At 42.1% G+C, this 288,358-nt stretch overlaps 4 protein-coding genes across 9 annotated transcripts in view; 1 reads left to right on the plus strand and 3 right to left on the minus strand.

Annotated features, from left to right (window-relative positions):
• Positions 1–10,958: 10,958 nt before the first annotated feature.
• On the minus strand, positions 10,959–14,250 carry fzd5 (frizzled class receptor 5). The gene has a single exon (XM_028808036.2). It carries the CDS (start codon positions 13,365–13,367, stop codon positions 11,655–11,657), a length of 1,713 nt encoding a protein of 570 aa, XP_028663869.1. The 5' UTR covers positions 13,368–14,250; the 3' UTR covers positions 10,959–11,654.
• Positions 14,251–45,652: 31,402 nt separating this feature from the next.
• Positions 45,653–150,321, minus strand: plekhm3 (pleckstrin homology domain containing, family M, member 3). Of its 2 annotated transcripts, XM_028808037.2 has the most exons (8): positions 150,264–150,321; positions 127,565–128,722; positions 109,000–109,884; positions 81,992–82,137; positions 78,649–78,842; positions 68,605–68,668; positions 55,125–55,282; positions 45,653–47,383 (listed from the first exon to the last, which is right to left on the minus strand). In XM_028808037.2, exons 2-8 carry the CDS (start codon positions 128,070–128,072, stop codon positions 47,206–47,208), a joined length of 2,133 nt encoding a protein of 710 aa, XP_028663870.1. In that variant the 5' UTR covers positions 128,073–128,722; positions 150,264–150,321; the 3' UTR covers positions 45,653–47,205. The 2 variants fall into 2 exon arrangements, with proteins under 2 accessions (XP_028663870.1, XP_028663871.1); XM_028808038.2 differs by lacking the exons at positions 45,653–47,383; positions 55,125–55,282; positions 68,605–68,668 and adding an exon at positions 72,425–73,119.
• A 28,856-nt stretch (positions 150,322–179,177) lies between these two features.
• idh1 (isocitrate dehydrogenase (NADP(+)) 1) lies at positions 179,178–221,523 on the minus strand. 2 transcript variants are annotated; one of them, XM_028808039.2, is made up of 9 exons: positions 221,377–221,523; positions 220,396–220,525; positions 208,087–208,378; positions 205,714–205,819; positions 202,198–202,375; positions 196,317–196,468; positions 190,743–190,883; positions 183,590–183,752; positions 179,178–179,981 (listed from the first exon to the last, which is right to left on the minus strand). In XM_028808039.2, the coding sequence occupies exons 2-9, from the start codon at positions 220,515–220,517 to the stop codon at positions 179,888–179,890; spliced, it is 1,248 nt and encodes a 415-aa protein (XP_028663872.1). In that variant the 5' UTR covers positions 220,518–220,525; positions 221,377–221,523; the 3' UTR covers positions 179,178–179,887. The 2 variants fall into 2 exon arrangements, with proteins under 2 accessions (XP_028663872.1, XP_051786282.1); XM_051930322.1 differs by having other exon boundaries at positions 202,198–202,371; positions 205,710–205,819.
• Positions 221,524–234,447: 12,924 nt separating this feature from the next.
• Positions 234,448–288,358, plus strand: part of pikfyve (phosphoinositide kinase, FYVE finger containing) — a 158,262-nt gene continuing 104,351 nt past the window's right edge. For all 4 annotated transcript variants that reach the window (XM_028808040.2, XM_028808042.2, XM_028808041.2 and 1 more), the window contains exons 1-17: positions 234,448–234,580; positions 240,651–240,848; positions 249,709–249,891; positions 253,297–253,415; positions 257,913–258,084; positions 258,232–258,439; positions 262,309–262,398; positions 265,419–265,551; positions 265,639–265,796; positions 266,084–266,195; positions 271,428–271,575; positions 274,020–274,187; positions 277,975–278,037; positions 284,221–284,350; positions 284,490–284,670; positions 287,315–287,389; positions 287,679–287,786. In XM_028808040.2, the coding sequence (XP_028663873.2) occupies positions 240,668–240,848; positions 249,709–249,891; positions 253,297–253,415; positions 257,913–258,084; positions 258,232–258,439; positions 262,309–262,398; positions 265,419–265,551; positions 265,639–265,796; positions 266,084–266,195; positions 271,428–271,575; positions 274,020–274,187; positions 277,975–278,037; positions 284,221–284,350; positions 284,490–284,670; positions 287,315–287,389; positions 287,679–287,786 (2,229 nt within the window). In that variant the 5' untranslated portion in view covers positions 234,448–234,580; positions 240,651–240,667. The remainder of the gene's footprint in view (positions 234,581–240,650; positions 240,849–249,708; positions 249,892–253,296; positions 253,416–257,912; positions 258,085–258,231; positions 258,440–262,308; positions 262,399–265,418; positions 265,552–265,638; positions 265,797–266,083; positions 266,196–271,427; positions 271,576–274,019; positions 274,188–277,974; positions 278,038–284,220; positions 284,351–284,489; positions 284,671–287,314; positions 287,390–287,678; positions 287,787–288,358) is intronic.

Raw genomic sequence — 288,358 nt, forward strand, 5'->3', positions numbered from 1 at the left:
AGGATGTGGTAATCCATCCATCCATTATCCAACCTGCTATATCCTAACTACAGGGTCACGGGGGGTCTGCTGGAGCCAATCCCAGCCAACAGAGGGCGCAAGGCAGGAGACAAACCCCAGGCAGGGCGCCAGCCCACCACAGGGCACACGCACACACTGGGGACAATTTTAGAATCGCCAATGCACCTCACCTGCATGTCTTTGGACTGTGGGAGGAAACCGGAGCGGATGTGGTAATGCTTCTTATAATTTTAACATAATGTTCTGCTGTTTAACTGAGATGGAGGAATATTTCAGACAAAATTAAATGTATTGAGAAATATGACAATAATATGTTCATATATGTAATTTAATATATCAAGTATTTTTGGTTGCTTGTTTCTTTTAACTATTTCTTTATTTATTTCAGTGACACTGCATGCCTTGAAATGAAAACTGTCACTTTCACCCATCAACATACGAGAGCTTTAGTGGTTGGTTGAGGAATTCTGGGAGATCTGCGGCTGGAGGCCGAACTTTAGAGGGATGAACCACAGGATTCCTAAGGCAAGCAAAGCAAATGTTCATGGCTCACATACACGAGAATAGCAAAAGGTTAAAAAGCAAGCCCGGATAAGGCAGGCCGACTGTCTAGACCAGGGGTGGGCAAAGTCATTCCTGGAGGGCCGCAGGTTTTTGCTCCAACCCAATTGCTTAATAAGAAGCCCTTATTGCTCTAGAAACACTTGTGCTTCATTTTAGTTATCTCCCTCATTAAGATTTTGAACCCTTATTGCTTATTTAAGTCTTAAACAGCTGCATTCTTGGTTTTTAATTGCTCCTTATTAGCAATAAGATGCAAATGACAAAAGAAAGCAGCAGTTATCCATTTTGCTTGTTACCCTTTACACCTGTGTGTATTTATTGTGCACTATTTGGTTTAATTAAATACTTGGAAGGAAAGAGAAGACAAAAAAGTGAAGGATTGAGAATTACCCATCCATTTTACACTTCAAAGTATTTGGATGATCCATATTATTAACCGAGAATGGTTAACCGGATGGCATGGACGCAGGTACACGCCGATGGGACCATGAGACATACTGCGCAGGCGCGTACAGCGCACGTCTCATAAAGCGCAAGCGAAGTCGTATCCACCGCGCACGAAGGAGTCCCGGCCCAAAAACGAAACCGCTCAACTGATGTGAATGAGAAATGAAGCAACAACGCGCCCATAGCTAACGACTACCGACACAGCCACACAAAAAAGAGGATTCTGCACTGCAGCCCAGATTCAAACGGAAGAGGCTATGGAGGCCACACAGGTCCACAAAGAGAGTACGGAAGGTGCGGGAAAGTACGAAAGGCAAAGGCGCCTACATAGCATAGTGAAACCCAACATAGTACGGAAGGCGCAGGCGTCACCGCCATATTGTGAGTGGCACTACTGCGGAGTGAAGTTAGGGATAATGTGCTGCTTGGGATTGTACAAACCGCTGAACGCTTTACACCAAATTCAAACACAATACAGCTCAACGATACAAACACGAGCCCACCTGGATAAGATCAATGAATGCAGGCGCCTACAACACGCGTCTGAAACTGCGGAAGCAAAGCAGGCACGGGTTCACAACGAACGAGCTTGACTGACGGATATACAAACACGAGCCCGCATGGATAAAATCAATTAACGCAGGCGCCTACAACGCAAGTCTGAAATGCCGCGGGCAAACCGGGCACGGCTCCAAAACGAACGAGCTCGACTAATGTATTTCAGGATACCCAACGCCAGGGGTAGGCAAGCAAAGCGAGCAGAGGGTGGACCCCCCTTGTATCCTTAGAATGGAAAAAAAAATCTAGGATATGAGAATGACTTGACATAGCAGAGTTAAAGCACTAACAAGCCATGAAATGGAATTATTGACAAGGATTGTTTTCTAATTAAGCAACTGGGTTGGAACAAAAACCCGCAGCTGCTGCGGCCCTCCAGGAATGAGTTTGCCCACCCCTGGTCTAGGTAAATGGGAGGCTTTCGGGCCTAAATGGAGAATGGCGTTTTAAAGTTCAACAGTTACAAGAGATCCTTAATATCTTGAAATAAGTCTCCGCAGAGGGAGAATAGTGTAGACTCTGGCTACACCAACTTTATTAAAGAGTATATTTAATTTACAAAAAAAGGGAAGGATACGTACGGTGCTAAGCAGCAGTGTCCCAAAAATCACAAGAAGAATTCATTAACCAGAGCAGAAAAAACTGAAAGCCAGTAATCATATTCTAATAAAATATATTTAAAATAATACCACCAGCCTTCTCCAGAGTGCATTCAAATGAACCGCACAGGACTCGCTGGCCAGTCTTCTTTATGGGCTGGGGTCAAACCCTGGTAGTGATGGACAGGTTTGTCCCACCTCAAAACATATGGAACATAAGGACATTTAAAGAGACATTTTGTAAATATTCTGAAATGTAATAAAGCAAAAATATGTTAGTCTTACCTACTAAATAATAACTTGGCAAGACAATGTTAGCTGAAAGTGTAGTAACAAATGAACAGTAGTGAAAAAATGAATGAAAACGACACAAAAGAAATTTAAATCCAAGTGGGGCAGAATGGCAACTGCTGAGGTGTGACTGTGCGTGTCTGTGTGGGGGACACAAGCACTGCTGCTGGGGGGGGGGGGTCTGCACCAAATATCAACATGCGCTTTCCCGATGATTCACCAATCAAAAAACAGAACTCGCTAGAGCCCGCCCTCGCAAATTTGACAGGTGAAAATGACAGTTGTCATTTCAAATGCTGTGTGCTCAGTGTTACTAAAGTAAATCTTAATACATAACTCGCCAGTCTCCTCACTCACTCACTCACGTCCATCCAAAGCCAAATGCGCAGTCGCCTGAAAAACCTTACGAGATCGACATCACAGCAGGTGGTGGATTTATCCTCGAAAATTCAAAGAGAAAGGCGACTTCGATTAAAGCTCTAGAGGCCTGAAAGGCGATTTCGACTTCAGCTCGAGGCCTAATTACGCATTCATTCATTACACCGATATCAGGTTTGTGGTGCTTATACTTATTACTTACTATTCCACTCGTGCCCGTTTCATCTTATGTTGTCGAAACGGGCTCTTTGTCTAGTAAGTACATAAAGAAATTGGCGACAAAATACATATTTCATGGAACATTTAATTATATATGTGTGCATATCATTGTTAGTTATTGTCACATTTCACAATATTTATAGTATTTAAATGTTATTCTTTTAGTAGCTTTGGCAATTTTGCTACAAATCTCTGGAAAATACTTTCCCAGAGTTCCTCCTAGCAGAGCCTAACCAATATTCCCTCCCAGGCCTCTCCACTTTCATTTGTGTTGTACGAGTGTGAATTGTGGAATTGCAACGGAAAATTTAGACCACATGGAGGGTGAGGAGCAAATGCGCTCTCTCCACTCGCTCTCGCCGTTCTTTCTTGCCTGTCTATGTGTGTGTAAAGAGCGCTGATGAGACATGAAACCTCACCAGTAGTCACTGTGCACACTGACTGCCAGTTAGGGTTAGCGAATAAGCGGCTCTTTGGGGTTCCTAGATTTGTAAATCTGACTCTGAAGGAGTCACCAGCCATGAACCTCACCTCACCGGTTCACTTATTTTAGAAGAATTCACATCAAGTCAAGTTCTGAAGGACCCTAAAGGTCCTCACTCAGGCTGCAGGGGTCTGTGGCTGTCCGTGTGAAGGAAGACCCCCTAATGTTAGTGTGTAATGTGCTCCTTGTCAGGATTGTCATCCCTTAACTTCTTTGACCACAACACTACCTGATGATTTTGGCAGGACCCCCCCCCCCCAAGTCTGTCGTGACCTCCTCCACACTCGTCTCACAAAGCGGCCCGTTTGGTATTTGTGTCTTTTCTCGTTCTCACGCCCTTTCAATTTATTTTGATTTTGTTTTGTGGCCATTTTTGGTGTCTCAGTGTGGCCGACCAACTTTATGAAAATGTTAGCATGGAGTGGGGGGGGGGGCTTTTAAAAACGCATTTTCAAATCGGAAGACATGAACGACTAGCGAGGCCACAGTTGTGATACTGGCTGCGGCCCACCCTGACCACCTTTGGGACGGAGGTGTAGGTGAGGGTCTCCATCATGAACATTACACCCAACATGAGCTGTGCATCGCGTTCACTCGCTCCTCTGCCGTCACCTCTCCGCTCGATGTCTGCGTTTCTATCCACGTGTATAAACGTTCACCCCTGGGACCGCACTGTGGTGGTGGTCTCTTACCGAGACCGCCTTCCTTAATGCTATACTGTAAGAAAGTAACGTGCAAGTAAAACTTGGCGGAGAAATAATTTTAATCTTTTAGTGATGAGGAAACTGAAAGTTGCTCCAAGTGGGATGTGCTGGTAGCTCAGCCACAGATGAGGAGTCGGTGGGCACCCCAAGGCGGCTGTGCACTCAGACTGGCGAATTCGGTTGCTGCTGCTCCTTGTGCTTGTATCATGATGGAGTCGTGAAGCGGGCGTTTTGTTCGGGTGTCCTCCTTAGATTTTTTTTTTTTTAAGTAGCAGGTGAGCGATTGCTGCTTGGCCACAACTGTCTCCGGGCGTAGACCCCGTTCAGCCAGCTGCTGTTACGGTGGGCAGGCAGGCCGGCCAAGCAGCAGAGTAATTGTGGGCAGTATGGCACAGATCCCTACACGTCCATCCATCCCACCTATCGTAGCTTGCTGTCTAGTAGTTGGGGGGGCCGGGGGCGTCCCACCGGACTACAGTACCAGTGTCCAAGGCAGAGGGGGGGTACGTGTGCACTTAACCACAAAGCCACGCTGCTCTTGTAAGTCTTCTCCATTGTATGCGCTGCGCTCAGAACCCGTCATGTTGGCTCTCATTCACAGTTGTGGTTTTGCTCAACTTGGGCACAGTGGTGGCATCTGGAAGGTTGCCAGTTCACAGCCCTTTCCTACTCTGTTTGGGTCCTTGAGCAAGGCCCATAACCTGAAAATTACTCCAGGGGGCGCTGTACAATGGCTGATCCCCCAAAGGTCCCATGAAAAGACAACCCAAGGGATTAATAAAGTAGATCAAAGCAAAACAGAGAACAGAAGAATTACTAAAACAATAGTTAGAGGGGCTGCGGTGGGTTGGCACCCTGCCCGGGATTGGTTCCTGCCTTGTGCCGTGTGTTGGCTGGGATTGGCTCCAGCAGACCCCCGTGACCCTGTGTTTGGATTCAGCAGGTTGGAAAATGGATGGATGGATAGTTAGAGAGGGTCCACCTATTCATATCCATTCATTCTCTAAAGCTGCTTATGCAGAATAGAGTTGAGGCTAAGCTGGAGTGGGCACAAGACAGGGACCACCCTGGCACAGGGTAAACACACATGCACCAGAACCTCATTTAGCATCGCCAGTCCACCAAACCTCCATGTCCTTGAACTGTGCCAGGGAGGTGGAGCACCAGAGCGACACCCACATGGCCACGGGGAGGACAGGCGAGGTCCACTTGAACTCTGCTCTCCTCAGTGTGAGGCTGGCACCTCCATGAAGTTTTAATCCTCCCCTCTGCCACTTCATGTAATTCATGACATTTATGTGCTGCAATTCCTGCTCCTCAAAGCGAGGTGACACCGATACCACCACCCACCTGGAGGATGTGACACCCATCCTACATTAGCAATTAGCTAGTGAAGAGAAGACAGTGGGGGGGATTAGGGGGCCAGAATAGAGAAGGGCATGGTGGGCAATTCAGCTAGAAGAGTGGGATACACCTCACTCCTTTTGAGGGAACTTCAGTTTTCTGTCTCACCCAAAGGATGCTGTCAGTGTCCCCATCTCTGCACTGGGGTATCGGGGTCCACACTCGGATCACAGAGTAAGCGCCCCGGCAGCCCCTCTTCAGGCAGCAAACCCAAGCGTCTCGTAGGGCAGGGGTGTCGAACTCCAGTCCTGGACATCCATAATGACTGCAGGTTTTCATTCTAACCACCTTCTTAATCAGTGACTGTTTGTGCTGCTAATTAACTTCTTTTGCCTTCGATGTAATTAACTCGACTCGGACCCCTTAGTTCTTTCTATTTCCTTAATTAGCAGCCAAACAATAATGAGACACAAAACGAGCTGCCATGTGACCAGCTAACCACATTATCTGAACTTTATATAAAGAAAGGTGAGGGTCTCGGTAAGGTTGATCTCGCAGGTCAATAATCAGACACTTTGGGAAATGTCTGCTGTGTCAGAATGAGAGCAGCAGCAAGCTATGGAATTAAGTAACGGGTTTAATTAACAGCAAGAATTGGCTTCTCATTAAGAAACTGGTTGGAGTTTGATGTTCCAGTTTGGCTGGTCATCTGTTGGCTCGTTTCACGTCTCATTTCTGTTTGGCTGCCATTTAATGAAGAAACGAATCAATTCAGAGGACGGAATCCTTAAAAACAGGGCTATTCCAAGGAAAGAGAGTTAATTAGCAGTGAAAACTGATCACTGATTAGGAAAAGGGTGAGAATGAAAACCTGCAGCCACTGCGGCCCTCGACACGTGCTCATGGTGGTGGCTGGGCCCTGACATGCTTAGCTGGATGAGAAGATCTGGGTTTACCCCTACTGAGCGGGTACAGTATATCTAGGACTGGATGATCAGGGGCGCCCCCTCCTGGTGGCACTGGAGTGGAGCCCCCACCAGCTGTTTGCTGTTGCCACGTGCACTGCAATTTCAGATTTGGGAGTGGGACGTCATCCTGTATGGTCGTTGAAAACAAGGGTCGAGAATGACGTCATTAGGCGCAAGCGCAGAAGAGTCGCGGCAGGCACTTGAAACGTCCGACTGGGCGGAGCCGCTCAGCTGCGCATCACTGCAGGAGAGCGACATGCTGCCGGCTGGTGACCGCAGTGTCGTCACTGATAAGCCGCTGTTCACAAACCCAGCTCTCTTTCTTCCCATTTCGGCATTTTCTGACAATACGTGCGGCCATTGTGTTTATCTTCAATACCCAACAGAAGAAAACAAAAGTTTCAAGTAGCGAACGGCGCCCTGATGCGAGGGGCACATAAGAAATGTCACCGAGTTACTTCATGAGGCAGAAAATCAGAATGAACAAGAAAAGTTGCGTTAGATTTTTTAAATATTAAAATGTGTGCTTAACTTTAACGCTTTAAATATTCTCGATTGTAATAGTAATTTTTTCATTTCTCACTGCATGATGGAGGTTCATAGAGGGCTAGACAAGGATCAAAAATCACCGCATGTTCGTCATAATCCCTGACTTGAATAGTCTAAAACTATAATTTGAATTTTATCATTTTGAACATTCGAGGAGGAGCTCTTAGGGGACAGGGACCACCGGTTAAGGATCAAATATCAGAACTACGAACACATTCATGATTGGCAACCTCAAAATAGCACAAAACGACACCCCACTTGCCAATATTACCCGATCCCTATTTTTCCCCCAAGTTTAATGAGCGCAAATTTGACCCCTCGTATCCAATTAGAGGGTGGACCCCTGGGGTCGGTTCATGTGGCCTGCACAACTTCAATTGCTTAGGATCATTTTAGCTGAAGCTGCATTTGGGTTTTTACTTTATAATAAGGGTGTCATTTCATGTTCAAAAATGGTCTAAAAATGAGGGGGTTTCGGTCTTCCAGTCGGGGGGGGGGGATGCAACAAAGCTCAACCTCTCGCATAACTGCACATCAATGCGTGACCAAGTTCAAAGCGTTCACATAAGTAACTCTTATAAACGCAACAAGCGGGTACTGACGACCAATGAATAAAATAATGAAAATAGCGTTTAAAACGTTCAACTGGAACGGTGGTGTACGCGTCCAACTTCGTCCTGCAGTTCGCTCGTTGACCCACTAGATGGCAGCACGCACGTAAGGCGCTCAGGCTGCGCTGGCCAAATCTGCGCGCCTCCGGCAAAACTCGAGCACGCGGACTGATTGGACTTCTCTCTGGACTTCGACCTGCTCAAACTGTGGGTTTCGTAAAGGTGGTTTAAAAATAAAGGGGGGGGGGGGGGGGACGCAGTGCACTCGTCAAGTTATTTGAAACAAAACACCAATGACATGGTGGACGCGCCAGCACAAGAAGTTCATTCGACACGTGCGCGCTGCTTTACAAGAGTTGTATACCACAAAAAAAAAAGTACATTGAGGGGAATGACGCAGCAGGACAAGAGGGACAGGGTGACAGAGAAAGCGGAGCAGATGTCGTCACCCAAGTCACCTGGTCACTTCCAAAGGGCAGGGTCACCGGGAACACGTGACTGCCGTTGCTTACCCGCTTGAGTTTTTACAACGCAGAATTTAATTTTCCCCATCCCAAGAAATAAATAAAATACTTCGGTATGGTGGTCTCCACGACTGGCTCGGGTGGACTCCCGCTGCCCTGTCCTGGATAAGCGGATAAAGAAAACGGATGAGCAACACAATCCATGAAAAACTGAAAAGCACCGTCACCTGCACTATGGTGTTAATTCAAATAACGGGAATAAGAATTAATAAAAAGGAAAACAAAGACGTAAAGACGGTGGCATGGGGCAGACGTACGCGTACAGAACACGACTCGCTTTCTTGTGTTTTCATTTTAGCTTCAGCGGATGTTGTCACCTCGACGTCTGTTTATTGATAACAGCATCAAAAATTGCGTTGTTTTTAAATTTTTTTTATGTTCTTGCGAGTTTTGTGTCTTCCAAAATGCGAAACAAGGCGGTGGATTGGGTGCGGGTGCACGTCAACTGAGCAGCACGCGCGCGCTCATTCAGGAAGGCCCAGCACTTTATCACGGGCGCACACGCACGCGCAGACACTTCTTCCCAACTTTGTGCACTTTTGTATGTTTCAAAGCAACCGGGTGCGCGCATTTTACAGAGTATGCATCCCGACATTGATCAGTGTGTCACTTTGTGTATTTGTACACACACACACACACACGTGTATACACACTGCGCCAGGTTAGAAGTCGTTCAATGTGCAAATTTCTGTCACATTTTAGCCAAAGGTAGCGCTCACACACACGTCGTGTACCAGATAACCGCGCACATACGCAGCACACTGAAATGGCTCTCATCTGATTATGTGGTTCTGTACACACGTGCCCAAAATCCTTGCAGGTATTTTTAAAATTATTATTATTTATTTGGTTGGTTGACTTCTTTTTGGAAAATGACTTACAACAAGGGGATCCAGTGTTTTTTTTTTTTCCAACCGGAACACGGGCAGTTGAATCGACTCCCTCGGCGTCACACACTGGCAGTGGTGGGATTTGAACCCACGACCTTAGCGTTTGGACGTGTGAAGTCTTAAACCACCAATATAAATGTCCACCAAACACTCCGTTATTTCACCGTCGATATAAAAGAAAGCACACACATTCTAAATGCTGTCCGAATGTCATTCGCTCCCATTTTGTTCGTGTTTCATGTGCGTCAACGAAAGTCCTTCAGCCCGCTGGTCCTCAACCTTTTTGACTTCAGGATGAACTTTAACTCGAGATTTTTAAATAACTGACGACCCATTAGCGGAGCCCGGCGGTGAAACGAGCGCGATCGGTAACCGGGTGCGGTTATTGTGGGAGCAGAGCGCAAATACAAAAACGGCCTTCTGATGATGAGCTTGCGAACCAACGACGACATCTCGCGACTCGAAAGTGACACCGAGGACAACTCACAAGAAACGGCGCTTCAGGACACGCGTGCGCTCCCACCCGGAGTGACGGCTTCCTTAATGGCACTTCAGCCCTGCTGCGGACAAAGCGAGGGCCGCCACATTCGGGGATTCTGAATTCGGTTCTGCGGCCTTTAGGACAACAAACGTTCACATTTCCGCGTCTACTTCTGAAGCCTGTTACGGAGCTAAACGGGGGAGGCGGCCTTCTGGGACCTTCCGTGTGGACGACCCTTTAGGGAACCAAAAAATAAATAAATAAATGGACGTGCCAGGGCATCACGCTGAGGAGCCACTTCGTTTGTGAACACAGGCGCGGCAGGGCACCGGGCACTGCGTCACGAAGACGGATTTGTCTTTTAAAGAACAACTTCACACTCGCGTCTCGTGGGGCGGCGTTCAAATGGCACGAAATACACACGAGCGGAGAAGACGAAACGAGACGAGAAAATAAAATAAAAAAGAGAAATCGGCGCGAGGACTCCGAGAACCTGGAAGAAAACCTCGACACCACCAAAGCCCCCCGGTGGATTTAACACATTATTATTATTATTATTATATACTATGCTAACACACAAACACACACTCGTACTCTAACATATACCAAGTATGTTATACACACAAACACACATACTGTATACATATATTCATACACACACACTAACATGTTTATCTTAACTATACACCTTCATCCCTGTATACACACACACACTATTGCCTAATATTTATATAGCGCCTTTCCCACACACACACACGATGCATTTTATATGTACACATACACTCAGTATATACAAACTCACGCACACTTTAAACTTTCGTATACATTTATAAGCCCCCCCCCCCCCCCAGATTAAAGCCCCCTCAAAGGGTCTCTTCGCGGTATTTTTTACGTTTCTTTTGCGCCTGCGCGCTGATCCCACATCAGAGTTTTGACTTGCAAGGCGCTATACGCACGTGGCGCCCCAAACGGCGCACAGCGACACTGCTGTCATTCATTTCTCGCCCCCCCCCCCCTCGTGTGATCTGTTTGTCACCCCTAACCCAAACCCCCCCCCCCCCCCCTTCCCTAATTTTGTCCGTTTTTACACTTGTGACGGAGCACCGCCGGTCTTTATGGTGGGCTATTCGTGCCGTAGGCTCGGACCCCCCCAGTCGCCACCACGTTGGGTGTCTTTCCCATTTAACTCACACGGTCGGACGAGTCGTTGTCCGGGTCGCCGCTCAGGTCACCCCGGTGGTCCCCGATCCCTCCTCGTGACGTCTTCCGCGGCCCACCTGAAGGAATTTCATCTTTTGTTGGTCAATAAGACAAAGACACACACCGCGACACAATTAAGACTTTTATCCACCATCAGCTAAGGGGCTGTCATAAGCAGCGCTACGTATGAATATCATACAAAGATACAAAAAAAAATCAAACTGGCAAACGTCAGCAGCCTGCCAGCCCGGTGGGCACCGTTTTTTTTTTGTTTTTTTTTAAACTTCTAAGGGTCTTTTGTCAACATTCAAATTATTTTTAAAAAAAAATGATAAAATGAGGACTGTGACCAGAAGCCTGATGATGACCCCGACTGACCCCCAGTGTGGCCACAGGCGATCAGCCCGAAGCCCCCCGATTGTTGTGGATATTCCAGGGCAGTGCCAAGGAGTCTTTTTTTTTATTTCTATTTTAGCAGGTCGCCTCGCTGTGTGAGGAGTGAAGCCAGGAGACCCCCCAACAGGATTTCCTCCTCCTCCTCCTCGCCAGACTTCCGTCCGATGTAGAAAGTGTGTGCTGGCCGACCCAGTGACCTGCTGGCCTGGCGAGGCCCATCATTCTACCCGGGGGTGGTGGGACAACTCACTACAGAACTGTCTCCACGTCCCCCCCCAAACTTCATATTCTCTGTTCTGTGCCCACCCCCCAGTCCAGACCCCCTCGGCTCACTCCACAGATTTAAACTTTACTTTGAAGTTTGGCACCCAATTGTCACACAAATCCCGGTCCCCTCGCTTTTTTAGGTTGCACTCCCAGGACCATTCAGACGTGAGAGAGGGGCACTTGCTTGAGGTAGGACCCCGAACTGGCCACCCCTGTCCTTGCCGTCAGGGCGCTGCTGGCTTCACTGTACATAGACGCATTGGTGGGCTTCCTGTCCCTGCAGCAGCGGCTCGTAAAGCGTTTCCAAGACTCGAGGGTCTTTCCAGACCAAATCCAAACCCCCGACGTGATGCCCACCACAAGGCACATGAAGTACTTGAGCATGAAGACGGCGTAGTCCGGTCCCGGCTGCTGATTGTCCGGACAGGAGCAGCTGAGGGTGCGCTGCCAGCTCTCTCGGTAATGCTGCTCGTAGATGTAACAGGCCACCACGATGGTGGCCGGGACGGTGTAGAGCACGGTGAAGATGCCAATCCTGATCATGAGCTTCTCCAGCTTGTCAGTCTTGGTGCCTCCTTGCTTGATCACACTCCGGATACGGAAGAGAGAGACAAAGCCGGCCAGGAGAAACATGGTCCCAGTGAACAAGTACACCACCAAGGGTGCCAAGACAAAGCCCCTCAGGTTGTCAAGATTCTGGTTGCCCACGTAGCAAATGCCAGCCACTGGGTCTCCATCCACGGAGCTGAGAGCTAAAACAGCTATGGACTTCACACTGGGGATTAGCCAGGATGCCATGTGGAAGTACTGCGAGTAGCTGGCGATGGCCTCGTTGCCCCACTTCATGCCAGCCGCCAAGAACCATGTGAATGACAAAATGACCCACCAAATGGAGCTGGCCATGCCAAAGAAGTAAATAAGAAGGAAAACGATGGTGCACAGGGCCGGCCCCGTGGTGTCATAGTGGACGTGATGATAGTCTTTGTTGCAGGCCACACTGGTATGGCCAGCGATGAGGCGCACGATGTACCCAATGGAAACAAACAAATAGCAAGTCGACAAGAAGATGATGGGGCGCTCCGGGTACTTGAACCTCTCCATATCGATCAGGAAAGTGGCCACGGTGGTGAACGTGGAGATGAAACACAAGATGGACCACAGGCCGATCCAGAAGGTGGCAAAGGTCCGCTCATCTTGAGTGAAGTAGGGCTCGTAGCACGGAACGGCACAGTTGACCACCTGGCCCGTCCTGATCCTATTGTACAGGGGGTGGCTCTCTTTCTTTATCTGGACCATTGGCTCCTTGCACCGACACTCGCTGTGGCACTCGGCGCTGGGCCTCTTTGAGAACGCCTTGGAAGCGTGGGTAGGTTTGGGGAACGGCGGGGTCAGGGTGGTAGTCTCCGAGTGGTTGTAGTCCATGCAGAGATTGTCGGGGTCACCCAACACGGGCAACTTTTCGCAGCTCATTCTCTCCGGCCAGGCAAAGCCATACTGTCTCATTAGAGGGGAGCAGCCAGTCTTGGCACGCTCACAGACCGACCGGCAAGGCGGCAAGGGTTTCATGTAGTCGGCCAGGCAGATGGGGGTGTACATGCTGCAGAGGAAGAAGCGAAGGTCTGGAGAACACTGGATTTCAACCAGAGGCCAGAACTGGTGAACCTCCAGCCCAGCTTCGTCTTGGGTGTCGTGGTTGAACTGATTAGGCATGTAGGTTTGGTTGTAGACAATCCCTTTGCACATGGGCACGGTGATCTCCTGGCACACGATGTCCTTGGAGGCTGCCTGTCCATATCTGGGTATCTCTGCAAGGGCCAGGAGGGCAACCTGGAGGAGCATTCGGGATAACAAGTTTTTAGTGGGCTGCTCCATGATGCTCTCCTTGTCATCGGCTAATCTGGATTTTGGGCACAGATGGACGCCACATAATCCACTTTAGAGTCCGCCGTTTACTACTCCATTTGTTACAGATGAGGGGAAGGAGGAGAAGGAAAAGGACAACAAGGTGCACAAGGGCTCTTCTTGGAATTAATCCACGTAATAAACAGCACCTGCTAGGCAGGGCATGACGCACAACTTCAGAGTTTTTAAAACTTCCATCAGGTCTACGCAATCTCTAAAATCTTAACATGAAGAGCACGCCCGGGGGCTTTCGAAATGTCCAAGAATTAAAAATGTAAAAAAATAAAATAAAATAAAATCTCACATGAACGCCACTCCGCGGCTCGTGCTGTCCAGCGAATGGAGAACTTTGGAGAAAAGAGTAGGAAAGGCCCGCTGCTGAGCCGATTCGTCAGCTCGTTTTGAGGCGGCCATCTGCACTAGTCTCGGTCCTCCTGCGCACTCCTTCCCGGCGCTGACACGCGAAGCCCTTCGGCGTTCAGGTAAACGGACGCAGCGGCATCGACCGCTGCTTCTCAACTGTACTCCCCAGCCCGCTCAACAGCAGGTGTTGCGGTGTCCATTCACTCGCCGACGCTATTCGTGACACTTGGAGGAGGAGGAGCCGCCGAGTAACTTTTTTCAAGACTTTCTCCGACAAGTAAACCGCGCTCTTCTACTAACAAGGCAGCCGCGAGTCGCTCAAGTCACCGCTCAGCGACGCGCACTCGCAGCTCCCCTGCACGAAACCTTCGCATCTCGCTTTTTGCCGGCCAAGGCTCTCCCGGGTACGCCGCTCGTTGGCTGCGTGTGCGCGTGGACCACGCCCATCTGCGAAGTGCAGCCACACAGAGTTGTACATAGCCACGCCCCCACGAAAACTGTCCCCGCCCTCTCACTTATCACTTCGCAGCCTCGCTTGTTCAGCCCATGAGGGCGCCCGGCAGTTTCAAGGTTCGGCAACACCAACTCGGAGTGGAGCCGCTGAAGAAGACTCGGGCTGAGAAAGGCGGACGGGGCGCTGAAAACCCCCTGCGAGTTACATGAAGCCGCAGTGGAGTCCTTCAGTTCCGCAACAGGAAAAAAACTTCACATGATGGGGTGATAGATAAATGTGAAAAGCACTAGATAATAGAGTGACTGATCTGAAAGGCACTATATGATAGATACTTCAAAACCATTACATAATAGAAAGATTGATTGATCTGAAAGACACTACATAATAAAATGAATAGAATAATAGAATGACGATATAGTGCCTTACGGATCTATCTTTTATATACTGCTTTCTCTATTATATAGCACCTTTCATATTTATCTGTTGTATAGTGCCTTACAGACAGGCCCGGTCTTAGGTATTATGGGGCCCTAGGCGAAAGGGGGGTCCAGGGGCCCCCTGAGGGGGGCGGAGCCCCCCTGGAAGCTCTGTGAAATGCGTGAAAATTAGACCAAGGAGTCGATCCGGGGACCCCCGGACGCCGGGGCCCTAGGCGGTCGCCTACTTCGCCTATGCCTAAGGCCGGGCCTGATTGGGACAAATAATGCTGTAGTATATTTAAGTATATATGACAATTGCTCACTCGGACAATTTGTTTTGGGGGCCCCCAAGAAGGCGGGGGCCCTAAGCTATAGCTTGTGTAGCTTATACGTAAATCCTGCACTGCTTACAGACCAGATACACATGAAAGGTGCTATATAAAAGACAGATAGATATAAAAAGCAGTATATGAACAATAGATCTGAAATGCACTATATAATAGATAGATAGATAGATAGATAGATAGATAGATAGATAGATAGATAGATAGATAGATAGATAGATGTGAAAGACACTATATAACAGATAGATAGATAGATAGATAGATAGATAGATAGATAGATAGATAGATAGATAGATAGATAGATAGATAGATAGATAGATAGATAGATACTTTATTAATCCCAAGGGGAAATTCCCATACTCCAGCAGCAGCATACTGATAATAACAATATTAAATTAAAGAGTGATAACAATGCTGGTATACAGACAGACAATAACTTTGTATAATGTTAACGTTTATCCCCCGGGTGGAACTGAACAGTCACATAGTGTGGTGGAGGACCGATCTCCTCAGTGTGTCAGTGGAGCAGGACGGTGACAGCAGTCTGTCGCTGAAGCTGCTCCTCTGTCTGGAGATGACACTGTTCAGTGGATGCAGTGGATTCTCCATGATTGACAGGAGTCTGCTCAGCGCCCGTTGCTCTGCCACAGATGTCAGACTGTCCAGCTCCGTGCCTACAATAGAGCCTGCCTTCCTCACCAGTTTGTCCAGGCGTGAGGCGTCCCTCTTCTTTATGCTGCCTCCCCAGCACACCACTGTGTAGAAGAGGGCACTCGCCACAACCGTCTGATAGAACATCTGCAGCATCTTATTGCAGATGTTGAAGGACGCCAGTCTTCTGAGGAAGTATAGTCGGCTCTGTCCTTTCTTGCACAGAGCATCAGTATTGGCAGTCCAGTCCAGTTTATCATCCAGCTGCACTCCCAGATATTTGTAGGTCTGCACCATCTGCACACAGTCACCTCTGATGATCACGGGGTCCATGAGGGGTCTGGTCCTCCTAAAATCCACCACCAGCTCCTTGGTTTTGCTGGTGTTCAGGTGTAGATGGTTTGAGTCGCACCATTTAACAAAGAGAGCTCACATCCCACTACAGGCACCACTCTGTGGCCATGGGCATCATAGCGGGTAAAAAGGTTTAAAGATTACCCAGGACCCACTGGGTGGGAGGCCATTGAAGCCTGGAATGAAAAGTTTACTTTTGAGAGGAAGGGACCCACAGAGACTGAGAGTACAACTGTTTCTATGCTCACACAAATAGTTATGAAGTCTGGTCACTTTGTACATAAATCCTGTCTCATGACACTTTATAGATAAACTATAATTAATTGTTGAAATGTTTCCACTTTTGGGAGGCACATGGAGTGACAGTGGTGAGAACGGCCTCAGTGCCACCTGATTTATCTCCCCTGGCCTCATGGTTCAAACAACAATAACAGCCAAGTGAGGTGACACAGGTGTCGTTACTTCTTGGCATTCACTAAAGGGTAACGTGACAATGTCATCCTCTCATTTGCTGTGTTTGTTATCAATTAATGATGGGTGGCATGGGAGAGCAGTGACTAGAGCTACAGTGGCATGGGTTTGAATGCCAGTCTCTGTACGTTTACCTCATACCTTATGAAGTCAACCGGTGACATGTAACTGGCCCAGCACAAGTGAGTGAGGGTGTGTGCCTGCGGGTGCCCTCTGGTGCTCAGACAAACCTGTGCCTCTGTAGGACTCTGGACTGGAAGAGGTGGGTTTGGAAAAATAAATGAATGAGTGAGTGAAAGAATAAATGAAAGAACATTAATCAATTTGAATTTGAGTTTTTTACCTATTTTTAATGACTGTGCCACGTGATGGATGGCATGGAGGCTCTGATGCACTGCACTCTTGTTCTGGAATAAGTGGGTCTGGAAAGTCAAAGAGTAAGATGACAAGTTTAAAACGAGTCGATAAGAAACACATCCAGAAATTAGGGCGTCATGGCAGCCTCACAGATCCTGGGGGGTAAATCTCCTGCCCCCCTGTGCCCAGTCTGCACTTTCTGTCCCTATCTGCATGGGTTTCTGCTGGAGGTATCAGTGGAGGAGAGAATGTGTGCGAGCGGGCACGCCCAGTGCAGCTGTGTGTGTGAGCGGGCACTGCCCAGTGCAGCTGTGTGTGTGTGTGTGTGTGTGTGTGTGAGCGGGCACTGCCCAGTGCAGCTGTGTGTGTGAGCGGGCACTGCCCAGTGCAGCTGTGTGTGTGAGCGGGCACTGCCCAGTGCAGCTGTGTGTGTGTGTGTGTGTGTGTGTGTGTGAGCGGGCACTGCCCAGTGCAGCTGTGTGTGTGAGCGGGCACTGCCCAGTGCAGCTGTGTGTGTGTGTGTGTGTGTGAGCGGGCACTGCCCAGTGCAGCTGTGTGTGTGAGTGGGCACTGCCCAGCTCTGCTACTGTGCCACCCTCAACTGATTAACTGGGTTTAAGGAAGTTATAGAAATGCTTTAAATAAACTATTTCAGAAAATTATTAAATAACTGGAAATTACTAAAAAAAAGCTACTCATCTCTTACATTTAATTAACCTTTTAGAATAAAAATGAATGAATTCCTGAACAACAGCCACTTAAAAAACTTTTTAAAATGACGTAATAAAATAGTTTTTAAATTATGTAATAAACTATTTTAGGAATGAATAAATGAATAACCATAACTGACATAATTTACAAAGCCATTTCAGAAAATGAATAATATATCTACATTAATACTTTTTAGAATATATAAAAATAATTTTATTAACCTGCTTTTAAAATTATATAGTAGCCTATTTTGAAAAAACGAATGAATAATACGCCTATAAAACCCTTTGAAATGATCTAATAAAGTGTTTTATCATGAAAGTTTATTACATTATTGTTAAAAAGAATTTTGGAAATTGAGCAAATGAATAAAGGCTTACATAAATAATTTTAAAATTATGCAATATACTGTTTTAGATAATGAACAATATTCATTTAAATCATCTGAAATGTTGTGATATGCCCTTTTGATAAATTAATTGATGAATTATTGCCATATAACTCTTTTTTAAATGATCTAATAAACTTTTTTCTCCTTAATGCTCTTTAAATTATGTTATAAACTATTTTGGAAAATTAATGAATGATTAATAGCCATTATAAATACTTTAAAAAAATTAATAAATATATGTTTATAATACTTTAGAAATTATGTTATAAATTATTTTAAAAATTAATGAATAAATGTGCAATATTCATATAAAATACTTAAAATTATTTAATAGGCTATTTTGGTAAGTGAATTAATGCATAAAACACATAAACATACATTTTAAATTACCTAATAAACTGTTTTGGAAAATAAATAAATAACTGCCATTTTAAACATTTTTTTAATTATTAAAATAACAGTTCAGTCACAATACTTTTTGAATTATATAAAAATAATTATTAAACTATGAAGTATTTATTATGAAACATGAATGACTGACTCCTATCCATATACTGTAAAACGCTATTTTGGTACATTAATTCATGAATAATAAATATAAAAATCATTTTTTAAATGATTTAATAAACCTTTGTCATTACACTCTTTAAATTATGCGATAAACTATTTTTGAAAATGACAGAATGAAAGAACAATATGCAAATAAATGCTGTTACATTATTTAAGAAGCTATTTGGGTAAATTAATTCATGAATAATGTCTACAGAGATATACAGATATTTTTCAATTATCATAATAAGCAGTTCTGTCACACCACTTTGTAAATGATATACAAAGGTACAACTTTATAAAGTATTAATTATGGAAAACGAATGAATGAATGAACGTATTCATTAATAAACAGTATCCACCTAAATATTTTTGACATTATATAATCAAGTATTTGGGTGAATTAATTAATGAACAATACTTCTAGACATACGCTTTCAATTATATAATGAACTGTTTTATCATTTGACTCTTTTAATTATGTAATAAACTATTTTTGAAAATGAATGAATGAATGACTGCGGTGGGCTGGCGCCCTGCCTGGGGTTTGTTTCCTGCCTGGCGCCCGGTGTTGGCTGGCATTGGCTCCAGCAGACCCCCGTGACCCTGTAGTTAGGATATAGCGGGTTGGAAAATGGATGGATGGATGAATGAATAAATGAGCAACACAAAAAGGAATACAATATAATTTTGGTAAATGAATGAATGAACGACATCTCAGACTGTTTGGGTCGTCATTTTGAATGAATGAATAAACAGACGACATTCACAGCCATGCGTTTATATTATTTAGTAAGCTATTTTGGTAAATTCATTAATGACATGTTGCTGCCTGAACTCCTTTTAAATGATCTTTTGAATTAATAACACACTATTTTGAAGATGAAGGACTGAACAAATCATCCAAATAATGAAATACTTTTATTTATTTATTTATTTGTAGCGCCTGCTCAGCCCAGGGCCCCAGGGCCCCATAAGGTTCTGTTCAGGACACACGAGACGGGCGGACGCAGAAACGTTCACACGCGTATTAAAGGTCTCCTCCTTTTGTGGACCATTAGCATGACAGATAGAAATGAAGGGCACTGTACGACTAGGAGACGATCTGAAAGGCACTATATAAAAGACAGCGAGACCTGTGTGATTGACAGATGTGCAGGTAGATCTGAAGTGCATTACATAATAAATCCGTATATAGTGCCCACCTAACTAAGAGATAGACAGGTAGCTACGGAGGGCACTGCCTACTCTAAGTGACAGACAGGACAGAGAAGGACATGTTTGTCACTTACTGCCTGTTGTGTCTTTTGTTCGGTTTTCCCATCAGTTTGTCATTTTCAGTTAGGTGGTCTCTGCCACCCCAACCCTCCAGCCCCCCAAATCAGTGCCCTACATGTCCACACTTTTCCGCTGAGCTCTTTCTTCAACACTCAAAGGTCACAGCGAATGGCTTTCAGTTCTGGCAGGAAGACATCAATCTGAGTCGTCCACAGGAGCTGCCGCTCAGCCAGCAGCGGATACGAAACAATCAGGGGATACACACGAGTGAGTGAAGGTGGAGAGGCCGACCTGAGCGTGTGGGCCGCAGAGCACGGTGGGCCAAGTGGACTTTTGTTTGGTTGGTCACTTCCAGGTCCTAAAGCTCGACAGCCTGCACTACGCCGAGTCACACACAAATCCACTTGTCCCCGAGCCGCGGGTTTATTGTGCAAAGAAAATGTGAGAGGAAAGAGAAGAGCGCGAGGACTACGGCCAACGTAAAGACAGAGGCGTCAACATTTGGACTGGTGGATGATTAACATGTCGCTCTGGGGACCAATAAGCTTCAAAGTAAGTTACTTTGGAGGGGTCTGGCTTTACTAACGAACATCTTATAAAGCCCCCCTCAGAATGAGCAAAGGCGCTATGACTAGGAGTCCGACTCCTCACTTCTTCTTGTAATCACTTTGATGCTTACACTGTCATACTTGTATGTCCTAAAACTTGGCTTTGTAAGTCACCTTGGATTAAGGTGTCTGCTAATTAACTAAACAATAATTTATACTTTCAAGCTTCAAGTCTTCCTTTGTGTATTTCAGACTCTTTCTTCCCACAAGAAGACAGGAGTGTGTGGTCACTGGGACAATTTATGGTTGGAAGAATGTGAGGGGCCACGTACATCCAGGACACCCACCCTGATGGTAGGTCTGCCCATGACAAGGACCATAAGGGGTCTGACAAATGAGAGGGGACCACATAAGCCCATCATCTGCCTCCAGAGTTTCAAAACCCAGCAGTGCCACCAGTGACTGACCAGACAACACGAGAGTCACTAAAGCAGCCGAGAGCGGACTTTGGACTGCTGGCTTTTCATGCCCATCTCCACCTCATGGCTGACATACTGGGTGACCTTGTGGCACCCCCTACCCTTTAGGTTCATTTGTCTTTACTTTCACAGTATATGACGTCTTTGATTTAATTTACATTTGCAGTATATAATGTCTTTATTGTTTGAGCTTACAATTACAAAATATAGTGCCTTTGTTATTCATGCTTACTTCTATAGTATATGGCATCTTTGATTTCAGTCATATTTGCAGTATGTAGTGTCTTTATTGTTCATGCTTGCTTTAACGGTTAATAGTGTCTTTATTATTTATGTCTACTTTCACAGTATATAGTATGTTTGATTTAATTTACTGTGGTGGGCTGGCGCCCTGCCCGGGGTTTGCTTCCTGCCTTGCGCCCTGTGTTGGCTGGGATTGGCTCCAGCAGACCCCCGTGACCCGGTAGTTAGGATATAGCGGGTTGGATAATAGATGGATGGATGATTTAATTTACACTTGCAGTCTATGGTGTTTTTATTATTTAGTAGCTGTTCCCGCATAGTAGTGAAACTGGACAAACTTTAAAAATCAATCAACAAAAAGGTATCGCGAGCTAAGAGGAGGCGAGGAAATCTCCGAAACGCAGCGCAGACCGGCTCCCCACTCCTGACGTCACGCTGTCCCCTCCCCTTGGCTGGCAGCCTCTGTCTGGGATTAGCGCGAAAATATCGCTCCTGCAAGCCAGCTGTGATTCTTAGCGGGACGAGAAAAGTCGCAAAATCAACTAGAATGTTCAAGCAAATTCTAGAAAAAAATCAGATCTAAATCCATTAAGTGAGATAAGCGGATATAAGATACGCCCCGAGGCTGACGCAAATACATCGGTACCGCAAGCGAACTATGATACTCAGCGCGATGAGAGAAGTCGCAAAATCAGCCGGAATGTTCAAGCAAATTAGAGAGAGAGAAAAAAAACAATTGAAATCCGTTATTGTTCTCTTGTGAAAAGCGGACGGACAGACAGATGTTTGATTTATTTTACATTAGCAGTGTCTTTATTGTTCATATGTGCTTTAACAGTCTATAGTGTCTTTATTCTTTATATCTACTTTCACAGTATATATAGTGTCTTCGATTTAATTTACGTTTGCAGTCTATAGTGTTTTTATTATTTATATGTCTACTTTCACGGTTAATAGTACGTTTAATTTAACTTACATTTGCAGTCCATACTGTCTATTATTTATATCTATTTTTACAGTATATAGTGTCTTTGTTGTTTACATTTGCAGTATATCGTGTCTGTATTGTTCATGCGTGCTTTAACAGTCTATAGTGTCTTTATTATTTATATCTACTTTGACAGTATATAGTGTCTTTGATTTAATTTACGTCTCCAGCCTATAGTGTCCTTTTTATTTATGTCTGCTTTCACCGTATATCGTGCCTTTGTGCCCCAAGGTGTCTTCCCGGCCCACGATTCGTTGCCGTTTCCATACTTGTGCTTTTCTATCAGCGGCCAGTGAAGAGAGTGGCCGAGGCTCACCGGGGAGCCCCGCACAGTCACCCTGTCTTACAGTATTAAAGCAGGACGTCCCGAGTATAAAAGGTAAATGTAATCAGCGTCCACTACATAACACACGCTAACTGCCTGCCAGGGCACATACGGTTCATTGTGTAGACCTTTGGACGCCCAGCCGCGCTCCGGACTTGCACAACCGGTTATATCTAAATAAAGAAATCCAACGGTGTTATTTGTGTTTCTGCGGAAATCTGCAATTAGATTTATCAAAGTGCACAAAGGCGTTTTTAACAATCCGAACAGATTATACGCGGATGAAAATGGAGACAAACGCATCGGCTTTCAGGTGCTGCTTTATGTCATCAAAACGTCACACGCAGCCTAAACTGAAACGGGGCCAGAAAACATGAAGGCCACCTCAGAAGTAGCACCGTGCAGGGCCAGAGGACATCAAGTGCCGCTGCGCACCTTCTACGCAATTCTAAATATCAACGGGACGACGGTGTTGCTTTTTTAATTTTGTGCTTTCTTGACCCCCCCCCCCCCCCCCCCCCCCCCCCGAATCGGGGTCCTCAAAAACACCTGAAATCTGATTGAGCTGCACTCTTGTTCAGCCGAGGAGAGGCAGCCATAAGAATCCATATGTCATGTATCACTGACCATGTATACTCATTTAATACAACAACTAACTTTTGAGAAATCAAATTTATACAACACCAAGACAATGGAAAGTCTGTTTATATAGCGGGGCGGCACGGTGGCGCAGTGGTAGCGCTGCTGCCTCGCAGTTAGGAGACCTGGGTTCGCTTCCCGGGTCCTCCCTGCGTGGAGTTTGCATGTTCTCCCCGTGTCTGCGTGGGTTTCCTCCCACAGTCCAAAGACATGCTGGTTAGGTGGATTGGTGATTCTAAATTATCCCTAGTGTGTGCTTGGTGTGTGTGTGGGTCCTGCGGTGGGTTGGCACCCTGCCCAGGATTGGTTCCTGCCTTGTGCCCTGTGTTGGCTGGGATTGGCTCCGGCAGACCCCCGTGACCCTGTGTTCGGATTCAGCAGGTTGGATAATGGATGGATGGAGGTCTTTCATATTCATTATATAATAATAATTTTCATTTCTCAAGAAGAGAATCTTTCACAGCTCCCTTTCAGTACCTAGAGTATCTATGAATCCATTCATATCTGTCATCTTTCATATCTACTATATAGTGCCTTTCATACAGTATATATATATTGTTCTTTATTTCGCCTTATACAATTTCTTGTATTAGGAATTTTTTGGTTTTTGCATACCCCTTGGGGTCAGAGCCATTGTACAGCACCCCTGGAGCAATTGAAGGTTAAGGGTCTTGCTCAAGGGCTCAGCAGAGTAGGATCTTTTTTGGCAGTGACGGGGATTTGAACTGGCAACCTTCTGGATACCAGCGCAGATCCTTAGTCTCAGAGCCACCACTCCGCCATATATACATATATACAGTATCTGTTACTCAATACCTTTCATACACACCTGATTATCTATTATATTATCTGTTTTATATCTATTATATAGTGCCTTGCATATCTAATACAGAGGCTTTCACATGTCGGTCTTAAACTGCTTTTCACCTCTGCTTCTACTTTATAGTAACTAATGCATGACAGAGTGCCTTTCACATCTATCATTTTATATTTATTATATAATGCTTTCACATTATCTAAGTTATATAGCACCTTTAACACGGATCCACTGTACAGTGCATTTTATATGCATAGGTATGTACAGTACCTCTCTGTTATATAATATAAAGTGCCTTTCAGATCTATTTATGTATCCTTCAGTGTGCCTTTCAGATCTGTCACTTCATATGTAAGTAGGTGTTTGTAGTATCTATTTATTATATAGTGCCTTTCAGATCTATCACATGGTGCATTTGATATCTATGTTGGTACATATAGTATCTATTATATAGTGCCTTTCATCTCTCTCTCTCTCCTTATGTTATATATATTCCTTATATAAAGCCTTTCATAGGTATCTATGTTATGTAGCACCTTTGACATGGACCTGTGAATGACAGAGTGCAGTTCATATGCATGTACATACAGTATTTATTATATAGTGCCTTTCAGATCTGTCTGTTTCATATAGCAGCATGTCTGTGCAGATCCATTTCATCTTTGGGCATTCCCAGGAATTCAATGCCTGCATAAATCAGTCGTGAAGGGTGAAGCTCCACCCTGGTGACGTTCTCAAGAACTAACTCAATAGATCAGTAGACAGTGTGTAGATTTGGCCTGTGGTTCAGTTCTGGTTCTCATGCCTGTGCACTTCACCTCTTTGGTGTTTTCTCAGTACACCTGCGGCCCCTCGGCCAGACAGACGCTCCGCTCGAGACCCTCGTAGTGAGGCATGCAGGCAGTCCAGGAGGGCTGGTCTCCTCCTACTTCGAAGGAGTCAGGGAGGCCACAGCTAATGGTGTGTACCTTTGGTTGCTGTCACACCGGCGGTGGGTACAAAGGTCGTGCTCATGTATTTATAGCTGGCTACAGCACTTCTATGACATGTTCAACATCGACATTAGAAAGGCCTGACCACAATTACAAGCTGATTTGGGTAAACACAACGACACATTCCACCGAGGCTGATCGACACTCGACTCGCCCTGCAGGCGCGGGCCTCTCAGTAGAAACGTGCAAAGTCACCAACTTGAAGGGGACATAAACGCCTTTCGTTATCACCCAAAACTGCTTAGCGTAGTCGGTAAGACGCCGGAGTGGAGAGCATTCAATGTCCACTGCTGACTACCTGTCTAAGCCTGCCGTGCTGAGGGGCTCATCTGCCAGTGCTGACCATGTGGAAGTTTAGAAACCTGCAAAGTGAAAGGCGCTACAAAGAGTGACAACAGTCCGCCAGGACTACCGATAAGTGGGTAACTGGCCATGGGAGGAACTTGGGGGTGAATTCACGATCCGTTTGAAGCAAACTAAATAAATATATGCGGTGTAATGCCATCCATACTGAAAAATGTAAGAATATAGAAATTAATTTTGCTAAAGCAAACACAATTCAATGAATAAAGGTGCAAATAAACTTTCTGCACTGAATAATTACTGTAGAAATATAAAAATAATTTTACTTTGCCTTCAAAATAAACACACTTATTTATAATCGTACAAATAAATACAGTATGCATTTACACGCATACTGATAGAATATGCAAATAATTTCACTTTCCTTTACAAACACCCTTTAGTTTATAAATGTAAAAATCTTTTTATATAGTGCCTTTCTACAGCGGCCACAAATGGTAGAAATGTGTGAATAAATGTATAAAGTGGCTTTCTGTACTGCATATGTGATGTAGGGGCGTGAAGAACAATTGACTACACCTCTAAAGTGAACCTACTGTACTTTATAAACGTACAAATACACACACACACACACACACACACACACACACAGGTGAACCTGCTCTCATCTGTGAAAAGCACAGGGCGCCAGTGGTGGAGGACCTGCCAATTCTGGTATCCTATGGCAAATGCCAATCGAGCTCCACGGTGCCCACTAGAGGACGTCGGGCCCTCAGGCCGCCCTCATGAGGTCCGTTTCTGATTGTTTGGTCAGAGACATTCACACCAGTGGCCGGCCGGCCTGCCGGAGGTCATTTTGTAGGCTCTGCCAGTGCTCATCCTGGTCCTCCTTGCACATACTGGTGGGTCCTGCTGATGGGTGAAGGACCTTCTACAAGGGGCCCTGTCCAGCTCTCCTCGAGGAACTGCTTGTCTGTCTCCTGGAATCTCCTCCATGCCTTTGAGACTGTGCTGGGAGACACAGCCAACCTTCTGGCAATGGGAGGCACGGATTGATGTGCCTGCTATCCTGGAGAAGTTGGACTACCTGTGCCACCTCTGTAGGGTCCAGCTATGGCCTCATACTACCAGTAGTGACACTGACCGCAGCCAAATGTAAAACGAGTGACAAAACAGATGAGGAAGGAAAAATGTCAGTGGCCTCCCTTCACTTGTTAAACCATTCATTCCTGTTTTGGGGGTCGTCTCATTGTTGCCCCCCCTCTAGTGCACCAAAGCAGCTGAAACTGATAAGCGAGCCCCTCTGCTACTTAACTGACCACCAGATCAATAGCTCAGAAGTGTCATTGACTTGATGCCATGCTCAGAAAAGTGTGCCTTTAATTTTTCTGAGCAGTTTATATTTATATATTGTTACAAGGTGCTATATAAGCACCCGACACAGATTGGACACGGGAGGCACGTATAAAAATAAATAAACTTTTTATTTCTCTTGACCTGTGGGGTATGTCTTCCCCGTAATCTCCACAGGCACAACACAGTCCCAAACAACACACAAACGTAAATCACCACACTCCTCTCTTCTACCACCACCACTCCTCCACAAGCTTTGTCCTCCTCCTCCTCCCGACTCTGGCCCTTGAGGGCTGGTTGATGGCTCCTTTTATGGCCCACCCAGAAGTGCTCCGGGTGCTTGATCCCCTGTTTCCGGTTGCACTCCCTGGTGGGGCTGAAGATTTGTCCAGGTGGACTCAGGAGCCCATGCAGCGCCCCCTAGTGGCCACCCCAGATCCCAACAGGACTGTGGAGAACTCCATCTCCCATGGAGGCCTGCGGGAGGCTGAGTCACCACTCCAACCCAGGGGGGCGGCCATCCAGCGTCCAGGGGGAGGTACTGCACTGTCCAGGGCTGCTCCCCCTGCATAGTATAGTGAAGGGGCATCCCAGCCGGGCATGGGACCGGATATATATATATATATATATATATATAGTGCCTTTACACACTGTAGACAGGTTGGAATATGCACTTTCCCTTTTTACTTTTCCTTTCAGGCAAACATACTGTAATTAATTTTAAAAATATACAAATAAACTTGTATAGGGCATCCCCATAGTGAGCACATCTTATAGGAAAATGGGAGATAATTCACTATACGTTACAGATTTTAAAGTGTGTTTAAAGTGTAAATACGTACATATAGTGCCTTTCCCCAAATGGACACATACTGGTGAAATACGCAATCTCTTAAAGTTAACACACTTCAGTTTATAAATGTAAAAATAACTTCATTTTGAGCTCTTCCAGCATTGACACATATTGTAGAAATATGGAAGAAGTTTTACTAAACCTTAAAACAAGTGCACCCTATTTAATAAAAGTGCAACTAAATGGAGTGCAGGCACATACTGTATGTGCAGATAAATATAGCGCCTTTCTGTTGTGGTCACATACTGTATATGCAAATAAATATAGCGCCTTTCTGTTGTGGTCACATACTGTATGTGCAGATAAATATAGCGCCTTTCTGTTGTGGTCACATACTGTATGTGCAGATAAGTATAGTGTCTTTCCATACTGGCCACATATTGTAAGAATATGGACATAGCTGGAAGTAACTACTAATATGTAAGTAACTATCTTTAAAACAAACATTTTGTTTTCTAAATCTGCATTCAAAGAAGCTGCATTTCTGAGCTGAAGACATATTGTAGGAATCTGAAAATTATCTTACTATACCTTTACAGTTAACCCACTTTACAAATGTACAGATATTTATAGTGCCTTTCCACACTGAGCACGTAGTGTGAACATTTAAAATAACGCTGTCATCTATTTAAAGTAAATACTCTTCAATTTAGCAATGTTAAAATAAGTGTATATAGTGCCTTTCCATAGTTGTCACAAATTGTAGAAATATGAAGTTGTTTTCCTGTACGTTTAAAACAAGCACAATTTTATAAACGTGAACTTATATAGTGCCTTCCCTCACTGTAGCAATATGGCTATAATCTTGGTATATTTTAAAGCTTTATCTTATAAATGTACAGTATATCCTCACTTTCCCAGGTGACCCCCCCCCCCCCCCCCCCCCCATTAGAGTGGTCTTTATGAACACATGGCTATGTCACTATACTTGTATATGTATGTATTATATATATATATATTTTTATGTTTTTTAAACAATTTGTACATTGACTTACTCAGGGTCATTCGATGACAAGACTTGAATTGGTGACCTTGTGACGTCCAGTCCAGCTCCTTGCCCCCCCTCTGTGGTCCGTTTGTTTCTTCATCTGCCAGGCACATAGCAGGTCAGCAGTGTGGAAGTAACTGCAGTGGGGGGCTTCTGAAGTAAACATATTGGAGCACAGGCCTGAGAATGCTGGAATTGGAGAAAGAGGGGGACATGAAGAAAAAGGGGGGCAAACTCATAGCTGATAAAGGGACAGATGTGGAGAGCTTCATGAACCTGCGTCACGTGATAAGGCTGCTGCTGCGGCGGCCCTTTCCAGTCGAGGTGTTCTCCACAAGTGCCTCACTAAACGACTACCTGTGGAGCTCACGACATGATGTGGACACCCACACGGTGCCTGCCCAACACTTGTAACAGTTGCCGCCTGACGCCTTTGCACGGCCTGCTGGAATTTGTTCTGTTTTTTTTTTTGTGTTTTCGCCTGCTCCTTGAAGGGCCTCCTGTACAATAAAGCCACAGTTGAGTGTGGGATTCGACCTGGCCAGCCAGCCCTACATGTCCTTACAGGTGTCTGGATAAAGCCTTTTATTTTCAGCCTCATTCATATATCTGTGGTGCTCGAAAGAAAAAAGGCGCCCGCGCTGCACAAAGGAATATGATGTCATGCCTTCATTTTGGCATGCAGGGCTGCTTACGCTCGCTCTGAACTCGGCACCAGTGGTCTTTCTGGACGGATGGCTTTTCTTTTTCTTTTTTTATTCCCTGCTCTGCATCACCACCGACCCCCCCCCCCCCCCCCCCCCGTCAACATCATTCCGTCTATTATTAACTTCTCCTTGTCGTACCTCCTGTTCGACAAATAAGCGTGTCACTTACAAATGTCTTCAGCTGGAGCTGGACCTGGGCGTCCAGGGTGGGGACCTCCGCAACATAAATAAACATTTCCTGTGTAACAAGAAGGCAGAGAAAGTCAAAAGGCAGCCACTGCGCACTTTACAGACACCCAAGGAGCAGAAACCAAAGGACACGGGGGGGGGAGGGGGGGTAGGGTTGGTATGGTTAGATAGATAGATAGATAGATAGATAGATAGATAGATAGATAGAAAAGGCACTCTATGATAGATAGATAGATAGATAGATAGATAGATATGAAAGGCACTATATAATAGATAGATAGATAGATATAGATAGATAGATAGATAGATGTGAAAGGCACTATATAAGATAGATAGATAGATAGATAGATAGATAGATAGATAGATAGATGTGAAAGGCACTATATAATAGATAGATAGATAGATAGATAGATGTGAAAGGCACTATATAATAGATAGATAGATAGATGTGAAAGGCACTATATAATAGATAGATAGATAGATAGATAGATAGATAGATAGATATGAAAGGCACTATATAATAGATAGATAGATAGATAGATAGATAGATAGATAGATAGATATGAAAGGCACTATATAATAGATAGATAGATAGATAGATATAGATAGATAGATAGATGTGAAAGGCACTATATAAGATAGATAGATAGATAGATAGATAGATAGATAGATAGATAGATAGATAGATGTGAAAGGCACTATATAATAGATAGATAGATAGATAGATAGATGTGAAAGGCACTATATAATAGATAGATAGATAGATGTGAAAGGCACTATATAATAGATAGATAGATAGATAGATAGATAGATAGATAGATAGATAGATAGATAGATATGAAAGGCACTATATAATAGATAGATAGATAGATAGATAGATATGAAAGGCACTATATAATAGATAGATAGATAGATAGATAGATAGATAGATAGATGTGAAAGGCACTATATAAGATAGATAGATAGATAGATAGATAGATAGATAGATAGATAGATAGATAGATAGATAGATAAAGAAAGGCACTATATAAGATAGATAGATAGATAGATAGATGTGAAAGGCACTATATAATAGATAGATAGATAGATAGATAGATAGATAGATAGATAGATAGATAGATAGATAGATAGATGTGAAAGGCACTATATAATAGATAGATAGATAGATGTGAAAGGCACTATATAATAGATAGATAGATAGATAGATAGATAGATAGATAGATAGATGTGAAAGGCACTATATAAGATAGATAGATAGATAGATAGATAGATAGATAGATAGATAAAGAAAGGCACTATATAAGATAGATAGATAGATAGATAGATAGATAGATAGATGTGAAAGGCACTATATAATAGATAGATAGATAGATAGATAGATAGATAGATAGATAGATAGATAGATAGATAGATAGATGTGAAAGGCACTATATAATAGATAGATAGATAGATATGAAAGGCACTATATAATAGATAGATAGATAGATAGATAGATAGATAGATAGATAGATAGATAGATGTGAAAGGCACTATATAATAGATAGATAGATAGATAGATAGATAGATGTGAAAGGCACTATATAATAGATAGATAGATAGATGTGAAAGGCACTATATAATAGATAGATAGATAGATAGATAGATAGATAGATAGATAGATAGATATGAAAGGCACTATATAATAGATAGATAGATAGATAGATAGATATGAAAGGCACTATATAATAGATAGATATATAGATAGATAGATAGATAGATAGATAGATAGATAGATAGATGTGAAAGGCACTATATAAGATAGATAGATAGATAGATAGATAGATAGATAGATAGATAGATAGATAAAGAAAGGCACTATATAAGATAGATAGATAGATAGATAGATGTGAAAGGCACTATATAATAGATAGATAGATAGATAGATAGATAGATAGATAGATGTGAAAGGCACTATATAATAGATAGATAGATAGATGTGAAAGGCACTATATAATAGATAGATAGATAGATAGATAGATAGATAGATAGATGTGAAAGGCACTATATAAGATAGATAGATAGATAGATAGATAGATAGATAGATAAAGAAAGGCACTATATAAGATAGATAGATAGATAGATAGATAGATAGATAGATAGATAGATAAAGAAAGGCACTATATAAGATAGATAGATAGATAGATAGATAGATAGATAGATAGATAGATGTGAAAGGCACTATATAATAGATAGATAGATAGATAGATAGATAGATAGATAGATAGATAGATAGATAGATGTGAAAGGCACTATATAATAGATAGATAGATAGATGTGAAAGGCACTATATAATAGATAGATAGATAGATAGATAGATAGATAGATAGATAGATAGATAGATAGATGTGAAAGGCACTGATAGATTTGTTCCAAGAGAGACATTTTGCCTTTTAGAGAAGCTCACCAAATATCCAAACAGACAACATCATCTCCCTCAAACTCACCCAAGAATCACAAAAAGAAGGAAACTTCTGACTCGGCTGGAGAAGGAGGGTTCAATGGAGCTGAGGCTGTTGGCAAAGGGCTGGGCAATTTGTAAATGGCAAGGGTAACGGCTGTTTGGATTGAGATTAACCTTTTGTCCCGCTTTGTTTTGTAGACATGTCACTTGCACGCTTACAGACATTTAGGCCTACTCGCGGGAGAAAAAATGCTTATTAGTTTGCCATTCTCTTTTCAGTCGGGTCGCGCTAATGAAGCTGAACTGTACACAACGCTTAAGGCCAAGTGTTTAGTCAGAATCTTTTGGTCAAATGAAAGGTTAACTGCTTTCATTTGGAGCTGCACTCCAAAACTCTGGGAGACGCTGCAGTGGAGTTTTTCCTTAACTAAAATAAGCTTTTAAGAAATAAGGAAATCAATATACTAGAAGGTACACATCTATGAAATTTATATAAAAACTAATTGATTCTCAGGGCCCATATGTCATAATAATGCTAACTTAAAGGATTATAAATTCATTTATTTGTCCAATTAAAGGTTACCTGCTGAGCTGCTCTATAAAACACAGAGCGGCGCCACCTTGTTGGGTTTAACTTAATTCACAGTAAACTATCCAAATTAAAAAAATGGGGGTCTGCTGGAGCCAATCCCAGCCAACACAGGGCACAAGGCAGGAACCAATCCCGGGCAGGGTGCCAACCCACCGCAGGACACACACAAACACACCAAGCACAATTTAAAATCGCCAATCCACCTAACCAGCATGTCTTTGGCCTGTGGGAGGAAACCGGAGCACCCGGAGGAAACCCACACAGAGACGGGGAGGAACATGCAAACTCCACGCAGGGAGGACCTGGGAAGCGAACCTCAGGTCCCCAGATCTCCCAACTGCAAGGCAGCAGCGTGTTCGGATTCAGTGGGTTGGAAAATGGATGGATGGATAAATAAAAAAAATTCCAGCTCCACCTCTAAAGTTTAGTTAAAATAATAAAAATCTAATGATGACAGGCTTGATGCTAATTAATAAAAAGAACAAATGCAGAATTAAACTGAGTTAACGTTACCTCAGTATGCCAGATTGCATATACTTTTTCATTTTCTGTTGCCACCTGAACACATAGTAAAGATTAATTCATATGACAAGTACAGACATTGGTTTATTTGTCATTTAAAGTTACCTGCCCCATGAAACAACATGACAAAAAAAAATGAAAAAATGCCATCTCACGTCCCGCGAGACAAGACCTTGTGCCAAGAGATTTAACCACGGAAATAAAAGACAAAGAATAGATGACAAAGTAGAACATCATAAAGAATTCAAAATCGTTGGCGTGGTACACATGCAGAGCAGGTTAGAGATAATGGATGTACTAAAATTCGAAAGTCTCAAAAAAAATGATAGTAAAGATCACATTAGCACAAACAGACAGAAATTATTACTCGGTGAAATAATGGAACAGCAAAAAGAGATCGAAGATATGGACATAGGTGATATGACAGAATTATGTAGATACTGTATTGTTCGGCTTAAAACTTTTAAGTCGGAGACTTGCAGATCGTCTAATTCGTGCTGACATCAGGGAAAAGTAGTGTTTCTGCCCAGTGAAGAGGCATATCTGCGAGAAATAAAAGATTTGTTGTTTGGTGAAAGTGAAATCCACATACACGAACGACAGAGACGTGAAGTTGCTGGCGTGTAGTGTAGGCTGTGGGGGAGGCGAGTGAAGCGAGCAGGGGGCAAAGCCCCTTAGTAATTTAATAACATTCTTAATAAATTCAAGGAAAAAGTTTCTGTCTTATCGATACATATTATAAAGTGGAATACTATACATATTATTTATTCATCAAATTAAGTCAAATGCTGCTTATTCCTTTTCAGTTCTGAGACATCAATCCAACAGTCACAGACTGAATTAACTTGGCTAGTGAGTAATAAATCAACATCATAATATTAACAGTCATTACCGCCGGCTTCTGACCCCAAAGGTACAGACGCGTGTTAGTTGTCTCTCATCTGCTGCACTCACTGACTACTGCATTTCTGGCCTTCCAGCTCGCCAGCTTCCTTGGGCTTCTTCTTGCCCAGTTAGTCAGTTTTGCTAGACAGCCAACTCTAGGAAGAGACCTGGGGCCGCATGCATAACGCTGGGCGTAGAATTCACACTATAACATGGCGTATGGACAAAAGCGGAAATGTTCGTAAGCACAAAAAAATCCAGATGCATAAATCTGTGCGAACGGCTACTTCCACGTTCTTCCGCTAAATAAATCCCGGTCAGCGTGAAAAGTAATGCAAAAAAGTAACTCCTCCCAGAGTTACACCTCTTTGAATATGCAAATCAATATAAATAGCCCTTAAGCTCAGCCTTCTGTAAAAAGACAATGGCAAAAGCATGGGGGAAAATAGAAGAATTTCAGCGAATACCAAGTGGAGGCAAAGAAAAACGTACTATTTGTTGGTGTAAACAGTGATATAAACAACAAAAGGAAGCTGATCGAGTGACATAGAGTGTCGGAGAAACTCAAAAGGTCAAGTTCACAAAGTTGCACAGTGCCCGAAGTAAAAAAGTTGTCAGATATCAAAGTCGTCGTGACATTAACATTATTCAAAGTTATTGTCTGTCTGTATACCTGCATTGTTATCACTCTTTAATTTAATATTTTCTTTATCAGTATGCTGCTGCTGGAGTATGTGAATTTCCCCTTGGGATTAATAAAGTATCTATCTAACTATCTATTAAACATATTTTGCTGCATTTCATCTTAAAAATGATATTGTCATCATATGTAAATACGCGCTTTATAAAGTGGTTCAGGTTGTGCAATATTATAACTGTAGTGCAAGTTTACAGTGAGGTAATCGAACTTATAAGTACAGAGCGTTCTACAAGGAGCACTTGATGGACTGATTGAGTGCGTTTAGAGTTCTTGAGATGAAACTGTTTCTGAACCGCAAGGAAAGGCTCTGAAGCATTTGCCATATGAGAGAAGTTCAAATAGACTGTGAGCATGGCTCAGGCAGCGTGTGCTTGATGCTGTATACCGATAATCTGTTTCCAATCAGCTGCTGTAGATCTGTGATTCCCCACTCAGATACAATGATATAAATATTCTGAGTGGTGCAGTGAGAGTAATATGGAAAAAGATGATCCACTGTGGCAACCCCTAACGGGAGCAGCTGGAAGAAGAAGAAGTTAGTGCAGTGAGCAGCTATTGTATTTAGAATAGTTTGACCATTCTGTGGACCATTATATTGTTACAGGTTAATTACAATCAGATGCATTAAACTAATAAACAATATGCAGTTAATTTCAGTGTACTTATTATAAAGCCGCGTCAGGGATGTGGATCTAAAAAAGAAAGGGAAACCACACTGGAACAGTAGCACTGCTTTGATGCTGGGTACCGCCAGTTTGCAAAACCGAGTGGAGAACTTGTGTACGCCAAGCATTTAGCTACCATGAAAATGTGCGTGGCTTTACACCAAGTTTAGGTTTTATACATCGCGATTTGAGCGTGGAAACGGGCTTACGCAACATTTTTGTGCGTACGCACCGTTTACACATGTGGCCCCTGGTGATTCCAAACTACTTCCACGTCACAATTCTTGAGGTCACTGTGCTCCTGAGAACACTTAAAGCTTTACGGATGGTTTGATCCCATTACCCTGATCTCTGCCTCACCACAATTTGATCATGGTGGTCTACAGAGAGTTCCTTGGACTTCATGGTTTGGGTTTTCTGTCCTGACATGCAGTGTGAACAGTGGGACCTTCTAAATTATGTTCACTGGTGGACTCCAGTCAAGTTCTAGAAACATCTCAAGGACAATTAAAGCAAACAAGGAGGCACCGGAATACAATTTGGAGTTCCACAGCAAAGGGTCTCAATGATTCTAGAAGGAGAGATTTCAGTTTATGATTTTTAATAAATTTGCAGAACTTTCTGTAAACACGTTCACTTTGTCATTACGGATTATTGAGTGTAGATTGATGGGCAAAGATGGGAAATTTCTTTAGTTAAAATTAAATCTGCAACATAATGCGCAGAAAATCAAATGCTGTGTTTCAGGCAGGATTCTCCCTCAGTTGGGGTTCAGATTTCTCATTTATGTCTATTTAGTTCATTTTTTTATGTTAACATTATTGATAATTTAGTTTCTATGTGACATGTGTTTTGTGGGTGGTCATACCGGAGTTGGGAGCAGTTGCCCATAAGTGTCAAGGGACTGATCTGAGCCCCATTACGGCTGAGGAAAACTCACAGTCCCTTGCGGTTCATTGAATGCACTGGTGTCTTTTGCAATTTTTTTTCTTTGCTTTTTGTCAATTTCTAGATTTTTGACCTTTTTATTCTTTGGATTCGTGTATTGGGACATTGTTCACCTTGGATAGCCTCTGTTGTTTTAGGCAACTCCTTTGGCCTCTTGTGATCCTCACAGCTTATTTTGTGGCACAGAGCATTGCTACAAAAATAAATCTGTTTTATAAGGATTCTACTTTAGCTGGGGTTTCATGGGTTTTCCCCTTAAGTGGGCATTTTGAGTCATTGTTGGGAGTAATTGTGCTTAGGAATGCAGTTCACGACAGAAGGGGTCTGAATACTTTCTGTATTCACTGTATTGTTGAGTAAGAAAGCCTTAATAAAAGACTCCCTTTGTTCTTAATAACACTTAAAAGTATCAATAAGGTGGCCATTTGTCTTTGCATGGTGGCTTACCAACATAACTTCACCTTGGGATAGGCTGTAGGGCCTATTTCTCCTGATATTGCATACTTTTCTGTAAGACGTGTCAATCCTTCATTCATTCCTTAATGAATTCTACCAGCATATCACAAGCTTTTAATTCGACACCCTTACAAGTTAGACATTAATAACCACTTTGCTGATGCTTTGGAAGTGTCATCAAGACCACAAGAAGCCTAAACTAAGGTCTTGTTACATAACAGTTGTCACGCATGAGCATCAGAGGAGCACCTTCCGGGCCCACCTAAGGGCAAGAGGGGGTATTGCGGTTATCGTCTTCTTTTTTTCCCCACAGCACCGAGCAGACGTCCCTTGAGGGTGACTGGCTCCACCCCTTTCTGTCAAAGACCCTTAAAAACCCACCACCCCCGAATGTCACCATCTCATTTGGACCCAGACTTATTGGAAGACGGAGTGGCACCAAGTCAGATTTATGCTTTGTTATGTTTTGTGTATCCTGTTTTGTTTAACAGCTGCCATTACAATTAAAAGGGGGGCGACCCAGCTGGCACCCCAATACTTCACCCCTCCACACAGTATATGAGGAGTAGATGCATTTTTGCGGTATACTTAAGCTGAAAAGTTATTAAAAGTTTTGTTCACGTGCCTAAGACTTGTTCGCAGAACTGTAATTCATGACCTTACACACTTTTATTTTGCCTTTACGCTCTTCTCCTTTGGGCAGTTAGTGTTGCCCACGTGATTGACGTTATAACACAAGTCTTCTAGTTTAGTTCCCCCATCTATGCCACTGTGAAGGAACCAAGATGCCCCAAATGTAGAAATCTAGATCCTAGAATCTAGTATGTGAATTTCCCCTTGGGATTAATAAAGTATCTATCTATCTATCTAGAAATTCTGGGATGTGCAAAGTCACTTTGGAGTTGTGTTCCCTATAAATGGTGTGATACCATTTTTTTTTTTTCTGGTCCCGTTGACAACAGCCAGCTGGCTTAGAAACCCAAAACTGTTTCCTGTGGCTTGTTGCTTCAGGCTTCAAGTTACTCTTAGACCCCCTCATTTAAAGTGCCTGCCTGTGTCAAATAAATGAATAAGTGAGTAGTGGGGCAAAGTGGCCGCTTGTGTGTGTGTGTGTGTGTGTGAGCAGGAGAGCGCGGCGAGGAGTCCCCAAGCCTGGCTGTGTTCTTTACACAGTTAGCCCACTAATTACCGCTAAGCTGCCGCTGTCCCTTTGTGCAGCCGACGGATGGAGTGAATGCGAAGCAGACACTTGCCCCATTCACAGGGACATACCTTACGCTGAATCACAGTTTCTTTGTGGAGTTTTCCTTTTTCTTCTTCTTCTTCTTCTTTCCACCCCTGAAATCATCTTTTGTTTTCTTTTCTGACGGCATTTTTTTCTCTTGTGTTCTAAGGGGGGCCCTAAATGCGTCTTGACTGCCCTGCGCACGAATGGAGAAGCACAAAGGAAAGCGTTCCACTCGCTACAGTAAAGCCATTGTGCTTTCCAACAATGCACTAATTGGTGGCGACAATTAGGCACGACGGACACTCATATTTAATTTGCCAGGCCTTCAATAAAAATTAAAAGTAAATGAGTTTGCCACCGTGATGTACAAACACACACACATACACCCCTCAATCCCATCACTCTCCCCATCTCCCACTGCACCACCTTTTACTTTCCTTTTGCTGAAGGACGCAGAGTGCACATGTGTTATATAAGGTTTGCGGATCTGAAGGACAGCTTTGCAGCATTTTAAAACAAAGACAGGAAAAAAAACTAAATGACAAAATACAACGAATCAGGTTCACAATACAGGCCTAAAGAAAAAGAATTAAATGTGTTGACATCACAGAGTGTGGCACACATCACAGTGTACAAGTGACTTTCTTTGAAAGAAAGTCCTGGAAAAGAAAAGTAGTCAAAAAGCCGGGCCAGGTTTAAAAGCAAAAAGGAGACTGAGGTTCATTTGCTGGGTGCTCGATATACAGAGTCTGAATGTTTTGTCCCACAGTCCTAAGACATACAGGCTAGGTGGTCTGGTGATGCCAAACTGGTCCCTGATGTGAGTGTGTGTGCGTTCATCATGCGAGGGGGCTGGCATCCTGTGCCTTGTGCCTGATGCTTGTAGGATAGGCTCAAGCTTCCCAGTGTCCCTGCTCAGGGTAAATGGGTTTAGAAGATGGATGGATAGATGACTTAGCTATAAAGAAAATCAAACTGAGATTGTTTAAATGTAAAGCACGTCACTTCTCAGTATTATATGTCATTTCTTAATTCACTGACACAATACAAATCAGAGCCCCACAGTGCAATGAATGTAGGATTTTATTAGTTAAAAGTGGTAGAAAAGCCTTGTAAATAAAGACCGGGATATTACAGTAGGAAAGCAGTTTACACACAGTATCAGATGTGATCAAAGAGTCACTGGCACTAACAAATCCAAATAAATAAATACATACATAAATTAATAAATAGTCTTATAAATAAAACAAACTTATCATGCTTGTGCCATTCGTTATCCTATACATCATTCAAATATGCAGTCGCTTACGCCGTTTACCTCATTTCAGAGATGCATCACACATGGGTCCAAACTAGGAAATGCAGTAAAGAACCATCTGCCCATTATTACGATATTATATCTTGTATTACTTATTTACATGTTAAAATTTAAACAAAAAGGTGCATAAAGCATCGTCATGCATCTAATCATATATATTTCTATGCATTGCTAATATAGATTTAGGTAAAACTATAACAGTAAATCTTCACTGTCTGATTCAAATAACTAAAAGCACAGTTCTTCCCCTTATAAAGAGTTTCTTGGTGTAAAAGGAGCTGTAAGTTTATTTGTGTGTTGCTTTCGGTTCTTGCTAAGAACTTGTGTTAATCTGTGCATTTATAAAACCTCCATGGCAGTGCAGAAAAAAGTAAAAAGCAGGAATCGAGTGGCTGCAGGTTTTCATTTCAGCCAGACCACCAGACTTTGCCTGTAAATGAAGCCCCTTAATTAAAGTTTTTCCATTTTCTGTTGGTGGTCTTAAAGATTTACTCAGATTTGTCTTGCTGTTGAGATTACTGCTCTGTATTTAATATCAGCTCCCTGTAATTTTTAGAATAGGGATGGATGAATGCTAGAGGGAATAATCGAGGGAAACGTTTAATATTGTGGCACGCGGCTGGGGATGGTACCCAACCGGGACACCCAGGGAACCAGAGGAGGGCTTGCGCCTCCTCCAGACCACGAGGGGGCGACCACCCTGGTTGCTTTGGGGACCACGGGTAGAGAGCTTTGAAGCTCAGCCCTGTAGGGGCCCATGGTCACCGCCAGGGGGTGCCCTGATGCCTACAGAGCCCTGGACCTCAGCACTTCTGCCACACCAGGAAGTGCTGGGGGGGAAGAGGATCGGGGACACCTGGAGTGCCTCCGGGTACGCAGCCGGCACTTCCGCCACACTGGGGAGTGCCGGCGGAAGATTGTTGGGAGGCACCTGGAGCACATCCGGGTGGCTATAAAAGGGGCCGCCTCCCTCCATTCGAGGGCTGGAGTCGGGTGAGGAGAAGGACAGAGCTTGAAGGAGAGGAGTGGAGGCGGCCTGAAGAGAGTGAGGCAGAGTGAGACAGGCCTGGACTATGGGGGAGTCTGTGGGTTTGTGGTGCACTTAGTATTGTAAATAGTAGTGTAAATAAACGTGTGGTGGTGATTAAAACATGTCTGCCTGTCTGTGTCCGGGGCTCGTTCCACAATATTTATTTAATATTATCATAAGAGCACATTTAGGGCTTGTAGTTATTGTTTGTAACATCTGTCGTGTATGTTATAATAACCATCTAACTATTTTATATTCCTTGTGTTTCTGTTTCGAGCATTTAGCGGATTTAAGATGGAGATAACAAATATTATAATTTCTTGTGGTTGTGGTATTAATATTGTTATATGTTCAGAGTACAATGCAATTCTTACTTGCATGTGCTAATCAACATGCAACATGTCGCCATTCTCTATCAATGTTATAAACAAGAATGTATTAGAATAAAGAACTGTAATGTTGGTAACGGTCTGCACACATCAACTTACCTGATGTACTCCTTAATCCAGTTTCTGTGCTTCCATTATTTGAAACCTTATGGAAAAAACCCTACCTCTCCTGACATCTGGTACTCTATTTGATAAGGATACAAGTAACAAGCTGGTTATGTTTGCAGATGGTACTAAACTACGTGGAACGACAGATAACACAGAAGCAGCCAAATCGTTACAGTGATGGCAGGCCTTCTGAACAATCCCACCCTGTGGGTTACATGAAGTGTAGCCACCAGAGAGGACCTAGAGTTTCTGTGTATTTTGTAGTTTTCTTCATAACTCTAACAACATACGATGACATATTCAAGAAAAGAGTTCAGAAGCAAGGCTTCAGGGTCTGGAAGCGTAACTGAACAAATAGAAATGGACATTAAGGGCTACATCAGGTAAGCCAATGTGTGTTTTTTAATTAATAAAATGAAGTTCTGTATTTTAATTCATTCTTGTTTATCATGGTTTCAGTGAGTGACAACATGTTCCACATTGATGATCTCTGTGCCATATACTTTGCCTAGCAACATTATGGCAAACTCAAAGTGGTGTGTCCACAGAAAAAACAAAATGAGGCCAAATATTTGTAACGACTTTCATTAAAAAGCGATGCAAGAAATGGATTCTGTGGCCCAATAAACAAAAAAAGATACGAGTTCTCACAAAAAACAACTCGGGAAAATGTGCAAGAAATTCATAAGAAACACAAATCAATGAGTGCATTTACATGCACACACATAACTGGATTAAGGCAGAAACCTGGTTTCTTAAAAGAATCCGCATTAACATGCACAAGTAATCTTCTGGAGTTGTGATTTGTCAAAATGCTCCGACATCATTAAACTGTGCAAAAAACAGTTAAAGTTCATCATCAGCCACTGTTAATAAAATTATCACTGATGTCATGCTTATTTTCAGTTTACCTTTTACTAGGTAAGTTTGGTCAAATTGCAGCTTTATTTATAGTTTTCTGGATTGCATGCGGGCGGCACGGTGGCGCAGTGGTAGCGCTGCTGCCTTGCAGTTAGGAGACCCAGGTTAGCTTCTCGGGTTCTCCCCGTGTCTGCGTGGGTTTCCTCCCACAGTCCAAAGACATGCAAATTAGGTGGACTGGCAATTCTAAATTGGCCCTGGTGTGTGTGGGTGTGTCCTGTGGTGGGTTGGCGCCCTGCCCGGGATTGGATCCTGCCTTGCACCCTGTGTTGGCTAGGATTGGCTCCAGCAAACCCCCGTGACACTGTGTTCAGATGCAGCAGGTTGGAAAATGGATGGATTGCATGCAGCACACTCTTTTCTACTAACTGTGGAATTGAGACCTGCAAAGGATCGGCACACCAGTACGTATGCTTCTTGCCCTACATCAAGTTTTGCTGGGATGATAATTTGCTGGAATGATTTTACTTCAAATAAGCATGTCATTGATTGCGTTACGTTACTTTTAACGTGTTACCCTACTGCTCTCCAGATTGTGTTGCTGAGCTCAGCACTATATGTTCAGTGCATCAACATAACTCAGCCATTTCTAAAATACTGAGACAGATTATTTCAGCCAGGAGAAAGAATAATGCAATCGCCCGAACATTTTCCTCTAGAAATTTATACTGTGGATGCTTCTACCCATGACCGGTAAAAGCATGTGCAAAACAAATACATGTGCAGGCTGATGGAGTGCAACAGACATGTGCAGACACCAAAATCCTTACCGGTAATCCTCTCTCTAACCGAAATAAGTTTACATGAAATCAGGTTTCTGTAAATAACCAGTTTATCGAAAGGCATGTTTATATGGAAGCCGAGAGAGGGCGTGCAATATTTGTTATTTTTTAAAATTGTCTCGTTGAGATAACAGACTAATTTTATTGAGATCTCAAGAAAACGAAAATTTGTTTTCTTTAGATAATGGAATAATTTTATCGCAATCTAGAGAAAACGAAACTTAACCTTTGCTCCTAGCATCAGGCTCGCTTAGATTGCGACGCCTATACAGCTGAAGCCTTGCTAACCGTCTTCTTAAATGACGGACATTAACGTTATTATTTTCTAAACTAAGGCATAAATATATTTCAGCCTGCGTCAGCCCTTGATTGAACAAAAATGTGAAATGCTGATCAATACAGCTCTGCTCTGCTGCCATTTCAAACAGGACGTGGCTTCAATAAGCTAAACATTAAACGTTAGATACAATAATTTCATAATTTTGAGAAAACATGATCTTTTGTTTTATCGAGATCTCGATAAAATTATTACATTATCTCAACAAAACAAAGATTGTTTTCTTGAGATCTCGATAAAATTAGTATGTTATCCCGAGGAAACAATTAAAAAAAATAACGATATTTAGGATAGATCGGCGGTGGGTTGGCACCCTGCCCAGGATTGGTTCCTGCCTTGTGCCCCGTGTTGGCTGGGATTGGCTCCAGCAGACCCCCGTGACCCTGTGTTCGGATTCAGCGGGTTGGAAAAATGGATGGATGGATGGATAGGATAGATATTAATGAGTTATTTTAGATGCATATTGTGCATCTTGTGGGAATAAAGTACGTTTGTTTTTTGTTTTGTTTATTTAATCAAGTAATTTGTTTCTGATGTTAGTTTTGTGTTTCACAAGGAAAGTTATCATTTTGTATGGTTATTTTGCAACACCATATTGGGCACTGCCATTTTCTGTTATTCAGTACTGCGATTTCCAGCTGGCATTGGGAGATGTGCTGCTTCTCCGGAGTGAACACTTAAAATAAAGGTCAGCACACGGCTTTCTTATTTACTCAAGATCTGGATATTGAGAGTTTTCAGTGTGTTATTCTTCTGGTGTAATTCTCATGGTAAAAGACATAGCTTTGTTAAGGGATTTTGGTTTATGGATTAGCATTTAGGATTTGTTTGAAAGCCCCTCTGTGCCCTGCAGGCAGAACATTCGTAACGGGCAAATTAGGGGGTATCTACCCTTTTTTGAATGAGATACGACACTGTAAAACTTACTGACAGGTAATGCAATTCTTAATAATAATTCTGCTGAGTAGACTCTGGGACGAGTACTAAAGCATTACTTCAACCATCCCTCTATCTGACCATTTTCTGAAATTTTAGGAGGATCAGGAGTCGCACCATAACCTGACAGACATAATTCACGTGCCACTGGAGCATTTGGAGCTCTGAGTTGTGACATTTCACCTTCCCACTTCAGGTTGTTCACGTCAATTTCCAGTCTGACTATTTGGAGAAGCGCAAGGTCGCTGTTGATTTGTTACTTGGTTTGACTTAATTAAATGTATGAAATATACATTAACTTCAATTCACTCCAAATACAATACAACAACAAAAATGGCATTTTTTTGCTGGCCAGGTTAGATTTTTTTATTTTATACAATTGACTAAGATGAAAAGTTAGCATTACAGCACAATTCTGTGAATTCGGGTAGCTCCAAGTTCGTATGGCGTTCACGGGAAATTCCCGACTCAGAAACTCGTATTTATGGTCTGTCCAATAGCACGTGAATGCAGCATAATTCACACCTATGTCTGATCATCAAAAGTGACCAGCCTTTAATTGAGCTTGTATTTGGGTAAAATCAGGTAGCCGTATGATCTCCTAAAACAAGATAAACCTGAGCTGACATTTGGGACGAAGGTCAAACTCACCCTGTTATGCTGAAGTAAGAGAACAAAAAGTAGATGTTGGCAACAGACACCGTCAGAGGGACCAACAGTCAAATGTGATGAAAACCTGCAGTCAGTAGGCCTTTCACGACTGAGTTTATTCCAGAAAATAAATATTTTTAAATCAGAACACCAAATGGAATTATTAGTACTGCTGCTTGTGCAACTTAGTTTATTTAAACAAAAAAAAAATTAAAGTCATATGACTGTTAAACATCACACAACATTAACACAGTTAATCTTAACTAGCTATTGTAACCTCATTGAATTCATACTCACTTTCAGTACCTTAGTTTTTCCCTGGTGAAAGTGCATGGCTTCTCTCAGATACATTAAAAAATAAAATAGCAGAGCTGCTCGCTTAAGGTGATGCAGTTCAACCTCTTGACAGATGCTGTCAATACTAAGAAAAAGAAAAATCAGATCCACTTTAACTCCACAGGAAAAAAAAATTACATTTGTTTTAATAATACATTTATTTATATAGCGCCTTCCAGTTTTGAAACTCTTGTCCCTGATAGCTAACTGGTTATAAAAAATTCTCACACCAAAAATGCAGTTATTTGCTAATTACACAAGACAACATGAAGCAAAACTAGACTTCAAAGCACCTTTAGCCTTCTTTCTCTTACAATTTATAAAGTTTCATAATTCCCTATATACATTGGGAATCACTAATTCAGTGCAAACATCCCAGGGTTAAGCAAAATTCCAATTTCACTTTCAATAAACAAAATAACGTTTTTAAAGGGAAACATAAAACATTTGCAACATGAAACTGGTACATTTGACACAGCCAAACCATGGGAATTGTAATAAGAAAACAGCAACATTACTGTACAAAGGAAAACGGCTTGAAAATGTCAGGAAAAAAAAAGTAGTTTCTTACAAAGGTACACTGAATTAAAAAAGTGAAACAGTCCTCTTATAAAATGTGGCCCCCTATTTAATGAGTAGACTTATAAACACCTAAAGAGTGTGAGGTGTACTATATTGCCCGCAAGCAATTTTAAAAAAGAATGTAAAGTATAACAGAAAAGTGTTATTTATAAAGAAAAAAAAACTTTATTAAGGATACATTGTCTTAATTCCTTTAAGATTTAGCTTATTAAAAACTTCCATACATACATCCTCACACCTGCTTAATCTAATTCAGTGTCACAGGGAGCTGGAGCCTATCCCTGGAGCACTGGGCACAAAGTGGGAGACAACCTTGGATGGGGGCCAGGCCATCATAAACATCACACACACTAACAGGGGTGGTGGGGGCTGGCAATTTACAGTTGGCAATTAACCCAACAGGTTTGGAGATGTGGCAGGAAAACCCCCACAATCACAGGGAGAACATACAAAATCCACATGGACAACAACTGGGCACAGATTCACAGCCAGAACGCTGATCTGTGAGGCAGCAGCACTGCACCCTTGTTAAAAAAGGCACCTTTACTGATAATAAACACTCTTGGGATAACAAAACAAGCAAGGCCTATCTGGTTGCATAACAAAGGTTAGTAAGTGAACTTAATAAGTTAGGATTAAATAAGAAGAAGCAACTCTTCTGCATATAATGCAAAACAAACACTTTATTGCCTCAATTTTCAAGTAGCTCCGATTCACAATGGCATAATCTAAAGCCAGGTGACACATTTTCCAGCGTAAGAGGTTATTCGATCAGCACTGGGGCCTACACACAGTCACACTATTTACCTCACCTTTATTTACTCTTGCACAATTGTCTCTTTTATGATAAGAATTCCCCATTTATACAAATGCATAGAGGCAGAAAATCTCCTGTGCAGACTTGAGTTTGTTCCAGGGAAGAACAGAAAGAGCGGAGTTTCAGTTTTCACCTGCTGGTTAATATCCAGGTTTACCTACAGAATAAAATGCAATTGACTTTTCTTAGTACATTATAAGTGGTATATGTAAGTTGCACTGACGATTTTAAACACAAGAATTTCATGTTCATTGGAAACATTCATGGACGAGGGCCACAACACAGAGAGGCACCATAATGTTCTGGAAGAAAGGTGTGTATTACCAGGAAAAAAATACAAATACAACTGTTATTTATTATACACCATCTCACTCTCTGAAGGAGACAAAAACAAATATTGGATCCATGAACAGCAGTTCACCAAAGGTTTCTATCACATAAGATGGTGCTGTGTAAGAAACATTATTCCTTATGTAGAGCCCCTCCTTCAACCTCTCCCTATTGTATTCCTCATGTTAAACATAAGTGGCCTCCATTTTACTGTTTGGCTTGATGAACTCTTACTGTTGGCTGTAAGGACAAGTGGGTAATTGTATTTCAGCAATACTATATATACATGTTGGGTAAAAAGATAGTGTGCAATGTTTACAGTAACAAAGAAGTTTTTATTAAAGAATTTGGACAGAATTGTACTGTTGTGTGCTGAATATGAGAATGATTTTCAAGGTAATTTACAAATGGCATGAACAAGATATTAAATACCAGTTCTCAAAATGAGAGCGAAAAACCCATATTATATATATAAAGCATATAATGTTAAATTAAGAAGCATGTGGTATCTTCGTACTATAATGGTAAGTGAACTGGCGGTTCAGTGACTGTGCATAGTAAAACATTAAGCTGTAGGTGATAAGCTGACACAGGGGCTAGTGAGGCTACCTCAGAGCATAAAGGGACGATTAACACAGTACTTCTACATCTCTTTCTAAGGTGCATATTAGGAAGGACAACCATGGAAATCCTCTTTGGTTATCTATCAAGAGCTAAAGGTGTGCCATACAGAACAAAAATAAGGTCGGTTCAGATCTGATTCCATACATCAGTCTTGTTTCAATGTGTTAAATCTAGTTAGCGCAAAAATTGAGATGACTTAACAATCTAAAAGGCATCAGCAAAGAATATCTGGAGCTGTGCAATCAGTTAATTAAATCTCTATTCGTAAAACCTGAAGACATCACCATGTCAGATAACTGGAGTCTGATCCTAATGCAATCTTAACTTCATGCACTCATACATACGCACTACCACCACCCAACTATATCTGGCATAAAGGACCAATTCAAGCAGCTCATTGTGTCTGTCATATTCAACTTGGGAGAACAGGTGAAAATGCAAAATTTCAGGTGTTCTGAAACGGCAGTTCAAAGAAACTGTAGGAATCTTCAGCCCCCTCTTCGAGATTCAGCTTCTTCCAGAAAGACTGAGGCTTCTTGTGCAGTTCCCTTCGCACACATCTAGGACATGGCTGGGATTTCGATTTACACTGTGCATGGAAAACTGCTCCACATCCATCGCAGCTAGAGAGACAATTGAAGGGAAAAAAGTTAGCAACTGAAAGAAAAAAAAATGTCCACTCATTAATCATCTCCCTACTTGCATAGGCACCAAATACATTGTCTTCTGCTACCTGACCCTTATGACTGATTGATTGATTGATTTACAGACAGACAGATGAATGTGAATAGGTGCAATAGTTGTATGCCAACAATGGCAGTTTGGGCACCAAAGCACAACATTATTAAAGTTAAATGGGATCATTGGATTACTGAATAAATAAAATAAGTACCATTTACATGCACACCTGCATGAATACATTAGTGTTTCACTTGGATATCTTGTAATCTTAAATTATTCCGCTGTCCACACTCTATCCAGCACACTTGTATAGGAGTTTCCACTGCCCTCAGCCTCATCCCAAACAATCTCCATGTCAGCATATGCACCCACCACACCAGAACCAGAAATACACCTACCTGACCGTTTATTTCGATCTGGACGGCTTTCAGTGTTTTGGCAGCTTTTTCAGCCAATCAAAAATCAGATAGACATAACATTGACTAGGCTACCTGTATAAAGTTTAAATAAGGTCTGTGTAACAAACGTTGCTTATTTAAACATTACAAAAAGTGAAAAACAAATATTTTATGTAGATTTTGGGATCCTTGAGTGCACTTGGAGGTCCTGGAGCACAGATGGCTGAAAATCAGAAGTATAGGAGTTGATTAAAAAAAGTACTATATAATAAACAGAAAGGGTACTATATAATAGAGATTAGACAGACAGATAGATATTAAAGGCACTACTAGATAGATAGATAGATAGATAGATAGATAGATAGATAGATAGATAGATAGATAGATAGATAGATAGATAGATAGATAGATAGATAGATAGATAGATAGATAGATAGATAGATAGATAGATAGATAGATAGATAGATATGAAAGGCACTATATAATACATAGATAGATAGATAGATAGATAGATAGATAGATGTGAAAGGCACTATATAATAGATAGATAGATAGATAGATAGATAGATAGATAGATAGATAGATAGATAGATAGATAGATAGATAGATAGATAGATAGATAGATAGATAGATAGATAGATAGATAGTCACTGGCTGGGGGTGGTACCCGGCTGGGACACCCTAGAGGACCGGAGGAGGGCTTACGCCTCCCCCAGACCACATGGGGGCGACCACCCTGGTTGCTATGGGGACCACGGGTACAGAGCTTTGAAGCTCAGCCCCGAAGGGGCCCATGGTCACCGCCAGGGGGCACCCCGATGCTTGGGGAGTGCCGGCGGAAGATTGTCGGGAGGCACCTGGAGCACATCCAGGTGGTCATAAAAGGGGCCGCCTCCCTCCATTCGAGGGCTGGAGTCGGGAGGTCGAGAGGACGAGGTCTTGGTGGAGAGGCAAGGTGTTGGGTGAAATAACGATGTCTGCCTGTCTGTGTCTCGGCCGAGCTCCACGATAGATAGATAGATAGATAGATAGATAGATAGATAGATAGATAGATAGATAGATAGATAGATAGATAGATAGATAGATAGATAGATAGATAGATAGATAGATAGATAGATAGATAGATAGATAGTGATTGAGGGCAATGTAGAAAATGCCCTGTATTAGGCAAACTGACAGATTAATAAAGCAGTATTAATAAAAATTGTGCTGTATGCCAATGTGTTTGGTGTAACTAGCTAGTGTGAAGATGGGCACAATAGGAGGAGGCTTTATACAGGCTGATGGCTGTTGTCAAAGAAGAGCCCTGGTAGCACCTTTGGAATAAGCTGGAAGCTAATCAGGACAAAGTGTCATGGGCAGGGCTGACAGCAGCATTAGTCACGATCACTAACATTTTACTGTAGTCCAATGAGATCCCGGTTAGACTCTCTACCACACACTAGGTTCAGTAGTACAATATAAACATTAGACCAAAACTGACCAACTTTCTTTTCTTCTCTGAGGATCACTGCAAAGTCCAAACTCCATTCTCTTTTATAAAAATATTTGCATTTGCGAACGCCCCACCTGCTGCAAGGAACCTGCAAGAATGTGCATTTCTGCCGCTCATTCACAGGTAACAATTGCATGTGCAATGTTTTAGATTCTTTTCATGTCATAGAACAGGAGCAATAACTAATAAATGATGCTAATTGAAACACGATAAATTAGGACAATGTAAATCACTTAATTTTGCCAAATCGCAGTGCAGCCTTCCTTATTTGTCACATCCCCTGAAATCCAATGTTGCACCCCAAGTTGGGAACCCCTGCACTCATACAAATGATAACCCTTGATTTGGTCAAGTCTATGATGCCGAATTTACAAAACTCTCTAAAGCCCTACAGTATTCCCATATTAATTCTGTCTTCCAGCAGGAGTGAATATGTACATTAAGGCTCTGGCAAACCCTATGCCAACACCCATTGCTGGGAGAGCAGGCAAAAGACAGGCTTTCTAATGCAGATTACTGTGTTCTTGTTTGTTTACTCTGATTCTACATAATGTACTTGCTAATGAGAAAAAAGCCCACCTCCTGCTCATTTGCATGTCAAAGTACATTTGTGGTAAAATCTGGAATTGAGCTCATTGTGTGTTACAGCTCTGGCCACTGCTTACTAGCCAGAGATGGAGGATATTGTGCAGATTATCTAAAACACGAAACCAGCAAAATTATTCACATGGCAAACAAAGCATATGCCCAATAAAACTGAGCATACTAAATGTATTTTTCAAAACCCATTCAGAGTTGAGGCTCAATATTACGGTTTTTAAAAATTAAAAAAAACATCACCTTCATTTTTATTTCCAATTTATTTACCACACAACAAACTGATCTCTTTAAATGCAAATTACATCTTGCCTGAAGAAGGGGCCCGAGTTGCCTTGAAAGCTTGTATATTGTAATCTTTTTAGTTAGCCAATAAAAGGTGTCATTTTGCTTGACTTCTCACTAAATGCAAATTTCAGAATCTTTGCTAGGCTAGGCCAATACTTTTACAGTATACTCAAACTTTTATATACCCTTTAAAACTATAAAATAGCTCCACTGGGTAGTAATGATTATTTTATCATGTTATTAACGCCCCAAGTATTTCTGTATTATTGTTTTAGTAACAGTCACTATACAACTTGGTTTTTAATTGACTTGGGCACTCCTTTGGTCAACTGATAATCTCTGACTTGGCATCTTGCTGACTTACAGACTCCTTATCAAACCTGCACAAGGAAACACCAATAAGAATACAAAAGAAGTGGCTGAAACACACTATAATGGCCAAAGGTTAATGTTGAACTGAAGATTAAACAAACAAAGAGCAAATTCTGAACACCCATGTAACACACAGTAAACAGTGTTTTGGTATTCAGTAAAAATCGAAATTCCTCCTCCTGCCCAAGGCTGCAGCCAGCTGTTCATGGACTTAACCCTCTGGCCAGTGGACTTCATGACCTATTCTCATTATTGATTTTATTATCTACAAAAAAAAAAAAAGTTTAGACAAAATGACTCATAATACAAGTATGCAAGGAAATAAACACTGCCATCTTTCTTTAAAGGCTCTGCCTCTGTTTGTGAATTCAGGTGGACAAGATAACATTTGTCAAATGTTTAGTGATTTTTTGGGGGAAGGACAATTGACTTTGATTAGTTTATAATTGAGCATACAATTGATACGACCCATAAACAATAGCATGAAATGTACTAATCTGGGGTATTACACAGAGTACAATATCACAAAGAGTATGGTCAAGCTGAAAGTGTATTAAAAACAAAATAGGAAAATGTAATATTCAGCATTCTCAAACCCTGTTAACCAAATTCAAGGCCAGCAGCACTGAGGCATTAGGGGAAAAAAAGCCCTGTTCTGGGTGCCAGACAATTTCAGTACACTCACACACAGCCATACTGGCAGAGGGGCACATGCTGCAATCACCAATCAACCTAAAAAGTGTGTATATGGGGCACAATCCCCCAGAAAAGGCTTAGCAATCTGTATTGTGCAATTCCTAGGCTAGAAGCTTAGTTATGAGAAAAAAAGAGCAAAGAAGGAATGGAGAAAAAAAAAAGGCGGAGTACGGAAAGACGATGCAAACTAGAGACGGAGTATAAAACAAGCCTAGAAATTCAAAGTCAAATGGCACTGCAAAAAGTGGAAAATCACAAGGAAAGGGAAGGGTCCTAAGAAGATGAGCTTCTTTTTGTTTTCATTATTTCAAAATAACTATAAGAGAAGTAGTGAGTTAATCCAAAAGCTAAGAGAGGGTGTGCCCGGCACTGTCACCTTTAATAAATGGCAGAATTAATACATAGTGACGCTAAACATCCCATTGTGGCAATCGCACCAGGACTGTAAACAACAGAGCTGTGTCCACAATTGAAACACCACAAAACAGTGGCACCCGTGAAACTACATTTTGCTGCACAGATAACAACAATAACGTTTTAATTATATAGCACCTTTCCCATGCTTAAAGTGCTTCACAGAGTCTCAGAAAGAACAGCAGGGTATATAACATTGCATACAAATTGTAAGAGGCACTCATTACTTAGGTTATGTTAAATTGTTAGGAGTATTTTCTTAGTTACAGTGCATCTGGAAAAAATTCACAGCGCCTCACTTTTTCCACATTTTGTTATCTTACAGCCTTATTCCAAAATGGATTAAATTCATTTTTTTCCTCAGAATTCTCCACACAACACCCAATAATGACAACGTGAAAAAAGTTTACTTGAGGTTTTTGCAAATTTATTAAAAATAAAAAAATTGAGAAAGTACTTGTACATAAGTATTCACAGCCTTTGCCATGAAGCTCAAAATTGAGCTCAGGTGTATCCTGTTTCCCCTGATCATCCTTGAGATGTTTCTGCAGCTTCATTGGAGTCCACCTGTGGTAAATTCAGTTGACTGGACATGATTTTGAAAGGCACACACCTGTCTATAGAAGGTCCCACAGTTGACAGTTCATGTCAGAGCACAAACCAAGCATGAAGTCAAAGGATTGTCTCAAAGCACAAATCTGGGGAAGGTTACAGAAAAATTTTTGCTGCTTTGAAGGTCCCAATAAGCACAGTGGCCTCCATCATCCGTAAGTGGAAGAAGTTCGAAACCACCAGGACTCTTCCTAGAGTTGGCCAGCCATCTAAACTGAGCGATCAGGGGAGAAGGGCCTTAGTCTGGGAGGTGACCAAGAACCCAATGGTCACTCTGTCAGAGCTCCAGAGGTCCTCTGTGGAGAGAGGAGAACCTTCCAGAAGGACAACCATCTCTGCAGCAATCCACCAATCAGGCCTGTATGGTAGGGTGGCCAGACGGAAGCCACTCCTTAGTAAAAGGCACATGGCAGCCCACCTGGAGTTTGCCAAAAGGCACCTGAAGGACTCTCAGACCATGAGAAAGAAAATTCTCTGGTCTGATGAGACGTAGATTGAACTCTTTGGTGTGAATGCCAGGCGTCACGTTTGGAGGAAACCAGGCACCGCTCATCACCAGGCCAATACCATCCCTACAGTGAAGTATGGTGGTGGCAGCATCATGCTGTGGGGAGGTTTTTCAGCGGCAGGAACTGGGAGACTAGTTAGGATAAAAGAAAAGATGACTGCAGCAATGTACAGAGGCATCCTGGATGAAAACCTGCTCCAGAGCGCTCTTGACCTCAGACTGGGGCGATGGTTCATCTTTCAGCAGGACAACAACCCTAAGCACACAGCCGAGATATCAAAGGAGTGGCTTCAGGACAACTCTGTGAATGTCCTTGAGTGGCCCAGCCAGAGCCCAGACTTGAATCCGATTGAACATCTCTAGAGAGATCTTAAAATGGCTGTGCACCATTGCTTCCCATCCAACCTGATGGAGCTTGAGAGGTGCTGCAAAGAGGAATGGGCCAAACTGGCCAAGCATAGGTGTGCCAAGCTTGTGGCATCATATTCGAAAAGACTTGAGGCTGCCAAAGGTGCATCGACAAAGTATTGAGCAAAGGCTGTGAATACTTATGTACATGTGATTTCTCAGTTTTTTTATTTTTAATAAATTTGCAAAAACCTCAAGTAAACTTTTTTCACGTTGTCATTATGGGGTGTTGTGTGCAGAATTCTGAGGAAAAAAATGAATTTAATCCATTTTGGAATAAGGCTGTAACATAACAAAATGTGGAGAAAGTGATGCGCTGGGAATACTTTCTGGATGCACTGTATGTTAAAATGTTTGCCTCTTTATGAGTGCATAGTCAATGGGAGGTTCTAGCATGACCCCCACAAGCTAAATTGTAAATGGAATACTCTATTTTTTACCTTTCCGACAACAGACTAATTCAGTTTATGATCTGCCTTACAGTTGGTAAGGCATGGAAGGGCAAACAGTTTCAAACTGACCGTCCTGAACGTATTGAGGTACTAAAGTGAAGCTTATGTCAGTTTGCCATAGAAAAGTAACAACCTTTAAGTATAGAAAAGAACTGAAGTTTAACAAGAGAAAGCTAAGATTGTAGTGAAACAGAGAAGAAACCTTTTTTTCCTTTTTTTTTGCCTTTTATTCTGCGTATGTAATAACTTTGGTCTGAATTTTTGTGATTTGTTTCTTTATAAATTTTCACTAAACCTTTTTAAAATGAACTTTCTTGGACTGAGAAATCAGTTTTGCTACACGTTTGACTCATGCTGGATCTTGCCTTGCCAACTCATTAGCTGGTCAACTTTGGAAGCCTAGAAAAGGCTACACAAATAATATCTGCAAAGAACACTAAAAACAGATTAATGAAGGATATACAAAGCATTAAATAGAATAAAAGACAATAAACCGGAGTAAGATGCTAAATTCAATACTAGAAGAAAAGCCTGAACAAATAACACAATTTGTGATAAAACTCACGCATACACAGATTATACTGAGAACCTGAACAGAGAGGTAAGCTGAAAGGAGCATTGGAATGTTGGGTTAAGCTAAACGCCTTCCTGAACAGATGACTTTTAAGTTGTTTTTTAAAAGAATCAACTGAGTCAGCTGATCTAATTCATTTAGGGCGGTCATTCGAAAGTCAGGGGGCTATATAGCTGAACTTGTCACCCATTGTGCGGGGCACAATAAGATTGACAGAATCAGTGGACCTTAGTGGGTGAACAGGAGCATAATGATGGAGAAGGTCGCCAATGTATTCCAGTGCCAGGTTATTTAAAAGCGTTACAGGCTAGTAATAGAATTTTATATTTTTGTTTCAAACCTAGTTTTTGTTAAACTTGACTTGGTTATATGGAATGTTATTTGATTTTAATACAACTAATAAAATGTTTAAAAAAAATAAACATAATTTTATGTTCAATCCTGAGGCACAAAGAGAGCCAGTGAAGGTGAAGCAGGATGGGTGTGATGTGCTCGCTGTTGCTGGTCTGTGGAAGGACTCTTGCAGCAGAGTTTTGAATCAGCTGGAGCTGTGATAGAAAATTAGAAGGTGAATTTGCCAGTAGGGAGTTACAATAATCGATGTGGGATGTGATAAAAGAATGGACATGTTTCTCAGCATTAGAAAAGGGAAGGAAACAACGAACACGGGATACGTTACGGGAAACAAAATTATGAATCTGGATGCATTTCCATAAAACATGAATGAATGAAACAGACATCCTCGAAAACAGTCCAAGATATTTACTGATATTTACTATTTACTGTTTCACATCAATGGCCTCAGTTGTTAAATGAATCTTAAAGGTTTTATGTCTATAAAGGATAAGCAAAACTATTCTGCACCTTACCGTTTGGTTGCCGAGTCCTGAAATGGATAAATAATTTGTGCATTCTGACAGATCTCACAAATGAATCCCTTCTGACTGCACAAGCTGCAGCTGTAGACATGAGAGCTTGCAAACTTTATAACTTTTGAAAGAAATGGAGCGAGTTTTCCATCGATAACCTAAAGAAAAAACAAGGACGCACAAAAGTTGAATATTAAACGTATATGCTGCGACTCCCTAGCAATTTTTCATAGTTAAAGTTCAATATATGCTGTAAAAGGACATGGATCAGAGGTTTCTAATTAATCAGGCCAAAGACTTCATCATGTCAAAATAAAAAGTACGTGACATTAAACAGTTTACAGAGAGAACCTGTTATTTTCAGAAAATAAAATCATGCAACAGTAATTGAACAAAAGAACTGATTAGGTGCACACAGATAAAATAAACTGAGATAAAGGGATATTAATGGCATTCTTGTTACCAATTATATGTAAACTAGGGGGTACCCCCATTCGCTTTGTTCGCCAGCCACTTCAGATCAATGCCGCTAGCGTTGTGAAGATGGGGGGCTGAACACACCCCAAGGAGATGTGCTTGCTCCTCCGACACCTGCTCTTAAACAGTGATACAATGGGAAACAAAGTTTTTTTTTTTTACCTCCTCTTTGTTCGATCATCTGCTGCTGCTGTGCCATGTGATCTGCATCTCACGCAGCGCTTCAAACATTTAAAAGCCTGTACAGCAGCTGTCCTACTCTTTGTCTTTTATTTCCGGCCCCAGGAGTGGTTAAATCTCTCTCGGCACAAACTCTCGTCTTGCAAGACGCGAGTTCTTGATATTTTTTTGTTTATTATTTAAAAATGGAATAAGAAACTGAAAATCTAACAACATCACATTAAAGTTCGATAAATTCTGAAAAGAATGATAGAGAACATATATATGTAGGTTTTAAAATAAGCCCGATTTAAAGCGTGACAAAAAACGTCACCATTGTACTTTTAGACTTAGGATTTTATATACAGAGAGTAGATATTGTATCTATCAACCCCGACCTCACTTGCACATGGGAAGACAAGTCAGCAAAGTACAATCAGTCCCCATACTGGTCCACCTGCCATTCCCTTCTGTCCAATGGCTCAGCATTACAAGTGCGGACAATTCTATTTAAAGTAGATAGGCAGGTATTAACAGCCTGTTCTGGGCACAGCTCAGAGGAAGAATGAGCAAGACTGAAGATTTAAGAAACTTTGAACACTTTATGGCAAGAGGGTGCCAGATGCCTTGGTATAAGAATTTCAGGAAAAGCAATCCCATTTGGTATTCAGGTGTCACAATTACATATCAAGACATGGTCAACTCCAAAATACATCAAACAATCGGAAACAATCTCTTATAGAAAGTGGCCAACAGAGGCCGATGTAAGTTAATCAGAGTCAAAAATGAGCTTCAGTCAGTCAGCACAATGTGGGGTACAGCAGTGGTACTGAAAGAGGCATATCCAAGTCAATAGAAAAGGAAAGAGCTAAACTAGGCCACAGAAAGTACTTTGGAGACTGGTGATTCAAAAGCATCTTAAAATGCTGTCACAGAATTTTTAAAATCTGTAAATGGTAACAGCGAATCTAAATTGTGAAAAAAAAAAAAACCCACACCAGCTCTATTATTCCTGTCCCAAATTACAGTATTTTACACTTCATGCATTGCATCTCAAAGGAAAAAAAACAAGAGTTGAGATATTTGAAACTTTTGAACATTCTGGCAGCCTCAATGCTGTTCATGCACCGTTCCTTCAAAACGTATTCAGACCCCTTCACTTTTGACATATTTTGTTATGTTGCAGCCTTACGCTAAAACCATTTAAATTCATTTTTTCCTTTATCAAACAATAGTCAGTACCTCAGAAAGGCAAAGCGAAAACAAGATTTTAGGAATATTTGCAAATTCATTAAAAATAAAAAAAACATATTGACACAAGTACTTGAGCCCTTTTCTACGACACTTCAAATCTGGGTGAGGTGCATCCCATTTTATCGATCGTCACTGAGATGTTTCAACACCTTGGCTGAAGTCCACCAGTGGTAAATTCAGTTAATTGCACATAATTAGGCAAGGCACACACCCGTCAATAGAAGGTCCCACAGTTTAGTAAAAACCAAGCCAAGGAGGTCAAAGGGTCTGCCTGCAGAGCTTAAAGATAGAATTGTGCCGAGACACAGACTTGGGGGAAGGCGACAAAAAAAAGGTCTGCTGCCTAAAGACACCTAAAGGTCTCTTAAGAGGGCATAAAACAAAATGATCTGGTCTGATGGAAACAGAGTTTGAACAGTCTGGCCTCCATTTTAAGTGTTGTGTCCAGGGGGAAACCAGGCACTACTCATCACCTCCATTCCAATGGTGAAGCATGGCGGTGCCAGCATCATGCTAAACAATACAACTGATTTTTGTATAGCACTCTTCACCGAGTGCAGGCGCGGAGTGCTGTGAACAATTCTCAGTTAAAATACAAGTATTGACTGTACTAATTACTAAATGCTGCTGTGTTGGTTTCAGTGGGCCGCAGGGAGTGGGAGACTAGACAGGATTGGGGGAAAGCTGAACAGAGCAAAGTACAAAGATAGCCTTAATGAAATGCTACTCCACAGTGCCCTGGATGTGAGACTGGTCACCTTCCAATAGGACAATGACCCTGAAAACAAGGCAAAGTCAACATAGGAGTGGCTCAGGGTTAATTCTGGGAATGTTTTTAAGTGGACCTGCCAGAGCCAGGACTTGAACCCGAACAAACTACCCTGGCGAGACCTGATAATAGCCGTCCACAGACTCCTGGCTGTAATCACTGCCAAAGGTGCTTCAACAAAATACTGAATAAGGCATCTCAATACTTGTGTGAATGCATATATGTTGCATAGGTACTCTTTGCATTATTTGACAGTAAACTACGCAACATTCCACGATCTGCTTCTCGCAACTGAAGAGGGCACTGTGGCGGATGTTTGCCGAATGGCAGACCAACCACAAGCATTACCTGGTAGATAACCACCCACACAATTCAGGTAGGGACTCAGACTACGAATGCAATGAATGTAATTATTCCGGACCTACAGGCTGTCAAATAAATGAGCCACACGCCGTGGTGCAGCGTAAAGGGGCTTCATCTCTGCCGCTGACATCCGAGGTTCGATCCCCGAGAGGGGAGCAGTAGAATGTGTACGCCTGATGAGCCCAAATGAGGGCGAAACACATGTCACGTATATATATATATATATATATATATATATATATATATATATACATACACTAGCAAAATACCTGCACTTTGCAGTGGAGAAGTAGTGTGTTAAAGAAGTTATGAAAAAGAAAGGACACATTTTAAAAATAACGTAACATGATTGTCAATGTAATTGTTGTAGGTTTTTTTTAGTATTGAGAGTGAATTTGATGATTGTAAAGAGTTTAATTCATGATTGTAACTGTTGTGTATGAGAAATGCACATTTTTAGTATGTAAGGATCTCTTTGTAAACGACGTTTGCAGTTCTGCCCTCGGGCTGTAAAATGACCAGGCTGTCTGCCGAGCTTACTCTTGAGCATGCAATGTACAGTTAGCCATGTGAGAAGCAATCCTGTGTCAAGTCAATGCTGACGTTTTTGAGAGTCTGGCCCTCTGACTTATTTATTGTCATAGCGAAGCAAACCCTTACTGGAATTTGGAGGTGTTTGAATTGGAATGGGTGGTCAGAGGGTATGAGAGGGATGCAAGGAATAAATTCAGTATCCCCAAGCCAGTGCCAGTGAAGACAGTTGCCTCAATGAGGTTCTTGTGCAGAAATTTGATCTGAAGCATGGTGCCGTTACAAAGTTTTGGTGTTTGTAAGTTTTGTAGTAACATAATTGGTGCGCCGACCTTCAAAAGTAGAGTATGCGGTGGCATGCCCGAAGGATTAAGAGTGTGAAGAAACCAAATGAAATGGCAGGAGTCACCAGCAGGAAGACATGAAGCAAGACGAACAATAACAGGCTTGAAACAGTGGAGTAAAGAAGAAGGGAGCAGTGAGCACGACAAACAGCTGAGGAAAGTAAGGAAGCGAGTGAGGAGGCACATGAGGGCGAGATGTCGTTAATGTATACAGGCAGGGAGCCAACCACGTGGTAGGTGCACGGCCATGTGGAAAAAGGAAGGGGGACCTGGGGCGGCCCTTGTGTGTCTCTGCTGTGAAATAAATCATCTGTTAATGGAAATAAGGAATGAAACCGCCAAAAGGAGAGGTCAGTTCTGAAAGTTCCTTATGGCATAATGATGAAAAACACCAAAAAGAAGACATCATTTTTGAAAGTTCGTTATGGGGCACGGCACGAAATGAAACATACTTAATGTTTGTAAGTACAGTGTAAAGGATGAGCATTGGAAATTTGGGCTTCCTACATATATTGGAAGTCTCAGAAATAGTGAGGAGGGGTTTCCCCTATCTATATATAAAGTTTAGGGGGTACACCCGTTTCCCCCCCCCCCTTTGGGTGCTGCACTAGGACATAAAACATACCTAACTTTTGTAAGTACACTGCAAGGAATGAGCACACAAAATTTCAGCTTCCCAGCTACAGTATATGGAAAGTGGGAGAGTCAGTGAGGGCTTTGCCTTTTATATGTGTATATGTATATATATATATATATATATATATATATATATATATATATAATATATACACACACACACATACATACATATTATATATATATATTTTTTTTTTTAATAATTTTGCAAAAAATTTCTAAAATCCTGTTTTCACTTCGTCATTCTGAGGTATGACTGTGACTGTTGATGAGGGGAAAAATGAATTTAGAGGGTAACAATGAACTCAAATGATTTTAGCAAAATGATTACAACATGCGTAAAAAGTGAAGGATCCTGAATGCTTTCTTAAGGAGCTGTAACCTCCCGCTCTCAAAGAATAAATGATTTTAAAACACAATTCCACATAAGACTAGACAAAAATTATCTGAAGAAGCAACTTAAAGCAAAGCAACTTACCTTTCTCTGCTGAAAGCAGTTCCACTTAAAAAGCTAAAAACCTCATGTTTTTACATAAACACCCAGAAAAGCTTTTTTCAACAAAGAGTCAATACTCTGAGGTCTGAAAATCTGAATTGAGTCCTATAAGAAAAGCATTTCTAATTTCTCTCTAGTTGGTTAGTACTGTTCCTCACAGTTCAGAGTCCTGCAGCTTTTCAACGTGTTCTCCTCGTGCGTCTCTTCGGTTTTCTCCCTGCTGCTCTGTTTTTTGTTCACCCATATGTCTAAACACATGAGGCTGTGTGTGGTTCTTGTGATGGACCGGCTGCTCCATCCAGGATGACTTCCCACCGTTACCCAGTAATCCCATGGTAGATTCAGGTACCCCACTCTCCTGAATTGCAGGTTTGAGTCGGTTTGAGAATGTTATGTTCGGTAAAAATGACACTTGTAAAAGATTCACTACACTAGAATCTAGCACTATTTTTCATAGCCCTGATTTCCAGTGTTTGCTTATTTAGAGAGAAATGAAGACAATGACAGATATGAGTATATGATATGATATAGACTGTCCCCACCAAAAACAAACATGTCTAAGAAAAAAAAAAAAAAATAATAATAATAATAATAAACATTGAATCAGGTTTAATATACTTAATTAATCCCTGAGAGGGAAAATTGTCTTTTCACATGACTTTTGGAGGTCAGAGTGCAGGGGTCAGACATTGTATAGTTAATTTCAGGTTAAGGGCCTTGCTTAAGGGCCCAAGTGGAGCAGGATCCCTTCTGGCAGAGGTAGGATCTGAACCGGCAACCTTCCAGATACCAGCACAGATCCTTAGTCTCTCAGCCACCACTCCGCCCAAATTTTTGCAATCTACAATACCATAATATCACTCAAGCATCAATTTTAATTGACTAACTCAAGCCTTTTATTTTGCCAGTAAGTAAATGAAAATAAATAAATCAAACAAATGATTAAGGTGGGGGAAGATGGGCCAAATAACTCACTTAAACTTTCAATACAATATAAATACAGGTTACTTAGTCCAAATGCGGAAACTACACAAACTGAACTAAGATCCTTTATAGCCAAAAAGCCTGAATTTAGAATGACATTTGAGGGGCAGGGATTACATCTCGTACCAATTGTAACTTTATCCCCTTTACGCATTCTCTGATTGAGACCTCCGTGAACTTAACAATTCTATCAAATTGCTCCATGAGGAACCATTAACAAAGATTTAGTTGTGTTTTGATAGTGACCTTTCCTTTGACAAACAACACAGGCAGGATTACCATCTTTACTCGGCTTGTGCACATCTGAAGCCAACGATGGGGCAAGCAGGGTGCACACACGCGAGCAAGCAAGCAAGCACACACACACACACACACTCACAGGAACTATAAAATAATGGTTAGAAGAAAAAGAATGGGAAACTGTCACGCTTTGTTTTTCTGCCTGTTGAGTTTGAATGTCTCTAATTAGTTGTCCAGGCTGGTGAAACATGCCTGTGAATGCTGGGGGATGAATGAAAGCCGCTCTCCCACTGAGGGGGATAGCTGTACTGGCAGAGCGTTGAGCCAGTTGCCTATAGAGGACGGCTTGGGGACGCTTGCCCAGGGATGGCTGGTGTAATATTAGCAGGCGCCTGACAGAGCAGGTGTAGGATGTGCTTGCTTCTAAATACTTATAATTACATTTTTATAGTCTCATACAAGCACTTTATCTGCAAAATCAAATCTCCATGCTTCATGACATACACTGGAGAAGGCAGAAATTGTCTCAAAAGGTGGAGTTGATCACCTAAAATTATAGGAGTGAATCCTTTATTTTTTTCTAATTAATTTAAGAAAATAAATATACTAAAAATCAGTGGTAGTTTATGTGAAAATATAAAGTAGTATGGGTTTCTGTATTTAAAAAAAAAATCAACCGTAAGAGTGGTTGTCCAACTCAGTCCTGGGAACCCCATGTGGTTGTAAATTTTTATTCCATCTAATGAAGCTAGTCTGATTCAAGGCCAGATGAGTGCAAGGATAAGAGAGCAAGGATTGAGGTGAGGGACATTAAGGTGAGTCCATGTAACAAGAAAGCTGGGCATGGGAATGGAAGAATCAGTGTTTTAGGATAGGGAAACCCATCCATGATAAAACAAAAGGACTGAGTTTGGGTATCACTGCACTACAAAATTCAAAGTTATCTACAGAACAATAAGTGTGTCTACCTCAAAGACCCAATACTGTGTCTGTGCAGCCTGAATAGTCTCTCCATATCAGCACACATTTTTCTCCAGGTATTGTGGCTTTCTTCCCACATCATTAGGGATAAACTCAAGAGATATGCAGGTGGATGAGCCTGTGGCGTCCTGGATAACGGACTATTTGTCTTGCAGACCGCAGTTTGTGAGGCTCAATCACTGTGTGAACAACACTGGAGCATAACAAGAAACACTCCTTTCTCTTCACTCTGTACACCTCCAACTATAAATAAAACAGCAAGTCATGTCATTTGCAGAAATTCTTGGAAGAATCTGCACTTATGGGATGGATTGATAAGGGGGGTGAGACAGAGGAGAGGAGTCAAGGAAGGGGAGACCTGTGACAATTGTCTACAACTTAAAATCAGCAAAACCAAGGAACTGCTTATTGACTTTCACTACAGTATGTCTGGTCACTATTCAAAGAGTGGAATATAGAGGAGATCCACTCCTATAATAATTCTTTACATCTACATAGTACTTTTCTCACTACTCAAAGCACTCTCCACACAGGGAGGACCCGGGAAGCGAACCCACAGTCTCCTTACTGCAAAGCAGCACCTGTAAGATAGAAGTACTTGGGGGTCCACATTAATGACAGGTTGGACTGGTATTGGTAAACAGTGGAACTAGTGAAGAAAGCTCTTTTTACTTAGGATACTACATTCCTTTAATGTAGGCAGTGACATCCTTCATATATTCAATAACACTGTGATGGCCAGTGTGATTTTTTTATGCTTTGGTGTGTTGGGATAGCAACATCACTTCAAGAGAGGCCCACTGAATCAACAAGCCAATTAAAATGGGCAAACTCAGTTATAGCACAGATTCTGAAGGAGCGAATTCAAACAAAACTGAGTGCCATTATGAGCAAAGCTGCACATCCTCTCTCTGACACACCGACACTGAGGACATTCGGACAGTGAATCGTTCAGCAGATGCGCGTCAATGAATACAACTGAGGCCCCTTTATACCAACAGCAATATGCCTGCATGACGCCTCCCTGCGACAGCCAAGTCAGACATTTTCTTTCTTTTTAAATTTCTTTTAGTCATTCTGGTGTGTGTTTAGAGCATAGTGTGTTTGTGTGTGTGTCTATATTTATTTATGTACTTATTTATGTATTTATTTATTTTAAGAGCATCTCTAAAAAGCCAAATTTCTTCCTGGGGACAAATAAAGTTTCTTGGTTTGTTCTTTCTTTCAAAGAGAAAGTCAAATCAAATAGGCAGGGTGACATGGTATGATTATTTCATGGCCTTGTGAAAGTCAGAATATACATTCAACAAACTGACCTTAAATGTGGATTCATGAGGCAATTTGCGGATAATGAGTTGATTTTTCTTATTTGGAAAAATGAATTAGGTATTTTCTTCTGGCGGCACGGTGGCGCAGTGGGTAGCGCTGCTGCCTCGCAGTTGGGAGATCTGGGGACCTGGGTTCGCTTCCCGGGTCCTCCCTGCGTGGAGTTTGCATGTTCTCCCTGTGTCTGCGTGGGTTTCCTCCGGGCGCTCCGGTTTCCTCCCACAGTCCAAAGACATGCAGGTTAGGTGGATTGGCGATTCTAAATTGGCCCTAGTGTGTGCTTGGTGTGTGGGTGTGTTTGTGTGTGTCCTGCGGTGGGTTGGCACCCTGCCCGGGACTGGTTCCTGCCTTGTGCCCTGTGTTGGCTGGGATTGGCTCCAGCAGACCCCCGTGACCCTGTAGTTAGGAATATAGCGGGTTGGAAAATGGATGGATGGATGGTATTTTCTTCTTTCTGGGGTGAGGTGGGCTTTTCATTTTTTTTAAACTTATGATATTGTAAATGATTTGCTGATTATTGGTTAATAAAGTTCAATTCAAAACTCAAACTCTTTCTTTCTTTCTTTTCTACAATTAGGTTAATGAGCAATTCTAAATTGACATGGTGTTAGTGTGCCTGTGGTGTGATGAATGTCCCAAGTCAGGTTTGGATCCTGCTTTGTGTCCAATGCTGCCAGTTTTGGCTCCCTGTTACCCCAAACTGAATTAAGCAGGCGTGATGTTATGTTGAGCATATTCTGTCCTTAGATGCACATTGCAATGTGCAGAGTGATAAACACAATTCAATGCAAGGTTGTGTAGAAAATGAAAAAACCGTGTCAAGATTATTATTAAAAAGAGTTTAATTTCAAAACAAAACAGAGATCTTACACATTTGTAGAATACTTGAAAACAAATAATTTCTGTTACTGTTGCATAAAATTAAACTCAACACCACCCCTTTGGCAAGAGGCAGTGCAAAGTCTTAAAGTCAATGATAAGCTGGACGCCTTTAGTGTATTTTCTGCAAACGTTACGAGCTGATTAACCTGGTCAGTATATTATCTAAGTGGCACTGTAAATCACTGCTATCAATGAGACTTGTGTTCAAAAGATATGGCTTGGCTCTGAGAAGAATTCTTTTCCTAAACTTAAAAAAATAAAAATATTCTTATCATGACACACAGTTACCTTTTTGAAATACTAAACTTAAAAGCGGTGCAGAATCTCCACCTTTGTGTCAAACAGCATGCCTTTATCAGCAGCTAAAGAAAGCGTAAATTTAAAGTACAAGGCAGGCCATCTACTTCCTATCTTTGACTCTGTAAGTGTCCTAGAGAAAGTCGCTTAAAGCCAATGACACAGTACACGACTTCTGGACAATGGGGATGTCAAACTTGATGACTGCAGTTTGATAATTTTGCTACCCAAGTATGTCAGATTACATGGCAAACAATAATTCACAGGGCATAACAAATTACATGACTCTGTGATGCCTTTCCAGAACAGTTTCACACTTTCAAAGTATCTTGAACTTGCCCCTTTTTCTCACATGACAAAGTCGGTGCTGTACAAATGCTTACATGTGAGGCAAGATCATCCACAATTTTTGCCCCTTTTTTTCGTTTTTCCATTCTGTTGAAGTACATACAACACAAAACTTCAGACAGGCAAGCCTGCCTTCGGTTTGTAAAGTTCCTTACTCCTTGTAGCTACATTCTATGCACTGTAGTTCACGAGGAGTGTGAACAGATTCTCAAATCTCTGCCCCAATGATCTGAGGCAAGGGGCGAATGACAATTGTTCCAAAGTTATGAAGGTAACTGTGCTCTTAGGAACCTTCAGTGCTGCAGGTATATTTTTTCATAGCCTTTTCCAGATCTGTGCCTCGACACAATCCTGTCTTTAAGTTCTGCTGGCAATTCCTCCAACCTCATGGCTTGTTTTTTGCTCACCTGTTGGACATTTTATAGACAGGTGTGTGTGTGTGCGCCTTTCCTAATCAGTCCAATCAACTGAACTGACCACAAATGGGACTCCAAACAAGGTATAATAATGATCAATAGAAGGGGATTCACCTCAGCCAAACTTCAACAGTCACAGAAATATTTGTGTCAATGTGATATTTCAGTTTTTTATTTTTAATAAATTTCCAAAAAAAAAGTCTAAAGTACTGTTTTTGGTTTGTCAGTATGGGGAAATTAGTATTGCTTGCTGCAGCAAGACAACTGCAACTGCTGCAACATGGAAAAATGGAAGAAAAGAGAAGTGGTTTGTATACTTTCTGAATCCTCTGAATGTCAATCGTTTTTATTGCTTACACTGCTCTGGACCACAGACCACAGGATGTCACAAACTCTTCAGACAGCTAACCTGCTGAAGTATTCTGGAAAATGCAAAAGTGTGTGTTAAGAACATTAGTCCTGAACTGAACATACTAAAATATTTCACCTAAGCATATATTTTTTAAATATGTTGTGTTTTTTGTAGGGCTGGGCAAGTGAACGCATTATTATCGCATTAATGCATTAATTAATGTCATCAATTATTTTATCACGCGTTAACGCAGTTTTCTGTTATTATTTTGAAAGCCTCAGTCTCGCTAGCGATCGACATAGATCAGTGATCTTCTTGTTACAGTGTTTTTCGATACGCTTTTGCCAGAAGGAAAGTTAGCTTTGTTGATTTGACCTCAATTCCCTGCACATGCATGAGTAGCGAAGAGCATACAGCTTCTAAAATGGCATGTGGAGATACCAAAGTGAATGCTCTAAGCAAAATAACCCATAGAGAACTTCATTCGTATTATTGCTGAATCGGACTTTGATTTGTCGGACTCCGATTTCGATGCAAGTGATCTGGAGATGTAAATCGAAAACGAAAGTGAGGTACCAGCATCGGCTGATCCTGGTGCTGAACACATTTGTGTAGCTGATGCACCGATGGCAATGTTCGCCTGGAAGGACAGACACTTACGATGACAGGAGGTACAAACCTTATTGTGTCTCACTGCAACTGGCACCTGTCTCACAAAGACAGCCAGCCCACCGTGCATTCCAAGCCCCCAACCCAGCACAGCCGCTGCTGCCGCAAACAGGCGCTGACAGCAGGAACAACAGGCAGCAAACAGACTTTTTAAGTTGATTTATGTGTGAAACCATTACTTTGTGCGCTTTTCAGAAAACTCAGTTTTTTGGAAAAAATATTCACCCTCAAAGAGTTGCTACTGAACACAGACTGTTTATGCTGCTCCCTGATAAAAGAAAACGTTTCTGCTGGCGTCTGTTCAGATAAAAAGAAGAAATTTAGAAATGTTAACTTGCTGTTGCTCAAAAGGTGCCTGTTATAATGTTGTGATCGTGGCTCTGAGGGTAATTTGTTTTTGTATAACAAACTAGATAAAACGTTAATGCCCTGGCAGTGGCAAATAGCTTTGGGTTTATATTTGATTTGATTACATTGTTTAAGTTGAGATTTAAAAGACATATTTTAACTGCTACTATGTAAAGGGAATACTGCTGTTAAAAAGCACCTTATTCGTTTAAAGTGTTTGCAAACCAAATACACGCAATACACTACTTTTGAGCTCATTATTGAAATGAATCGCAGACAATCATGTGATTAATCGCGATTAAAACTTTTTTAATCGCTGCCCAGCACTAGTTTTTTGTAAGATAAAAACAAGTGACATGTGTGACCAACAGGGGCACCACTGAGCTACAAACCTCAGATACAATTCCAAAACACAGTCACGGGTTCAAAACAAGAGGTTTATTCAAAGATTATACTTTTACAGGCTTCTACGTTTCAAAAACACAACACAATTTCTCTCCTTCTACTTCCCCTACCCCTCTTCAGCAAGCTTTTTCCTACTCCTCTCCCAACTCCGATTTCCAGGATGAGGTTGAGTCTCACTGCAACTTCTTTTATGTCAGACCCAGAAACACTTCCAGTGTCACACAATTACATAAAGGAAACACTTCTGGGTCAGGAAGAACATCCTTCAAATATGGTAGACCTCTCCCCACAGCTCCCTCTGGCAGCACCCAAGTACCCCTTAAGGGCTGCTAATCAGGACTACAACTCCCATGATGCTCTGCGGGTGTCCAAAAAACAAGCTCTACCAGTGGGATGCTGCCACCTGGTATAATGGTATATATATATGGCCCCAAAACAGACAGTGTTTCCATTATACCTTCCTAGCTTGGTAAGGTACCAGCAACCAACTCACTCAAGATGCCTTTCCACCCAGATCCTTCCCTCATGACCTCCTGTTTTGGTAAAGAACCAACCTCCCTCCAGCTTGGGATGCCAGTCCATTCACACTGGCATATGCACATGTTTGATGTCAAAATGTGCACTCTTTGTCAATATAATATGGTAGTGATGTCTGGTAAGAAAACATAATATTATTATGATCAAATTCTGCATGCAAAAAAAATGAACAAGTTCCTACAAAATTGAATATATCGATAGCCTTAATTAATGCTATATTTAGTAACATACCAGAACATAAAATTGTCAATTATGCCAATTCTAGTTAAGGGCTGTACTTACCTGAAGCCAGGGCAGGGACCAGACCTGGACCACCACACACACACACTGGCTTATTACCTGAATCCTTCTTTTTGTTTGGAAATATGGAAGGAAAACCCAAAAGAGACATGGGGAGAACTTTCATATTTAACACTGACAATAACAGAAAAGATTTTCAATACTGGTTAAAGACTTTGACAGAAAAGAATCAATCAGGTAATAATTTTGGTTCTTTTGTCATTAATCAAAAGCACAAATAAATAACATTAATCAAACTGGTTCACACATATGCTGCATGATGGAAAATAGGTAGGTGCTAATAACAGATTACACAGAACCTGAGAAAGCATACTTTGAATATACAAAATTAGCAACAACCAACAAAATAACTATTGGTAGTCTTACCTGCTGAAGGTCTGATAGAGAGTATAAGTGAATGTGCTGGAGAAGATATTCCCTGGGAAAGATTCTGCAATAAAGTCAAACATCTTCATTAGAAAGCATCCTCATCTCTTACAAATTATAAACATAACTGCACTCTGGCATCCTCATCCCTTAGTATAATTGTTATCCCCAACATCCTCAGCCCCTAATATCCCTTAACAATCCCTCAAAGGCATCATTGTCCCATAACAATTAAAACACAATTACAATTGTGGCCTAGTTTTCCAGGTCAAAGTGACAGTGGCAACACGCTAAATGACAAAGAGAGATCAGGCCACCTTTTCCTCATTCCTCATTAACAACGTGTAACTTTTTCTGGAGAATCTGCCAGCTGTGAGGTCGTGTTTGCTTCTACTAGACAATCCTGGGAATACCACCAGTAGAAACCATCCAAATTACATACCGGACTGTCTGGTTCCTCTCGTAGTAGCACTAGGGGGGTCTTGCATTACAAGGTATCTCACACTGTCACTGAGAATGAGAACACCAGACCTGCATGGGAATATCATTTGGCCAGCTTACTCTCATTCTTTTGCTTACTATGCAGTGTGTGTGACTACAAATGAGACGAACGTGTGAAATATTTATTACTAGCCAACCCAGCGGCGTAGCTTACGCCGCATAATTATTTATTGATGGGTGAACACTTCCTGAACAATACAGTTGTCCAAATGGGGTGGCTTTGAGGATATGACTGTGAGTGAATGAAAAGATGGGACTCTGGAGAGAGCAACATACAATTGTCCGTGACTGAAAACTGTGTTTGGCAGATACAGGCATATCATTTTGAAAGTTTGTCCCTGTGCCTTATTAATTGTTATTGCAAAGGCCAATCTAACAGGAAATTGTCTGTGTGTAAAAGTAAAAGGCAAATTTGAATCTGATGGGGTCAGGGATATCCGGGGAATAAGTTTGTGAGGTAGGAGCTGCGATAGTTTTAGACTCCAGTACACTGCGGTGAAAGCTGGTAACAGTCTGTCTAGTGCCATCACAGAGACTTCTTGCTGGCATGAGGTTTCTGAGAAGTATGACGACTGAACCTATTTTAATTTTGAGTTTATGCGGAGGCACGCCAGTGGGGGTAAGACTTAAGAAATTCTTCGGGGAATGAAACTTGATCTGCAGGATCGTCTGTGACAATGGAGGCAACGCTGGTGAAAGTTACTTCGTCGGTAGGGATAAGTTTCAGTACTTGTTCATTAAGGTGTAGCAAGTCTTCGTTGGTGACGTTTAATATAGCTCGTGTACTGAGTTGTTCCGGAGTCACAGTTGAGAAGTCGATGTCGCCATATAGTTGTTGAACGGGATCAGAAATAAAAGGAAAACAATGTGAAGGTAATGGACGTGGGAGGAGTGTTAGAGTTGGTGGGCGGGGCTTTGTCGTGTGTCCCATGGTCGGCTGCTTAGTGAATTGTTGGTGGGCGGGGCTCTGTCTTGCTTGCCATGAACTTACTGAATTATATATATAGATGCACTGGTCTGGAAAGATGGTGGTAGAGAGGGAAGGTGAAAGTAATTTAACTTGATGCTGACTGAAAATTGAAAAGCTAAAATTGCTGTTGTCAGTTTAAGAGCTCAGTAACACAAGTTACTGATTAATTTATATATATATATATATATATATATATATATATATATATATATATATATATATATATATAATTGCTGTCATTTTCACTATTGTATTACTACATGTCATAACAACAAGAAACGGTGTTTAGAAAAGTGCTTTGGTCTCTATATACTGAGTGTTAAAACACTGCAATAATATTCTGTTGTGGCATGTTTGGCATTTACAATTAGGTAGTAATATTAATGTTATTCGATCAGCTGTACAGTCAGAAGTTGAATGGTGTGCAGCCTCATCTGTGGCATGTGGCCCTGTTGGAGTCATGTCAGGTCATTAGATGCAATTACTGAAATCTGCATCTGCTGTGGCTCGAGACCTTCCTTAACTGAATTTCATTTCACCTTCCTTATGCTGGGCGTGACAGGACACCGTGTAGCTCGAACGCACATTTTATAGTTCATCTTTATGTTTAACAGGAGGCATTCTGGGAGATTTCTGAGCAATAAGACAGTTTACTGATTGTAACCACGTGCTTGCTATCAGTTAGACATTGAGAATAGCACCATTGCTCTTTGCTGTTTAATTTGCAAATCTTTCTGTAAACATGTTTTCAGTTTGTCATTAGGGGTTATTGAGTGTAGATTGATGGGCACAAATGGCAAATTTAACCATTTAAAATAAAATCTACAACACAATAAAGTGTGCTGAAAGTAAAGGGGTCTGAATACTTCCTTATCCACTGTATGTACACACAGTATAATACGGCCAGTGTATTTATTTTGTAACTAGCCACGGTACTCGAAGACAGATAATTGAATAAAGTAAAAATATTATCTCTCTCTTGCCCTATGTGTACCTTCAGCAGGTTTCCTCTGAATTTGTGTTTCTGAATGTCTATTAACCAGCAGTCCCTGTCTCAAGCGTGTTCCCGTAAAGCCTGCTTCTCAGACTGTCATTATTTTCGAGGCACTTTTCTCACCTCCTGACTGGTATTATACAGGGAAATTCACTCAAAAGAGGTTCCAAATATTCTGTAATATAAAGCAATCTGAAAAAAAATGTGCAATGTGCTCCTCAGTATATGGAGCTTCGAACAAGCTGGGATGACCCTGCGTTGGAGTGATAAGGTAGGTGCTGGACAGCCGTTGTCACGTTTAACCTCCGTTTGCAACTTCTGGGTGCCTACCGCCCGTACCCCTTCACTCAGTCACTCGACTTCTCATCAGGATGGTGGTGTACAGTATTGAGCAGCGCGTCTTCATGGTGTGAACCTATTGGGGTCACCAATTCATTTAAGCGATGTCAGAATCAACTGAATGATCGTGAGTTAACTGAAGTTTAATTCCAGCAAGATGGAGCAACATATCACACATCAGCAAGGAGTGTGGCAGAAACGGAGTTGTCCTTTGGCAATAGGGTAATTTCAAAGGGGCTTTGGCCACCATGGTCACCGGGTCTGACACCACCAGACTTCTTCTTTTGGGATCTGCTCAAAGTAAAACTCTATCGGAACAAGCCTGGCACTGTGGAAGATTTGAAGGAAAAAATCCAACATGAAATTGTGGCTATCCCCATCCACCCCCCAAAAGAGAAGAGACGCTTGCCGGTACGTTCAGGACCATGGAGCGCCCCGTCGAAACGTGTCTGGCAGAAAGTGGAAACCACTTCCAGCATCGCATGTAATGCAATCGATTACACATACGTCAAGGTATGTAGTGTATTTTTTTTCGTTCAGATTGCTTCATCCTAACGGGAGTTACAACAGAATATTTGGGGGCCTCTTTCGAATGAATCTTTCTATACTTGCCATCTTTGAAGGTGCCTCTCTCAGCATGCACCTTTGCTCCTCCTCATGTATCTTACCTTTGCACTTCTTCTTTCATCATGTCACCAAAGCCAAACACTTTTCCATTCCTGTCTGCAGTTGGTCTTTGTGAAACAGACGCATCTCGGAAAGAGCAGTTACCTTCTGAACTCTGGTGGAAGGACTGTCTAACATTATTACATTTTTCCAGCAGTTTGCAAAAGAGGATTATGCTATCATGTCTGACCAACCACACCAAAGGCAAACTAACCAATCAGATTGCTCTGCACGACCTTAGTGTTTTATTACCTAGAAGATACTTGTTATAGTATTTAATCCCCATTTTAATGTTTTCAAGAGTTTAAAGGAAACACTGTATTGACCACACTAAATAAAACAGACAATCGGGACAGATTAGCTGAATTTTTAGTGATACCACTGAAAAAATCATTTCTTTCAACATTTATTTCATATTATTTGTTTATCATTTCTTTATTTTTCTCACTTCTTTATCCTTTTACAATATGCCAGATAGCAAAAGTGAACATGTCACATCAGTAAGGGTAACTTTCCAAATAACATAAACTGGAAAATCTACCATTTGTCTTGATATAAAAGCCCCCATTTCTAAAATGTATTTTAAAACACTATCATTATGTACTTTATGTTCATCATCTAACTTCCCATTAATGTCAAAGAAAATCCAAAAGTGCTATTAGTTCACATATCCAAGATGAAGTATAATAAAGGGAACTAACTACATATAATAAAAAAATCAATTCAAGTTTTACAAGTACTGTGCTGTGGCTCTATAGCAGGCCTCAGAAATAATTGAGCATACACATCAACCCTATGTGAAGAGCTTCTTCACAAAAGAAAGAGCCGCCATCTCCATAGCAACCCTTAAGATATATTGCCTCTAAAAAGTGGGTTAATTTAATTTTACAGAAAAAAATTCAAGAAATAGGTGTTTAAAAGCACTCTTCCCTTATGAGTCTTGAGGGTGAAGTAATGATGCTTTCAGCTGCATCTTGCTTTACAGTTAATAAGTGGCTCTTGACAGCGAAGTCTGTTTTTACTGCACAATCTCATTTCCATGTTACTGTAAATATTTGAAATGATGCATTAGGAACAAAAAGCTAATAAACAACCAGGACTTGCGTTTTTAAGCAAGCAATCATAGGTTTACAGAACAGAAGGAGTAATTTTAAGGGCATCTGAGGCCTATAACTTTATAATCTTAGAATTACTAGAAGACAAAATACCAGAGGAAAAGGCTGAAAATAAATAATAAAAAAGATAAAAAGGTACTGTCAAATTATATGACTTTGACTACTGAGTATAGCATAAGAAGTTTTGAGAACTAGATCATGGGCAAAACACAGTGCCATTAAAGCCTGGAGAGGTTCATTCAGTAACTGTTTGTTTCAATCAGTAATAATGGCAAATTGCCATAATTAAAATGTGGAACTGACAAGTTGATAACATTGGCAAAATTGACAATGGTTAAGTCGTCTGAAGAGAACAAAAGGAAGTAAATTCAGAAATAGCAGCAACTGAACTCTTCAATTCATTTAATCATATACAATTTTCATGTAATTTTTTCTGACTTCTGCACAACATTAAACTTGATGAATTGGGTTATAAAATAGATTTCTGCAACTTACCCCTTTAGTTACCCCTTCTCAAAATGTAAATGTGTATATTTTATGTATATGCATGCATATACATAATGTCAGACACACACAAAAAGGGAGCAAACCCAAGGCTATGACATTAATGGTAATACCACCTCCACACATGAGAGGGCGCTGTTTGTAACACCGCCTCCTCTTTTACCTCAAGGACCAATCCTCCACAGGAGATCTGACTTTACCTCCTTGGCTGCCAAACCAGAAGTTCCACCCTTTGCCCCTCAGACAGGATATAAAGAAAGACAAAGCCTGAGCTCAGCGGTAATCAGAGTGTGTGATTCAGCCATCTAAATTGAGTGACTGTAACGATCTGTGAGAACCACAACCTGATTGTGATTGTGGCTTTTACTCTTTATTATTATATGGTGTGTACCCTTGTGGTACAACAACCCTTCTTCTGGTCTCCTTCTTGATGGAAAAAAATATGCAAAATTTCCCAACATGTTTCCAGTTTGTTTTAGCCTTCTGATCAGCAATTTACTCTGTGAAGAAGTGCAGCTTACAAAGCACACGAAAAACGCATGAGGTGCACTTTCATCCAATGAAGTCCAAATACCTTACTGTAATTCAAGGATTAGGTCACATCAAGACAAAGGCCACATTTAATCTATTTTCTGTGCATTCCATAATTCCTCAGATGTCACCAGAAGAAAGAGAGAAGGTTACTGGCATATTGTAGATAAAAGCAGGTAATGTGTTTTTGTAGCCAGACACTATAAAGTCACTCCACTATCTGTATTTGAGGATTCCAGTGCCAACACCTAAAACTGGTCATCTAAGCAAGTATTTAAAAACTTATTTTATATTTATTTTCTCTGCAGATGCTTTTATCTAAACAGACCTGCAGCATTGATACATACAGTACATCCAGTTTGGTGATAGTTATATGTGAATAGCAATACTTATAGTATAGATACCTGCTTGGTAAATATTAGGTCTGTGTAGTTAAACAGTTTTGCACGGATGCAAAGGGGCTTGTGGGAACTGTAGTGTGAAGTTGTAGGCACTGTACATATAAAAACCAAAGAAAATGAAAATGTGGTGGGACTTTTTTTTTTGAGTTTTCCATTTTCAATCAACTTGATCATCGGCAGCACCTAAAAACCCTTTGTGAACTGGATATTCGCAGCAGAAGAGGATTTTGAACATCCATCGGATACAATGACAGCGGTGGGCATTTTTTCCCCATTCCTGTTTGCAGTTGCTCTTTGTAGAGGAGGTGCACCTCAGAAGATCATTCACCTTCTGAACACTAGTGGGAGAACTGTCAAACAATTTCCATTTTTCCAGAAAGCAGTTTACATATCTTTCTGCCTAGTAACTGTTGTTTGCACTTTAGGATCCTCATCCATCAACAACAACATTTATTTATATAGCACATTTTCATACAGGCAATGTAGCTCAAAGTGCTTTACAAGACAACAAAAAGAAATGTATATGAAATGAAAAACCAGTAAGATTAGCGAATAATATTAAAGAATAAGTAACAAGGGTAAAAGGTAAGGTCAGATGGCTGGGAGGACAGAACAGTTAGGCTGGAGAAAAAAATAAAATGTACAGGGATTCTAAGGCCAAAAAGACCACCCAGCCCCCATGGGGCAGTTACAGTAAGATTTTCAAGACTGTATATATTGTCAGGTTATTATGGCATTTGTTGTTTTATATGCTTTTCATTACAATTCTTTGCTATGTTTTCAAATAATTTATATATAAGTATGTATATACTAGCTGTGTAAGCTCATGCTGTAAAAAGCCCGAGGCCCTAGAAACTAGTGAAATCGTCAGAAAAAAAATTGAAATGCAGAGTCGGCGGTTTCGTTTTGCCGATGTGCTCGCTCCCCTTGTCTATCAGAGGCTATGTGAGTTTCTGTCTCCTCAGAGGTCTCGTTTTGCAGATGTGTTTGCCCACCTTGTCTATCAACGGATAAGAGAGTTCCTCTCTCCCCGGAGGTTTCGTTTTGCTGATGTGCTTGCCTCACTTGTGTATTAGCAGCTAATCAAGTTTGTCTTTCGTACGCGGTTTCACTTTGGCGACAGAGTCGCTTTCTTTCAGTTTCATGCCGTAGCCTCGTACTTCTTTCTTCTTCCAACTCGTTAACTTGGGGCTGCCTTGTCAGCTGTTTGAGCTTCATACTGTAGCCTCACACATCCGGGCCGGACAGATAAGGCACGCACACTTCCACGTGTAGACATTTATATAAGATATGTACACAGTATATATGTATTGTATGTATAATATATATATATATATATATATATATATATATATATATATATATATATATATATATATATATATATCCATTTTCCAACCCGCTGAATCCGAACACAGGGTCACGGGGGTCTGCTGGAGCCAATCCCAGCCAACACAGGGCACAAGGCAGGAACCAATCCCAGGCAGGGTGCCAACCCACCGCAGTATATATATATATATATATATATATTATATATATATATATATATACAGTGGTGTGAAAAACTATTTGCCCCCTTCCTGATTTCTTATTCTTTTGCATGTTTGTCACACAAAATGTTTCTGATCATCAAACACATTTAACCATTAGTCAAATATAACACAAGTAAACACAAAATGCAGTTTTTAAATGATGGTTTTTATTATTTAGGGAGAAAAAAAATCCAAACCTACATGGCCCTGTGTGAAAAAGTAATTGCCCCCTTGTTAAAAAATAACCTAACTGTGGTGTATCACACCTGAGTTCAATTTCCGTAGCCACCCCCAGGCCTGATTACTGCCACACCTGTTTCAATCAAGAAATCACTTAAATAGGAGCTGCCTGACACAGAGAAGTAGACCAAAAGCATCTCAAAAGCTAGACATCATGCCAAGATCCAAAGAAATTCAGGAACAAATGAGAACAGAAGTAATTGAGATCTATCAGTCTGGTAAAGGTTATAAAGCCATTTCTAAAGCTTTGGGACTCCAGCGAACCACAGTGAGAGCCATTATCCACAAATGGCAAAAACATGGAACAGTGGTGAACCTTCCCAGGAGTGGCCGGCCAACCAAAATTACCCCAAGAGCGCAGAGACGACTCATCCGAGAGGTCACAAAAGACCCCAGGACAACGTCTAAAGAACTGCAGGCCTCACTTGCCTCAATTAAGGTCAGTGTTCACGACTCCACCATAAGAAAGAGACTGGGCAAAAACGGCCTGCATGGCAGATGTCCAAGACGCAAACCACTGTTAAGCAAAAAGAACATTAGGGCTCGTCTCAATTTTGCTAAGAAACATCTCAATGATTGCCAAGACTTTTGGGAAAATACCTTGTGGACTGATGAGTCAAAAGTTGAACTTTTTGGAAGGCAAATGTCCCGTTACATCTGGCGTAAAAGGAACACAGCATTTCAGAAAAAGAACATCATACCAACAGTAAAATATGGTGGTGGTAGTGTGATGGTCTGGGGTTGTTTTGCTGCTTCAGGACCTGGAAGGCTTGCTGTGATAGATGGAACCATGAATTCTACTGTCTACCAAAAAATCCTGAAGGAGAATGTCCAGCCATCTGTTCGTCAACTCAAGCTGAAGCGATCTTGGGTGCTGCAACAGGACAATGACCCAAAACACACCAGCAAATCCACTTCTGAATGGCTGAAGAAAAACAAAATGAAGACTTTGGAGTGGCCTAGTCAAAGTCCTGACCTGAATCCAATTGAGATGCTATGGCATGACCTTAAAAAGGCGGTTCATGCTAGAAAACCCTCAAATAAAGCTGAATTACAACAAATTTGCAAAGATGAGTGGGCCAAAATTCCTCCAGAGCGCTGTAAAAGACTCATTGCAAGTTATCGCAAACGCTTGATTGCAGTTATTGCTGCTAAGGGTGGCCCAACCAGTTATTAGGTTCAGGGGGGCAATTACTTTTTCACACAGGGCCATGTAGGTTTGGATTTTTTTTTCTCCCTAAATAATAAAAACCACCATTTACAAACTGCATTTTGTGTTTACTTGTGTTATATTTGACTAATGGTTAAATGTGTTTGATGATCAGAAACATTTTGTGTGACAAACATGCAAAAGAATAAGAAATCAGGAAGGGGGCAAATAGTTTTTCACACCACTGTATATATACACACACAACATATTTGGTGCTTATACATTTCATTTATTTTGACATTTTTCTAGTGCGCTTTGTTAATATTTGGGTGTTAGGATGGAAAATACTGCTTAAGTGTTGAGTCTAATTCTATCCATCCCTCATTTTACAAGTGTAGCAGCTTCATTGCTACGCAAATCTGTTGTCAACCTCGGCACCCCCAGAAGTCAGGCTTCATCACAGACTTACAAAGGAGGTCAGTAAAATGGAGCAGCCTACCACCTGCACTGTTGCTGAAACTGTCGGCTGATACAATGCCTGCATCAATGGCAGGACAGTATGGGACAGGCTCCATGCTGCTGGGTCTGGAGCACAGCCACAAGTCAGAGGACCTCTGCTAACAGCTCCCTAGACGTCTGACCCTAAAGCAGGACAATGCCACAATGCCAGGCCAAACAAAGCTCCTTTGGTGTAAACGATCCTGAGGAATGAATGCTTGTGTGCAGGTGCTTCCTTGGCCTGTCTTCTCCCTGACTTCAGAGAGTACATTTGGGATGGTTTGCATCACAACATTCAGAGATACAACACTCTGTCTGTCTACTAATGGCCAGCAACTTGGTCAGACCAAGTCTAAGTGGCAGACATCCTTTCCAGGTGGCATTTTTTTTAGCACTTTCATTTTACCTTTGAATCTCTCTATCTTTTTACATCACAACAGTGAAAACTTAAACTACACATATGACAAGTATATTCTTGAAAATGGTAAATGGATATATGGACAGTTCTATTAAAAGCCTATTACTGAAAATGAAATTATAGTTTAAAATATTAGACTAAAAATAGTAAAAAGAAAACAAAAAGTTGTCAACAGTTTCCCTTACCTTCTACGAAGATCTTCTGCCACGGTGGCCCGACAGCTGAACAGGTATGCTCTGAGCGATTTAAGCTGCTGTCTTAACCGTAGAACAGCTGCCAGCATGTCCACGTGATCATAGAGGCATGGATTTTCAAGATGAATATCAATCAGTGGCTCCTCATACACAAACTCCAAGAACTCCTTGGCTTGTTTTGAAACCTATGTGAAAAAGAAAAACAAATAAAGATGACTTTACCTATAATATTACTGAGACACGGCATTTTTGGAATTATATTTTTGTCAAAATTAAATAAAGTGGCAATTATAAAATACACATACAGTATATATATTTGTGTGTGTATGTTAATAAACTGCAGGGGGAGAGACACATAATTAAACAAAAATCTACTATGAAATAAATTATGAAGAAAAAAAACTACTAGGAAATTCATTTTTAAGAAGTGTTTTCATTTCACAATGCAATTTTTCTGAATGGCACATTTGCAGATGTTCTTTCAACGTTAGCGCTATTTATTTCAGAATGCCTCTTTCCATAATGGTTTTGCCACTTGTCAATCAAACCCAACAGGCTGAACTTTTTCTTATTGATGAATCCTTTTTTGTCAGTTACTTTTGCCTCATTGTAGGCTGTAGGCTACGAAAGATCATTTAGCACTATTCACATTTAAACTGGCAAAAAAAGACTAAATATATATATATACATAGTTTAACATGTGGTAATGTGTACCAAGCAATGGCACGTGTATTAAACAATAAGAAACTGAACATTAAAAGTGTAAGGACCTAGTTCTACATTCTCACCATTTAAAGTAACCTGGCAAAAGAAGACACACTTCTAGTTTCGCGCTGCTCCCCCTTCTTAATGGAATACTAACCGGTGTATCTGATCACCCGTCACTTCACATTGTTGTTCTATCTATCTATCTATCTGTCTCTCTCTCCCCGCTTCAGTAAGAACGACCCCACAACTCCTGCACCAGGTTAGTTATCCTCTCTCTAAAAGTATCTATCACCATACCTTGAATAATCTCGAGGCTCGGGGAATGTGGGGGTTCCCTCCCTGTTCCATTCTACCAGGTTAGTGTCACTCAAGCATTTAGCCTGCCAATCTGAAGAGCAGTCTGTCAGCCACTATTATGATCATATTTTAAGACAAATGGACAATACATTGGGAATGTTTGGACTGATAGGTGCTCTTCCATAAATTCACAATGATGAAGAGGTTCTATGAAGTTTACGATTAACTGAGTGCCTTCTCCGCACAGAAGGTCATCTTAAAGCATATCACCTGGATTTTCCAGCCTCGGACATTATGTATTAAGGTGTGCCTTTGAGACTTCTTCACAGGTGTCGTCTGTGATGACATGGTGCTCAATCAGTCTTAAAGTAATAATAACTTCATCATCAATGTCAACATTATGAAAAGCACTTCTCTGCATGAGCATTTCCAATATATCATCTCAAAATGGCATCATGTGCCAAATGACCTCTTTTTATTTAAACTAACCATCCCTTCTTAAACTAACTTTTTACTGCCTCTGCCTGTTTTTCAGGTGGAATGCAAGTACTGCTAAAGATCTTTGGCAGCCCAACTCCTACAATTAAGGAAGAGTACAACAGAACAGCAAAGGATTGACCAATAGGAACAGGTTCAGGTCTGGTAGTCTCAAGTATATATCTCTTCCACCAGGAGTATCTACCCTGGAGCTCCAAGAAGGTGGACTTGACTCTACTGGGCAGTGCAAGTAGGTCAAGTTGACTCCAATGGGCCCCAATAGAGACTAGCTGCAGACCTCAAGAGCTCCGCCCAGTTACACTAGACCAATAATGAAAGAGAATGTCCATTAAGTCAGCTCCACCTACTTGGAGCTTCATTGAGGAGGCTCCAGGTGGCAGAGATACCTGACTCAGAAGTCTTAGACTTAATTAAAAAGTGACAAAACCATCCTGAAATGAGGCAATTTGAAATAAATAGCGCTTTCAATGAAAAAAGCTATTCAGAAATGCACCATTTAGAAAAGTCACATGGTTAAATGAAAACAGTCTTTAAAAACCGGGCAATTTTGAAATAAAAACCTGTAACCATAATAAGATGATGGTGTTGAATTTTAGAATATTTAGGTTACCTTTCATAATAATTAGAGGACACTTACTTCTGCTTTTTCCCCACAATTAATGGACTTATTTATATATACAGTATTGCTGTACATTTGCATGTAATTATTTATATCAGGGGCGACCAACTCTGACCCTGGAGGGCAATAGCGGCTACAGACTTTATTTCTAACTATTTTCTTAATTTGTGGCCAGTTTTTGTCGAAAATTAACTTTATTTAATTGATTTGCTATTTTAAGACTTGGACCCTTTAAATTAGGGGTGGGCAATGTCAGTCATGGAGGGCTTACTGTATATTGAAATTGGTTTTCTCTGGAAAATCTGAATAAAAATTTGTAAATAGCTTCATATGCAGTATGTTGATTGTGTTACTAAAGAAACAGAAGCATGGTGGATGCTGTTAGAGAAAACAGAAAACTTCTGTTTCACCCCTACGTGCCTCTGACTTGACTATCCTTGATACATCGCGGAGGAAGACAGACTCTAGTCAGCTACAATTACACACTGTGCATCATGTCTTGCTGTATAGCCACAGACCAGTCTGAGTGCCCATACTGACCCCTGCTCACCAACAAAAGCATGGACAACGTGCACATGAGTATCAGAACTGGTCCATGGAGCAATGGAATAAGGTGGACTGGTCTCATGAATCATGTTTTCTTTTAAATATACATACACACTGTGATGTGAATTTTAGGCCCTATCACCCACCTAAGGTAAGAAAATGCAAGCCACAAGATGTCCAATTCTGTAAATACCAGTGACTCTCACATTGCAAGACAGAGCAAGTTAAACTATAAAACCAATTTTGGAAAAACATGCTAAACCAATGTAAATGCAATTTTTATTTAAAATGCATTAATAAACAATAGTATATGCTCAACGGCAGTATGGTATGTCTGAATGATGCCCTAACATTGACCTAATAATACTTCATTACGTATTATTCATATTAATACAATTTAGTGAAATCATATCTGAAAATCTGTGGAAATGAGTGTGTAGTTGTGTGATTTCTGGTCTGTCTTTATGCTTTATGACTGCTATGATTTGATTGCATTGATTGTAATCAGTACAGAACCAGGCAAATATTACATTAAAAGAGAAGATGACTCACAGTCATTAGCAGAACCACAGAAACAGACAAGATGAATGCATGATGATGATGGACTAATCAGTTCTCTTTCATTTTCAAACATTTACAACTTCTTTTAGTTTTGTTTAGGATTACCTTGTGCTTACTGGTGTCCCAATTATGAATGAGTCTTGCTGGAATCAAAAAGACATTATCTTCATGGCAATTCTGGCAGTAGTACCACCCACTGTAGTAGCACACTTTGGCCCGTCCATGAGAAAGACCCACAGGCCTTTGGCAACCTACAAACAGATTTTGCATCAATCATCAGCTCACACTTGTACTTTAATGTTACTATACTGTTAATTTCTTAGATAAACCCTTTTCCAAACCTAGTAAAAAATAAAAATAAATTAACAACTATAACATTTCTTATTCAATTATGTTACCTGTACCTTTATAAGGCCATTATGGTCAAAGCATACAGTAAGCCTATGTTTACTGTACTCTTCCGCAGGGTCTTCTTTATTTGACAGAAAATTTACCTTTATGGATAAAATGACTTTCTATTACAGAACTAATGATATTTCCTCATTCTGTTAAGTTTAAAATGTAAGTCAAAAATATAAATCTAGAAAAGTAAATTAGAAAAAAAAAATTAGAAACAGCAGGTATCACTTATACATTTTCTGCTGCTTAAAGCAAAGGTACCCTTGAGCAAACTCCAAATTTGTTTTCTTATGCTTTTTTCTGGATACTCTTCCATAAAGCCCTGCTCTGCGGAGTGTATGGCCTAAAGTGGTCCTATGGACAGATACCCCCATCTCCGCTGTGGATCTCTGCAGCTCCTTCAGGGTTATTCTTGACGTCTTTTCTTGCATCTCTGATGAATGCCCTGCTTGCCCAGTCTGAGTTTTAGTGCAGCGGCCTTCTCTTTTCATGTTTGTAGTGGTGCCATATTCTTTCCATTTGTTAGAATGGATTTAATGGTGCTCCGTGGGATATTCAAAGTTTGATCTCTACTTCTCCTCAACATTGCCTCTCAGCTGTTTGGAGCGCTCCTTGGTCTTCCTGTTGCTTGCCTAGTGGGGTTAGAGAGTCAGGGGCCTTTCAGAAGAGCTCTATGTATACAGACATCATGGGACAGACCATGTGACACTTTGACATCACACAGCCAGACCCTAATCAACTAATGATAATAAGATGCTGCAGATGTTCTATCAGAAGGTTGTGGCGAGCACCATCTTCTAAGCGGTGGTGTGCTGGGGAGGCAGCAAAAAGAAGAGGGATGCCTCACGCCTGGACAAACTGGTGAGGAAAGCAGGCTCTATTGTAAGCACGGAGTTGGACAGTTTGACATCTGTGGCAGAGCGACGGGAGCTGAGCAGGCTCCTGTCAATCATGGAGAATCCACTGCATCCACTGAACAGGATCATCTCCAGACAGAGGAGCAGCTTCAGTGATAGACTGCTGTCACTGTCCTGCTCCACTGACAGTGTGGGGGATGAACGATCTCCTCAGTCTATGTGACCCTTCAGTTCCACCCAGGCGGTAAACGTTAACATTATACAAAGTTATTGTCTGTTATACCTGCATTGTTATCACTCTTTAATTTAATATTGTTTTTTATCAGTATGCTGCTGCTGGGGTATGTGAATTTCCCCTTGGGATTAATAAAGTATCTATCTATCTATCATATAGTGCCTTTCACATCTATCTATCTATCTATCTGATATGATGCCTGAAGATCTTATTTAGGGGTTTCATAGCAAAGGGGATGAATACATAAGCACTCACAAAATCTTGGTTTTTACTTGTTTTTTTTTTTTTTTTTTTACACAGGGTATTTTATTTTCATTCCACTTCAACAATTTGGATAATACTATTACGTCCATTACATAAAATCCAAATGAAAATCCATTATAATTCTATATTATCACCATGGATGAATACTTTTGCAAGGTCCTATAATAAGTTGTTCATTTTTTAACCTACTTTTTCTCCCAAGTAAAATAAAACCTCAGAGGGGACATCAGGCCTCCCCAAGTCACTTCAATATATCCACTAGCATTGTGAATCAATTCGAAGCCATTAGCTAAAATGAATGTGTGTGTTTCATTCAGTAAGAACACATTAATACTTCATAAGTAACAATTCTAACAAAACAGCTGCTAAATGAGATGGTGTCCACTAATTGCCCTTAAAAATACATTTAAGCAACACTTTTGTAAGCCTGGGGACAAGTTGCTTCTTTTGACATAAAGCTTTTCTTTTTAGCCAAGCAAGCACTTAATGAAAATTAAAACCAATGTCCAAGCTCCTTGTCACAAATGTAACACGCTTCAGTAAACATCTTTATGCTGTACTCACTTGTGGCATATACGTCACAAGATGTTGTATAGAATATCTCATTGAAACAAGAAAAGGCTTTTCAAAAAACAAGTGGAAAAAAGTATTTATTGGAGAACAGTTCATGAGCGAATATCTTCCAACGCTGTGATTTTGTACACCAAAACAACCAAAAAAACATGTGAGTCACACCAAGTATTGACCCATAAATTCAATGTGTGTAGAATGAATCACAGTTTTATCAATGGTTTCTATATGGCAATTCAATATGCAAGCACAGCAAGATTTTATATATGTTTCCGGCAATGTATGAAATGCAGGCATTGTACAGAATGCCTGGCGTGTTTAGGCAAAGTATGATATATCCGAATTATTTTAATATTATATATACAGTGCATCTGGAAAGTATTCACAGCGCATCACTTTTTCCACATTTTGTTATGTTACAGCCTTATTCCAAAATGGATTAAATTCATTTTTTTCCTCAGAATTCTACACACAACACCCCATAATGACAACATGAAAAAAGTTTACTTGAGGTTTTTGCAGACTTACTTCATCACACCAAAGAGTCTCTGTGTCTGGTCACGATTCAGGGAGTGGATGTACTGTAATGGTGGTGCATCGCTAGTGGGACTCCTTCATATCTACGGCAATACGATTTTTCAATGCCTCTCTGGGACAGCTCTCTTATCATTAGCCATGTCAGAGATTATTTTTTCTGCTTTATTGTCTTTTTTGTAAGTGTTTGATGGGGCTGCTGTTGTTGTTTATTATAATATCTCCATATTTCTTGAGATTTTATAAAAGCTACATTCCCCCTTATGACAAATAAGTATGCAAGTACTTTTACTTACTCAACTTTCTTCCTGTTTTACAGATTTTGGCCTGCTGATCACAAACATTAACTTTAAATTTTCCTATCACATGCTGTTTTATTGTAATCGCCTATTTCTTTTTTATTTCCTCTAAAATAATTATACACACTACAGGTCAAAAGTTAAAGAACACCTCAGTTCTTCCAGTGTTTCTTCAAATTTAATCAGCTGAAATGCAATAAATGACCTAAAAAGGTAAGCAGTAAACTGACAGATTTTAAGTTTAAAGTTAAAGTGAAAAAAGGAAATATCTGAAAATTACAAACGGGCCTTCAGAAGGGAACAGCTAATAGGTTACAACCTACAGATGGTCTGCAGCCATTCAAGTAAATGGTGAAGCAAACAATTTGTACAGGTGTCCCAAGTTTTGTTGATTACTTCAAAGCCCTCAGTGTATCTTAAAGCAGAGTTGGAGCAGACTGTGTGACTACACCCTCTGAAGTACAACTTGTGCAATGGTCCATCGAGAATGGCAAGAAAATGGCAATTAACAAGTGAAATGAAACGGAGCATTGTAACCCTTAGAATGGTAGGCCTTTCGTTTAGAGAAAATGTAAAACAAAAATCAAAGTGTTAGTGAGTCCAGTGGTGTCATACACAATCCAAAGGCAAATGGAAATGGGAAGAAACTGATAGGAAGAGATCTGGCAGTGCCATTCAGAAGACAAGTTTCTGAGGGTCTCTATCTTAATAATAATAATTCTCTGCATTTATATAGCGCTTTTCTCACTACTCAAAGCGCTCACTAATTGCAGGTTAAGGGCCTTGCTCAAGGGCCCAAAAGAGCAGAGTCCCTATTGGCATTTACGGGATTCGAACCAGCAACCTTCCAATTGCCAGTGCAGATCTTGCGTGATCACAGGCGCCTCACAGCACATCAGCTTCAAAGTGCAGGTCAACAAAAGCGAGTGTCAGTTTGTGTTGTGAAGAGGAGACTTTGTGCTGCAGGTGTGACAGCCATTCCTTAAAGGACAAAACAGGGCCTTGAAATACCTGTGGCTGTCAACTACTGCAAACTGGAAAGAAGACTTATGGACTGATGAATCCAAATTTGAAATCTTCGGTTCATGACACAGGGTGTTTATATGCTGTTGAGTTGGTGAAAGGATGGGTCCTCAGTGTGTGACATCAACTGTCAAACATGGAGGAGGAAGTGTGATGGTCCGAGTTTGTGACTTGCATGGAGTGACTGGCATTCTGAATCAGTTTGGCTGTTATACAGTGATCCCTCGCTATATCGCGCTTCGCCTTTCGTGGCTTCACTCTATCGCGGATTTTATATGTAAGCATATTTAAATATATATCGCGGATTTTATATGTAAGCATATTTAAATATATATTGCGGATTTTTTGCTGGTTCGCGGATTTCTGAGGACAATGGGTCTCTTAATTTCTGGTACATGCTTCCTCAGTTGGTTTGCCCAGTTGATTTCATACAAGGGACGCTATTGGCAGATGGCTGAGAAGCTACCCAACTTACTTTCTCTCTCTCTCTCTCTCTTGCGCTGACTTTCTCTGATCCTGACGTAGGGGGATTGAGCAGGGGGGCTGTTCGCACACCTAGACGATACGGACGCTCGTCTAAAAATGCTGAAAGATTATCTTCACGTTGGCTACCTTCTGTGCAGCTGCTTCCTGAAGCGACATGCTGCACGGTGCTTCGCATACTTAAAAGCCAAACAGCCCTATTGATTTGTTTGCTTTCCTCTCTTGCCTGAAGAAGGGGCCTGAGTTGCCTCGAAAGCTTGCATATTGTAATCTTTTTAGTTAGCCAATAAAAGGTGTCATTTTGCTTGGCTTTTCTCTACTCTCTGTTTCTGACAGTCTGTGCTCCTGACGCGCACTACGTTGAAGAGGAAGATATGTTTGCATTCTTTTAATTGTGAGACGGAACTGTCATCTCTGTCTTGTCATGGAGCACAGTTTAAACTTTTGAAAAAGAGACAAATGTTTGTTTGCAGTGTTTGAATAACGTTCCTGTCTCTCTACAACCTCCTGTGTTTCTGCGCAAATCTGTGACCCAAGCATGACAATATAAAAATAACCATATAAACATATGGTTTCTACTTCGCGGATTTTCTTATTTCGCGGGTGGCTCTGGAACGCAACCCCTGCGATGGAGGAGGGATTACTGTACTAGCAAATGGTAGCTACTTCGAGGAATCCAAAACTTCAATAAATTTTGTACATTTAATGATTCCTTGACTGATTTTTTTTATTTGCCATTGTTTATTTGTTCTATGTCTTGATTTTATGAAACATTAAGACGTCAAACTGCGTGCATTCAATAAAATCTGAAAAACAGTGGTGTTCTAAAACGTTTGACCAGTGGTACACATATATAGTACAATAAATACAACTGGAACATCTGTAATGATCTAAAAGTAGTGGCACTGATACTCGGAAATGCCAAGTGCTGTGACTGGGATAGCTGTACTAAAGGGTCTCGCTACATTAAAAAGAATTGGCCGCTCTCTAAGCTTTTGAGTCCAGGGCAGAGAAGTGAGCCACATAAACCACTTATTAACCCACCAAAGACATTTCTGCCTCCTCTTCAGATTAAATTTGGACCGACGAACAAACCAATGTTTCTACCAATAACTGATGCCAACATTAAGAAAGGCATTTTTGTAGTTCCACAGGCCAGACAGGTCATTAATGACAAGCGGTTCAAACATTTGTTAATGGGGCCCGAGGAAATGGCGTAGAAGACATTTAAGGATGTTGTTGAGAATTTTCTTGCCAATTACAGAGCACCAAACTACATCAAGTCAGTTGACGACATACATCAAAGCACACAAAACCATGAAGTGCAACATGTCGCTAAAACTTCATTTTCTGCATTCACACCTGGACGTCTTCCCTAGTAATCTTTGTGACAAACATGTTGAAAGGTATCGCCCACATATTCCAACAATGGAAAAATGGTATCAGTGCAAGTAGAATGCATCAATGCTGGTTGACGATTGCTGGAGACCAAAACAGGAAGCATCAGGTGTGGACTACAATAGAAAATCAGCAGCCAAATAATTTTAGCTTGACTGAACAAATACAATGCAGGAAAAAAAAGAAGCTATATCCACTAAAAGCTAATTTCCGATTTCTTCAAATTCTTGTGATAAAGAAGTAAAAAAATAAAAACACCAGCACTTAACCAAAACCCACCCCAGAGCCATTTAAGAGAGTACAGTTGTGGCCAAAAGTTTTGAGAACGTCCCAAGTGTTGGTTTTCACAAAGTTTGCTGCTTCAGTGTTTTTAGATCTTTTTGTCAGATGTTTCTATGGGATACTGAAGAAGAATTACAAGCATTTCATAAGTTTCAAAGGCTTTTATTGACAATTTATGACAAGTTTATGCAAAGGGTCGATATTGGCAGTGTTGGCCTTTCTTTCTTTCTCAAGACCTTTGCAATTCCTCCCTGGCATGCTGTCAGTCCATCAACTTCTGGGCCAAATCCTGACTGATGGCAGCCACCCATTCTTGCATAATCAATGCTTGGAGTTTGTCAGAATTGGTGGGTTTGTGTTTGTCTGCTCACCCCTTGAGGATTGGCCACAAGTTCTCAATGGGATTAAGGCCTGGGGAGTTTCCCGGCCATGGACTCCAAATTTCAATGTTTTGTTCCCTGAGCCACTCAGTTTTGACTTTTGCCTTATGACACAGTGCTCCATCATGCTGGAAAAGACATCATCGTTGGTCACCAAACTGTTCTTGGATGGTTGGTAGAAGTTGCTCTCAGAGCATATTTTGGTCCCATTCTTTATTCATGGCTGTGTCCTTAGGCCAAATTGTGAGTGAGCCCACTGCCTTGGCTGAGAAGCAACCCCACACATGAATGGTCTCATGGATGCTTTACTGTTGGCATGACACAGGATTGATGGTAGCGCTGCTCACCTTTTCTTTTTTCCGGAGAGGGGATTTATAAGAGAAAATGACTAACCCTGCAGTCCAATCCCAGAATATTTTTCTTGGCTTCTTTGCTGCCCTTCTTGACACCCACCAGGCCATCCTCCAAAAGTCTTCACCTCACTCACACCTGCCTGCTGCCATTCCTGCACAAGCTCTGCCCTGGTGGTGCCCGCAGTTGAATCAACTTTAGGAGATGGTCCTGGCGCTTGCTGGACTTTCTTGGGCGCCCTGAAGCCTACAACAGTAGTGGAAATGTTTTTTTGGGGGGGGGGATTAACTTCATTTTCATGGCAAAGAGGGACTTTGCAATTAATATGATCACTCTTCATAACATTCCGGAGTATATGCAGATTGCCACCGTAAAAAATGAGGCAGCAAACTTTATATTTGTGTCATTCTCAAAACATTTGGCCATGACTGCAGATTCTAATTTAGGACTGACTGTACACACTGCCACTGACAGGGCCCAGGGGCCCACATGCCCGGATGAGGAATTCTTCCATTGGCCGCTATTGTAGCCTTTTATATAATGCACCGATTGTGAAGGGAAAGAGAGAGAGAGAAGAAAAAATCTAACAGAAGTAGAGTGGAAGGAGAGCAAGGAATAGAGATAGATAAGATGGAGGAGAGGGCCTTAACAATTGAAGCCCAAAGAATAGCAAAAGTGGGAAATTCCCAGAACGTGTGGAGAAAGGTGCCCTGTACATTAAGGGCACACTGATGGCAGAGTAGATCAGGGGCTAAGCCCATCAAGAAACACTTCCTAAGGTAATAATAAACTCTAACCACCAACAGATCCAATATAAAATTGTCCATAGAGTTTCTAGAAGAATTTTTTAATGTTTTTAAAAATAGTATTCCAACACAATGGCATTGATAAGGCAAGATCTCTGGTCCATTTTTGAGTGACTGGGATAGCTGTAGAAACGGAGTCATGAAGTTGAGCATACAGAACAGAAATGTGATTAGTGGAACACGGGGGAGAGAAAAAGAAATCAAATAATGGGTGGCTGGGAATGGGGGCAGAAAAACGTACTCCACACGTCCCGAGAATGGATGGTACAGTCAATCTGAAATTTTACTTGAGTTCACCTTGAAGCTGTTTATTACAATCTACAAACATTTTTCAAGAAGCAAAACATTTGCAAAAACATTTGTCCAGTGTTACTGATCCAGTATTTTCATGAAATGGTGCATCCTTAAAAAAAAAACAAAAAAAAAAAACAAACAGCAGTGGCAAGAGTGGCACATTTGGGGTGGCAAGGATGGTGGTAGAGTGAGAGAAGAAGGGAGAGAGAGATGAGTGAGATCTCTTCAGAATAACTTCTAAAGCTATTTATGCAATAGCGTGAGTAGACACGGGGTGGGGTACACCATTCCCACTCAGAGACAACATGAATGAGTACAAGAACAGTTACGCTTTCTGAAATGTATTATGTGCCTTTGCTTTAAACCATTTATTTACACAGACAAGAAAAAAGAAAAACTTTACAAAATGAACTAGTTCCTTTGAAGTTCCATTCAAAGTGATGTACAGCGAGAAATATATTGAGCCACAGACACTAATTAAGCTGTTTGTACTCGGAGAGAAGGGGCTTGCCACACCTTTGATCCTGAAGAATCCCTTTACCTCTGGCCCTCTACAGTGAAGGGAGGGATTCTGCTCCCTGCACCACGTCTATTGTAGTGAACACACTGAAGATGCCATTGATGTGGGCACATTCACTTCGATCACTTCTTTTCAAGTCGCTGTGTTCTGTTGATGTTCTGCTGCATGAAACTAAAATTGCCGTTTCATATCGCCTTTGAACATTTCCAGTCTCTTCTTATGTAAACGAACTGAATAAACGTGATGTAGCAGAGCACCATATTAAATGTGCACTATATTCACATGAACTGTTTTTTGTTTCTTCTCCTCTCAATTGTTACTACATTCATTTCATCGGAAATTATTTCTAAATGAATAGGAGGAAAATAAGGACATGATTGATAAGACAAACCCTCTGTGTGATTTTTATTCAAGTATATCACCATAATGGGTTAGCGCTGGTTGCATGAAGATATTCTGTTTAGTGGTTCAAATAGGCTGAAGTCAAAAACTTCCATGGGGTGCGCATATTCTTTCACATGACAAGATTCTGGCAGACTGTGAGCCTCACTACGGACCTTTTGGTTTATTGCTATTTTTGGTTTTCTAATACCTTGATTTGCACTTTGGACTTGTTAGTCTTTGTTTGCCGTGCATTGCCATTCTTGTTCCCAACACTGCTGTAGAATGCAAAGGAGCCAGTGGGGGTCTCCAGGGCGGTTTTTATTTTGTCTAATATAAATGACTGTGCACCCCACCAAGGGTGGTTTATTTTCTCTAGGGATGCTGCTGACTGGAGTTTTTGTTCCCTCTGCTCTTTTTATCAACTTGACACAGTTCAATAATCAATTAACGGAGAGACAGTGCTGGATTCCATTTATGTTAATCGGTTACAAACTACAGGTGCTGGTCATAAAATTAGAATATCATCACAAAGTTGATTTATTTCAGTAATTCCATTCAAAAAGTGAAACTTGTATATTAGATTCATTCATTACACACAGACTGATGTATTTCAAATGTTTATTTCTTTTAATGTTGATGACTATAACTGACAACTAATGAAAGTCCCAAATTCAGTATCTCAGAAAATTAGAATATCAATTAAGACCAATGCAAAAAAAGGATTTTTAGAAATGTTGGCCAACTGAAAGGTATGAACATGAAAAGTATGAGCATGTACAGCACTCAATATTTAGTTGGGGCTCCTTTGGCCTGGATTACTGCAGCAATGCGGCGTGGCATGGAGTCGATCAGTCTGTGGCACTGCTCAGGTGTTATGAGAGCCCATGTTGCTGTGATAGTGGCCTTCAGCTCTTCTGAATTGTTGGGTCTGGCGTATTGCATCTTCCTCTTCACAATACCCCACTGATTTTCTATGGGGTTAAGGTCAGGCGAGTTTGCTGGCCAATCAAGAACAGGGATACCATGGTCCTTAAACCAGGTACTGGTAGTTTTGGCACTGTGTGCAGGTGAAAGGTCCTGTTTGAAAATGAAATCTGCATCTCCATAAAGTTCGTCAGCAGCAGGAAGCATGAAGTGCTCTAAAACTTCCTGGTAGACGGCTGCGTTGACCTTGACCTCAGAAAACACAATGGACCAACACCAGCAGATGACATGGTACCCAAACCATCACTGACTGTGGAAACTTTACACTGGACCTCAAGCAACGTGGATTCTGTGGCTCTCCTCTCTTCCTCCAGACTCTGGGACCTTGATTTCCAAAGGAAATGCAAAATTTACTTTCATAAGAGAACATAACTTTGGACAACTCAGCAGGCGAGACGCTTCTGACGCTGTCTCTTGTTCAAGAGTGGCTTGACACAAGGAATGCTACAGCTGAAACCCATGTCTTGCATAAGTCTGTGCGTGGTGGTTCTTGAAGCACTGACTCCAGCTGCAGTCCACTCTTTGTGAATCTCCTCCACATTTTTGAATGGGTTTTGTTTCACAATCCTCTCCAGGGTGCGGTTATCCCTATTGCTTGTACACTTTTTTCAACCACATCTTGTCCTTCCCTTCGCCTCTCTATTAATGTGCTTGGACACAGAGCTCTGTGAACAGCCAGCCTCTTTAGCAATGACCTTTTGTGTCTTGCCCTCCTTGTGCAAGGTGTCAATGGTCGTCTTTTGGACAACTGTCAAGTCAGCAGTCTTCCCCATGATTGTGTAGCCTACAGAACTAGACTGAGAGACCATTTAAAGGCTTTTGCAGGTGTTTTGAGTTAATTAGCTGATTAGAGTGTGGCACCAGGTGTCTTCAATATTGAACCTTTTCACAATATTCTAATTTTCTGAGATACTGAATTTGGGACTTTCATTAGTTGTCAGTTGTAATCATCAACATTAAAAGAAATAAACATTTGAAATACATCAGTCTGTGTGTAATGAATGAATCTAATATACAAGTTTCACTTTTTGAATGGAATTACTGAAATAAATCAACTTTGTCATGATATTCTAATTTTATGACCAGCACCTGTATTTTATGTACTCATTATGTAACTAGTAAAGTTTGTACAGTGGTGCCTGCGGTTCACAAGCACAATTCGTTCCTGAAGTATGTTCGTGAACCAATTTGTTCGTAGTCCAAAACAATTTTTCCCATAAGAATGTACTGAAATGTAATCAACTGGGTCCCAAGCCCACCTAACCCTGTTTTCTTCATTATTCTTTGTTTTTTTATAGTACAACAACAATATTTATTTCTATAGCACATTTTCATACAAATGATGTAGCTCAAAGTGCTTTACAGGATGAAGAAAGAAAATATAAAAAATATATTATCCATCCATCCATCTATCCATCCATCCTCTTCCACTTATCTGAGATCGGGTTGCAGGGGCAGCAGCTTGAGCAGAGATGCCCAGACTTCCCTCTCCCCGGCCACTTCTTCTAGCTCTTCCGGGAGAATCCTGAGGTGTTCCCAGGCCAGCCGAGAGACATAGTCCCTCCAGCGTGTCCTGGGTCTTCCCTGGGGCCTCCTCCCAGTTAGACATGCCTGGAACACCTCACCAGGGAGGTGTCCAGGAGGCATAAAAATACAATTAGGCAATACTAATTAACAGAGAATAAAGGTAAAGTCCGAGGAGGCCAGAAAAAACAAAACAAGATAAAAAAAAACAAAATCTGCAGGGGTTCCCGGCCACGAGACCACCCAGCCCCCTGTTGCTGTTGTTTTTTATAGTAAAAATATGAAAAAAACACATTACAGTATAAAAAAGCCTTAATAATACAAAAATAAAAATATACGATATCTGACATGCGAACACCATGTTCACGATTTTCAATGACTTCTTTCTTCACTTGTACGGTGATTTTCCTAGCCACCTTCTTCTCCTTTTCAACACCAGTATCGCTCTTTAGTTTCTTAGGGGCCATGCTGAAATAGCTACAGGAGTTACCGTAACAAAGAACACAACACGTGTACAGTAAGAACTAGAACGTACAGTACTGCGCACAAATCTGACCGTGACCAAAGACTGGGAGAGAGAGTGGACAGGATGCTCGGCTAGCAGGACGCTCTTGCATCGCCAGGATTTTGCTCGTCAACCAAAATGTGTTTGTTAACCACGGCAATTTTTTTAATGAAATTTTTGGTCGTGAACCAATTTGTTCGTGAACAGGGGCGTTCGTGAACCGCAGGCGTGACTGTATTTGCATTTTACCTGAGAATTTGTCACAGCGCCCTGCGTCTGCACTCAGTGAAGGTCACTATACAAACCTATATTGAGTTGAATTGGACATTTGTGAGAAGTTATTTTTGTGCTTTCTCCTTGTAATTAATTGAGACCACTTTGCACAGATCTTTTTGCACTCTGACATACTAGGGCAGGGGTCCTCAATCACGGTCCTGGAGGGCCGCTCTGGCTGCAGGTTTTTATTCCAACTAGTTTCCTAATTAGAAAGCAGTCCATGCTGATAATGAAACTTGGTATTTAACTATTTGTCTTGTTAATGCTTGCATTCATCCAACAGAAATTTTAATTGCACTGCAGAGTTTCCTTCTGTGAGAATATTATCCATGTGTTTTGTGGACCAGAATAAATTTAAACTTAATGGTCCTTCCAATTCCCTTCTCATTCATTTCTAAACATTTATCACTGATACTTCATGGTAAGCATGTTAGCTGGAGAGCTGCTGGTTTACTGGTTATCTGCATCTCATTAAGGCTCAGATGTCCCCCACAACCCTGTGCAGATTCTACAGGTGTATTGTGGAATCTATCCTGATAGGATGCATCACATCCTGGTACAGCAACTGCTCAGTTCAGGACTGCAGAGCTCTGCAGCGTGTGGTGAATACAGCACAGCAGATCACGGGCACACAGCTCCCTGCGATCCAGGACATCCACACTACACACTGTCTCAGGAAAGTGAACCATATTAGGCAGGACCCCCGCCACCCTGCACTGCCATTTTTCACCCTCCTCACATCTGGGAAGTGACTAAAGTCCATTTGGATGCGCACCTCCAGGTTCAGGAACAGTTTCTACCCAACTGCAATCAGACTCATGAACAATCAGTAACCTTGTTTCACCTCCACTGCTACCTGCACATATACTTCTGCCACTGTCTCTATTTATTCCTAGGATTCTGGTTTAATTTTTTTACTTATTTATATTTATTTATTATTGTGTGTTTTTTTTTTTGTCTATGTTCACTGTCTGCAGGGGAACATGCAAGCAAGCATTTCATTGTACAGTAGAACCTCTGGTCACGAACGTTTCCAAACACGTACAAATCGGGTTACGATCAAAAAGTTTGCCAAAATTTTGCATCTGTTCATAACCACACGCTCTGGTGGCGAACAAAAACACTGGCAGCCAGTTTCCCTACGCATGTTCGTACACGCCAATGATTTCCCAATCTCCGTTTCCCATATTCGTTTGTTGCGTATACAGGGCCTAACAATGAAGCTGATGTTGCAAAATGAGTTACAATGTTAACCAAGCAGAGGCATCAAGTGCTGGAAGAGGTGGAAAAACTGTTGCTAGTGTGGTTGAACGAGAAGCAACTTGCAGGGGATAGCGTAAGCGAGCTGATCATATGCGAGAAAGCCAGGAAGATTCATGGCGATTTGCTGAAAAAAAATCCTTCTTGGAGTGGTGAAGGTGAGGAATTTAAAGCCAGTAGAGGATGGTTTGAAACGTTTTGCAAGAAAAGTGGCATTTAATTTTTTCCCTGTGCTTAAAACTCATAAAAAAAAAAGTTTACAGCGAGCGGTTCGTAAGGGTCTAGCACGAACTCTTACGATGTTAGTTTTCTCTGTTGTTCAAAGTTGTGTTATTCAATGTGTTTACATTTAGTTTACTGTCACACTGTACATTCTATGGTACAAGTAAGCCTGCGATTCGCTAGCGAATCGGAAATCCAAGAATGGCAATCAGTTTCTGTTCCATCCGATATTTGGATGGATGACATACCATGGAGGGTGGGTGCGTCTGGGGAAATGTCATTTAATTCAATAAGCATATCTGTACTAAAGTGGTTTCGTTTTGTGGAGACGTGATTCTGTTGCCTTTGCTGACACCGACTGCTGGCAGAGTGGAGCACAGCAAGTTTAGTTTACAGGTTGTGGTGTTCGTGTGCCAGCCACCGAGTCGGGGAAGCCACTAGGTTTGAGTCTGTGACCGTTATGTGATCTATATTACTGACACAGTGGATTAGAGCAAATGTAGTGAACAGGTTGTGTTGTTTGGGCGCCACCTACTGACTCTGGGAAGCCACTGCATTTGACTCTGGGGCGTGCGCCACGGCGCAATATGCGCCTCGGTGGGATGCTGCCGCATGATGAAATATCATGGAGGGTATATGCGGTGGTGTGGGCGGTCGCGTCCAGGCGGCTGTACAACCTGGCGTGCACGTTTTACCTCAGGTGTAGTTCACAGGTCGTAGGCATGATACAGTTTCCATTTAATTCAATAACCCTATTTGAACTAAAGCGGTTTCTTTGTGTGGGCGCCTTCGTTCATTGTTTGTATGCACGACTGTACAGGTTGTGTTGTTTGGGCGCCACCTACTGACTCTGGAAGCTGCCGCGTTTGACTCTGGGGCGGGCGCCATGGCGCAGTACGTTGTGTTATTTGGGCGCCACCTACTGACTCTGGGAAACCGCTGCGTTTGACTCTGGGGCAGGCGCCGCCGCGTTTTGGGAAGCCGCTGCGTTTGACTCTGGGGCGGGCGCCAAGGCCGCAGTGCGCATGCGCCTCAGTGTGTCCGCCGTGCATAAATTAACTGTGGTTTAGTAATATAGATAATTAACTATTTTTGTGCTAAAAAAAATATATATATTTACATTCAGTTCGTACGGTCTGGAACGGATTAATTGTATTTACATACAATCTTATGGGGAAATTACGTTCGGGTCACGTCCAGAGTTTTGGAACGAATTACGGTCGTGACCAGAGGTACCACTGTACATCGTACTTGTACACATGACAATAAAGAATTGAATTGAATTGAAATGTCTGGTTAAGAAATCAGGAAACAAGGCTTAAATGCAGCTGCTAAAATCTAAAATAGGCAATTAAGGGTTCTGAATGGTAACATGCAAGAGAACAAAAATTAAGCCCAAAAAACGTATTGCTTTAGTAGTAAATAAATGGGTTCAAATTAAGAACTTGGTTAAAGTGAAAACCTGCAGCCATAGCAGACAAAGTAACTAAAATTTGTATTTGATGAATGAAAGCACTAACAAGGCATAGAGTTAAACACCAACTATCATTATCCACGTGACCGCCATCATCAAGTCCTTCCATGAGAACCCTGAATACTATGAGGACTGATTTAGGCCATGTATGTTAGGTAGAATGCCTAGAGGGGGCTTGGTAGTCTCATGGCCTTGGACCCCCTGCAGATTTTATTTTTTTCTTTCCTCCCTGGCCATCGGACCTTACTTTTATTCTGTGTTAATTAGTGTTCTCTTATTTAATTCTTATTTTGTCTTTTTTTCTCTTTCTTCATCATGTAAAGCACTTTGAGCTACATTATTTGTATGAAAATGTGCTATAGAAATAAATGTTGTTGTTATCAGCAAGGACTGAGTTCTAATTAGGACACGGGCTGGAATGAAAACTGATAGGCACTGTGGATCCTCCAGGACCGTGATTGAGGACCACTGTACTAGGGTGTTGTACCGTGTCAGCCATTATGAATGTAGTGAGAAATCAAGCAGAATGACCCCTTTAATTGGCTAACTAAAAAGATTACAACATGCAAGCTTTCGAGGCAATTCAAGATGGAATTAAAGAGTCTTTTTCTGGTGATCACGGACAAAAAAGTCACATTAAATTCATTGTGACTGAATGTCGTACAATAACAAAATGTAACAAAACTTCAAAGGGGTGAGTACCCTTTTTTTTTTTTTTTTTTTTTTTTTTTAAAAGAGGCACAGTGGACACCTTACCTCCGATACTCTGCCTTCCTTACCTGAAAAATGTTCAGTTTTTGACGATTTACAGAATAGGTCTCATTACAAATACCCCCCTTTCAGGTTCAGCCTCACAAGTTTTTCATCATCTCTTGTAAGCAGAAGAGGATAGAAAGAAAAAAAAAAAACCTTTCAAGTTAAAATTATTTTTTTTCCCCCCTCACTCGAGTATTAGTAGTAGAGCAGGGGTGGGGGGTGATACTTTCGTGGGCACTTACCACATTCTCCATTGTCACCAGAACTTTTTTTTTTGTAGTCAACACAACAACTGAAGACGGACACTCTAAGAATGCAGAAAGAAATGGGTTCAAGTGAACTTTTGTTGCTTGGTCAGGAGACATTTAGTAAATCCCCCCACCCCAACCAAATCTCTTAATCGGATACTTTGGAAAGTTTTTTTTTTTTTTTCTCTCTCTCTCTCTCAACAGTTCAAACTTTCCTGGCCATTTAATGCTAAGCTTTATAATGAAGGCTACAAGCTCTAAGCGAGAGGTTGAAGCAGAAAAAGGCTGCACTTAAAAAGAAAGCATAAATCCGCTCTTTGAAATGACTGACAAATTGGGGTCTGAGGGTGTCAGGAAGGGTGGAGGAAGGTGTTCAATCAAAGACTCCACAGCAGCAAAAAAAAAAAAAATCAAGAGGAAAAGCTACAGTAATAACCTTCCATTGTCCCACCAAGGCCTGGCTAAGCAATGTCACCTTTTCTCCCACCCGCCATTTTTTTTTTCCTCTCTTTTCTTCTAATCTCACTGACAGCTCCTTAGAAGGCAATTCTATTTATTTAGTAAAAAATTGATTAAAGTAAAATACAACAGGTCACCCTCCCCACTTCCCCAGACTCACTGACTGACATTTAAATGTGGTCAAAGAAACTCACAAACAAGACTTCAAGAAATAAAACGGTAGTGGGGAGAGCGAGGAAAGGGGCCTGTTGGGGGTTTCAAGAAGTGGGAGGCTGTCCTGTGAACTTCCACATCTAAATGGACAAAAGCACTGGGAAAACGCAGGGTCCACATTCACCGACAAGCAAAAAGGAATGCCGAGAGGTTTTTCTTTTCTTTTTTCTTTGTGAGGTTTTGAGTATTCATGGATGGACAGGTTTTTCTTTTACAAAACCTAATGGACCGAATCCTTGGGAGAAAAATAAAAGGGCTTTAAGAAACTTTTCTTTTTTAATGTCATAAAGTCAACTGTTTTCTTTTTTTTTTTTAATCCTTCAAGACTAAGCTGACATTAGTTTTTAATTTTAACTGTTCAGATATGTCATCATCACTTCCACAAGCGAAATGCCAGCTATTAAAATATTTATATTTTTTTTTAACCTACGTTACAAATTTCAAATGACCTGTTGTCTTTTTGGCATTGGCTTTTCTTATATTTCAGTTTATCCTTTATTTTGATTAGATTAAATAAGAACTGTACTCTTGGTTTACGCTACATAGAAGAACACATTCCAGTAATTTGGAAATAAACTTTATTTTATCTTCTGTGGATGTGTGACGGGAGTTGAAAAAGAAACCTAAAATGTGAGGGAGCCACACAGTCTTACAACGATTACTTACAGGCATTTTAATATTTGTTTTTATGCTTGGAATTCTATCATTTTCACAGCAATTTATTGTTATTTTACTTACAGTCACGCAAAAAAGAAAGCATTTCTGTGGAATTACCTGAAACATGGAAGAGGTGCTACATACAGTGGGTATAGAAAAGAATCCCCCCTTGGAAATATTCCCATTTTTTTTTACTTTACAGCCTTAAATGAAAACACACACACTAATATTTCTTCCCAGCTTTACTTACTCAATGTAACCTCTAACAGCCAAGAGGAAGATATCACGGCTACAGTTCAGAAAATTGATAAAAAAATCATAAACAAGACCTACTGAGATTAATAAAGGATCCCCCCCAATGTCAATGTCATTTTGTTGACCCCCCCCTTTTGCTTTAATGACAGCCTTGAGTCTGTTGGTGATTCTTCTCTATCAGCTTTGCACACCTCGATTGTGTAATATTTGCCTCCCACTCTTCTTTACAGTTTAACTGTTCAAGTTCGGTCACATTGGATGGTGAGCATTGGTGGTCTGCTATCTTCAGATCTTTCCACAGATTTTCACTGTGATTTAGTTCTGGGCTCTGACTGGCCACATGAGGACATTCACTTTTTTTTCTCCCTCAGCCACTGTGTGGTAAATTTTGCTGTGTGCTTCTGGTCGTTGTGTTGAAAGGGGAACATTCTGCCCATCTTCAACTTTCTGGCAGAGGGAAGCAGGTTTTCCTTAAGAATTTGACAGGATTTTGCCCCATCCATTTTTCCTTCTACCCTAACGAGAGCCGCAGGCCCCCCCCCCCCACAACAGGATGCTGCCCCCTCCATGCCTTACTGTTGGTATGGTGTGTTGTGGATGGGGAGCTACACTGGTGTACCGTTTGGTATTGAGGCTAAATAGTTTGATTTTGGTCTCATCTGACCAGAAGATCTTTTTGCACTTGGCATCAGAATCTTCAAGGTGCATTCTGGCAAAACTCAAAACAAGTTTTAATGTGGTCTTTCTTGAGAAGTGCGACCCTCCTGAACAAGCCACAATTGTGGAGCACTTGTGTAATTGTTGTCACATGCACACCATTAATGACCACTCTTTGCCATCAAATCCTGTAACTCTTTCAGAGTGGCCATTGGCCTCTCAGTGGCCTCTCTGACCAGTTTCCTCCTTGCTCTTCTATCCAGTTTGGAGGATCCAGGAGGAGTCCTAGTCGTAGCAAACACTTCTTTATGATGGACTTTACTGGGCTCCTTGGGACTGATAAAGCCTTTGAGATTTTTTTGGTGTCCATCTTCTGCCTTATGTCCATCCACAACTCTGTCCCCGAGATCTTTTGAAAGTGACATGCCACCCACAGTCAGTTGTTTGCTGTCAGTTACACTACCAAGCAAGGGAATGAAGGCTCCAGGAACAGCTTCACTAATCACACTCATTATAACTGATCACAGCTGGAAGGAAGCCAGTAACCGCAATGGGAATGGTGGGCACTGACACCTGAGTGAGTCTGGGCGGGGAGGTGGAGATCCTTTATTCATCTCAGGATTGCTTGCTTTTTATTTTTTAAAATTCTTCTGAACTGTAGCTGTGAAATCTTTCACTTGGATGTTAGAGATTGTATTGAGTAAGTAAAACTGAGAAGACATTGGTTTGTGTGTGTTTTCATTTAAGGCTGTAAAGCAAAAAAAAAATGTGAATATTTCAAAGGGGGGGATTCTTTTCTATACCCACTGTAAACAAAATGTATTTGTATTATTATGTTATGTTATGTTATAAAAAACATCTGGACCGTAGCAGATTTTAAAATTATTTCAATTCAACCTGTAAAACAACACACAATAGATTCCACCAAGTGTGTCATTATTGAATTAACAAAACTGAAGCCAACATGGAGAAGTCATGTGTGAATACTGAAGTACACCCCATAATTCAATAGCTTGTAGAAGCACCTTCAGCAGCCATAACTTGAAGTCATCGTTTTCTGTCTGACTTTATCAAGTCTCTCATATCATTGTGCAGGAGTTTTGCCCCCTCTTCTTACCAACATTGCTTCAGTTCACTTGTTTCTTCAGCTCTCTTTAAGGTCCCGCCACAGCATTTCAGTCGGGTTCAGGTCCGGATTCTTTTCTTTGTCTGCCATTCTGTTGTAGATTTGCCAGTGTGTTTGGGTTCATTGCCCTGCTGCATGACCCAATTTCGGCCGAGCTTTAGCTGTCAGACAGATGACCTCACATTTGACTCTAGACTGCTTTGCTATACAGAGGAGTTGATGGTCGACTCAAAGACTGCATGGTGCTCAGGTCCTGTGGCTGCAGAACAAGACCAAACCATCAGCCCTCCACCACCGTGCTTGACCGTCGGTCTGAGGTGTTTGTGCTGCGTTTGATTTTCACCAAACGTGGAGCTGGGAATTATGGCCAAACATCTCCACTTTGGTCTCGTCTGTCCAAAGGACTTTGTTCTAGAAGTCTTGTGGTTTGCTCAGATGCAACTTTGCAAACCTAAGCCGTGCTGCCATGTTCATTTTAGAGAGAAGAGGCCTTCTCCTGGCAACCCTTCCAAACAAGCCATACTTGTTTGGTCTTTTTCTAATTATACTGTAATGAACGTTGACACTGAACTCGCTAACTGAGGCCTGCAGAGTCTGAGATGGAGCTCTTGGGTTTTTTATGCAATTTCTCTGAGCAGGGCACAGTCTGGCCTTGGGGGGAATTTGCTGGGACGTCCACTCCTGGGAAGACTGGCAACTGTCTTGAGTGTTTTCCACTTGTGAATAATCTTTCTCACTATGCAATGATGGGCTTCAAATTGCTTGGAGATGGTCTTATAACCCTTTCCAGATAGATGGGCAGCGACACTTAAATCACTGATGAAGTATTTCCTCCTTGGCACTGTGTTAACACACACACCTGAAAGTTCCAGACCAACACTTCTGCTTCAACAGAGGTTGTCCCACTTGCTGGTGTTCCATTAATCAGATGCATTTGATGAGCCGCATCTGCCCGATACCTACCCTCTTAATTCCTATGGATGCAGTAAGGTTGGACTTCATTTTTCACGCACTTCTTCTGCATTTTAGCCTAGTTTTTATTAAATAAATAATGACATGGTGTCATATGTCATGTGTTGTTGTTCAACTGAGGTTGTATTTTGCTAATTTTAGGACCTGCTGAGGACCAGATGATTTTTTATTATGTCCCGGTACGTAAAACCTTACCAAAGCTGAAATAGGGTGTACTTTCTTTTTCACATGACTGTAAATAAATACTCCAAAGAAAAAATTTTTTTTTTTACATGTTACCTACCCATTGCTTTTAGTGATGTAATCTCATGTTTTCATGGAGAATGAAGATCACAACGTTTCTGATATAACTGGTGTCTATGGAGCCATGCTGAAGGATGCCAGTCTTAAAACATCCAGGAAAAACATTTGAAGGTACTCACGTCACATGATATTTGCATTGAATAACTAAAGTAAGTTAACATTACTGTCTACATGGAGATCCCAAACATTCCACACCTGAATAGTCACAGCGTGACCGCAACGCTTCTCTAAACAATATTTGCTGCTGTTATACCAATCAACGATGCAATAGTCAAAATGACAGCAAGGTATATAAATTAATCATTAAGCTTCAGGCAATGAACTCTTGAATTGGTAACACTTTTAACTTTCTATTTTCTTTTGTTCAGTTTCTTTTTCTCTCTCCCTGTCTTCCCATATTTATTAGAGCAATCTGGATAACGATGGGCCATTGAGTCTAACAAAGACTGCCAGTCCTCTCCACTTAATTCTTCTAAAATAACATCAAGTCGAGTTCTGAACCTCCCTAACAGTCTACCACACAACTCGGCCACTTATTCCATGTGTCTGTGGTTATCCATGTGAAATTTACCCTGAGTAAGTTTGTGTGTCCCCATGTTCTTGATGAACTCATTTTAAAGTCTCAGTCTCGATCCCCTGGACTAATTCCCTTCATAATTTTAAACACTTCAATCAGGTCACCTCTTAACTTCTTTTGCTTAAACTGAAAAGGCTCATCTTTCCTCCTATCTCATCTTCTGTAGCCCTGGAATCAGCCTAGTTTCTCTTCTCTGGATTTTTTCTAGTGCCGCTATGTCCATTTTGTAGCCAGAAGACCAAAACTGCACAGAGTACTCCAGATGAGGCCTCACCAGAGAGCCACAAATCTGGAGCATCACCTCTGTTGATTTGTACTCTACACATCAGGGCACTAAATAACCTGACATTCCGTTAGCGTTCTCCATGGTTTCTGAACACTCTCTGGAAGTTGACAGTGATGAGTCCACTACGACCCTCAAGTCCTTCGCATAGAGTGTACCTTTGATTTCCTGACCTCCCATTGTGTATTGAAACCTCACATTTTTACTTCCTATGTGTAATACTTCATATTTACTTACATTAAATTTCATCTGCCATAAATCTGCCCAAGTCCGAATGCTGTCCAAGTTCTTCTGTAATTATTCAACAGATTCAAGATTATCTACCAATCCACCTAACTTGGAATCTTCTGCAAACTTAACCAGCTTGTTTCTTACATTCCTATCCAAATCTCTTTATTATATAAAAAAATACTTAGATGCAACAAGACTTTTTGGAAGAGAGATTGTTTTCAAGTCCTGCGAGACTTTTGCCTTGAGATTTTTTTCAAGTCACGCGCTCCTCTCAAACACTTTCAAACAAGACCACATGGTCCTCTCACCTCTCACTCGTGTGAATGCTTTTGTCAGACACACTTCCTGCGCTCTCAGCTCTTATACATTTTAACGTTTTCCTCACTTTAAGTTCCCAAATAAAGAAGACGTATTATGTCCAAATCTAATTGAAGAATTTCATCCTGAAGGGTTATCAACAGAAAAAATGAGTACACGGGCACAGAGAAACAAGACAGACAAACGAATTAACGCCAAAAATGACAATCAGTTACTCAGCAAATTGGTTAAATACGTCCAAAAATGTTGATTGGTTACACGGCAAATTGGTTAAATGCGTATCAATAAACTATGCTGAAACAGTTGGTGATGATCGTGCGGAAGATGAAAACAACAACTTACAATACTCCCACAGAATATCTACAACCGTTAACATCGTCCGGTCTTCTAGCACACTAATTACTGTAGAAAGAAGGATGTATCCAAGAAAGGTAACGTAGTACATCTTCCACGGATAACATTAGACACCAAAGGAGATCTTGATATGCCAATCATATTAAAACGTTAACAGTTTCCCGTTGGAATAGCTTTTGCAAAGACAATTAACAAATCTCACACCCAAACGTGCGAAAAAGTCGTTTTACTTAATAGAGAAAGAAAGAAATGAAATTCAATCACGGGCAGTTATAGGTTGCGTTGATGCATATGTAACAATTCCCATGAAAATAAAAATCTGTTTAAATTGTACATCTGCATCCCCATACGCGAGCAGCAGAACCACAAAGAGACTAGTGCATAGCGAAGGCCCGGGGGTTGGCAAGCGAAACGAGCAGGGGGGAAAGCCCCCTAGTCATTTATATATTTTAAAAACTGCAGCGGCCCCAAGACTGACCTCTGCTGGACACCACTCTTAACATCAAGTAATTCTGATAAGGTTTCTCACACCAGCACCCTCTCTGCTTTCTGTGTCTGAGCCAATTCTGCCCCCATCTACACATCACACCCTGAACTCACATTTTTTTTTAGTCTGTTGCCCAACCTCTCATGTGGCATCTTATCAAATGCTTTCTGAAACGTAAGATAAATAATACCATATGCACCACTATGATCATATCCTTTGGTTGCCTCCCTCATCTGAACCCAAGTTGACTGTTCCGTAAATCTCTTGACATGTGTTGCTCAATCTTTTCCTTAATAATTCTTTCCATTAAATTACTTGTGATGCACGTTAAGCTTATATTTTCTTGAATCTGCCCAATCACCCTTTCTATATAACAACAAGATATTTCCAGTTCTAGTGCCATTTTCCAGAGATGCAGTATGCTAACAATAATGCTACACCGAACCAAACATCTGAAGATACACAAATATCGGTTGACAACTTTACCAACGCATATTCTTGCTTTTGCCTTACCATCAACATAGACAACCAGCACCAAGATTGCACTCCAAGACACTGCCATCACCATCAATGACACCCTTTAAGAATCTGTAGTTCTTGTCCTTGGAGCATCACTGACCAGTCAATGTAACTCTTCAAAGGATGTGGAAAACAGAATATGCCAATCTCGCGTCACATATAGAAGCTTAGATAAATGAGTCTTTAACAGTAAAAGCATAAGAATTCAGACATAAATTATGGTCTACCAAGCAGCTGTTATTTACACTCTCTTAAAAAGGTCTCAAACTTGGACCTTATATTGAAGTGATGTTGGCAGTGAACATTTCCATTAGTAGAAGATCCAGGCTGATAATGCATATTAAATGGGAGGACCATGTCTCCAACATAGTTGTCCTCAAAAGGGCCCAAGTCACCAGCATAGAAGTAACTATCACTGAACACCAACTTAAATGGACTGATCACGTGTGCTGAATGAATGACTCCTACACCAGGTACTCTACAGTGAGCTTTTCACTGGTGGTAGAACTGTGGGACACCATGTCTGGTGCTACAATGAACAGCTCAAAGAAATGCTGAAAAAGTCAAACATTAGTTAGGACACCTGGGAGGCTCAAGCAGCCGACTGCATGTTCTGGTGACAAACCACTGCGAGCAGTGCGGAGATATTTGAAAACTACAGTTCGAGAAATGAAGAGATCAAACATGAGAGATGGAAGCTCTGTCAAGCCTAACCACAACCACCACCAGCTCTATGGTGCCACGTATCACAATCTGATTGTATGGGTGGTTACCTACCAGGTAACGCTTGGATCTGCTTCTCGCAACTGAAAGAGGGCACCGTGGCGGATGTTAGCCGACTTGCTGACCAACCACAAGCGTTACCTGGTAGGTAACCACCCATACAATCAGATTGTGATTCAGACTACAAATGCCATGAATGTAATTAACCCAATCTACATGTTGTCAAATGAATGAACCACACATCGTGGCGCAATGTTAGGGGCTTCGCCTCTAGCACTGACGTCCGAGGTTCGATTCCCCGAGAGGGGGATGCAGTGAGTGTGTACGCCTGATGAGCCCAGAATTAGGGCGAAACACGTGTCGCATACTCTTTGCATTATTTGACAGTAAAACTATTTCAACCATATATATATATATATATATATATATATATATATATATATATATATATACACTGTATATATATTGCATTCGTAGTCTGAGTCCCGACCTGATTGTATGGGTGGTTACCTACCAGGTAATGCATGTGGTTGGTCTGCCATTTGGCAAACATCTGGCACATTTGACAGTAAACTATGTAACATTCTATGATCTGCTTCTCGCAACTGAAGAGGGCCCCATGGAGGATGTTTGCCAAATGGCAGACCAACCACAAGCGTTACCTGGTAGGTAACCACCCATACAATCAGGTTGAGACTCAGACTACGAATGCAATGAATGTAACTACTCCAATCTACAGGCTGTCAAATAAATGAACTACATGCCGTGGCGCAGCGTAAAGGGACTTCATCTCTGACGCTGACGTCCAAGGTTCAATCCCCGCAAGGGGAGCAGTAGAGTGTGTACGCCTGATGAGCCCAAATAAGGGCGAAACACGTGTCGCGTACTCTTTGCATTATTTGACAGTAAACTATGTAACACACATATATATATATATATATATATATATATATATATATATATATATATTATATACAGTGGTGTGAAAAACTATTTGCCCCCTTCCTGATTTCTTATTCTTTTGCATGTTTGTCACACAAAATGTTTCTGATCATCAAACACATTTAACCATTAGTCAAATATAACACAAGTAAACACAAAATGCAGTTTGTAAATGGTGGTTTTTATTATTTAGGGAGAAAAAAAAATCCAAACCTACATGGCCCTGTGTGAAAAAGTAATTGCCCCCTGAACCTAATAACTGGTTGGGCCACCCTTAGCAGCAATAACTGCAATCAAGCGTTTGCGATAACTTGCAATGAGTCTTTTACAGCGCTCTGGAGGAATTTTGGCCCACTCATCTTTGCAAAATTGTTGTAATTCAGCTTTATTTGAGGGTTTTCTAGCATGAACCGCCTTTTTAAGGTCATGCCATAGCATCTCAATTGGATTCAGGTCAGGACTTTGACTAGGCCACTCCTAAGTCTTCATTTTGTTTTTCTTCAGCCATTCAGAGGTGGATTTGCTGGTGTGTTTTGGGTCATTGTCCTGTTGCAGCACCCAAGATCGCTTCAGCTTGAGTTGACGAACAGATGGCCGGACATTCTCCTTCAGGATTTTTTGGTAGACAGTAGAATTCATGGTTCCATCTATCACAGCAAGCCTTCCAGGTCCTGAAGCAGCAAAACAACCCCAGACCATCACACTACCACCACCATATTTTACTGTTGGTATGATGTTCTTTTTCTGAAATGCTGTGTTCCTTTTACGCCAGATGTAACGGGACATTTGCCTTCCAAAAAGTTCAACTTTTGACTCATCAGTCCACAAGGTATTTTCCCAAAAGTCTTGGCAATCATTGAGATGTTTCTTAGCAAAATTGAGACGAGCCCTAATGTTCTTTTTGCTTAACAGTGGTTTGCGTCTTGGAAATCTGCCATGCAGGCCGTTTTTGCCCAGTCTCTTTCTTATGGTGGAGTCGTGAACACTGACCTTAATTGAGGCAAGTGAGGCCTGCAGTTCTTTAGACGTTGTCCTGGGGTCTTTTGTGACCTCTCGGATGAGTCGTCTCTGCGCTCTTGGGGTAATTTTGGTCGGCCGGCCACTCCTGGGAAGGTTCACCACTGTTCCATGTTTTTGCCATTTGTGGATAATGGCTCTCACTGTGGTTCGCTGGAGTCCCAAAGCTTTAGAAATGGCTTTATAACCTTTACCAGACTGATAGATCTCAATTACTTCTGTTCTCATTTGTTCCTGAATTTCTTTGGATCTTGGCATGATGTCTAGCTTTTGAGGTGCTTTTGGTCTACTTCTCTGTGTCAGGCAGCTCCTATTTCTTGATTGAAACAGGTGTGGCAGTAATCAGGCCTGGGGGTGGCTACGGAAATTGAACTCAGGTGTGATACACCACAGTTAGGTTATTTTTTAACAAGGGGGCAATTACTTTTTCACACAGGGCCATGTAGGTTTGGATTTTTTTTTTCTCCCTAAATAATAAAAACCACCATTTACAAACTGCATTTTGTGTTTACTTGTGTTATATTTGACTAATGGTTAAATGTGTTTGATGATCAGAAACATTTTGTGTGACAAACATGCAAAAGAATAAGAAATCAGGAAGGAGGCAAATAGTTTTTCACACCACTGTATACATACATACATATAAATCACGACATACAGACAAGAAAAAAAAAGATGCCAAGAAACTTCACCTGCACACCTGAAGCCCTGGGCTGTTAGCCCCTTCTCGACAGCGAGGGTCGTCATGATCCCAAGGAAACTGGTAGTTACAGACTGCCTTTTGCTCCTTTGTGAATCTTTGATGCGCCGCTCTTTGGAGGGTTTTCCACGAAGGATTACCTGTGATGGCTGAACAGTTGTTTTCTGTGACTCGGCAGCCATCTTAACAGTTTCGATCCAGTCCTGAGCTTTCTTCTCACTTTCTGCCCTAAGCCAAAGACATTCCTGGGGAAAAATAACCTGAAAACATAGATTACTCTTGTCTGTTTTATCTTGCTGAACTGTCACACAAGAGCCGATATTGTATTTAAGTACAGGGTCTGATACTGGTCCTCTCCCACCTGTGGGAAAAGCCATGAAGAGGCTCTTGCTTAGAACAAACGTGAACGACTTCCAGTTGTTTTGATCAGTCAGCTGAAAAAGCACTCCTGCTTTCAGCACGTCCTGGCAATGCTTTGTGAATAAAGGCAACGCTGTGGGCCGGTTTAATGGTTTTGAGAGCTGAGGTTTTGATAACTCTTTTTCCTGGACAGGCCGAACTGCTTGGACCCTCTCCCATAGATGCCTTTCCCAGTCAAGAGCGTCCCACTTTGTCTGAGCACGGAGCTGAAGCTGAGTGTTGTTGAAAAATATCGCATCTACAATTTTAGTGTCCTGGTTGTCCATAGTGCTGATGCTGTGGCAGTGAGAAAGGGAGTAGACTGTGCAGAGCTGCTGGTTTCCGCTCATATCCAAACTATAGAGGCGCAGTTCACAAGGCGAAAGCTCAATGTAACAATTGCTCCAGCGGCCACTTTGACCGTCTCTTTTCTCCATGTACCCTTTCTTGAGAATATGAGAAAAGACATTCTTTGTACCTAAAAAGAAAAAAAAAATAAGCTGAGAATATATCATGCTAACTGGAATTGTTTAAAATAAATAAGGAAAGTTTAAGATACTTGAAACCAATGAGGGTCTGTGGTGCTGACCATTACACTGTTATGCTAGTGACATTATGGGTTGCATAAAGTTTTAACAGTTGTTAAACTGGAAACTGGATGCATTAGGATTAAAAGTCAAAACAGAGGTAAAAAGCTTAGGGGTAACTGTTGACTGTAATCTAAATTTTAAATCGCATATTAACTCTTTGAGGGCTGAATATTTTTTTCCAAAAAACTCAAGTTTTCTTTAAAGCACACAAACCAATGGTGTCACCCATAAATCAACATAAAACGTCTACTGCTGTGTGCTGTGGCTGCTGTTGTCACCTGTTCTGCATCCCTGGCAACAGCGGGAGGGCGGTGGATGGCTCGATGGCCAGCAGAAATGCATGGCGGGCCGGCTGCCTGGCTGTCTTTGTATGGCAGGTGGGCAGAGGTGGCAGTCGCAGTGTGATGCAATCTGATTTGTACCTCTTGTCATTGTAAGTGGTGGTCCGCCCAGACAAACGTTGCTGTGGGATATTAGCTAGTCATATGTGTTCAGCATCACGATCAGCTGATGCTGGTACCTCACTTTCGTTCTCGATTTCCATCTCCAGATCACTTGCATCAAAATTGGAGTCCAGCAAGTCAGAGACTGATTCAGCAATAACATGCGAAACGTCGTCCACAGAATATTTTGCTTTGCACGTTCACTTTGGTCACTCGCCAGATGTCGACGCCATTTTAAAGGCTCTTTGCTCTTTGCTATTCATGCACATGGAATGAACTGAGGTCAAATCAACGAAGCTAACTGTCCTTCTAGCAAAGAGAGTCGAACTAAAATGAAATGGCGAGATTCGTCACAGATTACAGCTGATTACCGTCCTCTACCCCTGAATTTTGACAAAAGTCAACATCAGCCCTGAAAGAGTTAATCAGATCACTAGGACAGCATTTTTTCACTTAAGAAACATAGCAAAAGTTAGACCTCTTATATTATTGAAAGATGCTGAGAAATTAGTTCACGCGTTTGTTTTCAGTCGACTAGATTACTGTAACGCACTCCTCTCAGGACTACCCAAAAAAGACATCAATCGTTTGCAACTAGTGCAGTATGCAGCTGCTAGAATCCTAACTAGGAAAAGAAAATCCGAGCACATTTCTCCAGTTTTGATGTCACTACACTGGTTACCTGTGTCATTCAGGATTGACTTTAAAATTCTGCTTATGGTTTATAAAGCCTTAAATAATCTCGCCCCATCTTATATATCGGAATGTCTGACACCTTATATTCCAAATCGTAACCTCAGATCCTCAACTGAGTGTCTCCTTAGAATTCCAAGAGCAAAACTTAAAAGAAGTGGTGAGGCGGGCGGCCTTCTGCTGTCATGCACCTAAAATCTGGAATAGCCTGCCAGTAGGAATTCACCAGGCTGATAGAGTGGAGCACTTTAAAAAACTACTGAAAACACATTACATTAATATGGCCTTCTCATAACTTCACTGTAATTTAAACCCTGATACTCTGTATATCCAATTCATTATAATAACTATTCATTCAAAATCTGTACTAACCCCTGTTCTCTCTTCTGTTTCTGCTTGTGCCACCACCATCTACTCTAAGTACCATGATGTTCCAACAATGATGGATGGATTAAAAGCCAGAAGTCTGTATGACCATCAAGTGACTCTGTGAGAACCCAAACTACAAAGAGGACTATTTCATTTATGTTAGGTAGAATGCCCAGAGGGGACTGGGCGGTCTTGTGGCCTGGTACCCCTGCAGATTTTATTTTTTCTCCAGCTTTCTGAAGTTTTTTTTTGTTTTTTCTGTCTACCCTGGCCATCGCACCTTACTCCTTTTCTATGTTAACTAATGTTGTCTTATTTTAATTTGTATTTTGTCTTTTATTTTTCTTTTCTTCATTATGTAAAGCACTTTGAGCTACTTTTTGTATGAAAATGTGCTATATAAATAAATGTTGTTGTTGTTGCAGCTGCTAAGACCATGCCGCCTAGCAACAGGTCACTACATCATGGCAACTAAACCACAAAATGCTAGCGTTATTGAAAAACAAAATGGCGGCATTTCACAAGATGATGAATTTTCTAATCTAGACCCTTATAACAGCCTTATTTCTACAAAATAACTACATTATTATGAGCCCGACGAAGGAAGGGACGGCATTGGGGCGCAGCTGCCATGCAGTAAGGAGACTAGTGTTCGTGTCCCTGGTTTTTCCCCACTATCCAAAGACATGCAAATTTGGTGGACTGGTGGTCCTAAATTGGCCCTAGTGTGTGGTTGGGGTGTGTTAGTTTGCCCTGTGATGGACTGGTGCCCTGTCCAGGGTATGTTCCTGTCTTGTGCTAGCTGGGATAGGCTCCTGCATCCACTGTCACCCTGGTCTGGACCAAGCAGTTTAGAAAATGACTGACTGACTGACGATAAAGGTACTCATTATTATTATTATTATTAAAGGAAAACAAAGCAGCAGACGAAATAACAGGCCTAAAATGTCAGAGGACGAAAACGAGATCAAAACCAACAAAGAAGAATAATCAGAATGACAGAAATGGGCACGAGCAAACATGAAGTGAAAGAACGAAACCAGAGAGAAAGCCATGAAGAATGGAACCAAACACTGGGCCAACCTGAAAAGAAAACTAACTATCGCTTGAATTAAGTGATTATCATATAGTTGACCATCCACCAAAAGATACAAAACTTGCTATGCACTGGAGTACTTATATCGTAAGCCTCAATGATGTGACTGAACTCAACTCAAGTGACAACTACTGTAGATCGGGAACGAATATCAAACTACAGTAATCCCTCCTCTATCGCGGGGGTTACGAAAGGTGAAAATCCGCGAAGAAGAAACCATATGTTTATATGGTTATTTTTATATTGTCATGCTTGGGTCACAGATTTGCGCAGAAACACAGGAGGTTGTAGAGAGACAGGAACGTTATTCAAACACTGCAAACAAACATCTGTCTCTTTTTCAAAAGTTTAAACTGTGCTCCATGACAAGACAGAGATGACAGTTCCGTCTCACAATTAAAAGAATGCAAACATATCTTCCTCTTCAAAGGAGTGCGTGTCAGGAGCAGATAATGTCAGAGAGAGAGAGAAAAAAGCAAACAATCAGAAATCAATACGTGCCCTTCGAGCTTTTAAGTATGTGAAGCACCGCCGGACAACGCAGCTGCTAGGAAGGGAGCAATGTAAAGGTAGCCTTTCAGCATTTTTTTAGAGGAGCGTCCGTATTGTCTAGTGGTGCGAACAGCCCCCCCTGCTCACACCCCCTCCGTCAGGAGCACAGAATGTCAGAGAGAGTGAGAGAGAGAGACAGAGAAAAACAAACAATTAAAAATCAATACGTGCCGTTTGAGCTTTTAAGTATGCGAAGCACCATGCAGGAAGCATATCGCTTGACAAAACAGCCACATTTAAGCCCAGCAAGGAAGAGAGCAATGTGAAAATAATCTTTCAGTGTTTTTTGAGGAGCGGCCGTATCTTCTAGGGGTGCGAACAGCCCCTGTGCTCACAATATATTTGAGGAGTTTTATTTAATACGTAATACATGCTCTGATTGGGTAGCTTCTCAGCCATCTGCCAATAGCGTCCCTTGTATGAAATCAACTGGGCAAACCAACTGAGGAAGCATGTACCAGAAATTAAAAGACCCATTGTCCGCAGAAATCCGCAAACCAGCAAAAAATCCGCGATATACATTTAAATATGCTTACATATAAAATCCGGGATAGAGTGAAGCCGCGAAAGTCGAAGCGCGATATAGCGAGGGATTACTGTAACATCAAATATTCAGACGTGAGCGTCAGTAGGCTTTGCACCCTAGGAACCCAGTTACTCAAACTATTCTGTAACAATTCAATAATTATTTACCGCTCTGATGCTGATCTTTCTGATGAGGTCATTACATTAGCAATTGATGAGAAGAATTCATAATCAATTGCAGAATTACGGTAATGGAGGTTTCCTCTAGAAAGCCCCTTTATCTTGCACGATTTGGCTCAAAAACTAACCAGCACATCGTCATCTCATAGCAGGCTTAAGTTTCGAGTTTGGTATTTTCCCATCCAGCCGTTTTAGCTCTTGACAGTCCTTGAGAAAATGTGACACACAGACACATACAGGCAGACACACACACCAAGTCATTGTACCTGTCACTAAGTCCTTTCATTTGCTGAAAGTTGCATCAGGGAGTGAACACTTCACAGAATTTTGCTTAGCAGGGAACTCAATTTGGATTTGGCAAAACAACACTGTCTGTGCGGATTTCTAGAGACCCAACTTATCCTGCCTCTGAACTCTTTTCCCTCATGCCCTCAAGCAGAAGGTACCGCAGCCTGAAATGTAGAACTACCAGGTTTAAAAACAGTTTTTTTCCTACTGCCGTTCGTCTTTTAAATGAAGCATTCTAGTATTTTATTGTAGGCTGATTTTAACTGTGTGTTTTTATTAATGTCTTGTGCATCGTATTTTCGTTCTGCAGCACATCTTGGATGTTCTGCTGAATGACAAATAAAATTGAATTGAATTGGGGCGGCACGGTGGCGCAGTGGGTAGCGCTGCTGCCTCGCAGTTGGGAGATCTGGGGACCTGGTTTCGATTCCCGGGTCCTCCCTGCGTGGAGTTTGCATGTTCTCCCCGTGTCTGCGTGGGTTTCCTCCGGGCGCTCCGGTTTCCTCCCACAGTCCAAAGACATGCAGGTTAGGTGGATTGGCGATTCTAAATTGGCCCTAGTGTGTGCTTGGTGTGTGGGTGTGTTTGTGTGTGTCCTGCGGTGGGTTGGCACCCTGCCCGGGATTGTTTCCTGCCTTGTGCCCTGTGTTTGCTGGGATTGGCTCCAGCAGCCCCCGTGACCCTGTGTTCGGATTCAGCGGGTTGGAAAATGGATGGATGGATGGATGAATTGAATTGAATTGAATTTGAAATCCAAGGCTATGGTTCTCAGCCGGAAAAGGGTGGAATGCTCTCTCTCCGGGTTGGGAGCACATTACTGCCTCAGGTGGAGGAGTTCAAATATCTCGGGGTCTTGTTCACGAGTGAGGATGAATGGAGCTGGAGGTTGACAGACGGATCGGTGTGGCATCCACAGTAATGCGGGCTCTGCAACGGTCCGTCGTGGTGAAGAGAGAGCTGAGTCAAAGTCGAGGCTGTCAATTTACCAGTCGATCTACGTTCCTACCGTCACCTATGGCCACGAGCTTTGGGTAGTGACCGAAAGAGCAAGATTGCGGATACAAGCGGCCGAAATGAGTTTTCTCCGCAGGGTGGCTGGACTTTCCCTTAGAGACAGGGTGAGAAGTTCAGTTACCCGGGAGAGACTCGGAGTAGAGTCGCTGCTCCTCCACATTGAAAGGAGTCAGTTGAGGTGGTTTGGACATCTGGTTAGGATGCCCCCTGGATGCCTCTCTGGGGGGGTGTTCTGGGCATGCCCCACTGGGAGAAGGCCATGAGGCAGACCCAGGACACGCTGGAGGGATTATATCTCCCGGCTGGCCTTGGAACGCCTCAGGGTCCTCCCAAAGGAGCTGGAGGAGGTGGCTGGGAAGAGGGAGGTCTGGGCTTCCCCCCCCCCCCCGCAACCCGACCTCGGATCATGGATAATGGATGGATGGAACTCAATTTGCCAGGGAGACGAGGGGTTGAGCATTGCTGGTGCCGCACGTGCCTATTCATATGCAGGAACGCGTTTTATCTTTAGATGTGGCACTGCTTGCTACCTTGAACTGTCACCCTGGGTAAAATCAAATCATCTGCAAACAGTGCTAACCCTACCTGTTCTCAAGTCTTGCTTGCTCCATTTTTTTTTTCTTGCTTATCGCCACCAAGCAACATGGGTAGAGTTGACGTCAACACACATAGAAACAGCAGGGGAGACTTTGCCAATTTTATTTAATGCTCAGAAGAAGTTGTGGAAAAATCAAATAACCGTGCTGAACATCACAAAGTTGGCTTTGCATACTGACTTCAATTAAACATCAAATTGAAACAACAAATCGTTGTATTGCCCAGTCCTACACCAAGATATGTATACTAACAAATACACTAATACAGGGTGGCGCATGAAAAACCAAACCGTCTCCGACCGACTGGCTTGAGCTATTATACAGGCAGGAGCCGTCGCAGAGCCTCGTTGTCGCAGCGGGGTCAGCAGCCCCAACTGTGCATTAGTAAGTAAGCTGTGAGCCAGTGGGTACAGACGTGCGTGACAGAGATCCGGAAGATGTATTCTCTGCAACAGAAGATTGGAATATTTCATGAGTGACGTAGCGTGGTTCCATCCGTCAGGACATGTAAATTCACAGAACACCAGATATTGTTCAGTAGAAAACCCCCATGCAATTCATGAAAAGCGCCTTCACGATGAAAAAATTGGTGTCTGGTGTGCGGTATCTGCTACATGGATCGTGGGTCCCATATTTTTTTGAGACAACAGTCAACACTGTCGTGTATATGGGAATCTTTGAGAAATTTTGCACATAATTGACCCCCAAAGTACGCGAGTACGCCGTCTTTCAACAAAATGACTTCTCGCGAGTTACTTTCTCAAATTCACAATGTCTTCACAGAGGAACAAACTGTCAGCAAAGGTTTGTGGCCACCAAGATTACCAGACCTGTCCCCTTGCGACTTATACCTGTGGGGCAATCTGAAGGGAAAAGTGTATGTCGATAATCCAAAGACATTAGAGGAACTGAAGGACAATATTCAAAGTGAAATTGGAAAAATTGAAGCGGCTGAGCTGCTATGACAATATGGTGCAGCGTGCAGAAAAGTGTATTGACGCACAAGGAAATCAATTCCAGCACCTCCTCTAACCAGTAAGTACATATTCTTGTATTGCATATCTTTCGTTTCGTGTACGGACTAAGAAACGTACGGCGACGTTGGATTCAGAGATGGTTCGGTTTTTCGTGTGCCACCCTGTACTATACTAATATACTGACTAACCACTCTCTTATGTATAAAGGCAGCTGATGTTTACCTGGGTATGGTAGTGCAGTGGTTAGTGGGTCTGCCTCACAGCCCTCGAGTTCCTGGCCCAGAAACGGTCTATGAGGAGTTTGAAACATCTGTGTGAGTTTTCCTCCTACATTTGGTTTAACTAATGACACTCAATTGGCTCAGTCAGAAATGAGTATTGCTGCTCGCATGATGGACCGTCAGACTGGTTCCTGCTCCTGTGACTCTGAACTTCTTAAATGGATTTGATAAAGAATGCATGGCGACTGAATCAATGGATCACACAGTCTAAAAGCTGCCCCTTTGCCCCACACCATTAATGTTGATTAGGGTTGTGCGGTATACTGGTGCTGGAAGAGTAACAGAAAAAGCCAAAATCTAAAATGTTACAGTAACAGTAGAGATTATTGGTACTAGAAGTAAATGTCAGCTTCGAGAAAACTGTGACTTTACAGGCACCCCGCCGTTTAGCTTTGATGCACAGTTTGTGCTGTCAAGAGGGAAGTGGTGCGATGGCATGGCGCACCAGGGTGGTGCATTGTGTGGTGCATCAGGGAGGCTGGGGTGGCACAAGGGGTTTTTGGAGTTGTCCATTATTTGCCTCTGAATGATTTTGGTCCCGGTACTAACGTCAAATGGTTAGCACCGATACAACACGAATGCCAAGGTCCAGCTTACTTGTCTGAACTTATCATGACTTACAAACTTGAGCGCACATTAAGATCTCAAGATGCCGGTCTGCTTATGATTCCAAGAATTAATAAAATAAAAGTGGGAGGTCGAGCTTTTAGTTACAGGGCCCCTAAACTGTGGAGTGGTCTGCCTACTACTATAAGAGATGCCCCTTTGGTCTTAACTTTCAAATCCTGGGTGAAGACTCACTACTTCAGTTTAGCACACCCTGACTAGAGCTGCTGATTAACTGTACAGATTGCATCTCTGTTGTTAGTCATTAGCACTAAAACATAAGTAACATGATAGTTCTAATTTGTTACTAACCCTCACCTATTCTGCTTCTCTGCTCGGTACTCAAATGTGGCACTTGGTGCCATCGACCACCTGCCAAGTTGTTTTGCCTGCCTAAAGTAAAGTCATCCCTGATGGAGGATCGCAGGAATCATGGGAAAGAGGGGTCCTTTCATCGGATTGGCTGGCCCACCACTGGCCAAATGAGGGAGGCAGCTTGATGGCCGAGGTTTCCAGGACTCTAAAAACAAATCCAAATCATATTATGTGATATTATCTACTTTTAAATTCTGCTCCATACTTGTTAAAATTTTCATTTTTATATTGTATTGACTGCAGTGGGCTGGCGCCCTGCCCGGAGTTTGTTTCCTGCCTTGCGCCCTGTGTTGGCTGGGATTGGCTCCAGCAGACCCCCGTGACCCTGTAGTTCGGATATAGCGGGTTGGACAATGGATGGATGGATATTGTATTGAGGATTTGTTCTGTTCTGTGTATTGTGTTGCATTGACCCCCTTCTTTTTGACACCCACTGCATGCCCAACCTACCTGGAAAGGATTTTTTTTTTTTTTTTTTTTTTTTGAACTGCCTTTCCTGAGGTTTCTTCCATTTTTTTCCCTACAAGGGTTTTTTTTTTTTTGGGAGTTTTTCCTTGTCTTCTTAGAGAGTCGAGGCTGGGGGGCTGTCAAGAGGCAGGACCTGTTAAAGCCCATTGCAGCATTTCTTGTGTGATTTTGGGCTACTATACCAAAATAAATTGTATTGTATTGTATTGCATTGTATTGCAATGCTGAAACATTGTAGATCTTTCCAGTTTTAAATCAAGATATACTCCACTTAATAACATCCACTACTAATATTATTTTCTTCCTTGGAGCACTTTGACATATTCTGCACAAGATATTGAGAGCTCTCCAACAAAAGCAAGGTTGGTTTTTCCTTTTATAAAAATCATGAAGATGAATGGAGCTTTTACATGTATGCTGCCTCAAGTGAAGTGGTTGTGCCCATCTCCATTCAACAACGGAAAAAAAAAGCAACTATTATAGTCTCATTTAAATTCAAATGCTTCTTCCTGTGTGGGAGCTAGTGATATCGAGAAATTTGACAGTGGATTATTTTCCCTCAACATGGTTTCAGCACAAAGAAATGTATACGGCTGATGCATCTAGAGCCACCTCGGTACACTTTAACAACAATCATTTTAAATAGTGCCAATTATACCAAGGCCAACACAAAAGAAAACATAAAAACACATCTGGAACTCATTGATTTTACAATAGGAGGGACGTGAAAGGCAATAGCATTAGCAGTTGCCAGGCTGCCAGCTTTCCTTCTTTTTATTGCTCTGCTGCTATTTACCATTGTTGAAAAATGAGTCCCCTTTGTAAACACTCTTTGCATTTTCGAATGCTGTCTGGTTAGTGCTTAGTCATTTTAATTATTTTACTTTAAATATAATCATCAATCATTTATCATCTTAAGTAAAAGATGAGGTAAGCCTGTTTACCTTATTATTATTTTTTCCCCTCATTTCCAGGCACTGTGCACAGAAGCACCGTATTTCTCATGGTTTTTCTTTTCGTTTCTGAACTTATTTTACTAGCTACTGGTCTTACTTCTGATTAGATCTGATCTGGCTTCAGGCTTGTCACCGACAGTAGACAACCTGAAATTGGATAAATGGATTTTAAAATTTACCGATGAACTGCAATGCATATAAACCCACAGGCACCGGCTCGTCTTGACTGCACTTCCAAATGGCTGCAAACTTGGATGGACACATGAGGAGGACCTGAAGGCTGCCTTATGTCTGCAACACCTGGAAACGTAAGAGTATTAACTGATACGGCGCTTTGCCAAACCCACCGCACGATGAATCCCTTCAGGATATCAAATTAGGACCCAAGCGCAGCCGTGAAATGGTTGACACCTCAGCACCACACTAGTTCAAATAGAATAGAACGTGGCGAGGTTTGTTCTTTTTCCAAAATCACATACTGCTTAAGCCACTTCAGAGGGGGGTGAAGGCTGACAATTTACAAGATGAGGTTGGGAGCAGACGCTGATAGCGTGTCAAACCACCTGGATTGGGACCCGAGTGTAGTGGGTGGCTCCTCAACATCCCACTGGAACAGTAGGAGGTGTTTTCGACAGTGGCTGGAGTGCCAATCCTGCCACCAACCTGAGTTTTCCCAGCAAGTTGGAGGACCTGCTTGCAGGGCGAAACGTAAGACACATTAAGAAGATAAAAGCAGGGCGTATTCAAAATACTCCCATAATCATAATCCCCGTGATCATCAGAGGTGACTGTGTGCAGAGGGTGCAGACCTATAAATATCTGGGAGTGCAGCTGGATGATAAATTGGACTGGACTGCCAATACTGATGCTCTGTGTAAGAAAGGACAGAGCTGACTATACTTCCTTAGAAGGCTGGCGTCCTTCAACATCTGCAATAAGATGCTGCAGATGTTCTATCAGACGGTTGTGGTGAGCACCCTCTTCTACGCGGTGGTGTGCTGGGGAGGCAGCATAAAGAAGAGAGACGCCTCACGCCTAGACAAGTTGGTGAGGAAGGCATGCTCTATTGTAGGCACAGAGCTGGACAGTTTGACATCCGTGGCAGAGCGACGGGCGCTGAGCAGACTCCTGTCAATCATGGAGAATCAACTGCATCCACTGAACAGGATCATCTCCAGACAGAGGAGCAGCTTCAGCGACAGACTACTGTCACCGTCCTGCTCCACTGACAGACTGAGGAGATCGTTCCTCCATCACACTATGCGACTCTTCAGTTCCACCCGGGGGGGTAAACATTAATATTATACAAAGTTATTGTTTGTCTGTTATACCTGCATTGTTATCACTTTTTAATTTAATATTGTTCTTTATCAGTATGCTGCTGCTGGAGTATGTGAATTTCCCCTTGGGATTAATAAAGTATCTATCTATCTATCAGCTACTTGCGTTACAAATGTGAGTGCCTAAGCAGTTCAGTTTCACTTTACCACAACAGCTGTCTGAAGATGGAGATGTAGTCGTGGCAGCGCAAGAATAAAGGTTTTAGAACTGCTCTACTATCCATTGTAATAGCAAATGAACTGTGTGCTCTTACATCAGGTCATGGAGCATACAGGTACAGTGACATTTTGTGCTTTACAGAGAGCTGTCTCAATTCCCTTAATACCTCGCATAAAGGAGCACTGCAACAAAAATACAGCAAAGCCCAGAAAAGCAGGGGTTATAAAGATCGTGTTTCGTAAATTGCCAATTTACCATTCACTGACGGAGTCTTTTTCAGTGAAAATCAGCCGAATTCCAGGTGCAGCTCAATAAATTAGAATATCATCGAAAAGTTAATTTATTTCAATAATTCAATTCAAAAAGTAAAACACATACAGTACAGTGCAAAAGTTTTAGGCAGGTTTGAAAACATGCTATGCTGTAAACAAAGAATGCTTTCAGAAATATAAATAATGATTGTTTATTGTTATCAATTTGCAAAATGCAAAGTGAGTGAACAAAAGAAAAATCTAAATCAAATCAATATTTGGTGTTCCTACCTTTTGCCTTCAAACCAGCATCAATTCTTATAGGTCCACTTGCACAAAGTCAGGGATTTTGTAGGATTCTAGTCAGGTGTCTGATCAACCAATTCTGAGGCTAGGGATCTGCACTGGCAATCGGAAGGTTGCCGGTTCGAATCCCGTAAATGCCAAAAGGGACTCTGCTCTGTTGGGCCCTTAAGCAAGGCCCTTAACCTGCAATTGCTAAGCGCTTTGAGTAGTGAGAAAAGCGCTATATAAATGCAAAAAATTATTATTATTATTATTACCAAACAGGTGCTAATTATCATCAATGTCACACGTAGGTTGAAACACAGTCATTAACTGAAACAGCTGTGTAGGGGGCTTAAAACTGGGCGAGGAACAGCCAAACTCTGCTACCAAGGTGAGGTTGTGGAAGACAGTTTCGTTTCATGGCATGATTAAGCACAGCAACAAGACACAAGTTAGTTCTACTGCATCAGCAAGGTCTCTCCTAGACAAAGATTTCAAAGCAGACTGGGGTTTCAAGATGTGCTGTTCAAGGTCTTTTGAAGAAGCACAAAGAAACGGGCAACGTTGAGGATCGTAGACGCAGTGGTCAGCCAAGGAAACTGAGTGCAGCAGATCAAATACACATCAAGCTTATTACCCTTCGAAATTGGAAGATGTCCAGCAGTGCCATCAGCTCAGAACTGGCAGAAACCAGTGGGACCAGGTACACCCATCTAATGTCAGAATAAGTCTGGCCAGAAGTGGTCTTCATGGAAGAGTTGCAGCCAAAAAGCCATACCTCCAATGTGGAAAAAAGGCCAAGCGACTCAAGTATGCACGAAAACATAGGAACTGGAGTGCAGAAAAATGGCAGCAGGTGCTCTGGACTGATGAGTCAAAATTTGAAATATTTGGCTGTAGCAGAAGGCAGTTTGTTGGTCGAAGGGCTGGAGAGCGGTACAATAATGAGTGTCTGCAGGCAACAGTGAAACATGGTCGTTTGGGGCTGCATTTCTGCAGATGGAGTTGGAGATATGGTCAGGATTAATGGTGTTCTCAATGCTGAGAAATACAGGCAGATACTTATCCATCATGCAATACCATCAGGGAGGCGTATGATTGGCCCCAAATTTATTCTGCAGCAGGACAACGACCCCAAACATACAGCCAAAGTCACTAAGAACTATCTTCAGTGTAAAGAAGAACAAGAAGTCCTGGAAGTGATGGCATGGCCTCCACAGAGCCCTGATCTCAACATCATCGAGTGTGTCTGGGATTACATGAAGAGACAGAAGGATTGTGAGGAAGCCTACATCCACAGAAGATCTGTGCTTAGTTCTCCAAGATGTTTGGAACAACCTACCAGCCGAGTTCCTTCAAAAACTGTGTGCAAATGTATCTAGAAGAATTGATGCTGTTTTGAAGGGCAAAGGGTGGTCACACCAAATATTGATTTGATTTAGATTTCTCTTTTGTTCATTCACTGCATTTTGTTGATTGATGAAAATAAATGATTAATACTTCCATTTTTGAAAGCATTCTTTGTTTACAGCATTTTTTCACACCTGCCTAAAACTTTTGCACAGTACTGTATATTATATAGATTCACTACACACAGAGTGATATATTTCAAGCGTTTATTTCTTTTCATTTTGCTGATTATGGCCTACAGGTAATGAAAACTCAAAATTCAGTATCTCAGTAAATTAGAATATTACATCAGACCAATAAAAAAAATGATTTTTAATACAGAAATGTGACACTGTTGAAGTGTTATGGAAGCCCAGGATGCTTTGCTAGCTGCCTTCAGCTCGTCTGCATTGTTGGGTCTGGTGTCGCTCATCTTCCTCTTGATACTGTAGATTCTCTATGGGGTTTAGGTCAGGCCAGTTTGCTGGCCAATCAGGCACAGTGATACACACCATGATCATTAAACCAGGTATTGGTACTTTTGGCAGTGTGGGCAGGTGCCAAGTCCTGCTGGAAAATGAAATCAGCATCTCCATAAAGCTGGTCAGCAGAGGGGAAGCATGAGGTGCTCTAAAATTCTCTGGTAGAGGACTGTGCTGACTTTGGACTTGATAATAAAATAATCAGTAAAAGAATTAAACGCATGAAATATATCACTCTGTGTGTAATGAATCTATATATGAGTTTCACTTTTTGAATTGAATTACTGATATTCTAATTTATTGAGATGCACCTGTAGATCAGCGGCCAATTGATTGGAACATCTCTATCTGGCACTATGATAATGCTGGACAGATTTCATCTTATTCAAGCAGGCAGAACCCCATGAGGTGTGGAAGAAAGACAGAAGGGGGTCTGCTCAGCTGTGTAAAAGGGAACAGATTACAGTTAAAACTACAGTTTGTAATCCAGACATTGAAATTCTGGCTGTCGGAGTTCCCCCTACATTATTTGCCCAGGGAGATGAGTTGCATCATCTTATTAATATTTGCTCCCTCTGCCAACAGGGACTCAAGCAATGGAAACGATTCACTCTGCCACCAACACTTTAATGATGAATCATTCTGACTCTACAGTTAAATATGTGGTGACTTTGGAAAGAAGTTTGACAAATTCCCATCAGTCTGTGTCGTGCTCCACTTGAAGAAACAGGAAGCTGGACCAGACTATTTATATGTTAAAGATGCCTTTACTACTGGCACCTTTAGGCAGATCTGATCATAATCCTATTTTTCTTATCCCCAACTACAAGTCTGTTATTGGATGACATCCTTTTATCACCAGTATAGGGAGGAAGCAGAGACTGGAGGCTGAAATGGCACTGGATGACTGCTTCCAAATGACAAACTGGGAAATGATGTGCGAGATACACTAGGACAATATTGAGGGACACGGCATCACAAATGATATTAACTTCTGTGTCGACAATGTGGTACCCTCACAGACAGTGCGTTGCTTTCCAAACAATAAGCCCAGCTGTAAGGTGCTAGAAGGGAATGTGAACAAAGCGAACACCCTGAACTAGTTTTTTAATAGATTTTCCTTCCCACTGCCACCATCTTCCAGTGACCAGTCCACCAACTTCATCCCTATTACATCTACATCTCCTACCACATCAACTGGAATGGCCAGTGATGAGTCCATTTCTGACTATCATTATGAGCTGTACATAACTGAAGACCAAGCAAGGAGACAACTGAAGAAGCTAAACACAGGAAAAGCTGGGGGACTAGATGGAGTCACTACTCAAGTTCTTAAAGCCTACGCTGACCAACATCATGGGGTCCTCTGTCACCTATTCATTATGTCCCTAAGGCTCCAGAAAATGCTGCTGCTGTGGAAAATATCCTGCATAGTTTCTATTACAAAGAAGGCAGACACCTCTTCACCTAATGACCACAGACCAGCAGCACTTATGTGTCACATCATGAAGACCTTTGAGAGACAACCCCTGGATTTTAGGAGTCAAAACCTCCTGGGCCCACTGCAGTTTGCCCACTGGACAAAGACTGAAGTGGAGGATGCAGTCATCTATCTGTTCCACAAGACTGGACAAAGCTGGCCGCAATGTGAGGATTCTGCTTTTTGATTTCTCCACTTTCAATACAATCCAGACATCCTTGTTAAGGGGTAAATTCAGAGATATGCAGGATGAGCCTGTGTTGTCCTAGATGATGGACTGTCTATCATGGAGACCACAGGGAGGCAAGGAACTGCTTATTGACTTTAGTAGCACCACAGAGTCTCTACGTCCAGTCACGAATCAGGGAGTAAATGTGGAGGTGCTGCACAGGTGCTGGGGGTCTACACCAATGACCAATGTTGGACTGGTCTCGGATCACAGAAGAACTAGAGAAGACTCTTTTCCCTCACAAGACTGTTCCTTTCATGTGGGAAGTGACATCCTTGGTCACATCACTTTAAGATGGGCCTACTGAATCAATAAACTAATTAAAAGGATGGGCTCAGTTATGGCACGCACACTGAACCACCAGGAGGTAGTAGCAAAGGACAGAATTAAAACAAAAATAAGTGCCATTATGAACAACGCTGCACATCCTCTCTCTGACACACAAACACTAAGGACATTCAGCCAATGAATTATTCAGCAGAATTGCATCATGAAGAGTACCTGGGGTCCTTTATACTGATGGAAATAAACTCGCATAGCGCCTCACTAGGACCAGGACTGCCAAGTCAGAAGGTTTTCTTTCTTTTGAATTTTCTTCCTTTTTAGTCATTCTGGTGTATGTTCAGACCATAGTGTGTGTGTGTCTATACATTTATTTACCTATCAATTTATTGAGATTCTATAAAAAGTCAAAATTCCACCTGGAGACAAATAAAGTTCTATTAATAATTAATAACACCAATCTTATATTTTTTTTTTGAGCAAACTAATTCAGTGGCTGACAAAAGCAAAGCATACAACATAATTTACTTAGACTTTCAAAAAGCTTTTGATACGGTCCAACATCAACGATTAATTCTAAAACTAGAAGCTTTTGGCATAAGAGGCAAGTTAGATAACCGGCAAAAGACAAAGAGCACAGATAAGAGGAGAATGCTCGATGTCACCAGAAGAGTCCTTAAGGGTTCTGTCTTGTGAGCCGTTACTTTTCCTGATTTTTACTACTAACGCAGATTTCGGTATAGTTAGTAAACTTGTGAAATTCGCAGATCACACTAAAATTGCAGGAACAGCAGACACTGAGGAGGCAGCAAAAACAATTTGGAAATACTTTAACAAGCTTCAGAAACAGGAAAACACTTGGAAAATGCTGATTATTGTCAAAAAGTGAAAAGTGCTACACACGTGGGCAACAGGAATGTCGATTATAAATACAAGTTGGGAGATGCTGTCCAAAGGGAAGAAACGTCTGAAAAAGATCTAGGGGTTCATGTTGACGCAACACTTTCATCATCTAAGCAATGTCCAGTAGCGATTAAAAAGACAAATAAAATGTTGAGCTCTATCGTAAAAGCTGTTGAATATATATCAGGGAGCATTACGCACAGATTTTACAGTGCGCTAGTGAGACTGCACCTGGAGTCCTGTGCGCTGTTCTGGTCACCACACTACAAGAATGACATAGCAGCAGGAGCCATTCTTCTAGAAACTGCTGTTCTAAAACTTTTGACCAGTAGTATACATCTCTCGGCTGTCTTAGGAATGCCTGGGGGTTCCCCAGGTAAAGCTAGAAGCTCTAGCCTGGGACAGGGAAGTCTGGGCTAACCTGCGTGGCCTGTAGCCATCACGTCTCTCACCCGTTTTCATAGTGTGGACAAACTCCTCTTTATCACACCGCCATCCCTGCTGTCCAGAAGAACATAAGAAACATTTAGACAAATGAGAGAAAACCATTCAGTCCATCAGGCTCACTTGGTTAGCTGAAAGCTAAGTTGTCCCAATCTCCCTTCCAGATTCTTCTTAAAGGTTTTCAAGGATTCTGCTACAGCTACTGTATACATCTCGGTAGTCTCTTCCAGATTCCCACAACTCTTTGCACAAAAGTGCTTTCTGTCTTTGGTCCTAAATGCACTTCTCCTTAATTTCCATTTGTATCCTCGAGTACATGATTCACCTTTAAGTAGAAAGAATTCTCCTGGATCTACTTTATCACTGAGGATTTTGAAGACCTGGATTAGGTCCCCACACAGTCTACTCTATTCGTGACCACCCACCCATCCATTTTCTTATCCAGGCCATCTGAAGCCTATCCTAGCAATCACTGGGCACAAAGAGATATTTACTATTGATTCATCTATAATTTAAGTGAATGGGACATTTTGCAATAACATGATGCCAGGCTGAACAGGCTAACTTTTTCTCCAGGTTTGAACTATTTTGTACTGAACCTATTGCAGTAATGGTCTCTTTTCTGAGAAGTTACTAAAGGACTTCTTACCACGTTTAAAGGTAATTATTTCTCCAAAGCCATTAACTGTGAATGAAGTGTCGCTTATATAACTTCTCTCTCTCTATCTCTTTCTCCTGCTCTCAGTCTCAGTGATTTAACTTTATATTGAGAGTGATGCCTAATCCAAAGTCAAATAATCAGTGGCATACATTCAGAAAATACAGGGTGCCCATCGCTTTTTTTTTTTTTTTTGCATTACAGTTTCAGGTCTGTAAGGATCAAAGAATAAAACTCTCCTACCTTCTTTGTTCTCTTGGTCAGTAACGACAGCGATATTCTTATCTTGATGAACTCCATTATCAATAAAAGCCTTATAATTTGCATCTGATCTCGAGCGGCTGTGACCTGTTCGAAAGGCTGAAGGGTCTTTTGTGTGAGCAGCCAGGTCATTGGTCGATCGAGCCCTGCTTCTTTTACCCTGACACATACTAAACAGGTTGAATGAAGGCACCTCCTTTTTCTCGGCCCATTCAAGATGGTTGGTAGACACGTCCTGTAAGTGCAGTTCGTCCTTATTCAGAAAGTTCCTTTTAGCACACGGACCTTGGAAGGAGTCTCTTGTGAAAACTGCTGCCTGAGAGTCTCCTCCTTTGGTCTGGACACCTTGTTGGCCAAAAAATTCTGGCACCTCCTGCAAGTCATAATCCTCATGTTTCTGTGGATTGTCTATTGTGTAGTTGAAACAGTGAAAAAAGTCTTCTGTGACCTCTAAAGCTGGACTGATGTCCTCGGAATCGGATCCATCCATTTCAGAGAAAGTACCTTCCCAACTTCAGATGTGGAGGTGCTGCATTTACTCTAGTGGGGAAAAGGGTAGCAACTGTATCTTTTTACTTTGTCCAATTTGATTTAGTTAGTATACATTATATTCTTCGTTATTATAATAATTGAATGAAGGTAATACAGCTGGTCTCCCTTCAATACTGCACAAAAAAGACACCTTCACCCCTCCATTAAAAGAAGTTAACAGCCGTTAAGCAGGAATGTGCAATTATTCAGAACATACTGGGTTAATAATTCAGACCCAGGTATGGTATGAAAGGAAAGGGGAAAAAAAAAAAAAAAAGATCTTTGCAGTACTGATGAAGATGAAGATTAATGGAATGGCGTAACTGAACCATTACTGTGGTTTTAGCTCCTCATAACATTTGAGCAGACAAATCAGCACCAGGCTCTGTTGCATGTCAGCGGCGAGGAGATCTTCACCAAAGCTGAACGCACAGTGGTCCTCCATGTCCTTTGATTTTATCATTAATTGAGTCTAACTGGATTATGGGATCCAGAACAACCCTGTCAAAAGCAGTTAGTCTTTGCTGCTGTATGCAAGTTGCAGAAAAGGAAGCAGAACTTTTGGGTTGCTCTGTATATCCACACCATGCTCCTAAACAGAAAGGCTTCCTGGAGGAAAAACACATACAAAAAATAGAATATTTTACAATTTAATATTTTCAATATGTAAAAAGCAAACCCTTATATTACACCAGCGTTTCCCAACCTCGGTCCTGGGGGCCCCCTGTGGATGAAAGTTTTTGTTCCAACCAGCTTCTGTTTTTAATTGGACTCCTGGGCTAATTAAGTGAAGTGTTATTTTCCAAGTTCTGTGTTTTGGGAACAATATAGAAATTATAAAACTAAGCATGGTAAAAAATATAAATATATATATATATATATATATATATATATATATATATGTACACATACACATACATATAAAAAATATATACATATATATTTAAAAAAAATATATACTGTATATTTATATATTTAAAAAAATATGTGCATTACATTATGTGCAATAACCCAATAGTGCAATTTTTATTTATTCTTTCCAGTATTCAAATAATGTGCAATAACTCGATTTAGTTATTATTATTTCCATTTGTATACAGCGTCGCAGAACTTTTTTTTGCAACTTTTTGCACCATTTGTTTATTTTATTTACTTGTTGTGTTCTACATATATGTCTGCACTGAAAGGAGCTGCTTTTAATCTCATTGTACATGTGTATAGTGACAATAAAAGGCATTCTATTCTATTCTAAAATGTACCAAGCAGTTATATGGGAATGATGTATTTTTTCTTTTTAACAATATTTTCATCTTGATTTTCATTCTACTTTCTAATGTGTTCTAATTGTTTAATTAAGCCATTATTTACTAAATAGTGGATCTGAGGGTGGCGCAGTGGTAGGGCTGCTGCCTCGTAGTAAGGAGACCTGGGTTCGCTTCCCGGGTCCTCTCTGTGTGCTCCAGTTTCCATCCACAGTCCAAAGACATGCAGGTTAGGTGCACTGGTGATCCTAAAATGTCCCTAGTGATTGCTTGGTGTGTGTGTGCCCTGCGGTGGGCTGGAGCCCTGCCCGGAATTTGATCCTGCCTTGCACCCTGTGCTAGCTGGGATTGGCTCCAGCAGACCCCCCGTGACCCTGTGTTAGGATATAGCGGGTTGGAGGCTGACTGACTGACTAGTGGGTCTGATGCTAAAGTAGTTGCAGCCTTTGATTATTCCATGTTGTTTGCTCATTTTTAATTGTCATTAATAAGATACAACGAAGGGGAAAAACTGCACAGAGAAAGGGCAAAATATAATAAAATCAACAAAAGAGAGTTAAGCATTCAAATCTATAACAAAAGCAGAAATATTTCTAAACTAGCTGACGCCTGCCGTAGCATACGGCGGTGTAAGAATAGGAACGGAAAACAGTGAGAAAGGAATTCAGAAATAAAGAAGAAATAAATCCTTCTTAAAAGACGCAGTTGTGAATAGGTGTTTTGGTGGAGACGACAGATAATGAGTCGAAAGATCTAACCCTAGAAAAAGCCACGTACAACTGACCGTGGCTGAAGACTGGTTGTTGTAGAGTAACGCAAATCTTTGCAAACGTTTGTCCTTGGGACTTGTTGGTAGTCATGGAGAAAGCGAGTCTGAGTGGGAATTGTGTGCGTTTAAATGTAAAATGGAGATTGGTGTCGAAAGGAAGGAGAGAGATTCTGGGAATGAAGATTGTTTCAGAATTTTGGATAGCAATCAGTTTGCACTCAATAATATTTGTATGTATTCGGGTAACGATGAGTCTTGTCTCGACTTGCGTTGGAAAGAACAACAGGAAGAATGTCTCCAAATCTGTCCCGATGTGATGCAACGAAATCTACTGCCCTATTTCGTAGTGAGAGTGCATTGCCTTCGTCAACCGTTTGTGTCAAGAAATAACCCTCTGATAGGAACAGGCAGTTACTGGATCCCAGAATACAGAGGACGTTGTACAAAAACTCGTCGACAGAGAAGATACTGTTGTTCATTTTATAACAAAGGCTTAGTATAATGAAAATACGAAGGAGCGAAACCAATAGCAAGGAGCGTAACCAATGCCAATGGTCGACAGAGTACCTTTCTGTAGCAGGCTACGGAAAAGACTCCCAGGCGCACACATGGCAGAAGTGAAAGGTCACAGAGTCAGGCTAGATATAGGGTGGTGTCGTGACACCAATGGGGTCATGAGAGAGGAGCGGAGAACGTGGTAGTCCGAAGGAGGAATAGGAATCGAGAAAAGTGGCATGGGGTTGTATGGGAGACCTCAGGCAGCGTGGAGAAGGGTTTGGAAGAGCAGGAATAGGAATCGAGAAATGCCGTGTTGGCTGCGTGTGGGCAGGACGAACCAGAAGGGAAATATATATAAGAGATGTCTTATAAATGTAAAATTCATGCTTCTGCTTTTTTGAATGGTGAATAAAAGAAAAATAATACCAGCTAATTAAATGAGATCAGTGTTACTAGGTGTTGTCACTGATTAGGAATCTGGTTGGAACAAAAACCTGCAGCCACAGTGGGGCCACAGGACCGAGGTTGGGAAACACTGTATTACACTATAAAGCTTAGTTGTTGTACGATTAGCACATCCCTAGCTATAAATCAAGTAAGATTATACAGATCCCTTCATTGTGAATAATAATAGGAGGAAGACTACAGAAACAACACAGGGAGACAATAACCTTTAAAATGTAATGTACAAGAGGTTGGGAGTGTGCACTGATACAGCACAATGCATGTAGTAACAAAATTCAAATAAACTGGCCCCCTTTTAAAAGCCTCAAATGAGCCACAGCCAAAAGGACATTTGAACAACAAAAAGGAATTTAACAATAAAGTTTATGATTAATAGCAGACCTGTCAGCAGGCCCCGGGGATTTCTTGTGTATTTATTTCTTTCAACAAACAAGACAAAGCTAGCAGCCTCGCAGCTCAGAACGGAGTGCTGGTAATAAAATAAATAAGATATTACACAGATATTAAACAAACAAACACACGAGGCAAAAAACTGTTGTTTGTAGAGGAGATGCATCAATAAATTATTAACTCAAGGCTCCCTCATATTGGCACGTTACAAAATCGGAGTTAATGACCACCATATATACACACACATCTTGTAATATACAATGTGGTTATTTCAAGGAAATCAAATCAAATCAAAAACACTTCAGGAAGTAAAGGCAGGTTTTATTGGCGGAGTGGAATGAAGCGACTGCAGAGAAACAAATAAAGAACAGCTACCTTGAACGATGAAGAGGCTCAAATAGTGCTGGATTTATCGTTTCAGGATCCAAAAGCATTTGCTTTTTATTCATTGCTATCATGCTGACTTACGCTGAAAGAGTGTCCGACCACACCAGAGAAATCAAAAGTCAGACTCAAACAATACGTCATGTAGACTCCACCGAGGAGTATGAGAGGCCAAATGAGCAGAGGATCACGGACACAGTATTGATTTTTCTAGCTTACTGATGCTAAGGGCGCTTTACATTGAAGAAAAAAAAAAAAAATCAATAAATAATTTAGCATAGATTACGTAAGACTCAGCCAATCAGTGATTTAGGAGGAAAACAAAAGACTGGATTTGCCGAAACCATTAAGATATAATACCACAGCTGTTAAACGACAAACGGTACTTATTGATGAAGAGCAGCAATCTGTTCACTTCTTCTATAAAATGTGCCTTCAACACACAATTATTTACTTTAAGCACTCTTACATTATAAAGAGTACATTTTTACAATATTCTAAGCTCAATGTATTTTTAAGATGCATACAGTAAATTTAATACATAAAGCTGATTGTGTGAATCCAGTAAAGCAAATCCATACCTGTGAATCTCAATCAAATTAGAGACATGAGGTGCTCTCCCACCACAGGAACTTTGATTCAGGGGTCCTGTACGACGTAACCCCTGGGCCACTTGTGGTCTTTGACCACTTTCGTGTGTTGCACTATCACTGCACAACAGGAACTGTAACCTTCATGCAAAACATGTGACATGCAAGGAAGAGTGGTGCAGTTAAAAATGAGGTGTGAACAGGTGTTCACGGGGGGAACCACTGGCCCTAATGTTTTGATGAAGTGCATGGCACTGTATGAAGAGTGATGCAGTGCAGAGTGTGGCATTCCATCTTCACCCATGGCTCTCCAAAGTCCAAACAACTACCAGATTTGTAAGATTGCGCCAGTGCTTGTGGTCAACCAATCAGCACAATTCATTGCCTAAACCCCACCCACGAGAATTCCTGGTTGAATGAAGAGTACATACTGTGGATTTGGAGCTAAAAAAAAATGTAGCAGGAACAACAAATGGCCCAAGTTCCTGCGCTGTGGAATTTATACAAGATCCTGAGCTTCTAAAAATTCTTTAGTTACTGAAAAAAGTTCCTGTGATGGAAAATCGCCTTATAGGCTACTAGCTGTATAACCCATTGTGGAGGATGGTCGGGGCCCTTACCCGACAGAGGGCAGCCACCACCAGGGGGCGCATGGACATTTGCAGAGTCCTATTTTGCAGCACTTAGACCACACCCAAATACGGTTGTGACGTTTGCAGATAATAATAATAATTCTTTGCATTTATATAGCGCTTTCCTCACTACTCAAAGCGCTCAGCAATTGCAGGTTAAGGGCCTTGCTGAAGTGCCCAACAGAGCAGAGTCCCTTTTGGCATTTACGGGATTTGAACCGACAACCTTCCGATTGCCAGTGCATATCCCTAGCCTCAGAGCCACCACTCCATCCCAGATGATACGACCGTGGTGGGTCTCATATCAGACAATGAGGAGACTCACTACAGAGAGGAGATAAAACACCTAGCACTATGGTGCTCAGCCAACAACCTCATCTTGAACACCAGCAAGACCAAAGCGATCATTGTGGACTATAGGAGGTCCAGAAGAACAGAACATGATCCTATATTCTTACATGAGAAGGCTGTAATGTGTGTGGACAATATCAAGTTCTTGGGTATCCACATCACATCGGATCTGGCCTGGTCTTTGAACACATCTCACCTGGTAAAGAAGGCCCAACAAAGACTCTTCTTCCTCAGGAAGATGAGACATGCTGGATTCTCTTCTCTGCTGCTCACAAACTTCTACAGATCCGCTATAAAAAGCATTCTCTGTCACAGTGTGGCAGTGTGGTACGGCAGCTGCACAGCACAGGACAAGAAGGACTTGGCACGGGTGGTGAGAACAGCACAGGGGATCGTGGAGAAGTCCTCTCCTAGACCTGGACTCTGTATATGCTGGAAGGGTGCAGAAGAGGGCCAAATGTATAGCTGTGAATCTCACCCATCCGGGAAATGGACTGTTTGTACCACTGCCTTCGGGAAAGCGGTACAGAAACATAAAAACATGCACCAGCAGACTGAAAGACAGCTTTTCCCCCAGAGCTGTGAAGTCCATCTGCCCCTGCTGATACACACACACATCTACATCTACCCCTAACCTGCCCCCCTGTAGACACGCACACGCACTTTCCCTTGTAATCCTCCCCTGCAGACCCACGCACACAGAATACTGGTCTCTGCAGGCGTACTACCTCAGGAAAAGTCTGGACATGATGATGTTTTACTGCTGCTGTCTTTTATACTTATTATGTTTATTTTATTATTTATAATGTATTGTGTATTTTAAGTATTCTGCCTTGAAGCCGAGTCCTACCAACAAAAAATTTTGTTATGTGTGTGCATAATGACAATAAAGAATTCTACTTCTACTTCTGCTACACCCGGAAGTGCTGCTGCCAGCCACCAGCATTCAACAGCCAGAGTCGGGACGAAGAGGACAAAGCCTGTGCACAGGACTGAAGGGGCAACAAAGAGACTGTGTTGGTGCTTCGCTGTACTGTGTTGTGCTGTGGGGAGCAGAGAAATGTGCTCCCCAGCTGTAAATAAAAGTGTGTGTTGCGTGCTAAACCCGTGTCCTGCCTGTCTGTGTCGGAGTTAGGGTGGCTGTACACCCCCCTGGCATCACACAGTCTAAGGTGGGTTGAACTATAAGTCATCAACAGAGACCTCACTGTTCACGTTTGCAGTGCACCATGCAATACATAAATCTCTGTCATGTGCCATTTGTTATGGGATTCATAAAAGGAGTGTTAATGCTTGTGATGCACCATCTGCATGTTGGTCCTACAAATGTTTGTGATGTGCCATCTATTGAAATGACAGAGACATAGTAACCGGATGGACACAGAGAAACACGGACACATACCCTTTTAATAAGAATATTGCGTCTTTTTGAAAATTTTCCTCTGGACAACTTTATATTTACGCTTATTCTAAAATGCAAAGTAAGCTTATTTTACAAAATACATTCCTATAGATTTTAAATCACAAACACTAATGCTGAATACACCCAAAAAAAGAAAATAATCACACATTTTACATATATAAACTGCTCAAAAAAATTAAAAGGACACTTCTTAATGAGAGTACAGCATCAAGTCAAAGAAACTTGTGGGCTATTGATCTGGTGGTCAGTGAAGTAGCAGAGGGGCTTGTTCATCAGTGCACTAGAGGGGGCAACAGTGAGACGACCCCCAAAACAGGAATGAATGATTTCACAGGTGGAGGGAGGCCACTGACATTTTTCCCTCCTTATCTGTTTTACATTTGGCTACGCTCAGTGTCACTACTGGTAGCATGAGGCCACACCTGGACCCTACAGAGGTGGTACAGGTAGTCCAACTTCTCCAGGATGGCAGGCACATCAATACGAGCCTCCCATTGCCAGAAGGTTTGCTGTGTCTCCCAGCACAGTCTCAAGGGCATGGAGGAGATTCCAGGAGACAGACAAGCAGTTCCTCTAGGACAGCTGGACAGGGCCCCTTGTAGAAGGTCCTTCACCCATCAGCAGGACCCACCAGTATCTGCTCCTTTGGGCGAGGAGGAACAGGATAAGCACTGGCAGAGCCTACAAAATGACCTCCGGCAGACAGGCCGGCCACTGGTGTGAATGTCTCTGACCAAACAATCAGAAACAGACTTCATGAGGGTGGCCCGAGGGCCCGACGTTCTCTAGAGAGCACTGTGGAGCTCGACTGGCATTTGCCATAGGATACCAGAATTGGCAGGTCCACCACTGGCGCCCTGTGCTTTTCACAGATGAGAGCAGGTTCACCCTGAGCACATGTGACAGACGTGAAAGGGTCTGGAGAAGCCTTGGAGAACGTTATGCTGCCTGTAACATCATCCAGCATGACCAGTTTGGTGGGGGGTCAGTGATGGTGATATACATGGAGGGACACAAAGACCTCTACAGGCTAGACAATGGCACCTTATCTTGAATGCCATTAGGTATTGGGATGAAATCCTTGGACCCATTGTCAGACCCTATGCTGGTGCAGTGGCTCCTGGTGTACGACAATGCCTGACCTCATGTGGCGAGAGGATGAAGGAATTAATACCATTGACTGCTGCAGCCCCCCCACCCCCAAATAGTACACCTTTGGGTGGGACATTATGTTTCAGTCCATCCGACACCTCAGACTGTCCAGGAGCTCAGTGATGCCCTGGTCCAGATCTGGGAGGAGATCCCCAGGACATCATCCGTTGTCTCATTAGGACGTTGTCAGGCATGCATACAAGAACATGGGGGTGGAGGGTACACAAACTACAGAGTATGATTTGGAGTTGCTGCAATGAAATTTCAGCAAAATGGACTTGCCTGCCTGCCTGCCTGTCTGGCACGTCACTTTTTCCCTTTGATTTTCTGGGTGTCTTTGAATTCAGCCCTCTCTCTGTAAGTTGACCATTTTCATTTCCATCTTTTCACTCCTAACACATCACCATATCAGTCCATATCAGTAGAGATAGCCAGCAGGATTTCTTTTCCCCACTGAGATCTGTTGTGTTTTCAAAGTGTTCCTTCTTTGAAATTGGAAGATGCCCAGCACTGCTACAGTATCAGCTCAGAACTGGCAGTAACCACCAGGACTCTGGTATGCCCATCTACAGTCGAGAGACACCTATAACAGAAGTGATCTTCATGATAGAGTGGAGACAAAGCCAAGCGACTCAACTTCACATAAAAACACAATAACTGCAGAGAAGAAAACCGGCAGCAGGAGCTCTGCACTGAGAAGTCAAAATTCTACAAGTTTGGCTCCATCAGAAGGCAGTCTGTCTACCAAAGAGATGATGGACAGAACATAGATGGATGTCTGCAGGCAACAGTGCAGTACAATGGAATTTCTCTGAACGTTTAGGGCTGCCTTTCCACAATCTGATCAAACCTGATGACCACCTCAACTCATGACAAGTTCAGGCAGATTCGCATCCATCATGCAGTGCCATCAGGGAGGCGTCTCATCAGTTCCAGTGTTATTCTGCAACATGACAATGACTCAGAGGACATGGCTAAAATCATTCAAAGAGCAACTGGGAATCCCGCAACAGCTGGCATGGCTGCCATAGACCCCTGATCTTGACAAGATTGAGCCAGTCTGGGATTACAAGTAAGATGGCCAAATTCATCAGTGGAACTGAGGCTAGAGAACAAAGAGGCCTGAGAGGACCTTCAGAAACTGTGTGACAGCGGATCAAGGAGATAACAAAAGGTGGGGACACCAAATATCGATTGTATTTATCTTTTTTTCTGTTAACTGCACTTTCTAGGAAGTTTTCTGTTTTAATAAAAGAACGATTTATGGCATTATTTTTTGAAAAAAGTGTTCCACAACTTCCTAAAACTTATGCACCGGGTGTATTTATCTATCCACAGAAAGACACACACACCCCTAACTCAACAGGTTCATCAGGTCTCAGGACAATGCATTCATAAATGTTAATGCAACACATGGAATATCCACAATCACTAAGTTTACATGCTAGACCACCAATCCAGACTAAGGTCGGGGAGCCTACACTGGTACACCGCGTTGCCTCACCCACCACATGACGAAACAGCTCAGGATCCTGGTTGGCAATCCCCCCAGGCAGACATGCAGTCCAGTCCCTTCCTCCGGAAATGACCCTCTATCTGCTACAGCCAGGTGTTACGTGGGCGTCCCCTTGGCCTGATCTTCAACAATGAGGGTCCTGTGAGCTGGATCACCCTTAGGGAATCGTGCCACATGGCTGTAGTGCCATAACTGACGCTCTCTCACAATGCAGGTAATGTGCCTTATTTGGGACTCCATGAGCAACACAAAGTCAAACCAGTGGGACCCAAGGATTCTCTGAAGAAACACAGCACGGAAGGAGTCCAGTCTTCATCTCAGGTCACTGGATAGCGTCCATGTCTCGCTAACAGGAAGCGCCAGGACTCTAAAGACTTGGACCTTCGTCCTTTTGCAGAGATATTGGGAGCGCCACACAACCCTTTCCAGTGCCATCATGACCCCCCCATGCTCCTCCAATCTGTCTACTGACTTCATAGGAAGAGTCACCAGAGACATGAATGTCACCGTTGAGGTAAATAAACTTCTCTACAAGGTCGACACTCTCTCTGCAGACAGACAAACTGCTGATGGCCGTGCCTAAGAGGTCATTAAAGGCCTGGCTCTTGGTTTTTATCAAAGACACTTACAAGCCCAGGGGCCTCATGTATAACCAGTGCATACGCACAGAAATGTTGCGTACGAACCTTTCTACGCTCAAATCGCAATGTATAAAACCTAAACTTGGCGTAAAGCCACGCACATTTCCACAGTAACTTATACCTTGGCGTACGCAATTTCTCCGCTCGGTTTTGCAGACTGGCGGCACCCAGCGTCAAAGCAGTGCTACTGTTCCTGTGTGGTTACCCTTTCTTTCTTAGCTCCACATTCCTGACGCGGCTTTATAAATACACTGAAATTAACTGCATATTGTTTATTAGTGTAATGCATCTGATTGTAATTAACCTGCAGCAATATAATGGGCCAGGGAATAGCCATAGGATTCCAAATATCATAACTGCTTTAGCGTTGTTACTCTCACTGCATCTTCTTCTTCTTCTTCTTTCAGCTGCTCCCGTTAAGGGTTTTAACAGCAGATTATCTTTTTCCATATTACTCTCACTGCACCACTCGGAGTATTTAGTGAATTTTGTGAATTTCCCATTGGGATTAATAAAGTATCTATCTATCTATTTATATCACTGTATCTGAGTGGGGAAATCACAGCAGCAGCTGATCGGAAAGAGAAATATCGGTATACAGCATGAAGCAGACGCTGCCTGAGCCACGGCAAAACGCTTTAGACACTTCCCAGTACGGAGTTCGCGGTTTAGAAAAGGTTTCATCCCAAGAACTATAAACGCACTCAATCAGTCCATCAAGTGCTCCTTGTAGAACTGTTTACTTATAAGTACAATTACCTTACTGTAAACTTGCACTACAGTTATAATATTGCACAACCTGCGCCACTTGATAAAGCGAAAACTTTAACTTCATTTAAATAATCTGTATTGTTAATAATTAAACATGTGAGGACATGGTGCCGCAGCGCTAGCTAGTTCAGGGATTGTTCCTGCATTGCATTGTATTCTTGCGCTGACGCGACACTGGAAAGATAGACGGATGGAATAATTAAACATGTACTACGAAGATATTTCAATGTTCCTTAAAAGTTTTGAAGAATCGGCGTTCTAAGCTTACAGATGGCTTCACATCTATTACATAGCTGATTGTGTGGCGATTGGGTATTTGGAGAAAGAAAATCAGCCTCCTTGCTCATAATATATATATATATATATATATATATATATATATATATATATATATATATATATATATATATATATATATATCCATATATCCATTTTCCAACCCGCTGAATCCGAACACAGGGTCACGGGGGTCTGCTGGAGCCAATCCCAGCCAACACAGGGCACAAGGCAGGAACCAATCCCAGGCAGGGTGCCAACCCACCGCAGGACACACACAAACACACCCACACACCAAGCACACACTAGGGACAATTTAGAATCGCCAATCCACCTAACCAGCATGTCTTTGGACTGTGGGAGGAAACCCACGCAGACACGGGGAGAACATGCAAACTCCACGCAGGGAGGGCCCGGGAAGCGAACCCGGGTCCCCAGGTCTCCCAACTGCGAGGCAGCAGCGCTACCCACTGCGCCACCGTGCCGCCCTATATATATATATATATATATATATATATATATATATATATATATATATATATATATATATATATATATATATATTTATTTTACCAAACTTAGTTTTCTAATTTCTATATTGTTCCCAAAACACAGAACTTGGGAAATAACACATCACTTAATTAGCCCAGGAGTCCAATTAAAAACAGAAGCTGGTTGGAACAAAAACCTGCAGCCACAGGGGGTCCCCAGGACCGAGGTTGGGAAGCACTGATCTAGATAATAGATGTAAACAATAGGTATTAACCATGCACATTTTTTAAACAACAGTATATAGGTCACTACTGTTTTCTTTACAAACCAGTAACGGCGCACTGCTATAACGATAATGTGCAGTGAATCCACTTGACTTGACCATTCCTAGTTTTCCTTCACTTTCTCTGTCCGTTTATCATTCGCTTGTTCAGAGGTTGATGCGCTTGCTGCTTCCTGTGCAGCTCTTCTTTTCTCCACCCTAGCGGCCCACTTCTTTTCTTCTTTCATCTGCTTCTTTTCGCATTAAAACTAATTGCAACACAAACACTGACTTAATCACTTAGTATGTTTTCTTTAATTTTACACTTAAGCTGGCACTTAAGTCTTCAATCTTCCTCAAGTAAGATTTAAGATATGAAGAGGAAGTGACGGCGAAGGTGGTAGGGATGAGAACAGCGCCCGTACTTATGAGCCGCATGGATGGGCGCTGCCAAGAGTTGATTCTACAATAAAATAAAATAAAAATAAAAAGAGGAATAACCTTGCAGGTCAATCACCACCCCAAATGCGGATAGTAGACGTCACATAGGATATGTGTACCAAAGGTCAGGTCAATAGGTGAAACGGTTTGTGAGCTACAGGGGATTTAAAATCCTGGACAGACAAACGGACAGCCACGGTAGCGTATTATATAAGAAGATGCTACTGCAAATGAACAAATCCAATAGTTAAAGATTTTAGACAAATATCCATAAAGAACTAAAGGCAAGATTATATAATGCCAGATAAAAGCTTCTGCTTTCTTCAGGCTGTTGGCCTGAGCAGCACTGTAATCTCATTCATCATTTTGTAACATAATGTTACAGCAGTCAACATTAAATAAATATTAATTTGTCTGCACTTGCTGAACTCTGATGCCTCATACAGTAGCTAAAGAATCCTGGAATTGAATCTTGGGCCGGGCAGAGTCTGCAAGGACTACAGTTTGTATGTTGAACCCACGTGTACCTACAACAGGAGAGATAAGATGGTTGGGTTAGGAAGAGATGTCAGTGGTGCAACAGGCAAGCACGGGGAGTCCCAAGGACCGATGCTGGGTCCTCTCCACACTAAGCACTATCATCCAGTTTCTCAAATCAGTGCCATACTAGAGAGGACCACAAAGTAAATCAGCTCACATCTCTGCATGTTCCACTGATATTGCACCCAGCCTGTACGAAGGAGCACCATCTCCAACTCAACATGGCTAAGACGGACTTTTATTTTATCTCAGCGCTTCCATCAGATTCAGCACCCCATCTCTGTTCAGCTCAGCTAACCCCACCAAGTCAGTATGCAGCCTTGGAGTGGTGACTGATGACCAGTTGTCCTTTATGGACCCTATTACAATGGTCTCTCAGTCTTTCAGATTCTCTCTGTACAACATTGGCAAGATCAGACCAAATCTGAAGGAGTATGCTGAACAACTCCTGCTCCAGGCTTTGGTCTTGCCACGTCTGGACTACTGCAGCTCTCTGCTGGCAGGAGTACCGGCAGTGGTACATCTGGTGTTCAACCAGCCAAGGTGGGCAAATGTTACTCCTCTGATCAGATCACTACACTGGCTCCCTGTAGCACCATGTATTAAGCCCTGATTACTGATGCTTGCCTACAGAGTGGTCAATGGGTCATTGCCTACATACAGTTCATGGAGACACTTGTGAGGTCCTAAATTCCCTCTCAGCCTCTAAGGTCTGCTGAAGAACAGCATTTGGTGATGCCACCTCCGCGTGACATCAAATCTCAATCCAGACTCTGGTCATGTGTAGCTCCTAATGGGTGGAATGAGCTGCCCACCTCCATTTGAAGTTCTGACTCCCTCAATGTGTTTAGAAAGTGTTTGAAGACCCTCTTGTTTGGTGAATTACTGTCAAATTGATAATGGAGATTGATAGGTTCTCGGAAACCAAGAAGTGTATCGAGCTTGTGATTGATTTTGAGCTCTTCGCTTTTGACAATCTATTTTGCACCCTTGTTCTGTAACACTCGCTCCCACACAGTCTGCCAGACTGACGCTGACTCGATTACGTTGACCTCTTTGGATAAAAGCGTCTGCTAAGCAAACAAATGTAAATGCAATATCCCATAGACGTGTATATGAAAGTGAAATTGATATTTTAAATTGGCCCTGTGGGTCAGAGATAAAGGGGACTACCAGAGAAGGACTTGAAAATACAACAATATGCAGATGATATGGTACTGTAGACATCAGACCCACAAACTTCCACACCACTGGTGCTCCAGAATTTCAAAGAATACCGGGACTCAAAATAAATCTGAATAAAAGTCTGTTTTTTCCAGTGAACTCTTTATCACACAATATTAGACTGGACACCTTCCCATTTTTATTAGCTGATCAGTTTAAATACCTCAGGGTAAACATCACAAGAAAATATAAAGATCATTTTCAACAGAATTTTGCTATCAGCATGGAAAAAATTAAACAAGATGTGAACATACGGTCTGGTCTGCCCTCCATCTTACATTAGCAAGATTTCCCAAACTTCTTTTTCTATTTCTATGCATCCCCACTTAAAGAATGATTTGTTAATGTACTGTAAGAAATTAGACTCAACTAAAACCTCCTTCATTTGGAATTCGAAACATTCGTTCATCCCAATGGCGACTCTACAATGACCTAAAGCAGAAGGTGGCATGGCACTACCTAACTATTAATTTTATTACTGGGCGGCAAATATACAAGCTATAAAGTCATGGAATTTGACACAAATTGATGAACATACAGGGCGAGTCAAAATTATGTTAACATTTGAATGGTGCAAACAATTTATTCACAAAACATGATTCATATGTGCAAGACGATTTACAGGAATGTCTCAACTTGTTCACCATCATGTTCAACACACAAAAACCAACGAGCAACAGTGCCACTTAAAGGCCGGACACACATTTCGTGGGGAATTGATGATACCACAGTCCGTATTCTGTCCTTCAGGTCATTGATATCACGAACTTTCCTGCTATACACACGCTCCTTCACCATAACCCATAACTAGAAACCACAGGGTGTCAAATCAGGGGAGTGTGGAGGCCATGGAAGGAAGGAATGTCCTGGAAAGGCATGGTCGAGATAAAAATAATTCATTAGTGTTAACATAATTTTGACTCACCCTGTACACAAGCCTGGTCTTCAACAGAAGTAAAATCTTGCTGTACTTCTTTAGATGCTCTGCTATGTGCCCCAGTAAATACAAATTATCGTCAATATACTAATAATCCAACTGTCCATCCATCACTCAGAATATGGAACCAATGTAGAAAGCACTTTAACGCCAGGTTTATACATCACGCGACGTGATGCATGCTCCAGCGGACGCTCCTGCTACGCAAGTGTTGTATTGTTTATACTTGCAAGCGTACTTTACGTAAATCTGGAAGAATCCACCAGGTGGCAGTGCAAGATACTGTTTTTTACTTGTGTACCACGCGCCCTCATGTAAGACACGTACCCTAACTTTTACAAAGAAAATTGCGTAATCGTAATCGCTACTATCCATGCTGAATGACGACAGCAAACTAATTCAAAAACAAGAGCGAGAGCGAGCGCAGGAGCGAGTGAGAGAGCCCAAGCAGCAGAAGTAAACATTACAGAAGAAGTAAGTAAATATTATTTACATTTCCTCGTGTATGACGCGTACCTGATTTCCTAATGCTAATTTTCGGGAAAAAATGTGCGTGTGGTACACGCATAAAAACGGTATTATCACATTGAGAACAGGTTCAGCTTCGCTACGTTGTGAATCGCCTGGAGCACCCATTAAATTCCGAGGACACCTTATCGCAATATCTCTGAAGAGGATCTTTAATGATTAAATCCATCAATCCAGGGATGTGTCCATTCCAGCTAGCATTGGGCACGAGGCAGAAATAAATACCTAGACGAGGCAATAGCTCATCGCAAGGTGACTACAAGCATATACATACACACACTGGCGTCATTTTAGTGTCACCAAATCTGCATATCTTTGGAAGGAAACAGGAGCACACTACGGAAACCCAGCAGGAAAACATGCAAACTCCAGGCTGGGAGCACCAAGGACGTGACTCCCTGTGAGACAGCAGAGCCACCACTCCGCCACTGTGTCACCCCCTGTGAAATTAACGATTTATCTGTAAAATGTAACACACATACACTAATGCATTTCATCATGAAAGTGATATCAAGTATAAATCTACGGATTCTAAATGTGCAGAGTGTTGGAATATCGTAAATTTAATGTGTTCTGTGAGATGATCTATTGCTGTTTGCCACTGCTGTCAGGTCAGGAGGAAGCCCCAGAAAAAAAATGTAACATACATACGGTAATGCATTTCATCATGAAAGTGACATCAAGTATAAATCTAAGGATTCTAAACGTGCAGAGAGCTGGAATATCAGAAATGTAACGTGTTTTGTGTGGTGATTGCTGTTGTCAGGTCAGAAGGAAGCCCCAAAAGCACACAGTGTTTAACAACTGGGTCGGTTTTAAGATGACGTTTACGACGGTCAACTTTAATGATAAAATAAACTACGAGATTAAAGTGGACATTTCGAGGTTAAAGCCGAAATTTCCACTTTAATCACAAAACAGACAATTTCACAATGTCCTTAATTTTTTTCTCTGTGGTTCAAATACGTCGCCGTACGTTCTGATGCTGTTGTGAAGGTAAAAATAAAAAAAAGATGGCACAAAAGATGCTATGTAAGATTTTTAAAACGTATCGTGTCATTACGACGGGGAATATGCGACACTTGAATATCAAAGTACCACGAATGCATTTTTATAATTGGCATTTTGCTTCACCACATTGAACCATTCGTCAAACATTGAAACAGGCACATCGGTCCTATAGGACCTTCAAAGCAGCTTTCTGTCACATGTAGATAGTAAACAGAGACTCTGACGTCACATTATAACTTTTATCACGCTGTGTACCCCCCGACTTTTTCCTGGGACTGCAACTCGCACCCGCATCACGTTAATTTCGGAGGACCTGCTCAGAGGATGCGTCAAATGAACGCCTGGAACGTGTGGCAGCCATGATGTGTACGCGTTCTGAGTGTGAAGTATAAACGAGCCCTAAGGCATCAAAGTTTCTATCTGTTGCACCTTTACATGACAATCACCTTTTTCTACCTTCTCAAACCTACACAGCATTTAACCCTTTGGAAAATGTTCAGGATTAAAACAATTAGAGAATTGTATACAGACTCGGGCGGGGAACTGAATTCAGGTTTGTTAAGTTTGACTCAATTGCATGGAACAACAAAAACAGAATTTATTTCTCTAGCACATTTTCATACAAATGATGGAGCTCAAAGGGCTTTACGTAATGAAGAAAGAAAAAAAAGACAGAAAGAATAAAAATAAAATTGGGGAACACTAATTAACATAGAATAAGAGTAAGGTCCAATGGCCAGGGAGGACAGAAAAAACAAAAAAAAACACCAGATGGCTGGAACAAAAAATAAAATCTGCAGGGGGTCCAAGGCCATGAGACCACCCAGCCCAGCCCCCTCTAGGCATTCTACTTGATATAATTGACCTCAATCAGTCCTCATGGATTTCAGGGTTCACATGGAAGAACTTGATGATGATGGTTAAGTGGACTTGGAATGTTATCTCTCTATTAGAAAAGGAAATCCTGAGACAAGACATTCTCGGAGATAATTTCAACTCCCGCGAGACAAGACGTTTTGCAAAGTGATTCTGACAAGTCCCGCCCTCCTCTCAAACATTTACAACCCCGCCCACGGTCCAATCACTTCTCATTTGTGTGAATGCTATTGTCAGACACCGTTCCTGCGCTCTCAGCTCCAAGCGGGGTTGGAAATCAAAGACAGGTGAGTAGATGACAAAGTAGAACGTCGTAAAGAGGTTCAAAAATGTTGGCGCGATACACATGCAGAGCAGGTTAGAGATTCTGAAAGTACTAAAATTCGTAACTCTCAAAAAAAACTGATAAAGATCGCATTAGCACTAACAAACGGAAATTATTACTCGGTGAAATAAAGGAACAGTGAAAAGAGATTGAATATATGGACATAGGTGATATGACAGAAGTATGTCGATATTGTCCAGGTTTAAACTTTTAAGTCGGAGACTTGTACAACAACAACAACATTTATTTATATAGCACATTTTCATACAAAAAGTAGCTCAAAGTGCTTTACATAATGAAGAAAAGAAAAATAAAAGACAAAATAAGAAATTAAAATAAGGCAACATTAGTTAACATAGAATAGATCATCTAATTCATGTTGCCATCAGGGAAAAGTAGTGTTTCTTCCCAATGAAGAGGCATATCTACGAGAATTAAAAGATTTGTTGTTTGGTGAAAGTGAAATGGGCGGCACGGTGGCACAATGGTAGCACTGCTGCCTCGCAGTAAGGAGACCTGGGTTCGCTTCCCGGGTCCTCCCTGTGTACTTTGTGGAGTTAGCATGTTCTCCCCATGTCTGCATGGGTTTCCTCCCACAGACCAAAGACATGCAGGTTAGGTGCATTGTCCATAGTGTGTGCTTGGTGTGTGTGTCCTGCCAGGGATTTGTTTCCTGCATTGTGCCCTGTGTTGGCTGGGATTGGCTCCAGCAGACCCCCGTGACCCTGTAGTTAGGATATAGCGGGCTGGATACTGACTGACTGAAAGCGAAATCCACATACGCAAGCGGCAGAGACACCCCGGGGGGTTGGCAAACGAAGCGGGTAGGGGGCTTTCCTAAAAAAATCAATAAAAAAAAATTATAAATTGGCCTTGTGAGAATGTGAATACAACTTATTTTTGTATAACCCAAAAATCACACAAGAAGTGCCGCAATGGGCTTTAGCAGGCCCTGCCTCTTGACAGCCCCCCAGCCTTGACTCTCTAAGAAGACTAGGAAAACTCCCAAAAAACCCTTCTAGGGAAAAATGGAAGAAACCTCGGGAAAGGCCATTCAAAGAGAGACCCCTTTCCAGGTAGGTTGGGCGTGCAGTGGGTGTCAAAATGAAGTGGGTCAATACAAGACAGTACACAGAACAGAACAAAAGTAAACCTCAATACAATATAAAAATAAAAATATTACAAGTATGAAGCAGAATTTAACAGTAGATGATATCACATAATATGATTTAGATTTGTTTAGAGTCCTGGAGACCTCAGCCATCAAGCTGCCTCCCCCAATTGGCCATTCAACAGCTGGGACAGCCATTCCAATGAAAGGACCCCTCTACCCGATGATTCCTGCGATCCTCCATCATGGACGACTTTACTTTAGGCGGCGTGTGTATTCTGCAATGGACTTGCTCCCCTGCCCTGTTCAGGTTGACTGATATTTGTTATTTGGACCTGCGTATGGGAGAATGTTGTGCGTATCCCATAATAAACTGACATCCTACCCAGGAATGGTTCCTGCCTTGAGATCCGTTTTGCTAGGATGGGCTCCAGCATCCTAATCTGGACAAGTCTACAGTAGAGTTGAGACACATCTCTGAGCACCCAACCAGTGACCTCAAGCTTAACTCAATTAGCATTCAAAATCCAGTAAACTTGATTTACTTTTTGTTTGTTTTTTTATCTCCCTACAACAATATATCTTCTACACTTTATTTCAAACAAACGCTGCACATTTTTTAAGCTCTGTTTTGAATTTCCATCATAAATTTACCTTATTTGGGTGGAATAAATATTTCCAGTTAATGAGGTACATTTAAATAATTTTCCGCAGGTGATCGAAGACTATTTAGACTCGGCTGTTTCTTTATCAGTAATTCTTAAAGGAGACGGCTTTTAATGTAAGGAAGAGACTTGCCTGAATTTTTCTGATGTTTTATTATGAACTACCTGAATGATAAAACACCAGAGGGCCATTAGAGTCCAGTGGACTCCAATGAAATAACCTGCTGGCTAATGGAGTTTATGGACCAGGATGTAAGCAGTAAAAGGGAAAGTCCAAAGAAGAAATATACAGTCATGTGAAAAAGTAAGTACACTCCATGGAAACTGAGGACTTTTTCAACATATTTGAACAGACAAACATCAGATCTTTACACTAATAGTGCCCACACATGAGGGTGATATGCTAATGAATTTTCATAATTTAAAATTTAAAAAAGTAAGTGCACCCCTACATTTATCATAACTTCAAATCCAAAAAAATTTGAATCAGGAGTTCCACATGAGATGCCAAGGAGTAGAATCACCTTAGGGAGTCTGCAGGTGGACCCACGTGTCTAATTCAAACAGCACATATCAGGGGTCTGCTGACCTCTTTGTTATTGAAGTGTGTGGTTTCATCATTTACGCGGAGTGGTGGCTCCGAGGCCAGGGATCTGCACTAGCAAGCGGAAGGTTGCCAGTTTGAATCCCGTAAATGCCAATAGGGACACTACTCTGTTGGGCCCTTGAGCGAGGCCCTTAACCTGCAATTGCTGAGTGCTTTGAGTAGTGAGAAAAGCAAGAATTATTATTATCATCACCATGGCAAGATCAAAAGGCACTCTAAGGCCCTCGGAAAGAAGGTTGTGGATGCCTTTGAGTCTGCAAAGGGATTTAAAAATTATTTGAAATCATTCATTCCACCGTAAGAAGAATCAACTACAAGTGGCATCAATTTCAAACTGCTAATTTTGTACAGGCCTGGCTGGTCCAACAAATTCAGCACAAGAGTTGACAGTTTCATACTAAAAGAAGTCTCCCCAAAATTTCTTTGTGGGATCTGCAGGTATCTCAAAGTGCAAGCATCGACAATTTGAAAGAGACTGCGCTCATTTGACCTGCATGCGAGGTGTGCCAGGAAAAAGCCTGTGCTGTCCAAAATGAACATCAGAGCAAGACAACAGTTTGTCATTGAACATCTAGGCAAAGGTCAGGCCTTTCTGGAACAAAGTGCTCTGGACAGATGACTTAAAGATAGAGCCGGTTGGCCATAGTACTAGTATTAATAAAGTATCTATCTATCTATCTAGACATGTTTGACAGCATTTCAGCAGAAGAACCTCATATTATCTGTGAAGCATGGTGATGGAAATGTTCTGGCTTGGAGTTGCTTTGTTTTCTCACGGCATATGCATCTTGGAACCATTGTGTCAACCATGAATTCTGCATCATCTCATAGTGTGCTTGAGCAAAAAACGTGAGGACATCTGTCCGAGAATTGAAGATGAACTGCAAATGGACCTTTCAATGGGATAATGATCTGAAGCACACTAGCAAATCCACCAAGGGAATGGCTCAAAAAACAGAAATGGAATGTTATGGGCTGGCCTGGTCAAAGCCCTGATTTTGAATCCCTTTGAAATGTTTGAAACAGGCAGGACATGCAAAAAAAAAAAAAAAAAAAAAAAACAACACCCCCGCAGTTATCCGACATGGAGATGTGGTCCAAAGTTTCTTTGAGTTGATGTCAGAAACTGTAAAATGCCTACATGAAGAAATGTATACTAAAGTTGGAAATCCAGCTTCGGAGATCATGGGTGGACTTACTTTTTAGATGGTCAAATAGATGTACTTTATTTGTCCTTCTCTAATACACCATTCTATCTATTGATATTTTTGTTAAATAAAGTATTGAAAGTTTTCTTTGGGTTTTTGTTTAAGTATACCACCTTTATCTGTAAGCCATCGATTGAAAGAAGATCTACTGTCTGTCTGTTCAAATATCTTGAAAGAGTCAATGATTTCCATGGGGTGTACTTACTTTTTCACACGACTGTACTTAACTCAGGATGCCCTGGCTGGTTTCCTGCCTTGTGTCCGATGCTGCCAGTATAAGCCCCAACCTCCGCATCCCTGAACTGGATTAAGCAAATGTGAAAGTGCTACGATACTTATTTTAAAAGAAAAGCCGACGCTTCAGCTCTCGATAACAGCAAATGGACACACGCGACGACAAAGAAGTCGGAATTGATCGAGGAAAACCATTAAAAGCCCATCAGGCATCGATGATGCACCATAAAATGTAAATGAGAACGCCGCTCAGACCCTGCAAAACGAAGCGATTCACTCGAAAAGAAAACTAGAAAATGTATTTGTCATCTTAGTTGGTAAAATAGTCTGTACTGCTGAATGCCACCAATTAAAATGCCATGTCTTCTCACAACCCTGTCTGGGTTATTGAACTGAAAATATACAACCCGCGGCAAACAAGTTTAAGGGCCAATTTGAATAGGCGTGAAACTCGGCACATTTTTGTCATACGACAGCGTACTCGTGCTTCTTTCCTCGAAGACACCCAGTAGCAGGTTGTGAAACTCGTTTAATTTCTGCTCATTTTAAAGCGCCTCCCGGTGACTCACCTGATTCTCTGTTTACAATCCACCAGCTTTAGTTCCGTCACTAAAAGCGCTCCTACCACCATATATGACCGCCGAGAAAGTGGTCCGCTGGCTAAAGAGTCCGCGACTCTTGGGTTACTATGAGAATTGAATTAAAGAATAAAATGCAACGTTTAAATGATACATGTGTTATCCTGCTAGGGTTTATACTCTTATTGATAGTTTCACTTTGAAGAATAAAGAATTGTGAATAATTATATTAAAAAGCGGCTTACTGTAGATTCAGAAAGAGCGATAGTTCCCACGGGAATAGTCGGGCATTTTTAGTGAGGCACAGCGCGCGTGTATTATATGCGCATGCGCGCGTTTTTTGCCGCCCGATCAAATTAATACTTTAATTTAGCAATCTGACCGTTCAAAACATCGTAAGAAATGATGTGTACAGCTTTCGATTGCATCTATATATCTAAATTTAAAATCAGTAATGTATTTCTGTAATACTAGGATATAAAACAAAAGAGAAGAGGAAAAATGGTAAGAAATAAGTAGTGTGGGAGGACAGGGTAATGTTAAGGTGTAATTCCACATACCCTGAACACGCTACAGTTCTTTTAACTGTTTTTTACTTTCTCGTATACGAAGTATAGGGAACGTATTGTAATCGATTCATAAATCTCGACGTTTTAGACTTCCCTGACTTTCTTATATACGAAGTACAGGGAAAGTATTGGAATCTTCCAAAAATTCCATTTCAATATTTTGATGAATCTCGACGTTTTAGACCTCCCCAAGTCTGAAAATACCATTTTTGGAATTATGTATGTGTGTGTGTATGTAAACATGATAACTTGAGTACGCTTTCACTTAGGTCAACCAATTTTTGCATACAAGTATAAGGTACAAAATGTAGATTTCTATCAACTTTGGGGCTATTTCCGCTAACCGGAAGTGGTACTTTACCTTTTATTCTTGCAGCTGCAGAATCCATCAATTAAACAACCCGCTATATCCTAACACAGGGTCACGGGGGTCTGCTGGAGCCAATCCCAGCCAACACAGGGCGCAAGGCAGGAAACAAACCCCGGGCAGGGTGCCAGCCCACCGCAGGGCACACACACACACACCAAGCACACACTAGTGACAATTTAGAATCGCCAATCCACCTAACCTGCATGTCTTTGGACTGTGGAAGGAAACCAACGCAGACACAGGGAGAACATGCAAACTCCACACAGGGAGGACCCGGGAAGTGAACCCACATTACTGTGAAGCAGCAGCGCTAACACTGCGCCACCGTGCCGCCCGCTGTAGAATCCGATTTATTCAAATTTACTTTTATAATTGTTCAATATATTATTAATTTGATTAGATTTGTTGCTGAGGGTTCTTTAATGTACATAATATAAAAATATAATCATTGTTTACTTCTCAAATATCCATCCCCATATCTGAGTATATGAGAAAGTCTAAGGGAGAGCACTCCCAATATTTTATTTAAAGATGGAGAAATTGCATCTAAGAAACATTTTATTTCCTTCATTGACATCGTAAAATGAGATATTCTATCTGTTAATTTACATTCATGAATGTCAGATTTTCCTAAAGGTGAATTTATGAAGAAGAAAGTATTTCGTTTACTGCCGTCAGACCCATAGCAGCCACAAGTAATATTTCTGAAAGAAAGGGAAAACCCAAATTGAAAAGTATTATCAGCAAAGTTGATATTTTCCCAAAGTTGATGAGTATAACTGCAAGGCTAAAAGTTGCCCCACAAATGTGCCACTCTGACACCATCATTACACAATGGCAGCGGTGGGGATGAGTCCGCTTACGGAATGAAGATACAACAACTAGCGGAACCTCTTAACATGGACAAGATGAAAGCTATGACTGTTGACTTGAGGAAGGCCCGTGCTTGCTGTCCACACCTCACTGCACATCGAGGGCTCTGCGGTGGAATTGGTCGAGAGCATGTGTATTCCTTGGTACACCTGGCAGCTGATCTTATTTGGTCAGTTCACACCACTTCCATATCCAGATTAGGTGCAGCAGTGCCTCCACTTTCTTCTGAGACTGAGAAAGGCACGCCTACCTTCCACCCCAACCCCAAAACCCATTCTCAACACACTCTACAGCGGGCACCAACAAGACCAGTCGCATCACCCATCTAGTTCAGGAACCACAGCATCTCTGACCGTAAGGTCCTACAATGGAAAATGCACAGTAGAAAAGATCATTGTGGCCTCTCAGCATTCCATTAAATACATCATTATTAAAGTGCTGCATCTGCATGGCCTATGGCATTGTGAAGGACCACTCACACCCTTTCCATGGCTACCTTTGTCCTAATGCCATTTGGCAGAAGGTTCTGTAACATCTGAGCCGGTTCTGTCTGGTCCTGCAACAGCTTCTTCCCCTTGGCAGTCTGGGCTCTGAACTCTGTGCTGCCCCCTGCCCTCTGATCTTCTCTTAGCAGTTAGTACAATTGTTACACTTGTTACTATTAATTTTTATTATTAGTTCTTGTTATTCTTTATTTATCACCACAAGCTTTTTGAGCTGAATGACTTCCGGCCTGTCGCTCTGACGTCGCATGTGATGAAGACCATGGAGCAGCTGCTGCTTCACCACCTGAGGCCACAGGTCCGCCACGCCCTCGACTCTCTGCAGTTCACATACCAGGAGAAGGTGGGAGCGGAGGATGCCATCATCTATATGCTACACCGATCCCTCTCCCACTTGGACAGAGGCAGTGGTGCTGTAAGAATTATGTTTCTAGACTTCTCTAGCGCCTTCAACACCATCCAACCTCTGCTCCTCAGGGACAAGCTGACAGAGATGGGAGTAGATTCCTACCTGGTGGCATGGATCGTGGACTATCTTACAGACAGACCTCAGTATGTGCGTCTCGGGAACTGCAGGTCTGACATTGTGGTCAGCAACACAGGAGCGCCACAGGGGACTGTACTTTCTCCGGTCCTGTTCAGCCATCGGACTTCCAATACAACTTGGAGTCCTGCCACGTGCAAAAGTTCACTGATGACACTGCTATCATGGGCTGCATCAGGAGTGGGCAGGAGGAGGAGTATAGGAACCTAATCAAGGACTTTGTTAAATGGTGCAACTCAAATCACCTACACCTGAACACCAGCAAAACCAAGGAGCTGGTGGTGGATTTTAGGAGGCCCAGGCCCCTCATGGACCCCGTGATCATCAGAGGTGACTGTGTGCAGAGGGTGCAGACCTATAAATACCTGGGAGTGCAGCTGGATGATAAACTGGACTGGGCTGCCAATACTGATTCTCTATGTAAGAAAGGACAGAGCCGACTATACTTCATTAGAAGGCTGGCGTCCTTATGCTGCAGATGTTCTATTAGACGGTTGTGGCGAGCGCCCTCTTCTACGCGGTGGTGTGCTGGGGAGGCAGCATAAAGAAGAAGGACGCCTCACACCTGGACAAACTGGTGAGGAAGGCAGGCTCTATTGTTGGCACGGAGCTGGACAGTTTGACATCTGTGGCAGAGCGAAGGGCGCTGAGCAGACTCCTGTCAATTATGGAGAATCCACTGCATCCACTGAACAGGATCATCTCCAGACAGAGGAGCAGCTTCAGCGACAGACTGCTGTCACCGTCCTGCTCCACTGACAGACTGAGGAGATCGTTCCTCCATCACACTATGTGACTCTTCAATTCCATCCGGGGGGGTAAACGTTAACATTATATAAAGTTATTGTCTATCTGTATACCTGCATTATTATCATTCTTTAATTTAATATTGTTATTATCAGTATGCTGCTGCTGGAGTATGGGAATTTACCCTTGGGATTAATAAAGTATCTATCTATCTATCTATCTATCTATCTATCCTGTTTTAAAATGTAGCCCAAGTAAACGTGTGGTGGCTCACAGGTCACATTCCAATTCAAGTGATGTGACGATGGCGTTGATTGATGTGTGTTGGTGATGGAGGGGTTTGTGACTAACTGTTGTTCAGTTTTCTTAAGCACAACTTTGTTGAAAGTGTACCCAATAGAGTAGCATCCAATAATTACTAAAATAAAAATAAGCAATAATAGAACATAACCAAGGGTGGCACGGTGGCGCAGTGGTAGCGCTGCTGCCTCACAGTTAGGAGACCTGGGTTTGCTTCCCAGGTCCTCCTTGCCTGGAGTTTGCATGTTCTCCCCGTGTCTGCGTGGGTTTCCTCCCAAAGACATGCTGGTTAGGTGGATTGGCGATTCTAAATTGTGCTTGGTGTGTGGGTGTGTTTGTGTGTGTCTTGCGGTGGGTTGGCACCCTGCCCAGGATTGGTTCCTGCCTTGTGCCCTGTGTTGGCTGGGATTGGCTCCAGCAGACCCCCGTGACCCTGTGTTCGGATTCAGCGGGTTGGAAAATGGATGGATGGACATCCTTTAAGAAGAGGAAGCTGAGGGCTGTTATAAACATTTTAATTAGATTACCGAGGGGTGCTTATTGCTAACTTTACATCGGTGGCGCTGTGCCCCACGGGCCCCTCATGCACAAGCACCTCTGTTCCTGTCAGTAAATGGTAGCCGAGAGCTCCTTTCTCCTCCTAAATGCACTGACTGGCATACTTACACCAAACACTGGAAACAGAGGAGTGGGTGATATGTCTTGGGGGGGCTCAGCAGGGTCAATCTTCACGTTACTATTCCTTTACTGCCACAGTTGCCACCGCCGACGTATTTCGCCATAAGCCACAACATCAACAAACACGAGAATACAAACTGCTAGGCCACTCCGCGCTAATGGGATTGGCGGTGCTTAAGGCCGCCCGGGTCCCGTGGTCCCGGCCCCACAGAAAGAGAAACATTATTCAAAGCTCATTCAACTCCCTCGAGAGGAGACGTAGTAATTATCAAGGGGGCTCGGGGGGACGGACGGACATCCTCCCTCCCCTCTCATTGTTTTCGTTTGTTCCAAAATCCTCGCTAATGAAGGCGAAGGGGGAGGGGCCAGCTAATGGCCTTCAATAAGTTCTTTTGGAAAACGCTGTTAGGGGGGTGTGGGGGGTAATGGCTTTATGAGACCCCAGCTGTAAACTTGTGGATACCATATTGTCCCTGACCTACATAAAATCGCTTGGGGATGGGGGGGGGGGAGTGGGGGGAGACCCGTTATATGGTAATATGCCTGACAAACAGCCCACTTTTGTTTGGAGAGTCAATTAAGGGAGTCAGCAGTCAGAGCTGCAAAAAAGGTGGGGAAGGAGGTGGGTGGGATGGCAGTGGAAAGGAAAGAGAAAAAAATCATTTGGGGGGGGCTTGTTTTTTTTTTTTTTTTTACAAACTGACGGCGTTACGAGATTATATATCGTCTCACTGCATGTTGTCGTCTTGTCTCACTGCAAAGGGTTCTCGTGATGGCGCGCGCTGTGTAAAGCACTAGAATAAGAATAAGAATTCTTTACAGGCGGCATGGTGGCGCAGGCTGCCTCGCAGTAAGGAGACCCTGCATGGAGTTTGCATGTTCTGTCCAAAGACATGCAGGTTAGGTGCATTGTCCCTAGTGTGTGTGCCCTGCGGTGGGCTGGCGCCCTACCCGGGATTTGTTCCTGCCTTGCGCCCTGTGCTGGCTGGGATTGGCTCCAGCAGACTCCCCGTGACCCTGTGTTAGGATATAGGATATATATATGATGGATGGATAATTCTCTACATTTATATAGCGCTTTTCATCAGGAGTGGGGAGCCACTTCAACCACCCCCAATGTGCAGCACCCACCTGGGTGATGCAACGGCAGCCATTTCAGTGCCAGTCCGCTCACCACACGTGAGCTGTTAGGTGGTGAAGTGGTGAGAGAGAGAAAGACATTTAGGGACAGGGGATGATTAGTGGGCCGGAGTGAGCAGGCCATGGTGGGACATCGGGATACACCCCACTGTTCAGGGATCTTTTATGACCACAGAGACTCAGGACCTCCATTTTTATAACACAGTCACTGCATTGGGGCATTAGGATCCACATTCAGACCGCATGGTCAAGCACCCTCTGCTGGCCTCACCATCACCTTCTCCAGCAGCAACCCAAGCTTTTCCTAGAATACAAACTACATCTGGGCTTCATTGTTTGAAATCAGGGTTTTGGGCGGCACGGTGGTGCAGTGGATAGTGCTGCTGCCTCGCAGTTAGAAGACCTGGATGTTCGCTTCCCGGGTCCTCCCTGTGTGGAGTTTGCATGTTCTCCCCGTGTCTGCGTGGGTTTCCTCCGGGCGCTCCGGTTTCCTCCCACAGTCCAAAGACATGCAGGTTAGGTGGACTGGCGATTCTAAATTGGCCCTAGTGTGTGCTTGGTGTGTGTGTGTGTCCTGTGGTGGGTTGGCACCCTGCCTGGGATTGGTTCCTGCCTTGTGCCCTGTGTTGGCTGGGATTGGCTCCAGCAGACCCCCGTGACCCTGTGTTCGGATTCAGCGGGTTGGAAAATGGATGGATGGATGGATAATTTTTTCTTTTTGTCACAGCCCAGTCGTGTCCTCTTTAGTGTCTTCAAGACCCAGGAGGTAGGTCCCCATAGGAGAATCAGGGCCGATCATCAGAGCGCGAGCCCCCCCTCCTTGTCATGTTTGCCCCTTGAAGAATTGAGGACGAGCAGGGGTGGGGTGGCGTAGAGAATCATGGACGATCGTATTGGGAGTGCGGGGGGTTAATTGACAATGATTATCGGAGTAATGTCGATTGTTTAATCAACCAGCTGCGACCCGTCGTGACTTCTTCTTCTTTTGGCTACTCCCGTTAGGCGATGCCACAGCGGATCATCTTCTTTTAATGTTTTTAATTTTATTGAATTTGTTAAAACTGAATAACACTCCATACACATAACTCGAGTTTTACAAAAAGACAAAGGTTTGAAACAAATCAGCCCCCAACCCTGAGAAAGAGAGCTAGGCCAGCGGGGTAAAACTTTATGCTAGTAAAGACAAATGAATAGATAAAATAATAAATGAATAAAGATAACATTAAATATACCAGTCACCCACGACCCAAAATATATTAAGGAATCCTATTTTAAATGCTTACAGTAAACGTCTTGTGCTGTCTGTCACCGCTCACTTCAGCCATACATCTTCATACAGATGTGTTCATTTGGACAGCAAGGTGGTGCAGTGGTTAGCGCAGCGTTTCTCATCCTTTAAGTATTTGTGACCCGAGTTTTCATAACAGTTTTAATCGCGCCCCCCCTAACATTTTTTTGAAAGGAGCCCACTAATACCAATTTGTTCTTTTTTAATTAATGATATATCATAGATGCATATTTTATTATGCCCACTTAACTTTTATCGACATTTATCTAACTCTATATTTATTTTTCTAGAATCAGAATGTAGTTTAAGTTAATTTGTTTTGGTTTCAATAGATGGATTTTTCATATTTTCGTTTCTTGTTTTCTTTTTTTCACATCTTTGCGCCCCCCCTTTTTGTTACTTCGCGCCCCCCTAGGGGGGCCCGCCCCACAGTTTGAGAACCACTGGGTTAGCGCTCATACTTTTGGCATCTGTTCGTCTAATTTTGTGATTTTATTTTTCACTTCAAACTCCTCCACTTGATGTAGCACCTCCGCCCCAGCCTGGACAGGACACTCCACCCCATCCAACTAAGCCCCCCAAACACAAACGCACCCCCACAAGTCCCGGATTCATTTATTTTAAAAAAATACCTTCATGCGGGGCATTCTCAAGCACAAACACAAGTACAATTTCTCCTTCCTCTTCATCATCTTCTTCTTCCTCTCCCTTCCACCCCTCCTCTTGTCTCCCCAAATGAATGTGAGATGCAGGGGTACCTCCGGTGCCAGGGCGTAACCCATGGGAAGCAACTCCCAAAGTTTTGAGGGCTTTTATTAGCAGCACCCTCTGGTGGCACACGGAGACACTGACAGGGTCCCAAGATACCCCTGTGGGTGTCCAAATTGGGAGCCGACCAGTATTTGGGGATAAACTGTCCCAGTCCAGCCATTACACCCCAACTGAGATAGGAATCATTCGCCATCTCGGTCGGGTTTAGTTATGAGGGGTGCTGGAGGGTTGCCCAGCTTGCATAGGGTACAAGACAGGAACAAACCCAGGACAGAGTGCCAGTCCATCACAGGGCACTCACACACACACTAGGGCGGAGTTGGTCTCGCCAACCCATTCCATTACACTGTCTGTCCATTATGGCCTTCTATGTCGCAGTTCACACATAACAGAAAATGTGAAAGACATGAAGGGGTCTGCTGACTTTAGGAGGGGCAATCTTAGAGCGGCCCTCCACCTGCGAAAGCCCCTGTGGAGCACAGGACAGCTCCAGTACCCGTGCCTGAAAATGGCTTTGCTTTCTGACGCTGGGACTGGTGGGACGGTGACGGCCAGGCTGCTTTCTGTCCTCTGGGAAGGAATGGCCATCTTCTCAGAAGGAAGTCGCTCTTGTTTGTAATCCTCTAAATTCTTAAGCACTCCTTGATGGCATTTCAGAAAGGCTGGACTGTTATGCTCAGCAGCATCGTTCCTGCAGGGGGCGCATTTCGGATTGCGACTTGTGACTAAAATAAATAAGAACAGTAAAAGGCATCGCGGCTGAAGCCTGGTGATCTCGAATTTTGCATAATTGTGTGCGGACGGGGCGCCCTTTCCTAACCTCCCCCCTCCCATTTTTTCACCCTCTTTGTGATTATACGCCATTCAGCTGATTACTAAATTATTATCGTGTTTAAAGACCCATGTCCTTTCATCTAGCCTGCGTTTTTATGTTCTCTGTTCGACACAAAAGACGCGCTACCTCTGTTAGTTTGCTTTTGATGGAGAGGCCGATTGTTGGTCTCCAAGGAAACCCTCCATCCCTGAGAAGCCCGGCCTTCTCTTTTCCATGACAAGGTGCTCACCGCACTCAGAGCTGTCCGACAATCAAGCGCACTTAGCGGAAAGGAAAAGGAAAAAGAAAAAAAAAAAAAAAACAGATCAAAGTCGTGTCACGCAAGACGTCACATCGGTGACCTGTCCTCACTGCAGCCACCGTAAACAAATGGGGGGGCCGTGTGTGCCGCTAAGCCACGAGGCCGGGAGACGGACGATCACTTATCTGATTTCGACTTCTCCACGACTCTGTGACGTAACTGTTATGGTTGGGCTGGCGTTCCTCCCCTGGCTCGTGTTTATGGGGCTTCTTGTGGTCTTCTGTTTCATATTTGTTATCATGTTGTTCACTTCATTTATTATTTGTGTAATTATACATGTAGAGAAAAGCCAAGCAAAATGACACCTTTTATTGGCTAACTAGAAAGATTACAATATGCAAGCTTTCGAGGCAACTCAGGCCCCTTCTTCAGGCAAGATGTAAAGTGATTACATCTTGCCTGAAGAAGGGGCCTGAGTTGCCTCGAAAGCTTGCATATTGTAATCTTTCTAGTTAGCCAATAAAAGGTGTCATTTTGCTTGGCTTTTCTCTACATTCATAATGGCTAACACGGTACAACACCCTAGTACTGTAATTATACATTAATTGTTACCAACCTTAAAAGAATAAGTGCCTGCATATCTATGTGTCTGTCTGGTTGCTCTTTCACTGCCATTCCAACCAATGGCACATCACAAATATTTGAAGTAATAAAATGCGATGCATGTGTCAATCCAACAGATGGCGCATCACAAACATTACAACCGCTTCAACAAGTCCCATGCTAAATGGCATATGACAGAGACATATATCTTGCATTTGGCATTCCAACACATGGTGCATCACAAATTGTTTGTGTAATGCAAAGCATTGCATTTGTCTTTCCAACTGATGGCGTATCAGAAATATGCACACTACGTTTACCCGTCCCATACCCAATGGTGTATAACAGAGATATATGCAATGTATATGTCACTCCAACAGATGGATCAGCACAAATGTCTGTAGTAATAAAAATGCATTACATTTGTCATACCAACAGATGGCATATCACAAACGTTAACACTGCTTTTATGAGTCCCATACCAAATGGCATTTGATAGAGACATATGCCTTGCATGTTTCAGTCCAACAGATGGTGCATCACAAACATTTTTAGTAATACAATGCATTGCGTTTGTCATTCCAACTGATGGCATACCAGAAACATTAACACTACTTCTATGAGTCCCATACTAAATGGTGTATAACAGAGGCATATGCTTTGCATATGTCATTCCAACAGATTGTGCATCACAAACATTTTTACAGTAGTAATAAAAATGCACTGCATTTGTCATACCAACAGATTGGTGTACCACAAACATTAACACTGCTTTTACAAGTCCAATACCACATGGCGTATAACAGAGGCATATTGATTGCATACATTGCATTTCAACAGATGGTGCATCACAAACATTTGTAGTAATGCATTATATGAGATGGGTCTAACTGTAGCTTGCAATAGATGTGATGTAGCTCATGGAGCAGACACATTACGGAATGTCCACAATGTCAGTCACCGAAATGCCCAGATAACTCTCTCACAACCCTAACCTAATCCTAACCAGTGGGCATGTGTTAGTGGGCATTCGATGGACATTTTGTGACTGACGTTATGGGCACTACCTGATCTTTTGCCATTAAGCAATTGACCTCATAGGTATTGCAGGCTTGGAATTACACTGATGCATTTTATTACTACAAATGTTTGTGATGCGCCATCTGTTGAAATAGTAAATTCAATGCATTTTATTACTACAAATGTTTGTGATGCACCATCTGTTGGAATGACAAATTCAATGCATTTTATTACTACAAATGTGTGATGTACCATCTGTTAGAATGATAAATTCAATGCATTTTATTACTACAAATGTTTGTGATGCACCATCTGTTGGAATGACAAATGCAATGCATTTTGTTAGTACAGTGCATGTATTACAAAATACATTCCTATAGATGATGCAATGCAAACATTAACGCTGAGGTTTGTGTTGATTAGTCAACATTCAACATGTCTTAGATGGATAGCACAGGTAGATTTTATTCTCTTTGGTTATTTTTTAGTATCTGTGTCTGCCTTGCAATTCTCTCATATTCCTTGTATTTTGTGGGTGGATCCCCAAGAGGCGGGGACACCCACCCATCACCATTAAGGAAACACCCGCCTGCCTAGCATTAAAGGCTGCTGGGAAATGAAGTTCGGGGCGGTTTACTTTGAGAGTGGTCTGGAGTTTGGTGATATTGTAAGTCTTGTATTCTTTGTTTTTGAACTCCGATTGGCCTTTGACCTTTTGCTCTGAATTTTGGACTCTCTTTCCAGTTGCGCTTTTTGGAATTTTACTTGAGGGCTGCACCAGAGTTAATTACGGGGTTGAAGGTTACTTCCATACTGAACAGGAAAGAAGTTAAAGACAAAACACTTCAACTGTACAGACTTCACCAGGTGTGTAAATGAAAAGCAACGAGCAAGTGACATATATAGAAAGAAAGGAGGGAACAAAAGCCAGGGGGAGATGGACGGGGGAAAAGGTGAGCAGAGGGGAGACAAAGCTGCCATTAGAGAAGATCAAGGGAGAGATTAAAAAGTTAGTCGGTCATGAAGAGATCTGTGATCCCAGGATGAGAAGGAGCTGAGGGTCTTCTGATTTCCTTTGAAAAGTGTCCTTGAAGCCCTGTGACAGAACACAAAGAGCGAGATCAGTGTGGCTGTGGTCAGAGGATGTGAAGTGTTCTACGATCGGCCTTGTGAGATGTTTGATCTTGAGCAGTTCCAACGTGCTCCCTGAAAACGGTCTGCTGGCTGATAGAAAGGCTGACCTGATCTAAAAACGGCAGAACTGTGGTGGAAACGTAAGACTGTAAACCTGAGAGTTGAATGAAGACTTTTGAAACCATTCATGAATTGTTGCAGCCCCAACACACTTGTTGATAGTCGGTATATATCATTTGTACAGATCCATCTATTAAAGTAACTGCAGTCTGTGAGGCAGCATTGCTAACCACCATACCATCCTAGTTTGTGGAAACAGAGCAAGGGCTTGAACCCGTCTCTCAGTGCTGTGAGGCTATACCGCTAACCATTGCTCATTCCTAGACTGTTCAAATAGAGGTGGGATTTGAACCCGGAATTTGAACCCGTCTCCCAGCGCCCTGTGGCTCCATTGGAGGTCAGTACGATTTCTTTTATTGCCGGTTTAATGTTTTCGTCCGAACTGCGCTCCCCAATAAGAGCCGGATCTCATTAGCATATATTAACATAAATCCTTACACTCCCCGACCCAATTGGCCGCCCTTAAAAGCCACTCATGAAGAACTGAAGACGGCGGCAGCGGGGAGGGCCGCCGTGTTTTAGCGGCTACGGAAGCTTTCATGAGGCGCCCATTGTTAAAAAATAATTGGATTTTACCTTGAAGGACGGAGGTCTCATTTGGCAGTCTCAGCGGGACGGAAGGATTGATTTGGGTGAACAGTTGGCTCATTAGGGGCGGGGCTGTGTGATTTTAGGTTTATTAATCCACAAGATGACCGCGGCGGAGCAGGTAGAGCATTTAAAGGGGAGGCGACGCCATGACAACTGTTGCTAGGCACGTGTGCGAGCACAAACAAACAGGCGCAGGGCGCGTCCACGTGCGTTTGATGGCTCGGATCGACGGGCCGCCAGGAAAACTGAAGCGCGGCCGAGTGGAGAAAACGGAGAAACACGAAACGAATACGGAAAAATACGAAATGAATAATGCAGACGTCCGACGAGACGCATCGTACGTGAAGACACCACGAGCATCGCACGTCGAGACCACCATATATCAAAACCGTCACAGGACAACTGGAGGAAAAAAAGTGGTGGCTGGCGTATTAATTGCATTTTTCTTACTATTAACCAATCGTCTTATTTTCTTTGTTGGCCTGTCCCAGCAAGATTAATAATAATAATAATTCATTACATTTATATAGCGCTTTTCTCAGTACTCAAAGCGCTATCCACGCAGGGTGCAAGACCGAGCTATTCGCAGGGCATCCTAATTTCCCAGCAAGCTTCACCCGCAGGATTCACACATTCACTGGGCTGATGTTTGAGCCAGGACCCCGAAGCTGTCCAAAGTGCCACCTTCACTTATGTATGTATTGAAAATTCCATCTATGGTGGGTTGGCACCCTGCCCGGGATTGGTTCCCTGCCTTGTGCCCTTTGTTGGCTGGGATTGGCTCCAGCAGACCCCCGTGACCCTGTGTTCGGATTCAGCGGGTTGGAAAAAAAATGGATGGATGGATGGAATTTCCATCATAGAGGAACCTTGACTCAGTGCCTTGTGATGGCTTCTGCCATGGACAGCAGGGACCATCAGGATCGGCCTGGAGGAGTAAAAGCTGCAGCTCAGTGGAGTCTGCTAGGATGAGACTGGAAAAAGTGAACCACATGGTGGTGGAGACAATGAAGACATGGACTGTACACAGGACCATAAGGACCCCGTAAACCAGGGGTGTCAAACTCCAGTCCTGGAGGGCCACAGTGGGCCTTTCATTCTAACCATCTTCTTAATCAGTGACCAGTTTCTGCTGCTAATTACTTCTTTTAATTCACTGCACTCAGGCCCTTTAGTTGTCTCTTTTTCTTTAATTAACAGCCAAACAATAATGAGACACAAAACGAGCCGCCACATGATCAGCTCAGCTGTGCCCATCACACAATATCTAAAACTACAGCAAGACGAAGGTCTCTGTGAGGTTGATCTCTCAGGTCACTAAAACACTTTGACGATGTTCCTATGAAAAACACAAAATCAACAGTTTTGGAAAAGTCTGCTGTGGGAGAACGAGAGCAGCAACAAGCCGTGGAGTTAAATAACGAGTCTGATTAACAGCAAGCATCGGCTTCTCAACCATTAAGAGACTGGTTGGAGTTTGAAGCCCCAGTTTAAGCTGGTCATCTGTTGGCTCGTTTCACGTCTCATTTCTGTTTGGCTGCCATTTAATGAGGAAACGAATCAATTCAGAGGACTGAATCCTTCTAACAGGGCTATGAAAATGAATTAGCACTGAAAACTAGGAAAAGGGTTAGAATGAAAACCTGCAGCCACTGCGGCCCACCAGGCCTGGAGTTCGACACCCAGCACTCCTAGTCCAAAAAGAGGACCAATATTCAAAAAGAAAAATCTACTGAACCAAATATAAGGGAGGGATGAGCAAAGGGAAAAACACAAACGTCAACTCCGCTGGCCTTCGGATATTTCTGGACCAGCAGGCTGTCCATCAGCACACATTAGCACCCGCCCCTGCGCTGCCATGGCCCTCCAAAATGGCGATGGTACTGCCCACTCAGCACTGAGCCCACCTCACCGCTAGACAGATAGATGTGCATGGCGCTATAAGGCGTACAGGTAAATGGAAGGAAAGATCACGTGAAAGGCACGACAAGATATATGAAAATAATTGGATAGAAAGACAGATAAAATGAAAGGCACTATATAGACAGATTAGATATGAAAGGCAATGTGGAAGAGATAAACAGATACGAAAGGCACTATAATATATATAACTTAATAGAAAGAAAGATAAACGTGAAAGGTACAGTATAAAATATATACAGATGTGTATCTACGCACTATAGAAGATAAACATAAGAAAGGCGCTATATAAGATAACCAGTTATGAAAAGGACTAAATAATAAAAACGCACAGACAGCTGTGAAATAACTCCATTTAGTTATTATTCTTTCTATTTGTATATAGCGTTGCAGAACTTTTTTTTTTTTGCAACTTTTTGCACCATTTGTTTATTTGTTTTTATTTACTTGTTGTGTTCTACAGTACATACTGTATATATGTCTGCGCTGAAGGAGCTGCTTTTAATCTCATTGTACACGTGTATAGTGACAATAAAAGGCATTCTGATATAATATAGAGAAACTATGCAAATGAATGACCGGCACTTTATAAAATACTGCGGTGGGCTGGCACCCTGCCCGGGGTTTGTTTCCTGCCCTGCACCTTGTGTTGGCTGGGATGGGCTCCAGCAGACCCCCGTGACCCTGTAGTTAGGATACAGCGGGTTGGAAAATGGATGGATGGACTATATAAAATATACAGATATGAAAGGCAATGAGATGGACAAATAAACAAATATTACAGGCACTATATACAATGTACAGATAGACATGAAAGGCACTTTAAAATACAGAGTGATGTGAAAGTCAATGTATAAAACATTAAAAGTCACAATATAAAATATCCTGATGTGAAAGGCACTATATCACATGTGTAGGACACTATAGTATATATATATATATATATAAAGTTGATAGACGTGAAAGGCAGCATAGCAGATAGGCAGGAGCTGTACAATGCATAGGTAGTGAAAGGCGCCATACTGAAGTACATAATGGTTTCTTCTTATTTACTATTTTTGGTATTTCATTTATTTTATTATTTTTTTTTTGCCAATTTCCTTCAACTTTTTTTTTTCAAGTTACCTTTCATGAACTTGTGCTATTGAAGTAAATGTTGTATATAAATGTAGAAGGCACTACATTAAAAGACAAGTCAGAGAGTCCCACTATAAAATGTACAGAGGTGAAAGGCACTATATAAGATATCTAGATGATAATCTCACAGTTGATTTATTTATTTAGTGCCATTCGTCTGCACAAACATTCCAAAGGGTACAACACTTGTCCCCTTCTAAAACTCGCATCTACAGACAGTGCCACATGACGCCGTGTCCCCCCGACTCCCGTGACGCTTGATGGCAGACCGTTCATGTTGTTCACTTACTTCACTTGAGTTGATCCCAGATGTGACATCGCAGATCATCGCCAGGCTGGCAGACATGGAACAATAGATCTGAACCTGGCTGTGCCCCCTTAGCTGTCACAAATGAAGTTACAAGTGGTGTAGCCCCCCAAACAACTTACCGCAGGTTACTTTGGGATATAAAATGCAACGTCCAGATGATGGGCCTTCTTAAAATTCTAGGGATAGATAAGCCCGTGTAGGATCAGAGCCCGTAGCGGTAAAGCACCCAACCTCTGGACCCCGCAGGTTTTAGAGAAGCCCATGGGTGTCGACAGCTGGAGGTGACACTTTGGTTGCTCCTTGAGTTCCTTGTACCGATTGCTCTCATTTGCTGCCACCAAGTCTTTCACTTTTTTACATCTGCGGTGGCACTCGGTTGGCTTTGACGTTTTCTCTCATATAACAGACCTGCTTATTTAACTGTGCAGCAGCCCCCTTGAGAAATGGACACTGGGGACCAAAGGTGGAGGGTGGGGGTCCTACATTCTTGATAGAGTCCAACAAAGATCCATTAGTAAAGAAATAAGAGGGGGCATAAGGGACAACACCAAGTAATAGCACAAGATTGAAAGCCATAAACCCCCTGGCCCAGCAGCCCCATTTCTCACCCCTGGTATTGTGTCTGTCACTCATGTCGGCTCCTCTCTCGCTTCTAGTGCTGCACAAAGAATTTCCTGGCTATGGGTCATCACCTGCCCTGAGCTCCATAATAAAAAGGCCAGATAATCCTTCATACAGACAGCCCCCCCCCCCACCCCCCTTTTAAATGCGAGTGGGGAGTGCATGGTCCCGTTTCCCACATTTCCCACTGTCTTTCCTTTATCATATATTACCTGTGATGGTTATTTGCAGGACTTTGCTGCTCCTTTGCCCTCCACACTGGAGTGCCGTCCACTACCCAAATCTTCCAACCCTGGCCCATTAAAGGAGTGCTGCCTCACAGACTGGGCTCCGGACCCCTGCGTCCCCCATCAGATTAAGCGGCGGCATTTCTTTGGATATTTCGATTTCTGTTCCGCGTTTCCACTTAATGCCTTTTTTTTTTTTGGTCAATTTTGCTATCTGGCATGTTCTTTAGTGATCACACGCCCTCTTGTGGCCAAAATTGGCACTTCAACTCAACTTTCCCCACATTGCGTACATACATAAAAACGGAGGAATATTTCAGATAAAATTAAATAATTACGCAAATAAATAAAAGTGCTGCGAAATTCAACAATATGTAAATAGGAACAACATGAAACAGGAATATTAATAATTACGGGTGTCACAAAATATTTTTTCCTGCCTATTTCTTTAAGTATTTATTCAATTACTAGCTCCGCGTACCTGTTGAATACATTTGAAAATGTGTGGCGGTACGTTCACCGTTCCTCCTGCGTCTCTCCTCGTTATCCTCACGTGTCTGAGATTGTGTTGGATCGCTACTAAAATTCCGACTTCGCTAGCGATACCAGCTTTTGGACCTCAGTACCATGGCCGGATTAAGGTGGGTGCTATTGATGCTGCAGCATTGGGCCCATTCCTTCAACAGGCCCAGATGAAAACAGACGAGAATTTTTCGGAAGCTGAACAGTTTTCCTTTGCCGTATTAACTTTTTACTGGCTAACTAAAAAGATTACAATATGCAAGCTTTCGAGGCAACTCAGGCCCCTCCTTCAGGCAATACCACGAAAGCTTGCATATTGTAATCTTTTTAGTTAGCCAAAAAAAAGGTGTCATTTTGCTTGGCTTTTCTCTACATTCATAATGGCTAACATGGTACAACACCCTAGTACTACTGTATTAACCTCAAAATAATTCTTAGAATGAAATTTGGAGTCCGACTTTCGGACGCCTAGACACATCCATCAATTATCCAGCCCGCTATATCCTAACTACAGGGTCACGGGGGTCTGCTGGAGCCAATCCCAGCCAACACAGCGTTACTTATTATACAGTTACTATTGTTCTTTGTGCTGTGACGTAACTATAACGTCGTTGTGTTTATTGTTAACTGAAGATTTCAAGTTAATGCCATCAATTTTACGTTAAACAGTTTACATAGTAATTTAGCTGCATTTTTTTTTTTTTGCAATATCTTGGGGATTCTTGCCACTTTATTATTGTTCGGTAAGTGCCACGTAGTCTTCTTAGCTGAACTGGAAAAGCGGATGAAGGCCTATAACGATATTTGTAAAACATTCGGATTTCTCTCAGAGCTAACGTCATTAAGCAGATCGAGGACAAAGTTAAGAATCTCGTTTCCTCGTATCCAGATGACTTGGAAGACACACTGGTGGCTGAGCTGATTGCCAGTTTGCCACATTTATGCGCACTCAGAAACCGATGACTGCGAATGAATCAGCAGAGCTTGCCATGTACAGGCTTTTGTCACCGTTGAATCTTTCTCAGACATTTCCAAACGTCGAGATTGGGTTGCGCATTTATCTGTGCATGATGGTGTCCAATGCCTCCGGCGTGCGGAGCTTCACCTCAAAGTTGGGAATAGTCAAAGGAGAGCTGCGGTCCTCAACGGGGCAGGAAAGGCTAAGTATGCCGGCGCTTGTGAGCATTGAGCTGCTGCGCAGCCTTGACTTCACTGACACGATCGCAGAATTCGCGCTCGCTAAGGCTCGAAAAACAGCAATATAAGTAAGCAGCACTAGCGCAGTAGTTTGGGTGACAATATGACAAGGTTAAGTTGATCTGGTTTAGCCTTTTCTGCATTAAGTGCACTTTTCAGACAGTTGCTATTGAATGTTGATGTTACACAGTTTGATGTTAATCGTGAGTTGTTACGATCAGGGCCGGATTTTCCTATAGGCTAACTAGGCTTCAGCCTAGGGCCTCAAGATCAAGAGGGGCCTACATTCAAATTGTTAGCAAAATTAAAATTACACTATTCTAAAAACAGTGAACACTAAAACACTGAACCGAAAATAAGGAGAAATTCTACGCATAAAAATGTACTGGTTAAGATCAACGCGTATTACGTATTTTATTATCTCTCACGTAATTTACAAACTTAAAAATGGAAGGTGAAAGGGCCTCATAAGTGGAATAGCCTAGGGCCTCTTTTCATATAAATCTGGCCCTGGTTACGATACTACGTCGTTATTATTATTCATGTTCAATAAAGGCCGGCTGGTTGCGTTGCTGGCAATTAAGGCGCCTTGGTCGGTCTGAGTGCGCATGTGCGGTGAGTGTCGAATGCACCAATGCCGAGAAAAAAAGAGGCCTTTTTCTGCGCTGCAGCATCAGGCCCAATTTCGTCCTAATCCGGCCCTGCTCAGTACTGCTGCCAAAATGGTTCCGAATAAAATAAACAGGCAACTCTACAATCCCCCTGTCTTAGTCCAACATCCCTGGTGTGTCAAGCCATCATGCACTTTTCTCTTAATTGCTGTTAAGTCTCCATCTTGGCGATGCAATATCCCCCCCCCCCCCCCCCCACCGCGAAGTTCCGATCGTGTCAAAGTGTTTAGTTTTGTATCATGAAGTCTACGAAACGGATGTTTTTTTCCCACGAGGGAAAAGGGGGATTGAGCGGAAAGGTGACGTCTACTTCCGGCACCAAAAATCCAGAAATGCTGCTACCTTACCATTTTAAAAGTCGGGCTTTGGTACAGGGGCGTGGCTAGAATTCGTGCTGCTCGGGGCGGGGCGGGGCTTCAATGTGCCGTCCTCCAACATATCTGCATATGTTAACCTATATATTTAAATAGAAAATTAAAATGACGTATAGAGAAAAATTAACATCAATTTTGCATAGATTTATTCATATATATAGAGAAACAGCAATAATTTTTTCAGATATAATCTATGATAATAAAAGGCAAAGCCCTCACTGACTGACTGACTGACTCACTCACTCACTGACTGACTCATCACTAATTCTCCAACTTCCCGTGTAGGTAGAAGGCTGAAATTTGGCAGGCTCATTCCTTACAGCTTACTTACAAAAGTTAGGCAGGTTTCATTTCGAAATTCAAAGCGTAATGGTCATAACTGGAACATATTTTTTGTCCATACACTGTAATGGAGGAGGCGGAGTCACGTATCGCGTCATCACGCCTCCTACATAATCACGTGAACTAAAAACAAGGAAGAGATTTACAGCATGAGTCAAACGCGGGAACGAAGGTAAATGACGTTAATTTTTGACTGTCTTTTAATACTGTGTAAGCATACATATTAACACATGTCCAATTAAACGTGTGCATTTACGGGGTGATTTCTCAGGCTTAAAAGCTCGCCTGTTACTAAAAAGGTAAATGCAAAACTATTTTCAATCAGTTTATTGAAACGCTCCCGTTAAGGATTGCAATAACATATTCGCGAGATAAAAGAACGAAGTAGGGGGAAATGGAGGAACAGCCGCAAACAGCGAAGAGCAAAAAATTAATTAAACAATTGAGACGGAGCGAGTTAAGCATACAAGCATGTTCATAAGGGAAACAAAGCATGGTGTAAAACGTAAGTTTAAATTAAGTTTATAGAAACGCTCCCGCTGCGGATTGCAATAACATATTCGCGAGATAAAAGTTTAATGAGAAGACACGAGGTATAAACGAACCACACGCCGTGGCGCAACGTTAGGGGCAACAGTTTCAACCATTCTATGATCTGCTTCTCGCAACTGAAAGACAGCACATGGCGGATGTTAGCCGACTTGCTGACCGCAACGTTAGGGGCTTCAACTATGGCGCTGATGCCACATCTCAGTGCCAACACTTTGCAGACTGTACTTAAAAGACACGCCCTCCTCACTGGACAGTTAAAAAGACCAATCAAACTAACGATGACATCAAGTATTACCCAATCAAAAGTAGGAAAGGAGGCATCTTCATAAAATGCGTGTGGGATGATTTGCATGAGACGCTGCTTTAAAAAAAAAATGATAAAAAAAATACGGGATAAATCCCGTCCAGTATTGATTCAAAACAGGACGCGCAATTTCATTCTCAAACGCGCCACGATTCTGTATTTTAAAGGACGGGTGGCAACCCTACAGTGCCAGGTAACCACCCATACAATCAGATTGTGATTCAGACTAGGAATGCAATGAATGTAATTACCCCGATCTACATACAAGGCGAAAGTCTTGCAACATTCAAAGATGATGGTTTGGGATAAGTACACCATACAACATAAAAGAGCTTATGAAGCCTTGAACCGAAAAAAGCAACATCTCAGAGATCGTAAAAAAAAAAATAGGAGGTAATGTCGTTTTACTCGCTGTAGATTTTAGTCAAACATTACCACTTATTCCACGAGGGAGACCAGCAGATGAACTCAACGCGTGTTTAAAATCCATGCTTCTCCCACGGTCGGTTATATGTCGCGTGTTCTCGGGTAGGTGCACCAAAAAATGTATACATTTAAGCATGTAATGGGCAAACAAAAAATGAGGTATACCCGAAGGCACTGCAGTAGTACTTAATGTAACTTTACTTCTTAAATGTTAATGTTTTACTGTTTAATAATTTATACGCTTCTTATATGTTGTTCAATTCTTTTATCAAAATACCAGTGACAGCGCAATGCACGATAACATGGAGTGAATACACCATACGCATCTGCCCACGGCTGCCCTGCTGTGCGCAGATACCAGTTGATTCTACAATAAAATAAAATAAAGATAAAAAGAGTAAAACAATCATCACCCATAAAGCGTGTGTGTGTCTATATATGTGTATATATATATGTTGATATGTGGATGTGTATATGTATATATATATATATATATATATATATATATATATATATATATATATATATATATATATATGTAGATATGTATATATATGTGTATATGTATATGTATATATATGTTATATGTGTGTGTGTGTATTTTATATATATAAAACACAGCAACACTCATAACAATGACAACACAATTACATTGACAATCATGTTACGTTATTTTTAAAATGTTTCCTTTTTTTTTTCATAACCTCTTTAACACACTACTTCTCCGCTGCGAAGCGCGGGTATTTTGCTAGTATATGTATATATATGTTGATGTGTATATGTATATATATATATATGTATATGTAGATATGTGTATATGTATATATGTATATGTATATATATGTTTACATAACCTCTTTAACATACTACTTCTCTGCTGCGAAGCGCGGGTATTTTGCTAGTCTATACTAATAAAAGGCAAAGCCCTCACTGACTCACTCATCACTAATTCTCCAACTTCCCGTGTAGGTAGAAGGCTGAAATTTGGCAGTCTCATTCCTTACAGCTTACTTACAAAAGTTAAGCAGGTTTCATTTTGAAATTCTAAGCGTAATGGTCGACAATGTCCGCCATGTTAAACTTTCTTATTTATGGACCCATCTTCACGAAATTTGGTAGGCGGCTTCCCTGCGCAAACCGAAACCGATGTATGTACTTATTTCGTTGGTATGACGCCACTGTCGGCCGCCATATTGAACTTTCCAACGGTCTTTGTTACTTATGAGCCCATCTTCAAGAAATTTGGTACGCGGGTTCCCAACGCTAACTGAATCCCACTTACGTACATATATACATCCATAGCCTGCAGCTCGGTTGCCGTGTGAGGCGGTGTTGGGTTCCCCATCCCCACGCCTCCCACATAGTTGGCTGCCTGCCTATATATGGCCGTCCGTCGCTCCGGGCTCTTCATTCCCTTCCTTGCTTCGCCACGGTATTCACGTCTCCCTGCTGATAACTGCAGCCTTTTCATGTAATCCATGGCTTCTCCGCTGTTTTATTGTTCGTTTATTACAATTATAGTTATTGTTTAGGTATTTTACTTTGTTTACATTGTTCAGGTACCCATTTCCTTTATCGTTCCAACCATACCCCCATTAACATGTCTATCGAGGTGATCACCATCGATCAAAGAACTGTCACTTATCGAGTGGTTTCCATGGCCGGAGATGGCGACTGCCTTTTCCATTCTCTGTGTTACATATTGCACGACCATATCAGGTTCACTCTTGATATCCGGAGAAACACTGTGTCTTATGTATTGAATGACTGGGACAGGTTCAAGGTGTGGACTGAGGACAGTACAGGAGATAATTATACTACAGAGGAGCACTATAAGAGTGAAATGCTTAAGCCCTTCACCTATGGTTCTGCATGTGAGTTGATGGCTGCCGCTGAATTGTTCGGTTGTCGCTTTCAAGTGTACCAAAATGGCCAAATATTTTACACCTTTGGACAACCGCCAATGCCTCTTAAACATCTTAGATTCACAGGTGACGATTTGAGTAGTGGACACTTTGATGTTTATGAATGTTTAAACTCTCAAAAGCTGGATGCGAAGTTATCGATAAAACCCATTTCAATTCAAACGCCTCCAATTTCCAGTAAGGCTCTGCTTCGCAATGACAATAAGTCTCAGGGACAGACCCTACAAAAGGTTGGCATTGATTTGAGGCAAGATTGCATTTCACATGGCCAACTATACGTTGCATGCTCTAGAGTAAGCTCAGCGCACAGCTTGGTCATATTACAACCGGAGGGCTGAACTGACAACGTGGTATACAAAGAGATCCTTAACAAATAATTATTGGTATATTTTCCCTCAGTTTAAAAAGGTTTAATTTTCTTCTTAATAAAAATTCCAAAGCAGTACTTCACCGCTGCGAAGCGCGGATATTTTGCTAGTTATTTATAAGCATCAACTAGACAAGAATATCATATAGACCAGGGGTCTCCAACTCCAGTCCTGGAGGGCCGCAGTGGCTGCAGGTTTTCATTCTAACCCTTAATTAGTGACCAGATTTTGCTGCTAATTAACTCTTTGCCTTAATTTTAACTGATGCACAACTTAAGACTCAGGCTACTTAATTATTTCTGTTGTTCCTTAATTAGCAACCAAACAATATCCATCCATCCATTTTCCAACCCGCTGAATCCAAACATAGGGTCACGGGGGTCTGCTCAAGCCAATCCCAGCCAACACAGGGCACAAGGCAAGAACCAATCCCGGGCAGGGTGCCAACCCACCGCAGGACACACACAAACACACCAAGCACATATTAGGGACAATTTTAGGATTGCCAATCCACCTAACCAGCTGTCTTTGGACTGTGGAGGAAACCCACGCAGACACGGGGAGAACATGCAAACTCTACACAGGGAGGACCCGGGAAGCGAACCCGGGTCGCCTAACTGCGAGGCAGCAGTACTACCCACTGAGCCACCATGCCGCCCCCAAACAATATTAAGGCACAAAATGAATCAACACATAAACAACAACCTGCGTCCATCACACCATAACTGAAAATAAAGAAAGGTGAAAGCTTCAGTAATGTCAATCTGCTCAGGTCCCACAAAACATTTCTTTGACAAAAGAAAATCAACCGTTTTGGAAATGTCTGCCATGGCGGAATAGGCGAGCGCCATTGAATGAAATAACGGGTTTAATTAGCAACAAGAATTGGCTTCAAGTTAAGAAACTGAATGAAGGTTGGAGTTTGAGGCCCCAACTTAGTTGCTCATCTGTTGGCTCACTTCACATCAAACTTGTGTTTAGGTGTTGTTTAAGGAAAAAAGAATCAATTCAGCGGTCAGAGTCTCAAGAAAAGGCCATTCAAATAAAAGGAAAGAGTTCATTAGCAGCACAAACTGGTCACTAATTAAGAACAGAGTTAGAATGAAAACTTGCAGTCACTGCGGCCCTCCAGGACTGGAGTTGGAGACCCCTGGTATAGATGCACTGATAAGCCGTGTTCTAATTATAAGAACATCACAACACTCTGGACGAGATCAGGCCATTCAGCCCAACAAAGCTCGCCAGTCCTATCCACTTATTTCTTCCACAATAACATCAAGTCCAGTTTTCAAAGTCCCTAAAGTCTTACTGTCCACCACACTACTTGGTCGCTTATTCCAAGTGTCCGTCGTTCTTTGTGTAAAGAAAAAATTCCTAATGTTTGTGTGAAATTTCCCCTTCACAAGTTTCCAACTGTGTCCCCGTGTTCTTGATGACCTCATTTTAAAATAACCGCCTCGATCCACTGCACTAATTCCCTTCATCATTTTAAACACTTCAGTCAGGTCTCCTCTTCATCTTCTTTTACTTAAACTGTAAAGACTCCGCTCTTTTAATCTTTCCTCCTAACTCATCCCCTGTAGCCCCCCATAATCATCCTAGTTGCTCTTCTCTGGACCTTCTCTTGTGCTGTTATGTCCTTTTTGTAGCCTGGAGACCAAAACTGCACCCAGTATTCCAGATGAGGCCTCACCAGTGTGTTATAAAACTTGAGCAGAACCTCCTGTGACTTGTACTCCACACATCAAGGCGCTATATAACCTGACATTCTGTTAGCCTTCTTCATGTCTTCTGAACACAGTCGGGAAGTCTATAGCTTAGAGTCCACTATGACTCCTAAATCCTTCTTGTGAGGTGGACTCCTGATTTTCAGACCCCCATTGTGTATTCAAACCTTACATTTTTATTTCCTATGTGTAATTCTTTACATTTACTGACATTAAATTTCATCTGCCACAAATCTGCCCAAGCCTGTGTGCTATCCAAGTCCGTCTGTGATGATATAACGGATTCCAAATCATCTGCTAATCCACCTATCTTGGTAGCTGTGTGTATCCGTAAGGTGCTGCTGGAGTATGTGAATTTCCCCTTGGGATTAAAAAAGTATCTATCTATCTATCATCTGCAAACTTAACCAGCTTGTTCTTTATATCCCTATCTAAATCATTTACAGATATTAAAAATAGCAGCGGCCCCCACACTGCCCCCTACTGGTCACCACTCTTAACATCGGCCAATTCTGATGAGGTTCCTCACACCGTCACCCTCTGCTTCCTGTGTCTGAGCCAATTCTGCACCCATCTAAAAACATCACCCTGAACTGCCACTTCTTTTAGTTTGATGCCCACCCTCTCATGTGGCACCTTATCAAATGCTTTCTGAAAGTCCACATCAATAACATCATCTCCTCCACTTTGATCAGATCCTTTTGTTGCCTCCTCATAGAATTCCAGCCTGTTAGGAAAACACGACCTCCCTCTTCTGACGCCACACTGACTGTTCCTCCTGTCCTTGCCAGGTGTTGCTCAATCTTATTTTTAATAATTCCTTCCATTCATTTTCCTGTGATGCATGTTAAGCTTACTGGCCTCTAGTTGCTTGGATCTGCCCGGTCACCCTGACTATTTTAATATAATTACGCTGTGAAAACAAAAACCAGTGTAGTGTACAAGTGATAGGTGGGGATGTTTTCTGCGCAGAGCAAGAACACATTCGGATTGATAACGAAACAAAGTTATAAATTGTAGAAATTCTTATCGGTGTAATGTTTGTTTATTTTTGTTATCGGTTGCTGTTGCTGATGCTGTCGCAGGAGGACAGTCTGGAATTTATTTCTGAAGCCTTTGTGAATAAGAGAATTTTACTTTTTTCATTCATGAGTGGTATTTTTTCCAAACCCAAATAGTGCTGAGCCTTCTGGCCAATAATCCTGTCCGGGGCAGACCACCCCCAGCTACGCCACTGCTTTTTTGGTATTTTTCAAGTACCGCTAGACTACGTAAGCCTTGTCTGAACGTCTCTTGCTTAGTGCGTCGTTTCTCGATTGCGTGCCCGGAAAGCCCGCTTCTCTGACTCTTGTCATTTCAAGGCACGTTGCTCACCTCCTGTCCAGATTTTGACTTACCTCCAACAGTCAATGGATCCCCACTACCTGCTGTGAAGAGAGATCATTTGCATTTTTGTTAAGTTTCTATTGTTGAACGCAACTCTGTTGTGCTTTGTGAGTTTTTAAAAACCTCATGTTGCCCAGAGTTGCGTTCCTCCTCCTCCGCCTTTCCTCGGCGTCCTCCTCTCAGCCTCTCTTGATTGCGTCATCATCTCCACCACTAAGCCGCCACAGCCAAACTGACCAATCAGATTGCTTGGCCTGACTGGTCACACACCCACACACAGACAGTACTCCTTATATATATATATATATATATATATATACTGAAATAAATAAATGAAGAAATCTTATATATATACAGTTGTCACACACGTGCGCATGGGAGGCAGCTAAAGGGCTTGAGGGAAGACAGTTCTGAGGCATGCCGGGATGTGGCAATGATTCTTTTTTCCCTTGCCTGTAGACCATTCCCGGGATATCTCACCTGGCTCTCATTACGTCACTTCCGGGACCGAACCAATGGAAGAAGACCTTACCGGCTCCGGCCCCTGTGATGTCACCTCCGGGCTTGAACCAATGGCAGATGATCCTGAGCCAGACCCATATGACCTCACTTCCTGTCTTCCCCTTTAAAAGTCTAACCGTTTCCCCTATGTGTCAGTCTTGTTGTGGACTCTGTTGCCAGGATACCTCATTATACGAGTGGCTGCCCCAAACCTTTATCTGTGTGATGTCTCATTATTGCGACACAGTATATATATATATAATATATATATATATATATATATATATATATATATATACTGTATCTATATAAGATTTCTTCATTTATTTATTTCAGTGACAGCCCACCCAATAGGAAATAAGCCCTGAATTTAAAACTGTCACTTTCACTTGTCAAAGTTGTGAGGGCAGGCTCTAGTGAGTACTGTGTTTTGATTGGTGAGTCGTCCACAGCAGGGGGCGCCAACTCCGGTCCTGGAGGACCACCATGGCCGCAGATTTTCATTCTAACCCTTTTCTTAATTAGTGACCTGATTTTGCTGCTACTTAACTTCTTTTGAATTAATTTTAATTGACTTGTTTTTTACGATTTGTTCCCCTGAATTGCTTCATTTCTTTCCTTAAATGGCACCCAAACAGAAGTGAAATGTGAAGTGAGGGAGCCAACAGAAGACCACCTAAGTCAGGGCCTCAAACTTCAACCAATTCCACTCCAACCAGTTGCTTAATCTCGTCGTTAATTAAACGCGTTCTTTAATTCCATGGCTTGTTGCTGCTCTCGTGGTGCATTAGCAGACATGTCCGAAATCGTAGATTTTCTCTTTTCTAAGAGCGCTGGGGACCTGAGCAGACCAACATTCCTGAGACCTTCGTCTTTTCTTATTCTCTGATATTGTATGATGGTCACAGTTTGCTGGTCTTGTTTTGCTTCATTTTGTATCTCATTGTTTGGCTGCTAATTAAGGAGAAAGAAACAATTAAGGGGTCTGAGTCTTCAAAAGCAAGTCAATTCAAATTAGTTCAAAAGAATTTAATTAGCAGCAAAACCAGGTCACTCATTAAGAAAAGGGTTAGAATGAAAATCTGCGGCCATGGTGGTCCTGCAGGACTGGAGTTGGTGACCCCTGGTCCACAGAGTGGATATGTGAGCGCGTTTTGCTTGACATGGGAATCCTGTGGCTCAGACGTGGACCACGAGCTTAGACACAAGTGCAAGAAAAAGTTGCCCAGAATTACAAGAAACTCCAAATTCACCTTTAGGAGTTCGCAGTTGAACTGTAAATGGCCCACTTGATGGCCCAAAATTTTAGTAATAATAATTCTTTACATTTCTATAGCACTTTTCTCACTAGCCAAGGTGCTTCAGTGAGTGGGGAGCCACTAATGTGTAGCACCCACCTGGGTGATGCGACGGCAGCCATTTTTGCACTCACCACACATGAGCTGTTACGTGGTGAAGTTTTGAGAGAAGTGGCCAATTAGAGGCAGGGGATGATTAGGGGTCCAGAATGACTAGACCATGGAGGGCAACTTAGCCTGAACATAGGGATACCTCCTACTCTCCATGAAGGGTGCCCAGAGATCTTTAATGACTACAGAAAGTCAGGACCTCGGCATAATTTTACGCCCATTTTACCGATAATTCACCAATCAAAAAGCAGAACTCATTGGCATCTGCCTTTCCAGCCCAGTACTATGGAATTTTTGGACTTTCCATACTTGTGACGAGTGAAAATGACAGTTCCTGACCAAAAGTGTCAGTGACAAGCGACAATTCTGAGCCACTTGACGAATACGGGCACAGAGCTCAGTGATGGGGCAGGTAGGCAGGCTACAATGGCTCCAGGTCTTTATACCCACCAATCTAATGAATTAGGACCAGGCCCGGGTTCCAGTTGTGTCATTTATCTGGGCTAAAACGAACAAACTCCTTCAGCGCAAAGAAGCAAATGACTTGGGAGACTCACTGGAGGTAAAAAGCGTTGGCTAAACAAGTCAGCGTAGCGTAACGTACAAAACTCTAATTTATACATGGAAAGCCCACGCAGACAAGAATTCCACACCAAGTGTTCTGTCGAGATTTTAATTGGCTGTTAAGTATCTGGGAGTCACTAAATCAAGGTATACAGTATTAGAATCAGGAATACACAAAAATATTCCATACAGAATAAAGAGAGAAGACCATTTGGAGTGTGAATTTAGTTTGAAGCAAACGCCATTATTGGGGTAAAAGGGTTTAAACAGACTTGCCACACAAAAGAATCGGAGAAATGTGAAAACCATTAGCCATGGGGCTGAAAGTCCACGGTCACAACCTGTCTGTGACCCAAAGAGCCGTCCATTTGATTCAAGTGCTTTTCATGTTTCACTTTGATGCAGCAGATTATCAAGCTCATCAATTTTAGGAGTGTAAAGCGGCAGTAAATGATTATTTTCTTTCTTTCTTTCTCTCTCTTTTTTAAAATCATTGACAGACTGCCACAGAAAAAAGTCGGTCACCAAAGCTCAAGCACAGTATAGAAAATGTGTAGTGTGTAGAGTCTGTTCACTTAAGATAATAAAAACATGTTAATGTGCAACCTGAGCAGTTGAAATTTGCTACTGGAGAAAAGGCTGGAGTGGCTCGAAACTAAGTGCTGGTGACAAATTAAGAACAAGAAAGGACGGACCTGCCACTGCAGTACAGAATTCATTGCCTGACCGATGCCCACGCCGGACTCCATTCCTTCCTCCGCTGGAGTAAACACAACATTTTCCGTGCCCGAGAACCTTCATGTCTTCACAGTTTGGGCTGAGACGTCAGCTTCACCTTCAGGTTCTCTGCCAGCTTGTCCATGAACTCAAATGTGTTCAGGTAGTCGGAGCGCTGCACACTGAAAACAGAAAAGGCACATTTTAGTCGGTCACCATCACGTTCTGCGAGGTTAAAAATTCATCCTCTCATTCATTCACCACCTTTGCTTGTAATGTTCATTGCAGGTGTGACATTAACGGGGCAGAGATAACCTTATTGGGCGGCACGGTGGCATGGTGGTAGCCATGTTAGGTTAGTTAGGAGACCTGAGGTTCGCTTCCCAGGTTCTCCCTGTGTAGAGTTTGCATGTTCTCCCCGTGTCTTTGCATGTTCTCCCTGTGTCCTCGTGTCACCTTTGCTTGTAATGTTTATTACAGGTGTGACATTAACAGGGTAGAGATAACCTTATTGGGCGGCACAGTGGCATGGTGGTAGCCATGTTTGGTTAGTTAGGAGACCTGAGGTTCACTTCCCAGGTCCTCCCTGTGTAGAGTTTACATGTTCTCCCCGTGTCACCTTTGCTTGTAATGTTCATTACAGGTGTGACATTAATAGGGTAGAGATACCTTATTGGGTGGCACGGTGGCATGGTGGTAGCCATGTTAGTTTAGTTAGGAGACCTGAGGTTCGCTTCCCAGGTTCTCCCTGTGTCTTTGCATGTTCTCCCTGTGTCCCCGTGTCACCTTTGCTTGTAATGTTCATTACAGGTGTGACATTAACAGGGTAGAGATAACCTTATTGGGTGGCACAGTGGCATGGTGGTAGCCATGTTTGGTTAGTTAGGAGACCTGAGGTTCACTTCCCAGGTCCTCCCTGTGTGGAGTTTGCATGTTCTCCCCGTGTCTGTGTGGGTTTCCTCCCACAGTCCAAAGACATGCAGGTTAGGTGCATTGGTGATCCTAAATTGTCCCTAGTGTGTGCTTAGTGTTTTATAAACAATTTATAAAATGAAAAAAACAGAAATTCACTGTTAAAAATGATAGAAAAAATAAACAAATAATTTTTATTTTTTACAGAGACATTTATATATTTATATAAACATAGAAGGAATGGTGAAGAACCCTTTAATTTATGATTTTACAACTGGCTTGGGTTTTTCTACTTAGAAATCACTTTTACCATTAAAATAATATGAATTGTAAAAATGATTATACAATTTTGCAATATAACAAAAATATAAAATGATCAAAATATTAGAGAATCATTACAGTTATTTCATATTAATGAGTATCACGTCTCTTATTAGGGGCGGGTAGCACTGCTGCCTCGCAGTTAGGAGACCTGAGGTTCACTTCCCGGGTCCTGCCTGTGTGGAGTTTGCATGTTCTCCCCGTGTCTGCGTGGGTTTCCTCCCACAGTCCAAACACATGCAGGTTAGGTGCATTGGCGGTCCTAAATTGTCCCTAGTGTGTGCTTGGTGTGTGTGTGTGTCCTGTGGTGGGCTGGCGCCCTGCCCAGGGATTTGTTCCTGCCTTGCGCCCTGTGCTGGCTGGGATTGGCTCCAGCAGACCCACATGACCCTGTGTTAGGATATAGCGGGTTGGATAATGGCCGACTGACTGACTGACAGATAACCTTATTGGTCATCAGGGGAAGTTACCATCACTTTAAGGGTCCACCGGGTGTATAGGAAGCTCTGCTGCAGTGTTTTGAGGTTCCCAGGCCACTAGGGGGCAATGTTCTGTTTAGCCTCTCGACGTTTCTGGGGTGGGACAACAATCTGCCCAGTAAAACCTGGTGCGTCTAGGGGAGATCAGGGTTTGATGAGGTCATCCAAGACCCCTGGAATTGCTTACAATGGAGTACCTGGGACGCTTTGTTCTTTTGGTCTGGTGAGCTTAGAGTGGCAGAGGAAGCTGGTGTCACAGGCTCGGCTGGTCGCAGACTGAGTAAAAGGAGAGCAGGGAGAACACAATTAATAGAGTAGCCAGGGCTTACTGTTGTTTAACTGAGCCTGGTATCTCCAAGTAGGTGGAGTTAAACTGTATAACAGAACTTGACATTATGCGAGTCAAATAGCCACTCCCACAACCCTAATGTTAACCATGGTGCAACAGGGCAGAGCTCTTGGGGTCTGCAGCTGGACTCTATTGGCACCTATTGGAATCAGCTCCACCTACCTGGACTGCCCATTGGAGTCAGCTCCACCCACTTGGAGCTCCAGTGTGGAGGCTCCAGATGGCAGACATTTATATTTGGCTTAGCTAGGCTGTGAAAGCAAAGATGTTCTGCTATTATTCTCTTTTTGTTGTAATCTGCTGTTCCCCTGTAGTACTTATTGTTCCTCTTGGTAGTCCCTAATACAGGTAGAACTTCCCTTCACTAATCCTCCTCCCTATAATTCGGTTCCTTTGCAAATCAGGCATTAGTGTTGGCTCGACATTAAGTGTGTGGTTCTGGGGGGGTAGGGGGGGTCCCAATCTTGCTGCACTGCACACCTCATCTCCCTAATACACCACGAACAATAATGGTGGTGGGGTTCCCCCGTGAAGATGCAATCACCTTAAAGTCATACGTGGGAAGGGTCCCTCATGAAGTGCAGATAGTGTAGAAACAATAATAGGGTGGAGGGGTAGCCATGCAGTTCGCCCCCCCCCCCCCCAAACTGCCTCACTCTTCATAGCCGCCTCCCAGGTGCACCGCGCCGCACTAAGCTTCGCATCCCCCATGAAGTCGTGATCACTATGAAGCCCCCCGGGGGCCGGATTTGGCATTGAGTCTTGCGCATAAGAAGGGGGTGGGTTTCGTTGTGTGGGGATTGAGAGAAAGTCTGGCATTTAGTTCCAGGACCACAAATCCCCGATTTTAATTTTGGGTTTTTCGAAGCCTTTCCAGTACAGGTACTGGACTTATTAAAATTTCACTTGCTTCTTCATTTAATGTTTCTCTTTCCTTAATTGTCCAACTTGTACTGATTAACATGGGATTTTAAAGGTATGATGAGGTGCTTAGCGACTGTCTCGAGGTAATCTTTCTGTGATCCTGGCATTTTCACTAATCCAGCACAAATCAGGTCCCAGTGGTGCTGGATTAGCGAAGGTCTACCTGTAAAATCCCTCTTTTATTATTATTTTGGACTCTGGTGTTGATGTTGAAGTTTGGGGACAACTCAAGAGTGACCCTAAAGACCAAATAGGGTGGCAGTATAAAGGGCAAAGAGCAGCCCAGGAATGAGGGACACCCCTTCAATAATAGTGAGTGCTCAGCCCACTGACACGGGCGACAGAAATAGGAGACCACTCTCCAAATGTCGAGCTGAAGTCCTTCTTATTGAGGTTCTGCCCGTGGCCAGTGGTGATCCTCATTGCGCTGGAGTCAGGTCTCCTTGGAGTCGGGTTGTTTGAGAAATCAACCCCAAAGCAGGTGGTAAATCCATCCAAGGTTAAATACAGCCATTAAATCGATGGCCAACGAGTACCATAAGGGAAAGCTGAAAAGAACTTTGTGAAGACAGAGAGAGCTCAAGAGGTAAGCAGGTGGGGTCCGTGAATTCTGCCTGGAGCATTCAACTCACTCGTTTTCACTCATGGTGGGGCAACTAAAATTTGCCAAAATAATAAAACCTGCACCACTTTAAGAAGTTTGGAGTCACAAGGAGTCCATGCAACCTCCACACAGACAGCAGTCTGATGGCACTGGAGGTAAGCTGTTGGCATTAACCGCGTTAAGAAAAGCTCAAGCACTTACTTGGGAAGCCCTTTAATGCAGGCTGCCAGGTCCTTTGTCATGAAGCCGGATTCAATGGTTTCTATGCAGACTTCCTCCAAAGAGTTGGCAAAGACCTTCAGTTCATTGTTCTCATCAAGATCTGCTCGGTGTGCCAGCCCACGGGTCCAAGCAAAAATTGAGGCTAAAATATTTGAACAACAAATAAACAGACATCTGAGTTGATAAATGAACCAATCACTTAAGAGCCTGCTGCTGTGTAAGATGCCCACCCTCGCCGTTCCAGTTAAGACAGGCTGAAAGGCTTCCTCACCTGAGTGGAAAACGTCTCTTTTTACTCGGCTCACCCTCCGCGGACGTGAAATGGAGAACGTCGAGAATCTGAGCGATTCTCTGCCTACTGACGGTGAATTAATTAAGGCAGGCTTGAATACTGTTGGTTATAGAATACATTTGATAAACTTTATTAATCCCATGGGAAAATTCAGAGTTAGGTTAGGGAAAATAAAAACGGGGTTAGCCCCATGGGCTCCATCCACATCGCTAAAAGTCAAGGCGAGTGTTTCTGGTCCCGTGGGTGCACAGGGATGCATAGCCACTAATGTTTTGGGACTTTTTTTAAACCAAGGTCCCCCCTCACGTTTTAGCCTGTTTAGTAACTGCTAGTTTTCTCTCTCCATTGAGCCAATGAGGGTTGTGTTCAAGTTTAGGAAGTTAGTCCAGTGAGGTTAGCTTTAGGGCAGTGGCTCCCAACCTTTACTTGGCCGTGCCCCACCTAGGCCTCTCTAAAATCATGATGTCCCCCACTGTAACATACACCTTATTCTTATTATTACCTATTCAAAAAGTGAACTCCTACTCACATGGAGGAAGCCCATAATGTCATTAATTTGGTCTAAACAAGCTTCCAAAGGACATGGAAACAAAAGAGGGAAAGGAGAGTTGAAGTACTGACAAAGAAATCACTAAGAAATTGTTAAAAAAAAAATATATAATATGAAGTAATATGAAAATACAGTTTTGAAAACATATAATAAGAGATGTCAGTCAGTCATTGTCCAACCTGCTATATCCTAACAGAGGGTCACGGGGGTCTGCTGGAGCCAGTCCCAGACAGCACAGGGTACAAAGCAGGAAAAAACCCCGGGCAGGGTGCCATCCCACCACAGGGCACACACACACACACGCCAAGCACACACTAGGGACAATTTAGGACCGCCGATGTCTTTGGACTGTGGGAGGAAACCCACCCATACATGGGGAGAACATGTGCAGGGAGGACCCGGGAATCGAACCTCAGGTCTCCTAACTGCGAGGCAGCAGCGCTACCCACTGTGCCACCCTTGGTTATGTTCTATTATTGCTTATTTTTCTTTTGTTAATTATTGGATGCTGCTCTATTTGGGTACACTTTCAACAAAGTTGTGCTTAAGAAAACTGAACAACAGTTAGTCACAAACCCCTCCATCACCAACACACATCAATCAACGCCATCATCACATCACTTGAATTGGAATGTGACCTGTGAGCTACCACACGTTTACTTGGGCTACGAAGAATCCACTGCATCCACTAAACAGTGTCATCTCCAGACAGAGGAGCAGCTTCAGCGACAGAGTGCTGTCACCGTCCTGCTCCACTGACAGACTGAGGAGATCGTTCCTCCCCCAAACTATGCGACTCTTCAATTCCACACGGGAGGGTAAATGTTAACATTATTCAAAGTTATTGTCTGTCTGTATACCTGCATTGTTATCACTCTTTAATTTAATATTGTTCTTTACCAGTATGCTGCTGCTGGAGTTTGTGAATTTCCCCTTGGGATTAATAAAGTATCTATCCATCTATTTTAAAAGAGGAGTCACCAAGTCTGTTTTTTCATTCTTACCCTTTTCTTAATGAGTTACATGTTTTTGCTTCTAATTAATTTCTTTTTTTGCAAACTCCACGCAGGGAAGCCAACCCGGGTCTCCTTACTGCAAGGCAGCAGCGCTACCACTGCACCACCGTGCCGCCCCTAATAAGAGAGGCGATATTCATGAATATAAAATAACTTTAATGACAGCTTTTTCTGTAATATTGTGATCAATTTATATTTTTGTTATATTGCAAAATTTTATAATCATTGTTACAATTCATATTATTTTAATGGTAAAAATGATTTCTAAGTAGAAAAACTCAAGCCGGTTGTAAAATCATAAATTAAAGGGTTCTTCACCATCCCTTCTATGTTTATATAAATATATAAATGTCTCTGTAAAAAATAAAAATAAAAATGGTTTATTTTTCCATCATTTATAACAGTGAATTTCTGTTTTTTCATTTTATAAATTGTTTAACGTACCTAAATTCCCAAATTGCCCTCCTAAAAAATCAAATTGCACCCCACGTTAGGAATCACCGATTTAGGGTTAGGGGTTAGTATCTTTGTTTATTGTGGTGCAGGACCTATGAAGCAGCACACCTGCAGCTTAGGCAGATCCACTAATACTTTGTGGAGCATTTTTAGGAATATTAAGCATGGCTTTACCTTTATGGTGCAAAAGGAGCACTCTGTACAGACAAGCAACTCATAGTTTCCCCATCACACAAATCATGAAAACCTTTGAGAGGCTGGTCCTGAAACAACTGCCATCTCTGATTACAGAGCACTGGGAATCTGGTAGCTCGGCTACCAGGCACATATACAGTAGACGATGCTCTGATCTCCATACTCCATGGAGCCAACTCCCACCTGGACCACGGAGGCCAAGTCAGATGATAAGAATGGCTGCCGTCCCTTCTCACCCATAGTAATGCCAAGGAAGCCACAGGTGTGTCTTGTGTTTTTTTTTTTTAATTGATTACTAGGGGGCTTACTCGCTTCGTTTGCCAACCCCCCACCGACCTGCGCTACACGCCTGCCACTTCACGTTTCTGCCGCTCGCGTATGTGGATTTCACTTTCACCAAACGACAAATCTTTTAATTCTCGCAGATATGCCTCTTCATTGGGAAGAAACACGACTTTTCCCTGATGGCAACACGAATTAGACGATCTACAAGTCTCCGACTTAAAGTTTAAATCTGAACAATATATTCAATCTCTTTTCGCTGTTCCGTTATTTCACAGAGCAGTAATTTGCATTTGTTTGCGCTAATCATTTTTTTGAGACTTTCGAATTTTTGTACTTCCTTTATCTCTAACCTGCTCTGCATGTGTACTGCACCAACGTTTTTGAATTTTTTACGACTTTCTACTTTGTCATCTACTCTTTGTCTTTTATTTCCGTGGTTAAATCTCTTGGCACAAAGTCTCGTCTCGCAGGACATGAAAGTGTCTCTCTGAGAAAATCACGTCTCGTCCCATTCTAAAAAGTCTCGTCTCGTCCCAGGATTTTTTTATTATAATAGAGAGAAAACAATAGGTTTTACTACACTCTTGTATATCACAGCCTCTACAGCCGGGGTGGGCAAAGTCAATCCTGGAGGGCCAAGTGGCTGCAGGTTTTTTTTCCCATCCCAATTGCTTAATAAGAAGTGCTTATTGCTAAAGTAACACTTCAGCTTCACTTTAGTGGTATTGCTTGTTAAGATTTTGAACCCTTATTGCTTATTTTAGTCTTAAACAGCTATATTCTCGGTTTTTAATGGCTCCTTATGAGCAACACGATGCAATGTTACTTCAGGTGGGCTCTGTCCTGGGACCCCTACTTTTCATTATTTACCTCCTTTCCCTTGGTAATATCTTTCGAAAATATAACGTTAGCTTCCACTGTTATGCTGATGACCCCCAGTTCTATCTCACTAGCAAACCTACTGTTTTCTTTCCACCCTCCTCACTTATTGATTGCATAGCAGAAATCAAATCCTAGTTTCCTTCAAATTTTCTTAAATTAAATAACAAGTGACAAAACGGAGGTTCTCCTCATTGGTACAAAACCAATATTATCTAAAACTGATCATTTGTCCTTTGTTATTGATAATTCCTCTGTCTCCCCTTCCCCACAGGTGTCATCCTTCACAGTACTTTATCCTTTCAGTCCCACATCAATAACATCTCCCAGACTCCATATTTCCACTTGCGTCACTTTAATCGTATTCGCCCCACACCACTGCTGTCCTTGTTCATAGCCTTGTCACTTCCATCCATCCATCCATTTTCCAACCCGCTGAATCCAAACACAGGGTCACGGGGGTCTGCTGGAGCCAATCCCAGCCAACACAGGGCACAAGGCAGGAACCAATCCCGGGCAGGGTGCCAACCCACCACAGGACACACACAAACACATCCACACACCAAGCACACACTGGGGCCAATTTAGAATCGCCAATCCACCTAACCTGCATGTCTTTGGACTGTGGGAGGAAACCCACGCAGACACGGGGAGAACATGCAAACTCCACGCAGGGAGGACCCGGGAAGCGAACCCAGGTCCCCAGGTCTGCCTTGTCACTTCTCTTCTGGATTATTGCAATTCCCTTGTCTTTGGTCTTTCTCGCAAGTCTCTTTATAAGCTTCAACTGGTCCAGAATTCAGCTGCCCACCCGCGTCATTACTAGAACCCCCTCTATTCACCATGTCACTCCCGTTTTGCAGCAGCTTCATTGGCGTCCAGTTAAGTTCCGAATTCAATTCAAAATTCTCCTGTTAACTTTTAAGGCTCTCCACAACCTCGCCCCTCCATATCTGTCTGACCTCCTCCATGTTGCCATTCCCTCCCGTACCCTCATATCCTCTTCCTCCATCCACTTGACTGTCCCCTTCGCCCGTCTTACCACCATTCAGTTGCTCTGCTCCCCAGCTCTGGTACTCACTACCATCTGAGCTTAGAAATATTGAATCATTTTCACTTTTCAAATCTAAACTTAAAACTCATTTGTTTAAGACGGCTTTTTCTCTTTGATTGCAATTGCTCTGTCTGATTTTAACTTTTGTATTATACTTTTGTTTATAATCTGTGTATTGTCTATTGTTCGGTGTCCTTGAGTGTTTTATAAAGGTGCCTACAAATAAATAAAATGTATTATTATTATTATTAAAAGACAAAGAAAGCAGCATTTCTCCATTTAGCTTGTTTCCATTTACACCTCTGTGTGTGTTTATCATGCACTATTTGGTTTAATTAAATACTTGGAAGGAAAGTGAAGAGAAAAAAAAGTGAAGCACTGACAATTACTCGTCTGTTTTAGGCTTCAAATCATTTGGATGATATCCTTAGAAAGAAAAAACAAATCTAGGATATGAGAATGACTTGAGATGGCAGAGGTAAAGCACAAACAAGCCATGAAATTAAATAATTGGAACAAAAACCTGCAGTCACTGCGGCCCTCCAGGACTGACTTTGCCCACCCCTGCTCTAGAGAGTAATGAAGTGTTACATGATGGTTGGACAAGCAGGTGAGACGTTCACTGTTGCTCAGGCTGGCCATATATGCAGATCCCGATCATATGGAGGACTTTGATTTATGCAGGGACGATTCCAGTTCGGCGAGAAGACGATTCTTCATGTCGTCAGTTCGCACACTTCACGATGGTCTGGGATTTTTCGGGTGATTTTCTATGTAATAAACTTAAATAGATCACTCCTACCACTTTCTTTTATGTGGACTCGTTCCCTGGACACTTTTTACTACTTTTTAATATTTTATTTATCAGTATGCTGCTGCTGGAGTATGTGAATTTCCCCTTGGGATTAATAAAGCATCTATCTATCTATCTATCTATCTATCTATCTATCTATCTATCTAATAAGTTATAGCATAATGAAAATTGCATAATTAGATCTGGACCACCCTATACACTGGATAATACAACTACTACTACTACTACTACTACTACTACTAGAGTGCTGGCATTATGGTCAGGTTTATGTTCTTCGACTTCTTCAGTGCCTAATGCTGCACAGTTAGTGAATAACGTCAGGTGATTTAGGCAGATGTCCCCAAAGAGTCCTATCTAAGTAACAAGGGACAGTTTTGTCAGGGTGCTGCACTGTACAGTATGTGGAAAACAACACGAGACACATACTAGCTCCCTTTCTTCTCCCCCTCTATACTTCAATTTATGTCACTTAGACAAGCTTCCAGAGGATTCCTCCATTAGATACGAGGTGGAGGAGGACTTTGTCAAGTGGTAGTAGTTGTGCAGAGTACGCTGAAGTTCTTACCTGAATGACTGATCAATGTGTTGTCATCCCCCAGGACCACAGTAAACAGGAATGTATTAAAAGAAAGCATTCCATCCTATCCTACGGTGGGTTGGCACCCTGCCCGGGATTGGTTCCTGCCTTGTGCCCTGTGTAGGCTGGGATTGGCTCCAGTAGACCCCCGTGACCCTGTGTTCGGATTCAGCGGGTTGGAAAATGGATGGATGGATGGATGGATTCCATTCTATCTCTCCATATACACAATACAATACAATACAATGTATTTGTTGTATAGCCCAAAATCACACAAGGAGGGCCGCAATGCGCTTTCACAGGCCCTGCCTTTTGACAGCCCCCCAGCCTTGACTTTCTATGAAGACAAGTGATACTAGGGTGTTAGCCATTATGAATATAGTGAGAAGTCAAGCAAAATGACCCATTTTATTGGCTAAGTAAAAAGATTACAATATGCAGGCTTTCGAGGGAGCTCGGGACCCTTCTTCAGGTAAGATGGAATACAGAAACTGGAGTTCCCTGTGCTTATAACACACTAGGACAGATAACAACAATTATTTGAGTGTAGCGATTAGCTGTTTAAAAACTGGGCTTTTCTTCTGAGCCGTGGACCTGCTATACCACAGGAACCCATAAGGTCAGCCACCATAATGGAGGTGGAGGTGCTGGATTCTTATAAATACCTGGAGGTCCACCTGAAGAGTCGAATGCAAAAGGGGGACAACACAAACTTTCACTGGCTCATTTCACCATAGTGTGCTAAGAGGTGCTAATCGAGCTTTATGGACATCAGACCGGGCCCATCATGCCCATCGTCACCCTGGTCATTTATAACTTACAGATTGGCATAAGGACAAGACTTCTTTCTTTGATTATATCACTATAATGTTTGTACAGTTTTGGGTGGTGCACCTGTGTTTGTTTTAGATTCCTTTGCAGTATGACAAGGAAGTTGCTGGCAGATTTGAAATTTCCCTTCAGGAGATCAATAGCGTTCTATTTATTTATCTGTCTTTATTTTTTTTTCCTTACCAATCGGGTTGGTCGAGGTCTCCTTGCCTTGCTGGTGCATGCGGTAGTGACGCGTTACTGTGCCATGAGCAGCCTCTGCTTCTACCGTCTTTCCATCTGGGCACACCAATACACTTGTCATCATTCCCAAAGAGCCGTATCCTTAAAAAAAAGAAAATGTAGATAGATTTTTCACAAATATTTAAAATATATTATACTTGATTTTTTTTTTTTTTTTTTAAACTTTTCTATTCTATGAACCTCCATCCATTTCATGATATGCTCATTTCAACTGAAGGCTGTAGTGACCCAGAGCTTATCAAGATTAGCATTGAGTGCAATAAGGAGTCAACCTGAAGATGTGCTGTTAACTTGGAATGAAATGAAAAGATCTAGAAAAACAATTCGGACGTGAGCGTCAGTAGGCTTTGCACCCTAGGAACCCGGTTACCCGAACTATTCTATAACATTTCTGTAATTATTTACTGCTCTGATGCTGATCTTTCTGATCATAAAATAGGTCATTATGATAGCAATTGGTGAGAAGAATTCATAATGAATTGCAGAATTCCGGGATTTGAGGGTTCCTCTAGAGGACCTCTTTCTCTTGAACGATTTGGCTCAAAAACTAATCAGCACCTCATCATCTCATAACAGGCTTAAGTTTTGAGTTTAGTATTTTTCCGTCCAACCGTTTTAGCTCTAGACCGTCCCCACGGACACACACACACAGACAGACACACACCCATTATCGAGATATCGATGTTTTTGGTATTATGGGATGTCAAGATCCGTCGAAAACCAGAGATTGAAATTTTTGATGAATCGAAAGCTTTCGCTCCTCCCACCATAGATGATAGGTTATGGTGGGGGAAGACAAAAAGCAAAAATGATATTCTCTTTCCTCAAATGCGCTGCAGTTGTGACACAAATGCATGAAACAAAATGTGAAATTGTTAAATCTGAGCAGCAACATCTAAAAAGATTTTCCTCAAAACTCAGTGTGGCTGGGTTAAACGTTAATATTATACAAAGTTATTGACTGTCTGTATACCTCTTTTAGGGCTAATTTTTTTTTTGTTTGTTTCTTTTCTCCCAGGGCTGAATATTTTTCCAAAAACTAACTTTTTTTAAAAAAAGAACACAAAGCAATTTAAATCAACAAAAAATATTTACTTTTGACAAATGTTACTGTCTTGCATGTTGTATGAGCCTGCATACTCTATGATTTCACATACATATCACATACATTTTACACAGCAAAGTCTGATCTCGCTCAAAGCAGCCAATTTCAGTCATTGCCACATTGCACTGCTTACCATACGTGTTGCTTTGGTGCCTACTTTTCAATTGTCTGTTGCTGCATTTTCTCACATATATTGTTAGTGTGTACTGTAGAGAGACAAGTCACCCGTTTGCCATCGTGCCATGCCACTGCCACCAAGTTTTCTGAATAAAACTTTGCAGCATCACGTACCTATCATCACGCTGCATAACCTGTTCAAAGCCACCAGGGGACAAAGCACGTTTGGACCAATGCTCTCTGAAGTTATATCACCAGTTCTGTCCCACCTCTATTTGTAATGCCACAGCGCGCTTCATCTCGTCTTTTGTTGTGGGTTTCCACTTTGAAAAACGAGAATGCGATGCAAGCGCAGCCCACGATTCAAAAAATTTCTCTGCCTACCTGTTTGTCTCGTCTGACAGTAGCTGAAAAGCAGCATCAGGAGAGAGCAGCCTGAAGTACAGCAGCTGGTGATCTGTCGTGTCCAACAGCAAGCCATGCCGTCTTGTGAAGTCCGGTAGCCCACAGATCAATGTCTGTGTATTCCTCCCACGCAAACCTTGCTGTAGATGCATCTGCTGCGCGAATGTGTTCGCTGTCAGCGGATCAGCTGGCGCGGCATCAGCTGGTGTCCGATCAGCTGATGCCAGCTTCTCACTCGATCTCCTGATCATTGTCAATAAAATCCGATTCTGAAAAATCAGAGTCCGACTCCACGATAATGCGCAAAACATTGTCTGCCGAGTGTTTTCTTTTCTGCACTCACTTCGCTCCCTTGTGACATGTCGATGCCATCTTGCCATTGTTTACATTTCGCAACTCACGCACACGCAAGGATTAGTTGCCGAGTTAATGAGTCTAGCATTCCTCCAAGCACAGAGGGAATGCCTGCGACGTGACAGTGAGTTTTGTCGCCATTAACATCTCATTGTCGCCCTCTATCCCTGGATGTTGACTTTTGTCGACATTCGCCCTCAACCCCTCCTGTCGACAAAAGTCAACATCCGCCCTAAAAGAGTTAATTTAATATTTTTTTTATCAGTATGCTGCTGCTGGAGTATGTGAATTTCCCCTTGGGATTAATAAAGTATCTATCTTCTTCCTCTTTTCCTACTTCTATGTGTGGTTGGTGTGCTCAGTCCTGCAGTTGCCAGTCAAGCTCTTTTCCTTCAGATCTTCTTTTACTTTATCCATCCACTTCCTCTTTGGTCTCCCCACTTTCTCTTCCATTGTAATTCCATTTCCATCTTTTGTCCTCATATTCATTGTCTCACCTCATCACATGTCCACACAACCTCAATCTACTCTCCTGCACTTCCCTGGATTTCTCTCCTGCTTTTGTTGTATCTCTGATGGTCTTATTCTGTGCTGGTTTTGTAACTCCACATTCTCATGTCTGCCACATCTAACTTGAGCTCCCCTTTACTGCCCCGTGTCTCAGCTCCACACATCATTGCTGGTCTTAAAAACCTGACCTTTAACCTTCGCCTTAACTCTCTGATCACACAACACTCCAGATACCTTCTTCCAACTGTTCCATCCACACTGCACTCTATGGGTTATCTCTGCATCTGATTTTCCACCTTGGGCCACCACTGATCAGAGTGATTTAAACTTATCTGCTCTTTTCAGTGGCTCTCCATGCAGGCTAACTTCTTAATTCTGATCATCACTAAACCTCACATATTTGGTCTTCTTCCTATTTATCTTCAATCCTCTATCTTCCAAAGCCCTTCTCCATTCCTCGTTTGTGGTGCTACACAGCACATCATCAACACAAAACCTGTGCGGGGGGGATTGGTCTTTTATCCTACAAGTCAACACATCCATAACCAGATCAAAGAGGTAAGGATTTCAAGAAAACCCCTGGTGTAGACCTACTCGAAATGTAAGAGATTTACATCTGCAACCCCAAATTAAAATAAAAATCTCCGGATACATCACCCAGGTAGCTTAATGCCATGCCAAAACAGAAAGGGCAGTGCTCGAGTAAAGAAAAGATTTAATGAAATGGACGGGAACCAAATCCACATTCCCTGTTTGGAAAAGCAAGCATGCTTACCATTACACTACCAGTCCAACCCGAGTGGCACTCTTCATGTACTGTAAGATCAGACCACAGTATGCCACTTGCTCTGACCACTAGTTGCCCCTGCCATCAACAGCATTAGAACATTAGAACACTCTAAACCAGGGGTGTCAAACTCTGGTCCTGGTGGGCCACAGGTTTTCATTCTAACCATCTTCATTAGTGACCAGTTTTTGCTGCTTATTTTAATTAACTTCACTCAGTTTTGGAAATGTCTGCTGTGTCGGAATGAGAGCAACAACAAGCCATGGAATTAAATTACGGGTTTAATTAACAGCAGGAATCAGCTTCTCATTAGAGATTGGTTAAGTGAAATTGGTGGGAGTTTGAAATCCTAGTTTAGCTGGTCATCTGTCGGCTCGTTTCACGTCTCACTTCTGTTTGGCTCTCATTTAATGAAGAAAAGAATAAATTCAGAGGACTGAATCCTTAAAAACAGGGCTATTAAAATGAAGGGTAAAGGAGTTAATTAGCAGTGAAAACTGGTCACTGATTAGGAAAAATGGTCAGAATGAAAACCTGCAGCCACTGCGGCCCTCCAGGCCCAGAGTTTGACACCCCTGCCCTGGACGAGATCAGGCCATTCAGCCCAACAAAGCTCGCCAGTCCTGTCCACTTAGTTCTTCCAAAAAAACATCAAGTCGAGTTTTGAAAGTCCCTCAAATCTTACTGTCCACCACACTCCTTGGTCGCTACTTACAACTGTCTATTGTTCTTTGTGTAAAGAAAAACTTCCTAATGTTTGTGCTAAATTTCCCCTTCACAAGTTTCCAACTGTGTCCCCGTGTTCTTGATGAACTCATTTTAAACTCACCGTCTCGATCCACTGGACTAATTCCCTTCATCATTTTAAACACTTCAGTCAGGTCTCCTCTTAATCTTCTTTTGCTTAAACTGTAAAGGCTCAGCTCTTTTAATCTTTCCTCATAATTCATCTCCTGTAGCCCTGAATCAGCCTCGTCACTCTTCTCTGGACCTTCTCTGGTGCTGCTATGTCCTTTTTGTAGCCTGGAGACCCAAACTGCACACAGGACTCCAGATGAGGCCTCACCAGTGTGTTATAAAGCCTGAGCAGAACCTCCTGTGACTTGTACTCCACACATCAAGGCGCTATATAACCTGACATTCTTAATGGCTTCTGAACATTGTGTGACAGTTGAGTCCACTACAACTCCTAAATCTTTCTCATAAGGTGGACTCTCAATTTCCTGACCGCCCATCATGTATGCCAGGGGTGCGCAAAGTCATTCCTGGGGGGCTGCAGTGGCCTCGGGTTTTTGTTCCAACCCTGTTGCTTAATTAGAAAATAATCCTTGCCAATAATTACATTTCATGGCTTGTTAGTGCTTTAACTCTGCTATGTCAGGTCATTCCCATATCCTAGATTTTTTTTCCATTCTAAGGATATCATCCAAATACTTTGAAGTGTAAAACGGATGAGTAATTCTCAGTCCTTCACTTTTTTCTCTTCTCTTTCCTTCCAAGTATTTAATTAAACCAAATAATGCACAATAAATACACACAGGCGTAAAGGGTAACAAGCTAAATGGAGAAATGCTGGTTTCTTTTGTCATTTGCATCTTATTGCTAATAAGGAGCGATTAAAAACCGAGAATGCAGCTGTTTAAGACTTAAATAAGCAATAAGGGTTCAAAATCTTAATGAGGGAGATAAATAAAATGAAGCAGAAGTGTTTCTAGAGCAATAAGTGCTTCTTATTAAGCAATTGGGTTGGAACAAAAACCTGCAGCCACTGCGGCCCTCCAGGAATGACTTTGCCCACCCCTGATGTATGCAAACGTCACATTTTTAATTCCTTTGTGTAATTCTTTATATTTACTATCATTAAATTTCATCTGCCACAAATCTGCCCAAGCCTGTCTGCTATCCGAGTCCTTCTGTGATGATATAACAGATTCCAAATTATCTGCTAATCCACCTATCTTGGTATTATCTGCAAACTTAACCAGCTTGTTACTTATATTCCTATCTAAATCATTTATAGATATTAAAAATAGCAGCAACCCTAGCACTGCCCTCTGCTGGGCTCCACTCTTATCATCGCCCAATTCTGATGAGGTTCCTCGCACCATCACCCTCTGCTTCCCGTGTCTGAGCATGAAAAAGTGATGTGTAGTGAGGTGGCTCGAAAAACAAAGCTGGGCATACACAACAAACAAAGAGAAATTGGACTTGAAAAGATACTGAGATCACACTGTACCTTGAGCCACAGAATCGGACTGCACATCTCCATCATAATTCTTGCATGCCCAAATAAAGCCACCTTCAGACTTCATCGCCTGTGCGACCATGTCGTCAATTAGTCGGTGTTCATACCAGATGCCCTTTGCTTCAAACTGTGATTTATATTCTCTTTGAGAAATAAAAAAAACAAATATAAAGTGGGCACATCTCCATATACTGTATATAACTTATTAGATTAAATAAGCTTTATTAATCCCATGGGGGAAATTCACATAAAAGTAAGACTTTGAAATAAGCAAGGCCTTCCCTGAAAAAGACATCACCTGGATGGCAGCACATGTCACGCCAATACCTGTACATATCTTTCAGCATTAATGGTGTCTTCCCAGATGTGCAAGCTGCCCATGCCATGTCCACTAATGCACCCCCATACCATCACGGATACTGGCTATTGAACGGATGGCCCCCTTTCCTCTCCAGCCCAGAGGATGTGAGGTCCATGATTTCCAAGAAAAAAATTCAAATTTTGATTTGTCAGACCGCAGGACAGTTTTCCACTTCGCCTCAGTCCATTTTAAATGAGCTCAGGCCCAGAGAAGGTGGCGGTGTTTCGGGATTGTCTGGTTTTGTCTTTGCATGGTGGAATTTTAACTTGAATTTGTGGATACAGTGGTGACTGCGCTCACAGACAATGGGCCTGAGCCCAAACGGGGATTTCCACTACTATTTCTCTGTGCTGCTTGGAGGGCCCGCAGATCACGGCCATCCAATATTGGTTTTCAGCCTTGTGTAGAGACTTCTCCGGATTCTCTGAATCTTTTATTGATATTATATACCGTAGGTGATGAAATCCCCAAATTCTTTACATCATTTTATGCTGAGGAAAGTTTTTCTTGATTTGCTGCACCATTTGCCTTTCACAGAGTGGTGAACCCCTCTGCCCTCTTCACTTCTCAAGAGTCTCAGATTCTCTGGGATGCTCTTTTTATACCCAATCACGTGTCTAATGTTTCGCCAGTTAACCCCGTTAGTTGTCACATGTTCCTCCACATGTTTTTTTTTTAGCATTACACAACTTTTCCAATCTTTTGTTGGCCCTGGCCCAACTTTTCTGAAATGTGCTGCTGGCATCAAATTCAAGATGAGGAGATATTTCTTTCTAAAATAAAAGAAAATCTTCAGACAAGACTATTGCCAAGAGATTTTTTTCAAATCCCGCCCTCGTCTCCACCATTTCTGGTTAACGGCCCACCCCCACAGTCCTCTCACATCTCATTCATGTGAATGCTTTTGTCAGACTCAGTTTCTGCGCTCTCAGTTCTTATGAATTTTTACGTTTTCCTCACTTTAAGTTCCCAATAAAAGAAGACGTATTATGTCCAAATCCTATTGAAGAATTTCATCCCGAAGGGTTATCAATACAAGAAATGAGTACACGGGCAATCCTAGCACCGAGAAACGATGAAGTCAAACGAATTAACGTGAAAATTGTCGATTGGTTACATTGGTTAAATGTGCATCAATAGTCTCTGCTGAAACAGTTGTTGGTGATGGTGCAGAAGATGAAAACATCAACGTACAATATCACGAAGAATATCTACAACAGTTAACACCATCCAGTCTTCCAACAGCCGAATTACTGTTGACAGAAGGATGTATCGTAATGTTATTGTGTAATTTATGTCTGAGTGATGGGCTATGCAATAGGACAAGTTTAATTGTGTTCAGAATTGCTCGAACAATTCTGACATTTAAAATTTTAACAGGCGACAATAAAGGTAATGTAGTCCATCTTCAGGGGATAACATGAGACACCAAAGGAGATGGTGATATGCCATTTGTATTAAAATGTTTACAGTTTCCCGTTAGAATAGCATTTGCAAAGACAATTAACAAATCACAGGGACAAACATTTGAAAAAGTCGGTTTATTTATTAGAGAGAAAGAAACGAAATTCACTCACGGGCAGATATACGTTGTGTTGTTAAGATGCAAGTCCAAACACGCAATCAAAATTCAAAGTGATATTGATGAAAAGTTAATTCCAAATATTGTTTTTACTGAAGTTTTACAGTAAAAGTGTAAGTTTAAAAAGTGTTTGCATGTTAATTTCAAAGCCAAACAGAACGAAATTGTATAATGCAATGAATACCTCTAACGCAACAGGAAACATAATTTTCTTTCAAATTATTACGTTTTACTCCTTTTTTACTTTGGTTAATTACTCGCTGTAATGTAAAATATTTAGTTCTATTATCCATCCATCCATTTTCCAACCCGCTGAATCCGAACACAGGGTCACGGGGGTCTGCTGGAGCCAATCCCAGCCAACACAGGGCACAAGGCTGGAACCAATCCTGGGCAGGGTGCCAACCCACCGCAGGACACACACACAAACACACCCACACACCAAACACACACTAGGGCCAATTTAGAATCGCCAATCCACCTAACCTGCATGTCTTTGGAATGTGGGAGGAAACCGGAGCGCCCGGAGGAAACCCACGCAGACACGGGGAGAACATGCAAACTCCACGCAGGGAGGACCCGGGAATCGATAGTTCTATTATGCATATGTAAAAATTCCCATGAAAATAACAATCTGTTTAAATTGTACATCCGCTTCCCCATATGCGAGCGGCAGAGCCGCGAAGTGGCTAGCGAGTAGTGCCCACATAGGGGTTGGCGAGTGAAGCAAGCAGAGGGTGGAGCCCCATAGTTTCCAAAACCAATTTCTTGGTTTCAACATTTGATATGTTGTTTTTCTACTATTTTCAGTTCAATAATTTGCAAATCATCGCATTCTGTTTTTATTTACGTTTTACACAGCGTTCCAACTTTTTTGTAAATGGGTTTGTAATTCCCATCAAGATGCTACGATTCGAAACAGGCTGCAGAGAAGATCAATGATTTTAGAATACGGCTGTAACATAACGAAATGTGTAAAAAATGAAGGGGTCTGAATACTTTCTGAAGGCACTTAAGGTCTCTGGTGATGGTAGTTACTCGCTGAATCATGGGGTGGCACTGTGTTCAAATTCCTTCTCTCTTCCTCCATCTGCAGAACGGAAGATTGGGGGTCATTCCACCACTGATGGCATTTCCTTTATGCAACGGCCTGGATCTGCCTCTTCCTGCATGGAACCAATATGACCAGTAGCTCGGCCATATTGAAATTAGTTCTACAGTATACTGAGCTCTTGTTTGAAAAGACACATCCGCAACTTGTTGTATGTATTTTGTATTTTTGAATACTCAAATTTGTCAGTAACTCTATGATGTTGTCTTATCTTCTATATATATATATATATATATATATATATATATATATATATATAGATATACATATATACACACACATACAGTGGGTACGGAAAGTATTCAGACCCCCTTCAATTTTTCACTCTTTGTCATATTGCAGCCATTTGCTAAAATCATTTAAATTAATTTTTTTCCTCATTAATGTACACACAGAACCCCATATTGACAGACAAAAAAAAGAATTTTTGAAATTGTTGCAGATTTATTAAAAAAGAAAAACTGAAATATCACATGGTCCTAAGTATTCAGACCCTTTCCTCAGTATTTAGTAGAAGCACCCTTTTGAGCTAATACAGCCATGAGTCTTCTTGGGAAAGATGCAACAAGTTTTTCACACCTGGATTTGGGGATCCTCTGCCATTCCTCCTTGCAGATCCTCTCCAGTTCTGTCAGGTTGGATGGTACACGTTGGTGGACAGCCATTTTTAGGTCTCTCCAGAGATGCTCCATTGGGTTTAAGTCAGGGCTCTGGCTGGGCCATTCAAGAACAGTCACAGAGTTGTTGTGCAGCCACTCCTTCGTTATTTTAGCTGTGTGCTTAGGGTCATTGTCTTGTTGGAAGGTAAACCTTCGGCCCAGTCTGAGGTCCTTAGCACTCTGGAGAAGGTTTTTGTCCAGGATATCCCTGTACTTGGCCGCATTCATCTTTCCCTCGATTGCAACCAGTCGTCCTGTCCCTGCAGCTGAAAAACACCCCCACAGCATGATGCTGCCACCGCCATGCTTCACTGTGGGGACTGTATTGGACAAGTGATGAGCAGTGCCTGGTTGTCTCCACACATACCGCTTAGAATTAAGGCCAAAAAGTTCTATCTTGGTCTCATCAGACCAGAGAATCTTATTTCTCACCATCTCAGAGTCCTTCAGGTGTCTTTTAGCAAACTCCATGCGGGCTGTCATGTGTCTTGCACTGAGGTATGTGTGGAGGGGGTCTGAATACATTCCGTACCCACTGTATATACACACACACATGTATATCTGTATCTCTATATATAATCTTCATTTGGGTCTTGATCTTTGTTTGTCCGCAAATGAATTAGAAGAAGAAGCACTAGATGGCAGTAGAGAGACAGCTAAAACATAGGCATTGCTTTAAGAATCTCCTCCAGGCTTATACTACTGAAGACTGTAGTACTCCAGTCACACCTCAAAATACAGACATTCAAACTAAACAAATTGTTTGCTTTAAATGAACTAATCTTTATATATAATCTTCATTTGGATCTTGATCTTTGTTTGTCCGCGAATTCCACACATGCGTAGACCACCTTCCAGTTTAGTACGTTGTTGTTACTCACGGATGTCAACAATGTGAAAGGTATTATGAAAAGGGTGGTTGACAGTGTTACGCTGGTTAGCTCCTGAGGCCTGGTTAGAGAATGAGATTGCCGAAGATAAAAGGTTACGTGCCTACGTAACATATGAATGAAAGAAAGACAGTGGGTAAAATGAATGACAACGTAACAGCACGTTCCGGAAATTATTATTGTTACGTTGCAGCCCAGCCCGCGAGTGCTGCGCGTCTCACAGTTGTACCCTGGCTTGCTCACATGTCAGTGAAGTGATCCCTATTTATGCTTTAAAGAGCCTGGATACCTATGTGTCCCCATTTTGAGAGTCTGCTCCTCCTACAGCCAGCAGCAATACTGGCCTGCTACCCAAACAGTGTGGCGGCCCTGTGAAGATTGTAGAGGAGAACTCCCTGCATCATAACACATTGCCACTCTCTGACGCCCTCGTTATTAAGTAACCTTACCTTGAGAATGTCCATCTTCCTTACCTGAACATACCTGCCACATATACAGGGGGTGGGCAAAAGTAAGTTTACAGTTCCGAGTACACAAGGCTGGCAATTTGGGCACTTAAGAGATTGTATCTAAGTGCACTGTGACATACTTTTGACTAAATAAAGTTAATAAAGCTATTGTAATGATCATAACCTTCATGTCTTTTTCCATACGAACAACTGCCAACCCACTTTTGCCCACCCCTGTATACTTTATGCTCATATTTCTTCACGTGAAAGTGCAAAATATGTTAATATGAACACGTCCACTGCTGCATGGCAGTTGGCATGGCTTCCTCACAGATCCTGGGTATCTGTTACACCTGAACAGCAGGACCATTACATCACCCCGATTAATTTGAATATCTACCTTGCTTAATATTCATATTCATAAAACATATTTGAATATTTTTGTATATGTCATATGATGTTTCTCTTTATATGTTTCAACATTATGTTTGGTGTTCATATGATACTTGTATTTATGTGTTGGACTGGGCACATACTGAATAAGAAGACATTGAAATAAATTTAAAAAATGAATCTAAAGTAAAATGTATCGCTATACCACATAAATATAAGAGCAAATCAATAATTTTAAGTGTGATGAAAATTACTTGCAGCTACCATGGCAAATAGGATTTCTTTTTTTTTTAATTAAAGACATCAGTAGAGAAAGCAGTTAAAGATTCATAGCATCACACTTAAAAAATGAAATATTCCATAATTTCTGATAAACTATTTTTTTTACCTTGCAACGAAAGTCAAGATAAGGGAGCTGCAGACTTACCTGTCATAAATTTCCTGGAAGATATCCTTGAACCGACCGTCGTACTTCTTTAAAATGGTATTCTTGGTGCTCATGTAGAGGGGCCAGCTTCGTGCCAGGGCCATCTGGAATGAACTGTGTGCAAAGTCTCGAATGGACTGGTCAGTGTTGTACATTCCCAAGGCTACTCCCCCACTTCCTTCAAAACAAAAATAAAAAAACAACACGATTGATTATTTTATGGTGACACAATAAGAAAAGCACTTGAAATAACGGCAAAAAAAAAAAAAAGACCCAACAGTTCACTTTCCTGCTAACTGCGGCACAACAGTAAATCAAAGCCCTTGATGTTAGAATTTGCGAGAAAGCAGTTCATATTTTAGCCCATGAAGGGTATAGAGGACAGATTTGGTACCAACTAATAAGATTTCTGTTTTTATCAGGATTGAGTTGTAAAAAATGATCTGTCATCCAATGATTGATTTCCCGAATGCAGTCAGTCAGTGCAACAGGTGAAGATTTTGCAATTGCATCAACACTTAGATAAAGTTGTGTGTCATTGGCACAACAGTGGAAGCTTAAACCACACCGACGAATAATCTCACCTAATGGGAGCATAGAGATGTTAAAGAGGACTGGACCGAGAACTGACCCTTGAGGGATACCTTGTGTGAGTGAAGATGTGGCAGATTGCTGTCTATCCATTATCCAACCGGCTATATCCTAACTACAGGGTCACGGGGGTCTGCTGGAGCCAATCCCAGCCAGCACAGGGCGCAAGGCAGGTAACAAGGGCACAAGGCAGCCCACCGCAGAGTGGCAGATTTGTATTCCCTAATGAAGATGTAGTCACTGAGGTATGATGTGAACCAAGAAAGAGCAGCACCAGAGATACCAATAGCTGAAAGCCTGGACAGTAAAATGTTATGGTTAACTGTATCAAAAGTCAAGGAGAACTAGAATAGCGGCCATCCCAGAATCTGCGGTTGTAAGCAAGTCATTGGCTACCAGCAGTTTCAGTGCTATGTAAGGCTCTGAATCTCAATTGAAAAGGCTCAAGCAGGTTATGCAAGTTTAAATAATCATTGAGTTGAGCAGCAACAACCTTTTCGAAGATCTGAGCCATAAATGGAAGATTAGAAATTGGATGATAAAATTTTAGCCGTTACAACAACAACATTTATTTATATAGCACATCCATCCATCCATTATCCAACCCGCTATATCCTAATTACAGGGTCACGGGGGTCTGCTGGAGCCAATCCCTGCCAACACAAGGCGCAAGGCAGGAAGCCAGCCCACAGCAGTATATAGCACATTTTCATACAAATAATGCAGCTCAAAGTGCTTTACATGATGAAGAAAGAGAAAAGAGACAAAATAAATAAGAATCAAAATAAGGGAACACTAATTAACATAGAATAAAAGTAAGGTCCGATGGCCAGGAAGGACAGAAAAAACTCCAGATGGCTGGAGAAAAAAATAAAATCTGCAGGGGTTCCAGGCCACAAGACCACCCAGCCCCCTTCTAGGCATTCTACCTAACATAAATGTAACAGATCTGAGCCAGGTTTTTTTTTTGAACAGGGGTTACAGCAGCAGTTTTTAAATCACTTGGACCAACACGGGTGTGGAAACTAAAGTTGATAAAGTGAGAAATGGGAGCAGAAAATTTGTCAGTGCAAGCCTTTATCAATAAAGTAGGGGCAGGATCTAGGTGGCACGTAGATGGCAAAAAAAAAAAAAAAGGCAAATGGATCCATTTAAAGTGACATCTACAACACAATGAAGTGTGCAGAAGGTGAAGGGGTCTGAAAACTTTCTGAATCCACTGCACAGTATGAAGCAAACGAAAAATCTGGCTATAATTCAGTTACCTAATTTGTCCAAAAACATAATCAGGTAGCAGCTCACCATTTCTTGTAAACCAAGTATAGAGAAAGTACTGGAATTGTCGAAAAATTCGATTTCGAGATTTTCCTGAACCTCAACGTTTTAGACATCCCTGAGTCCGAAAATGCCATTTTTTGAATTATGTCTATGTGTGTGTATGTAAACATGATAACTTGAGAACGTTTCACTTCAGTCAACCAAATTTCGCATACAAGTATGAGGTACAAAACATAGATTTCTACTAACTTTTTTATTCATGCAGCTGCAGAGTCTGATTTATTCAACTTTACTTTTATAATAATTGTTCAATATATCAATAATTTGATTTGATTTGTTGTTGACAGTTCTATAATGTAAATAATATAAAAATATAATCCTTGTCTTGCGGTTTACTCCTCAAATATCCATCCCCATATATGAGTACGGGAGGGTAGGGGAGACCACCCCGGATTTTTTCATATGCCAAAGTGTTCGCGACCCACCGGCAGAGGTCCCCCTCTGTGAATTTAGCATGATCATCTGAGCAGGGGAAGAGAGGCTACCCCCCTCAGTGAATCGAGCAAGATCGTAATCGTGCTTGACAGTCCTGTGCAGATTGGCAGAGCGTTAGATGAATCGAATGCGATTGTCAATGCCTTTCCTTCTTGGTGAAGCCAGCACGATAATCAGAGTAGGGTTTGAGAAGGTCATTCAGGATTGACTGTGATCCACCCGCGAGGCGGTTGCTGCTGTGAATCGACTGCGACCATCAGAACGGTGAAGGGGAGGGAGGGGTGTTTCGTCCAGGGTCGGCTGTGGCCCACAGGTTGGGAAATGCTGCTCTAGGTAATGTACTAATACGTCAATGAAAGATGGACCACACTACATGTGCCATGGCATCAGCACTTCACAGTTGATTTTAACATTTGTGTACTGTTTCTTATATAACTCTTAATGAATTAGTACCGTTCTATATACTTAAGTTTCCATTTCATTTGTTAACACAAAAGCCTGCTCCTCTGTTTTTCAGGTAAAAAGGAAAGCAGTTCCGAGGTAAGGTTGTTATCCATGCTAGTAATGTTGCTGGAAACTGGAGACTTATTATGTGTTGATTAGCACAGAATTTCACAGGACCCTGTACTTGTGACAATAAGAACCTCATAAACATGGGTGAACACAAATGCACACTAGGGTCGGTTTAGCAACACCGATTCACCAACCATGCATGCCTTTGGACAGTGGGATAAAACTCATATGGACGTGGGGAGAACATGCAAACTCCATGTAGGGAGCACCCGGGATGCAAACCCCAGTCTCCTTATTGCAAAGCACCAGTGCTACCACAGCACCACCATCTTGCGTCCCAACTTTTTAGCTCTTTGTAAGATGTCACTTTGATATTCAAAGTCAGTTTTCTGTCTGGGTGGGCAAGAAGAGAAAATCTTTCAAAGGCCAGAGCGGTGTGGTGACATTAAAACCAATGCTAATTCTCCTTCTGGGTTTAACTGTATGAAGAGTAGAGCCTGTTGAGTAAGTTTCATGTAAGCTAGAATCCTGTGAATCAATAAATATGATGTGGGCTTCAGTGTTTAGACCCCTAAGCAGCACCCTCACCTGTTTGGATGGAGAATTTCCTGGTAAATTTCTGAAAGTGGACACACTTACCTTCAAAGTCATGCACGACGTACGTGACTGGCTCACCGCCATTTTTTGGAGTGTACTTTATCTCAACTCTTCCAGGCCCTGGTACCACAAAATCTGTAGCTCTGTACTGTTTTGAAAAAAACAAAAAAACAGAGTATAAATATATACATCTGTGTTCGGATTCAGCGGGTTGGAAAATGGATGGATGGATGGATGGATAAATATATACATACCGTATATACTCACGTATAAGTCGGGTCTGAAAACCCGAAAAATCAATCATAAAATCAGACCCTGACTTATATGCCCGTTCAAAAATGCAACACTTAATTATTATTATTATTTCTTTTTTACATCTTCTTGCCTCCTCTAATCTCGTACCAGTTTCTCAGGCGCATCAAATGTTGTTGCAGCAGCGCAGTTACCAATTTCTTTCGCTACTTCAACGATGTTTAATTTAAAACCAGCTTCATATTTTCTTCTGATTGAATGCTCCATCGTAGATAAGGGATGCTCTTACGATAAAGGTGTATGAGGGTGTGAGATACAAAAAACACAAATCAGTGCAAACGTCACTTCGGAATAGTTTGGGTATTAATTACCATGTGGTCACGTAGGCACAATAGAGCGAGAAAGAGAGTTTAGGAGCACACGCTGATACAGCACATTGCCACACCCACATAGAAAAGAAAGGTCGTGAGCTCCGTGGTTACTCTCTCAGGTGGGCGTCAGCATATCGTAATCTCTTGTACCAATAGCGTGAGTTTTCTGCATTTGACTTATACGACCGACATTATAAAATACCAGAAATTATACAGTAAAATCAAGTCCCGACTTATCTGTGGGAGAACTTATCCACGAGTATATATGGTATTTAAAAAGAAATTCATACCTATCTTATTGCACACAGTCACTATGTTATGTGTGTTTGACACCTTTAGTCAGAACTAACACACAGTCCCTCAAACCACTTAGCAGACCTACTACTATTAAAATCATCATATTGGGGTTGGTTGGTAGTCCCTTGGAACTTGGAGACTCACCATCTTAGCATAGCAATGTCGACTGCTCAGCAACCCACCATGACCCCCTCCACAAATCATAGACGACCCATTCCCACTAAATACTACGGTGACTTGCAACTCCACACCACCCTTGACGGCAGCAACCCACAACAAACCCACAGTTTAAGAAGCTCTGGACAAAAGAAATCGTTGAACAACTACCCCCGTGTTTAATCCTGATATACTTTACTGCTCCTCACTTATTAACAGAAGTCTAAATTAGTCTCCTCTGCCCAAAGTTCAAATGGCCTACTCTCCAATTATACATTTACTTTGTTAATGATCCACGTTCAGTGGAGTTCACCTGATAACACAGTCCACTCCAAATCTGAAGGAGCTGGTGCCTCTCATGCTGGACATTAGGCGATTTGATAGTGGCAGTTCAGAGGCATGGCGGAGCTGCAAGCACCACGGGTTCAGCTATTTGAGTTTTAACATCCTCATCATACCTGTTTTCTTTCCATAGGCCAACACATCCTGTCAAATGGGCTGCCGTTCATATTCATTTTAAAATGTACCTGTTAACTCAAAATCGAATTTTATTCAATTGAACGTCAAATAAAATACTGAGGTTCTCACATGAGAGGAAAGTCCAACTTATGTTTGATATTTTGAGAAGTTTTGGTCACAATGCTCTAAATGTCCCTGTGAGGAGTTGGGGTCTGTCCTGACAGGAATCGTCCTCAAGGGGTCGCAGTACCAAAGAGCAAACCAACATGTACTCACAGCTGCAATTTAGAGTGGCCGATCAGCCATAATAATAATAATAATTCATTACATTTATATAGTGCTTTTCTCAGTACTCAAATGCTATCCACACAGGGAGGAACTGGGAAGCGAACCCACAATCTTCCACAGTCTCCTTATTGTAAAGCAGCAGCACTACCACTGCGCCACCTGTGATAACATAAGTTGAACTTCACTGTAGGTAGGGGCAAACCTTAGTATCTGATGCTCACACTGTTGAACCAAAGAAACGCACCTGAGTGATCATAAACACCTGTGACACCAATTGTCCCAAAGGTTATGGTGCCCTGAAATGGGGAGAGGGGAACCACGCTTAAAAAAATTGTTGTCATTTCTATATACTGTAACCAAAATATACGCAAATACCCCGAATAAAAGTCTGCAGTGTGCACTTGAATCACGTCTGAATTGCTTGATTTATACTTTTAAACTGGGGAGCAGAGGGTGAAGTCCAGGAAAAATGTGTCTTTGCCCCAAACACTGGAGGGCACAGTATAAGGTTACCTGTTTTTAGTGAATACAATTTGACATTTAGGAAATAATAAACTGAAAGGTTAAACTTGGAGAAAATGGCAGTACTCACTTGATCTCCATAAGCATGACGGCCTATGATTATCGGTTTGATCCACCCAGTCACCAATCGGGGGATATTCTTACAGATGATGGCTTCCCTGAACACTGTGCCACCCAAGATGTTACGGATTGTGCCGTTGGGCGATTTCCACATTTTCTTCAGCTTAAATTCTTCCACTCTCTTCTCGTCAGGAGTGATGGTGGCACATTTGATGCCAACATTGTACTTCCTAATGGCTTTAGCAGCTTCAGTTGTCACCAGGTCATCTGTGGCATCCCGGTTTTCCATTCCTAAATCAAAACTTTATATGGGAAAACATTATTAGGAAACCATTATCACACCTAAAGCATGAATTACTAAGTCAAATTGAAGCTTAATAAAGAAATCACAAAGGAAGCTGATTACAGCACCTTACAGAGATGGAAAATTCAATCGCGGTTCACAGCTCAATGTTCATCAATTTACTTTGATTTGTTGATGAGCTTTGGATTTGATTAAAAGGCGAGGCTTTTAAGCCAATGAATACTGTTCAAACTGTGAAACATGGAGGTAGCAGCACCATATTGTGGTGGTCTTTTGCTGGTTAAGGGACTGGGGCACTTCAAAAATTAAATAGCATCCGGAGGAAGAAGAAACATCTCAAGTGATCAGCCAGAAAGCTAAAACCTGGTGCAAATATGGCTTCCAGCAGGACGCTGATGCTAAGCAGAACTTCAAAGTCGTAACGACAACAAGAATGAAAGGATAGAAGTGGCCATCACAAAGTTACTTAACACAGGCATGCATGGAGTTGTGAAACATTGAATTTGAAGGTCTTTAGCCCTGGCCACCTGAACCCCAATGTACAGTAAATATGTGGGCATAACTGAAAAAGGGTGTTCATGCAACGAGGCCCACAACTCTAACTGACAAACACCAGCTCTGTCAGGAAGAGTGGGCAAAAATTCCCACCGGACATCGTGAGAGGCCTGTGGAAGGCAACCCTATGCATGTGATTGAAGTTAAGCTACTGAATACTAACAAAGGGTATGGAAACCATGGAAAAGCTGAGCCAGTAAATGAATCCACGCTTCTGACTTGCCTAAAGTCGGTTTGTCTCCTTGGTTTTTGACGTTGGCACGTAATCCATTTTGGTTCTTGAAACAGAAGACAATTTGAAAATGACACAGTACCCGCACTGAAGCCGGCGCAATCCAACATGTTGACGATGGTGTATGGGTAGTTCGAACACGCACAACGCAACACTCCGCTGTTAGTCTACAGTAATTAAAGCCAAAGTCAAATGAACACTGGATGCTCCGCTGAGGGGTTCCACCATTTTTGAACAACACGCTGAAGTGAAATTTCTGAAACCTGAAATGTATTAACCTGAAAGCTGAAATACAGGATGGCACAGGAAAACAGGAAATTCTGGAACGAGGTGTTGGCGACCTTGGGGCGTCAGCAGTTGTTTGGGACCAATGCGACCTCGTTTAGAACCCCTTGCCATTAGTTATAATGGAGCAGTGGAGTGATGAGCAACGAGCATTCGCTGTGAAAGCCTTTTATAAGAATGTCGATAGTATGATTGCTGTGCAAAGGGAATTTCGGTGTAAGGACGTCATGATCGTGTCCCGTCTGCTCATGTGATTACAACATGGGTGCGTAATTTTGAAGAAAAGGCTCCAGCCTTAAAAAAAAGAAGTCCCCAGGTGGAGCCACTTCGCATACTGCCTGACAATCGATGTCAGCTATTTTACAATTGTTTGGAAGGTGCGTCATTTCACGCAACAGTAACATTCCATGTCCTCCGAGATCCCTAGATCTCACTGTTTGTGATTATTTTCTGTGGGGACATCTTAAAAACCAAGTGTACCGCACACGTCCTGCAACCATTGCTGAACTAAAATGGAGGATTGAAGAGGAAAATCGCTGGCATTCCTCTTGACAGGTTACGTCAAGCAATGAAGAATTTCCACAACAGTCTGTCACTGAACACCTTCATGATGTTATCTTCAAAACATAAAATGAATATTGAATGAATATTGATTACCATCATTAGTTGCATATCCTGTACATTTTATCATTAAATGTATTTTGTAATTTGTTTATTCGTGCATTCAACATCAATTGCAAATTTCCAATTTCCCTGCACCAACCTGTATTTTAACAACTTACTGCGGCACCATTTTGAATCGTTGGGTGGCACAATTATGGCGAGTTTCACATTGACCGTTAAAGACAACCTCCCAGAGCTCTCCAGGACCACGCCTGCATGACGTTCCTACATTTTATCATATCACTTGCCGTTTCGGTATCTGTGTTTAGATAATTTTAAAAGACCAAGTGCACTTTTCGGTATTTTTGTTCTCAATTTCCTGTCTTATTTTCTGGCTTACGATTCTGATTCATCTGTATATATATATATTAAATCTAACATATGTCTATCTGCTTTTCATGAGAGAACTACTTAACGGATTTAGATCAGGTTTTTTTTTTTAATTTGCCTGAACATTCCAGTTGATTTTGCGACCTCTATCATCGCGCTAAGTATCATAGTTCGCTTGCGGTACGGATTTATTAGCGTGGATCCAAGAGAGACACAGCGGGCTGAGGGGAGAGAGACAGGGCCTTCTTCACTCACGCGCCAGCCTCAGGGTGTATCTTACATCCGCTTAGCTAGCGAACAAGAGAACCACTTAACGGAATTAGATTGTTTTTTTTCTAGAACTTGCTTGAACATTCCAGATTGATTTTGGGACTTCTGTCATCGCGCTAAGAATCAAAGTTCGCTTGCAGGAGCGATATATTCATGCTAATCTGAGACAGAGGCTGCGGGCCGAGGGGGAAGGATGACATCAGGAGTGGGGAGTCGGTCTACTTCTGCGTTTTGGAGTGTAACTTGCCTCCACTTAGCTAGCGATGTTTTTGTTTATTGATTTTTTAAAGTTTGTCCTGTTTCACTACTACGTGGGCGGAGGCACGGGGGACGGCTAGTACCTCATATTTCTAGCTTGGCCTAAGATCGGTTTGTCTCTTTGGTTTTGATGGCGGCATGTAACCCATTTTGGTTCTTGTTTAATCTTCCAATCCTGAAATAAAAGTCATTCTGCTTCATCAGAACAAAGATGAATAGGATGGATGAGCTCTTTGGACCAAATGGCCTTTTCTAGTTACAAATGTTCTGATATACAGTGGAACCTCGGTTTGCGAGTAACTTGGTTTACAAGTGTTTTGCAAGATGAGCAAAATTTTTTAATAAATTTTCACTTTATAAACGAGCGAGGTCTTGCAGTACGAGTAGTATGTATACGCTTTGTCTGCTGAGCGTCATGTGATCACAACTGAGCTGATGGTTCTTCTCTCTCTCTCGCTGCGGGATTGTGGGCAATCGTCTCCTATTCTCCGTCTGAGTCGGCGTACCTCACTCATATAGTCAACATCCGTACGAGCGTATAGTGTTTACTGCAGCATTAGCATTGTGACTGTGTGCACGCACACGTGTGTGTGCTGTGACGTGCGAGTCCCCGTCTTGCACCCTAAAACACGAAGCTGAGTCTCAGTACTTTAGCAATACCAGCTTTATTCAGCTTGAAACAGCAACAGCGCGGTTATTTATTGTAGCGAGATCTGCGGCTCTCCTATACACAGACACAGCAGTCAGGCAGGGCCCTGCGCATTTATAAAGTTCCTTGTTCCTTGTATCACCCATCGACGGTAGGCGCTTATAGCATGTCCGCGATCTTTTCGGATTCGGTTTTACGGCGAACTGCTACAGCGCTGGGAGACTGCGATTGCTTTGGGATGCTCTTCCGCGTGTCGTCCCGTTGCGTGTAATCCCACAAGAGTTTAGAAACTCACTCACACCAGCCATGATTCTTTTCAGAGGTAAAGTGCAGGTTAATTTGTTTGATGTATTTTTACTTTATATTTTGTATTAATCATTTTTATATGAATAGTTTTGGGTTGTGGAACAAATCATCTGAGTTTCCATTATTTTTTATAGGGAAATTCACTTTGATATACGAGTGCTTTGGACTACGAGCACGTTTCCAGAACGAATTATACTCGCAAACCGAGGTTCCACTGTATTTAACACAATACGACATAAATGGAGTTGTGAAACACTGAGTTTGACAGTCTTTAGGCGAGGTGCATGGAAACCTTTGGCCTCAACTGTAATTCTTTAATTCAAATGAAGCTTTTGCAAAGGTCTTGTTACATGGCAGTCCACCTCCAAGTATCAACATCCTTTGTTTTCCCTTGGAGACTCGCTACCAATTGTCGTCTGGGGGGTTTCAACCTTACAAGCAGCGACCCATCACGAGGCTGTCCGTAAAACATTTGCGACCTTTTCTCATTCAGAAGAATTGCAAGTCATAACTCAGTGCGGCCCAGGTTTTGGATTGTGACCCAAAGTTTAAGAAACACTGCTCTAGAGTTCTATTCATAATATCCCGATTATTTACCAGATGTTAACTTAAATACTGTAACTAAAAATATACTTCTACTAAAAACAAAGACTCAAAATGATATTTTTGAATTAGCATTCAGTAAGACTGGGGGTAAAATACCTGCGCTTAAAGAACTTAACTCTAATACTCAATGGCTAATAATATCCTCCCAGAGAACAGTGCATCTTATCAGGCTTGGAGCACTTGAGTTGTGGCCCCTCCCTGTCACCTTTCACCCACTTCTTCTTGGGACTCCCAGCTACTCTGAACAAAGGTGTCAAGGCTCAAGTCTTTAACTGCTGTCAGCAAGACAAGGATTCTGTTGACTACGCAGTCTATGCTTCCATAGACCTTTGAACTCTGAAGTGCTAAGAATTCACATTTTTTGCTCCGATGACTTAACAAGAGGTGGGAAAGTAGTGGCAGAGCTTTACCAGTAGAAGGTGGACTCTGTGAGCTTAGCAGGTCAATTCCACGTGGGATTTAGCATTTTACAAATTTCAGAAAGATTTGCACATTTTGTTCATAAAGCTATAGTTTTATTAAGAATGCTCAGCTTTCACAGTATTGCTGCTTGAGAAAACGGATATCCTCTTGTGATTCCTATGTGTAGTTTGCATGTCCTCCCTATATTTGTGAGGGTTTGCTTTAGAGATGCCTGTTTTTTTATTTTAAATTACTACTATTAATTTATTTGACTGACGAGGTGACTCACAAGGGTCATGCAGTGGTGTCAGTAGTGGGATTGGAATTCACAATCTCAGGGTTTGACATCCAAAACCTTCACCAGTATGTCACACTCCCAGACCTTTAATGAGCTCTTGGGCACGGCCATCAGCAGAGTGTCTGTCTGCGGAGAGAGTGTCGACCTCGTCATCGAGAGGTTTACTGACCTCAACAGTGACATTCATGTCTCTGGTGACTCTTCCTATGAAGTCAGTAGACGGATTGGGAGTGCATGGGGGGTCATGAGGTCACTGGAAAGGGATGTGTGGCGCTCCCGATATCTATGCAAAAGGACGAAGGTCCAAGTCTTTAGAGTCCTAGGGCTTCCTGTCTTGTTATATGGTTGTGAGACATGGACGCTATCCACTGACCTGAGGTGAAGACTGGACTCCTTTGGTACTGTGTCTCTTCGGAGAATCCTTGGGTCGTGCTTGTCCGACTTTGTGTGAGTCCTGAATGAGGCACATTACGTGCATTGTGAGGGAGCGTCAGTTACAGCACTACAGCCATGTGGTGAGATTCCTCGAGGGTGATCCAGATGGCAAGGATCCTCGTTGTTGAGTAGCTGAAACAGGCCAAGGGGATGCCCATGCAACACCTGGCTGCGGCAGATAGAGTGGTCATTTCTGGAGGGTGGGACTGGACCGCGTGTCTGCCTGGGGGGTTGCCAACCAGATTCTCAAGCCGTTTCGTCATGTGGTGGGTACGGCACCAAGCTGTATCAGTGCATGCTTTCCAACCTGACCTGATCTGACCTGACACTGCCTTGTCTATCAGTCTATTAATTATATACAGTATATCCTTAGGGCTGAGCGGATGGTCGATGACATCATCCATCGTTGATTGGCTGGGCACATCATCGATTGGTGCTTGTAGAAATTTCCTCAAAGTGCTAAACTGCAGCTGTCACTTTTTTCCCCTCTGACTTTAGCTCATTTAGCAGTAGTGTGCTGTAGCTAAAGGAAGGCAGCCTTGTTACAGTACAGTACAGTACAGGTATAGTGGACTCCATTTGGATTCTCACTTTTCAGCCTCATGTCTTATTTGACTTTCACTGACACAGCTCTTCTCCTCATGTTGAACAATGGCAACTACAGACTCCAAAGGGTAGAAGCTAGCCGAGGTATCTTACGAAGCCATGAAACACACCTGATGAAGATCATCACTGGCTGCAGCTCGAAGCGGGGTACCACCATTGAGAGAGATGTGAAGAGAGCAAACCAAATGAACAACTTTTTTAACAGGTTTGACCACCCTAACCCACTCTCACTCTCACCTCGGAGTACTGCACCCTCCACACATCCTTCTGCTGATACCAGCATAGGAAAAACATCCCCACCCATAATAACAACAGCGCAAGTGAGCAGAGAGCTGAGGAGACTTCGTGCCAGCAAAGCAGCGGGTCCAGATGGAGTATCGCCATGACTGCTGAAGGTCTGTGCATCGGAGCTGGGGGGTCCTCTACAGCGCATCTTCAACCTGAGCCTGGAACAGGGGAGAGTCCCGAGGCTTTGGAAAACATCTTGTATCACCCCAGTCCCAAAGGTATCACGTCCTAGTGAGCTGAATGACTTTCGGCCTGTTGCTCTGACATCACATGTGATGAAGACCATGGAGAGGCTGCTGCTTCACCACCTTAGGCCACAGGTTCAACACGCCCTTGACCCTCTGCAGTTTGCATATCAGGAGAAGGTGGGAGCGGAAGATGCCATCATCTATATGCTACACCGATCCCTCTCTCACTTGGACAGAGGCAGTGGTGCTGTAAGAATTATGTTTCTAGACTTCTCTAGCGCCTTCAACACAATCCAACCTCTGCTCCTTAGGGACAAGCTGACAGAGATGGGATTAGATTCATACCTAGTGGCATGGATCGTGGACTATCTTAAAGACAGACCTCAGTATGTGCGTCTTGGGAACTGCACGTCTGACATTGTGGTCAGCAACACAGGAGCGCCACAAGGGACTGTACTTTCTCCGGTCCTGTTCAGCCTATATACATCGGACTTCCAATACAACTCGGAGTCCTGCCACATGCAAAAGTTCACTGATGACACTGCTATCGTGGGCTGTATCAGGAATGGGCTGGAGGAGGAGTATAGGGACCTAATCAATGACTTTGTTAAATGGTCCGACTCAAACCACCTACACCTGAACACCAGCAAAACCAACGAGCTGGTGGTGGATTTTAGGAGGCCCAGACCCCTCATAGACCCAGTGATCATCAGAGGTGACTGTGTGCAGATGGTGCAGACCTATAAATATCTGGGAGTGCAGCTGGATGATAAATTAGACTGGACTGCCAATACTGATGCGCTGTGCAAGAAAGGACAAAGCCGGTTATACTTCCTTAGAAGGCTGGCTTCCTTCAACATCTGCAATAAGATGCTGCAGATGTTCTATCAAACAGTTGTGGCGAGCGCCCTCTTCTACGCAGTGGTGTGCTGGGGAGGCAGCATTAAGAGGAAAGACACCTCACGCCTGGACAAACTGGTGAGGAAGGCAGGCTCTATTGTTGGCATGGAGCTGGACAGTTTAACATCTGTGGCAGAGCGAAGGGTGCTCAGCAGGCTCCTATCAATTATGGAGAATCCACTGCATCCACTAAATAATGTCATCTCCAGACAGAAGAGCAGCTTCAGCGACAGACTGCTGTCACTGTCCTGCTCCACAGACAGATTGAGGAGATCGTTCCTCCACCAAACTATGCGACTCTTTAATTCCACCAGGGGGGGTAAACGTTAATATTTAACATTATACATAGTTATTGTCTGTTTTTTTTTTTTTTCACCTGTATTATTATCATTCTTTAATTTAATATTATTTATTGTATCAGTATGCTGCTGCTGAAGAATGTGAATTTCCCATTGGGATTAATAAAGTATCTATCTATCTATCTATCTATCACACCTGAGGAATCACAAACACCTCTGACGCAAATTGTCCCAAACATTATCATGTCCTGAAATGGGGGAAAAATGTGTCTTTGTCCCAAACATTATGGAGGGCTCTGTATGTGCTGCTGTGGTGTTCACAGACTCCGAGTGCCCAAAATTTCTCACTCATTTACGAAGCTCACTGTCCTTAAAATATTTGCTCACAAATTGGAGCTCTTTTGAGACTTTAGCTGGTTTTGCAAATTTTAAAGGGTCTCCTGAAGCCACTCCTTCTTGCCACCCTCTCTGACCTTGGCATCACTGGGACTGCTCTCAGATGGTTCGAGTCCTCCATCTCCTACAGTGTGTCCTGGAGAGGGGAGTTCTCAAAGGCCCACCAGTCATGACCCCAAGGATGAGTGCTGGGTGCTCTATTTTTCTCCCTGTACACCATCTCGCTGGACTCCATCATCCAATCACATGGGATCGCTTATCTAAGTACTATGCTGATGACACACAGCTGTGCCTGTCATTCCCCGCACCCCCCCCCCCCCCCACCACCACCACCACCACCGAGGAGAATATGCTATCAGCTGGAGTATCAGTTTGACATCCGTGGCACAGCGACGGGCGCTGAGCAGACTCCTGTCAATAATGGAGAATCCATTGCATCTACTAAACAGGATCATCTCCAGACAGAGGAGCAGCTTCAGCGACAGACTGCTGTCACCGTCCTGCTCCACTCACAGACTGAGGAGATCGTTCCTCCCCCTGTCTGTATACCTGCATTGTTATCACTCTTTAATTTAATATTGTTCTTTATCAGTATGCTGCTGCTGGAGTATGTGAATTTCCCCTTGGGATTAATAAAGTATCTATCTACGTCTAACCGATATCTCAACCTGGATGAAGGACCACCACCTACAGCTCAACCTGACAAAAACTGAGCTTCTTGTGCTCCTGGCCAGCCAGTCTGTTCAAATCCCCATCTCTGTACAGCTTGGCTGTCACTGTCGCTAACACCCGCCAGGTCAGTTTGCAGCCTTGGGGTGGTGATTGATGAACAGCTATCTTTTTCTGACCACATTTCTATGGTTTCTCATTCATGCAGGTTCATGCTGTACAACATCCGCATGATCAGACCTTATCTGACAGAGTATTCAGCATCTTTGCGCTGCGATTCTTTATGTTCTTGGTTATTTGTTGGAAGTTTAAATGATTTATTGATTGTTATCTATAACTGTAAATGTATGAGTTATTACGTTTTCGCTTGTAGCAATCAACTTATGTTACCTGTCCTACTACACTTGCTTAACAAGCAGGGCCTAGTCTAATGTTACTCAACTGTTTACCTCTTTTGCAAGTCGCTTTGGATAAAAACATCTGCGAAGCAAATAAATGTAAACGTAATATAAATGTGATGGAATGAAAGGTCATAGGGTGGGTGACCGATTCGCAGAGTAATGCAACTTGTCAGCAACGTTACAATATTTTTCATTCGCCATTCATTTTCCTAACCCACTTATAAACAAGGAATCTTTAAAAATAAAAAGATGTATTTATACAGAATGCTCTGTGGTGCAAAAAATAGAAAAATGATAAAATGCTTAGGAAAAAACATAACTATACTGCGCAAAAAAATTAAAGGAACACTTTTTAATGAGCGTATAACATCAAGTCAATGAGACTTCTAGGCTGTTGATCTGGTGGTCAGTGAAGTAGCAGAGGGGCTTGTTTATCAGTGTACTAGAGGGGGCAACAATGAGACGACCCCCAAAACAGGAATGAATGGTTTCATAGGTGGAGGGGGGCCACTGACATTTTCCCTCCTCATCTGTTTTGTCACTCATTTTACATTTGGCTGCGGTCAATGTCACTACTGGTAGCCTGAGGCCATACCTGGAACCTACAGAGCTGGCACAGGTAGTCCAACTTCTCCAGGATGGCACATCAATATGTGCCATTGCCAGAAGGTTTGCTGCATCTCCCAGTAGTTTCAAGGGCATGGAGGAGATTCCAGGAGACAGAAAGGCAGTTCCTCTAGGAGAGCTTGACAGGGCCCCTCACAGAAGGTCTTTAACCCATCAGCAGGACCCACCAGTATCTGCTCCTTTGGGCGAGGAGGAACAGGATGAGCACTGGCAGAGCCTACAAAACGACCTCCAGTAGGCAGGCCACTGGGGTGAATGTCTCTGACCAAACAATCAGAAACAGACTTCATTAGGGTGGCCTGAGGGCCCGACGTCCTCTAGTGGGCACTGTGGAGCTAGATTGGCATTTGCCATAGAATATCAGAATTGGCAGGTCCACCATCTGTGCTTTTCACAGATGAGTGCAGGTTCACCCTGAGCACATGTGACAGACGTTAAAGGGTCTGGAGAAGCCGTGGAGAACGTTATGCTTCCTGTAACATCGTTCAGCATGACCGGTGTGGTGGGGGATCAGTGATGGTCTGGGGAGGGATATCCATGGACGGACACACAGACCTCTACAGACTAGACAACAGCACCTTGACTGCCATTTGGTATCGGGAGGAACTCCTCGGACCCATTGTCATACCCTATGCTGGTTCCTCCTGGTGCACAACAATCCTTGGCCTCATGTGGCTAGAGGATGAAGGAATTGATACCATTGACTAGCCCCCCCACTCACTCGCCTGACCTCAATCCAATAGAACACCTCTGGGTGGGACACTATGTTTCAGTCCATCCAACACCTCAGTCTGTCCAGGAGCTCAGTGATGCCCTGGTCCAGATCTGGGAGGAGATCCCCCAGGACACCATGCGTCGTCTCATTAGGATGTTGTCAGGCATGCATACAAGCATTTGGTGGGGCCATACAAAGTACTGAGTACAATTTGGAGTTGCTGCAATGAAATTTCGGCAAAATGGACTCGCCTGCCTGCTGCATCATTTTTTCACTTTGATTTTTGGGGTGTCTTTGAATTCAGCACTCTATAAGTTGATTAGGGCGGCACGGTGGCGCAGTGGGTAGCGCTGCTGCCTCGCAGTTGGGAGATCTGGGGACCTGGGTTCGCTTCCCGGGTCCTCCCTGCGTGGAGTTTGCATGTTCTCCCCGTGTCTGTGTGGGTTTCCTCCGGGCGCTCCGGTTTCCTCCCACAGTCCAAAGACATGCAGGTTAGGTGGATTGGCGATTCTAAATTGGCCCTAGTGTGTGCTGGGTGTGTTGGTGTGTTTGTGTGTGTCCTGCGGTGGGTTGGCACCCTGCCCAGGATTGTTTCCTGCCTTGTGCCCTGTGTTGGCTGGGATTGGCTCCAGCAGACCCCCGTGACCCTGTGTTCGGATTCAGCGGGTTGGAAAATGGATGGATGGATGGATAAGTTGATTACTTGATCACTTTCATTTCCATCAAACGATGTGCTATCCTTTCATTTCTAACACATTACCAGTCCATATCAGTAGAAATAGCCAGCAGGATTTTTTTTTCCCCCATTGAGATGCAATGTGTTTTCACTTTCAAAGTGTTCCTTTAATTTTTTAGTTCAGTTTATATAAAACAAGAACTAATAAAAAAAATGATTAAATAAATTTATAAAATAAAACCATCACGTGTTTTTATAATTAGGAGTTGACCATTCAGTCGATTGGGCGAGTCTGGCTGGGTTATCGTCAAGTTGTCCCAATCTCTCACACTTCTATTCATGCATTTTCTAACCGACTTATCCAGCTCAAGGTCATAAAGATCAGGTTCCAGTTTTGGCAGGATGAGATGAAAAGCGGAAACCAGCCCTGGTCAGGACACCAGTCCATCACAGGACAGCAAGGTCACACTCCAGTTGTTAGAAGCTGCACTTAAACTACAAAACTCAGTAATATGTTATAGACACCAATGAGGTGTGTGTACACATAAGCCTATTTGGAACTTGGGAGGGAGGGGATGTTCTCCTCGCTGACTGGAGCACACACCGCTTACCTTTCAAAAATAGTGCCCCTCAGATGAAGGTGCTCTAGGCAGTTGCCTAATGGATTGACAGGCTCCGACCCAAAACAAGCAGAGTTTCCGATTTCATATTCTCCCAGTGTAGCCTTGTCTGCAGGTGCTCCACCTTGTCAAAGGTGTGCATTTTTAGTTAATCAGAGACTCGAAACTGGCCACATATGAGTGTGGGTATGGATGTGGGGGCCCTGTGATGGACTGGTGGCAAGTGGCAATTCTCTGTATGGCTTGTGCCTTATGCTGTCACGTTAGTTTTTATGCCCCCATGGCACTAAACTGAATTACACAAGTTTGAGAATGCTGTGTTAATAGTGTATATGTCTTACCTGTGCAGATCCATTTCTACGTAGGGAAAAATCAGTTTTTCCTTGATCAGCTCCCAGATGACTCTTGTCATCTCATCTCCTTGCATTTCGACAACAGACCCAGCTTGGATTTTCCTAGACATTTTTAAATCTAAGCAGAAATGGGGAAAAAAAATCAAGTTGTCAAATGTCAATAAAATATAAATGAAAAAAAATAAATAAATCACCTCAATGTAGAAAAGCAACATTTTGAACGACAACTTTGGTTACAGTTCTCTTTCAGGGATGCAGGAATTAATGAATGGCATGCTTTCTTCTTTATAGTCGAAGTTTTGCAACAGCTATGATTCAGCAGTTTTGCCAAGTGTGTTAAATGGAATCTGCTTGGAGAACACAAAGAGGGTTTCTCCAACGGGGGCTGCTCTTGTGAAGCAATACTGTCACCTAATCCAACCAAGAAGAGCAGTGCTAATAATACAGCAGAGAGATTTTGGACTGGGATCAGTCTTCTAATAATTCTTTTTTTATCTTAAAGTGCTAATCTTTTTCTGTATTGTCACAGTACTACTTACAAGGCTAACCACTGACGCGGAAGTGCTAGCAAAACGATTGGTGTGTGTGTGTGTGTGTGTGTGTGTGTGCGTTATGAGGACAATCACAGTTCGTCTATACATTTCAACGCCAATATCACAAAGCAGGAGCAATAAATGCTTAAAGGTAAGGACTTGATGAAGGCGTTCTGCTCGACTCCTTTCCACAGACTGACAGATTAGTAGCATAAATAAACAAAATAGGCTGACGACCCTGAAGTAGAACACAAAACATCAGTCATAAAATAACAGAAACGTCTTTTAACCGAAGTACTGCGGAATGACAGCATACGCTGAAAGGAAATACCGTCTTCGTATAGCTTTACACTTAACACCAATGCAGCGCACAAATGTAGCATTTAAACATGAGTGTCAGTGCTATCGCTGTTTATTACTAACATGCCCGACTTACCTTACCAAGAAAAATTGCTTGCAAAAACTTAAATAAAATACAGTTCGCCTGTGTAAATATTCGACCGAATGCAAACCCCTCCTCCAAGTCGTCTAGGAAGCAGCTTTCTCCTTTGAAAGGCAGTTCCCCTTCACCCGGGTGGGCGAGGCTTACCATGATCGATAAGGCGTTCGCCCAATCCTATTGTCAAATTGTACCAATCCGCGCGTAAAAGCCGGCGTCTTCAACCAATCGTAGGCGCCCAGCTCACAGACGTCGCTCAGGAGACTAAAAGAGGAGGGTCTTGTAACTAAGGCATAAGGAGGGGTTTGGACTGACAGGTTTGTGAGAATTCTGAGAATAAAACAAATGGTTGTTTAGTCGTTTTAGAATCTAAACGTACAGTATATCTTCAGATTGTTGTGTTAAATGCGGACGGCTTTCAGAAACTTGTATTGTTTGTGATACGATTTTTTTTGGCGCAAACTTCATTTATACGTATTGGAGCGTATTTCAAGTTGACAAATGTAGAGATTTTAGATCAGGAAGCGATCGACAACCGTAACTGAACTTGCCTACTTCAACCAACTGCTTGTTTCGGTGGGCTTGACTTGAAGCGACGTTCACCACCCTGACCACCACAGAGTTGTAGAAGATGTAAAGAATGAAACTACCCGTATTAAAGGAGTGCATCCTCCGAAAAAAAGAGCCTGCCCTGCTCTTTCTTCTCGAGTTTCTCAGTGGGGTGAGACCAGGCCAGCCTGTCACTGATGTGGACCTCCAAGTCCTTTTAGCAGTGCACCATGTCCATGCCCTGAATGATGACCAGGGCGTAGAGGATTTTTTTGGTGCTGCAGTTTCTTCATTTTGCTTCAGCTTAATTGCAGATAATTAATTGTGCTCAAGTCCTCCACCTGGGAATTTGTTATTTCCTCTTAGGGAAGAAACTGGTATGGACACAGAGAGAACTCCACGTAGGGGGAACCCAGGGATTTAAACCCTGGTCACCTTGCTGTGAGGCAGCAGCACCACCACTGTATCAACGATGGTGTAGACTTGGCAAGTCCTGATAAAATTTTCAGCCCAAGGACAGTTCAAAACCTGCATAGTGGCATAAGAAAGCAGCCTAATTGGTGACATACACAAATGAACACATCGGAGATTTGACAGCAATAAAGTAAAGGTCCAAAGTGCAGGGCAGGGGCAATGTCCGGGTCCCTAATGGGTGAAAAGCGTGTTGTCACGTGTGTGACGCTTAGGAGGTCGCTTGTGGGGTCTGGTGATGGTAATTACTCAGCGAACCAGGAGTTGGCGCTGTGCTCTAACGCCTTCTCTCTTCCGGCCTCTGCAGAACAGAAGACTCTAATAGCCACTCCCCCTGCTAATGTCACTTCTGTTGTCCACCCACCTGGACCCGCCCCTTCCTGCCAACAGCCCTTATAAATCGAGAACCTGCCATTTCAGTCCAGTTCTGTGCTGGACTCGCATCTGAGACGATGTTACTAAAGTCTCTATCAAAAAGATTTTTTTTTTCTATGTTGCACATTATATGGGGACACGGTTGTGCCCAAACCTTTTTTCCATGTTCCATCTCTTCTTTTACATGCTGATAGGAAAGGGTTTGAATAATAGCCCAAAATATTGCTTTTTTTAAAAAACGATGAAGCCCAAAAACAAAACGTAAACCACAAAAGCATATTTTTCCCCACGGACACTGATCAAAAATAACCAAATTTGGGCGTTTGAGACTGTGGACCTTGCAACACCGCTTGGCCTTTGCACCAACTACGCGTTTAAATTCTTCCGCGGATAAGCCAGGGTTTGATTTTACTGTATAATTTTCGGTATTTTGTAATGTCAGCCGTATAAGTCGAATGCGGAAAACTCACACTATTGGTCCAAGAGGTTATGATATGCTAACACCCACATGAGAGAGTAACCACGGAGCACACGGCCTTTACTTTTCTATGTATTGTGATTACGTGACCACACGGTAATTAATACCCAAACTATTCCGAAGTGACGTTTGCACTGTTTTGTGTTTTTTGTATCTCACACCCTCATACACCTTTATCGTAAGAACATCCCTAATCTACGATGGAGTGTTCAGTCAGAAGAAAATATGAAGCTGGTTTTAAATTAAAAGTCCATGAAGTGGTGAAAGAAATTGGTAACTGTGCTGCTACAGCAAAATTCAATGTGTCTAAGAAACTGATGTGAGATTGGAGGAGGCAATTACAGTGGTGTGAAAAACTATTTGCCCCCTTCCTAATTTCTTATTCTTTTGCATGTTTGTCACACAAAATGTTTCTGATCATCAAACACATTTAACCATTAGTCAAATATAACACAAGTAAACACAAAATGCAGTTTTTAAATGATGGTGTTTATTATTTAGGGAGAAAAAAAATCCAAACCTACATGGCCCTGTGTGAAAAAGTAATTGCCCCCTGAACCTAATAACTGGTTGGGCCACCCTTAGCAGCAATAACTGCAATCAAGCGTTTGCGATAACTTGCAATGAGTCTTTTACAGCGCTCTGGAGGAATTTTGGCTCACTCATCTTTGCAAAATTGTTGTAATTCAGCTTTATTTGAGGGTTTTCTAGCATGAACCGCCTTTTTAAGGTCATGCCATAGCATCTCAATTGGATTCAGGTCAGGACTTTGACTAGGCCACTCCAAAGTCTTCATTTTGTTTTTCTTCAGCCATTCAGAGGTGGATTTGCTGGTGTGTTTTGGGTCATTGTCCTGTTGCAGCACCCAAGATCGCTTCAGCTTGAGCTGACGAACAGATGGCCGGACATTCTCCTTCAGGATTTTTTGGTAGACAGTAGAATTCATGGTTCCATCTATCACAGCAAGCCTTCCAGGTCCTGAAGCAGCAAAACAACCCCAGACCATCACACTACCACCACCATATTTTACTGTTGGTATGATGTTCTTTTTCTGAAATGCTGTGTTCCTTTTACGCCAGATGTAACGGGACATTTGCCTTCCAAAAAGTTCAACTTTTGTCTCATCAGTCCACAAGGTATTTTCCCAAAAGTCTTGGCAATCATTGAGATGTTTCTTAGCAAAATTGAGACGAGCCCTAATGTTCTTTTTGCTTAACAGTGGTTTGCGTCTTGGAAATCTGCCATGCAGGCCGTTTTTGCCCAGTCTCTTTCTTATGGTGGAGTCGTGAACACTGACCTTAATTGAGGCAAGTGAGGCCTGCAGTTCTTTAGACGTTGTCCTGGGGGTCTTTTGTGACCTCTCGGATGAGTCGTCTCTGCTCTCTTGGGGTAATTTTGGTCGGCCGGCCACTCCTGGGAAGGTTCACCACTGTTCCATGTTTTTGCCATTTGTGGATAATGGCTCTCACTGTGGTTCGCTGGAGTCCCAAAGCTTTAGAAATGGCTTTATAACCTTTACCGGACTGATAGATCTCAATTACTTCTGTTCTCATTTGTTCCTGAATTTCTTTGGATCTTGGCATGATGTCTAGCTTTTGAGGTGCTTTTGGTCTACTTCTCTGTGTCAGGCAGCTCCTATTTAAGTGATTTCTTGATTGAAACGGGTGTGGCAGTAATCAGGCCTGGGGGTGGCTACGGAAATTGAACTCAGGTGTGATACACCACAGTTAGGTTATTTTTTAACAAGGGGGGCAATTACTTTTTCACACAGGGCCATGTAGGTTTGGATTTTTTTTCTCCCTAAATAATAAAAACCATCATTTAAAAACTGCATTTTGTGTTTACTTGTGTTATATTTGACTAATGGTTAAATGTGTTTGATGATCAGAAACATTTTGTGTGACAAACATGCAAAAGAATAAGAAATCAGGAAGGGGGCAAATAGTTTTTCACACCACTGTAGATGTATTAAGAAAAATGCCTAAGACTTTAAAGTGTGCTCTGTGAACTGGCATTGGAAAATCATATCACCAAATGGTTTTAAGTGTCTTATTTTTGAACGGGCATATAAGTTGGGGTCTGATTTTATGATCGATTTTTCCGGTTTCAAGACCCGACGTAAATGTGAGTATATATGGTACTTAATAAGCAGATGCTGCCCTCTACTGGCAACACATTAAAGTAAGATTTGGAACCCTCTTTTTTACATTCTATTCAAAAAAATTTGACTTTGAGATTTTGATGAATCTCGATGTTTTAGACCTTTCTGAGTCCAAAAATGTGTGTGTGTGTAAACACAATAACTCAAAAACGCAACGAGATTGTGACGATGCCGGTTCTGCTCCATGCTCCCTTCTTCTTTCGGGAGTCCTTAATAATAATAATTCTTTGCATTTATATAGCGCTTTTCTCACTACTCAAAGCGCTCAGCAATTGCAGGTTAAGGGCCTTGCTCAACGGCCCAACAGAGCAGAGTCCCTATTGCTATTTACGGGATTTGAACCGGCAACCTTCTGAATGCCAGTGCAGTGCCCTTGAACCCGACACCGTCGGTAATGTCACCGAGATAAGCTGACAAATGAGGACAATTCTAAAATGAAGCCAGGGGATATTTCTAAAAGTGCCAATGTGCTTTTATTTCAAAACAACAAACAATGTCCAAACAAAAAGTGCAAGTGCATCGTAGTTTCAATAAATAATCCATTAAAACAAGTGTTCAGTGGGGATAAAAACAATTATCAATAAATAAATAGATTAAAATCCCAGGTTAAAATCAGAAGTTAAAATGCAGTCTCTCTTATTACGATCCTGCCCCACCTCCGTCTCTCATTCTCCCCGGCTCACCCATCGCTCCCGCAGCCGGCAGAGACCCAACAGCCACGAGCTCCTTTCGGCCGACCTCCGTCTTGGCTTCCTTACGGACATCACTGCCAGACCATCTGAGGTCGGCTCTCCTCCCTTCATCCTTCGCGCTCATGTAGTCGCTCCTCAGATCCATTGGGAGGACACCTGCCTTGCTCACTGCACTCCAACAGAACATTCAGTGGAGCTCCACAACCTAACGCTCCTTCGCTGGGCCCCAGCTTGTGCTGTCTCCTCCTTACAGGTGGCCAGATCGTACGTTCCAAGACTGATTTTCCTGTCCTTTAACCTCCTTTTTTCCTCTGTCTTTGTCCTTTTCTTTGATCACGATTCATCTATCCCCCTTTCCTAGTGTCTACCCATATATATATACAACCACCCGCGCCTCTTTGGGCACAGTGCCTTAATCACACACTGCAGGAAGCCAATGAAGCAAATGAGAACGATTGCACCCACACGTGCAGGTGTGACTCGCTCCAACTACCTCATTAACTCCCCACAGTCGTGCAATCGCTCCCACGGAGTACGACACGGCTATACGGGTTAAAACCTGGCCCTTATTGTTTTAAAGCTGCGGACCCGCTATACCACAGAGATAGTCAGATCAAGTCAAGTTGGGGAGCATGCACTGGTAGAGCGCTTTGGCGCACCCACTACACAATGAAACAATTCGGGATACGGGTTGGCAACCCCCAAGGCAGACACGTGGTCCAGTCCCCCCCTCCGGAAATGACTGTCTATCTGCCGCAACCAGGTGTTACATAGGCGACCCCTTGGTCTGGTCCAGCCACTCGGGTCCCCAACAATGAGGATCTTACGAGCCGGATCACCCTCGGGGAAACGCACCACATGGCTGTAGTGCCCGTAACTGACACTCCCTCACAATGCAGGTGATGTGCCTCATTCGGGACTCCATGCGCAACACAAAGTAAAGCCAGCGGGACCTAAGGATTCTTCAGGGAGACACACATGAAGGAGTCCAGTCTTCGTCTCAGGTCACTGGATAGCGTCCATGTCTCACAAACAGGGAGCACCAGGACTCTAAAGACCAGGGGCCTCATGTATAAACGGTGCGTACGCACAGAAATGTTGCGTACGAACCTTTCCACGCTCAAATCGCAATGTATAAAACCTAAACTTGGCGTAAAGCCACGCACATTTCCACGGTAACTCATTCCTTGGCGTACGCAATTTATCCGCCCGGTTTTGCAGACTGGCGGCACCCAGTGTCAAAGCAGTGCTACTGTTCCTGTGTGATCACTCTTTCTTTCTTAAATCCACATTCCTGGCGCGGCTTTATAAATACACTGAAACTAACTGCATATTGTTTATTGGTGTAATGCATCTGATTGTAATTAACCTGCAGCAATATAATGGTCCAGGGAATAGCCATAGTATTCCAAATACCAGAACTGCTTTAGCGTTGTAACTCTCACTGCATGTTCTTTCAGCTGATCCCGTTAAGGGTTGCCACAGCAGATCATCTTTTTCCACATTACTCTCACTGCACCACTCAGAGTATTTATATCACTGTATCTGAGTGGGGAATCACAGCAGCAGCTGATTGTAAAGAGAATTATCGGTACACAGCATGAAGCAGATGCTGCCTGAGCCACAGCAAACGCTTTAGTCCCTGTACGGACTTCGCGGTTTAGAAACAGTTTCATCCCAAGAACTCTAAACGCACTAAATCAGTCCATCAAGTGCTCCTTGTAGAAATATTTGGACTTATAAGTACAATTACCTCACTGTAAACTTGCACTACAGTTATAATATTGCACAACCTGCGCCACTTTATAAAGCGCGTATTTACATGTGATGACGGTATTCATTTCTAAGACGAAACGCAGCAAAACATGTTGATTATATTATACAGATAAAACTTTAACTTCATTTAAATAATCTGTATTGTTAATAATTAAACATGTGAGGACACGGTGCCGCAGCGCTAGCTAGTTCAGTAATTGTTCCTACCTTGCGCTGTATTATTGCTGATGCTGACGCGACACTGGAAAGATAGACGGATATAATAATTAAACACGTACTACTAAGATATTTCAATGTTCCTTAAAAGTTTTGAAGAATCGAAGTTCTAAGCTTACAGATGGCTTCACGTCTATTACATAGCTTATTGTGTGGCGATTGAGTTTTTGGAGAAAGAAAAGTAAGGACAGGAATTGGAGGTTAGTACGTTTGAAAGAGACAGTACTGCTGTGATAAATTATTTCATCGAAGGTCGCGCATGGCACAGCAAGCCTCTTGCGTGAGACATGAACAAGCACTGCGCCACCGTGTTCCCATGTTTAATAACATGCTTTCATTCCTATCATCATGAAAAAGATATAACGTATACATCTCAGTATTTTAATTATTCAGAGAGCTGTAATATCAAGAATGTAATGGATTATGTGTCCTGTCGGAGAAAGGGAAAGCCCGTTTAAAAAGCAGGTAGTGATTCATACACAGAGCACATAGAAGATCAAATACAGAACAAAGCATTTAATGTGCCACTTTAGTTACAATGGGATTTGAGAAACTTGTAAATTAAACGATTTTAAGATGAAGTTTATGATGTTCTACTTTAATGGCAAAATAAACTACGTGATTAAAGTGGAAATTTCGAGATTAAAGTTGACATTTCGTGCTTTTTTCCCCACTGTGTGCCTATTTTTTTGTCTGTACCCTAATAAGCTTTCATATGACACTCAGACGGTGGGCTACGACTCGCTTTTTCACGGCGACTTTGATATGTGATTTCTTTTTTATTTCGGGCACTGTGCAACTTTGTGAAGTTGAGCCTTCGAGTTTCTCCGACACTCTGTCACTCGATCAACTTCCTTTTGTTGATTATACCACTGTTTAAACCAACAAATAGTACGTTTTTCCTTTGCCTCCACTTGGTATTCGCTGAAATTCTTATATTTTCCCCCGTGCTTTTCCCATTGTCTTTTCACAGAAGGCTATTTATATCGATTTGCATATTCAAAGAGGCGTAATTCTGGGAGGAGTTGGGGCGGGACAGAAGGCGCGTGCACGTGCGTTACTTTTCACGCAAGTCGGGATTTATGTAGTGGAAGAACGTGAAAGTATGCGTGCGCACAGATTCCTGCATCTGGATTTTTCTGTGCGTACGCACAATCCCGCTTTTGTGCTTACGCCATGTTATAGTGTGAGTTCTACGCACGGCGTTATACATGAGGCCCCAGGACCTTCGTCCTTTTGTAGAGATATTGGGAGCACCACACACCCCTTTACAGTGACTTCATGACCCCCCCATGCTCTCCCAATCTGTCTACTGACTTCATAGGAAGAGTCACCAGAGACATGAATGTCACTGTTGAAGTCAGTGCATGCATGTATTTCTAGTAGGATTGACTACTGTAATGTGGTGTTCACTGGATGTTCAAACTGTTCTCTATTCAGCCTCCAGTTAATCCAAAATGCAGCTGCAAGAATTATTACAAGAACAAGAAAATACGAACACATAACTCCAGTTCTTAAATCCTTACACTGGCTCTCGGTTAAGTTTAGGGCAGATTTCAAAATCCTTCTTTTAACATATAAAGCATTAAATGGCCGAGATCCAGCTTACTTGTCTGAACTTATCATGACTTACAAACTTACGACCCTCAATATACGACCAGCCTGACATGCGAACAACTTGGTTTACGACCAAAAGTTCTGTTCTGGATTACGACCAAAGTCTTGAGTTACGACCCGAATGCGGTCACGTGTGTCCGCTTGTGTGATTGTAAACAAACAGCCGAGAGTGTTCGTAAGCGTCAGTCGGAGCCCAGATACGTGTGTTTGTGGACATCACTTCGGTCAGTGCAGTGATTTTTATATAATTTATTTTGATAATTGCTATCAAAATGGCCCCCAAAAAAGCTAGAAAAGAAGCTAAGGAAGGAAGATTAATTTCTGAGAAATTAATTCATGCATTTATTTCTAGTAGGATTGACTACTGCAATGCGGTGTTCACTGGATGTTCAAACTGTTCTCAGCCTCCAGTTAATCCAAAATGCGTCTGCAAGAATTATTACAAGAACAAGAAAGTACGAACACATAACTCCAGTTCTTAAATCCTTACACTGGCTCCCGGTTAAGTTTAGGGCAGATTTCAAAATCCTCCTTTTAACATATAAAGCATTAAATGGCCAAGGACCAGCTTACTTGTCTGAACTTATCATAACTTATAAACCTGAACGCACATTAAGATCTCAAGATGCCGGTCTGCTTATGATTCCAAGAATTAATAAAATAACAGTGGGAGGTTGAACTTTTAGTTACAGGACTCCCTAAAGTGTGGAGTGGTCTGCCTGCTACTATAAAAGATGCCCCTTCAGTCTCAGCTTTTAAATCCCGGCTGAAGACTCACTACTTCAGTTTAGCACACCCTGACTAGAGCTGCTGATTAACTGTACAGACTGCATCTCTGTTGTTAGTCATTAGCACTAAAACATAAGTAACATGATAGTTAGAATTTGATACTAACCCTCACCTATTCTGTTTCTCTTCTTGGTACTCAAATGTGGCACTTGGTGCCAAGGCCCACCTGCCAAGTTGTTTTACGTGCTTAAGGTAAAGTCATCCCTGATGGAGGATCACAGGAATCGTGGGAAAGAGGGGTCCTATCAGATTGGCTGGCCCAGCGCTGTTTCAGCCGTGGAATGGCCAAATGGGGGAGGCAGCTTGATGAATGAGGTCTCCAGGACTCGAAACAAATGCAAATCTTATCATGTGATATCATCTACTGTTAAATTCTGCTCTGTACTTCTAAAATTTTTATTTTTATACTGTATTGAGGATTTGTTCTGTTATGTGTATTGTATTGTATTGACCCCCTTCTTTTGACACCCACTGCACGCCAAACCTACTTGGAGAGGGGTCTCTCTTTGAACTGCCTTTCCGGAGGTTTCTTCCATTTTTTCCCTACAAGGGTTTTTTTTTTTTTTGGGAGTTTTTCCTTGTCGTCTTAGAGAGTCGAGGCTGGGGGGCTGTCAAGAGGCAGGGCCTGTTAAAGCCCATTGCGGCACTTCTTGTGTGATTTTGGGCTACACAAAAATAAATTGTATTGTATTGTATTGCTGCGGTGGGCTGGCGCCCTGCCCGGGGTTTGTTTCCTGCCTTGCGCCCTGTGTTGGCTGGGATTGGCTCCAGCAGACCCCCGTGACCCTGTAGTTAGGATATAGTGGGTTGGATAATGGATGGATGTATTGTATTGTCAGTAAACCTCTCGATGACGAGGTCGACACTCTCTCCGCAGACAGACACACTGCTGATGGCCGTGCCCAAGAGCTCATTAAAGGCCAACAAGACAGATGGATGTAATTTGGCATGTGGTTGTTACATCAAAATTTTTGATCTGTATTAGCTTTTGGGCCAAATCCATCAACCAGAAGTGGTACTTCACACACACTCAATTTTTTTTTTTTTATTGATGCAGCTGCAGAGTCCAATTTATTCAACTTCCATCCATCCATTTTCCAACCCGCTGAATCCGAACACAGGGTCACGGGGGTCTGCTGGAGCCAATCCCAGCCAACACAGGGCACAAGGCAGGAACCAATCCCGGGCAGGGTGCCAACCCACCGCAGGACACACACAAACACACCAAGCACACACTAGGGCCAATTTAGAATCACCAATCCACCTAACCTGCATGTCTTTGGACTATGGGAGGAAACCGGAGCATCCGGAGGAAACCCACGCAGACACGGGGAGAACATGCAAACTCCACGCAGGGAGGACCCGGGAAGTGAACCCAGGTCTCCAGGTCTCTCAACTGCGAGGCAGCAGCGCTACCCACTGCACCACCGTGCCGCCCTCACTGAGATTCAGTGTCTCTCTATTATAAAGAAAAATCTTAGGACGAGACGAGACTTGGTTTCCGGCGACGAGACGTGATCTTTTGAAGAGAGACAGAGGGACACTTTCATGTCCCGTGAGACCGTCAAGTCACATCATACATACAACCTTTGGATGCAAGTCCCGTGAGAGGGTGACTTTTGCACGTCACGTTATACTTACAACCATTTTCAAACAAGACCACGGTCATGTAACCTCGCAGTTGTTGGAATGCTTTCGGCAGACACACTTCCTGTGCTCTCAGCTCTTAAAAATTTTAGACGTTTTAGATAACACGTCAACGACTAAGCGAAGAAGAAAGAGCAGCGCGTCGAAAAGAGACCCAAAAGTGTTAGAGAGAAAAGAATGCAAAAAAGAACAAACATAATGTGCAAGTTCTGAAAATAAGGAAAGTAATAATCAGCCCATCCCGCGAGACTAGACTTTGTGCCAAGAGATTTAACCACGCCCAGGGCCAGAAAAAGACAAAGTAGAATTTCGTAAAGGATTGGGGTTGGCGAGCGAATCGAGCAGAGTCCAAAAAAATAAAAATGAGAAAATTTCCAAGGGGGTGAAGACTCCTTATAGGCACAGAATATGACATGCAGGTCCTCTTAGCTTCATCCAGCTGTGATGCTCCTCCTCAACCTTCCAGCTCCTTCCATCCACCTTGGGTGTCCTCACACAGACTTTCGTTGCTTTCACTTCATAAGAGGACACCCATTTAGACCACCCTACATGTGCCTTCCAGAAAGCTGTGGAAGGGATGGCGCTCCTGTAGGAAGTTCACTGTTACTCACAGCTGTCCGGATGAGCTTCATGTTCCAGTCCACTATCAGGTAAAGCTGAGGAAATGCCTGAACAGCCAATAAGGTAAAGAGACAAGAGGCCCTTCATAAATGGCAAAGGTCTGTCATCTCACGCCGTTCCACTGTGCATCCTGCGGCAAGGGCCTTGTTTTATTTTTCTCATTGGCTTCCATTTTTGTTTTGTTGATTAATTCAATCTGTTTGCTTCCTGAGTCGGCACCGGGCCTAGGGGTGCCAGGTCAGCAGGGGGGTGCAAAACCCCTCCTTGAGCTCCCCACCCTTTAGTTCCAGGGTTGCAAGCCAAGAAAACACCCATCCCTCTTTCCTCTTGTCGATTTCGAACTTGGAGAGGCGTCAGCTAACTCTTTAGAATTACCACCCAGTTCAGAGGATGTGGACCCACCTGTGCTTGCTGCCCCACTGACTTTCGTAACAAGACACTGGCGATACCATATCTTAGCCGTATCGCTGGCATATGAGTCCTGTTAATCTTTGTCTCACCTCCAACACCTCCAGACAGACTGTTTTTAGTGAAAACTTGAAGCCCTGCCCTCCGTTGCTGAGGTGTTTCACTTGCATATCATTGAGCCGCTGCGTTTGTTTCGTTTTCGACATTGTGTCTCTTCATTTGTGGGGTTTGCTTGTTTGCTGCCCTCAGGTCTTTCGTAGTGAGATGTGAGGTGCATTCTTACGCCATCTACTGGCTGTGGCTGATAGTGAACAGAGCAGACTGCTGCATACACACACACACACACAGGACTTTTCGCTTATGTATGTCTAAAGGTGGCACCAAAATCTTTCAAGTGCTTAGGGCCTCTAAAGGACTTAATCCGGTCCTGGATGAGCTAAGCAAGTTTTCCATTATGATATTGGAATAACAGCTGCTGAAAACTGGACTTTTTTTAATAACAATACGGCAAGAAATAAGTCAGTCAGACATTTTCCAACCCGCTATATCCTAACACAGGGTCACGGGGGTGTGCTGGAGCCAATCCCAGCCAGCATTGGGCGCAAGGCAGGAACAAACCCCGGGCAGGAAGCACCCGGAGGAAACCCAGGCAGACACGGGGAGAACATGCAAACTTCACGCAGGGAGGACACAGGAAGCGAAGCACGAAATACATAATTGACTTAAATTCATTTTGAGGCAATTTCAGCTGTAGATAAGTTTTTTTAAAGACACTGGGAAAGGTGCTTAATAAGATACCTGCTAACATCCAAAAGAATCACACAGTGGCAGCTGGAAACCCTTCAGTGTGACACGTAGTGAAAAATGAAACCAAAAGGAATAACTGGTAAACTGTTTAATCTTACTGATAAATTAACAAAAGGCACGCACTAAATACAGTATAATCAAAACGTACCATTTATCCTCGTATATTTTTGTTCGTCTGTCCATAATAAGCAGTCAAAATAGCGAAAATGTTATTTAGTCTTACTGATAATTTGACAAAATGCACGCATATAATCAAAACGTACCATTTATCCTCGAATATTTTAGTTCGACTGTCCATAATAAAGAGTCAAAATAGCGAATATGCTGTCAAAAGTGTTCACTGGAGTGAGCTGTGACTGCCCCAGTCGCTCGTAGTGTACGCCGTTCTGATTGGCTGCCGCCCAGGAGGCGGGTACCGTCAGACGATAGCGCATCAGATGGATTGGTCGAGTCTAGTTGGGCGGCACGTGAGTGTAAAGACAACGCGCAAGAAACAGGAAGTGCGGTTTACATAAGAAAAATAAAGATCGCGGCCGCCTAAACATTCCGTTACCAAATGAAGTCTGCGTGTCAACGAACGTTCTCGATGTAGAGGTAAGCATTTTTTTGTACTGTCAGTTTTATTGGGAATGTTTGTAAAGCAAAAAGGCGCTGCCGTGCCGTAGCGGTCTTTCATTCTGCACTCCTCCATACCGGGTGACATCAGGTGATGCCAGGTTGACCCCATCGGCTCGTTTTGACTTACCTCAAGCTGGAACATTAAGCGTCAGTCGTGCTGCCCCAGCTTGGCTCTGATTATTACGCTTGCATGTCTTTCGCCTCATTTTAACATTTGAAAGAGCAGTGTCCTGACTCGTGATGGAAATTCTGTTGGGCCTTGTGACGAGTCCCGTGGAGCTGGGGGAGCGGCCCTCCTCGGGCACAGACAAAGTAAACACAGCTGAAGAAGAATGAAGTCCAGACCTGCCGGCTACTCTTCTCTCTAGCCCACATCAGAAGACCGGAGCGGGGCTGTCACGTCACGATCAAAGCTGCTGCGGCTCTGAGGAGTGCGTCCCGCTGTGCTTTATAGATACAACCTCGTCGGTTATTTCAAACTAAGCACTTTAGTGTCCGGGGGTGTCCACCCAGTGAGGTGCATGCGAACACAGAGTAAGTGAGGATCACGACTGGGCAAATGGAACTCGAGCATCCTCAAATCGTTAAGAGAAAGCGAAGACAAAGTCACCACAAGTTGGAAAAGATTCGTTCATACTGTAAGATCGGAGCGGTGGGTGCGCACGGATTTTCCGTTCTCTTCAAACGCTTCCACGGCTTGCGTGTTAGGTTAGGTGACCAATTGACATGGGTCAAAGGAGAGGGAGCATGGATATGTAGGAGTGTGCCAGTGATGGACCCGGTTTTGTCCTTGTTGTAGTCCCAGCACTCCAGGGTGGCTTTAGTCTAGTGCTAAATAATGGAGGATTAGAAAATGAAAGAGAGGTTACAATTAGGTTATCATGTGACATGTAACAGTATGGGTGGCGCAGTGGGTAGCGCTGCTGCCTCGCAGTTGGGAGATCTGGGGACCTGGGTTCGCTTCCCGGGTCCTTCGTGCGTGGAGTTTGCATGTTCTCCCCGTGTCTGCGTGGGTTTCCTCCCACAGTCCAAAGACATGCAGGTTAGGTGGGTTGGCGATTCTAAATTGGCCCTAGTGTGTGCTTGGTGTGTGAGTGTGTCCTGCGGTGGGTTGGCACCCTGCCTGGGATTGGTTCCTGCCTTGTGCCCTGTGTTGGCTGGGATTGGCTCCAGCAGACCCCCGTGACCCTGTGTTCGGATTCAGCGGGTTGGAAAATGGATGGATGGATGAATGCAACAGTATAGAAAGAGAAAATCATTAGTGGCCAGTCACACACGTCAAGTTGTTTTAACTTTAATTAAGAGGTAGTGTTATTTACCTTCATTGGTCAGTAGTTGTCCCTGTGCCTCCTGCTCTGGTCATGGTTGGGTAAGCTGCCCATGTTGTTTTTCGCAAGCTAGCATCCCTCCCAGTGGGGAAGACTTTGAACTTCAAATCCTGAGGTTGTGGGTTCAAATTCCGCTCCCGACATTGGGTGACCTTGAGCAAGTCTCCTCACCTGCCTGTGTTCCAATTGGAAAAATGAAAGGAGTGTAACAAATGTTATCTCTAGGATGCTGTCAGTGACTTTGGATAAAGACATCAGCCAAATAGTAATAAAAATAATGTTAGCTCTAAATTCACCCAGTACAGTATGTGCGAGCGAGGCTGCCAAGTAGTGCACCAGCCACCCAGCCTGGCATCGGCTCCTGTCTTGTGTCTTATTCTTCTGGGGTGTTATCAGCTGGGATCCTGGAGCTGGAAAAGGCAAATGCAAAAAATGGAAGGATGTTCAGTAGGGCTGTGGATGGGGTACATCTTTGGAAGGTGTTCACAATAGCGAGACGCTGTCTGAAAGATAGGCCTTGTGTTTCTATGCTGTGGTCAGCAGATGAATGACTTCATCTAAAAATGTAATATTTTTAATTTGTAAAGAAAGTTATCACAAAAGGTAATCTGTTTATTATTTTACAGTGCCTTTCATATCCACTTGTCTATCAATTGATGATATAGTGCCTTTCATGTCTATCTCTGATATAATGACTTTCATATCCAATTGTTTATCTATTGATGATATAGTGCCTTTCATATCAATTAATCATCTAATATAGTACCTGATCTGTCTGTATATAGTGCCTTTCACATCTACCTGTCTGTCTCTTAATGCTATAGTGCCTTTCATGTCTATCTATCATATAGTGCCTTTCATATTGATCTGCTTGCCTGTTGATTGATTGTATAGTGACTTTCATATCCATCTATCTATGTATTTCCTCCCATATTCCTATACAGTGATGTTTATATCAATCTGTCTTCTGTCTATTAATGATACAGTGCCTTTCATATCTGTCAGTCATCTAATATAGTGCCTTATCTGTCTGTCTGTCTGTCTAGCGCAGACGGTGTGGTGTAGTGGTTAAAGCTTTGGACTTCATACCCTGAGATTATGGTTCAAATTCCGCCACCGTCACTACGAGACCATGAGCAAGTCACTCCAATTGGGAAAGACAAAAGAAGTGAAACCAATAGCATCTCAAATGTTGTAAATAACTACGGACAAAGGCATCAGCCAAATAACAATTAACATTAATAAAGTGCCTTTCATATATGTTGTACTATCTTCTAACATAGTCCCTTTTCCATAGTGCCTTTCATATTCATCTATCAATTATTGAAACTGTGCCCTATCTATCTATCTATCTATCTATCTATCTATCTATCTATCTATCTATCTATCTATCTATCTATCTATCTATCTATCTTATCTTATAGTGCCTTTCTATCTGTCTGTCTGTCTGTCCATCTGTCTAGCTATCTGTCTATATATATATATATATATATATATATATATATATATATATAATCTATCTTTTGTCACACACGGCCGAGGTCCTTGTCCGGCCGGGATGCCTCTTCATTATCCGAACAGTACCTCCCCTAGGACACTAGATGGCAGCCCCCCTGGGTGGCAGTGGTGCCTCAGATTCCCGCAGGGCTCCATGGGAGACAGAGTTCTGTACAACCCTGTTGGGATCCGGGGGTGCTGCCAGGGGGTCCTGCAGTAGTTCCAGAGCCCGTGTGGGCGGTTCTTCCGCCACACCTGGAGCACTTCTGGGTGGTCTTATAAAAGGAGCCAGCAGCCACCACTCCCGGAGCCAGAGTCGGGAGGAGGGAGACAAAGCTTTCTGGAGAGGAGTGGAGGAGATAAAGAGAAGTAGTATTGTGGTGATTGTGCTGTTGTGCCTGTGGGAACAGGGAAGGTGTTGCCCACAGGCAGAAGAAAAAGAAAATAAAACATTTGTTTTATCAGTGTGCCTCCTGCATCTGTCTGTGTCGGGTTGAGCGCTCATATAGCGCCTTTTGCCACGATATACTGTATAAAAAAAACAAATGTCTGTATCGGGTTTTTTTCTATAATTTACTTGAACATTCCAGTTGATTTTGTGACTTCTCTCATTGGTCTAAGAATCATAGTTCGCTTGCAGGAGTGATATATTTGTGCTAATCCAAGACAGAGGCTGCAGGCCGAGGGCAGGGGCAAGTGTGACGTCAGGAGTGGGGAGCCGGGTGGGGCGTTCGAGTCGCTCTACCTCTGCATGTTGCAGTGTATCTTGCCTCCGCTTAGCTAGCGACACCTGTTTGTTTATTGATATTTAAAGTTTGTCCTGTTTCACTACAATGTTGGCGGAGCCGCGTGGAACTGCTAGTCATTTATATAAACGTCTATGTGTGGAAGTGTCTGTCTGTCTGTCCGTCCGGCACCAGAAGTGAGAGGTGGAGTCGGGTTAAGGGCTCCACCTCTGAGGATACACAAGTGAGGCCAGCATGTCGGCAAAGCGAAACCTCCGAAGAAAGAGTCACTTGCTTAGCGGCTAATACAGAAGTGAGGCGAGTACATCGGCAAAACGAAACCTCCTAGGAGAGAGACGCCCAGAGTAGTTCCTTTCAATTACGTGACATCTCTACATTTCAGTTTCAATAGTTTCTAGGACCCCATGCTTTTTACAACACAGGCTTACACAGCTAGTATATATATATCAAATCCACCATCTGTATTTCTGTCTGCTTTTCACTACTTAATGGATTTAGATCAGATTTTTTTTTCTATAATTTGCTTGAACATTCCGGTTGATTTTACGACTTCTCTCATTGCGCTAAGTATCTAGTTCGCTTGCAGCACTGATTTATTTGCGTGAATCCGAGAGACAGGCAGTGGGCCGAGGGGAGGGTGAAGCGAGAGGGGCCCTCCTCAGTCACGCGCCACCCTCCGTTCGAGTCGCTCTACCCCTCGCCACGTGTTGGAATGCACCTCGCCTCCACTTAGCTAGCGACCCCTGTTTGTTCAGCAGACATTCTCATCTAGAGATTGTTAAGGAGTAACGTTTTTGAGAGAGAGATCCGAGCTACGTGTGTTTTAGAGGGTGGCTGCCCATTGGCAGAGATATCACAGCTACGTGCTCTTCTCCCCCCCCTCGTCAGAGCTGAACACCATCAGATACAGTGCCAACGTTTGACGTTGGAGTGTGCCTACCTTCCGCTTGTCCAGAATTACATTTAATAAAGTTTTTTTATTGATTTTTAAAGTTTGTCCCGTTTCACTATGATGTGGGCGGAGCCATGGGGGACAGCTAGTAGATAATACACGCAAAATATAATCAGGGTGCAAATGTGAGTATTGTTTTTTTTTTATTTTCTCGTATACGAAGTGTAGGGAAAGTATTGTAATTGTCCAAAAATTCTTTGTCGAGATTTTGATGAATCTTGGATGTTTTAGACCTCCCTGACTTTCTCATATACGAATTATCAGGAAAGTATTGGAATCGTCCAAAAATTCCACTTCGAGATTTTGATGAGTCTGAAAATACCATTTTTGGAATTATGTCTGTTTGTGTATAAACACAATAACTTGAGTACTTGTTCACTTCGGTCAACCAGATTTTGCATACAAGTATGGGGTACAAAATGTAGATTTCTATCAACTTTTGGGCTATTTCCACTAACCAGAAGTGGTACTTTACCTTTTATTCATGCAGCTGCACAGTCCGATTTATTCAACTTTACTTTTATAATAACTGTTCAATATATTATTAACTTGATTTGATTTGTTGTTGATGGTTCTTTAAAGTATGTAATATAAAAATATAATCATTGTGTAGCTGTGCTACTGGGGATTGAAACTTCAACTCCCAGCAGTCCCTGCAGTGGCTGTTATTGGTCATCTTCTAAGGGTGCAGGGTCTGTTGGGTACAAGGAGGCCAGCATGACATTTTAAAGGGGGTCAGTGATACCAACAGTAGAAGAGTATTTTGTGTTTCGTGTCTGAAGTTCCCGTCTGTCTACCTTCTGTTCTGATACCTGTGGATTCTTGTTTTGTCCTCGATCGTCTCTCATTTTGGGTGTATGATCTGTTTGGTGTCTTCCTGCATATGAGGACTGTCCTGTGAAGAAAGGAGCGCTCCTGATCCCATTCACCCTCTTCATTTCATCAGGAAATACCAGTAGGCCTATCTTTACATTCCCATTCAACGTGCTGATCGCTGGACTATCTACCTCCATCATTGCATTTCCTCTGTTGCCGTTTTCCATGGACTTTATAGGGAGTGTTTATTGTTGTGGTTTGTTTTTGCGTTTATTGTACATCGCTGTAAAGGGACTGGGGTGAGATCGTTGTTTTCATTTATTATTATTTAATACATTCTTTATTTGCTGTTTTATTACTGGTGGCTTTTTTGTCTCTGCTTGCGAGTGTGTGCGGGTCGGGACAAGGCTGGGTGCGTCCCTGGAATCTCCACCAAAAAAAATAAATAAATCGCCGTCTCTTCAACGGTGTGAATCTTAGCTGCACCGGACCGCTACAATTGTCTTGTGGTTTACTCCTCAAATATCTGAGTATATGAAAAAGTCTCCTGATTTGTAATCTTTCTGGTGAACACAAATACCATGTCCTCAGTACAGAAATGTTCTGGTTTTCTGTCTCCTATACTTTTCTTGCATATGTCTCAATCTTATCTGAAGGGGATGTGTCAGGTTGAATTGTTGTTCATGGATTATTTCTCTCTTTTTCAGATTTCAGGGATTTTGAGATGGCTGCAGATGAAATGTCCTCTTCGTCTGCTTCGGCATTGGACCTCAACTCTGAGAATCTGCACTCCGCTACCAGTCCTTCCCATCTCACCCACTTTAAGCCGCTCACTCCTGAGCAAGACGAACCCCCCTTGAAGTCGGCGTACAGCTCCTTTGTCAGCCTCTTTCGCTTCAGCAAAGGTAAGCTGGCATTTTAAGGACACGAACTTGTCGGTGATGCATGCTAGCGCTGAGTTTGTCACTGTCACCGTACTTAAAGTGCACAGAGCAAATTAGAAATGTGCCATTAGGTGTCTGCAGCAGAGATGGGAAAGCAACTGACATCCTGGAGGCTCCTGTCATGGTAGATGTGGGAAATAAATGACCTTCTCTCTGCATTACTTGACTTGCTTGTTGGGGTAGAAAAATTGTGTCACTACAGAGGATTGCAAAGGTTTCCTTTAAGCAACATGCAGAGCTGGATATCTGCCCCTTCCTGATATCCTCTGTTGTTGTTTTTTGTTTTAAAGTCCCCCTTGGGGACAGCTAATGTGACATCTCATTTAATTTGTCAGAATGAATGACTTCAGGTGTTCAGACAAAATCTAATATTAGATAAAGGGAGCAAGAGGAACCTTATAACAGCATTTCTGAATTGTTACTTAATGTATTTAAGTACCGTATATACTCAAGTATAAGTTGGGTCTTGAAACCCAAAAAATCGATCATAAAATCAGACCCCGACTTTTACGCCTGTTCAAAAATATGACACTTGATTTTTTTTTTTTTACATCTTCCTGCCTCCTCCAATCGTGCACCAGTTTCTCAGACGCATTGAATTTTGTTGCAGCAGCACAGTTACTGATTTCTTTCGCCACTTCAACGACGTTTAATTTAAAACCAGTTTCATATTTTCTTCTGATCGAACGCTCCATCACAGATAAGGGATGCTCTTACGATAAAGGTGTATGAAGGTGCGAGATACAAAAAACACATAAGAGTGCAAACGTTGCTTCAGAATAATTTGTGTATCACCGTGTGGTCACGTAGGCACAATAGAGACAGAGAAAGAGAGGTTGGGAGCACACGCTGATGCCACATCCACATAGAAAAAAGGCTCCGTGGTGACTCTTGTGAGATTTGCCCGGACACCACGAGTCGGAAACCACATCTTTATCAATTTCACACGTTTATTCATCACAAATAAACACACAATGCACTCCGCAATAATCACCCCAATTCCAGACTTCACAATGTCCTTAGCCACCTCTACTCTCCTCCTGGGATCTTCGTCCAACTCCCACTCCCGACTCTGGCTCCCCGACTGTTAGGCGGCGGTTCCTTTTATTCCCGCCCGGATGTGCTGCAGGTGGCTGAATACGATCTTCCGGCCACACTTCCTGGTGTGGCGGAAGTGTTGCCCTTTGCCCCGGAAGCACTCCGGGCATCCCTGGCAGGTTCATCCGCCATCTTGCCTGGTGTGGCAGAAGTGACAGTTCCCCAGGTCCCATGAGGCGGTGGCCACGGTTCCCAACAGGTCAAAACCTCTTTGTCCCTTTCCTGTGGTCCTCTTTTTATCCAGGGCGGCTGCCCCCTTGTGCCCCGGAAGCTGTTACTGTCCCTTTCCGGTTCCTCCAGGCATCCCAGCCAGGTAATGACCCCAGTCATCTGTGACACTCTCTCAGGTGGGCGTTAGCATATTATACTCTTTTGGACCAATAGCGGGAGTTTTCCGCATTCAACTTATATGACTGACATTATAAAATACCAGAAATTATACAATAAAATCAAATCCTGACTTATCCGCAAGTATATACGGTAATAAAGGTATCCAACACCCCGTATTTTCTGTGTGAAAAGATAATTGCCCCCTTAGTTTAGTTACTCCCTCAAAACAGCAGACCAAAGCTCAGTGATAATTCAAACACAGCCAGCCCTGTTGAATGTGAATGTCTCTGTATATTGACCCTGACCATGGAAGTGAACTCCTCACCACACCAGGCTTCGATCAAAGGGAGTTCCAAAAGAGATGAGAAGAAAAAAAAACAATGGTTGAAGCTTTGCCAATTAGAAAAGGCTTACAAAGCCATATCTAAGGCTCTGAGACACCAGCGTACCACAGAGTGAGCCATTACCTCAAATGGAGGACATTTGCAAAAGTGGCACATTCCGGCCCACCAAATGGACCTCCAAGTTCACTGCGACAGCTCATTTAAGAACATTAGAACACTCTGGACGAGATCAGGCCATTCAGCCCAACAAAGCTCGACGGTCCTCTCCACTTATCTTCTTCCAAAAAAAACATCAAGTCGAGTTTTGAAAGTCCCCAATGTCTTACTGTCCACCACACTACTTGGTCGCTTATTCCAAGTGTCTGTCATTCTTTGTGTAAAGAAAGACTTCCTAATGTTTGTGTGAAATTTCCCCTTCACAAGTTTCCAGCTGTGTCCCCATGTTCTTGATGAACTCATTTTAAAGTCACCGTCTCGATCCACTGGACTAATTCCCTTCATCATTTTAAACACTTCAGTCAGGTCTCCTCTTCATCTTCTTTTGCTTAAACTGTAAAGGCTCAGCTTTTTAATCTTTCCTCCTAATTCATCCCCTGTAGCCCTGAATCAGCCCAGTTGCTCTTCTCTGGACCTTCTCTTGTGCTGTTATGTCTTTTTGTAGCCTGGAGACTCAAACTGCACCCAGGACTCCAGATGAGGCCTCACCAGTGTGTTATAAAGCCTGAGGAGAACCTCCTGTGACTTGTACTCCACACGTCTAGGCGCTATATAACCTGACATTCTGTTAGCCTTCTTAATGTCTTCTGAACACTGTTGGGACGTCGTTAGCTTAGAGTCCACTATGACTCCTAAATCCTTCTCATAAGGTGGACTCTTGATCTTCTGACCTCCCATTGTGTATTCAAACCTCACATTTTTGCTTCCTTTATGTAATTCTTTACATTTACTGACATTAAATTTCATCTGCCACAGATCTGCCCAAGCCTGTCTGCTATCCAAGGCCTTCTGTGATGATTTAACGGATTCCAAATTATCTGCTTATCCACCTATCTTAGTATCATCTGCAAACTTAACCAGCTTGTTACTTATATTCCTATCTAAATCATTTCTATATACTGTATTAAAAATAGCACTGCCCCCAGCTGGTCACCACTCTTAACATCAGCCAGTTCTCATGAGGTTCCTCACACCATCACCCTCTGTTTCCTGTGTCTGAGCCAATTGTACACCCATCTAAAAACATCACCCTGAACTGCCACTTCTTTTAGTTTGATGCCCACCCTCTCATGTGGCACCTTATCAAATGCTTTCTGAAAGTCCAGATGAATAACATCATCTCCTCCACTCTGGTCGTATCCTTTTGTTGCCTCCTCATAGAATTCCAGCCTGTTAGTAAAACACGACCTCCTTCTTCTGAGCCCACACTGACTGTTCACTGACACTCCTGTCATTGCCAGATGTTGCTCAATCTTATCCTTAATAATTCATCCATCCATCCATTATCCAACCCGCTACATCCTAACTACAGGGTCACAGGGATCTGCTGGAGCCAATCCCAGCTAACACAGGGTGCAAGGCAGGAAACAAACCCTGGGCAGGGCGCCAGCCCACCGCAGGGTACACACCCACACACCAAGCACACACTAGGGCCAATTTAGAATCGCCAATCCACCTAACCTGCATGTCTTTGGACTGTGAGAGGAAACCCGCACAGACAAGGGGAGAACATGCAAAGTCCACGCAGGGAGGACCCGGGAAGCGAACCCGGGTCTCCTTACTGCGAGGCATCCTTAATAATTCCTTCTATTAATTTTCCTGTGATGCCCGTTAAGCTTACTGGCCTCTAGTTGCTTAGCTCTGCCCCGTCATGGGAGATCCCAGTAGAATATCCAAACAATTGCAGGCTTCTCTAGCTTCAGCTAAGGTCAGTGTCCAGGACTTCACAAAATGAAGAATAATGAGATTCACGGGAAAATAGGAAGGTGGAAACCTGTGCTATTAAAAGCGCAACATCAGTACTCATTTTGCAACATATCAGGAAGAGGGGCACATACTTTTTCATAACACTGTATGTCCAGGGAGTGGGGAGCCACTTCAACCACCACTGATGTGTACCACCCACCTGGATGATGGGACGGCAGCCATTTTTGTGCCAGTCCGCTCACCACACATGAGCTGTTAGGTGGTGAAGGGGTGAGAGAGAGAGAGACAATTAGAGGCAGGGGATGATTAGGGAGACAGAATGACTAGGCCATGGTGGGCAATTTAACCAAGACATTGTGTCACACCCTGCCCTTTATGAAGGATGCCCAGGGATGATCACAGAGAGTCAGGACCTCGGTTTTATGCCTCATCCCATTTTAACAGTGGTGTTGCTCTCACTGCACTGGTATCCACATTCAGACCACTGGGTAAGCGCCCCCTGCTGGCCTCCCCCCACACCTCTTCCAGCAGCAACCCAAGCTTTTCCAAGATGGTCTCCCATCCAAGTACTGGCCAGGGCTGAACAAACAGGCTTAGCTTCAGGTGGATGACCTCTTCTGAAGTGCATGTGCTATGGCTGCTGGTCCTGCTTCAAGACTGGGCAGCTGATTGAGGTTATTGGCAGCTTGTCCCGTTATGGCAGTGGAAATGCTGTCCTTTCCATTTGTGAATGTGTTTCATTGAAAGCCATCTTGTAAATTGTCAGCCTTAGGCCAAAGTGGTGGCTCTGAGGCTGGGGATCTGCACCGGCAATCGGAAGGTTTCCAGTTCGAACCTCATAAATGCCAGAAGTGACTCTACTCTGTTGGGCCCTTGAGCAAGACCCTTAACCAGCAATTGCTCCGACGTGGGTATGACATTCATCTTCATCAGGTCCTCCAACTTAGAGGGCAAACTTGGGGGTTGGTGGCAGGATTGGCACTCCAGCCACTGTCAGAAACCTCGCACTGTTCCCAATCTGGGTGGTTCGACGTGTGGAGGGTGCAGCAACGTCCTATCAGTGTCTGCTCCCAACCTCATCTTGTAATTTGTCAGCCTTCACCCCCTCTGAAGTGGCTTAAGCAGTATTTGATTTTGGTGTCATGGCTGTCAGTCAGTTAATCGTTATTTTAAATCACACCCTTGTAAACGATTACAAATCACTTGACAGAGCAAACAAAGGGGGTTATGGGTCAAAACAAGATTACAGGGCCCTTCAGATTTGTTTTCTTAGATAAACTTAATACCTTTTGGTTGATAAAACCTTTTACTGTTTGCAGGGCTGTTGGATTCTCCATAGTTAATCATTTCATTTGGAATGCTTGGTTGTCTAAATTTGTCAGATTAGTTTAAAGATTTTCTGTATGTCCTGAGGGGCAGGAAATCGATTAAAAGTGCATGTGAGTTTTATGTCCGGATAGACAATGAAGTATCAAGGCGGCCTGAGCCTAGCTTGGTCTAGACAGGGGTGTCCAACTCTGGTCCTGGAGGGCCGCAGTGGCTGCAGGTTTTCATTCTATATATATAATAAATATACAGTACTGTGGAAAAGTTTTAAGCAGATGTGAAAAAATGCTGTAAACAAAGAATGCTTTCAGAAATATAAATAATGATTGTTTATTGTTATCAATTTACAAAATGCTAAGTGAACGAACAAAAGACAAATCGAAATCAAATCAATATTTGGTGTTCCTACCTTTTGCCTTCAAACCAGCATCAATTCTTACAGGTCCACCTGCACAAAGTCAGGGATTTTGTAGGATTCTAGTCAGGTGTCTGATCAACCAATTCTACCAAACAGGTGCTGATGATCATCAATGTCACACGGAGGTTCAAACACAGTCATTAACTGAAACAGAAACAGCTTCAAACTGGGTGAGGAACAGCCAAACTCTGCTACCAAGGTGAGGTTGTGGAAGACAGTTTCATGTCATGGCGAGATTGAGCACAGCAACAAGACACAAGGTAGTTCTACTGCATCAGCAAGGTCTCTCCCAGACAAAGATTTCAAAGCAGACTGGGGTTTCAAGATGTGCTGTTCAAGCTCTTTTGAAGAAACACAAAGAAACGGGCAACGTTGAGGATCGTAGACGCAGTGGTCGGCCAAGGAAACTTAGTGCAGCAGATGAAAGACACATCAAGCTTATTACCCTTCGAAATCTGAAGATGTCCAGCAGTGCCATCAGCTCAGAACTGGCAGAAACCAGTGGGACCCAGGTACACCCATCTACTGTCCGGAGAAGTCTGGCCAGAAGTGGTCTTCATGGAAGAGTTGCAGCCAAAAAGCCATACCTCCGACGTGGAAACAAGGCCAAGCGACTCAAGTATGCACGAAAACATAGGAACTGGAGTGCAGAAAAATGTCAGCAGGTGCTCTGGACTGAGGAGTCAAAATTTGAAATATTTGGCTGTAGCAGAAGGCAGTTTGTTCGTCAAAGGGCTGGAGAGAGGAACAATAATGAGTGTCTGCCGGCAACAGTGAAGCATGGTGGAGGTTCCTTGAACTTTTGGGGCTGCATTTCTGCCAATGGAGTTGGAGATTTGGTCAGGATTAATGGTGTTCTCAATGCTGAGAAATACAGGCAGATACTTATCCATTATGTAATACCATCAGGGAGGCGTATGATTGGCCCCAAATTTATTCTGCAGCAGGACAACGACCCCAAACATACAGCCAAAGTCATTAAGAACTATCTTCAGCGTAAAGAAGAACAAGAAGTCCTGGAAGTGATGGTGTGGCCCCCACAGAGCCCTGATCTCAACATCATCGAGTGTGTCTGGGATTACATGAAGAGACAGAAGGATGTGAGGAAGCCTACATCCACAGAAGATCTGTGGTTAGTTCTGCAAGATGTTTGGAACAACCTACCAGCCGAGTTCCTTCAAAAACTGTGTGCAAGTGTACCTAGAAGAATTGATGCTGTTTTGAAGGCAAAGGGTGGTCACACCAAATATTGATTTGATTTAGATTTCTCTTTTGTTCATTCACTGCATTTTGTTGATTGATGAAAATAAAAGATTAACACTTCCATTTTTGAAAACATTCTTTGTTTACAGCAATTTTTCACACCTGCCTAAAACTTTTACACAGTACTGTATATATTGTGAAATATGGCCTGGCAGCTTCTCCTGGCCAATACCCCCAAGCTGCCAGATGGAGCCCTTCCCTGCAATATGGAAGTGCCCCGAATGCCAGCAGGGCATCATGGACATTGGAGTCTTTATTCACAGCCCTGCTGGATACCGTGGGGGCCGCCAGAGGATGCTGCAGGGAGGCTCAAGGACTTGTATTTAACCTATAACCCGGAAGTACGTCCTAATCACAGGGACAGAGGAAATTACGTACTTCTGGGCTGAAGAAAAGGAGTTTTCACCTGACCTGGAAATGTTATAAAGTCATATGGACTGAGGGACAGAAACACTTCCGGGTCAAGGACTTTAAAAGGACTGTGGGAAATCCCAGCAGTGAGCTGAGTTGGGAGGAGGTGTGACAGAGCTGCTGGGAGGTGTGGAGGATTATTGATTATTGAGAATTGTATTGATTTATTGAAGTATAGTGGAGGTGCTTGTGCACATTTATTATTATAATAAAGTCATCATTTGGACTTTTATCTGGTATCTGGCGTCTGATCTGAGGGTTCAAGGGGACGACAGCGCCCCCTATCTGTCACAATATATATAGTTATATACAAAAATAAATTAAAATTAGAGAATAATAATGCATAAATAGTATAGAAAAAAATAAATACTGCACACTTACATACATAAGATTGAGAAATAATTAGTAAAAAATAAGAGTCCTAAAGCATAGAACTCTAAATGACAGTCCAAAGATAAAGTAAGTTGGGCAGGGTAGACAGATAAAAATAAAAATAAATAAATAAATAGGTGGACAAAATAAATCTATCCTACATATATAAAATCCTAAGCCTAAAAGTGCAACGATTTTATGTCATGTTTTTTTTGTCACACTTTAAATCGGGCTTATTTTTACACCTACATATATATGTTTGGTATCATTCGTTTCAGAATTTATCGAACTTTAATGTGATTAAATGTAATGTTGTTAGATTTTCAGATTCTTCTTCCGTTTTTAAATTATAAACTAAAATATCAAGAAAGTCATAGTTTTTAATTTCTATAAATCATTATTTCAATAATTTATTTTAATAATTTAATTCAACAAATTACATTATTTTTGATCAAATAAACTTTCTTTCAGAGGAAGAAACTATTAAAAAAAAGAATCTCTTCATAACATAAATGTTTGTATTTCGGTGATTAAGTTAGCTGAAGGTCGAGTTATGATGCCCCATTGCTTACCACTTTAGTTTTTTTGTGATTTTTTTCTGTTATTTAAATGAGTCATTTTAAAAAACGTTTTTTTATCAATAAGAATGTCAGTTAAAATGAATGAATCGTTTATTTCGTCTCTTATAAATACTCATCGAGCATAGTGGACCTCAGTTTAACAGGAATACTCCAGTCGGTAAGAGAGTAAACATTTTATTCTCATTTCATGATTTTTACTCTGTTAAATAATAAATATTTTTTCTTTTACATGTTTATAGAATTTCGTGATTTTGGCCGCAAGTGGGGTGGCCTGCCAGGTTGCAACTGGGGGTTGGGCACCAAAGGCGGCAAGGGGGCCTTGCCCCACTAGTACAAATATCAATAATAATTTGATGGCCCCTTCCTTGCTCCCTTTACTGGAGATTTCCATTTTATTTGCACCAATTTTTAATCTTTAACTACTAAACAAAGGAGATTACAAGCAGTTAACTAATTAATAAGCTCTCATTTAAAATTACGAAAATGAAATGTGCCAAATTCAAACAAAGAAGGGCACTGAATGAAACTCTTGTCTTATCCCTCATGAATTCATGGACTCCCCAGATTCTGACACCCTTTGTGTTTTTAGCTGAGGTCTTAGTGGTTGATTTCTGAGTTACTATTGGCAACTAAAAATAAAAATCTTATTGTTACCCTTAACTGCCAGTATCTGTTCCAGCTGTAAAAGTAACTGTGTGACTGTACTGTACTCTGCTTTATTTTGGCTTTCCTATTTATTTTTTTGTTTTTGCTAGATGAGGGCAGGCCTGCTGCAGCACCAGGGAAGGCTGAGGTGGCATCTGGTTACCAGCAGCAGATGCCAAGAGGACCCTGGTCCAGTCCAAGTCACTCAAGCAGATCGCAGTCTGTGAGGTCACCGGTGGCACATAAGAAACAACATGGAGCAGATCTTCAGAGACGCAGTTCTGCGGTTTCAGGTAAAACATCCGAAACTCACACACAGCAATGAGAAGAAGACGTGACCGGCTAGGATGTTGCTGAATATTCACAGAGGGTTTATTGTGAGTGACTTGGAGGATTAGCTTGTGATTCAATAGCCAGTTAGTCACAGAAACCTGATTTCTAAAATGTAATGTACAGTAAAGCCTTATTCCGAATAGAGAAATCAGGTTATTGGCCTCTGAGAAACCAGGTTTTTCTCCGTAAAATAACCCGATTATGTGCCGATGTCAACCCTTAACTGAGTTATTGCTAAGGATTTTGTAGTCTGCCCATGTCCATTGCCTGTACAACCTCTGCGTGTTTTTGTTTCACACACACTATCAGCCACGGGTAGAGACGTCTACAAAATAAATTTCCGGAGGCAAATGCTCGGCCGTTCACTTTATTCCTTCTCCTGGCCGATATAATCTGCCTCAATGTCTTAGAAATACCTAAATTTGTGTTGATGAGCTGAACATAAAGTGCTGAGGTCAGCAGCACAATCTCGAGATCTGTAGGGTAACGTGTTAAAAGTAATGCGTGTTACGTAGTCCGATTAGTTTTTAAAGCAGTGAGAAACCCCTCAATATATCAATAGGGACTCTGCTCTGTTGGGCCCTTAACCTGCAGTTGCTGAGCGCTTTGAGTAGTGAGAAAAGCGCTATATAAATGCAAAGAATTATTATTAATTATTATTATTTATCTTACTGAAGTTAGAATACTTGCATTATTATTATTATTATTAGTATTATTCCAGAAGTAATAATAATAATAATAGTAATCTATATATATATAAGCCAAATACCACTGACTCACTCATCACGAAATCTCCCAAACCACGAGGACTTGGGACTTGAAATTTGAAATGTAGGTGACCCTCGGCCCACAGGTGCTCGCTAAGAAACGGTTTAAAAAATTTTGTGGTCCAAACGCGAAATTTCTTATAGTTTTTTAGACCCGTTTGTATGTCAGTCCGCTTTTCACAAGAGAGCTACTTAACGGGTTTTTTTCTATAATTTGCTTGAACATTCCGTTGATTCTGCGGTGGGTTGGCACCCTGCCCAGGATTGGTTCCTGCCTTGTGCCCTGTGTTGGTTAGGATTGGCTCCAGCAGACCCCCGTGACCCTGTGTTCGGATTCAGTGGGTTGGAAAATGGATGGATGGATGGATTCCGTTGATTTTGCGACTTTCTCATCGCGCTAAGTATCACAGTTCGCTTGCGGTACCCCAGAGAATCCCAGAGAGACTCACCGGGCTGCGGGGCCCTCCTCACTCACGCGTCTGCCTTGGGGCTTAACCTTAACTCCGCTTAGTTAGTGAATGAGAGAACAACTTAATGGATTTTTCTATAATTTGCTTCAACATTCCGGTTGATTTTGCGATTTCTCTCAATGCGCTAAGAATCAGAGTTCGCTTGCAGGAGTGAGATATTTGCACTAATCCGAGACGGAGGTTGCGGGCCGAGGGTAGGAGGAAGTGTGACGTCAGGAGTAGAGAGCTGGGCGAGACCCTCCTCGCTGTCCCGTTTCACTACTCCAAAGGCGAAGCCGCGGGGGACGGCTAGTAGGGTGTAAGGCAAGAAGCACACGTACTGTTATGCGAGGGTTTATTTATACAGGGCTCAGTCACACATCTAAGCAAAATGAATTTGCTGCGTGCAAACCAGCGACAGAAACCTATAAATAAAGTGTCAATTTGACAAAAGATATTTATAAAACACATGAAAATTATTATGAGTTCCTACACAATGTAGGCCCTGAGCCACTTGTGGTCCCACAACACTTTCATGTGCTTTGTTCCCACCGCACAACAGGAACTGTACCTTTATGCAAAATATGTGTGATTGTAATGTGGTGCAAAGTGAAGCGCGATCTGGAATTATATGGTGACATTCCCACCCTTAGCGCTTCAGCAAGCTCTAAACTTCATGGGAGAGATTATTGCTTCAATGCGGTACATGACGTGGTGCACCCACTGTATGAAGAGTGAGCCAGTGTGAGGTGCAGCATGACTGGGAGTTCACAGGAGACAATCACAACTTCATGTGCGGGAGATTAACGCTTCAATGCGGCTACGAACAGTGATGGCGGTGCAAAGAGGAAACAAAGTCGGAGGTGTGTAGTGTGAAGTATGGTGGAGGAGGGATAAAGGTGTGGGGCTGTTTTTTGGGGTTTGGTTCTGGACCCCTTACTTCCAATGAAGGGCAATCTTAATGCTTCAGCATACCAAGACATTTTGGACAACGCTATACTTCCAGCCTTGTGGAAACAGTTTGGGAAATGCCCTTTTCTATTCTATTACACAAGAAAAGGGATGGGTAGATTTTAATATGCTAATTAGCATATTGTACAGCTTATATGGTATATAAGAAGAAAGAAAAGGGGTGGGTAGATTTTAATATGCTAATTAGCATATTGTATAGCTTATATGGTATATAAGAAGAAAGAAAAGGGGTGGGTAGATTTTAATATGCTAATTAGCATAATGTATAGCTTGGTGTGGTCAAGTGAAAATTACATGGTGGAGAAAATAAATGTTCAGGCACCAACCTGGTCTTCCCCATTCCATTCTCAAGGCAAAAATAAACAGGCGCTGTGTGACACAAATGAAGTCAAATCAAAATGCAGATGGCGTCTTAGGGCTTAGATGAAGACTATTTGTGGTGACAGGTCACAGACTTCTGTCCCGTGGAGTGCTCTGATCACAGAATGACAGCTTCCTTCTGGTGACCTTGGAACTTATAGGTGGTGCACTGCAAGGGGCGGAGTCAGTGGCTCTCACTGGGCGTCTCCTCAGCACTGTGGGGGGAAGGCTTGAGGGCATGATTAGTGCCAGCACGCCCTCTCGTCCCGGGGTGGTATTCCATACCTTAGATAAGCCCAGAGGGTGACCTTCTTACATGCATGTGTGACACTGGTAATATGCAAATAATCTCCTCGCAGGACTATCTCCTTAGCCTCATTAATCCCTTCATTAGAAAATAAAGGGTGGCTTAGGCCTAAGAAAATGTACACTTGTTCCAGTTACTGTAAAAGATTGAAAGGTTATGGTAATGGGAGGGAAGTCATATCATTAATACTTAACAAGATAATGAATCAGACTTCAGGGACTGGGGTATTTTTTTCACTTTTCTAGTTAAGTATTAATTTAAGGTTAACCATTCTTGTAAATACAAGAGGGATTATCACCATCCACAAAGGGACATTGATCACATTCTGTTTGATTGTCCCTAAAATCTTTTGCTGCAAGGTTTGTTTAGTTTTGGCTTAAGCTGAGGCGTCTTATTAACAAGAAAAGTTTGAGCGTTTTTGTGCGGCCTCATTTGTTCCTGGCGTGTGGACCCGAAAGCACCGAGTTTCAAGAGTGCATTAACAGTGGCTCATTTCTTATGTGACTTTAGAAGGTCGTCGGAAAGGAGAAGCAGCCCTTAGTGGACATGACCCTCGGACGGCAGTCCAGTTGCGGAGCATCAGCACCGTCCTGAAACGCCTCAAGGAGATCATGGAAGGCAAGAGTCAGGTAGGTGGAAAGACCTGATGGTCGTGGGGGGGGGGGGGGGGGGGGAGAAATCTGTCAAGCACTGCTGTCTGAATGAGACTGGGTGTAAAGTTACAGAGACGGATTTAAACATCGGAGTGACGTCTAGCGCAGTGTCCCACAGACTTGAATGTTTAATTTAAAGAAATAAAAAAACACAGAAATTGAGGATCTTCCTCCGGGATAGTGTACACAGTGAGCCGTGATATACAAATATATTCACTTTTTTAATGTCTGGAATGTTGCACATTTCACCTTTGAGTAAATCGAGTTTTGCCTTTTGTGGTTTTAGCCTTAATGAAACTAAAACTTTTTCTCATTATCCTTAAAGAACAGAACAGAGCAGTGCAGTGCATGTTGTTGAATTATCCTTCCATCTATTCATGCAATTTTATTTTTTTTTATGGTGGTCTTCACTGGCTTGTGGGCTTGAAACACTTATTTGTATTTATGACTAGAATGCCACAGCATTAGATTACTAAACCACAGGACATTTATATGAATAAACATGCAAATTAGGTTAAAATTACAATAAAATAGAATTAACCTCAGTGACTAATATAAACAAATATGACAATAAAAAGTCCATTAATATAATAAGTGTATTTTCTGCTACTTTGATTCAACTATAAGTTCATCATCCTTCTCTCAATATCAATGTTCTAACCCTCAAAGTAAAGGTCAGACGTTTCTCATTGTGAATTAGTTACATTGTACACATAAAGTTACAGCAGAATAAGCTGCAAAATTCAGTAACTTTTTACAAGAAAAATTCAGACCTGAGCATCAGTAGGCTGTGCGCCCCGGGAGCTAAGTTAGCCGAACTCTTCTCTAACATTTCAGGAATTATTTACCACTCTGCTGCTGATCTTTCTGCTCATAAAATAGATCATCACGATAGCAATTGATGAGAAGAATTCAGAATTCATTGCAGAATTATGGTATTTGAGGGCTCCTCTAGAGCAGGGGTGTCCAACTCCGGTCCTGGAGGGCCTCAGTGGCTGCAGGTTTTCATTCTAACCCTTTTCCTAATCAGTGATCGGTTTTCACTGCTAATTAACTCCTTTTCCCTTCATTTTAATAGTCCTGTTTTTAAGGATTCAGACCTCTGAATTGATTTGTTTCTTCATTAAATGACAGCCAAACAGAAATGAGACGTGAAACGAGTCAACAGATCTACATTACTAAACCACAGTTTTAATTTATGCACGGAGGCACTGACACGCATGCGCAGTGCGCCGATGCGCCCCATGAGTCAAATGCAGCGGCTTCCCAGAAGTCAGTAGGTGGCGCCCAAACACCACAACCCACAGTCAAATGCAGCGGCCTCCCACAGTCAGTAGTATGTATGTGCCAGCAGTCTGTGTGGCATGTTTGGGATACAAACAATAAACGGAGGCACCTACCACGCGCTTCACAAACACCACAAGCGAAGAAGTCACGGCTCCAAAACGAAACACTTCAAGTAACGGAAATACAAAAACGAGCCCATATGGATAAACAAAATGAACGAAGGCGCCTACAACGCGTTTCTGAAACAGCGGACGCAAAGGAGTCACGGCTCCAACAACACAGAGCTCAAAGGCGCCTACAACGCGTTTCTGAAACACTACATGCAAGAGAGGCACAGATCCAACACGAATAATCCACTGTGCCACCACTCAGTGTGCTTCCTAACAGTAAACAACTTCTGCCTAACGACACAGCCACAGAACAACAAAGACGAGACACAACACCACCTGTAAACTAGACTTAATGAACGAAGGCTCCCACACAAAGAAACCGCTTTAGTTCAAATAGGGTTATTCAATTAAATGGAAACTTTACCATGCCTACGACCTGTGAACTAAACCTGAGGTGCAGTGTGCACGCCAGGTTGTACAGCCGCCCGGACAATGAATGAGCGCGCCCACAACGCGCTTTTGACACAGCACAGGCAAAGGAGGCACGTATCCAAATGGAGGGAGCTCAACGATTAGTAATACAAACACGAGCCCGTATGGCTACGACCTGTAAACGAGCCCGTATGGATACATGTTATTGAATTAAATGGACTACGACCTGTGAACTAAACCTGAGGTAAAGCGTGCACGCCAGGTTGTACAGCCGCCTGGACGCGACCGTCCACACCACCGCATATCTTTAATTTAATATTATTTATTGTATCAGTATGCTGCTGCTGGAGAATGTGAATTTCCCATTGGGATTAATAAAGTATCTATCTATCTATCTATCTATCTATCTATCTATCTATCTATCTATCTATCTATCTATCTATCTATCTATCTATCTATCTATCTATCTATCTATCTATCTATCTATCTATCTATCTATCTATCTATCTATCTATCTATCTATCTATCTATCTATCCTCCATGATATTTCATCACGCAGAAACTGATTACCATTCTTGGATTTCCGATTCGCTGGCAAATCGCGGGCTTACTTGTGACCAGCTAAACTGGGATTTCAAACTCCACCCAATTTCACTCCAAACAGTCTCTTAATGAGAAGCTGATTCTTGCTGTTAATTAAGCCCGTTATTTAATTCAATGGCTTGTTGCTGCTCTCGTTTCCAAATTTGTTGATTTTTCTGTTTTTTCTAAGAACACCGTCAAAATGTTTTGGTGACCTGAGAGACCAACCTTACTGAGACCGTCACCTTTCTTTATTTTCAGATATTGTGTGATGGGCACAGGTGAGCTGGTCACGTGGTGGCTTGTTTGTCTCATTGTTTGGCTACTAATTAAGGAAGAAGAGACAACTAAGGGGCCAGAGTCAAGTTAATTAAAACTAAAGCAGAAGAAGTTAATTAGCAGTAAAAACGGCTCACTAATGAAGAAGAGGGTTAGAATGAAAACATGTAGCCACTGCGGCCCTTGAGGACCGGAGTCCGGCACCAGTGCTCTAGAGCACTTCTTTCTCTTGTTCGATTTGGCTCAAAAAACATATCGGCACATCATCATTTCATAATAGGCTTAAGTTTGCGTTTGGGATTTTTCCGTCCATCCTCAAGAAATGGTGACACAAAGATGCACACACATCATTGAGAATTTGATGTTTTCGGTATCAGGGGACTCCTACAACATCGAGATCCGCTTAAAACGGGAAATTTTTGACAAATCTAAAGGTTTCGCTCCTCTCCCATAGATAATAGGTTAAGGTGGGGTGGCGCAAAGCAAAAAAGCACTTTAAATGTTATTCTTATTTCCATAGATGTTTAAATAAGCTTTCAAACACAATAAAGTGTCAGTGACTGTGCAGGGAACACCCAGATAAAATTGTTATGAAATATCTTAAAGTAATATGTCTAGTTTTACTGTTTTGAAGCTGTACAAAAAACAGAATTCATTTTCTCCACTTTTGCTCTTTTCAAATAAGTATCTCTAGCATTGATATCCATTACTGAAGACCCCTCACCAATGTATCCATCTGAAGAGCAGATCTTACTCTGTCAGAATATACAGAGCCTTCCAAAATGTTAGGGACAAAGGCCCATTTTTCCTTGATTTAGACCTCTGCTCCACAGTTTAACATTACAAATCAAACAATTCTGACATTGCCATTAAAGTGCACACTGCAGACTTTCATTTAAGGGGGTTTGCAGACATTTCGGTCACACCTTGTAGAAACGACTACACTTTTTCTATATGGTCTCCCATATGAATGAATTTGTGACAGACGGGCCTACAGGACGGTGGTGAGACCAGCTGTGTTATATGGGCTGGAGACGGTGGTACAGGAGACAGAGCTGGAGGTGGCAGAGTTAAAGATTTGCATTGGGTGTGACGAGGATGGGCAGGATTAGAAATGAAGACATTAGAGGGTCAGCTCAGGTGGAACAGTTGGGAGACAAAGTCAGAGAGGAGAGATTGAGTTAGTTTGGACATATGCAGAGGAGAGATGAGGGGTATATTGGGAGAAGGGTACTATGGAAAGAGCTGCCAGGCAAGAGGAGAAGAGGAAGGCCTAAGAGAAGGTTTATGGATGTGTTGAGAGAAGGACATGGAGGTGATGGGGGTGAGAGAGGAAGATAACAAGGACAGGAAGATATGGAAGAAGATAATCTGCTGTGGCAACCCCTAATGGGAGCAGCCAAAAGAAGAAGAAGATGGTTTGGTCCAGCCATTGGGTGCAAAACAGTGGGGCTGTGTTTAAAGGGTTAAGATATGACCAGTTGACAGTCATGGAGAGGAAATTAAAAAGTTTAAACAAGGTTTCCAAAACAACACACCGTTTGGAGGGGTCCATGAATTGTTATAAGAGACACAGTTGCCATTCAGATGACCTCCACCAGCTGGCCATCCTCCCACTCCTGGGCCTGTCATAACTACAAGCTGGACAGTCAGGTTTCTAAATGCACCAATTCTCAAGGTCCTGGGCCACCTGCCCTCCAGCAAGTGACCCTCTTTGCAGTATTCATAGGTAGCCTTCCATAACTGCATCAGCGTTCTCATTATTTTGACATTCTCTTTGCAGGACAGCGACCTGAAACAGTACTGGATGCCAGATAGCCAATGTAAAGAATGTTACGATTGCAATGAAAAATTTACAACCTTCAGGCGTCGACACCATTGCCGACTGTGCGGACAGATTTTCTGCAGCCGCTGTTGCAACCAAGAGATCCCTGGCAAATTTATGGGCTATACTGGTATGAATCCATGTTTCTGTTCAGAAGGCTTGCCAGCTTTTCTCTATTTATGTATTGGCTTATAGTTTCACTTTCTATGAATTGTGCGTATTGTTTGCATATCAGCTCTTTTTTTTGACTCTGTCTAACTGTGCATTTTTCTCAAAGGAGACCTCAGGGCCTGCACTTATTGTCGTAAGATAGCTTTGAACTATGCCCACTCTGGAGACAGCAACTCAATTGGAGAGGATTTGAGTGCATTATCTGACTCGACTTGTTCTGTGTCCGCACTGGAGCCCAGTGAGCCGCGCACGCCTGTTGGGGGCAGGAAGGCCAGTCGCAATATCTTCTTGGAGGAGGATCTTCCTTGGCAGAGGTACGCAGTAATCTGCTTGGACTTTATTGGTATGTGCATGGAATTGTATACCGTAGGGGACGCAGCCTCACTTCCCAGCAGACCCTTGCCAGGCTCCACCGTTGCTTGACATCTATGATGTAAATGGGATTTGCCTGGGTCTGTTGGACACTGGTAAGGTTGATCAGCAGTGAGCTTGAAGTCACCAATGACTTTAGTTGACCATTTTATTTTCTGAAAATTTGCTGTTCTACGAGCTTAGGTGAACTTTTTGTCCCAGCGGCCCATGATGCTCTGCGAGGCCACTGTGAAATTACAGTAGCCAGTGCTGGATGAGGATCTGAGCTACCCACTTGATTTGTGTTATGCACGTTGTCAGCGCACTCCACCTCACATTTGATGGCACTGCCCAGTTTTCTTCGCACATGTGTGAATAATTTAGAGTGTACCCGACACGTACTGCAGCTGGATTTGCACCCAGCATGCCTTAAAATTAAACTTTTCAGTATTTTGTGGATTAAGTATATTAAGCTTATTGCTATATAGCGCAGGTCGAATAGTGACAGGGACAGCTGCCCTGAGTAAATAGCACTGAACCCTGCATCACTGGGTGCGATCGTCAGCGGGAGGTTTATTTATTCACTAGGGGGGGCAAGCCCGCCTGGCGCCTTCGGTGCCCAACCCCCAGTTGCAGCCGGAATATTAGTAAAATCCATAAATGTCAAAATCACAAAATTCTATAAATATGTAAAAGAAAAATGTAATTATTATTTAACAGAGTAAAAATCATGAAATGAGAATAAAATATTTACTCTCGTACCGATTGCAGTATTCCCGTTAAACTGAGGTCCACTATGCTCGATTTTCTTGATATTTTAGTTTATAATTTAAAAACGGAATAACAATCTGAAAATCTAACGACATCACATTAAAGTTTGATAAATTCTGAAAAGAATGATACCAAACAAATATATATATGTAGGTTTTAAAATAAGCCTGATTTAAAGTGTGACAAAAGACGTGACATAAAAACGTCACATAAAATCACTGCACAAAATCGTTGCACTTTTAGGCTTAGGATTTAATATATATATCAGTAACGGCGCACAGCTTCAACGATAACGTGCAGTGAATCCACTTGACTTGACCATTCCTAGTTTTCCTCCTCTTTCTCTGTACGTTTATCGTTTGTTTGCTCACAGGTTGATGCGCTTGCTGCTTCCTGATCAGCTCTTCTTTTCTCCACCCTAGCGGCCCACTTCTTCTCGTCTTTCGTCAGCATCTTTTCTTGTTAAAACTGATTAAGTCAGTGTTTGTGTTGCAATTATTTAGTACGTTTCCTTAATTTTTCACAAAGCTGGCACTCAAGTCTTCAATCTGCCTCAAGAATGATTTAAGAAATGAAGAGGTAGGAGAAGTGACGGCGAAGGTGGTAGGGATGAGAACGGCGCCCGTATGCATGCGCCACCCTGCTGGCCGCTGCTGAGAGTTGATTCTACAATAAAATAAAATTAAAAAGAGAAATAACCTTGGAAGTCAATCCTCACCCCGTAAGCGGATAGTAGACGTCACGTAGTATATTTGTACCAAACTTCAGGTCAATATTTCAAACTGTTTACAAGCAACAGGTGATTTAAATTCCTGGACAGACAAACAAACAGCCACAGTGGCATATTATACGGAAAGATAATATATATATATATATATATATATATATATATATATATATATATATATATATATATATATATATATATATAATAGAGAGAGAGAGAGTAGATTTATTTTGTCCACCTATTTATTTATCTTTATTTTTTTCTGTCTGCCCTGCCCAACTTACTTTTTCTTTGGACTGTCATTTACAGTTCTGTACTTTAGGACTCTATTTTTCCTAATTATTTATCTTATGTATGCAAGTGTGCAGTATTTATTTTTTTCTATACTATTTATGCATTACTCAGTCAGTCAGTCATTATCCAACCCGCTATATCCTAACACAGGGTCATGGGGGGTCTGCTGGAGCCAATCCCAGCCAACACAGGGCACAAGGCAGGAAACAAACCCTGGGCAGGGCGCCAGCCCACTGCAGTATTTATGCATTATTATTCTTTCATTTTAATTTATTTTTGTACGTAACTACTTCTTTGACATCTTTGAGCTACCCCATTTGTATGAAAATGTGCTGTAGAAATGTTTGTTAGTCGCAATGACAGGAGCTCAGAAGACACAGAGAGAGATGAAGGACTTTATCTCAGGGAGGCCGGGTGGCACAGCTCACAGCTCAGGTCACATCTTTGGCCACAGTCATTGGTCCAGTGTAGTTGTCAGATGCTTCCCTAGCCCACACGGACACTTAAAAGACCATTGCACCACTATTATCCACTCAAAGCTTGTTCAGTTTCTCTTTCTCCATTGGCTTCTGTGTGTTTTGCTGAGTTCTCCAAAATTCCCAAACATTTCCACATTTTCCCCAAACTTTAGGCGAATCGAATTCTGTGGGGTTTGCTTTTCCACATTCTCAAAATTGAGCAGCTGCTGTATTGCCAAGGCAGGATCCAGCATGAGTCATAATGTGTAACAAAAGAAATTTCTCTGCCCATTAAAGTTTATTTTTGAAAAAGGGTTATTTTGAAACTTTAAAGGGGAACTAATTACAAAAATTAAAAAAAAGTTATTACACACGCAGAATAAAATACAAAAATGGAAAAAAAGGTTTTGTCTCTGTTTCATTACAATCTTAAGTTTCTCATGTTAAACTTCAGTTACTTTCTATACTTAAAAGTCGTATTGTTTCTCTGTGGCAAACTGACATAGGCTTTACTTTAGTACGGTCAGTTTGAAACTGTTTGCCCCTCCATGCATTACCAAGTGCAAGGCAGATCATAAACTGAACTAGTGTGTAGTCAGAGGGACAAGAAATAATATAATAATTAGAATATTCCATTTATACTTTAGGGCGGCACGGTGGCGCAGTGGGTAGCACTGCTGCCTCGCAGTAAGGAGACCTGGGTTGGCTTCCTGGGTCCTCCCTGCATGGAGTTTGCATGTTCTCCCCATGTCTGCATGGGTTTCCTCCCACAGTCCAAAGACATGCAGATTAGGTGGAGTGACGATTCTAAATTGTCCCTAGTGTGTGCTTGGTGTATGTGTGTGCCCTGTGGTGGGCTGGTGCCCTGCCCAGGGTTTGTTTCCTGCCTTGTGCCCTGTGTTGGCTGGGATTGGCTCCAGCAGACCTCCATGACCCTGTAGTTAGGATATAGCAGGTTGGATAATGGATGGCTGGATTTATGCTTTAGTTTATGGGGGTTATAATAAGACGTCACATTGACTAAGCACTAATATGTAGACAAACATTATAACATCACTAGTTTAAGATAACCTAACTAACAAGTGGCTCTTACAGCTCTTAACTGGGTTTAACAGGTTTCTTCTTGGCGTGGATTATGAGTTGCTGTGTTATTTTATGTTGCTTTTAATCTATAACTTCTGTTTGCATGTGTGTTTTTTGTTGGTATTGTATCATTGTCTCTGGTATGAGGAGACATACAAGTAAGAATGTAATGGTACTAAACACACACGACAGTAAACATGAAATTACATGTAAATACGGGTGTGCTATATAGATAGATAGATAGATAGATAGATACTTTATTAATCCCAAGTGGAAATTCACAATGACAGCTTCTGTAAAGTGGGACCCCCATTATAATGAGGTTCTCGCCATGGCCCACAGTTTTGACGACATAAGGAGACGTCAGTGTAGTTTTTTGAAGTGTTTTTCTCACGGAGCTTTCAGTGATCTATAGAAATCATTACCAAGTTCTTTTACAAATGCTAATCATTTGATTATCAAACGTGTTTCTTTATTAACTTTTGTATTTCTTTTTCAGTTTAATTCACCAGGACTCGCAGAATAACAGCTTAACAACTCGCCTGTCCAGTGTACAAGAAGATGTAGGAAAATCGCCAGCACGGAAAAGGTAAATTGAATTTTGTGCAGTTGTGTTGCTTTATGGGAACATCAGTGTAAAGTCAGCAGCCTTTGATATTAAATTCTGTCAAGAAGTAAAACAAAAAGTGTTTTGGTCCATACTGAATGAAACCTCCAATCAGCTGTAAACTTTATATACCAAGAGGTCCTGTTTCTTACCAGTATCAAAATAACCTGAATGGTCCCATTTGTACATTGGATATGCCTCATTTACACATATACACCTGTCTGTTGTGTATTAGTTTTTATTTGTTTGTTAATCTCCAAGGGGAATATTGTGTTTTCGCATGACCTTTGGGGGGGTCAGAGCGCAGGATCAGCCATTGTACAGCATCCCTTGAGCAATTTTTAGGCTATGGGCTTTGCTCAAGGGCCCAGCAGGGTAGCGATCCCTTCTGGCAGTAACAGGATTTGAAACGGCAGCCTTCCAGATAGCAGTGCAAAGCTGCCACCCCACCCTTACCATTGTCAGATGATTGTAATTGTGATTTCCAAGTTAAATTAAACATTCAAAACACTTGGGTAATGTAAAGGTAATCCAAATGAGCAAGCAGACCTTCCCACAGTTGCCATTTTAGTTATCCGTCACACCTCAATGCTTTGCATGAGTAGCTCTTATGTAGTGTGACACCTAGGGGGTGAGCTGCTTCTACTGGGCAGAGAAATGTTACCACAGCAGTGACATTTAAAAGATAAAAGGAATGGGCTTACTTAGTCCCAGCAGGTATGTGTTTTGGAGAGGGGGAAGGACACAAGAGGACTCCAAGGAAATGTTGGGGGGCCAACCAGGACACCCCTTTTAATCCTACTTTGATAATTAGTAAAAAAAAAAAAAAAAAAAAAACAGGTGCTTGATGGCACAAAATAGGGAAAAAGAATAGAAATATTGGTATCTATCTATCTATCTATCAATCATATAGCGCCTTTAATGTCTATCTATCTATCTTTCTGTCTATCTATCTATAGTGCCTTTCATATCTATCTATCTATCTATCTATCTATCTATCTATCTATCTATCTATCTATCTATCTATCTATCAATCATATAGCGCCTTTAATGTCTATCTATCTATCTTTCTGTCTATCTATCTATAGTGCCTTTCATATCTATCTATCTATCTATCTAGCAATCATATAGCGCCTTTAATGTCTATCTATCTATCTATAGTGCCTTTCATATCTATCTATCTATCTATCTATCTATCTATCTATCTATCTATCTATCTATCTATCTATCTATCTATCTATCATATAGCGCCTTTAATGTCTATCTATCTATCTATCTATCTATCTATCTATCTATCTATCTATCTATCTATCTATCTATCTATAGTGCCTTTCATATCTATCTATCTATCTATCTATCTATCTATCTATCTATCTATCTATCTATCATATAGCGCCTTTAATGTCTATCTATCTATCTTTCTGTCTATCTATCTATAGTGCCTTTCATATCTATCTATCTATCTATCTATCTATCTATCTATCTATCTATCTATCTATCTATCTATCTATCTATCATATAGTGCCTTTCACATCTATCTATCTATTATATAGTGCCCTTCATGTCTGTCTGTCTATCTATCTATCTATCTATCATATAGTGCCTTTCACATCTATCTATCTATTATATAGTGCCCTTCATGTCTATCTATCTATCTATCTATCTATTATATAGTGCCTTTCACTCTATCTATCAATCATATAGTGCCTTTCATATCTATCTATCTATCTATCTATCTATCTATCTATCTATCTATCTATCTATTATATAGTGCCTTTCACTCTATCTATCTATCTATCTATCTATCTATCTATCTATCTATCATATAGTGCCTTTCATGTCTATCTATCTATCTATTATATAGTGCCTTTCACTATCTATCTATCTATCTATCTATCTATCTATTATATAGTGCCTTTCACTATCTATCTATCTATCATATAGTGCCTTTCATGTCTATCTATCTATCTATTATATAGTGCCTTTCACTATCTATCTATCTATCATATAGTGCCTTTCATATCTATCTATCTATCTATCTATTATATAGTGCCTTTCACTCTATCTATCTATCATATAGTGCCTTTCATGTCTATCTATCTATGTATCATATAGTGCCTTTCATATCTATCTATCTATCTATTATATAGTGCCCTTCATGTCTGTCTGTCTATCTATCTATCTATCTATCTATCTATCTATCTATCATATAGTGCCTTTCACATCTATCTATCTATTATATAGTGCCCTTCATGTCTGTCTATCTATCTATCTATCTATTATATAGTGCCTTTCACTCTATCTATCTATCATATAGTGCCTTTCATATCTATCTATCTATCTATTATATAGTGCCTTTCACTCTATCTATCTATCTATCTATCTATCTATCTATCTATCTATCTATCTATCTATCTATCATATAGTGCCTTTCATATCTATCTATCTATCTATCTATCTATCTATCTATCTATCTATCTATCTATCTATCTATCTATTATATAGTGCCTTTCACTCTATCTATGTATCATATAGTGCCTTTCATGTCTGTCTATCTATCTATCATATAGTGCCTTTCATGTCTGTCTATCTATCTATCTATCTATCTATCTATCTATCTATCTATCTATCTATCTATCTATCTATCTATCTATCTATCTATCTATCTATCTATCTATCTATCTATCATATAGTGCCGCTCACTCTATCTGTGTTTCTGTGTTTGTATGTACAGTAAGTCCTGGGTGTTTAGTTCTTTGTGACATTTTTATGTCCTAAAGTTTTGTGTGTCACATGATCTCCAGTTGCCACGGCCGCCTTCTTTTCCAGGTTACCTCCATAGGTTGCGCTACAAGTAAGACTTTCACAGATTGGCAGTAACTCTTTTTCACAGATCGGCAGTGTGAAATGAGCCCCTAAACGTATTGCTTGCCCTGATCAAAGAGGATTTCCTGAATTCCCAGCTTTCTGTCTGACGTTTTTGATGGTTCCTGTTGCTGCAGGTCTGCCAGTATTACCAATTTGTCTCTGGACCGCTCCGTCACATCCCTGGTTCCTGCTTATGAAAGTTCTATCAGCCCCCAGGCCAACCGCGCTTACATCAAAGCTGATGAAGAGGAAAGGAAGATTTTGCTGGTATTTACGTTTTTGCGCACCATTTTTGGATCCTTGTCTCACTATCAGTAAATTACAAAACATGTTTTTGTTTGTTGCCTTGTCTAGGATTCTGTGCAGCTTAAAGAACTTTGGAAAAAAATATGCCATCACAACACAGGCATGGAGTTCCAGGACCACCGTTACTGGCTACGAACATATCCAAACTGCATTGTGGGAAAAGACATGGTTAATTGGCTTCTCAGAAATGGACATATAACAACAAGGTTCATACAGCTTCTAAAAGATCTTTTCATGCTAACATCCTCATGTGCTCTATGGTATTAATAGCAAGCCAAACTTTAATTTTCTTTAGAAGTACAGTTTATATGCATTTACTGGAATAGTTTTCAGTAAACCATTAATTTGTATTATTAAGGTATGTAGGAGAGGGTCTTATTGGATAAGTTACGTTTTGGCTGTTTTTATAAATTTTTTGGATAATCTTTATGTAGAATATTATTATTGACTGTTTGACTTTTTTTTTTTGACAACTGGGTTATTTCTCTTTTAGAGCACAAGCCATAGCAATCGGCCAGGCACTCGTTGATGGGCGGTGGTTGGATTGTGTTACTCACCATGATCAAATATTCAGGGATGAATACGCACTGTATCGCGCTCTGCAGGTAATGAATTCACGGATATGTGCTTTTACACATTTTAATTATAGTAAAGCATAGCTCAGCCTACTGTTAACACATGGCGACATGTCAGAGGTATAACAATTGGATTTGTGTTGGGTGAAATTGAGAAGATGTGCATGTGAGCTTACCTGGCACTTCTAAACTGATCCCATGATGGATTGGCACTGTGTCCCCGTTTGCATCCTTCCTCAGTGGTACCAACATCGACTCTGTCTGCACACACAGCTCTACACAGGATTAGCCGCTGTGTGTGGATGTTATGTTAATAGTGATAAGTGAATCCTGCTGAATTTGCTTCACCTCGAGTTTGGCGAAAACACAGCATTGTTTGGGAAAAATGCATTGACGTCAATTGGGAAGGAAAAGCTGAATTGGTTTTGAGTGGATTATAATGGGCTAGGGAAGCATCTGGCAATTTTTCTAGACCAGGGGCTTCATGTATAAATGGTGCGTATGCACAGAAATGTTGCGTACAAACGTTTCCACGCTCAAATCGCGATGTATAAAACCTAAACTTGGCGTAAAGCCACCCACATTTCCACGGTACCTCATACCCTGGCATACGCAATTTCTCTGCTCGGTTTTGCAGACTGGCGGCACCCAGCGTCAAAGCAGTGCTACTGTTCCTGTTTGGTCTCCCTTTCTTTCTTAGACCCACATTTCTGACGCGGCTTTATAAATACACTGAAACTAACTACATATTGTTTATTAGTGTAATGCATCTGATTGTAATTAACCTGCAGCAATATAATGGTCCAGGGAATAGCCATAGTATTCCAAATACCATAACTGCTTTAGCGTTGTTACTCTCACTGCATCTTCTTCTTCTTTCAGCTGTTCCCGTTAAGGGTTGCCACAGCAGATCATCTTTTTCCATATTACTCTCACTGCACCACTCGGAGTATTTATATCACTGTATCTGAGTGGGGAATCACAGCAGCAGCTGATCGGAAAGAGAATTATCAGTATACAGTTTCAAGCACACACTACCTCAACCACAGCAAAACGCGTCAAAGTCTTTCCTGTACGGACCTCGTGGTTCAGAAACAGTTTCATCCCAAGAACTATAAACGCACTCAATCAGTCCATCAAGTGCTCCTTGTAGAACTGTTTGTACTTATAAGTACAATTACCTCACTATAAACTTCCACTACAGTTATAATATTGCACAACCTGTGCCACTTTATAAAGCGCGTATTTACATATGATGATGATATCATTTTTAAGATGAAATGCAGCAAAATATGTTGATTATATTATACAGATAAAACTTTAACTTCATTTAAATAATCTGTATTGTTAATAATTAAACATGTGAGGACATGGTGCCGCAGCGCTAGCTAGTTCAGGGATTGTTCCTGCATTGCGTTGTATTCTTGCTGGTGCTGACGTGACACTGGAAGGATAGACGGATAGAATAATTAAACATGTATTACGAAGATATTTCAATGTTCCTTAAAAGTTTTGAAGAATCGGCGTTCTAAGCTTACAAATGGCTTTACGTCTATTACAGAGCTGATTGTGTGGCGATTGGGTATTTGGAGAAAGAAAAGTAAGGACAGGAATTGGAGGTTAGTCCGTTTGAAAGAGACAGTACTTCTGTAATAAATTATTTCATTGAAGGTCGCGCATGGCGCAGCAAGCCTCTTGCGTGAGATATGAACAAGCACTGCGCCACCGTGTTCCCATGTTTAATAACATGTTTTCATTCCTATCATCATGAAAAAGATATCACGTATACATCTCAGTATTTTAATTATTCAGAGAGCTGTAATATCACAAATGTAATGGATGCTGTGTCCTGTCGGAGAAAGAGAAAGAACGGAAGCAGGTAGTGATTCACACACATAGAGCACATAGCAGAACAAAGCATTTAACGTGCTACTTTAGTTACGATGGGATTTGAGAAACTAGTAAAATAAACGATTTTAAGATGAAGTTTATGATGTTCTACTTTAATGACAAAATAAACTACGTGATTAAAGTGGAAATTTCAAGATTAAACTTGACATTTCGTGCTTTTTTCCCACTGTGTGCCTATTTTTTTTTCTCTGTACCCTAATAAGCTTTCATATGACACTCAGACGGTGGGCTGCGACTCGCCTTTTCACTCCGACTTTGATATGTGACTTCTTTTTTATTTCAGGCACTGTGCGACTTTGTGAACTTGAGCTTTCGAGTTTCTCCAACACTCTGTCACTTGATCAACTTCCTTTTGTTGATTATACCACTGTTTAAACCAACAAATAGTACGTTTTTCCTTTGCCTGCACTTGGTATTCGCTGAAATTCTTATATTTTCCCCCATGCTCTTCCCATTGTCTTTTCACAGAAGGCTATTTATATCGATTTGCATATTCAAAGAGGCGTATTTCTGGGAGGAGTTGGGGCGGGACAGAAGGCGCGTGCATTACTTTTCATGCTGATCAGGATTTATGTAGTGGAAGAACATGAAAGTTTGCTTAGGCACAGATTCCTACGTCTGGATTTTTCTGTGCGTATACACATTCCCGCTTTTGTGCTTATGCCATGTTATAGTGTGAGTTCTATGCACGGCGTTATACTGTACATGAGGCCCCAGGTATTTTGCCCAGAAATATGACCTGAGCTGTGAGGCAGCAGTGCTGATCCCTCTGTACCACCGAACAACGAATCTGTGCAGAACAATGAAGTCGTATTTCATGTTGAGAGAGCTGAGGATTCGGGATGGAGATATTCATCTTGGTAAACCATCTTGGAACTAAATTTTATCTTTATTTTATTTATTAGGTTAGGTAGCTTTGATCAATTTATTATATAGTGCCTTTCACATCTATCTATCTATCTATCTATCTATCTATCTATCTATCTATCTATCTATCTATCTATCTATCTATCTATCTATCTATCTATCTATCTATCTATCTATCTATCTATCTATCTATCTATCTATCTATCTATCTATCTATCTATCTATCTATTATGTACTGCCTGGTCCGAGGCCACAAGACCACCCAGCCCAGCCCCCTCTAGGCATTCTACCTACATACATGACCTCAATCAGTCCTCATGGTATTCAGGGTTCACATGGAAGAATTTGATGATGATGGTAATGTGGACTTAATCCATCAATGGAGGGACATCACAGTGCTTTGATCAGGTGGTGGTGGCGCAGATCAAAGAAAACCGGAAAAAGAAGAGAAAGTAGGGGTTAGTATGGATTTTGGAGCCATCATGAATAATAACGATAATTAATTGAATATACGGAGCATCCGGATTAAACTAAAATGAAGCTCTGAGCAAGCCATGTTAAAGTAATGTGTTTTCAGCTGTGTTTTAAAGTGCTCCACTGTATCAGCCTGGCGAATTTCTATCGGTCAACTATTCCAGATTTGAGGTGCCTAACAGCAGAAGGTCGCCTCACCACTTCTTTTAAATTTAGTTCTTGGAATTTTAAGCAGACCCTCATTTGAAGATCTAAGGTTACGATTTGGAGTGTATGGCGACAGACATTCCGAAATATAAGATGGAGTAGATTATTGAAGGCTTTTTAAACCATAAGCAGGATTTTAAAGTCAATTCTAAATGGCACCGGTAACCAGTGTAGTGACGCTCAGACTGGTGTGATGTGCTCGGATTTTCTTTTCCTAGTTAAGATTCTTGCAGCTCCATTCTGCACTCGTTGCAATCAATTGATATCTTTTTTTGGGTGGTCCTGAGAGAGGGGTGTGTTACAGTAATCTAGTTGACTGAAAACAAAAGCGTGAACTCATTTCTCAGCATCTTGCAATGTTATAAGAAGTGAAAAAATGCTGTCCTAGTAACCTGATTAAGATGTGATTTAAAATTCAGGTCAGAGTCAATAGTTACCCCTAAATTCTTTACCTCCGTCTTGACTTTTAATCCTAATGCATCAAGTTTATTTCTAATAACCTCATTATATCCATATCCGTTGTCATTATGGGGTGTTGTGTGCAGAATTCTGAGGAAAAAAATGAATTTAATCCATTTTGGAATAAGGCTGTAAGATAACAAAATGTGGAAAAAGTGATGAAGCGCTGGGAATACTTTCCGGATGCACTGTAACCTAACCTAAAGTGTACCTAAGTAGGCAGACAATTGTTTTATGGTGTTGTAATGTATGACCACTGAGCTCAGTACATGAAAGGCACATCTTCAGTTCTGGTCCTGACTTACATAGAAAATCGGGTTATGAGTGTCCGCAAGAGAACTCGTTCATAACCCGCAGTCCACCTGCACTTGGTGGAGACCCTTGAAGGCCTGAAGTTGCCTATTTATACTGACGGACAGGTGGAAGTTGCTGGGATTGGCTGCCTGACGGTGGTGTGCTGGAGGAGACGGCATTTGGAGATTTGCTTTGCTTCTCTTGACTTTTGTTTGGTTTGAATCTCGATTGTGTGATGATTTTTGTGTTTTCTTTTTTCTTTATTGCTTCTTTGTTGGAAGTTAGTGTAATACATACCAACATTTTAGAATATAACCATTGAGTTACATGTGGGAAGTAAAAATTTTAGGTTTGAATACACAATGGGAGGTCTGAAAAAATCAAAAGTCCACCTTATGAAAAGGATTTAGGAGTTGTAGTGGATGCAACACGAACAACTGCCAGAGAGTGTTCAGGAGCCATTAAGAGGGCTAACAGAATGTCAGGTTATATAGCGCCTTGATGTGTGGAGTACAAGTCCCAGGAGGTTCTGCTCAAGCTTTATAACACACTGGTGAGACCTCATCTGGAGTCCTGGGTGTGCAGTTTTGGTCTCCAGGCTACAAAAAAGACATAAGAGCACTAGAAAAGGTCCAGAGAGGAGCGACTGGGCTGACTCCAGAGCTACAGGGGATGAATTAGGAGGAAAGATGAAAAGAGCTGAGCCTTAAGGAGATGAAGAGGAGACCTGACTAACTGAAGTGTTTAAAATGATGAATGGAATTAGTCCAGCAGATTAAGACTCTTATTTTAAACTGAGTTCATCAAGAACACGGGGACACAGTTGGAAACTTGTTGACTGTAAATTTCACACAAACGTTAGGAAGTTTTTCTTCACATAAAGAATAAGAGACCAAGTGGTGTGGCAGACAATAGGACTTGAGGGACTTTCAAAACTCGACTTGATGTTATTTTAGAAATTAGTGGATGGCACTGGCGCACTTGTTGAGCTGAATGGCCTTTTCTCGTCCAGATTGTTCTAATGTTCTAATTCTGCTTTATTTTCCACAGAGCACAGAGTTCTCAGAAACGCCGTCACCAGACAGTGATTCAGTGAATTCATTTGAGGGGCATTCTGAGCCCTCCTGGTTTAAGGATATTAAATTTGATGATAGTGACACAGAGCACATTGCCGATGAAGGTGAAGATATTATGCCAAGTATGTTGATATCAGCCTCCAGTCTTGCTATATTATACGTCTGTAATGCTTTTAAATGTCCGATATACTGTAAGGTATGTCAGCCACAATTTAACGTGACCACCTGAGATAAGCAGAAGTCTAGCCTAACCCTTGATAAGTTTTTATTATGTTCTTGTTTTTGCTGTTTGATAATGTAAATATGTTCACGTTTCAATCATGGTGAACTTTTATGGAATAATTTTAGTCTGACTAGTTCTTCATCCAGTCACATTATAGTTAACCCTACAGTTAAAATAAGCGTAATCATCCATCCATCCATCCATTATCCAACCCGCTATATCCCAACTATAGGGTCATGGGGGTCTGCTGGAGCCAATCCCAGCCAGCACAGGGTGCAAGGCAAGAAAAAAAACCCTGGGCAGGGCGCCAGCCCACTGCAGGGCATGCACACACACACACACACACCAAGCACACACACTAGGGACAATTTAAAATCGCCAATGCACCTAACCTGCAAGTCTTTGGATTGTGGGAGGAAACCGGAGCACCCGGAGGAAACATGGGGAGAACATGCAAACTCCACGCAGGGAGGACCTGGGAAGGTCTCCTAACTGCGAGGCAGCAGTGCTACCCACTGCGCCACCGTGCCGCCCCCGTAATCATTTTTTGAGCAATTTCTTTAAAACATCTGCTTAAAGACCATGTCACATTACACAACATTTACAGTCATTTTCAGCTGCAGACTTCATTTCATCTCCGCGACTCTGAGGCAGCTGTGGCTTTCTGCTGTGGTGATGAGGCGTGTAGTCTGGCATACCCAGTGACTCGGCCTCACCAGGCTGTGACAAAATCCATTGGGTATTATGACCTGACCGGAAGGGGTGGGGACATCATGGGGCTGAGGTCGGGCACTAGGCATCTTCCTGGGACCATCCCTCGGAACTGTGGGTGAGAAAAGAGTCAGCAACAGCTCCCCATCTTGTAGCGAGGTGGCACTGCTAACCTCAACAGAGCCAGGAAGGTGAACCCTGGGCGCACATGTGTGACATGATGTTCCTGATTTCTTGTGGCTGCATGATATGCATTGTACTTCCAGGTGAGCAGCTGTCTCTCTCACACACACACACACACACACACAGTCTCAACCCCTGTGATTTAAGACAAAATCGAATGCAGTGAGTCACAGACTAGTTAGACTGAGTCACTGAGTTTGTCAGACTACACAAATGGTGGTCATGGGAGTGTGTCGTGGATGCCTTTGACTCGCTGAGATTTTGTAAATGAAGTCTGTGAGTGACAGTTGCTGCAAACGTAATGTAGCGTGTCATGGCCTTAAAAGGACAAAAGCTGACTGCATTTTCAGAGGAGACCTCAGGCCCTTTGGTATAATATTAATAATAATTACTGACGTTGATATGATGCTCTTCTTGCTACTAAAAGCGCTTTACATAGATAGAGGAGAACCACTTCAACACCACCAATGTGTAGTGCCCACCTGAATGATGTAACAGCAGCCATTTTTGTGCCGACACGCTTACCACATTAGCTATTAGATGATGAAGGGGTGAGAGAGAGAGCCAACTAGTGACAGGGGATGATAAGGGGGCCAGAATGGACAAGGCCGTGAGAGGCAGCTTAGCCAGATCATTGGGTTAAACCCTATTCTTTTCGAAAGATGCCCAGGGATGATTAATGACCACAGAGAGCCAGGACCTCAGTTTTACATCTCATCCGAAGGGCATCACCATACTATATTTACAGCATAAGTGTGCCAATCACTGCACTGGGGCTTTGGGGTCCACACCCAGACCACAGGGTAGGTACCCCCTACTGGTCTCACTAACACCTCTTCCAGCAGCACCCCAAGTTTCTCCTACATGATCTCCCATCCAAGAGTTGGCTGGACATGACCATCCTTAGTTTCTGGTGGATGACCCGTTCTGAAGCGCAGGTGGTATGGCACCTTTTGATATATGTCTTTATCAGTGTGAAAATGTCATGCCCTCTATTTCAGCAGTGTTAATTTGGGGCATTGGCAGAAGGAAAGGAGAAACTAACTGACTTAACAAGTTAATGAGAAATGCTTTGGCACTGCTGTGGACTCCCTGGAGACAGGAACAGAGCGCAGAATGTTTGCACATAACTGAAAGCTAAGCAAAGTCTCACGTCCTCTCTACGACTCGCTGCTCTAACGCTAGGCCCGCTGTGTCACATGTTCTGGCGGGTTTCCCCAGCCGTTTACAACGCAGCCTCAGATTATGAATATGTACAGTAGATTGTTAACAGCGTTCTGATGTTTAGACCTTAAGCATATATGACATAGTTTCATGTATATTTGACATCTTTTTGTATGAGTAGACTGTCATAACACTGCAGTTTAAGGTAAATAAGATATCTGTTTATTGCAAAATAATCCATTAGTTTAGATTATTTTTGCAGTTTCACTTTTTTTTCTTCTGTAGACTCTGCCAGTCCCAGCAAAAGAACATCTGTAAGCAGCTTTCAGTCAGCGGTTGACAGCGATTCAGCAGCTTCTATCAGCCTCAATGTAGAGCAGGACAATGTCAACTTCCACATCAAGAAACAGTCCAAGTACCCTTATGTGCCACCCCACCCTACCGAGCAAAAAGGTGAGTGTGATGGGAATGAAATTATCAAACTCTGGCCCCTTTCTGTCTGTAGGTAGGCCCAAGGCCTGTTGACCCCTGGAACATTCGGTAAAGACGAGCACGACATTTCCAAATTCAGCTGAATGGAAACATTTTCACATGCTGTAGGCAGTTAAGCATTTACCGTGAAAATCATCATAAACTGGGGAAGCAAAAAGCAGAACTGAAACATAATTGGTTATATAATGACAAAAGGACAGCTAAATAAAGAGCTTAATGACAAAACAAGACATTTCATAGAATTATTGTAAGTAATGCTTTTATATTAGAAAGCTTTGTTATTATTCCACATTTAATGAGTTGAGAAACAGGTAGGTGTGTGTGTGTGTGTGTGTATATATATATATATACACACACACACACACACAGTAGGGGGCTTTGCCCCCTGCTTGCTTTCCCCCCCGGCCAGTGCTATGCTATGCTTCAGGTTATAAGTACTGGATAAGCAACAAATGATAAGAAATGACATTTATATTAACAGTATGTGATGGAGCTCTTATTTAGGTATTTGCTCTCCTAGGCGACAACAACTATAATGAGAATTTCTACCTGTTAAAAGTTTAAATAGTTCATAGGGCCAGGTATTAAATGGATAAAATTGTTGCGTGTATATAATATATACCTTTGACATTTAAAGTGTTTATAGTATTATGTGTATAAGTGAAGAATTTATGTGATGATTGTCATGTATTCCTGAGGTATAACATTTTTGGCAGGGTCAAGTATGATGTAATATTCACACCCACATCCTCTTACACCAACTGATAAATAATTTTACAGTGTTTGTTGCTGCTCCTGGTAATTCTATGCTATTATTGTAAAGGATTACACAATTTAAAATGGCTATCTTGATATCTGGTAACTTTAAGTTGTTTTTAATAAAGAAGAAATGCGGCCGCTCCTCCAAAACCCTCTTAAATGGCGATACAATGGGAAACAAATACATTTTTTTGTTTTACCTCCTCTTTGCTCGATCAGCTGCTGGATTGCTGCTGTTCCCCCAGACGTCCTCAAACACTATGCAATCTCTTTTCGTTGTTCCTTTATTTCACCGGGTAATATTTTCCATTTGTTTGCACTAATGCAATATTTACTCTCATTTTTTGAGACTTTCGAATTTTCCTACTTCCATTATCTCTAACCTGCTCTGCATGTGTATCACGGGACGTGTGTCTGAAGGTTGTAAGTATGACGTGACTTGTTCATCCTGCGGGATGCAAAAGTGTCTCTCTTCAAAAGATCTTGTCTCGTCGAAGGAAAAAAGTCTCGTATCGTCACAAGATTTTTTTTTTATAATATACATATATATATATATACAAACACACACACACACATTTTTTATATATATATATATATATATATATATATAATATATATAATATATTGCAAAGTTTTACTGTCAAATAATGCAAAGAGTACGCGACACGTGTTTCACCCTAATTCTGGGCTCATCAGGCGTACACACTCACTGCACCCCCTCTCGGGGATCAAACCTCGGACATCAGCATCAGAGGCGAAGCCTCTTTACGATGCGCCATGGCGTGTGGTTTGTTCATGTGACAGCATGTAGATCGGGGTAATTACATTTATGGCATTCGTAGTCTGAATCACAATCTGATTGTATGGGTGGTTACCTACCAGGTAACGCTTGTGGTTGGTCATATATATATATATATATATATATATATATATATATATATACACACACACACACTAGCGGTGTAAGCCCGTGCTGTAAAAAGCCCAGGCTCCTAAAAACTATTGAAATTGTCAGAAAAAAACTGAAATGCAGAGTCGGCAGTTTCGTTTTGCGGACTCGCTCGCTCCCCATGTCCATCAGTAGCTAAGCGAGTTTCTCTCTCGTTTGTCTTTCCTCGGCGGTTTCGCTTTGGCGACAGAGCTGCTTTCTTTCAGCTTCATGCTGTAGCCTCGCACTTCTGGTCCACCTTAGTTAGGCGAAGGCAGTCAACGATGTGCCCCCGTGAATCCAGTTGCCTAATGCCCAGTGACTCACTCCAACTACTATGTGACATGCTTCAATAAAAATTTATGTTATGTTTCCTTATGAGTGTTCGCATTGGAAGCATGTAAAGTGAAAACAGTAAAGGTGTGAGCAGTGAGCCCTGCGGGACACCATATTTAACTTCTGAGCATAATGACAGAGTGTTGTTAGCCAATTTCTGTACGCACTGGAGTCGATTTCTTAAGTCCAAAGCAAATGAAATCCATCTGATAATGGGTGTGACAAAAGTGCATGTCAGCTGGACAACAAGGCACAGTCTGATGTCTTTCCCAATGTCCAGATCTCTGTTCACAAGTGTGACCTGCTTCCTTGCTTCTTCAGTTTACACGAGTCAATTCTGATCTCGCCCTCAGTTAGCAGGGCTGTGCTTTTACAGTCTCCCGTTGTTCTTCATGTACATGTGTGCAGTTTTTCTTTTCTTTTTGACTTGTAGACTGTGGTGTTTGTTACAAAAGCCGATTTCTATTTCCGTCCTTGTCTGGTTGCACTTAATTAAAAATGAAACACAAATTAAATCTTTGCACATTTGACTCCCCAGTATACTCCGCAGGAGCCTGCATTTAAGGTAGTTTGGGCGTTTCATCTCCTGCGTGTGACCATAAGGGACTAGCTGACACTTCCTAAAGATGTTTTCTGACCAGTTCACATGAAACATCTTTGTCACAGGTTCCCATTAGCATGTGAGTAACCAACTTCCTTTTTCATTAACAGAATGAACTCACTGGATTATGTCAGTCCGGTTATAATTCTTGAGAACAGTGTTTGACGACTGGACTCAGTTTAGGAAGTGGGCCTTACAACATGTTTAGTAGGTCATGCTGCTTAGATGTCCATGACTTCTATGAATGACTAGTCCAGTGGGTGGGGGCTGAGGGGGATTCTGTCCTGTCAGGCTGTGAAATGTGATCATTTTATTATAATGGTTGTGTTCAGATACAGGAGATCATTTTGTATTTGTTGTGCCTTAAAGCAATTGTTTTAGAATTGTTTTTTGCTTTGCTTGGCAGCTGCAGTTTGGAACATCATCAAATTCCTATTAAAAGGCTGGAAATCCCTGTTTTTTAGTAGGTGTAAATAGTATTCAGTCTGTCACATTATGCTGAAACACGATAGGCAAATAATTGGGGTGAGGGATGTGTGAATGTTGGGTTTAATTTTTAATCATATTGCTTGCCGGCTAAATGAACAAGCATGACTTGTCTAGGAAGCACATAATTGGGATGATCCCCCCCCCCCCCGCCTCTCTTTTCTCATTTCTGTATTGTGATGTTTTCAGTTATTATTCTAACAGTATTATATTACACTGGCATCTGGGGGAGATCCAAACAATGTTTTTGTGTTTCAGCATTTAATTTCTATTTTTACAATGACTGTTTTGCATCTGTTTGTATGTTTAACAAAAAAAAAAAAATCCCGTATGACTTCTTATGACAGTTTACAGTGAAAAGGAAGTGAGTAGTGTGGCTGTAGTCTGACCCCGAAGCGAATGACTGTGTGAAGGCCTTGCTGGATGTGCACACTAGCAGGCTGCTCTTTTACTGAATGGCAGTTTCCTCTTTGTTGTATTGTAAGTCTGGAGCCTATCAAGCAAGTTTGACTTTTGTTTGAAAATGACTTGTTCTTTATGTTCAACTGAAAAACATCTTCTGGCAGCTCAAGCAGGTGACATTATTTGCATTTTCCTACTCAGCTCTTTCTCTTTCTTGTTTTTTTTCCTGAATCAAGAGTTCCTGATGTTGGAAGACGGAGAACAACAAATGATTTCCATCAGTGATGCTTTTATAAAAGGTAATGCCGTTTTCTATACTTTTTTAATTTCCCTCTGAGCCATAAAAATGCTACAAGTGTTACGCCACATACTGCACATGTGACAGCTCGGGAGGTTGACATGATTATTATTATTTAGATAAATAGATAGATACTTTATTAATCCCAAGGGGAAATTCACATACTCCAGCAGCAGCATACTGATAAAGAACAATATTAAATTAAAGAGTGATAACAATGCAGTTATAACAGACAATAACTTTGTATAATGTTAACGTTTACCCCCCCAGGTGGAATTGAAGAGTCACATAGTGTGGCGGAGGAACGATCTCCTCAGTCTGTCAGTGGAGCAGGACGGTGACAGCAGTCTGTCGCTGAAGCTGCTCCTCTGTCTGGAGATGATCCTGTTCAGTGGATTCTCCATGATTGACAGGAGTCTGCTCAGCGCCCGTCACTCTGCCACGGATGTCAGACTGTCCAGCTCCATGCCCACAATAGAGCCAGCCTGCCTTCCTCACCAGTTTGTCCAGGCGTGAGGCGTCCTCCTTCTTTATGCTGCCTCACCAGCTGTAGAAGAGGGCGCTCGCCACAACCGTCTGGTAGAACATCTGCAGCATCTTATTGCAGATGTTGAAAGATGCCAACCTTCTAGTGAAGTATAGTCGGCTCTGTCGTCTCTTACACTGAGCATCAGTATTGGCAGTCCAGTCTAATTTATCATCCAGCTGCACTCCCAGGTATTTATAGGTCTGCACCCTCTGCGCACAGTCACCTCTGATGATCACAGATTTCATATTTCAATATATATATATATATATATATATATATATATATATATATATATATATATATATATATATATATAATATTTCAGATTATCTTTATTGTCATTGTAACAAATACAACGAAATTAGGTAAAGTTCCTGCGGTGTCAAAACAAAACTCCGAAGGGGAGAGCACCGAACCGCGGTAACTATGTGCGCCACCGTGTTCATACCATTACGTTTTCCTTTGGCTGCTATGCCATTTTGTTTTTGTTGAAACCACTCGTTATGTGCTTGCCAGGGACAAAGTCTCCGTAGTTACGCTGTGTGACGTCACCGATACAAACGGTGTCATATAAGCTGTCAACTGGTACGTCCCTGAACCTGAGTCTGTGGATAATTAAAGAGGGGTTTGTCAGCTTTATGTGCTTCTGGCTTTGAATATTAGGGATTCCTTTTTGACTTTTTGGGGCAGAGTGGTGGCTCTGAGGCTAGGGAACTGCACTTGGTTCGAATCCCGTAAATGCCAAAAGTGACTTTACTTCATTGGGCCCTTGAGCAAGGCCCTTAACCTGCAATTGCTTAGTCCTGGGGATGACGTTAATCTGCACCCAGCCCTGTGTGTAGGCCCTCCAACCTGCAGAGAAAAACTTGGGGGTTATGGTGGCAGGATTGGCACTCCAGCCACCACAGAACACCTCACACTGGTTCCATTCCATCTTAACTAGTGTGGTGCTGAGGTGTCACCCGTTGGATGGCTGCACTCGGGTCCTAATCTGGGGATTCTAAATTGATTTGTCATGTGGTGGGTGCAGCAATACTCTGTGCCAGCGCCTGCTCCTAACTTCAACCTCTCACTTTTTGACTTGGATTCTGTTTAGTGTTCTGGTTTTGGTTATTGTTTATTTAAAGTTCCTGGTTGTTTTGTTTTTTTATTTTTATTTATGATGCAAATTGAGGAGCTGTGGTATTGTATGAGGAAGTCGGGAGTGGCAAAGAAGTACGTAAGAGTTGTACAGGGTATGAACGAGGGAAGTGTGACAGCAGTGAGATCTGCGGTAGGAGTGATGGAGATGGGATTACATCAGGGATCGGCTCTGAGCCCTTTCTTATTTGCAATGTTGATGGACAGGTTGACAGAGGAGATTAGACAGGAGTCCCTGTGGACTGTGATATTTGCTGATGACACTGTGATCTGTAGTGAGAGTAGGGAGCAGGTTGAGGAGACCCTGGAGAGGTGCAGATATGAGAGGAGTCTGGAATGAAGGTCAGTAGGACCACCAAGACAGAATACATGTGTGTGAATGAGAGGAAGGTCAGTGGAATGATGAGGATGAGGGAGTAGAGTTAGCGAAGGTGGATGAGTTTAAATACTTGGGATCAACAGTACAGAGTAATGGGGATTGTGGAAGAGAAGTGAAGAAGAGAGTGCAGGCAGGGTGGAGTTGGTGGAGAAGAGTGTCAGGAGTAATTTGTGACAGACAGGTATCAGCAAGAGTGAAAGGGAAGGTCTACAGGATGGTCGTGAGACCAGCTATCTTATATGGGCTGGAGACGGTGGCACAGGAGACAGAGCTGGAGGTGACAGAGTTAAAGATTTGCATTGGGTGTGACGAGGATGGACAGGATTAGAAATGAGGACATTAGAGGGTCAGCTCAGGTTGAACAGTTGGGAGACAAAGTCAGAGAGGCGAGATTGCGTTGGTGTGGACATGTGCAGAGGAGAGATGAGGGGTATATTGGGAGAAGGGTACTAAGGATAGAGCTGCCAGGGAAGAGGAAAAGAGGAAGGCCTAAGAGAAGGTTTATGAATGTGGTGAGAGAGGACATGCAGGTGATGGGCGCGTGACAGAACAAGTTGACGAGGACAGAAAGATATGGAAGAAGATGATCCGCTGTGACAACCCCTAACAGGAGCAGCTGAAAGTAGAAGATTTACAGTATGATGCAAATTCTGATCCTTTTTGTCAGTAACTTTTTGTAGCAAAGAATCAGATGTCAAAAAAATGAGAGCAGTAAAAAATTTGAATTCATGCTGAAGTCTCTGAGAACGAATCGCAATCTTGGATGGGACGTGACATACACTGTCAGCTTTTCAAGGACTGTGCTAGTGACACCGTGATGTGTGAACTCTGGGAACTGTGCCCCTGGCAATGCAGCATTGAATCTCAGCAACGGGCACTGGTCTGAAAACGAAATGCCAATGTGGTTGTAGCTGTGTTTACCCAAAATTACCAAAGTTCAGCAGCTCTGGTTTGCAAATGGGATTCAGCAAAGGCCTGACGTGTCGAAATGATTCCACAGACAAAATATCTTCGTTTTTAAAAGCTTTAGTAAAAAATCAAAGTAAAACAGTTCACACAAAAAAGAGAAAACTGATATAGCAAAAAAAAAAGAGAAAAGTTCTGTTTAGAGCATAAAAGTTTTTGTATAATTTGAAAGCATAAGTGGCTCAGGTTGTGCAATATTACAACTGTAATGCAAGTTTCCAGTGAGGTGATAGTAGTTATAAGTTCAAACAGTTCTACTGGAGCACTTGATGGACTGATTAAGTGTGTTTATAGTTCTTGGGATGAAACTGTTTCTGAAGCATGAGGTCCGTACAGGAAAGGCTCTGAAGCTTTTGCTGAATGGGAGAAGTTCACATAGACTGTGTGCATGGCTGAAGCAGCGTGTGCTTGATGCTGTACCCCGATATTTCTCTCCGCTCTTAACACAATCTGCCGTAGAGCTTTCCGATCAGCTGCTGTAGAGCTGTGAATCCACACTCAGATCCAGTGGGTTAAAATACTCAGAGTGGTGCACTAAGAGTAACAACGCTAAAGCAGCTATGGTATTTGGAAAAGTTTGGCCATTCTGTGCATCATTATATGGTTACAATTTGATTACAATCAGATGCTTTAAACTAAAAAAGGATATGCGGTTAATGTCAGTGTATTTGATAAAGCCGCGTCAGGGATGTGAATCTAATATTTTTATTTTATTAATTTTCATTGTAATCATTCCATACAAACAGATCAATTTATAACCCAACAAATTTGAAGACTAATCAAACCCCACCCCTGAGAAGGAGAGCTTAGCTAAAGGAAAATTGCTTAAGGCTTTTTAATAAGGCAACATTAAACAAAGGAAAGGGAGAAGTAAATATCTATGTAAATAAGAGATGGAGAAGGGAGTTAAATGCGATAATAGTTATTTCTCTTATTCTAAAATAATATTGATTAAATCCTGCCATGTTTTGAAAAAAATTTGTACAGATCCTCTAACTGAAAATTAAATTTTTCCAATTTCAAATAATATAAAACATTGGTTTCCCACTGACTTATAAGAGGAGAATTAAGATTCTTCCAATTTAACAAAATAAGTCTGTATGCCAAAAGTGTAGTAAATGCAATCACCGTTTGCTTGTCCTTCTCCAATTCAAGTCCATCTGGAAGAACACCAAACACAGCTGTTAGTGGGTTAGGAGGGATTGTGACCCCAAGGCTGTCTGAGAGGCACTTAAAAATTTTTGTCCAAAATGATGTTAGTTTGGTGCAGACCCAGAACATGTGACCCAGTGAGGCAGGAGCTTGGTTGCAGCGCTTGCAGGTTAGATTGCCCTGGAAACATTTTGGACAGTTTTAAGCGAGACAGATGAGTTCAATATATAATTTTTAGTTGAATAATTCTATGCTTTGCGCATATAGAACTCGAGTGAATTCTCTGCTTTGCTACCTTCCACTCCTTTTCTGATATATTGATTAAGAGATCTTCTTCCTAATGTCCTCTTGGATCTTTGAAAGGTAGGGACTCTAATAAGATTTTATATATTGCGGAAAAAGTGTTTGTTTCCTCGAAATTGAGCAGTATTTTTTCCAGCATTGTGGAGGGTGCAAGGTGGGGGAAATCGGGCAATTTCTGTTTAACAAAATTTCTAATTTGAAGATAGTAAAAAAAAATGTGTAGCTGGGAGGTTGAATTTTGAACGTAATTGTTCAAAAGATGTAAATATGTTGTCTATATAAAGATCTCTGAGCATTTTAATCCCAAAACTTTTCCAGATATTAAAAACTGGATATACTTGCGAAGGTTGAAAGAGGTGGTTCTCTTGCAGAGGTGCCACGGATAAAAGATTTTCCATCTTAAAATGCTTTCTAATTTGGTTCCATATTCTGAGTGAGTAAAGCACAATTGGGTTATTAGTATATTTGCGATAACTTATATAAAGTATAAAATATAAAGAAGTACTACAGGATTTTATTTCTATTGCGGACCAGGCCTGTGTATGTTCATATATTTGTGTCCAGGTTTTTATGGCTTGTATGTTTGCTGCCCAGTAATAAAACTGAAAATTAGGTAAAGCCATGCCACCTTCTGCCTGAGGTCTTTGTAGGGTCGCTCTTCGGATACATGGGTGTTTTGAGTTCCAAATGAATGAGGTTATTATTGAATCTAACTGTTTAAAAAACGATTTATTGATATATATTGGAATGTTAATGGGATGTGAATCTAAAAAATAAAGAGAAGCCACCCAGGAACAGTAGCACTGCTTTGACGCTGGGTGCTGCCAGTTCGCAAAACCGAGCCGAAAACTTGCGTAAGTTATGGTTTGAGCTGGCGTGAGATTGTGCGTGGCTTTATGCCAAGTTTAGTTTTCATACATTGCGATGTGAGTGTGGAAACGGGCATATGCAACATTTTTGTGTGTACGCACCGTTTATACACGAGGCCCCTGGTCTCTCAGAATGGATGCCTGGTGCAGCCCCACCTTCATCTCTGATCCCTCGCCAGCCTCGTCTGCTATCCTGACTGCCGTTTTGTGCTCCCTCATATATTGACATCACCGCAGACTTAACTTTCTCAGTGCCCACTTCGCCCTGTCAGATGCCTTCTCCAGATCCACCGTTGCAGCTTCTTTTCTTTCACCAGATGCCTTTTCTGCATTTGCCTGACACATCTGTTCTTCCCTTCCCATAAGAAATAAATCTAACTAATCACAGTTATTCGTGTTTTCATGCAGAAAAGGGCAGAAACTGCTTATGATTTATTTAGCTGACATGCCTATGGGATCTGCAGAGAGTTTACCTCGGGTTGCCCCCATTAGCTGTCTGCTGTGTATGCCCAAAGCTGTACAGCGGGCCAATTAATGTTGAGTTGAGAAGCAGATACTGCAGTGCTTGTTTGTGGTCCCTTTAAAATTCCAGAAGATTCTCCATTTTCAGCACTAAATGTGTGCACAGGCCTTTATTCTTGTCTTCATGTTTTACTTTAACTAATAAGATGCAGTGCTGTCTGTATTAGTGACACTTAATTAAACTCTGGCATTACACCGCCAGCACACAACCCAAATGACACGGCTGCTCTGCTAACATTCAAAAGAAACCACTGACTCAGATCTTTTTTTGAAACACGGTGAACTGCTTCAGAGAATTGAATCGCTCTAATTTTTTTTCCATAGAGTCCCTGTTTAATCGAAGGGTGGAGGAAAAGTCCAAAGACCTGCTCTTCACACCCCTTGCTTGGCATCACAGCTCACTCGACCAACTGAGGGAGGAGAATGGAGAAAAACAAGCAATGGAGAGGCTGCTGTAAGGGAATTTTCCTCTCCCAAATCATATTTGCTCATGGATGTTGAGTGACGACATCTTGACCGCTATCAATTGCTTAAACGTCTTTACTTTCAGCACGCAGCCTCAATTCTGTGTTGTGCCTTACTTTCTTCTGCAGTTCTGCCAACCACAGCCACATGATGGCACTGTTGCAGCAGTTGCTGTATAACGAGTCCCTGTCTCTTTCCTGGAGGGATATTATTGTTCCTGTAGTGCGTCAGGTTGTGCAAACTGTTCATCCAAACGTGCGGAACAATGATGATGACATGGATATCCGTCAGTTTGTTCACATCAAAAAAGTAAGAATATATCTTTCAGTTTTGTGATAAGACAATGTATTTTTGGAATTTCTTTCTGTAACGTAGGTGTTAAATCTACAGTATCTATAAAAAGTATTCACCCCAATGGAAGTTTTCACATTGAATCACTTAGTTTGGCCTTTTTGGACACTGAGCAATGGAATTGAATGTCATAATGAAAACAGGTTTCTGCAAAGTGATTTACATTAAATTAATTACAAATATGGAACACAAAATAATCTCGGAGTATTCACTCCCTTAAGCCCGTATTTACTAGATGCACCTTTGGCAGCCATGACAGTCTCGAGTCTCTGTGCCCAGGCCTCTTTCTCTGTCAGCTCTGCTGTTTCTCCCCATTCTTCGGTGCTCTGTCAGGTGTCACGGTACCCGCGAGTCAACAACCTTTATCAAGTCCAGCCGCAAATTCTCAGTTGGATTGAGATGTGGACTCTGACTTGGCCGCTCCAGGCTATCGACGTTGTCATTTTAAAGCCATTCCTGTACAGCTTTTGTTTTAGGCTTGAGCCTGTTGTCCTGATGGCCTTCCCACAACACTGCAGACACCATCAGGTTTCCTGCCAGGATTTCCCTTCAACTTGCTGCATTCATTTTACCCTCTCAAGCTTTCCAGGGCCTGATGCCACCACTACTTTGCCCCAAGATGGGGATGCTGTGTTTTTGCTAATGTGCAGTGTAACGTGCCTTTTAGACTCATCAGACTACAGAGTTTTGTTCCAGTTGACTTTGAAGTTTCTCATGTTACCTTCTGGTGAGCTCTAGCTGGGATGTCGTATGCGTTGTTTTTTAACAGAGACTTTCTCTTTGCCACTCTCCCATAACGCGGTGACTGGCAAAGCACAGTTTTTGTCCACACAGTTTCTTCAGTCTCAGCCAATGCAACGTGTCACTTCTTCAGAGCTTTTACAGGTCACTTGGTGGCCTCCCTCACTCGTCACTCATCATGCTTCAGTGTTTTGTGAACGGCCTGCTCTAGCAGATTTTCACCTGTCCCCTAAGCTTTCCATTTGCTCACGATTCATTTAACTGGATATTTAGTCACTTGGATATTTTCTTGTCTCCCTCCCTTGACTTGTGATGTTTACAGAGTTGCTTTTTGTGCTCTTTTTGCCTTTATTGAGTAGGGTAAGCCGCCATCCTGACTCGGCACAGTTTGGTCCTTCCAGAAAAAATCAGTTGAAACCCCAGACAGGTGACCTCCATTGAACTAAAGATGGGACTCCTAAAACCAACTGGCTGTACCAGTGACTTGATTCATTACATTTAGAATTAGTTTAGACCACTTTGGAGAAATCTGATTTTAATTTGACATTAAAGAGTATTTTTCAATTGATCAGTGTCAAAAAACGGCCAGGGAAGTCCATTGTGATTCAGTGTTGTATAACAATAAAATGTTAGAACATCCAAAGGGGTGAATACCTTAGCGCTGTAGAGACACAGCCAGGATCATGTCTCCATTCCAAGAAAAATGGTGGGGGTCCGTGCATTTATAACCGAGAACTGTAGAAAAATCAAACACATCTATCTATCTATCTATCTGTCTATCTATTGGGGCGGACAGCCAGGGCCCTTACAGGGCTGGGATGCCTCTATATTGGAAGGACTGGGGGAAGGAGTGTTTCCAGAGCATTGCCTCCCCTCAAGTGCTAGAGGGCAGCCCCCCTGCAGTGTGGTGGTACTGCAGGTTTGCAGCATGGAAGCTCAACCCTGTTGGGGCCCATGGCACCTGTCAGGGAGTGTCTGGAGAACTGCTGAGCCCTTTGAAGCAGCAGTGCTGCCACACCTGGAAGTGCCTTTAGGAAGTAGGTCAACGAGCATCTGGAGTGCTTCTGGGGGCCTTATACGATTGTTCTGTACAAGTGGGAAACGGGTGAAGGCATTTCCCATGGGAAAGAAAGAAAAGTAAAAGTGTGTGTGCTTGCATCTGTGTCTAACATCTGTCTGTGTCGAGTTGGGTTGGCTGTGCACCTCTATCTATCTATCTATCTATCTATCTATCTATCTATCTATCTATCTATCTATCTATCTATCTATCTATCTATCTATCTATCTATCTATCTAATATAGTGCCTTTCTTTATCTATCTATCTATCTATTATATAGTGCCTTTCATATCTATCTATCTATCTATTATATAGTGCCTTTCACTTCTATCTATCTATCTATCTATCTATTTATCTATCTAATATAGTGCCTTTCTTTATCTATCTATCTATCTATCTATCTATCTATCTATCTATCTATCTATCTATCTATCTATCTATCTATCTATCTATTATATAGTGCCTTTCATATCTATCTATCTATTATATAGTGCCTTTCATATCTATCTATCTATCTATCTATTATATAGTGCCTTATCTATCTATTATATAGTGCCCTGTCTGTCTGTCTGTTTGTCTGTCAGTCATATAGCACCTTTAATATATATCTGTCTCTATTATATAGTGCCTTTCACGTCTATCTGTCTGTTTATCATATAGTGCCTTTCATGTCTGTCTTTCTGTCTATCAAGCTATTATACAGTGGCCTTTACATCTATTTATCCGTTAGATAGAGCCTTTCACAATTTATCTAACTATCTATCTGTCTCACTGCCTACTCATTAATCTATTCTTGTTTCCAGATCCCAGGAGGAAAGAAATTTGACTGTTCAGTTGTAAATGGTTTTGTTTGCACCAAAAACATAGCACATAAGAAGGTAGGCAGTTTCTACCTTTTTTCACTGTCATTTTTCTTAGCAGAAGATTAATAAAGCCCTTGATTTTTAGGCCACACTGCTGCTTTTTGGTAAATTGCTAACTATTCCACATTGTTAAATGATTTTGAATGACCAGGTGTTTTGCCTAATCTAGGTTTATAAGATATATATTTTTATTTCTAACTACAGTTTGTAGTTAATTTATATTTAGTTGTGAACACTGAAATGAATTACTGTATATCAGATCTGAATGAAGTCAAATAATTTAAACTTCCTCTTTTTATTGCAGATGAACCAACAAATTAAAAACCCTAAAATCCTCCTACTGAAATGCTCCATTGAGTATCTGTATAGAGAAGAGACCAAGTTTACAAGCATCGATCCCATCGTTGTACAGGTTTGTATGGTCCATCGGTGTCCATCATGAATGCAGGACGTTGCCACATTGGGTTAAACACCAGCACTGTTTGCCATTCTGATTGTGCTGACATTTACACTGTCACTCCAGTGACACACATTGCTGGAGCATTCTGGGTTAGTTCTTCTTACCACTCCTTTAAAAATGACACTGAACCCTTGGATTAAATTTGTAAAAATCTCTACATTTATCACAAACTATTTTCCCTTCAGATATTCCAGTCTTACTAATTACATTTTTGACTTTCCTTTTCCCCAGTGCTATTTCCATGTCTGTATGCTCTTTGTCTTGAGCAGTTTTTGCTATTTTGGCTGCTACTTCATTACCCTGAATTCCTGTATGTCCTGGAATCCAAACTTGCCTAATAAATTATTCATATACAGCTCAGTTAATTTATGTAGTATTTCTAATAATAATAATAATACATTTTATTTATATAGCGCCTTTCCCATGCTCAAGGCACTTACAGAATAAATAAAGAACGGCAGAATATACAGTATATAGCATTGTACAAACCAGATAAATAAACAAAGAAGATTAAGACAGTAAAT

The sequence above is a fragment of the Erpetoichthys calabaricus genome, chromosome 8, assembly GCF_900747795.2.
Source record: "Erpetoichthys calabaricus chromosome 8, fErpCal1.3, whole genome shotgun sequence".
NCBI classification, from domain to species: domain Eukaryota; kingdom Metazoa; phylum Chordata; class Cladistia; order Polypteriformes; family Polypteridae; genus Erpetoichthys; species Erpetoichthys calabaricus.

Coding starts and splice junctions, on each gene's coding strand:
- fzd5 (XM_028808036.2), bottom strand. CDS start 13,367: ATGGAGCAGCCCACTAAAAACTTGTTATCCCGAATGCTCCTCCAGGTT.
- plekhm3 (XM_028808037.2), bottom strand. CDS start 128,072: ATGGATGGATCCGATTCCGAGGACATCAGTCCAGCTTTAGAGGTCACA. Junction 109,885..127,564: donor TGACCAAGAGAACAAAGAAG/GTAGGAGAGTTT, acceptor TTTTCTTTTTAG/GTACAAAGAATGTCTTTTCT. Junction 82,138..108,999: donor CCAGGGCTTCAGGTGTGCAG/GTGAAGTTTCTT, acceptor ATCTGTTTGTAG/GTTGCCAAAGGCCTGTGGGT.
- idh1 (XM_028808039.2), bottom strand. CDS start 220,517: ATGTCTAGGAAAATCCAAGCTGGGTCTGTTGTCGAAATGCAAGGAGAT. Junction 205,820..208,086: donor GTCATGCTTATGGAGATCAA/GTGAGTACTGCC, acceptor TTTTCAAAACAG/TACAGAGCTACAGATTTTGT. Junction 183,753..190,742: donor GACCTCGACCAACCCGATTG/GTAAGGAAAAAA, acceptor CAAATATTTTAG/CCTCAATTTTTGCTTGGACC.